This window comes from Stegostoma tigrinum, chromosome 1 (genome assembly GCF_030684315.1).
Source record: "Stegostoma tigrinum isolate sSteTig4 chromosome 1, sSteTig4.hap1, whole genome shotgun sequence".
NCBI lineage: Eukaryota > Metazoa > Chordata > Chondrichthyes > Orectolobiformes > Stegostomatidae > Stegostoma > Stegostoma tigrinum.
This window is the reverse complement of record NC_081354.1, coordinates 10671586-10879541: the sequence shown is the minus strand read 5'-3', so window position 1 is coordinate 10879541 and position 207956 is coordinate 10671586. Positions and strand designations below refer to the sequence as shown.

General features: G+C 42.2%; 2 protein-coding genes and 1 long non-coding RNA gene across 5 annotated transcripts; 2 read left to right on the top strand and 1 right to left on the bottom strand.

Annotated features, from left to right (window-relative positions):
• Nucleotides 1–3632: 3632 nt before the first annotated feature.
• gstcd (glutathione S-transferase, C-terminal domain containing) lies at nucleotides 3633–174922 on the bottom strand. Of its 3 annotated transcripts, XM_059651281.1 has the most exons (12): nucleotides 174839–174922; nucleotides 170344–170769; nucleotides 159542–160036; nucleotides 150963–151217; nucleotides 144800–144893; nucleotides 43548–43663; nucleotides 41308–41352; nucleotides 40149–40277; nucleotides 28508–28641; nucleotides 25716–25746; nucleotides 24349–24418; nucleotides 3633–5003 (listed from the first exon to the last, which is right to left on the bottom strand). In XM_059651281.1, the coding sequence occupies exons 2-12, from the start codon at nucleotides 170755–170757 to the stop codon at nucleotides 4852–4854; spliced, it is 1935 nt and encodes a 644-aa protein (XP_059507264.1). In that variant the 5' UTR covers nucleotides 170758–170769; nucleotides 174839–174922; the 3' UTR covers nucleotides 3633–4851. The 3 variants fall into 3 exon arrangements, with proteins under 3 accessions (XP_059507264.1, XP_059507279.1, XP_059507317.1); XM_059651296.1 differs by lacking the exon at nucleotides 150963–151217; XM_059651334.1 differs by lacking the exon at nucleotides 159542–160036.
• On the top strand, nucleotides 138135–151217 carry LOC132210571 (uncharacterized). Its single transcript, XR_009446708.1, has 2 exons — nucleotides 138135–138351; nucleotides 151037–151217. It is a non-coding gene; the product is annotated as an uncharacterized LOC132210571 (long non-coding RNA).
• A 24-nt stretch (nucleotides 174923–174946) lies between the features above and the next one.
• On the top strand, nucleotides 174947–185291 carry ints12 (integrator complex subunit 12). Its single transcript, XM_048545073.2, has 6 exons — nucleotides 174947–175240; nucleotides 177882–178034; nucleotides 178390–178571; nucleotides 180393–180552; nucleotides 180819–180968; nucleotides 183517–185291. Exons 1-6 carry the CDS (start codon nucleotides 175088–175090, stop codon nucleotides 184078–184080), a joined length of 1362 nt encoding a protein of 453 aa, XP_048401030.1. The 5' UTR covers nucleotides 174947–175087; the 3' UTR covers nucleotides 184081–185291.
• Nucleotides 185292–207956: the final 22665 nt, after the last annotated feature.

Here is a 207956-nt window from a genome sequence, read left to right as displayed (position 1 = left end):
GTTTGGTTGTACAGATTTGGTCTCCTTCCGTAAGAAAGAACCCAACTGAATTAGAAGCATTTAGAGAATATTTACACAACTGATTCCAGGCCTGAGGAAGTTATCTTATGTGGAAAAGTTGGGCAGAATGGTCCAGTAACCATTGGAGTTTAGAAGAATAAGAGGTAGTACAATTGAAACATACAAGTTCCTGCAGGGACTTGACAGGATGGATGCTGAAAGGACATTTAATCTTATTGGAGGAACAAAGACTGGGGCCAGAGTTTAAAAATAAGACATTTCCCATTTTAGATATAAGGAGAAACCTTCTGTCTCAAAACTTAGTGGTTTGGGTAAGTTGGGGCAGGGTCGCTGTATATTTTTAAGGCAGAGGTAGTTAGCTCTTGACTGTCAAGGGAATTAAAGGGTATGACAGACACAATTTGAGAAAAATAGACTTTACCCACATTTGGCTAATGTTCCTCCCCAGTTATGACCAAAAGATCAATTGATCATTTATAACATTTTTTGGGGATCTGGTGTGTAAAATGGCTGACCAACTTGCTAATACAATAGATTTCAGAGTACATTTCAGAGTAACATGCTGCATGAATAGTGTTGAGCAAGCACCAAGGCCATAGTTCAACTTGTATTGTTGACCACTTCATGTCAACCTTTTCCATTACAAACTCATGTGCCCAAAGTTCTACCGTCTTTCTAACAGCAGGATTGATAGGGTGAAACTGCAGATCCATTAGTTTACACAGGCAATAAATGTGACTGTTGGAGTTTCTAACAGGGATATAAACATAAAGGCAGAATGAATGATTTTAAAATTAGGAATTAATTGCACTTGTACAACCTACGTAATGACCTGGTCCAGTTAGCCCCTCCATTTTCTAGACCTCTCTTCACGTGAAGATTGCATTAGGTCCTGATCATTTTTTTTTGATGCAGTTAGTGATCAGCCACTAATGCTGCAACAAGGCATGATCTTCCTTTAGCAGTCAAGTTAAAGTTCCCAGCAGTGCCACCTGAGCCGTGCTGTAGTAGAACATTGTCTCATACTGAGCACAGGAATTGGTCTTGCTTTTATCTTACACACCAGCATTTTAAATTTCATAAAGCAAAAAAAAATTAACAATGCATTGCAAGTAAGTTGCAATCACGATCTAGCAGTTTCTGACATCATCTGAACTCTATTTTGCTTGTTGCCTTGAAACACTCAAACTATATCAAACTGGCTTATTCTAAACCTCTTCAGGTTATATAGCGATCGTATCTTGAAAAGACCCAAGGCAATGAATGAAGCTTGGAAATAATGTGCTACCACATAAACTAGAGTCATTTGGACTTGAAGGCTTTCACTGATCTATATTAAGGTTGAGCTGTACCTGGATCTTTCAGTGCAGGGCAGTCCCCTATTAGAGAGACAGCTTGCCAAAGTTTTAGTAATAATTACCAATCAAAACACTGAAATACCAGATGGCTCCAAAGTACAAATATAGTTCAGTTTAAATCAGTAAATGTTTAATGAATGATCTGAACGAAATCTGGAGCAACAAGTAAAGCACATCTTGATAATCAAAAAATAAATTAATAGTTGGCACAGATATTCAAGCACATTAGATAAGGAAAGCTAATTAACTTGAAGGTTTTGATGCATACACACCTTTGCATTTAAAAGACAAAAGAAAGCATTATTCAAATGATTTTTCAGCGGTTTCAATGTATGATAATCACATTCCCAGAAATTATACTGAGACTTTCATCAGTTGGGCTTTCACAGATATTGGATGCACACATTTTTGCTTTGAACACAACTGGAAAAGATGTACTCCTGGGAATTAACTGATTTTGTAATAACTGGCTTGACTTGTGCTATTCTTTGCTTATTATGAGTGTAAATACACTTAAGTCACAAGTCCATGCTGACTGCTACAAGCATTGCTTCAGGAGAACAAAGTCATAATACGTGACCAATTAGGCTTTGGTTGAGTTACGTTATTTTCAGTTCCTGCTGCTCCATGATATTATGTACATTAATGCAGGGAGTGCCCACCTAGACAGGAGACAAGTAGTTTTACATGCAGCTTTAACAACTGGTTTAACACGAGGAATTACTACACCTGCCAAGTAGATCATGAGCTTTAAAAGAAAGGTTGATAAATTTATCCAGTTTCTTTGTGTTCCTGTCTTTGAAAATAAATTTAACCTTGCAGATGGAAGGAACTTTGTAACCAACTCTCCTCAAGAGGAATTAGGCTTCATAGAATCTTACAATGCAGAAGGTGGCCTTTTGGTCCATTGTGCCTGTATCAATTAGTCCCACTCCCTTGTTCTTTGTCCTTTGCTGTCCAAATATTTCTTGTTCAAGTATTTATCCAGTTCTCTTTTGAAAACTACTGTTGAATTAATATTCACCACCCTTTCAAGTTGTAAGTTCCGCAACATAATAGAACATTACTGAGAGGCACGGTGGCTTGGTGGCTGGCACTGCTGCTTCACAGAATGATTGTCTGTGTGGAGTTTGCACATTCTACCTTTCTGTGTGAGCTCCCTCCGGCTGCTCTGGCTTCCTCCCACAGTCCAAAGACAAGCAGATTAGGTGGATTGGCCAGGCTAAATTGCCTAAATTGTCCAGGAATGTGCAAACTTGGTGGACTAGCCATGGGAAATACATGATTACAGGGATAGGGTAGAGGGGTGGGTCTGGGTAGGATGCTGTTTGGAGGGGTGGTGTGGACTCGATGGGCTGAATGGTTTGCTTCCACACTGTAGGGATTCTATGATTCTATAACAACATGCGATGTAAGTTTCTCAAGAACGAGATTAACGCTGAAAAGCTAAGAAAAACATGCTAATGATTGGTTTGCCATTCTAAAATCTGTTTCTATAGCAACCCATGGCTCAATTCTAGTAAGCTATTGCCTTTATAAGACCAATTACAATAAAGATGTCACTTGTTGCTTGTTTGAGGAGGCAACATCACTTTGAATAGGAAAAGAAGAAAGACCTGTATTTATATTGTATTTTTTACAATATTCCAAAGTGCTTTACAGACAATGATGTACCTTTGAAGTGTAGTCACTGTTGTAATGCAGAACACAGCATCACTTTGTAACTGATATAACTATGATTTTGAAAATGAGATTAAGAGACAGTAGTCACTGTCTGATATTTTTAGGATCCTCAAACAATTTTGAGCAACTTTGGAAACTATATGAAAATCTAACACCAGTCATAACTCAGTGGTTCAGCTGATATGAAACATAGATTTGGAATGTGTGTTCTTCTGCAACATGTAACATACTGAAGTGAGCTGTTCATTTTAAGTATCAATATTATATCTTGATTTGATCACCATCAAGTTGATGGTACCAGCTAAATGTATTTGTCTCCTTCACATGTCTCTTTTTCCAAAATGACTTGAAATAAAATGTCTACGTGGTTATTTAAACCTTTTAGATGGGAATTATTCAACAAATAACGGTAAAACCAAAAATGCTGGTGATTGTTGCGTGTTTTTTTCCTAACTGAGAATAAATTACTTGAACATATTAAACATTAAGACAATGAACCATGCTTGATCAGTTAACTTTTAATGATATTACTATTATTTCCAATGTCAAAATAACTCTGGAAACACCTGATTACAAGCATATCATTGAACACTGAATCATATATTAACTTCTTTTGACCAACATTGTTACATCTGCTTCTTTGTTCTAAAAAATATATCAATTAAAATAATTGCTTCCATGAAAATGATTTTGGCATAAAAAATCTTTACACTGTCATATGAAAAGAACTATAGAAGAGACGGGCTAAAATGTTATCCCAGATTACTGGAAAACCCATAATAAACCAAGACGATTACTGAAATACACAGAAAAGATTAAACTTTACATACAGTTTTGAGCCACAAGACAACCCATCTTCACAACCATATGGGCAACATAGTTATTGCTTAAACATACGAGGCACGTCTTGAAAACCTCACCTGCAACTCCTGTGTCTGAGGAAAGAACAAAATGAAGAGAGGTCTTGCAGATATTACAGGGGATGAATGGTTGAAAAACATCAGAAGAGTAGAGGTTTGTGATATTAGTTTTTTTTTGCTTTAAATGAATGAATTCCCTGCCTCATCTGCAAATGTAAGACCTGTAATATTTTTGAGTCATCTGGATACTTCTACTTTTGCAATATATTGTGTTCATTGCAGAAGATGAAATCTTGAGGTAAGTCAATAATATTTTATTTAACCTATGCGCAGGCAAAGATGGAGTTTATCAAGAAAATAGAAGCTTGAAGAAACCACAACAATGCACCAGCAGTAATTTTGTACAAGGCAATTTCCCATGGTACAAGAGGTCATAATTTCTGGTTACATTTGAAACACATCTGAACAGAGTGAATTTGCTTTGTGACATGAAGTAAAGGGGTAAAAATATTTAATTGTTCCTTTCTCGGTCCAGATCAAGTATACATGCTATTTCAGCGACTTTCATGTTTTGTAGAACATAATTAAACAAAGTGGATTTACAAGTATCTGATGAACATGCATAGATACCATTAGCTAAAACTGGTTAAACTACATAACTGCAGGAGGTTTGCAGTATTTGCTGGCAAGTTAACTTTCCCTGTATGCCATTCAAGACAAGTGTGAGGACCTCATTCAATTAAACAGAAGTCATTGGGCGTAAGAAAGCACAGAATTAGGAATGCTGCGCAGGATATTGATTACACAAAGCCTCAGCATGCTTCTGAGCAAGATAATTGAGAGAAGCTGTCCTATGACAAGCAGGTCACAGTGTAACAAAGTTACACTTGTCTTAGAGCTATGATCACCGAGTTTGTGACATTATGCACTTAAATTGAGTCAACGACCTGAAAACACCCCACGATCAGATTATTTTTCGGTGAACAACTGTCTGGCACCATTGATGATACATAAGCCATGTAACCACACTCCTCCGCTGAGCAGGCTCGATCCAGATCTACTAGGCCCATGCACTTCTTCCCTGAAAAGAAATTCAATTTATATGTTATTAACAACTAAATATAAGCATGACCAAAAAAGCTTAACTTTTATTATTGCAAGTTTAAAAAGTGCAAATTTATCACTAAGCAAAGGGCTTTTCCACAGACTAGAAAGTGACAATGAAACTATTGGTTTGTTGTTGAGACCCAACTGATTCACTAATATAGAACATAAAACATGGAAGAGTACAGCATAGTACAGGCCCTTCAGCCCATGATGTTGTGCTGACCTTTTACCCTAAACCTAAGGTCAATCTAACTTCCACCCCTACCTTATACTATCATCCATATGCCTATCTAATAGCCGCTTAAATGCCCCTAATGAGGCCGACTCCATTACTGTCTCCGGCAATGCATTCCACGCCCCTATCACTCTCTGAGTAAAGAACCTACCTCTGACGTCTCCCCGATACCTACCTCCTTTCACGTTAAAACTATGTCCCCTCACTAATGTCTTTCAGGAAAGGAAATCTGTTGCTCCTTTACCTTGTCTGGGCCTACAATGCCCATGTCATTGCAGATGGCTCTTATTTGAATTCTAAAGTCAGAGTCATAGAAGGCTAAAGAACAAAAAAAAGCCCTTTGGTCCATCAAGTCTGCACTGGTTGAAAACATAACTCTTCCAATGCTATTTTTCAGAGCTTGGTCCATAGCCTTGTGCGCCTTGTTCTAAGAAATTCTGCAGTTGCATCAAGCCAGGACAACTGGGCAAATGTAATAAACACATGAAACCCACATCCTTACAATGAACAAAAAACAATGGAGTTGCAGCAACGGATGTAAAAAATTATTATTTTGTATCTGTATACTGTATCTAAGTAACACCAGAAAGGAATATACAGTTTACTTAAAATTTAGAATGCAAATTTGAGTATTCTATTCAGGGAATATAATTGGATATTGAAATTTTAGACCTACAAATAGATTGTACAAGTATTTCTGCAATAACACATGTTTTGTTAACATGAACTGGCTGTGACATGATTGGTGAATAGTGGATGCTGTTTACATGAACATGATAACATGAACTTTCTAGTGTACAGTATACTGATTTCTCTATAATGTGACTTCCAATGGCAATTTCCCTTAGCACAAAGTTGCACAAGAGTGCCACTATCATGGTATAGGAGAAATACCTGTAATGTGGAACATGGGAAAAGCTTTTCTTTTCAATGTCCATGCAGTTGTGCAAGAAAACAAGCTACACATGCACTATTTTTGTCCTGCAAGAATTCAAGACCCATATCAAACTACTTCAGATGACGGATGTTAACTGAGTGCTCTTATTATTGTTCACAATGATTTAAGCATTTGTGAGTCTTTTTTTGGGGCTAAAAAGAACTTTTGACATTTGGAGTTTGCTCTGTGCTGCAGTCAGTCATATTGTAACTGAGAGTTGTTAGGCCTGTCACAACCACTTAGACCTTTCCGTATGCACAAAATACATTTTATTATTTTAAGCTCATGGGATGAAGTGTTATCTTATTATCAAGCAAGGGACTCTTATACATGCCAGAAAGTGACAATGAAGCTGTCAGATTGTTGTAGAGACCCAGCTGGTTCACTATTGTCCTTTAGAATGGCAATCCTCCTGCCATTTTACTTGATCACTTTTACTTTGCACTCAGCATTTATAACTCACAGTTCAGGATGGCAGACAATGAAGCTCTGTGTACTATTTATCAGTAACATATCCTTAATCTTACCTTAAAGAACATTCAATTCCTTGTCAGCTTTCAAGGTAACACTCTCAACTATATTAACACTCTTTACTGTGGATTGCAAACCTGACAATGGACGCTTACAAAGAAAGTAGTTCTGAATTAAGTTCAAACCTATTCTCATATTTTCCTTAAATGCATTCTTTTCAAACAAACAACTCGCTGCAGACGAAATGTAAATGATGTGGGAAAATATCTTAAGATATGGCATTTTAAGATTTACCAAGAGCGAGCATCACTTAGTCCACTGAAATCAACTTCAATATTTCAAACACGAGGTACCATAAAAAAGGTAAGTCACTAATATATTGGATTTGTTATGATGTTCCAAAGCCTCAAAATCAATGAGTTTTCTTCAGCGTTGCCACAACTATTGTAATCAGACACCTCAACCAATATTCACAAAGCAAAACCCCAGAAATAGCACTGAGGTAAGTGACTGGATTATCTGTTGCTAGTGCTAGTGGTGAAGCCACTTTTTGATATGCTTTTATTGACTTGAGTATTTCCAGCTAGGGCAGCATTAGTTACTCATCCACGAATGATGGTGTTCAGCAATCCTTTTGAACTGTCGCAGTTCATGTGATGCAGGTGCACCCATAGTATTATTAATTCAGAAATTCCAGGTTTTGACACAGCAACATTGAAGGAATGGTGATATAATTCCAAGTGAGGGTAGTGTGTGGTTTGGAGGTGAAGTGGCAGGGGTGCTGTTCCCATGCATTTGCTGTCCATTTCATTCTAAGCAGTAGAGGTTAGGGTTTGAAACTTATCAAATAAACCTTGGAAATTTGCCAAGAAACATTGGATAAACAGTTTTGAATTGTGCTCTAGGGTCTTTTGCACCCAGCTGAGTAGAAGGATGGGACCTACAAATGTACAGAAGATGTTCTCCCACATTCTCTTGTTTATAGAACAAAGAACATTTTAAAAAGTGCAGCACATCAAATCATAAGGGAAAATTTCATCAAACTGGAACTATTTGAGGTCTATCCATTCAACAAGCAACAGGGAACACTAGTCTTTCATGTTGTCATTTTTGTAACAATTTTCTTAGATAATTACATGGAGGATTATTTTCCATTTGGTAAATGCTAATTGCCTGCTCAATTTGTATAAGGCTATCTAAGGAATAACCAGTAGAATTAAGTGTTCAAATTACATTCAGGGCACAACACCATTTATATAATTTAACATGCTAACCATTTGTCAAATTAAATACATCTGTGAAACGACTGCCAGCACACGCCTGCTGTGAGATGCAAAGCGTAGGTTGCACAGCTAAAATACTTGTATATTAATCTTGCAGTGGCCTAGCTACTGAATATTTAATTATCTAAGTAGTAAGAAGATACTGCTAATTATTACTTGACATTATAAGCACCAACCTGATAATAATTAACTTTATGAAACTGACAACCACTATTTCAGTTCTGAATGTGAGTTTGCTCGCTGAGCTGCAAGGTTAGTTTTCAGTCGTTTCGTCACCTTTTTTTTTTATTTGAAAAAATATACTTTATTCATAGAATGTACAAAAAATAAAACATTTATACATCTACCCAGTCATGCAAGCCACTCCGGGTTACCCGGGGGTACGTACACCAACTAAAGGAAAAAAAAACAGAAAAAAAAACAAAGCAAAGAAACCGCCCCGGCAGTCGTCACCCCGCACAGTCCCAGTTGGTCCCCTGACCAGTTGGGGAAGGCGCCAGCTGGGCCCAGTTACCAGATAGGATTCTTTTCCCTTTTCTGGACGAGGGGGCTCATACGGTGGTCTTTCCCCACCGCGCCTTGGCGGTGGCTGCCCGAAGCTTTAGCGCGTCCCTCAGCACGTAGCCCTGGACCTTGGAGTGCGCCAGTCTGCAACACTCGGTCGGGGTCAGTTCTTTCAGCTGGCAGACCAGCAAGTTGCGGGCAGACCAAAGAGCGTCCTTCACCGCATTGATGGTCCTCCAGGCGCAGTTGATGTTGGTCTCGGTGTGCGTCCCCGGAAACAGCCCGTAGAGCACGGAGTCCCGCGTCACGGAGCTGCTCGGGACGAACCTCGACAAATACCACTGCATCCCCCTCCAGACCTCCTGCGCATAGGCACACTCCAGAAGGAGGTGATCAACAGTCTCGTACCCCCCGCAGCCACCTCGAGGGCAGTGTGCGGTGGTGCAGAGATTCCGGGCATGCATAAAGGATCTCACTGGCAGAGCCCCTCTCACCGCCAGCCAAGCAACGTCTTTGTGCTTGTTTGAAAGTTCTGGCGATGAGGCATTCTGCCAAACGACTTTGGCAGTCTGCATGGGGAACCACACGACGGGATCCACCCTCTCCTTTTCCCGAAGGGTCCTGAGGATACTACGTGCTGACCACTGGCTGACGGCCTTGTGGTCAAAGGTGTTTCCTTTCAAAAATTTCTCCACTAAGGACAGGTGGTACGGAACGGTCCAACTACTCGGAGCGTTCCGCGGCAACGAGGCCAGGCCCATCCTTCGCAACACCGGGGACAGGTAGAACCTCAGTAAGTAGTGACACTTGGTGTTTGCGTACTGAGGATCTACGCACAGCTTGATGCAGCCACACACAAAGGTAGCCGTCAGGGCGAGGGTGGCATTCGGTACGCCCTTTCCCCCATTTCCCAGGTCTTTGTACATGGTATCTCTGCGGACCCGGTCCATCCTCGACCCCCAAATGAAGTGGAAGATGGCCCGGGTGACCGCAGCGGCGCAGGTCCAGGTAATAGGCCAGGCCTGCGCCACATACAACAGTACCGAAAGCCCCTCGCACCTGACAACCAGGTTCTTACCTGCGATGGAGAGGGACCGGAGCGTCCACCTGCCCAGCTTCTGCTTAAATTTGGAGATACGCTCCTCCCAAGTCTTAGTGCATGCCCCAGCTCCACCAAACCAAACACCCAGCACCTTCAGGTAGTCTGTCCTGACGGTGAAGGGGATGAAGGAGCGGTCGTCCCAGTTCCCGAAGAACATGACCTCGCTCTTACCCCTATTGACTTTGGCACTCGAGGCCAGTTCAAACTGGCCGCAGATGTCCAACAGCCTACTCACCGACCGACGATCGGTGCAGAAGACGGCGACATCATCCATGTACAGGGAGGTCTTGACCTGAAGGCCTCCGCTGCCTGGGATAGTCACGCCCTTCAGGCTCACGTCCTTCCTGATGGAGGCGGCGAAGGGCTCCACACAGCACACGAACAAGGCAGGAGAGAGCGGGCAGCCCTGCCTGACTCCAGATCGAACAGGAAAACTGTCTGATTCCCACCCGTTGATCGAGACTGCGCTAACGATGTTGGCGTAGAGCAGCCGGATCCAATTGCGGATGCCCTCCCCGAACCCCAATTTGAAGAGGACGTCCCTCATGTAAGCATGAGAGACCCTGTCGAAGGCCTTCTCCTGGTCCAGGCTGACGAGGCAGGTGTCCACCCGCCTGTCCTGTACGTAGGCGATCGTATCCCTGATGAGCGCGAGGCTCTCAGCGATCTTCCTGCCCGGTACAGCACAGGTTTGGTCAGGGTGAATCACCGACTCCAGGACAGACCTGACCCGGTTGGCAATGACCTTGGCCAGGATTTTGTAATCCACGTTCAAAAGTGAAATGGGACGCCAATTCTTAATTTCTTCCCTCTCCCCCTTCCTCTTGTAAATGAGGGTGATGATGCCCTTCCTCATGGACTTGCACATTTCCCCTGCCCGAAGCGCACTATCGTACACCTCCAGCAGGTCCTGGCCGACCAGGCCCCACAGAGCAGAATACAGCTCGACCGGTAAGCCATCACTTCCGGGAGTCCTATTCCTCTGCAAGGACTTGAGGGCTCTGGCCAGCTCGTCCAGGGATATCGGCCGGTCCAGCCACTCCCTCGTGCCGTCGTCTAAGACCTCCGTGATAGAGGACAGGAACGACTCGGAGGCCGTGCTGTCCGTGGGCTTCGTGTCGTACAGTCCGGCATAGAAGGATCTGCTGATCCTCAAAACGTCGGGCCGAGACGACGTCACCGAGCCGTCGTCCTCCTTCAGCCGGCTAAGCACAGAGCTCTCTTTGTGCACCTTCTGAAAGAAGAAACGCGAGCACGTCTCGTCCTGCTCCACGGAGCGGACCCTGGACCGGAAGATTATCCTGGAGGCCTCCGCGGCGAAGAGCGAGGCTTGCTGGCCCCTCACCTCGCGGAGGTCCTCCGTGACATCGACCCCCATCGACTGCAGAAGGAGCAGGTTCTGCACCCTTTTCTGGAGTCGCGACAGCTTTCCCCGTCTCTCTCTTGCCTTCTGAACACCCTTGAGGACAAAGAACCTCTTGATGTTCTCCTTCACCATCTCCCACCAGTCGCCTGGAGACTCAAAGATGGGTTTCACGGTTCTCCAACCGGTGTACTCCCTCTTAAGCTCCTCAACGTTCTCTGGGGTCAACAGAGTCGTGTTGAGCTTCCACGTCCCCTTGCCGGCCGGCTGGTCGTCCTGTAAGTGACAGTCGGCCAACAGGAGGCAGTGGTCAGAGAAGAACACCGGCTCGACACCAGTGGATCTGACCGAGAACGTCCGTGACACAAACAGGAAGTCTATCCTTGAGCGGATAGACCCGTCTGGCCGCGACCAGGTGTACCTCTGCTGCGCTCCGTCTGCAGGGGTGCTGAAGACGTCGAGCAGCTTGGCGTCCTTCACCGTGCCCATCAGGAATCTGGATGTGACGTCCAGTTGACTCCCCCCACCCGCTGTCCCCACGCCGGATCTTCCATCTGCATCAATGATGCAGTTGAAGTCTCCGCCTAGGATGACCGGCCTGGATGTAGCCAACAGGGGTGGAAGCTGCTGCAGGACGGCCAACCGCTCACTCCGTACCGCTGGGGCGTACACGTTGATCAGCCTCAGGGGAGCATTCCTGTAGGTGATGTCAGCCACTAGGAGGCGCCCCCCCACCACCTCCTGAACTTGAGAGATGGTGAAGTTGTGCCCCCGCAGCAGAATAGCCAGGCCCGAGGAGCGACAGTCGTTACCCCTCGACCAGATCGAAGGCCCACAGGTCCAGGCGCCGGACCATTTCCCGTACCTGCCGAGGTGCAGTATCCCGCACTCCTGCAGAAACAGGAGGTCCGCCTTGATGGTGGTCAGGTAGGCCAACGTGGACACACATCTCGTGGTTGACTTGACGCTGCGCACATTAATGCTCGCAATTCGTACCCCCATTGTGGGCAGTGACCGCAGTACCCTCCCCAAGTCCAAGGTCCAGCCCCTCCATCTGTCCCTTCATGCCCATTGCCCGGGCTAACTGCTGGACGCTCTCTGGGCTCAGGAAACCATCTGTGCTGCCTTCCGGGTGGCATCCCCCCGTCAGGGGTGCGGAGGCAGGAGGGCCCGGCTCTGGATCAGGCTGGGGACGTGCTGTTTCCTCCTTCCCGCCTGGAAGTTCCGGGGGGCCCTCCAGTGCTCCAGCGGCACTTGACTGGGTGTCGGAGTGAGCCTCAGGACGCCTCCCATCGCCTGGAAGCGGGGTGCTGCTTTCCTTCCCCCTCGAGACCTTTAACTTCTGCTTCGGGTAGGCCCTCTCCGAATCCTCCTCGTCAGAGGAGCTCTTATAGCCCCCCTGTAGCTGCCTCTTCCCTCCTGATTGTTGCGGTTCCTGGGCCCGTCGACGCACCTTCCTCCTCGCTTTCCGGACTGTTGTCCGCTCCCCTGGGTCGCCTGTCGCCGCCTCCATTGACTCCGGGTTGTCAGGGGGGATCGGAGCCTGCAGGGGTGCTTTGCTGGCCTCGGGCCCATCCTGCAGGGCTGGGCCCTCCTGCACGGCCTGGCCCTCCTGCACATTAGTGGGGTCCTTGCTGGGCCCTGGTGCCTTCCTCTCCTCCGGGGGGGCTGGCCCCGCATTTCCCCTGCTGGCGACCTGGGCGTAGGTGGTACCCCGCCGCGGGCATGCCCTATAGAAGTGGCCCGCTTCCCCGCAAAGGTTGCAGCTTTTCTCTTGTGGGCAATCCTTTGCAAGGTGTCCCTCCCCCCTGCAGTTCCTGCAGATGGTGACTTTGCAGTCGGCCGCCATGTGACCTGACCTACCACAGGCATGGCAGACTTTAGGTTGCCCTGCATAGGTCAGGTAGCCCCTGCTCCCGCCGATCGCGAAGCTGGACGGTGGGTGTGCGACATTCCCATCTGCGCCCATCCTCAGCGTCACCTTGACCTGCCTCTTACTCGTCCAGATGCCAAAGGGGTCCACAATGTCAGTTAGGTCCCCTTCCACCTTCACATACCTTCCGAGGAAGGTCAGGACATCAACTGCTGGCACATGCAGGTTGTACATGTGTACAGTCACCATACGGCTCCTCTGCGCTGGCATCACAAACAGTGGGACAGCGGTCAATACAGAGAGGGGGCCCTCACCTCCTTTCTCCTTGAAAACCTCCAGGAAGCGCTCGCAAAGCTTGGCACTCCGGAAGGTCACATCGTAAAAACATCCTCCGGGGAAATCCTGCAGGCAGTAAATGTCCGCAGCAGCAAACCCACAACAGTCCAACAGGACCCTCTTCACGAAGAAGGTGCGGTCCACAGGTGCACCTTCATCCACCTTCTTTACAGAAACACGGATGGTGTTCCGGACCCCCTGACATGGGGCACGAGCACTTGCTGCAGCCATCGTTGCAGGTTGGCTGCTCTCCTGAACCAGCGTTAGGCCGAAGCCAGCATTAAGATCCACTGGTCGCAAGGGTGCACAGCCAACCCGACGTCCTCCTTTCACCTCCAAGACAGCACTCTCGTCCTCTCTGTCCACAAGAGAGTGGGTCTTTATTGTGTTCGAGATGTAAGCTGGTTCACTGAGCTGTAAGGTTTGTCCCCAGATGTTTCGTCACCATTCTAGGTAACATCATCAGTGAGCCTCCGACGAAGCGCTGGTGTTATGTCCCGCTTTCTATTTATCTGGTTAGGTTTCCTTGGGTTGGTGATGTCATTTCCTGCATTGGTGATGACATCACCAATCCAAGGAAATCTAACCAGATAAATAGAAAACGGGACATAACACCAGCGCTTCGTCGGAGGCTCACTGATGATGTTACCTAGAATGGTGACGAAACGTCTGAAAACTAACCTTCCAGCTCAGCGAGCAAACTCACATCCAGAACCTCAACCTGAGCTACAAATCTTCTCAAAACTCGCTAGCACTATTTCAGTGTTTATTGAAACAGTTTTCCCATGTGACTTGAAGATCACTCTAGTTAATAACTCCTTGCTTTCATTGCATCTTAGAACTCACTTTGACCCTAATATGAACCAAGCATGCACTGGAAATTATGCATTGAACACAGTGAGTTCACTGAATAGAACATGATTACTGTCTTAAGAAATCATAGTCATATATCATACAGAAATAGGCCATTTGAGTTTGATTTATTGTTGTCACATACCAAGATACAGTGAGAAGTGTTATTTTGCATGCTATACAGGAAGATCATACCATACAACGTACATTTAGGTAGCAGAACAGAGTGCAGACGATAAGGTTTCAGCTGCAGAGAAGGTGCAGAGACAGAGATCAATATTAACATTTGAGTGGTCTGTTCAAAAGTCTGATAACAGTGGGGAAGAAGGTGTTCTTGAATGTACGTGTATTCAAACTTTTATATCTTCTGCCCAACGAAAGAGGATGGAAGAGATATAACTGGGTGGGAGAGATCTTTGATGATGCTGGTTGTTTTCTTGAGGCAGTGGGAAGTACAGATGGAGTCAATGGATGGAAGGCTGATTTGCGTGATGGACTGTGCTGTGTTCATGACTCTGTAATTTCTTGTCGTCTTGGGAAGAGCAGTTGCCATAATATGCTGTGATGCATCCAAATAGGATGCTTTTCATGATGCGTTAATAAAAATTGGTCAGAGCCATTATGGACATGCCAAATTTCCTTATTCTCCTGAGGAAGTAGATGTTAAATAAAAACCTGAAGAACTGCAGATGCTGTAAATCAGAAACAAAAACAGGAATTGCTGGAAGAGCTCAGCAGGTCTGCCAGCATCTGTGGAGAGAAATCAGGGTTAATGTTTCAGGTTGAGTGACCCTTCCTCAGACCTGCTGAGCTTTTCCAGCAATTCCTGTTTTTGTTTCTGATTTACATCATCCGCAGTTCTTCTGGTTTTTATTTAATGTCTCTAATTCCTCAGGAGGATAAAGAAATTTGGCATGTCCGTAATGCTGAGACCTGATGAGCTTTTCCAGCAATTTTTGTTTTTGTTTCCAAAGTAGAGACACTGTTGTGCTTTCTTGACTGTCGTGTTGATGTGGCTGCACCAGAACAGATTGTCTATGATCATTACTCCCAGGAACTTGATGCTCTCGACCATCTCCACTTCAGCACCTCTGATGCAGACAGGGACGTGCCCTCCACTCCACTTCCTGAAGTCAATGATCAGGTCTTTCATTTTGCTGACGTTAATGGAGAGATTGTTGTCTTTACACCAGACTGCTAAGCACCCAAAGCTCTTTCCAGTATTCAGTACCATCAGTGTTTGAGGTCTGACCTACAACAGTGATGTCGTCAGCAAATGTGTAAATGGAATTGGGGCGGAATTTGGCCCAACTGTTGTGAGTGTATAAGGAATACAGTAGGTGCCTGAGTATGCAGCTTTGTGGGCAACAGTGTTAAGGATTATGATGAAGGAGGCGTTGTCGCCTATTCTTACTGATTGCACTCTATGGGACAGGATGTCAAGGATCCAGATACAGAGAAGGGAGATTTAGGTCTTGGAGTTTAGAGATGAGTTTGTTAGGAAGTATAATGTTGAAGGCAGAGCTGTAGTCAATAAGTAGGAGCCTGATGTAGGTAACCTTGCTATCCACATGTTGCCAGGATGAGTGTTGGGCCAGGGAGCTGGCAACTGCTGTAGACCTGTTGTGCCGATAGGCAGACTGCAAAGGAGCATGGCAGTTTGATAGTCTGGAGTTGATGTGAGCCATGACTAATCTCTCGAAGCACTTCATAATTATGGAGGTCAGAGCCACCGGATATCAGTCATTGAGGCATGCTGCATGATTTTAATTTGGCACTGGGATGACGATGGTCTCCTTGAAGCAGGTGGGGTCTTCAGATTGTAGTAAGGAGAGGTTAGTTATATCTGAATATATTCCTGCCAGCTGGTCTGCAAAGGATCTGAATGCAGGACCGCAGACTCCATCTGGGCCTGTCACTTGTTGGGACAGGTGACATTGTTTCACTGATCTTCTGTTCAAAGCAAGTGTAGAACGCATTGAGCTCACTGGAGAGGGATTGTTGCCCGCGATTCTGGTCGACTTTGCTTTGTAGCCCATTATGTCGTGTAAACCTTGCCATAAGTGATGGGTGTCCTAGTGGTTAGTCTGGGTTTCACACTTAGCTTGGTAGTTGGTATTATTTTGTACTTTGTAACTAAGAATCCATACCTAGGTGCCTTTGTACCTAAGATGGCACCGTAAGTAGCGTCTTGTAAACTTTTCACTACTCACGCGAGTACATGTGACATTAAACCTAATTCAACTCAATTCCATCTCTGGTTCATCAATAGCTTCTGGTAACTGAACATTTCTGATTAACTTCTTTGGCACCCAGTTTTCTACACACTTACTAGCAAAGCCAGTAACTGTAGTCATATAATCGTTTAGTTTGGCCACTGAGTTCTTGAACATGAACCAGTCCACTGACTCCATAGAAGCTCTTCCGTTGCCTCGAACTAAACCTGCACTACTTTCTGTACTGGGTCTTCACGCTTCAATTTCTGCTTGTAAATCAGGAGGAGGAGCACAGTGTTGCAATCTGATTTTCCAAAATGTGGACGTGATGGAGTAATAGGCATCTTCGATGGTTGTATAGCAATGGTCAAGGATGTTCAGACCTCTGGTGAGGCAGGAGATACATTGATGATATTTTGGTAGCACATTCTTGAGGTTGGCCTGAAGTCAATGGGTATGATGAACAAGGCTTCAGCGTATTCCATCTTTGTTCATAGCACTGTATACCACATCAAATGTGCTCTTCACTTCTGCACGGGGTGGGATGAAGACTACTGTTAGATTAGCGGAGGTGAACTTGCACAGCTGGTAGTGGGGACAGCACTTCACTGTAAGAGTCTCGGTCTGGGGAGCAGTACCTCGGCAGGGGTGCCACATCTGAGCACCAGGAGGTGTTGATTAGGGGCCAGACCCCACTGCCCCTTGCCTTAACCACGGACACCGCATAGTCCATTCAGTGAACTTAGAAACCGTCAGGTTGTAACACACAGTCAGGTGTAGCAGGAGCGAGCCATTTCTTTGTAAAACAGAGCACTCAGCAGTCTCTCAATTCCCTTTGGAAGATGAGTCCAGTAAGTCCATGCTGGCTCTGGGCTCTTGTTGGAGCAATCCAACCATTCCCACTCCCCTGATCAATCTCTGTAACCTTGCAAGGTTTTATTTCTTTCAAGTGTTCATCTAATTCCATTTGGAAACATTGCTCATCTCTGCTTCCACCACTTGTAGACATTGAGTTCCAGGTCATTACCATTCACTGTTCAAATGCTCTTCCACACATTCTCCCTACATTGCTTGCTCAACACGTTAAAGCTGTTCCATGCATCAGCTTCATTTTATTTTTGTTTCATTTCTGTTGCTTAGCTTAGCACCTTCGCCTGTCCCAGATTTTGGCTCTTTAAATTTCTCAATGAGCAGCCAACAATCTGCTCTCAGACATCTTGCTATACTTCTCTTCAGTAGGTTGCTAAGAAAACGTGTGTTAGTCTGAACTTCCAACCTTAACTCTTCCTCAATTAATGGCCCCTGTGGTTCTGCTGAGAATAATTCCTCACTATGCAGACAGTAAACGGCAGAATAAGAGATAACAAAGTGTGAAGCTGGATGAACACAGCAGGCCAAGCAGCATCTCAGGAGCACAAAAGCTGACGTTTCGGGCTGAGACCCTTCTTCAGAGAGGGGGATGGGGAGAGGGTTCTGGAATAAATAGGGAGAGAGGGGGAGGCGGACCGAAGATGGAGAGAAAAGAAGATAGGTGGACAGGAGAGTATAGGTGGGGAGGGAGGGAAGTGATAGGTCCATCCAGGGAAGATGGACAGGTCAAGGAGGCGGGATGAGGTTAGTAGGTAGGAAATGGAGGTGCGGCTTGAGGTGGGAGGAAGGGATGGGTGAGAGGAAGAACAGGTGAGGGAGGCAGAGACAGGCTGGGCTGGTTTTGGGATGCAGTAGAGGGAGGGGACGAACTGGGCTGGTTTTGGGATGCGGTGGGGGAAGGGGAGATTTTGAAGATGGTGGAGTCCACATTGATACCATTGGGCTGCAGGGTTCCCAAGCGGAATATGAGTTGCTGTTCCTGCAACCTTCGGGTGGCATCATTGTGGCACTGCAGGAGGCCCATGATGGACATGTCATCTAAAGAATGGGAGGGGGGAGTTGAAATTGTTCGCCACTGGGATGTGCAGTTGTTTATTGTGAACCGAGCGGAGGTGTTCTGCAAAGCGGTCCCCAAGCCTCCGCTTGGTTTCCCCAATGTAGAGGAAGCCACACCGGATACAATGGATACCGTATACCACATCGGCAGATGTGCAGGTGAACCTCTGCTTCATATGGAAAGTCATCTTAGGGCCTGGGATGTGTGCGAGGGAGGTGGTGTGGGGGCAAGTGTAGCACTTCCTGCGGTTGCCCCCACACCACCTCCCTCACACCCATCCCAGGCCCCAAGATGATTTTCCATATGAAGCAGAGATTCACCTGCACATCTGCCGATGTGGTATACGGTATCCATTGTACCGGTGTGGCTTCCTTTACATTGGGGAAACCAAGCGGAGGCTTGGGGACCACTTTGCAGAACACCTCCGCTTGGTTCACAATAAACAACTGCACCCCCAGTGGCGAACAATTTCAACTCCCCCCTCCCATTCTTTAGATGACATCTCCATCATGGGCCTCCTGCAGTGCCACAATGATGCCACCCGAAGGTTGCAGGAACAGCAACTCATATTCAGCTTGGGAACCCTGCAGCCCAATGGTATCAATGTGGACTTCACAAGCTTCAAAATCTCCCCTTCCCCCACCGCATCCCTAAACCAGCCCAGTTCGTCCCCTCCAATGATACCATTGGGCTGCAGGGTTCCCAAGCTGAATATGAGTTGCTGTTCCTGCAACCTGGTTGTATCACACAACCAGCCCAGCTCATCCCCTCCACCCACTGCATCCCAAAACCAGCCCAGCCTGTCTCTGCCTCCCTAACTTGTTCTTCCTCTCACCCATCCCTTCCTCCCACCCCAAGCCGCACCCCCATCTACCTACTAACCTCATCCCACCTCCTTAACCTGTCCGTCTTCCCTGGACTGACCTATCCCCTCCCTACCTCCCCACCTATACTCTCCTCTCCACCTATCTTCTTTTCTCTCCATCTTTGGTCCGCCTCCCCCTCTCTCCCTATTTATTCCGGAACCCTCCCCCCATCCCCCTCTCTGATGAAGGGTCTCGGCCCGAAACATCAGCTTTTGTGCTCCTGAGATGCTGCTTGGCCTGCTGTGTTCGTCCAGCTTCACATTTTGTTATCTTGGATTCTCCAGCATCTGCAGTTCCCATTATCTCTCTCAGTAACCTGCAGAATATTGATAGTGGGGCACTCAATAATGGTAATGACATTGAACTTCAAGGGATGATGATTGAATTCTGTCTTGTTGGAGGTGGTCATTGCCTGACATGTGTGACACAAATGTTACTTGTGACTATCAGCCTTAGCTTGGATGTCATCCAGATCTTGCTGCAAGCTGACAAAACCCTGGCAGAAACCGAACTGGGCATCAAGTAGGTTATTCCTTTGAAAGTGTTACTTGATATCACTGCTAGTGACACAGTCCAGCATTTTACTGAGGACTGGGAGTAGACTGATAGGTTGATGATTGGCTAGACTGAATTTGTTCTGCTTTTTGTGGACACGAGATACCCAGATAATTTTTCCTCATTGTCTGGTAGATGCTAGTGTTACTGTGGTTTGGAGCAGCCTGGCTGGAGGTGCAACTATTCATATCATATAATAGAATCCCTATAGTGTGGAAGCTAGCCATTCAGTCCACACCAACCCCCCAAATAGTATTCTACCCAGATCTAACCCCTGCTCTATCCCTGCATTTTCCACCCTACACACTGTGGGAAATTTAGCACAGCTAATCCACCTAACCTACACACCTTTGGACTGTGGAAGGAAACTAGAGTACCTGGAGGAAACCCACAGGGACAGGGGGAGAATGTGCAAACTCCACATAGACAGATGCCTGAGGCTGGAATCAAAACCGGGTCCCTGACGCCATGAGGCAGCAGTGCTAAATCACTGAGCTACCGTGTTGCACAAGTCTTCAGTATTATTGCTGGAATGTTGTAAGGATCCATAGTCTTTACAGCATCCAGTACATCCAACGACTTCTTTATATCACAAGGCATGAATTTAACAGGCTGAAGATTGGCATCGGCAATGCTGGGGTTCTAGGTCAATGCAGGGGTAGAAGGCAGAGGTGGATCATTCACTCAGCACTTCTGGCTGATAGTGGATGCAAATACTTCAGGTTCGTTTTTTGCGTTGTGTGCTGGACTCATCCAGCAACATTCCCAGGAAATTTTCCACATTGTCAGATACAGCATTTTAGCTGGACAGGAACAGCTTGGCTAGGGGGCACAGTTAGTTCTAGGGTACTAGTCTTCTCAACAGTGATTACTTTCACTGGGACATATATGGTTGGGGCCTGTAGGACGGAGAAACTGTTAAGCCACTGCTTCCAGCTAAATAAAAACCAAAAGAACTGCGGATGCTGTAAATCGGGAACAAAAGCAAAGTTGCTGGAAAAGCTCAGCCGGTCTGGTAGCATCTGTGGAGGAGAAAACAGAGTTAACATTTCGGGTCCAGTGACACTTCCTCAGAACTGATGGTGGCTGCGAAAACATCAGTTTATATGCAGAAAATAGGAAGGAAGGTGAGGTAGGGAGTAAACGTTAGGATAGAGCCCGAAGAGAGAGAAAGACAGTTGGACAGACAAAGGAGTTGCTAACGATCAGGCTGGGAGGGTGAATAGCTGTAAATGGGGACTGTTAGTGACTAACAACAGTAGGTGTGCAGTGGCAGGCTGTGTGGTAACAAGGCTTGGTGTGTAGGGTGGGGCGCTGGGACATGGGAGAGTTTAGGCCCTAAAATTACTGAACTCAATATTGAGTCCGGAGGGCTGTAGGGTCCTTAAGCAGAACATGAGGTGTTGTTCCTCCAGCTTGCGTTGGGCTTCACTGGAACACTGTAGCAAGCCGTAGACAGAGATGTTGGCCAGGGAGCAAGGTGGTGCATTGAAGTGGCAGGTAACAGGTAATCCAGGATCTATTTTGCGAGCAGAACGTAGATGTTCTGCGAAGCGATCGCCAAGTCTATGCTTCGTTTTCCCAATGTAGAGGAGACCACATTGTAGCAGCGAATGCAGTAGACTAGATTCTTGGAAGTGCGGGTGAAGTGTTGCTTCACCTGGAAGGTATGTTTGGGCCCTTGGATAGTGGGGAGGGATGAGGTAAATGGACAGGTGTTGCACCACCACTGGTTACAGGGGAAGGTGTCGTAGGGCTGTGGGATGGTGTTGGGGGTGAAAGTAGTGTGGACCAGGGTGCCCCGGAGGGAACGGTCCTTGCGGAAGGCGGACAAGGGTGGCGGGGGTGGTGGAATGTGTGTCTGGCGGTGGCATCTCGCTGGAGGTGGCAGAAATGGTGTCTGATGATCTTCCGGATGTGGATGCTGTTGAGATGGTGGGTGAGCATAAGGGGAACTCTATCACTCTAGCAGGAGGGAAGAGAAGGGGTGAGGGCAGAAGTGTGGGAGATGGATCCGACCTGTTTGAAGGCCCTGTTGACAATGGGGTGTCTACTTGGGTGGCAGCTTTCAGGGAACTGTGAACATGAACCCCAAGATCCCTCTGCTCCTCCACACTGCCAAGAATCTTTCTGTTAACCCTGTATTTTACTTTCAATTTTATCCTTCCAAACGGAATCACCTCACACTTTTCAGGATTAAACTCCATCTGCCACTTCTCAGCCCAGCTCTGTATTCTGTCAATGTCCCTTTGTAACCTAGAACAGCCCTCCGCACTGTCCACAACGTGGCCTACCTTTGTATCGTCTGCGAACTTGCTAATCCACCCTTCCACTCCTTCATCCAAATCATTTATAAAAATCAAAAATAGAAGAGGACCCAGAACAGATCCTTATGGTACAACACTCATAACTGAGCACTATGTTTAATATTTTCCGCCCACTACCACCCTTGGTCTTCTGAGGGTCAGCCAATTATGAATCCAATCTGCCACATTACCCCCTATCCCATGACTCCTTACCTTCTGCAAGAGCCTACGATGGGGAACCTTATCAAATGCCTTACTTAAATCCATGTAGACCATATCCACTGCTCCACCTTCATCCACATGTTTGGTCACCTCTTCAAAGAATTCAATAAGGTTTGTGAGGCATGGTCTACCCCTCACAAATCCATGCTGACTATCACGAATCAAACTGTGCCTTTCCAAGCAATCATAAATCCTGTCTCTCAGAGCCCTTTCCAATAATTTGCCCACCATTTATGGTCACCATTGCTGAGACTAGTCCAGATTTTTTAATAATTGAATTTAAATTCGTTCAGCTGCATGTTGAGAGTGAACTTGCGACAACAGCCTAAGTCTCAAATTATGAATTCAGTGACATTAGCATTCAAAGGGTCAAATGGCCTCTTTCACTGCAGTACTTTTCCATGATATAGTCTTACAAAAATGATACACGCACTTTCCATCGCTTCTCTGTGGGAAATTAAAGTCATGGTCTTGCTTGCTACCAGTAAATAAGTAAATTCCATTTGATGTAAAAACATGTGGGTCAATTCTTTTGTGTCCAAGTGGTCGATGGATGGGAGGAGAATGGGCTAAGAATATCAATCACTCGGTGCCATTTTCCAGGGTCTCCCTTTGTTAATATACAATGAGAGAGCTACCAGCATGAAGCATGGTGACCGCAGATAGTTCTCTGGTTTAGGGATGAGATATGAGACAGTGTTATCAGTCTCAACAGCCTTATACAGTGGCTTAAAGAGGATTTTCCTTTTTAATCTGTCAGAGAAGGAACGAAGACTAAACAGGCAAACAACATTACTGAAGAACCAACAACAGTGTCAATAAACAATCTCTTTTTTTGTATTCTTCATGGGATGGTGAGTTGCCTTCTTTAAACGTTATAGTCCTTGGGCTGCAAGTAGATCCTAATGTGCCGACAGGAGTTCCAAGGCAACAACCCAGGGACAGTGAAGGAATGGCAATATGGTTCCAAATCAGAATGGTTTTTGAATTGGAGTGGAACTTGTAGTTGGTGTTCACGTGCATTTGCTGCCTTTGTCCTTGTAGATGGTAGATGTCATAGGTTTGGAAGGTGCTGTTGAAGGCACCCTGGAATGTCACTGCAGTGTGTCTCATAAACGGCTGTCACTGAAGACATTATGTGTCGGCGGTGAAAGGAACAAATGCTGAATGTACACCAATCAAGCAATCCTTGATCCTTTGAAGGGGTGTAAAACAAATTGCAAGAAAAACATGTGCGGAAAACTCTAGACAGCTCAACCCACGAGCAGCTGAGGATCCCTTCAAATGTTGGTTAAAGTGGCTGTCTCCTGAACTGCAGTGACCATGGCTCATTAATAAGGTCAGAATCTAAATGACAACATGGACCCCTGTTTGCATGCATCGATGAGAACCCTCCTATTTTTTAAATTCATTCATGGGATGTGGGTGTCATTGGCTGGGCTAGCATTATTGTCTTCTCTAGCTGCCCTTGAGAAAGTGGTGGCGAGCTGCCTTCTTGAACTGCTGCAGTCCAAGTGATGTAGAGTAAGGCAGGAGACCTGGCCACCAGAATCCATTCCTTCAAAAAATTAGACGACTTGTACATGTAGCAGGAAGATTGAATGCTCCCTTGAGTGAGGAAAGTTATCTTGAAAGTCAATCAAAATTATGTATAATTTTGTAGGTGCTGAGAAATTGTTTACAATGACAGATGGGACAATAATAAGCAGAGGAAACAGATTTCAGACAATTCGTGAAAAAGCATGGAAGGCAGAGTAGAAATTTGGAGAATAATTCTTAGGAAATCTGTGTTATGGATTGCATGAAAGGCTGATGGAAGTAGATTTAATAGTAACTCAGAAAAGTGCATTGGAGATATACATGCAAAGGAAAAGAAAGTGCAGAAATGTGAAGATTGAGTGTGGGAGTGCAAATAATTCAATAATTCTTGCAAAGAGCCAGTGCTGGCCCTTGGCATCCATATCCCAAGAATGAATAAAAAAAAGGCCTCTCATGAATGCATGCAAGCAGGGGTTCACTGACGACATTTAGAATCTGACCCTGTTTTATCAACGGCCTCCTCTTGTGCTCTAAGCGTCAATGATTCTGAGAGTATTACTTCTAAAAATAAGAAGTATCCTCATTAAGATGAATTGTTGCTTCACAGATTACTAGCCTCTAGTACACTGAACACTGTTTCCCCATTGATGGAGCAATGAGTCCTACCCGTCAGAAACACATTCATTCATCTTCTTCAACAATGCTATACATTAAAAACAGCTGTCCTCATACCTATTATCTTGCGTTCCGGAGGGAGGTGAACAGCTGTCTGATCTGCAAACCTGCACAGAATCATGTGTTCCTGGAACAAAAAAGAGCAGTGACAGATTTTGTAAGGACATCACGAGGTGAATCACACTTAATTGTCAATTACAATGGCTTAGGCACCTCAAAGAAAATAGACAAGTGTGAAACTAGAATAAAAACAAAATAAGACAATTCATTATCTGAAAAGACAGCGGTAGGGAATCGGACAGCAATACTGTCTGAATGGGTAAGCAATCTAGAAAACCATAGCCATCCAGAAAATTTAGAATATAACCTCTGTCTTTTGATGCCACAAGTCTTAAGGTTAGTAATTATAGTCAGTTTTAGCATTAATTTTTTAACATTATTTATGTAACTATGATTTTTTTTGATTTTTCTAAATTTTAATCAAAGAAGCAGACAGCCTTTTGAACCTAAACAAGTATGCTCATTGACTTAAATTAGCAACGGCTGGAACAATGTAATAGCAGAGGTTTTTGCATACTAAATGAGCCACTTTTACATCAGTTTGTCTCCACCTCCAAATTAAACAGAACGGTGGGGAAAAAATGTCATTGTTCTTGCTAGTGAACTCAGGTGGTTCCTCTTTCACCTCAAACTGCATTGCAATCCTATTTGCATATTGGATGAACCACTGCCAAATTGTAGGTCTGTCTGTAAAATTAACATCAAAATAATAAATATATTAAAAGTGAATGTTAGCTTTTGTTATATATTGAATAGCACTGTTAATACAACGCAAAATCCTATTTGCTTTGGCATTAGCTTCTTTAATAATGGTCATATACCTGTAGAGCATCAGAATTAAAATTAAAACTCTTCCTTCCTTCAACTGCCTTCAATTCTATTCACGGTACTTTGCAAGTATGTTCAGCTTACTCAAATGCACAATGCTGAACTTAGCTAGCTTCCATACGAAGCTGTAACAGCATTCTTCCAATGTAATTTAAACAATTTTCACAGTCTAACTCTTGCATCATTTGTCCTACCACCCACTAACGTGCAAACAGTATGCAGGGACATTGTACAAAGCAATTCTGACCACTAACCATCACCTTCCACGCTCCATGGGTCCCATCACCTTAATTCAGCAATTTTAAAAGCAGGAAGAATTTGCATCCAAGAAGCAGTTATTGTGAATTCATTCTCCTCAAAAAGTTATAATTAATTAAGTACTTTTAAGAAGTAGTCACTGTAGTGATGTTGAACTAATGCACATATAAAATGATAATGCAATATTTTAAATCAGTGCAAATCATCTGACTGAAGGTGACACCAGAGGCTTCCTTCCGCAACAATGGTGCACAAACCTCTAGACAAATGATACATACCTTATATGACAATATGTTGCGGAACTTTTGGCTAAAACAAAAGAAATCATAATAGTAATTAGTTCTTGCATCTGAGGCAAGCACTTAACATGAAGTATTAAATGGCAGAGCAGGGCTGAGGGGCTAAATTGCCTACTTCTGCTCCTAGTTTTTATGTTTTATGCAAGGATTAGCACTCACTTCATTGATTCGTCTGTTCACACTAGCAACAATGGCTAGTCATCTACAAACCTACTTGCATGTACTGATACTTGTGTGTCTTTATTCATACATTCACTTCCATGTTGAATAGGAATGTTCAAATTTGTGTGCCTATAAGTACTCCAGGCATGCATGTGACTGTTATAATTAGATAGATAGGTACAAAAGATTCCTGTGAAGTGACATCCATTACAATTCTGAAATAAAGTTTACAAAATTACTGCTGTAAACTGCTTTCTGCAGCATGTTATAAAACTCAGCCAATTACATTAAAAAAAACTGACCAGTGGATAGATGACCTTCATGGTATTGGCCTGAGGAGTGTTGCTGAACAAAGAGACCTTGGAGTGCAGGTTCATTGTTCCTTGAAAGTGGAGTCACAAGTAGATAGGATAGTGAAGAAGGTGTTTGGTATGCTTGCCTTTATTGGTCAGTGCATTGGGAATGTGCTCCTGAGATGCTGCTTGGCCTGCTGTGTTCATCCAGCTCCACACTTTGTTATCATTGGGAATAGCAGTTGGACGGAAATGTTGCAGCTGTACAGGATATTGGATAGGACACTATTAGAATACTGCTTGCAATTCTGGTCTCTCTGCTAAAGGGAAGATGTTTTTGAAACTTGAAAGGGTTCTGAAAAAATTTACAAGGATGTTACCAGGGTTGGAGTGTTTGAGCTACAGGGACAGACTGAATAGATTGGGGCTATTTTCCTTGGAGTGTCAGAGGTTGAGGGGTGATCTTATAGAGGTTAATAAAATCATGAGGGGCATGGCCAAGGTCTTTTCCCTGGGGTGGGGGAGTTCAAAACTAGAGGGCATAGGTTTAAGGTGAGAGGGTTAAGTTTTAAAAGCGGCCTGAGGGGCAACATTTTCAAAAGAAAGTGATACATGTGTGGAAAGAGCTACCAAAGGAAATGGTAAAGGCTGGTACAATTAAAACATTTAAAAGGCATTTGGAAGGGTACATGAATAAGAAGGGTTGAGAGGAATGTGGGCCAAATACTGGCAAATGGGACTAGATTTATAAATGTGACTGAGCATAACCCTTTAGAATTTTGTACTTGATTCATATTTGCAATTTTTTTCCACTGTTTGCTGAGTACTTACAAATTATGGGAAATTTTATAACCATATGAGGCTTGGAATGCATCTCGGCTTTTCTGGGTGTTACCAGCATTCAGCTCTTTAAACAAGAGCCTTGGTTTGATCCTCTGGTCATTTTAATTAAGGAAGAATGTGGGTGTCAGGTTTTAAATGTATTTGTAAATCATGACAACACTCTTTAACACTTAAACAATTCTTACATTGTTAGAAGTATTAGCTGAATGAGTTTTAAACTGACCTCTCAACAGAACATGAACAGTTTCCGCAGAAATGCTTGGGAATACAGAAGGTTGAATCCCAAGGCTGGCCAAAACATATTCCACAATCTCAGTGTGTTTCTCTTCAAATTAAAAGTTTTGTTGCTATAATGTTTGAATCAATTGATTTGACAATCAATGTTATAGCTGCTTTCAACGGTTCACAGGAAATGTTAGAATTGTGCATTACCTCCTACTATAAATGGCCTCTTCTTGACTCATCCAGTCAAAAAAACTTGTATCAGTAAAAAAAAACTTGGTTCATGTTGTGCAAAGCTACAGAACAGAAAGATCTCGAGAAGGCCTCTCCACTAAGACTTTAACCTGTACGTATTACCACACTAATAGAATATCTACTTCAAGACGGCCTTTATTATCTCAAGGTGCTTCACAGGTCCTCAATTATACACAGCACGCTAAAACAGTAAGGATTAGGACAAGTGACCAAAAGCTTGGTTAAAGTAGTAGATTTTAAGGAGAATCTTAAATGGGGAAAATGAAATAGCAAAGCAGAAGGTCCATAGGGGGATATCCAGTTCTTAGAGTTCCTATGGCTGAAGTTGGAAGGAAAAGAAGTCAGGGTGCACAAGAAGTCATAACTTGAGGAGAGTCATAGGAGGTTCAACAAAAGGATAAGTAGGTCAAGTTGAGTAAGGATTTGGGATGGCCAAGTACCCGAAGAAGAAAGATATTAAAGGAGGCAGAAGGAGAGGAAAATGGAGAAGAGCGTACAATGGGTTTATGAAACCAAGATACAGAAAAAGAAAGAATTATCTTGGTCCAGAGTGGTACTCAAAATGCATATATAAATGGATGAGACAGACTAGAAAATGTATCATCCATGGTTTCACATGATAAAACAGAATACATTAATTTTAGGCCATCTACATGTCATTTAATGACGATGCCACAGACTGTTTGTGTTTAAGTCAGCGAGTGGCTAGGGGAAGATCAGAAGCAGTCTCAATTGCAAATTATAACAGCCAATTAGGCAAAACATTCAGCTATTTGTGTACAGATAGAACTTTTAAATTAACAACATAGAAAAATCAAATTTTGAATGACTGGTTATTGAACGAAGAGCCCCAAATGACTTACACGTGAAAAGAGGAAAGTTTCACTAGAAAGTACCAGTGGTGCTAGCCAAAGCATGAAATGAATGCTCCTGAGATGCTGCTGGGCCTGCTGTGTTCATCCAGCCTCACATTTTATTTTCATTAGGAAGCCTTACCTTCTGGGGAAAGAAAACTTGACTGTGTTCTGTATGAAGCCATAACAGCATGGAGAGATAACAAAGGCTGCTTGTGCCTTCATGCAATGATCAATCACCATGTCCGTTGCCACTCCACATGCATGAAGTGCAACCTGCAAAGGAAAAATTGGAATCAAGAAGAATGCCCACTATAATTGCCACAAAGATGATAGGACTCAGCACCATTTTCCCCACAATATTGAGAGGAATTTTGTTGAAAGTTTGGTTTTCCTTAAATTACTAACCAAATGCTACAAGTGGAAGATTCAATTTAAATGATCAAGACACTTAATTTCCACACCTTTAGAACCACTGGCAGAGTGAAAGCTTGTGTAAATAAAGTGTCCAACCTCGGATGTTAGAGCACGAAACAGTTTTCCATTTCTACTTGCTTCTCCACTTCTCTTTTCGGAATTACTGAGTACAAATCTATATCATACACGCTGACAGCAATCTAATAGTTCATTTAAAAAGCCATAGTGTGTAAGCTTTGGCTCAGTGGGTAATGTCCTCAGTCTCTAAATCACAAGTTCCAGTGTCAACTCTCAGCCCAGAACCTGAGCAGAGATAGCAGTGCAATACTGAGAAAGTGTTATGCTATTAGAGGTGCTATCTTTTGGAAAAGAAGAGCAGGAAAGTTATCATCAGTATCATGGCTAATACGTATCGCTCAATCAGGATCACATAAACAGATTATCTGGGCATTATCTCATTACAGTTTATGGGAGCTTGCAGCATTTCTTATAGTACAAAAGTGACTACATATTTAAAGAACTTAATTGGCTATAAAGTGCTTCAAAATAGCCATCAGTCAGGAAAAGTGGTCTTGAAATACAAAGGTTAGCTAATGTAATGCCATTGATTAAGAAAGGCTGTAAGGTAAAGCCAGGTAACTATAGACAGTGAGCCTTATGTCAGTGGTGAGTAAGTTGTTGGAGGGGATTCTGAGAGACAGGATTTATATATATTTGGAAAGGCAGGATTGATTAGAGATCATCAGCATGACTTTGTGTGTTGGAAATTGTGTCTCACGAACTTGATTGAGATTTTTTGAAGAGGGCATAAAAATTGGTGAAGGAAGAGTGATAGACATTGTCCATATGGACATCAGCAAAGCTTTCGACAAGGGGGTTCTAGATGACAGACTGGTTCGTAAGAATAGATCACATGGGGTCAAGGAGGATCTAGTCAGTTGGATATGAAATTGGCTTGAAGGAAGGAGAATGGAGTGGTGGTAGAAGCTTGCTTTTCAGACTGGAGGCCTGTGACCAGCAGTGTGCCAGAAGGTGCTGGGTCCACTGCTTCGTCATTTATATAAGTGATTTGGATGTGAAAATATGGTTAGTAAGTTTACAGATGACACCAAAACAGGTGTCATCCTATGGTCAGTGAAGAAGATTATCTCTTGAACGGACAGGCCAATAGGCTGAGAAGTGGCAGATGAAGTCTAATTTAGATAAATGTGAGTTGCTGTATTTTGGTAAGGCAAACCAGGGCAGGTCTTATAGAGTTAATGGTAGGGCCCTGGGCCATGTTGTCAAACAAAGAGGCATAGGTGTGCAGGTGCATAGTTCCTTGAAAATGGAGTCACAGGTAGACAGGGTGGTGAAGGCGGCATTTGGCACGCTTGCCGTCATTGGTCAGAACACTGAGTATAGGAGTTGAGATATCATGTTGCAGCTGTACAGGACATCGTTGAAGCCATTCTTAGTTTTCTGTACAATTCAGGCTGTTCTTCTATAGGAAGGATGTTATTAAACTTTGGAGGGTGCATAAAAGATTTAAAAGGGTGTTGCTGAGCCTGAAGTGTTTCACTCATAGCGAGAGGCCAAATAAGCTGGAGCTTTTTCTCCTGGAACATCAGAAACTGAGGAGTGACCTTATAGAGGTTTATAAAATCATGAGGGGCATGGATAGGGTGGAGGAATCCAAAACTAGATGGCATAGCTTTAAGGCGAGAGAGGAAAGATTTAAAAACAATCTGCGGGGAAAACTTCGAGGGTGGTGCATACATGGAACAAGCTGCCAGAGGAAGTGGTTGAGGCTGATGCAATTACAACCTTTAAAAGGCATCTGGATGGGTATATGGGGCAAATGCTGGTAAATGGGACTAGGTCAGATTAGGATGTCTGGTTGGTGCGGAAAGTTGCGCTGAAGGTTCTGTTTCCCTGCTGTATGACTCTATGTCTTTCATTTTCATTCATGGACAGCATCATAGCCAATTATAATGCCTATAAGCGGTTCCCATCAGTGAGAAGTGACTGGCAACAGCACAAAGCCTGCCTGATTACCCTTTCTTTACTCGAGTGAAACTGAGGCTAATTCTGCCCGGTTGAGATTGTCTTGCTTGACATACAACGGGTATCGAGCCAGAGACATTTCTGGTTTGCGTGGCTGTGGTGTACTATGAAATTCACTTTCCTAAACTCTCCAAACTTTATGAAGTGTAGGCAGTTTTTCTGATCTAATTAAAATTTTGCTTTATTGTTCTACTTTAAGTTAATCACTGATTACCATTAAATTACAAAACCCTATTTTCCTGTTCTTGTTCACATTGAGTGCCACCCACACAACCATGTAAATAGTTGCCAAGGGAGCACAAGAGAATGTGAGAGTCAATGTTTAATGCTTCATCTTGAGTATAGAGCTGAGTCTTTCACTCATTGTATACGTCATCCCTTGGGTTGCGTTCATTCTAAAACTATTGCAGGGAACAAACCAGTCCATATGTAGAAATTCCCCATTCCAATTCAAACTGGCTTAAATAAAGAAGGAACCCTGACAATATATCTGAGAGCAGTGAGACATCATATGATTGGTATAGATGCCAGAAGTGTCTTTGGACCACAGAGAGCTTATGAGACCAAGGGCTGCAGAACAGGTAATACTCAGTAGACAGTGGCCAAGCTGCTACCACTACCAGCCCAACTAGAAGCTTGAACTGACCCATCATCTTTCAAAATCAGAGAGACAATTACTCCAGATGCTGGCAAAAAAAAAGCCAGTGTGCCTCAGACTGGTACATCTCAGTTCCCACTGAATCAACCACACAGCTCATGCCAAGATTAGGGAGTTTCCTCCTTAAGCCTTATTAGCTTTAATAGCAGGCAGCACCTGTAACAACTCCAACTGGATACAATCACAGAAAAGGTTGGGATCCAAATTGATTTTCAATCTCTCCCAACACAGCACTCTGCGGGTATACCACTGGTTATTGGACATGGGTTTTTGGACTCCATGCTTCTTAAAGTTGGCATCTGGAGTGAATGTTAAAAGCAGAGTGGAAGGAGGTGGCTCACCTGTAGTACAAACAATAGCATGGAACTGTTGGGCTGAATGGTCTGTTTCTATACTGCACATCTCCAGATATCTCAGCCAATGGCATCCCCTCAAGCAACATATAAAAAGCAGATTAGTTCTCTCCCTCTCCCTCTCTCACACACACACACACACACACACACACACACACACACACACACACACACACACACACACACACACACACACACAGGCCCCAAACCCCACCTCTTCCTCCGTTACATTGATGACTGTATCGGCGCCGCCTCTTGCTCCCCAGAGGAGCTCGAACAGTTCATCCACTTCACCAACACCTTCCACCCCAACCTTCAGTTCACCTGGGCCATCTCCAGCACATCCCTCACCTTCCTGGACCTCTCAGTCTCCATCTCAGGCAACCAGCTTGTAACTGATGTCCATTTCAAGCCCACCGACTCCCACAGCTACCTAGAATACACTTCCTCCCACCCACCCTCCTGCAAAAATTCCATCCCCTATTCCCAATTCCTCCGCCTCCACCGCATCTGCTCCCACAATGAGGCATTCCACTCCCGCACATCACAGATGTCCAAGTTCTTCAAGGACCGCAACTTGCCCCCCACAGTGGTCGAGAACGCCCTTGACCGCGTCTCCCGCATTTCCCGCAACACATCCCTCACATCCCGCCCCCGCCACAACTGCCCAAAGAGGATCCCCCTCGTTCTCACACACCACCCCACCAACCTCCGGATACAACGCATCATCCTCCGACACTTCCGCCATCTACAATCCGACCCCACCACCCAAGACATTTTTCCAACCCCACCCTTGTCTGCTTTCCAGAGAGATCACGCTCTCCGTGACTCCCTTGTTCACTCCACACTGCCCTCCAACCCCACCACACCCGGCACCTTCCCCTGCAACCGCAGAAAATGCCACACTTTCCCCCGCACCTCCTCCCTCACCCCTATCCCAGGCCCCAAGATGACATTCCATATTAAGCAGAGGTTCACCTGCACATCTGCCAATGTGGTATACTGCATCCATTGTACCCGGTGTGGCTTCCTCTACATTGGGGAAACCAAGCGGAGGCTTGGGGACCGCTTTGCAGAACACCTCCGCTCGGTTTGCAATAAACAACTGCACCTCCCAGTCGCAAACCATTTCCACTCCCCCTCCCATTCTTTAGATGACATGTCCATCATGGGCCTCCTGCAGTGCCACAATGATGCCACCTGAAGGTTGCAGGAACAGCAACTCATATTCCGCTTGGGAACCCTGCAGCCCAATGGTATCAATGTGGACTTCACAAGCTTCAAAATCTCCCCTTCCCCCACCACGTCCCAAAACCAGCCCAGTTCGTCCCCTCCCCCCACTGCACCACACAACCAGCCCAGCTCTTCCCCTCCACCCACTTCATCCCAAAACCAGTCCAACCTGTATGTGCCTCCCTAACCTGTTCCTCCTCTCACCCATCCCTTCCTCCCACCCCAAGCCGCACCTCCATCTCCTGCCTACTAACCTCATCACACCTCCTTGACCTGTCCGTCCTGACCTATCCCCTCCCTACCTCCCCACCTATACTCTCCTCTCCACCTATCTTCTTTTCTCTCCATCTTCGGTCCACCTCCCCCTCTCTCCCTATTTATTCCAGAACCCTCACCCCATCCCCCTCTCTGATGAAGGGTCTAGGCCCGAAACGTCAGCTTTTGTGCTCCTGAGATGCTGCTTGGCCTGCTGTGTTCATCCAGCCTCACATTTTATTATCTTGGATTCTCCAGCATCTGCAGTTCCCATTATCACTAGTTCATTTCATTATTGTGTATAAAATTATTCAGCTAATTAACAGTAACTACATTTCAAAGTAAGTTGTGTGGCATATTTTGGGATTCCTGAATTAATCCAGAGATCGATAAATTTAGTCCACACAATGTCTGGTCAAAGTCACTGCATGACTGTGAAATTATTTATGTTGTTTTATTTATGTTGTTGTTGTTGTTGTAATGAACTTAAATCTTTGACATGTAAAATTAACTCCTGCCACCGTGCAGTTTTTGAGAATGACCCATGGGAACCGTACTGCGGACAGCTGTCACTTGACAGATTCAATATAATTCTGGTGAGGTAAATTAGTACGTAAACCAGCTGGAGTACAATGCAAACAAAGCTGAAGCACTCAGTGATACGCATGTCACCCAATGCGTGGAAACTGATCTAACAGTAGATTCAGAACTGCAAAATTCACAAGATATAATGTGAAGGCAAGACAACTAACTCTAATCTTATCTTGAATGTTCCTCCCAGTCTAATCAAAATAGGGAAACAGACTTATTCGGATCTCCTTGTTGCGCCAAATCTCTGATTCAACTATTCAAATTATGAAACTAAAGTTTAGACCTTAAGGAATGAAACTATGACAATGGTACCAATCGGATACAGGGAACTCTGAAAAAGAGGTTCTTTGACAATGAATATTTGCTTTTTTCCTTTTTGTGTTTTCAAAAAGAAATGCTACACAATTCAAATTTATGAATATGCATTTCAAACTACTTGAGCACTCCTCCCTGCAAAACTTTAGGTGAATTCAGTCCTTTGCTGGCAAACTGACAATGAAAGAAGGAATGGTTTGGATTTATGCAGCATCTTTCATGATCTCAGGAAAACCTCCTATTTAGTGGAAAGCACAAAGCTCTACCTAATTGCCGCAGTAGTTTCTCAAATGACATGAAGAGGCATACCCAAAGTGGTAGTAACAAAACGGCTGCATCTCACAGATCTTCACTGTATACTGCTTTCATGGTAATCACAGAACAAGTACATTCATACAGCTCCGAACAGTTGGCCTGTTTTTATTTTGAAGGGGAAATGTGCTGTTTGCTAAGTCAATGAAACTTCTCCCTGATTACAAGTAAACTCATAAATGCGTCTAATATATTCATACCGAGCTAAGGTTAATTTTCTGACAATAAAAATCACTATCGTCAACTTCAACTTTCAACGTTCAACTTTCCTTCAAACCAAAACTTCAAACAGGACAGTCCTTGAAACTGTTGTGAATCTGACTGCAACTTCACAAATCCAGCAACTCAAAGGTAATTGTTCTAGAGGAATCCAGCATTTTGTTTGTGTTTGGCTTGAAAACTGCTTCAATCTTCCTGGGAACTGAAATTCAATGACTGACATCATAATACTTTGATCTACAATACAGTGTAGCTAAGGTGGAGTTGTTTACTGTCAAGCCAAGGATGGGAGGCAATTAGACAATTCTAAAAAGAAGAGCATGCATATCTTCATAAAGTTTATTCAAGATGTTTATACTAAGATATTGCTTCTCTAAACAGATGAATAACACCCACCAATGATGGAAGCATGCAGCATGACATAGAATTTGGTAATATACTAAAATAAGGATAAGTCATTGATATTCCCGGATGCCATTCATTCTCTGGGTGGATACGAGTGCCTGATAGTTTTAAAAAAAGTTCCCAAGTTCACTGATTTGGATTGTACAACATGTCAGCTCAAAGGCTTATTTTTAGGCATTTGACTGATATTAGGTTTCTACTACTTATAGGAACAGAATAAACCTGGAGAACGCATTTGCCATGGTTTGTTTTCACTTGTAAGCACATACGGATTACTTCAAATGCATCTAGCCTCAACAGGCGTCAAGTTCACATCACACTAGGTGGTCATTGGATATCAGAATAACGTTCCTCAGCGTTTCCCCTTTTTTGTCTACAAGTTCAAAGTCTACTACTGGCTCTAAATACAGAGCAGTATTGGGAACACTCTAAACTGGAGAACGCAGAACTGGCAGGCTGTGGATTTAATGAGCGAAGTTGAATATTCATGGTACTTGGCAACTGATTTGATCTGGTACAGCTGTCTTCGTTTTTTGGTAAAACCTTTGGAATTCCTGTTAGTCAAGGGAAAAAAAGGCAGATGTGTTTGATGACAGGCTGCATTTCCACAAAGATGCACAACATACCCAGTTTTCTACATGAGTTTTCCAATGAGCACCAAAATAGCATTTCACAACCAGAATGCAATCTTTAATGGGGCATACAAAATTAGCATACAGACTATATACTCTGGGGAACTGGAATGTGTTGTTGAAAGATTTCTACAATGTCTGACAAAAATATTTTTAAAACTTTAAGAGAATAATTTTACGTTGTATTATCGAACAGATATTTTTGGTGAATAGTGCATTTTTTCCGCCTTCTCATAAGCTGCATTGCATTGAGGGAATTGCATTTCTCCACGTTCATGGGGTGTGTGTTATGAAAGAGAGCAGGTCCATAATATAGTGTGAATTATTCTCAATTGAATCATAGCATTATAGAATTTTACAGTACAGAAAGAGACCATTTGAACAGTTGTGTCTGTACCAACTCCCAAAAGAGCTATCCAGCTAGTCCCATTCTCCAGCTCTATCTCCACAGCCCACTCTCAAACATATATCTAGCTCTCTTTTGAAACCTTCTGTGGAATCCAACCCCACTGTTCTACCAGACAGCACATTCCATATCCTGAGTAAAGAAGTTTCTCCTCACCTCAATCCTAGCTCTCTTGCTGACAATCTTGAAATTGTGATCCCCTAGTTACTGCCATACCAAGTAGTGAAAACTGAATATCCTTCTTCAGCCTGTCAAAATTGTTCATAATCTTGATCACTTCAATAAAGTCACTGCTCCAAGGAAAATATATCCAACTTCTCTAATCTTTTCTTGTATTGAAAATCCCTCAATCCTGGTACCATTCAAATAAATTTCCTTTGAACTTTCTCCAGGGCTTTAACATCTTTCCTCAAATAATGAGTCTAGAACTGAACACAGTATTCCAAATATGGTCTGACCAATGATATGTGGAGGTGCAGCATCACTTCCTTGCTTTTATAACCTAGCTTCCAGTTTTAAACGCAAGGATCTTATAAGCCTTCTTAACACCTGTTTCATCTTGTCTGGCCACCTTCAGCAAATCATGCATGTAAACCTTAAGGCCCCTCTGCTCCTGTACTCCCCTTAAACTTGTACAATTGAGCTTGTATTTCCTGTCTGTAGTTCCTCTCCCAAAATACATTACCTACATTTCTCTGCATTAACATTCATCTGCCAGGTGTTTGTCCATTTGGCTGTTTTGACAATGAGCCTCTGAAGTCACTCAGCATCATCCTCAAAATTCACTGTTCCCCCCTGCTTAGTATCATCTGCAAATTTACAGATGTGTCCTCACCATCCATCTCCACATCATTTATATACATAAAGAAAAACAAGTGTTCCCGACACTGATCCCTGGGGAACACCACTTTCAACTAATCTCTCATCGCTTGGACTAATAATGTGTAAATGCGAGTTCAATTCCTACCACGGCAGCTGCAGAATTAAAATTCAAGTAATTAAACAAATCTAAATCGAAAACAACTAGCATGGTAACAGCAACCATGTGGCTAGCAGACTGTTCTATATGCTCAACTGGCTCACTGATGTATTTTTGGAAGTAAATCTGCTTTACTCAATGTGACAACTATCTGTATATTTTTTTGAGCTCAAAAAGCTCACTTCTTAGCACAGTGATGGTTTATATTGGAATAATCACATTCCATGCTTGCCAACCTCTGCATCTGAAACTACTATGAAATAATTTTATTAAAGTAAGTGGAAATGGCTGATTGGCAGCATCCGACTAACCATTTAAGGTATGCAGCAGCATGTTTTTTTCTGTAAAATTCACCCTGTTACAAATGTGTACTTGCTTTGATGCACTAGCAGGAAGGAAATTCTTTTGTAATTCAGATAGTTCTCTGTTTTTACTCAATATCTGAGGCAAATTTCCAAAATTATTTTGAAGTCACTGAGAAAATGAATGCAAAATGAGACTTGAAAGAGAAATTGCTCAAGAAATTACACCTATTTAAATAATTGTGTACCTGTTACTTTCCTATTTTCATCAGTAAACTGATCAGCATAGATCTCATTACATTGCATTAGCAGTAGACCATTCAATCCTTTGAGTCTGCTATTCTGCCAGTCAGGTCATGGCTCACCTTTGCTCCATATACCTTGATACACTTAATGAGCAACAAAGCATTTATATTTGCCTTTAATGTGTCAGATGGCCCAAATAACATAATCTTGGAGTGAGGGACAGTCTGGAGTGGGAAAGGTTCAGGGAAAAGTTTTAGTATTGCACAGTCCTTGTTGAAAAACAAATGTTTCCTGTCAAATTCCTGCTTACCACATGCAATTCTGATATATACATGAGTACACTGACAATGCTGAACTTAAAGGACTGCCTGTATCAACATTATCATGAAGGCAAAACATCTCTTTCCACTTGTTCTTCTTCCCTAACTACTCTTTGTTGCTGTTTTGATTGTAACAGCACTAAATGTATTTTTGTTTATTTTACAGTGTTAGTTTTTTAAAAAAATTATTTTCATTGCAGAGTTCCAATCTCTCTCACTGCAATCACGTAATTATCCATACAGACTGTTGTGGGAGCTAAAAGCTGGTAAATTGCCAAATAGGCTAAAATTAGACTTTCACAAGCATCGGTAGTAATAGGAACACCGTGCAACAGAAAAGCTAAACATTGTAATTAGACGACTGGAACGTGAAGTTGTTAATCTTGCATACAATATAAATGTGTACTGGAGCTTGAACCTTAAGCAGTAGTTCAAGGTATACAGCCTTGTGGTGATCGAGCATCAAGTTAAGATTAACAATGAGGGAAGATTTTGAAACACCCCGAATACAGAATTTCATGGTAGAAGTGTTACAGTATGCGAGAGAGATCAGTAGGCACTTGAATTGGGTTATCAGTATTCTGTCATCAATCATGTCTGCAGATTTTGGTATTACCACCCAGCAATAACTGAGAATACTGTATAGGGTGCAGGCAAGTCGATGACACTTCAGTGTGATCTGGTTCAGGGATAGCAAGAGTCAGTTTGAACCTGAATAGCAATCAAGATTATATCCTTTCTGTCTCTTTCCAGGCTAGCATAAGGGTGGCATGGTGGCTCAGTGATTAGCACTACTGCCTCACAGCTCCAGGGTCCCAAGTTCAATTCCACCCTCCGGTGACTGCGTGGAGTTTGGACATTCTCCCCGCGTCTGTGTGGGTTTCTTCCCACAGTCCAAAGATGTGCTGGTTGGCTGAACTGGCAATGCTAAACTGCCTGTAGTGTTCAGGGGCGTGTAAATTAGGTGGATTAGACATGGGGGATGCAGGGTTACAGAGAAAGGGGAGCGGTATGGGTCTGGATAGGATGCTGTTTGGAAGGACGGTGTGAATTGGTTGGGCCAAATGGCCTGTTTCCACACTGTAAGGATTCTATGATCAGTAGCAGCATTTGTCAATTCCTTGTTCATTGATGCATCAAACAAGTGACTGATGCTCTGGTCAGGACTTTCATTTCCTTTCCGACTGACTTATTGGATTTTGGAAAGCAAAGCATCGTTGAAGAGATTTTAAAATCCACATCAGCATCAAGTTCCTGATCTTCTTTCTCAGCCTGATTGCATATACACTGCAACTGACCAAATGATAAAACCTGCAAGCGCACTGCTTACGATTACTTAGATGCCTTTTATTTTGCAAACATTGATACAGAGCGATGTGAGGCTCTGTCTTGTTCTGGGTCACCGATACTGCTGACAGATTGTTTTCATAGGTCTACTATGACAGAAAAAGGACCAATGTTGGAATGCTGGCTCCAAAACACATCTCATATTACAAGTTTATTAACTATGAATGGCACTAGTGCAAATGCTTGTGTTAAATCTGGACCATAATAACATCAAACTTAGAATACAACTGTTTCATCTATTTATGATCAATATTAAACAATGCTTTATTCCAACATGAAAATAAGTTTACGAACAAAAGGATCTTTTGTACAGAAAATTAAAGAGAGAGAGAGGAGAGAGAGAGAGAGAGAGAGAGAATGACAGAAAGCAAGAAAAGTAAATGAAAGAGAGAAAAGACGATCTTTAAATGGTGGAGGACAGGTAGTGGAAGGTCATTTTACAGTGTTTGGGAAATGCCTCCCTAGCACAAGTTACCAATTCTAGTACATAAGGGGTGAGACCAGAGCTTGGGAAAGAACAACATAGTCACTATCAAGTAGCAGCATGACTTGTAAAATACTGCAGATGCTGAAAATCTGAAACAAACACAGAGAATGCTGGAGAAATTCAGCAGATCTGGGAGTATCTATGGAGAGGAGAATAAAGTCAACATTTTAAGTCTAGAATGACTCTAGCTCAGTGTGTGACTTTGCTGGCAGATACATGGTATTGACACCAATATTAACTGGGTTGCAGCATTCACTTACACCAATCTCAAACGGTCCTGTGAAATAATCCAGATTAGCTTGAATGAACCAGATGTTGTTTAATTTAAGGTCATCGCACCTGTCCTTGGCACGTATTAGGGATTCTCCTTTGTTTTCCACTAAGATCACCTGGAATGTAGGACAATATTTAATAAGTGAGAATCTCATCTCAAGAATACGTTTTTAAAGGCATTAAGGACAAACTTTGGCTCCAAGCATATTTTAATATAGATTATATGAAAGCACACCAGCCTGCAATAGAACACCATGCATACATTCCGTATAGGCAGTGATAGGAGTCAAGGGAGACCACTGGCCAATTGTTGTAAGACTCTGTGGAAGATATTCAGGGTGTGGTAATCAATGGGCTAATTTCGAACCTTAGCTGTGTTTGATTGTTCAGATTGTTAAGTTACATACAAAGCTGGTGTTGGAGACTGGAAACATTCTGATCAATAGCTGGAAAAGTTGATGCCTGCATGGAAAGCAAATGGCTGGTGTCTATGGCATTAACACTTGATGCGGTATATTCACTGAGTATTACCATTTGATGGTGCAAAAAAAAGGGCAATTATAATGTGTAACTATTGTACTGCTAGTTAGGCAAAACAGTTCCAGAATAACATGTCTTCAGCTTTTGAAGGTAAAGATCGTACCAAAATAAAGAGTTTGTTTTTGGCATCTTTTCTTTGAACTGCTTGCTTTTGAGGGACATTCTCAGCCTTTTGTATACCATCTAGCAGCATTTTGAGTTTGGTAGTCTGGCAAGTACGTAGACAACAATGGGCTTTCATGTATTCTAAGACTGGTTTATGAGGAAAGTTGAAGAGAGATCATTCAGTAAATATACTCTTCCTGGATACAACGTAAAAGGAGAAAGGTGATTGTCAGTCCAGCAACTTTTATCCAAGTCTGAATCAAAGATACCAGCATACAACTTGGTCTGAAGCCAAAAGTATGAAACAACAGATCAGACACCCAGCAGCATTAAAAGAAAATGTTGGCACAACTTCACAATGGAGCTTTAGCTGTTCTCTGCAGCACACAGTGAATGTATTTGGTCTGATTATTGCTACATGAATTTCTTACATCTTTTCACAGAATTTTATCGCTTGTTCCAATATTCACATTGATGCAAGCTTGTTTTAAAACATCGTACCTGGCATAATGGTAAAGTGTGAGCAAGAACAATCCCAACATGTCCCTGTGAACAGAAGAGAAGCAACTGAATCAGTCAGTGGACCACAACATAAATCAGACCCGCATACTTTTGCGAAAGCATATTCCTTTTGGAAATCTGGCAATTGAATTCTTGAGGTCTTATGTTTTGTAAGGTACAGAATGAAGTTGAGCCACTTAGCATGTGTGGAGAAAGAAAGCGAGTTAACATTTCAAGTCTGGTAGGACTTGAGTTCAATGCATGACAGATGCTTCCAACCTCAGTGGGCAAATATCAGGTACAAATTGGTCTGAAAACTCCTTTCATAGAAGTGGAATCGTCAACTACAAATTTTGGATCACTTTTTTTCTTTCAATAAAAAGCATTTATCCTATTTTGCATCACAGTAATTGATCTGCAAGTAAAAGTACATACTCAGAAATCACAAATTTCACAGCCATGCACTCCAACAGTTTGATGAGCAGTGAGCATTGTGAATTACAGAATAATCCATTAAGTTGGAAAACTGCAACTGAAGAAGCCATTCAGTCCCCATTTGATCTGTATATCAACTCTGGTCACCCACTTTTGCTCTGTGGCATTAAAAATTAATTTTTTTTAAAACTAGAATTAGATACTAAGTTTAAGCCATTTTGAAACAAACAATCTAGCTGCCTATAATAGCCCTTACAGAAACCTGTAGAAAGCATTATCACAATTGGCTAGTTACAGTACTTATGGAAGTTTGTTATATTTGTAAATTTGATTTTTGGATTGCAAATGATGAGGCAACTTCTTGGCACTAATTACTTTAATACAAAAATAATTGAATATTTTACTGTAGCTGTAGCATTTCAAGAAAACAGATTGTGTCTATCAATACAACAGTGAAAAGAAAGAAATTGCATTGATATAACACCTTTCATAACCTCAGGATATCCTCCAACACTTCCGCCATCTGCAATCCAATCACCACCAAAGACATTTTTCCCTCCCCACCCTTATCTGCTTTCTGGAGAAACCACTCTCTCCTTGACTCCCTTGTCCACTCCACACTCCCTTCCAACTTCACCACACCTGGCACTTTCCCTGCAACTGCAGGAAGTGCTGCACCTACCCCAACAGCTCCTCCCTCACCCCCATCCCAGGCCTCAAGAAGACTTTCCACACCAAGGAGAGGTTCACTTGCACATCTGCCAATGTGATATACTACATCTGCTGTACCCGTTGTGGACTCCTCTACATTGGGGAAACCAAGCGGAGGCTTGGGGACCGCTCTGCAGAACACCTATGCTCAGTTCGCAATAAACAACTGCACCTCCCAGTCGCAAACCATTTCAACTTCCCCTCCCATTCCTCAGATCACATGTCCATCCTGGGCCTCCTGTAGTGTCATAACAATGCCAGCCGAAGGTTGCAGGAATGGCAACTCATATTCCGCTTGGAAACCCTACAGCCCAATGGTATCAATGTGGATTTCACAAGCTTCAAAATCTCCCCTCTCCCAACCGCATCCCAAAACCAGCCCAGCTCGTCCCCGCCTCCCTAACCTGTTCTTCCTCTCACCTATCCCCTCTTCCCACCTCAAGCCACACACCCATTTCTTACCTACTAACCTCATCCAGCCCCCTTGGCCTGTCCATCCTCCCTGGATTGACCTACTCCCTCCCTACCTACACTCACCTTCACTGGCTCCATCTCCACCTCTTTGACTTGTCTGTCTCCTCTCCACCTATCTTCTCCTCTAATCGATCTTCAATCCACCTCCCCCTCTCTCCCTATTTATTTCAAAACCCTCTTCTCCTCCCCCATTTCTGATGAAAGGTCTAAGTCCGAAACGTCAGCCTTCCTGCTCCTTTGATGCTGCCTGGCCTGCTGTGTTCATCCAGCTCTACACCTTGTTATCTCAGATTCTCCAGCATCTGCAGTTCCTATTATCTCTATTAATCCAAAGTAACATTGGTTGAGAGATGTTAGACAGTGCTTCCTCTCTTTTCCTGAAAATCATGTCACAAGATCTATCCTGTTCATCTGAGAGGCCAGAGAGTAGCTTTAGTGTCTCATCCAGGAGATGTTACCACTGATATCCACCAATATCCACTAGTACTGTCTTGGATTGTCAATCCAGATTTTGTAATCAAGTCCTGGAAATGGCTCCATGACTTGGGTCGCTGTTGGAAACCACTGTGCACTCAATGTTATGCAACAACAGCAATGCCATATTTTTAAAAATTACATACCCCACCACTGCAAAAATCCACAACAGTATCACCAGGTTTGGCTAATTTGGTCACAATGGAGGTGATGTTGTCCAACTGTTGCTGCTTCCGTAGGGCGCGCTCAGATGGGAGCCTTCCTGTAAGGAGAATCCAATGTAGAACAAATAGCATTTTAGCCTAAAAGTCAGGCAAATTTCCACTTAACAAGTGCCTCACATTTCCAGTTCCTTCCAGCCACTGCTGCACTCTGCATCAACAGATTGATAAAGGTAAGCTGCCTAGTATTTAAATTTCCAACCTTAGCAAGTAATGTTTCTAAAAATGTCAAGTTTACAATGTATACTTGGAAAAAATGATCAGCTATAACAGCAGGATGATTAGCTACAAGAGCTTGGGTCGAATGTTCTCTTTTGAAGAAACATTGATGGATTTTCACTATAATTAATGATAGGCAGATGCAAATTCTCAGAAATCATATATTTAGCATACATTTATTCTTACAACATCTCGTCAGCAAGGCATTAATTAAAACATTCCAGAGGATGAAGACTTAACTGAGCGCTGATTATTGAAATGTAAACAAAGTAGTTGCACATTCAAATGCTGCTGTGAGTCAATTCAAACACTTGGGATGGAATTTTCTTCCTTTTTGGGTATGTGGGATGGCGGGCATGTTAGGTATCAATTAACTTACCATTCACACTACCAAGAGTATACCTGACTTTGTGCCAATAAAGCTGTTAAAACTTGACAGGTGAGCAGGACTAAGTTTCTCGGCAAATTACAGGCCTCAACACTAGCCAGCAGCTTCTGTTGACCTGGGATGCCAATAAGAGTTCAGCAGCTTCTTGGTCCTAAGCACCATCAGTCAGTACGCTTTAGGGGATCCAGCAGTGAAAAGGGAAGCAACCTTTTTCTTCTTGTTGAAGGGTGACAGTTGTATGGAGCGAGGGATATGGGAGGGATCAAAGGGTATAGGAATGGTTGGCTTTCAGAAGGCCTTATTCCTATTTGTACCTGCAATTTTCCCAAAATTAGAACACAAGCCAACCCAGCAGGTAGGTCATCTGGTTATCCAGCCCAGCCACCTTTCCTATCAGACAAGGAGGCAGACAATTGGGAAAGTGGTGAGCTGAGATCATTAAGTGACCATTGATTGACCACTTAAGGGTGTTAGTTTATAGTGGATGGTCTACGGGTCTTCTCAGGCTGAACGTAATTGTTGAGTTGGCAACAAGTGACAAGTCAACTCACTTTATTATTTCCCTTTCTCATCATCTCCAGGAAGCAGGAATTTCACCTTTGATTTATTCTAGTAACATAGGAACTCTGACATGGAATTCAACCTCTCAAGCCTACTTCTCCATTCTGTGAGATCAATAATTGATCTGCACCTCAATTCCATTTACCCAGTTTTGCTTCAAATAACCTGATATTCATTCACTTATTGAAGATCTGCACAACCCAATTGCTAGTCCATTGAATATTGACTAGAGTGGTAAAATATTATTGCACAACATATTTATTATTTTAATAGGAGACGATAGACAACCAGCGTTGATTAAGGTGTTTTCGAAAAGCTTTTTGGCTGCTGTGTGGAGTTTTGCACTAAAATATAGATAAGCAGAAGCAGGAGCCAAAATATTTAATCAGTGAGATAACCTCCTTCACCCCACCCCCATCACCTGAGATCTCCAAATTATCAGACACTACCACATACAACTTTCAACATTGTTATCTGCATAATTTCCACAAAACAGCAGCAATCTATTGTTCATATCTCCTCACAGCACTCACGTGCTTATAACTTTTCCTTATAATGCTATCCTTAGTTGGCTATTTATGAGCCAATTTTTGATTGATCCACTTTTGATTGGAGTATTTCTATGCAGGAATTCTTCTGCTGCTTTGTGTTATCTGAAGTTCATTAATTTTGCTTAGCAGTTCAATTATCACAGTCCGAATTCATTAATCTATCTTAAATTTCACATCATCTTTCGGATGGAGTAAGTCAGTGGTGGCGAGAAAAATTCAACTTTAGAAAGAGCATAAAACAGATAGTGATGAACAGATTGATCAGATTTATCTCCTTTTGCATGTAACCAGTGCTCAATTTGCATTTGCCAAACCTACATCCCCCACACTTGGTGAGAAAGTAGGAAGTTAAATTTTGTTTGGGTTGTAAAACAGGCTGAGCCAAAATGGAAAATTCCGCCTGTAATAAAAATGTTCTCATGTGCACAGTCAGCAGTGAAATAATCTAGCTTCTTGATTAACAGCCAACTAATCACTCAGTCATTTGGCTGTGGAAATATATCAGCGTATGGCATTACTTACTTCCTGGTTTTTATTCTATTAACAGTTTTATTGTATCTGTATAGTAACTAATGTTATAGCATAAAATTTTCAACAATAGTAGGCCTTTATATATAACTACATAAGATAGCAGCTGAAGTAAGCCATTCAGCCCATTGGGTCAGCTCTGCAATTCACTGAGATCATGGCTAATCTGATAATACTCTACATCACTTTCCTGTTATTCCTCCTTAACACTTGATTTCCTTAGTGATTAAAAATCTGTCCATCTCAGCCTTAAATATATTTAAAATACATCCTTAACAACCCTTTATGGTAAAGAATTTCACAGATTCTAAAAGAAGAACTTCCCCCCTATCTCTGTCTTAAATGGCAACCCTTTACTCTGAGGTAGGCCCCCTTGTGTTCCTAGCGTAGTGCCTTTAATGTAGTATGAAGTTCCAGGAATAGAACAGGAATAGCAGGTGGATAAATTAATGCTTCTGAAGGAGTTAATGCTTATGTTACAGTGAGCTCGGCTTAACCTGAAACTGTCACATTCTACGAGTAGAGAGAGCTGAGTTGTGTATAAGTACTCAAAGGGAGCACAGACATTCTGAACAGTTCCTGAATGCCCTCAGCAAATATGTCTAGCAAGTTAATATAAAATGTAGCTCTTGCAACATGCAATAAATTACCTTCTTATTTAAGACAAGTGCCTTTTCTGTTTAGATTTACCACTGGTTTATCTGCTAACATTGATAATTAGGCAGGCCCTGGATCCAACATAGTGAAAAGAGATTTAGAACATAGGACAGTACAGCACCGTGCAGGCCCTTCAACCCACGATGTTGTGTCGACCAATTATGCGAGCTAAGATCAAACTACTCTGCATACCCTACATTTTATTATCATCCACGTACCTATCCAAGAGTCGCTTAATGTCCCTGATGTATCTGACTCCAAAACCACTGCTGGCAGCACATTCCACGCACTCACTACTCTCTGTGTGAAGAACTTAGCTCTGACATCTCCCCTACATCTTCCTCCAAAAACCTTAAAATTATGCCCCCTCGTAAGGGACATTTCCACCCTGGGAAAAAATCTGTGGCTATCCACCCTATCTCTGCCTCTCATCATAATATGCACCTCTCATCCCTCTTCGCTCCAATAAGAAAAGCCCCAGCTCCCTCATCCTTTCCTCACAAGACCTGCCCTCCAGTCCAGGCAGCATCCTGTAAATCTCCTCTGCACTCTGTCTAAAGCTTCCATATCCTTCCTATAATGAGGTGACCAGAACTGAACACAATATTCCAAGTGTAGTCTAACCAGGATTTTATACAGCTGCAGCATGACCTTGTGGCTCTTAAACGCAATTCCCCTGCCAATGAAAGCCAACACACCATATGCCTTCTTAACAACCCATTAACCTGGATGGCAACTTTGAAGGATCTATGGACATGGACCCCAAGATCCCTCTGTTCCTCCACACTGCTAAGAATCCTGCCATTAATTCTGTATTCTGCATTCAAATTTGACCTTCCACAATGAATTTCATCTGCCACTTCTTTTAACAGCTTTGTATCTTGTCAATGTCCTGTTGCAACCTATAACAGCCCTCCACACTATCCACAACTCCACCAACTTCGGTGTCATTGGCAAATTTACTAACCCGCCCTTCCACTTCCTCATCCAAGTCATTTATAAACATTACAAAGAGCAGAGATCCCAAAACAGATCCCTGCAGAACACCACTGGTCACCGAGCTCCAGGCTGAATACTTTCCATCTACTACCACCCTCTGTCTTCTATTGGACAGCCAATTCTGTATCCAGAAAGCCAAATTTCACTGCATCCCATGCCTCCTTACTTTCTGAATGAGCCTACCATGGGGAACCTTATCAAATACCTTGCTAAAATCCATATACACCACATCCACTGCTCTACCTTCATCATTGCGATTTGTCACATCCTCAAAGAATTCAATAAGACTTGTGAGGCAAGACGTGCCCCTCACAAAGCCGTACTGACTATTTCTAATCAAAACTGTGCTTTTCCATACAGTCATAAGTACTGTCTTGCAGAATCTTCTCCAATAATTTGCCCACCACAGAAGTAAGGCTGACTGGTCTGTAATTCCCAGAATTATCCTTATTCCCTTTCTTAAGCAAGGAAATAAAATTTCCCACCCTTCAATCATCTGGTACTACTCCACTGGACAACGAAGACACAAAGATCATCGCCAAAGGCATGGAATCTCTTCCTTTGCTTCCTGTAGAAACCTTGGGTATATCCCATCTGGCCCAGAGGATGTATCAATTCTCATTTTTAAAAAAAATTCTAGTGCCTCCTCCTTCCTAACATCCACCTGTGCGACCATATTGCCCTGTTTCACGCTGTCCTCACAAACTACAAGGTCCCTCTCATTGGTGAATATTGAAGCAAATTATTCATTAAGAACCTCTCCTACCTCCTCCGACTCCATGCACAAATTTCACCCACCACCAACCCGATCAGCTCTACCCTCACTCTGGTCATCCTCTTGTTCCTCACATTAATATAGTGTGCCTTGGGATTTTCCTTAATCATACAAGCATTGGCTTTTTCATACCCACTTCTAGCTCTCCTAAGTCCATTCTTCAGTTCCTTCGAGTGATGAGTAAATATGTCCCTCTGAGACAGGCAAGGGGTAAGATAAAGGAACCTTGGATGACGAGAGAGGTGGAGCTTCTTGTGAAAAGGAAGAAGGTAGCTTACATAAGGTGGAGGAAGCTAGGGTCAAGTTCAGCTGGAGAGGATTACACGCAGGCAAGGAAGGAGCTCAAAAATGGTCTGAGCAGAGCCAGGAGGGGGCACAAGAAAGGCTTGGCAGAACGAATTAGGGAAAACACAAAGGCATTTTACACTTATGTGAGGAATAAGAGAATGGTCAAAGAAAGAGTAGGGCCGATCAGAGATAGCATAGGGAACTTGTGTGTGGAGTCTGAGGAGGTAGGGGAAGACCTAAATGAGTTTTTTGCTTCTGTCTTTACGAAAGAAACAAACTTTGTAGTGAATGAAACCTTTGAAGAGCAGGTGTGCATGCTGGAATGGATAGAGATGGAGGAAGCTGATGTGCTGAAAATTTTGTCAAACATTAAGATTGACAAGTCGCCAGGCCCGGACCAGATTTGTCCTCGGCTGCTTTGGGAAGCGAGAAATGCAATTGCTTCGCCACTTGCGAAGATTTTTGCATCCTAGCTCTCCACTGGAGTCGTACCTGAGGACTGGAGAGAGGCAAATGTAATTCCTCTCTTCAAGAAAGGAAATAGGGAAATCCCCGGCAATTCAAGACCAGTAAGTCTCACGTCTGTCGTCTGCAAGGTGTTAGAAAGGATTCTGAGGGATAGGATTTATGACCATCTGGAAGAGCATGGCTTGATCAAATGCAGTCAACACGGCTTTGTGAGGGGTAGGCCATGCCTCACAAACCTTATCGAGTTCTTTGAGGATGTGACTAGAAAAGTTGATGAGGGTCGAGCTGTGGATGTGGTGTATATGGACTTCAGTAAGGCATTTGATAAGGTTCCCCATGGTAGGCTCATTCAGAAGGTCAGGAGGAATGGGATACAGGGGAACTTAGCTGCCTGGATACAGAATTGGCTGGCCAACAGAAGACAGCGAGTGGTAATAGAAGGAAAATATTCTGCCTGGAAGTCAGTGGTGAGTGGGGTTCCACAGGGCCCTGTCCTTGGGCCTCTACTGTTTGTAATTTTTATTAATGACTTGGATGAGGGGATTGAAGGATGGGTCAGCAAGTTTGCAGACGACACAAAGGTCGGAGGTGTCGTTGACAGTGTAGAGGGCTGTTGTAGGCTGCAGCGGGACATTGACAGGATGCAGAGATGGGCTGAGAGGTGGCAGATGGCGTTCAACCTGGATAAATGCGAGGTGATGCATTTTGGAAGGTCGAATTTGAAAGCTGAGTACAGGATTAAGGATAGGATTCTTGGCAGTGTGGAGGAACAGAGGGATCTTGGTGTGCAGATACATAGATCCCTTAAAATGGCCACCCAAGTGGACAGGGTTGTGAAGAAAGCATATGGTGTTTTGGCTTTCAGTAACAGGGGGAGTGAGTTTAAGAGTCGTGAGATCTTGTCGCAGCTCTATAAAACTTTGGTTAGACCGCACTTGGAATACTGCATCCAGTTCTGGTCGCCGTATTATAGGAAAGATGTGGATGCTTTGGAGAGGGTTCAGAGGAGGTTTACCAGGATGCTGCCTGGACTGGAGGGCTTATCTTATGAAGAGAGGTTGACTGAGCTCGGTCTCTTTTCATTGGAGAAAAGGAGGAGGAGAGGGGACCCAATTGAGGTATACAAGATAATGAGAGGCATAGATAGAGTTGATAGCCAGAGACTATTTCCCAGGGCTGAAATGGCTAGCACGAGGGGTCATAGTTTTAAGCCAGTTGGGGGAAAGTATAGAGGGGATGTCAGAGGCGGGTTCTTTACTCAGAGAGTTGTGAGGGCATGGAATGTGTTGCCAGCAGCAGTTGTGGAAGCAAGGTCATTGGGGTCTTTTAAGAGACTGCTGGACATGCATATGGTCACAGAAATTTGAGGGTGCATACATGAGGATCAATGGTCGGCACAACATTGTGGGCTGAAGGGCCTGTTCTGTGCTGTACTGTTCTATGTTCTATGTTCCTGGCTAACTTGTAACCCACTACATCCCTGTCTGATCCTTGCTTCCTCAACCTTAAGTAAGCTTCCTTCTTCCTCTTGACTAGATGTTCCACATGTCGTGTCATGCAAGGTTCTTTCACCTGACCATCCTTTCTTTGCCTCAGTGGGACAAATCTATCCAGCACTTGTTTGTAACAAGTGCTCCCTGAACAGCCTCCAGATTTCTGTTGTGCATTTCCCTGAGAAAATCTGTTATCAATTTATGCTCTGCAGTTCTTCCCTAATAGTATTGTCCCACTCCTCCAATTAAATACTTTCCCATACTGTCTGTTCCTGTCCCTCTCCACGGCTATAGTAATGGTCAGGGAGTTGTGATCACTATCACCGAAATGCTCTCCCACGGAGAGATCTGACATATGGCCTGGTATATTGCCAAAAGATTTAAGGCAGATAACTACACAAACCAGAATACCACATTCTGGTAGTAGTGGTATCTGAAAATGGAACACCAACTAAAGTTGCACTACAATAGAATATTGGTACAACTTAGTTAAAGAGGTCAGGTAATAAGGAACATCATAAACAAGGGAGGTAGAGAGATGGAAAGCATTCATGAATTTAATATGCTCACTACTGAGCCAAATATTACCGTTGCAAATATATATACATTTATCTAAGATAACATTCTATTCTTGACATGTACTGCCTAACAAACTCGAAGCAAACAGCTAATGGATGAGCTGTACCGTTACAAAGCACACTCTTAGGTATGCACGTGCATTACTAGACAAGTAGGTTAGCATAAATGTTCAAATGCCTCAGTTAGAGACAATAGACAAAAGGTGCAGGAGTAGGCCATTCGGCCCTATCGAGCCAGCACCACCATTCATTATGATCATGGCTGATTATTCACAATCAGTATCCTGTTCCTGCCTTATCCCCATAACCCTTCATTCCACTATCTTTAAGAGCTCTATCTATCTCTTGCTTGAAAGTATCCAGAGAGTTGGCCTCCACTGCCTTCTAGGGCAGAGCATTCCATATATCCACCACTCTCTGGGTGAAGAAGTTTTTCCTCAACTCTGTTCTAAATCACCTACCCCTTATTTTTAAACTGTGTCCACTCGTTCTGGACACAGCCATCAGCGAAACATGCTTACTGCCTCCAGAGTGTCCAATCCTTTAATAATCTTATACGCCTCAATCAGATCCCCTCTCATCCTTCTAAACTCAGGTGTATACAAGCCCAGTCGCTCCAATCTTTCAACATATGATAGTCCCGCCATTCCGGGAATTGACCTCGTGAACCTACGCTGCACTCCCTCAATAGCAAGAATATCCTTCCTTAAATTTGGAGACCAAAACTGCACACAATACTCCGGGTGCGGTCTCACCAGGGCCCTGTACAGCTGCAGAAGGACATCTTTGCTCCTATACTCAATTCCTCTTGTTATGAAGGCCAGCATGCCATTAGTTTTCTTCACTGCCTGCTGTACCTGCATGCTTGCTTTCACTGATTGATGTACAAGAACACCTAGATCTCGTTGTGCTTCCACTTTACCTAACTTGACTCCATTGAGATAGTAATCTGCCTTCCTGTTCTTGCCACCAAAGTGTATAACCACAAATTTATCCACAAAAGAGACAATTGTAGGCACCAAAAGAGACAACTGGAGGCACCAATGTGTTAACTGATAACTATGTCCTTGAGGTGCAGGCAGATGGAGAACTAACATACCAATTGCACTGTGTCATGCACAATAAGGCAATGCTCAAATACATTTTGAGCACAAACTTTACATTGGCTACAAGGATATTGGCCTTTAAAATGGTTCTCAACACACCAGAGTTTCCAGACTCCAGTCATACCTGGTAACTGAGAAAGAAAATCAAGTGTTTGGGAAGAAAATAAAGACTGAACTTGTATCAACTACCAAATATTTTTATTCAAAGTAATAAACAAAAGAGAACAAGTTAATCTGCTGAATTTTCAGCGATTTCTTGTCCTTTATCATCAATATAAACCTCCACTTCTCTACATCAATGTCAAATCTTGACCTAGAAATTCAGGGATTAGTGTTACTTAGAACCACACTTATATACTGTTACATTACTTCGCATTACAGAGATTTACGTAATGTTACTATACTTACAGCACCTAATTTTAACGCACGAAAAATCTTATATAAAATTAAAATGGGGCCTGTCATACTTATTCCATTTGTGGACAAAACCACAGCCCACCAATATAAGATTATCAATTAAAAAAAAATTAAGCAAGGAATTCTTACTCCAAACAGTGATGGGAATGTGGGGTTCACAACTAAAGCAAATAATTGAGGCAAGTAACATTTAGAAACACAAGAAGCGGAAGGAGGTACGGAGCTACGGAAACAAAATGATGGATAGAAGGAGGCTTTCGTGAATTAGTTGTGCCAAATGTCCTATTTCTGTGTTGCACGTTTGATGTGATTCTACTTACGAAATCTGGAGACTCAGAAAGCAAACGTTTCCTGGAAGAGAGTTCACTGGCCAAGGCTAAGAAAACATTTATGGGCCATGTTAAACCGTCCACACGTTTCAGAAAGCAAGTGATGTATTCGTTGTTAGAAGCACAGGAAAAGTGCATAACTGAGCAGGAGAATTTCATTCAAGTTTTCTGGGGCCAGAAACACCACTTATTTTCCATGTAATTGTTGCCTACAAAGCAATGTAGCGGGTGTAGTGAAGTCAACCAAGTAGACCTCATAGCTGTAAATCTGGCCCAATCAGGGAGCCCTGGCTGACCGCTAAAGAGGAGTGTCAGAAACCCAATCACTCCGAGAGCGGGCTCTGGCTCTGAGGTAACTGGATCAGTGTTGAGGACTTCCCATGTGTAAATAAAGGGTGATTTGATGACGAGATACTAGCCTTGGTAAAGTTATTTCTGTGGCAATGAGGGAAAAACACACTACTGAAGAAATTTGCTTGCAATAGTCATCTGAGTTGGGGCAAGCATTTCTGGCATTATGCTGTTACTCATGAAGGTTGACTCGTTCAATCCTGCCATCAAAGCCTGGGCCCAGTATGTGGAAAGAATGTGTTTTTTTTCCAAGTAAATGACACTGGGGCAGACTAAAAGCAACTCATAATTCTCCTGACAGTTTGTGGATCCACAGCTTTTCCGGTTATTAGAAGCCTAACTTTCCCTGAAACATCAGCTACTGAAACCTTTCAAGTGTCTATGATTTAAGTTAAGGAATATTACAACCCCATGCCTCTGGTGTAGGAATGACAGGAATGGCCCAGTGGGGGTAGCAGAATATGCAATAATGCTGAGATTTGCAGCAAACCAAATCAGATCACGCCAGAAATAGCATGGGAGCTCACAGAACAGCTTTAACTCAGATAGTTGTCGATTGATGTCGTGTTTGACAACTTGTTGTAATTGCTTAGAGTATATAATGCTCAGAGGAGCTAGACCATTCATTCAACCAGCCTCCCAGCTAAACTGGCACACATCTAAATCTTTTATGCCTGTACCCTAATTCTCGTCAAGCCCCGTCAACCTATCACCTCTTTGTTCACTGATCCATATTGGCTCCTAGACTAGGAACACCTCAGATTTAAAAACTGCATCCCTGTTTTCAAATCTTCCCACAGCATTATCTGTCTCCAACCCCACAACCCTTCAAATCTTCCATTTTTCTTTTTCAGGTCTCTTGTGAATTCCTCATTTATATCAGTCAACTACTGGGGGCCATACCTTCCGCTGTTTGCTCAGGATTCCCTCACTAAACCTCTGCACCTTCCTCTCCCTTTAAGATGTTTGAACCTACCTCTTCGAACAAACATTTTGTTATCTGACCTAATAGTCCTTGTGTGACTGAGTCTCAATTTTTGACTCAGAAAGCTCCCAGAAGTGCCTTGGGACATCTGTAATATGAATGTGCACAACTATGAAGATAGGCCAGTGTAACAATGCTCACTCATACTGTTTTCAAACTGGTGCCGATTGTATCTCACTGCCGTACTAGTGAAGCAGCATGTGTATTATATCTTGGTGTTTTGTAAAGGTGGCTCACTGTGTACTCAGGAGAAATGTTTTGACAGGTAGCAGGTGTAGAAATTCCTTTTCACCTTTCGCCCTTTCTCTACCTGAAAAAACAGGCACTGCATTCATTTGACACAATAAATGCTGTTAAAGCACTGCAAATGTCAAAAATGCTTATCAGTCAAGTTTAAATTGAGGCAATGAATAGAACATTGCTCCACTTTGCAGTCCGAAAGACCAGGCATGATGTGGGTCACTGACAGAAATTCAGCTTCCATCAACTTCCTAACCCCACAACAGCTTCCTTGAGTTTGGTCAGCATGACACTCTCATTTCATTCCCCAGACTCTAATCTTGTCTGATGCTAAAAGCAATGGAGTAAGGGTCTGATAATCTTGTGCACTGACCTTGCATCTGTGGTAGATCAAATGGACAGTAAGTATCATATCCTCCTGAGAAATCTCAACTTGTTTGCTCTGCTTACATTTCAGCCATAATGTAACTGTGAAACAGAATTGCCCTCCATTGGTGCTGCAATTATAATATAGATGAAACCTAAATCCAGATCTCAACCTGAACTTACTCAAGATTCATGGAAAATGGAATTGACAGACTTGCAGTTTGATATCAGTGAGGAGCCAAAATGAATTCACGTCAACATCATGGGCAGGACATTGGCTCAGTGGTTAGCACTGCTGCCTCACAGCGCCAGGGACCAGGTTCAATTCCAGCCTTGGGTGACTGTGTGGAGTTTGCACATTCTCCTTGTGTCTGCACGGGTTTCCTCTGGGTACTCTGGTATCCTCCCACAGTCCAAAGATGTGCAGGTGGATAGGGAAAGCTAAGGTGCCAACAGTGTGCAGGGATGTGCAGGCCAGGTGGGTTAGCCATGGAAATTGTAGGGTTACAGGGATAGAGTGGGGTGTGGGTCTGGGTCTGGGTCTGGGTGGGATGCTCTTTGGAGTTTGGTGCGGACTCGATGGGCCAAATGACTTGCTTTCACACTGTAGGGATTCTACCAAATTAGCAGAGGAGTGCTGGAGTCAGGGTTCAGTCTGAAAGTGAAATGGAACAGACGAAGAATGCATGGTGGAAGCAGCTTCATTCCCTTTGCCAGAATGGTTTTGCTCTCATTTGTTTATTATTCAACAACCACCATCTTGACAATACAGTGCAATACTCTGACAATAAATAACCATTCTAGATTCTGGTGTCTTTGTTTAACTTGCTTTGCATTTACCTCCACTTCTCTGTCTCCACCTTTCTTATTCTGAACACAGAACCTTTTAGAGATCTGGATAGTCTCACTTCTGCTTTTTTTGATTCATCATCAGGCTCTTCACGTATTTGCTGCCTTTTATTAGTCCTGTCCATTTCGTTCCCTCAGGTGCAGATGCTCCAAAAAGGAGTTGTGGATTTAGAAACAATTAAAATAAGAGAACAGATTGATTGCTGGTAGAATTCCCAGAGGGGGCACAGCGAACCAAAATACAGTAACCAATCTTGCCAAATAACCCCTGCATGAAAAACACACTAACAGGAATCAACTTTTTGTAGCATTTTCTTTCACATAACTCAGTAGAATATATGAACTACAAAACAACAAAGACTATCTCACAATTTTAAAATCATTTGTATGAATTCACACACAAACATGGCATCAGCATTTCCAACTCAGCCTCTAGAACGTAGAATTTTCTCACTTTTCTCACTCAGTGGATTTTGTCTTTGAATCATTTGCAAAGGTAGTTCCACTCCGTCCAAATCTCCTGAAGACAGTTGTCAGTCAACCAGCACGTTCCTGAAAAGCTTCTTCAATTAGGTTCATGACAGTTTTGGTCGCACAGATTCCCAGAGATTGCTTTATCAGGGAGCTTTAACAAACTTCATTTAACACAATGGTTGTCTTTGACAAAACTGAAACACTGTCATAAAACAGCACAATTCAGAATTTCTGCTCTAACCGTGTCTTCAGCTTTCTTTTCTTGTTAGCTATATTACACATTCAGTTCCTTATAAATGTGCTCTCTCTCTCTCTCTCTCTCTCTCTCTTTCTCTTCTTCCCTTGTTGTTCTTTACAGCAGTAGCTTCCTTGCTTATCTTCTCTACTTCTGGTTTCACGTCCACTTTGTATCTTAACATCCTTTTTGTTGGTACTACTGTCATATCAAAGGTCACCATGTGGCATGAACCAGTTTTCTTATTATTCAAGAAATGTACAAAATTACTCCTCTTACAATTGATGCAAATTCTTAAATTTTTGGAATCCACGATCATTTTAAAGAAATTACCAATTTCCCTGACTGTACTGGTTTCAGGCAAAAATCCCTGAATTATGCAGTTCAACTTTCTACTCAGGCAGTGTTTTATCTTTCACTTCCTGAGTGCTTCTTCCATTTCTTAGCTGTCACGCATGCTTTCACTGTCTATACTGATCAACTTAATTCCTCTCCTGACACCTTCTAGCTTCACAGTCCCAAGTTCCTCTCTCCTCGGAATCTTTCAGTTGCCCTCAATCGGTACCATACTGCCTATTGAATTAGTCAACAAACTGTTACAGTCAAGGCAATGCAGGAAATCTCCGGTCAAATCAGAGAGCTCACACATGCTATATGTAGCAGTACTAACCTCAGGTGGCCAGCTTTTCACTCTCTTGCTGGATCCACTGAGTTCAATTCCTTCCATTCAGGAATGCCTTGGAGTGTGCTGCTGGCGCACAGGCTGCTAGCAAGTGACAACAATGTTTGAAGGAAAATAGAGCCCTTACATTCAACAAATAAATTCACACAGCTCAGTTATTCACTATTCCAAAAGATTCTTCCATATGACTGAATAATTGACAATTAAAATACTACCCATTCACCTCAGTCATACACAATGGACAGTACAAGTAAAATTGTCTGGGAGATTTGGAAAGGTGCAGAATTATAAAAAGCACATTGTAATAAACAGAACAACCTGCTCTTGCTTTCAACGGAAGCTTACAAGAAAACAATGGCATTAAATTCATCATCATATTAACATCTGTTGATTGACTCCCATTACGTCTAGTAACAAACGGTTACTGTTTTCAGAATCTTGTGTTTCATTTTGAATCTGGACTACTGAGACTTTTATATTAGGATTATATAGGACTACGGATTTTTACACACAGATTGCACAGGAATTTGGGCTTTAATGTGCAGGTAACATGGGGTCTGGACTCCTAAATACTAGCATTGCCAACCCTCCTAAGATGACCTGATGTCTTCAGGAATTGAAGACTGATCTCCATGAAACCGTTGTATGGACCCCAGGTGAAGAAAAATAGGAGCATTAAAAAGAAGTTGTGTTTTTTTTTGAACATTTCCTTGAATGTTGAATTGCTCAGCAAAGCTGCACTTGTCAGGAGGAACTAGAATTTTTACTGAGCAGAGTCCACATGAATCATATCTAGATGCTTGTCAGTGTTTTTCACAAGTGCTAACACAGCAAAAACAACATCATTTCATCATAGCTGATGAGAAAAACCATCAAAAAAGATAGTTGCAACCTTATAACCACAATACTAAATCGTACAGTGAGCCTTGTCCAATCAATGTCAAGCCCCACTGCACCTTCTCTTTTTGCCAAGACAAGACAAAGTCTGTACGTTCCAAAACTGACATATCCCTTCCCATGATATGTGAAAACAGCAATGATGGATCAGAGTATTTGAAATAAAATACACCATTGTGTAATCCATTGGTTCTGCATTTACTTCTACTTGCAGTGATATACAGCATGTTGACAGGATGATGTCACTTTGGAAATGTACAAAACAAAGAGGGTTATTATAGACAGTCCCACTGGAGACTGTCCAATTACACACTTCATAATGTTAAATAAAAACTTTAAGAAGCCAACAACTACCAGTCTTCACATCATTTAGGGAATTATTTTAATATGTTTTGTTTTTGCATAAATATGTAAATATAAACCGTCACAGCCAATTGGCTGACTCATGTCCTTGAAAATTATATCCATCAGCTCCTCCCCTGCCAGTCCATCAACTTGTCCTCCAAATATCTATCCAACTCTCTCTTGAATTTGCTGATAAATTTGCCTTCTTGGCAGCCCACTCCACAGAGTGCTTATGGCAATACTGCCTACGTAGCATAAGACATAAAAACAATTCAGTGGGTAAATGAGAGGATAACTGAAAGAGGTCTTTGATATTATAATGTAGAGTTGAAAAAATAGTCTCTATTTGTAGGTGAGTACCAACAAGAGACATAATAGAGCCAATTAGGGCACAGAGAAGTCCCGCAAGCCAGCATCAAATAAATTACACTGAGTGATATAAAATACAGTTTTTGTGGCTCATACCTCTCCAGATAATGTCTTATCCTTAACAATGCATCTTTGACAGTGCACACAGTCTTTCAGCACTCTACTGGATATTTGTGCTTAGGTGTCTGGAGTGGGACTTGAATGTAAACTTCTGTTAATGATGAGACAGTGCTACCAAGTCAGCCATGGCTAACAACTATTCCCAATGTTGGCAGATAATGTGTTTTATATTATCAGTGAATGATAGTGTTGTGTCATGACGTGACTGCAGTAACACAACTGCAAGTTTATACAAAAATCATATAACATCTCCAAGGAATTTATACGAATTAAGAGTAAGAGTAGATCACAGAGCCCATTGAACCTGTTCTGCCATTCAGCCCGCATAAAGATCTCGTGAAATATTTAATCAGTAGCAATCAAAGCCTATATCCCAAAAATGAAAATATCTGTTGATAAATTAGTTAAATATTTGATAAAGTGTATTGTTTGTATAGTCAATGATTTCATCAAGGAACTTGATAAACTATAAAATCTCTGCTGGAAAATATTTAAATGCAACTAGCTCATTTCTAACTGTCCCTTTTGTATGTTATGTTCGGAAATAAGTTTACAATTAACAGTAATGGCACCTTAATGTCCTCAGCTCTCTATGTAAGGAGGTCTGTTAAAAGTTGTTTTATTTTTTGCTACATTGTCCTTGAGTTATGCGTTCAGCACACTTTCAGAACTCTGTAAGCCGTGTTGAAATGCTGTCGTGAGGTCTTCAACTTTTAACCCTCATTCACTTATCTCTCCAATACCACAAGTCTTAAGTTACCTGCACCTCTCTAATTATCTTCTGATTATTGATTATTTTAATCATACCACCAATTTCAGATGCCAAAGCTCAATGTTCTGGAATTCCCTCCTTAAAACTCATGGCCTCTCAATCTGTTTAGCCTCCTTATAACCCGTCTCTGTGAATGAGCTTTTCGTGACATGCCATAATGTTGCTTTATATGGCTTAATAACATATTTTCTTGTATAATACTCTTATGAACTGTCTTGACATATTTTATTGTGTTGAAGGTGCTGTATAAACACAAGTTTATGATTTTGTAGGATATTAGAGACTCAGGATGTTAAACATTCCAAATTAGTGGATTAAAACTTGGCCACATCTAGCAACTGTCCCCGGGATAAGATAAAGTGAAATGTCCAGCTTCCATCAAATACCCAGCATGGCAGATCATACAACACATAGTGCAGTAAGACACCATTTGACCCATTGAATCTGCACTGACCATCTGAAGAGCATCCCATCCAGATCCATCTTCATAACCTTGCATTTACCGTCGCAGGTAAAAAGCACTTAATTTATAGGCAGGCAATCAACATGGTGTTTCATAAATTCTTACTTTAGAAACAGAACCAGTCTGAGTCCAAACTAAAACAAAGATCTAGACAAGGTCACACACCTAACATGCGCCATCTGACCTAAAATGTCACCTCTTCTTTACACTGATAAAGCCTTTAGTTTTCTCAGGACTGTGACGTGAAAGAAATTCAGGGATTTACATACACATATTAATCAATTAAAACTTTCTCACTGATTAAAGATTTAACAGCCTCTTACGTTTGTTTAATACATCCTCATCAGTGGTGTGAACTTTTGATTTTTACTTACAAATTCTGTGTCTGATACTACCTCTCTCACTAACACCTGAAGGAGGAGTGAGGCTCCAAAACCTTGTGTTTTCAAGTAAACCTGTTGGACTATAACCAGTGTCTTGTGATTTCTGACATTGTGCAGCCGACAACAATTGTGGAGCAGAAAGGAAGATTAATATCATCAGAGACTGAACATTGGATCGGTGATGGTGATGGCAGTGTAAGGTATGAGATTTATATATACTTTAATATCATTTATTTGGTCTGTTTCTATGAATAGTTTAATGATTAACTTTAAGTATTTTTGCAGTCATCATGATTTATTTTAAAACACAGCATTAGAGAGAAATTTCCTGTAGAGTAATGGGTTCTTTTTTAACCATGGGAGGGTTTATGAGCGAACAAAGTAAATAGTTGTACATTAGGCTTTTGGTTTAGAAGATCAGATATTGATCTTCTTTTTCCTTTGATTATGGTAAACACCCATAGCTTGGAACAAAGCTTTTGGTTTTCAGTTAGGAAGTTTTGCAGACATCTTGGCTGAAGGTGGATGTGCAAACCAGTTGCTTGTGACGAAAGGAGATTGCTTAGAACTGTTAAGAAGTAGGTCACTTCATTGTAAGCAGTTAGTTTGAAAGTTACAGATCCAGGAAGTATTTGGTTACAACCCTGAAGGTATTATTTGAAGTTGAGAAAGCTATGGTTCAATTATATGAAGGATCCAGGAAGAAGCTATCAGATTCTCAAGACAGGGAATAGCCCTAAAGATTTGAAAGTAAAGGGAATTCTCTCTAGTGTGAATAAAGGAGTGCTTTAGGACTAATAGAGTGTATTTTATCAGGTGTTCCTAAATATTTAAGATTGTCATGTATAACCAGTTTTATTTTATCCTATTTTGTCATCATTTATTTAGAGTAGTTTTACTGTTAAAGCCAAATCTGCATCATTGAGTGCTTGTGTTTCAGTGAAAGACCACTTCATTAAAACCAATAAAAAACAAATTATGATCTATCAAGCCAGAATCCAGCCTAGGATCTGACTTGTCCAATAATATGATGCAGTATCTATTAAATCTTGGCCAGCAAAATATTAGGAGTAGCAGTAACTGCATAGCTACTGTGTAGTCCAGATCTCTATATTATTCCTCCATCTTTTGAATCGCTTTTCCTCATGAAGACCAAAATGAATACCCATTGGCACTTCCTCATGGGAACTGAGATTGCTACAACTTAGAACCATAAAGATGTTCCAAAACAAACATCTTTTATTATACACCATCACCATTCTTGCAGAGGTGTCCCCCACTCACACTGTCTTATTGTGTTGGGATATTAAAATAGATGCAAAAATCTGCATCCAGCATCTTATTCCACATTTGTTGAGCTTTTAATCATAAATATACCTATTCAATACCTCCCTTCTCCAACATACAGATATTTCACCTTTCTCCTTTGAAGTGATGTTTTATTTTGAAGGCACTGAGAGCTCTGCTCTTTTTCCAATAAGTGAAAAATCTTATGTGCTTCATCATTGGCAGGGGAGTTCAGCAGGTACTCAGCCACAGCAGACCGAATCTGTTCTCCCTTATGGCATTTTTCATAAAGGGAGCAAGGGGTAGCCACTGGCCGCAGCAAACTCAATTGCAGGTGCTGGGTTGTAGGAGCTAACTCAGTGCAGACAGGGAACCAGACCTGGGATTTTCCAGCTTAAGTGGCTCAATGCCATACTATGAAATATGACTTTTTAATCCTCCTTGTCTGCAGCTGCTGGAGAGCTGCCACATCACGTTCCAAAGACTGTGAAGCTGTTAATGATTCAAGAACCATATCTGAAATGAGTGGAGTCACTCTAGCAGATCTGCTGTTGAACCTTCTGATCAGAATGACAGACGTACCTGGATTTTGTTATTCTCTCAAAAACAGTAGTAGTGAAATTGGTCTTTATCAACAGCACAAAGTTGTAGTGGTAGTGGTAATTGATTGGCAGCCTAATCTTTGCCTCACTTAATTAAATTCAATAATATTAACAATTAGCTGCCTATTCGCTATGATCCCATTTTGCAAATAAACTGTTACCCATTCACATTAAGTAAACATTCCCAATAGCCAACGTATTTAAAAGAAATATCAGGATAATGCTTCAGTCTTCAAGTACTTGGTCTTTGCAACATAATATTCTTTGTAACATTGGGCAGTTATGGCTATACCTGCCATTATGCTTATGTCAAAGTCCTGTCATTATCGCAGACTGGTTCACCAACAATCCTGTCCTGTACTAACTTTGAATTTCATAATAGATTATAAATCCTGTCCAATCTCTTCACAACGCAGCACTTTAGCAGAAGAATCCAAGAGTTGACTAACTCTCATCCAAACAAAGTTATAAACTAAAACAACATGTCAGCCATTTGAAACATTAATGCCTTTGTCCAATCTTTCCACAGGGAGGGTAAATACACAGACTGCCAGCCTAGCCGATATGGATAGCCAATTTGACATACTAATATCAATGGGGGAGAAAATGACAGTCTGCCAGACACCACGACAGTGGACAGGCCTACTGCTGAAGCTATAGTGCAGGGAGATAGCCTTCCAGTAGCATGCCAGAGCCCAGTGACCTCTCCCCTCTCTCACTCCAGAGGAGATCTATTACTATGCCACGGCTATAGCCACAAGCCATCCTGAAGACAATTCGGGCCATACGTGATTTTTCATTTTTTTCAGGATTGCTAATGACTTTTACCGGGGTTCACAGAGTTGAATGTTGAATAATTGATAAGCTTTCTCAAGTGGAAAGATAAACCACAATTCCAATTCCAAACTCAACTAAAACCAATAAAATCAATATTTATTTGGTCAATGTAAATAAATTTGTTACTGTTTTCATAAGAATCTGAGTTGCTTATGCGTGACAATTAAGGAGTCCTTATTGTCCTTAGTCTAGTCCCACATAAAAGGTCGGTACTGGCCCTAAAACATCATCAGCTGCCCTTTCAGGTCAGATGGAGCATGCAATTAGACAAAATGCTCTATTAGTGCCAGTGTAGCTGTCAACTTCATTGTGGGTAGAAAATTGAATTTAAATGGTGTATTGCTATGCAGGTGTACAAATGGTACTGGAACAGAAGCAGCAGCCAACAGTTTTAAAGCATAAGCCGGATTAGACAGGCAATAAACCAGTGTATACATATGTTATTAATCAGCATGTGCTAACAGGAATCTCTGACCCTACCAGTTCCACTCATTTTATGGGAAACGTGAAAAAAACAACTAAGAAAGCACATTATTCCAGATCTCCTGAATAGTTCTCAGCCATCATGGATTTATACTAAATATCTGTCAATATTTACAACAGAAAAATGGTTTCTATTTAATTACAGCGTGGGAGTTGCTTGATTATGAGCCTCTGACCCAATGAGAGATAGTTATTCCAGCATTCCTTTACATGCAAAATACTGTTTTTCTTCCTTCCTTATACAACTAACTGAATGAACATTTTTCTCTTGTTTGATTCTTCACTGTGAAAAGCAAAAATTAATTTCTAGGATGTAGCATAGCAGATCCATTTAGACTGATAAGCAGTAACAGAGGTAAAATGTTTGTGGGCAACCAAATGCACAAATCTTGGCCACTGTAAACACTGGTTTACATTTGCCTCAGCCACCTTGTGATTGAAACAGGCAATACTTCCTGCCAGAATTGGGAAAGGTGGCTTCACCGTAATAGTTGGGTGCTTTGACCTCGGTAGGATGTTTTTGAGTTAACATGAAAATGTTGTAGATGCAACAAGGTGACCGTGTTAGTTTTTATCGGAAACCTATATGGAAGTTTAGTTGGTTAAATGAATGAGGTGTTGCTTTCTGCACTCACTTTATTCTATTCACTGGGGGAAAAGAAAAGAGTGCAGCAACTTCGAACAGGCAAATTCCATCCAAAACTGGGCATAACAACCTATATTGGAAATATGCAAAAGGCAAGCTGTGATGCTTAAAATGGAGCCTGAATTAACGGTCTCTACATCTTGGTCCAATTATCCACTAGCCTCTGCTCCTGTTCCAACTGAAGACAACACTTGGTCTTAACTCCACACATGCAAAGCTACATGATCTCAACTCATGCAAAGTTAATTTTGCAAGTCTCTGCTCGTGCTGGCAAGCTACATTTGTTGGGAGCACGGATCAAAGAACTGGGAAAAAGTCCAGCACACCTCATCATCATGCTCCTGATTTCCTAGAAACATCATTAGAGGTGCCACAAATCAGGCATGCTGATTCTCGTGCTCAATTCTCAGGTTCATTATTCCTATTAACCAAAGCAAATGAGATGTGCCCAGAATCTCACTAAAATTGTGCAATCAGACCATGATGAACTAACTTAGAAAGAGGATAAATTAGTATATACGCAAGAACAAGATTGAAGGTTATAGTGACAAAGTGTGGGCACAAATATTGAAATACATTCTCATACATAGTCATTCCTGTACAGCTGTGATCAGGAGAATGCCATTTGCAAGTACCCTATAATCAGGGAGGAGGAAAACTTCTTTAAGGTGGGCATCAATCAGCATCATGTAATGCAGGCTGTCATGTTAGATTGATACCCCGGTGTTTCGGCCAAATTTTGAGAATCAAGGTGAAATTACACACAGATTTGCCTTATGAAAAGCTGTACAGTGGTTGGTTCCTCATTCCTTTGCCCACAACCCAGAGAAGCTTAAGCAAACCTATAGCTAGTGTGACATTTTGCTAAGATTCTCTCAATGTTGGGATATTGCACAGCTGGATTGAACCCAAAAGCAAAGTTTCTGGAGCTCAATAAGGCTGCCTGCCAATATGAACACTCTTTAGCGGGTTCTCCTTGCAGCCAATTTCAACTCTGCTTGACAAGTTTACTTTTGAATCGTGGCTGGCTGGGCAGGTTGCAGATATCAGATGCTGACATCATTATTGCAGTAAAAGTAACATGAGAGACAGGTAGGCTTTCTCAAAGTTGGCAACATGGTCTTCTCTTCAATACTGTCTTGTGCATATTTAAAATCTTTGCTGCCAAATCCAGTGATAGCTACGAACCACCTCTTGCCCTCATCCAACCCCCCCACCCATGCCCAAACTCCAACCCCACAAGCCACACTTCCCCTCCTTGCACCAAGTGACCCTTCTAGCAGGTTCTGCAGGCACCAATTCATTATTAATCGGTATATGACAACTCTCTTAACAATCAGGAAGTCAATACCTGGAAATTGGTCAAATGTAATTTGGATTGGAATGATTCCTGCTTACATTATACTTTTCATATTTCACACAGAAGGCAAAAACAGATGCCACTGCAGAATCACAGAATCCCTACAGTGTGGAAGCCAGCCATTCGGCCCAATAAGCCCACACTGACTATCCAAAGAGCATCCCACCCAGATCCAGCCACCCTATCCCTGTACTTCCCATGGCTAATCCACATAACTTTTATATCCCTGGACAATGCAGGGAAATTTAGCATATAAATCCACCGAACCTGCATATCTTTGGGCTGTGGGAGGAAACTGGAGCACTCAGAGGAACCCCACACAGACATGGGGAGAATGTGCAGGCTCCACACTGATAGTCACCTAAGACTGGAATCAAACCTGAGTTCCTGATGCTGTGAGGCAGCAATGCTAACCACTGAACCACCTATAAAATGAAACAATAAAATGTTTTTGAAGTAACGTCCATGGAACCACTCTGAAACCTGCACTTAAATTTTATTTTCATTTAGAATCAAATTTTGACCTTACTTTTAGGATTACTATGCTCACAAAATTGTGTGCCTCCATGTCCAGGTGCACGTGTGATATATAAATTTATATAAAAAGTGCACAATGAATAATAGCTCCTGAAGCTGTATTGAAGGCTGGGTTAAGAGAGAAAGTTTTGTGCTGTACTCACACCCACTTTGTTGCTCAACAGAGTGGTCAACGTTCCTGCAAACAGGATTCATAAAACAGTTATCATTTTGAACACGCACAAATGCCAAATACTCGTGTCATGCTGTCAGAACATGTTCCCGAACTCCAGGATAACTGGCAGCAGCCAAGAAAAACATTAATCACTGTGTCATTAGTATTAAAATACCAACTATGCTTAATATTCAGAGTCACAATTCAACAGGCAATAAGAACTATATACGGTAAAAAGGAGATAAGGTGGCCAAACATCAATACCTGGTTATTCCTCCCTCATCTCCAGGGTATTTAAAACTCATCACCAAGATTGGATATTACAGAGAAGAAAGAAACTAAGATGGAATGGCAAGTAGTGGTTAGATGACTGCGGCTCAGTGGTTAGCACTGCTGCCTCACAGTGCCAGGGACCTGGGTTTGATTCCAGCCTTGGGTGACTGTGTGGATTTTGCACATTCTTACCATGTCTGTGTGGGTTTCCTCTGGCTGCTGTGGTTTCCTCCCACAGTCCAAAGATGTGCAGACTAAATTGTCCGCAGCGTCCAGGGATGTGTAGGCTGGGCAGGTTAGCCATGGTAAATGTGCGGCTAAAGGGTAAGTTAGGGGATTGGGTCTGAGTGGGATGCTCCTCAGACTGTTGGCGTGGACTTGATGGGCCAAATAGCCTCTTTCCACACTGTTAGGATCCTATGTCATCAACGCTGGAAGACTATTGGAGGAAGAGAAAAGTTGGGGAGATAGGATTTTTATCGTTTTAAGGGACTGGAAAATAATTAAAGTGGGAAAATGCAATGAATTTTAACTTCAATACAATGGAAGGAGTAGCACAAAGAAATACTATTTACAAGGTATTTTGATAAAGAATTATAATCAAATAACAGGAGTACTAGCACAATTAGAACAGCTTGCCTTATATTGAAACAGCATTCATGTCTGGGACAGACTTGACTTTATGGAGATTTAAGAGTTTTTGAAGGCCATAAGTGTTTGGCACATATTTTCAAGATTACTCATCTTGTAACAAGGCAGAGATTAGATACTCAATAATAGCTGAAGGCAGTGGATTTTTTTTTGAGACAGCACATGTAAAGCACATAACAGGAAGAAGGTCTTTGATCCCAAACATGACCTATCTGTTGAAGCAAGTTTTTATCCTACTGGAAGGCTAGTCTATTACTCAAACACAATAAGATCCTATTAATGCAGAAATGAACTGAAACTTTCTGAAATAAGATCAGTGAATCTAATACTTAATCTCCATTCCATACTAAGATTATTGATTCCGCATCACTGCTTCCCCACAAAAGGCCTCACCAATAAATGGTTTCTAAGTAGAGCAAATTCAGCTGCACTATCATTCTTTAAGGTCAAAATAAAACATGTAAGAGTAAAATTTACAACATTTTCAGACTTCCTTCTTATATGCAATCATCTCTAGTCACAAATTAGCACCGCAAAGATATATGAAAGTGTTTAGCTCCCTTCAAGTGCAGCACTTCAGCAATGTTTTGCAAACCAATTAAATATTTTCCACTGAAATTCCATACATGTACCAGATATATTTTCGTGGTATTTTGGAGAAGGGATTCCATCGATCACTGGTATGAATGTCATCTCTAAACTGCCAGCTACCTATTGCAACCTCATATTGTATTATATTGTACAATATGTTACTAATGTCACTCAAAATATTTTCTGAAAATATTCTGTATCCAGTTTTCTCCTCAGCAATGAAAACATATCTTGCCACAAGATTCAAATATATTATTGTGCATTTCACAACAACATGAAGAAACTATCCTTTCTTTCCTTTCAGCAGTCCTTAAATTTTGATTTAAAGCTCACATATCCTCTAAAAAATATGCACAATACCATTTAGTCACCTAGAATATTAGTCATTTGCCCAGCTTCCAGTAGTTTTTTTTAAACAATTAAATGAACTAAATGACAAATTCCAAAAACATTATTCATGTGTTTTAACCTGCTTTGACTTTTGTTTTCTTTCTATGGGTGGTGTTGTGCGGGGGTGTTCAAATGTTGAAAGGCTTCTCTGTAGCCATTTAATGGTCCGTTGGCTATTAACTGGCTGCGAGTAGAATTTCTTGCCCTCATGAATGGGAAGTCGAAAATGTGCAGAACTTCTATTTCCATTGCAGTTGGAGAACCGACTAGAACTTTCAATCCCAAAGCAAATTGCAAGAGTGATTACTTGAACAATTTAACTGATGTGTCACCTGATTCCAGCAAGGGGCAAGAAACAAACAAAGACAAAAAATCTTTGAAACTTCCAAAATTACAATCTAACTTTTAAAACTTGAGTCCAATGTTTCTGTGAGGAGGGGTGAAGGAGTGTAATGTTTTATCCAAGCAGAGTTTGCTCGTCATTATACAAGGAAAATTACAGCATGAGAGAGGGTGCAGAGGAGATTTATCAGAATAATAAAATGTGAGGCTGGATGAACACAGCAGGCCAAGCAGCATCTCAGGAGCACAAAAGCTGATGTTTCGGGCCTAGACTCTTCATCAGAGAGTGCTACAGGAGTGCTTTTGTGCTCCTGAGATGCTGCTTGGCCTGCTGTGTTCATCCAGCCTCACATTTTATTATCTTGGAATCTCCAGCATCTGCAGTCCCCATTATCTCAGATTTATCAGAATGTTGCTTGGGCTGGACAATTTTAGCTAAGAAGAAAGATTGGAGTTGTTTTCCTTGGAGCAGAGGAGAGTGAGGGGAGACATGATTGAGATGCATCAAATTATACGAGCACAGAAAGGCAAGATGGGAAGAAACATTGCCCCTTGCTGGAGGGATTATTGATGGGATGCATAGATTTAAAGGTAAGAGGCAGCAAGTTTAGAGAGGACGTCAAGAATCTTTTTTTCACAAGCGGGTGGTGAGATTCGGGAACTGACTGCCCGTAAGGGTGGGAGAGACATTAACCCTCATAACATTTGAGAAGTGCTTAGATGCATTCATGTTATGCCAAGGCATAATATGGTATAGGCTAAATACTGGGAAATGAGATTAGAAAAGTTACGTGGTTATTTTGACTGGTGCAGACTCAATGGGCTGAAGGGCTATTTTTCTATATTGTAGGCCTCTATGACTCTATGAAAGAAAGTATGTCAATTAGTGCCGCCTTGAGAACTTTCGAAAAAATTTTATTACCCTTCACTTTGAGCTGAGCTGTTGTGACTCCATTTCTTAACGCTGTGCGTATATCCAGGAATACAGTGACACAAACAACTTATACTTCAAAATCCAATAAATAGACAGGTAATTAAAATCAATCTGCCAGGAGTACACTTGGCAATGAAATGTGGGTTCAACCTGGGAGCTGGATTTAGATACTGTACCTTGTGCAGAACCTGAGAACGCTGATGCTGGAGAATCTGAGATGACAGGGTGTGGAGCTGGATGAGGGCAGCGGGCCGGGCGGCAGCGGAGGAGCAGGAAGGCTGACGTTTCAGGCCTGGACCCTTCTTCATGGAGGAAGCGTCGGCCTTCCTGCTCCTCTGGTGCTGCTTGGCCTGCTGCGTTCGTCCAGCTCCACACCTTGTTATCTCACTGTCTGTCCGTTGTCGGCTTCCAGCACCTATAGGCCCGTGGCCTCTCGGACTGTTAATGGCTTTGACTGGGCGGAAGGAGCCATACACTTGGTCCTGGTTATTGCTGAGTTGCGAAATCTCCTGTGCTCTTTGCCTGTCCTTTAGGCCACAGGTCCTTTTGTTGCACCTCAGCCTTCAGTCACTGTGGGATTGTTTCCTCTTGTTTGGCTTCAGGTGGAGCTGCCAGTTCAGTGACAACTTGCATTTGCAAGGTACAGGAGATCTGGGCCTTCTGGTTGTTCTGATGGAATGGGACCTGGTGTTTCCCTGTTAGAGGCTGTGCATCTCCATGCAGCTGCTGATTACAGTGACTACAGCGGGGTGGGTTAGCAATGAGGGGAGACCTGTTCAGGGCAGGGCTTTCTGAGCACTGGAATCCTTCCGCGTTCCCAGGTGTTACTGTCTGCTTTTCGAGTGGCATCGTCACTACCTGTCTTGTGTCCAAAATTTGCCACTTCCCCAGCCCCCGTAAAGCCGTCTCTAACCCCCTCGACAATCCCCACCCAGCCCCTCAACTTCTGTGAATGTATGGTCATTCCTTGCGGCAATGAGGGTAAGGCTGAGAGGGGATCCCGGATTGACACAATGGGCTGAATGGCTTCTGTATTGTTGTGATTCTATGGTGTGCTGATTGCAGTGTAGGAGTCTGAAAGCTCTCTTTCTGTGGGTGAACAAGCTGTTTGAGCATGGGCTTCCTGAACCAAACTTGCAGACATCTTGGGGTTTTTGGACAGAGGCCAGGAACATTCACTGTTTTCATCTCTATCACCCTCCCCATCCCTCCCTGCCCATTGCCCCTCCCCATCTCTGCCACTTCCTGTCCTCTACCCCTCCCCGTCTCCACTCCAACTCTCCCCACCTCCCAGTGTCCCCGCTCCCCATCTCTCCGCCCCCCGCCATTTCTCCCTGCCCCATTTCAACTCCCATCTCTGCCTCTACCCCATCTTCCCCCTCACCGTCATCTACCCTCGCCCCTGCCCCATCTCTACCCTTCCACCCCCATCCTCCCTGTCTCACCTTCCCCATTTCTCTTCCCACTGCTTGCCTCTTTCCCGCCCCCCGCCGCCAACCCTGTCCCTTTCCCACCCTGTGTCTCTCTCTTTTCTGCTGTGAATAGATTGGATGTTTCACAGAACTGGAGCTTCTGACGAATGCCTGCGAAAGAGACAGCTTTCGTAGAATGAGAGAGGCTGCCTCAGTGATCTTTTGCTGGAATTTCTTTCATTGTCACTGTTGGGTGTTTCGCAGAGTGTTGAGTTTTATTGCATGAAGCTATTGAGTTTGCACAGTTGGTTGGCCGTGCCCATCCACCAATTGTGTGCCATTGATATTTGAGTGTCAAGACACAAGTCAGTGTAGGTTGCAGCTTTAACCTGATGCATGACCATCGGCACAATGAGGACCATTAGGAGGGTCGGTTATTATAGCTTCCACCTCTTATTGAAAGCGCCCATCACAAAAGAATTGCTGGTGATGTTCCTTCTCTTCCGATGAACTCGTTACACTAGGCAACCGTGCGTCATCGTGTGTGGGTAGCCACAGACCCCCCTCCCCGTCACTGTGTGCAGGGGGGGATCACAGACACCGACCCCCTCCCCTGCCCCGTCACGGTGGTGGGGGGATCACAGACACAGACCCCCTCCCCTGCCCCGTCACGGTGGTGGGGGGGATCACAGACACAGACCCCCTCCCCTGCCCCGTCACGGTGGTGGGGGGGATCACAGACACAGACCCCTCCCCCCGCCCTGTCACTGTGTGGGGCGGGGTGGAATCACAGACACAGACACCCCCCACCCCGTCACTGTGTTGGGGGGGGTGTGGAATCACAGACACAGACCCCCCCACCCCGTCACTGTGTTGGGGGGGGTGTGGAATCACAGACACAGACCCCCCCCCACCCCGTCACTGTGTTGGGGGGGGTGTGGAATCACAGACACAGGCCCCTGCCCTGTCACCGTTTTGGCGGGGGGGCTGGACTCACAGACAGAGACCCCCCGTCCTATCACTTTGTTGTGGGGAGGGGTCACAGACACAGGGCCCTGGCCTGTCACCATTTTGGGGGGATTCAGAGACATAGAGCGCCGTCCTGTCACATTTTTGGGGAGGGATCACAGACACAGAGCCCCGTCCCGTCTCCTTGTTGGGGGGTGGCGTCACAGACACGGACCCCCGTCCTGTTTGTGGGGGGTGGGATCACAGGCACAGACCCCCGTCCCGTCACCGTGTTGGGGGTTGGTCACAGACACAGATGCCCACACTGTCGCTGTGTTTGGGGTTGGTCACAGACACAGATGCCCGCACTGTCACTGTGTTTGGTGGGGTGGGATCACAGGCCCCGCCCTGTCGCTGTGTTTGGGGTGGGTGGGATCACAGGCCCCGCCCTGTCGCTGTGTTTGGGGTGGGTGGGATCACAGGCCCCGCCCTGTCGCTGTGTTTGGGGTGGGTGGGATCACAGACAGACCTCCGTCCCGTCACCGTGTTGGGGGGATGGAATCACAGACACAGAACCACTTCCCATCCTTTGCCATTATTGAAATCTCGCCTCCCTCCTGTGCTTTCTGCAGATTATTGTAGAAATGCAGTCACTTTTATGAAGGCAAATGCAGTGGCAGACTCATGCACACCAAATCCCACCCAAAGCAGCAGTTCTATGAAGGATGCTGATGTGGGAAAGTGGAATAGTGAAGCCACAATAGTTCAACAGCACGCTAGAGCAAGCATATGTGCGCAGGGCTGCTCTATTGCTGCTGCTGGGGGCATTAGTGATATTGCTGTCACTGGGCACAAGGCTGCACCTTTCACAATGGAGGGGTCACTAGTGGGATGAAAATTTATTCCATCGTGCCTGCAGAATGGCTGGCCTGTGGCGAGGGGCAGAATGGCCTCTTCCTGGACATGTCTGGTGCCTCAATGAAGTGAAGCAAGATTAACGCAAGCAACGGGATTGGCTGATCCAGTCCCATTTCTCCCTGCAGTCTAGGATGCCCAGCTTTTGACATGTTCAGTGGTTTTTCTGAGGTGCTTTGGCCTTAGAGCGTTCTTGAAGTGCTTCGCAGCCAATTAACTGCTTGAAGTATAGCTACTGTTGCAATGTAAAAAGCTGGAGCTCTTTATTGCAGAGGAAGATCCCATAGGCAGTGATGCTGTAATGAACAAATCATTTGTATGTTTCTCACTGATGTTAGTTGATGGACAACCCAAGAGAGGGGAGACGACTTGTTTGTTTCTCTTTGGAGGAAAGTTAGAAAGTTTCATTGGCGGCCACCTGACACGGCAACTGGGACTTCGGTTTAATGTCCCGAGAAAACTGAATCATCAGAACTGACCCTCCGACAGTGCCCCACTCCCTCAGCACTGACCCTCCGACAGTGGCCCACTCCCTCAGCACTGACTCTCCAACAGTGCGGCGCTCCCTCAGCACTGACCCTCCGACAGTGCCCGCTCCCTCAGCGCTGACCCTCCGACAGTGCCCACTCCCTCAGCGCTGACCCTCCGACAGTGCCCGCTCCCTCAGCACTGACCCTCCGACAGTGCCCACTCCCTCAGCACTGATCCTCTGACAGTGCCCACTCCCTCAGCACTGACCCTCCGAAACTGCGGCACTCCCTCAGCACTGACCCTCCGACAGTGCCCTCTCCCTCAGGACTGACCCTCCGACAGTTTCCCGCTCCCTCAGCACTGACCCTCCGACAGTGCGGCACACCCTCAGCACTGACCCTCCGACAGTGCGGCGCTCCCTCAGCACTGACCCTCCGACAGTGCCCGCTCCCTCAGCACTGACCCTCCGACAGTGCCCGCTCCCTCAGCACTGACCCTCCGACAGTGCCCACTCCCTCAGCACTGACCCTCCGACAGTGCGGCGCACCCTCAGCACTGACCCTCCGACAGTGCCCACTCCCTCAGCACTGACCCTCCGACAGTGCGGCGCTCCCTCAGCACTGACCCTCTGACAGTGCCCACTCCGTCAGCGCTGACCCTCCGACAGTGCCCGCTCCCTCAGCACTGACCCTCCGACAGTGCCCACATCCTCAGCACTGACCCTCCGACAGTGCCCACATCCTCAGCACTGACCCTCCGACCCAGTGCGGCGCTCCCTCAGCACTGACCCTCCGACAGTGCCCACTCCCTCAGCACTGACCCTCCGACAGTGCCCACTCCCTCAGCACTGACCCTCCGACAGTGCCCACTCCCTCAGCACTGACCCTCCGACAGTGCGGCGCTCCCTCAGCCCTCACCCTCCGACAGTGCGACGCTCCCTCAGCCCTGACCCTCCGATGGAGCGGCGCTCCCTTAGCGCTGACCCTCCGACAGTACAGCGCTCCCTCAGCACTGACCCTCCGACAGTGCCCACTCCCTCAGAACTGACCCTCCGACGGAGCGGTGCTCCTTCAGCACTGACCCTCCGATGGAGCGGTGCTCCCTCAGCACTGACCCTCCGATGGAGCGGTGCTCCCTCAGCACTGACCCTCCGACGGAGCGGTGCTCCCTCAGCACTGACTCTCCGACAGAGCGGTGCTCCCTCAGCACTGACCCTCCGACGGAGCAGTGCTCCCTCAGCACTGACCCTCTGACAGGTTCTGCCTATAAGGCATGACTGATAGGAAATGCACTTTTTCTTGTTAGACTCCTACTGAGATGTCCTGGAGCTGAGATGATTGACCTCTAACAACCACAACCGTCTTGCTATGTGTCAGATATGACTCCAACAAGCAGATTTGCCCCGATACCTACTGATTCCAGTTTTGCTCCGGCTCCTTGATGCCACACTTGGTCAAATGCAGCCTTGATGTCAAGGACTGTCACTCTCACCTAATCCCTGGGATTCAGCTCTTTTGCCCATGTTTGAACCGAGGCTGTAATGAGGTCAGGAGCTGAGTGGCCCTGGCGGAACCCAAACTGGGTGTGACTGAGCAGGTTATTGCTGAGCAGGTGCTGCTTGGTATCACTGTTACTGACACCTTCCAGCACTTTACTGATGGTCCAGAGGAGACTGATGGGGCAGGAATTGTCCAGTTTGGATTTGTCCTGCTTTTTGTGCACAATTTTCCACATTGTTGGGAAGTTTCTAGTGTTGGAACTTGCAGTTGCTCACATAATTGTCGCAGTGTGGAAACAGGCCATTCAGCCCAACAAGTTCGCACCGACCCTCCAAAGAGCATCCAACTGAGCCCCATCCCTCTAACCAATCCCTGTAACCCTGCGTTTCCCATGGCTAATACTGTTGGGGGTGTGGGGGGGACTTACCAGGGGCATGCACTGGGGTGCAGGTCTCTGGCACAGAGTCTGTCCCTCTTGCACAGAACGGAAGGGGGAACAGGAAGAGAGTGTTAGTCATTGGGGACTCAATAGTTAGAGGGACAGATAGAAGGTTTGTTGGGAACGAAAGAGACTCACGGTTGGTGTGTTGCCTCCCAGGTACCAGGGTCCATGTGTCTCGGATCGTGTCTTTGGGGTCCTGAAGGGAGAGGGTGACCAGCCCCAAGTCGTGGTCCAAATAGGTACCAACGACATAGATAGAAAGAGGGATAGGGATGTCAGGCAGGATTTCAGGGAGCGAGGGTAGAAACTGAGAGCTAGAACAAACAGGGTGGTTATCTCTGGTTTGTTACCCGTACCACGTGATAGCGAGGCAAAGAACAGGGAGAGATTTCAGCTGAACACGTGGCTGCAGGAATGGTGCAGGAGGGAGGGCTCCAGGTACATGTACAATTGGGGCTCATTCTGGGGAAGGTGGGACCTGTACAAACAGGATGGTATCCACTTGAACCAGAGGGGCACGAATATCCTGGGTGGGAAATTTGCTAGTGCTGTTCGGGTGGGTTTAAACTAGCTCAGAAGGGGGATGGGAAACTGAGGTGTAGTTCCAGTACACAGGAGGAAGAGAGTAGGGAGGACATGGACAGGACCTCACTGTCACAGGAGTGTGCCGGCAGACAGCAAGCTGGGTTGAAGTGTGTCTACTTCACTGCCAGGAGTATCCAGAATAAGGTCGGTGAGCTTGCAGCATGGATAGATACCTGGGACTTCGATGTTGTGGCCATTTCGGAGGCATGGATAGAGCAGAGTCAGGAATGGATGTTGCAGGTTCCAGGGTTTAGATCTTTCATTAAGAGCAGGGAAGGTGGTAAAAGATGGGGAGGTGTGGCTTTGTTAGTCAAGGACAGTATAACGGGGGCTGAAAGAATGCTTGACGAGGACTCATCTACTGAGGTGGTATGGGCTGAGGTCAGAAACAGGAGAGGAGAGGTCACACTGCTGGGAGTTTTTATAGGCCTCCACAAAGTTCCAGGGATGTGAAGGAGAGGATTAGCAAAACGATTCTGGGCAGGAGTGAAAGGAACAGGGTGGTCATTATGGGAGACTTTAACTTCCCCAACATCGACTAGAATTGCTGTAACTCTCGTACGTCTGATGGGTCAGTTTTTGTCCAATGTGTGCAGGACGGTTTCCTGACACAGTATGTCGAAGGGCCGACAAGAGGGGCGGCCACATTGGATCTGGTACTTGGTAATGAACCAGGCCAGGTGTTTGATTTAGTGGTAGGTGAGCACTTTGAAGAGAGTGACCATAATTCGGTTACGTTTAGTTTAGCGATGGAAAGGGATAGGAACATGCCACAGGGCAAGAATTATAGATGGGGGAAGGGCAATTATAATGTGATTAGGCAAGACTTAGGAGGCATAGAATGGGTTAGCAAAATGCAGGGGATGGGGATAATCGAAATGTGGAGCTGGTTTAAGGAACAGATATTGCGTGTCCTTGATAGGTACGTCCCTGTCAGGCAGGGAGGAAGCGATAAGGTAAGGGAAACGTGGTTTACTAAAGAAATTGTATCTCTTGTTAAGCGGAAGAGGGAGGTTGAGACAAGATGGTTCAGATGAGGCGATGGAGAGTTACAGCTTAGCGAGGGAGGATTTAAAGAGAGAGTTAAGAAGAGCAAGGATGGGCCATGAGCAGACATTAACAGGCAGAATAAAGGAGAACCCTAAAGCTTTCTATAGGTATGTGAGGAATAAGAGGATGACTAGGGCAGGAATAGGGCCAGTCAAAGACAGAAGCGGGAAGTTACGTGTGGACCCGGTGGAGATTGGAGAGGTGTTAAACGAATATTTCTCATCTGTTTTCACTCAGGAAAAAGAGAATATTGTAGAGGAGATGACTGAGTTACAGGCTACTAGAATTGAAAGGATTGAGGTTAGTAAGGAGGAGGTGCTATCAATTCGAGAAGGTGAGATTGGAGAGGTGTTAAACGAATATTTCTCATCTGTTTTCACTCAGGAAAAAGAGAATATTGTAGAGGAGATGACTGAGTTACAGGCTACTAGAATTGAAAGGATTGAAGTTAGTAAGGAGGAGGTGCTATCAATTCTAGAAGGTGTGAAGGTAGATAAATCCCCTGGGCTGGATGGGATTTTTCCGAGGATTGTCTGGGAAGCTAGGGAGAGGTGGCGGAGCCTTTGGCCTTGATCTTTGAGTCCTCATTGTCTACAAGTTTAGTACCAGACGACTGGAGGGTTGCAAATGTTGTGTCCTTGTTCAAGAGGGGCAGTAGGGATGACCCAGATAATTATAGACCTGTGAGCCTTATGTCTGGTGTAGGAAAAGTTTTGGAAAGGATTATAAGAGATAGGATTTATAATCATCTAGCAAGCAACAATTTGATTGGATAGTCAGCATGGATTCATCAAGGGCAGGTCGTGTCTCACAAACCTCATTGAGTTTTTTGAGAAGGTGACCAAGCAGGTGGATGAGGGAAGGGCAGTTGACGTGGTGTACATGGACTTCAGTAAAGCCTTTGATAAGGTTCCACATGGTAGGCTATTGGAGAAAATGCGGAGGCACGGGATTGAGGGAGATTTAGCAGTTTGGATTAGAAACTGGCTTTCTGTGAGAAGGCAACGAGTGGTGGTTGATGGAAAATATTCAGCCTAGAGTCTGGTTACTAGTGGTGTGCCTCAGGGATCTGTTTTGGGACCACTGCTGTTTGTCATTTTTATAAATGACTTGGACGCAGGCATAGGTGGATGGGTTAGTAAGTTTGCAGATGACACTAAAGTCGGTGGAGTGGTGGACAGTGTGGAAGAATGTTGCAGGCTGCAGGGAGACTTGGATAAACTGCAGAATTGGGCCGAAAGGTGGCAAATGGAGTTTAATACGGATAAATGTGAGGTGATTCACTTTGGGAGGAATAATTGGAAGGCAGGATACTGGGTCAATGGAAAGATTCTTGGTAGTGTGGATGTGCAGAGGGATCTTGGTGTCCATGTACATAGACCCCTGAAAGTTGCCACCCAGGTTGATAGTGCTGTCAAGAAGGCTTATGGTGTGTCAGGTTTTATTGGCAGAGGGATTGAGTTCCGGAGCCGTGATGTCATGCTGCAACTGTACAAAACGCTAGTGCGCCCTCATTTGGAATATTGCATACAGTCCTGGTTGCCCCATTACAGGAAGGATGTGGAAGCATTGGAACAGGTGCAGAGGAGATTTACCAGGATGTTGCCTGGTCTGGAGCGCAGGCCCTATGAAGAAAGGCTAAGGGACTTGGGTCTGTTCTCATTGGAGAGAAGGAGGCTAAGAGGGGATTTTATAGAGACATAGAAGATGATCAGAGGCTTAGATAGGGTGGACAGTGAGAGTCTTTTTCCTAGGATGATGACGTCGGCTTGTGCAAGGGGGCATAGCTACAAATTGAGGGATGATAGATTTAAGATAGATGTCAGAGGCAGGTTCTTTACTCAGAGACTGGTAAGGGCGTGGAACGCCCTGCCTGTGAATGTATTTGACACAGCCACATTAGGGGCATTTAAACAGTCCTTGGATAAGCATATGGATAATGATGGGATAGTGTAGGGGGAGGGGCTTAGATTAGTTCACAGGTTGGTGCAACATCGAGGGCCGAAGGGCCTGTTCTGCACTGTACTGTTCTATGTTCTATGTTCTATGTAACTGCAGAGATATTTTTCATTGCTCCACATTTGAAATGCTTCTAAAAGAAAATTAAAAATTTATAGTTTCAACATGTGGCTACAAAGTAGGTAATCACCAGCAACCACTTTTAATATTATCTAAGATCATGAAGTTTAGCTGTACCTCAAGAAAAACAAAAATCTCACTTGTGTTTACAATATCCTCTTTCTCTTTGCTGTTCTTGATGGTATCCCTTAAACTTAGCTTTGCCACTTATACAAGAGAACAGAATTTGTTTCTGATTCTTTTGTTAAGCAATGAGCCTTGTTTTGCTTTTTTGGGTCACTTTGACCTAAACTCTCCAACCCAATCCACAGAGCTACAAGTCCCCATCCCGGCCAAAGTTAAAATGCTGAGCTAAAATAAGCAGTTTAAGAAAAGGGTTAGTTCGATGTCAAGATTTCCCTCATTAGATTTCTTTAGATAAACCTTGCCTTCTTTGGAAACACATTTTTAAATCTACCACAATGCTTACAATTGAAGCCATACGTCGGATTGGTTCAGTCAAAATTGCCAGTTTGCCTGTTCCTAGTCACTACTTAATGCTGCAGATCTGCCCACTCCCATCCAACTGCCTGTTTTGGCCATATTTTGGCATGCACAGCATATTACAGGGTCAATTAAGCTTCTAATTTTGATGGGTGGGCTGCCAAATTGGGCACCCATATACTCCACATTATGAGGGCAAATTTTGCCATGCATTCGAAGGTGGGAGTTAGGCACCCGACGTATTTTATCTATTCCACACCTGCTGACCCCACTGAAAACACACATGTTGGGGACAGGAACATCCAGCCATGGTAGTTGTCTGCAAAGCAGGAGTTATTACAGTTCAAAACAGGAATCATCTACTTACAGTCATACAGCCATTCAGTTGTACAGCACACAAACAGACCCTTCAATCCAATTTGTCCATGCCAACCAGATATCCTAAATTAATCTGGCCCCATTTGCCAGCTCGTTTCACTCATTGCCCTCCAAACCCTTTCTATTCATGCACCCATCCCAATGCCTTTTAAATGTTGTAATTATATCAACCTCCACCACTTCCTCTGGCAGCACAATCCATACACGCACCACTCTCTGTATGAAAAAGTTGCCCCTTAGGTCCCGTTTATGTCTTTCCCCTCTCACCTTAAACATATGCTGTCTAGTTTTGGACTCCCCTACCCTGGGGAAAAGGCCTTGGCTATTTAACTTATCCACGTCTTTCATTATTGTACACACCTCTTTAAGGTCACCCCTCAGCCTCCAATGCTCCAGGGAAAATATCCTCAGCCTATTGAGCCTCTCCCTATAGCTCAAACCCTCCAACCCTGGCAACATCCTTGTAAATATTTTTTGTACCCTTCCAATGTTAACCATATCTTTCACAGTAGGGAGACCAGAAATAAACACGGTATTCCAGAAGTGACCTAACCAATGTCCAGTACAGCTGCAACATGACATCCCAACTCCTATCCTCAATGCATTGACCATAAAGGTAAGTGAATCAAACGCCTTCTTCCCTGTCCTGTCTACCTGTGACTCCACCTTCACGGTCTCTTTGTTCGACAACATTCCCGAAGATTCTATCATTAAGTGTATGTCCATAAATCTTGCCCTAATTTGCCTTACTAAATTATAACATCTCACATTTATCTAAATTAAATTCCTTGTGCCAATCCTGGGCCCATCAGCCCATCTGATCAAGGTCCCGTTGTACTCTTGTTTGGGATGTTGTGAAGATACCATAAGACATTACACAAATGCAGATTATTCATTTGAAATGTCAAGTGATTTCACTGAGACAGGGATCATCAAACTTATTACTTACTGTTTGCTTATACATTTTAACTGATAATTCATTGCCAAATCTGACATTTAACATACAGGGTGGAAATTCCCTTCTTGGTGAAGTGTGAGTAAGGGTGAAAATGTTCTCATTGTGTTTTCTGACCAAAAAAGTCTGATTCTCAATATCAAGAAAAATTTTCTCCTTGATGCTTAATTGGTGATTTCAGGATCTTGCACTGAGCAGTGACTACCTTATATTTTCCATATATTTGCATATTATCAAACCCCCAACTTGCCTTACTTCTGTTAATAAAAGCAAAGTAAAGTGGATACTGGATGTCTGAAATGAAAACAAGAAGTTGGAGAAACTCAGCAGGTCTGGCAGCATCTACGGAGATCGAAACAGAGTTAAGGTTTTGGATCCAATATGACTCTTTTCCACAATGGAAGGTGTCAGAAAAAGTGATGGGTTTTATGCTGCAGACAAAGGGGGCAAAGGAGGATCAAGGGTGATGGGTGGTGAAGGTGCCTCAGAGCAATAGACATATGGACTGCTGATGGAGATGTGTGAACAATAGGCGTTAATTACAGAAATGAGGTCAGCACTACTAGAACAAACCCATCCAAAACAGACATTGCACTGGGGAGTGGGGAGCGGGTAGTTTGGTTGAAGTCAGTCTGAAGTTGTTGAACTCATTGTTGAGTCCTACAGGTGTTCAAATGCTTAAGTGCAAAATAAGGCCTCCCTTCTACATTCTGTTGAGCTTTGCTAGAACCCTGCACAGTCCGAGGACAAAAATGTTAGCACAAGAGTTAGAGGATGTATTGAAGTAACAGGCAAGCAGAAGGTCAGGGTCATTCTCGCAGCTAGACTTGAGGTGTTCCACAAAGTGCTCACCCAGTCTGTGTTATCTCTTGTCACTGCAGAGGAGACTGTACGGTGAGCAGCACATACAGGAGGCTAGATCAAAAGTATATCAGGTGAACTGCCTCTTCACCTGGAAGGTATGTTTGGGACCTTAGCCAGTAAGGAGGGATAAGGGGAAAAATGTTACAACTTCTGCAAATAACAGTTCCAGCAGAAATGCTGAAATGGAAGGGGTGTTTGATGGTAGCATCCTGCTGGATTCTGGCAGAGGTGATGGACGATGATTCTTTCAATGTGGAGGCTGGTAGGAGAGAAAATGATGACAAGGGGAACCCTATTGTTATTGCGGGATGGAAGGGAATGGATGAGGGGAAAAATTCAGAAAATGGAGCAGACATGGCAGAGGGACCTTTCAATGAATGTAGAGAAGGGACTCCTCACATTCCCCACAAGAAAAAGAAAAGTCAGATACACTCTGGAGGAAAGTGGCATCATCAGAATAGATGCAAAGGAGACAGAAACTGGGAGAATAGAATGGACTTCTTACAATAGGCAGGATGTGAGGAAGTGTAGTCAAGGTAACTGTGAGTGTCCGTGGGTTTTTAGTGGAACAAGTTCAACAAATATCCTCTAAAATGGAAACAGAGAAGTCAAAGAAGGGAAGGAAACAATTGAGATGGGTAAATTGATGAATTGTTGCTTGAAGTCCTACTTTTTAAGTTATTTGCTACCTCCCTGAAGTCTGCATTTAGAACCCCATCCTGTTTCCTATCCATGTCAGGGGTACCCATGTGGAACATTACTTCTGACTCATTCCCCTCCCTGGAAGAATGTCCTGCCCTTTTTCATGATATCCTTGACCATAGCATCAGGTAAGCAAAAAACCATCCTGGAGTCATGTTTAATGCTACAAAAACACCTGACTATCACTATTGGCTCTGCCTGTCTTTTTACTCTTTCTATTTGTTTAATAGTCTCTCTCCCCTCCAAATCCCCACCCAATTATGGGTGATGATGCTCTTGAGTCCATGGACGTCTCTCTGACTGCTCTTTCATCAGTTTCCAATATGGAATACCAATCAGCAAGAATGAGAGACTCAAAGTACTCCTGCACTACTTGCCTGGTTTTCTGAGATTGCATGGTAGTCACCTATTCCCTCTCTGTCTATTTACTTCTAATCTGAGACATGGCGACCTCCCTATATGTGCTATCCATGTAGCCCTTTGCTGCGCAGATGTAGAACAGCGACTCTAGCCACAACTCATGTTCTGAAATTCAGAACTTAAGCTTTTGGAGCACATCCTGCACATGTGCTTAGCTTGAACACATGATACATCCAGGGTTTCTCACATACTGCAGGATGCACATTTGATTTGGCCCAGCTGACTTGCCATCCTGTAACTCTGAAAATTATTTATATCTCTTAAAATAGGCATAAATTTAATATAAAATCTTACCAGGAACCTAATATTACTTCATTTACATTAACTTTATTTTCCTTAGGATTATCTTTATTTTTAATTTAGTTTGGTTCAAAGAGGCAGAGGTGAGAGCACTAAAGTGAGTTGTAATTTGTGTTCAAGCCGACTAGGTCTGTCTAATGGCATAATCTCCTGTGGGAGTCAGTGAGGAAAGGACTGCCCTCCTGTCCATTCCCCAGTCTACCAGTGCCTGCAGGTCCCCATCCATAAAGCAAACAGCAAGTGCTCCTTTCCTCTGAGCAATGTGTTTAATGCTGAGACTTGAGTGTGAGGGTCAGTTCCCGGTTTGCAGTGTCTCAAATAGCGTACAACTCAGCTTTAAATATGTCACTGGAGACTTGAAAACCAGAAGGTTACGGCAGTAGGGTGCGTTTCCATCTCTTTTGCTCTGCAATTCCAAAAGAAAAGTGCCCAACAGCCTGGTTGCATAATTAATGAGGTGAGCAGCAGAGGATTGAGAGAAATGTTGCTCTAAGCCAAGGCAGACCAGGAACCACGAATCTGATTCAACTACACACTAACCGAAAATGGGAAACTTAAGCCCATAGTGTTAAAATGCAGAGATTATATTAAATGCTGTGCTACACCACTCTAATTTCCTCAGCCATTTTAATTGTTGCAGCTGCTTAAGCAAAACAGTTAACTGAATGATAACTGCCTCGTGATTATTCAGAAAAACTAATTTTCCTTTCTAAACTATCTTCGACTCTTGCTCGGGGAAAAAAAGTCACTCAAACGTCTTTGGTGCTCTTCAGTCATTGATTGATGTCTTGTTTTGCAGGAACAGCTTTTGAAAAAGGATCAGGAATGCAGGCATACCTGAATTTCATTGCAGGCAAGAAACCACATGTAACCATGAATGCTCCACCTAATATCGTGGGAGCACCATCATTAGGGTAGCAGCTGTTCAAGGAGAAGTCCCAGCACCACCATCGCAATGTAACTAACAACAGGCAACAGATTCCGCAGACCACAAATACACATTTTCTTGTTTTAGTATGTATTTCCTTTGTAAAGTTGTCATTGAATCTGCCTCCACCACCATTTTACGCAGTACATTCCAGATCATAATAAATAAAAGCCGGAAAAAACTGCAGATGTTGTAAATCAGTTACAAAAACAGAAACTGCTGAAAAAGCTCAGCAGGTCTGGCAGCATCTGGAGCGAAATCAGAGTTAACTTTTTGAGTCGAGAGACCCTTCCTCAGAACTGACGGAGTCAACAGAATCAGTTCTGAGGGAAGGTTCACTCAACCTGAAAAGCAGATGCTGCCAGGACTGGTGAACTTTTCCAGCAATTTCTGTTTTGTATCCCTATCATCATAGCTCATTTGTAAACCATTTCATCCTCATCTCACCTCTGGTTCTTTTGCCAGTTACAGAGTACCTCAAATTTGCTCTGGTTACCAATCATTCTGCCACTAGAAATAGTTTCTCCTTATTTAATGCATTAAACCCCTTCACAATTTTGCTAATCTCTATTAAATCTCCCATTAATCTTCTCCACTCTAAGGAGAGCAATCCTAGTTTCTCTAGTCAAATCAATAAATCCATCCTTTCCAATAGCGTCAGGACACAAAACCCGAATTTTAGAACAATATCAAGATATTCAAAGATACTGAAACACCTATTGAGCAATTTTGGCTTAAAACGAATGGTAAATCTGGAAACATTGAACTTTATTGAAAACCTTGGTGTCTGATTTCCAGTTTCAACATGTCCTTCGTTAAATGTGCCATATTTATAAACTTATTCCTCTTTTTGTCTTCATATCCTTTTTATCTGCCAGGTCTGACACCTATGAAGCTAAAAGGACAGTTTCTTAGCCTACTGTCAGGCCGCTACATTTATGACCTATAGCCTCCTGCCAGGGACCACCCAGGTATGATTTTCTTCTCCCCCTCTTCTTTGCTAGATGAATACACAGCACTAGCTTGGTGTTTTTCCACTCACAACAGAATGAAATTCGGAACCATACTGGATGGTACATCACTGCAGTGATACTGATGTACCCAGAGTACAGCAGTTCTGAACTGTGGGCTTAATCTGATTAAATAAAGTGATCCACGTACCTACGACCTGACAAAATCTGATCAGAGCAAATGCTCAGGCCCAGGTGGTAGATGAAACTTGACAGCTCTATCTATTAGGTACAGTTCAGCTGTCAGCAGCAACGACCAGCTCTTTCATCTAAAGCTCAAAGGCAATACTTTCCTGACGTTTTTATACTGTGGCAATAATGGAAGCTCGTCCATCACTTTCCCAATCAGTAACCATGAGCCAAAGATCAATGCCCTAAAAAACAAATTAGACCTATGCCTGTATCTATATATTATCTTGAGAATCAATTTATCATTAGCAATATATCTGGGTACAGTACAAGGTCAGCATATTCAACTTAGAGCAGGTACCCACTCAATCAAAATATAACTACAGATGACAAAAGACTTTCAACCAACCGTTGCTCAACCATCAAGAATTAGCAGCCTACGTTTAATTGGTTCTTAAATAAATCAAGGGCTTTTGCCTCTACTATTCTCTCCATTCCATTCCAGATATTGATAAATCACAGTGTGAAAAAAAATCTCTAATATTGAACAGAATCTGATTGATCTGGGAAACTTGCTGCAGGCACCCAAATTCATTTCGCACAGGATCTTTACAATCAGCACACAAATGAGACTTTTATCCAATTAGCCTCACTTGGAGCTACATAGACATTGAAGGTCAATTTCTAATCTATTTTAATTTTCAATTTCCTCATGTTTTAAATAATGCAACAGCTGCCTTTCAGATGGACTTGCCAGCTGTATGCCATTCTTTTAATGTACATAGCCATCAAAATATACTTTATAGCCAAAACCTGTTGGCAAGTGGAAAAAAAAGAGATTGAACAAATGGTGCTGGATTTGTTGATGGCATCAGGGTGTTCCTGTCCCCAGCCCAAAGACTGGGGTTGGGAAGGTGGTTGATGAACACACTTTGACTGTCAATGGAACTGGGGGCACATCTTGTCAGCAAAATATATGCCATGTCTATTTCTTTTTATTAAACCCTCAACAATCACCCATTTGACAAACTAAATGATTAATAAATTACAAGCGCTGTGGAACAATACCAAAACAGGGACAAATGGGAAAAGAAGGATGAGATTAAATTAAAATGGAGCTGAAGGGAGAAGTAGTGCATATCTCCCTAAAGGCCATCCCATTTTTTAAAAATCAACCTGTTCAGAGATGTTATTACGTACCTCTGGATCAAGTGGATAGAGTGTGGAGCTGGAGGAACACAGCAAGTCAGGAGCATCAAAGGAATAGGAGAATTGATGTTTTGGGCCTAGACCCTTCTTCAGGACTAGTCAGGACAAGCTGAAGGGTCTAGGTCCAAAACGTCAACTCTCTTCCTCCTCTGATGCTGCCTGACCTGCTGTGTTCCTCCTGCTCCACACTGTATCCACTTTGACTCCAGCATCCATAGTTCTTGCTATCTCTAGACCAAGGCTTTGTGACTCAAAGCTGGGGAAACTGCCACTGCACAAGAGCCCTTTGCTTTCCGCCTTTTATTTGCTAAACAACTTGTTCAGAGATGTTACTGTACACCTCTGCATTAGGTGGGACTTGAACTTTTCTGGTTTTAAGCAAGGGATGTTACTGCTACTCCACAAGAGCCCTCTCAACTGTTCTGATTAAATTCTTACCACAAATCTAATTTAATTTCTGTTGTGATCACCTTTTAAGTGTCCAAATATCCAGCCAAGTGATTATTGTCACTCTGTTTGGTTAAGCAAATAGTATATAATTAAGGTGTGAAGCTGGATGAACACAGCAGGCCAAGCAGCATCAGAGGAGCAGGAAAGTTTGACGTTTCGGGTCGAGACCCTTCTTCAGAAATTTTCTGATTTTTCTGAAGAAGGGTCTTGACCTGAAACGTCAAACTTTCCTGCTCCTCTGACGCTGCTTGGCCTGCTGTGTTCATCCAGCTTCACATCGTGTTATCTCAGATTCTCCAGCATCAGCAGTTCCTACTATCTCTGGTATATAATCAAGTTGTTCAGACAGGTCATTACACAGCTCTGGTAGGACTCAAACATAAGTCACCTGGCTCAAAGGTAGCGACAATACCACTGATCCACAAGAACCTGATCTGCTGTCTCCACTATTTTTTTTTAATCAAACTGTTCAAACATGTAATATACTTGAGTCCAGGTCTTCTGGCCCAGAGACAGAGACACTAACACCGCACCAATAGAACCAAGTCAGTCATGTCCAACAACTTCTGGCCAATTAGCAAACTGGAGCTATCTGCAGCAGCGGCCAATGTTCAGCTACACCTGGAGAAGGAGGACAACAACACTATCTGAGGTAGGTCATGTGGTAAGTTAGGTCTGGGGATGCCAGAGGAGTTAGGGGTGGGGCCACCAGAGGAACTGAGGTGGAGCAGGGGGAGGAGGCAGGGTTACTAGATACGGACTTGTGATGTTTCTAGATCTGTCAAACTAATAACATATTTTTTTATATATTTTTTTAAGTCTGCAAAGAATAGGTCACCAAAGTAAGCAATATTCTGTTGCTATTTCTATTCATCCATGAAATCAGCAGTTTTGGGGGTGTTTCACTTGCAATCAGCGCAGTCAGTTCGTTCTCACAGATTTTTACACATTCTTTTGGATAATATTAAATTTCACATCAGATTGCAATGAATTACTGATGGGTTTTAAGACTGGTCAAGCAGCTGCTTCCACTTCATTTTAAAATGGCTAAAATCGCTCTGCTTAACCTAATGTCCCCTTCCTCTTGTTTTTTAAGAGCTGTCACATTTGGTAATTTAACGCAGGAATGCAGCTAATTCTAAAGCCGTAAACTAAACCACAAAATATAGGTTATATTCAGATTATAACTTCCTACCTCTTCATGGAAAATAATCCATAATAAAACAGAAAACTCAACAATCTAACAATTAACATGTAATCTTTGAACACTGGTTTCTCAGATTAAAAATAATAAATATTGCTGTAGAATATTGTGACTTATTTAACATAACCCATGGCCTCAACAACCTACAAGGACAAGGGCAGCTGGTCCATTGGAAACTATCACCACCTTCAAGTCACTCTCGGGAACTGAAAATATATCATCATTCCTCCATCACTATTAGTAAATATTCCCAAACTCCCGACTTAATAACATTGTGCAAATACCCATATGGCGTTGATTGCAATACTTGAAGGCAGTGGCACACCACCACTTTCTCAACGGCAACAAGAGATGGACAATAAATTCTGACATTACCAGTCATAGCCACATCCATAAAGAAATAAAAAAGGTTTACTATCTTCATAAACTAGTTGATTTAATTTTTAAAAAAGTTATTTAAGTATTTGTGTGAATATGTTAACTAAATAACTTGTGATACTCCTCACAAAAAAATATTAAGTCGTCAGGTTTACTGGTTTAGTTTTGAATGGTCTGCTCTGGATGGAGCAGTGGCAGGTGGAGCCTACAGATATCTCTTGCATGATGCAGCTTTATACAACTTGATCAAAACAAGCCACAAGTTCACTGACATCTTTAAAAACTCTCTATAAAATTGAATGTCTTAATCATTCCTAGTGCTCCCTCTTTTTGTTGAGTGCTTTTGTTGGGAGGATACAGGAGATTAGGGTCAGTAGTCATTTCAGACCTTGTGTCCAAAGACCAAAACATTAAGCTGCCACTTCCAGTTTCTGGGCTAGTATCTCAACACAACAGAAGATTCATAGAGCAACATGGCTTGCAAATGTCAAACAAAAACATGGGACAATTGGAACAGCTCAGACAGGGAAATCCAACTCATTCTGTGAACAACTGGTTCACTAATCTCCTTGAAGGAAGAAAGCTGCCTTCTTGGACTGGCCTGCGTGTGACTCCAGCACCACAGCAATGTGATTGACATTTAACTGCCCTCTAGGCAATAAATGCTGGCCTAGCCAGAGATGCCCACATCCCGTGAATGAATTTTAAAAAAAATAAGGTCTGCATTTTTATTCTTGGTGTCCAGCTCACCATTGGTATGAAACATAGGTTAGGATCCCAAAAATGTTGCTCACAATACCAGAGGAAAATTTCGCAGGAGGCAGCCAGTCTTGAGATCATCTCTGGGAGATCATTTAAGAGTGCCTGAGGCACTGGGTGGCCACAGCTGGAAAATCGAAATCCACAAACTACACATTTTCTTTATTAATTATGTGGTGCCTTTGTAAGTAAGTTTTGTTTTTGATCTGTCTCAAACTCTTCAATGCTTACCCTGATTTTCATGCAATGCAGCCATCAGCAGCTCCGCCATCCCTCCTCGTTTAGCAATTTTGCCACCATTTGCTGCTTGAAATGTTGTCATAAACAAAGGAGCTATCATATATGTTGAATGAAAACAATACTGTTGCAGTGTTAGTTTAACACAATGATAGCTGGTATCACTCGGTGTAAGATGATTACGGCTGCAAATGCACTTCAGCACACAGTCTATACTGACATCTCTAAACAGTACTGATGGAGTATTTTATTATCAGAGATGCCATCTTTTGGATGAAACATTAAAGTGAGGCCCCCTATGCCTGTGCCAATGAGCATAAAACATCTCACAGCACTAAGTGAAGAAAAACAGGTCAACTATCCTAGTATACTTGCTATTTATCTCTGGGCCAATACTATAAGCTAAAGTATAAAAACTGAAAGAACAGTGCATGCTGTAAATCAGGAATAAAAACAGAAGTTGCCAGAATAGCTCAGCAGGTCTGGCAGCATCTGTGAAGAAAAAAATCAGAGTTAATGTTTCAGGTCAGGTGACTCTTCACAGATGCTGCCAGATTTGTTGAGCATTTCCAGCAACTTCTGTTTTTGTTCCTATAAAGCACAGTGGCTTTCACGGAATGGAGAATCTGAAAAGAGGGGCAGAGTGAAGGGATGAGGGGAATTGTATGAATGAAGGATAATTGATCAATATGGGGAAGTGCAACTCTGAGTAGAATGGCTGCATATTTAGTTGCTCAGAAAATGATGAATCTTGTGGATTTTGACTATTGGCAAATGGAAATATTAATTTTTCTAATAACCTTATTTTTAGCTAAAAATGTAATTAGCTGCAAGGTAAAATAACATTGGATGTAAAACATGATATTTATGTCCATTTGAAAAAGCACACAGCCACAGTTTCGAGTCTCATCCAAACAAAGCACTTCTGGTTGGACAGGGCTTCTTCAACACTAATTGTATCAGTCTAGACAATGCACTGAAATGAGTTTGAGCCCAGTGCCTTCCTATTCAGGGTGATAGTGCCATCCCTAAAGGATATCCCCGTGATGTGAAAGTTGCCAAACCAATGTGAATTCTTTGTGACTGCAAAGGTAAAAGCTTCTCTGATAATGGAAAAGGACTGAGTGGCTAATTTTTCTAAATTAATCAGAGGAGTGGTGAAACACTTGGATGGAGAGTGTGGAGATGTAACTTTGCTGATGTACACCAGGGTGTTACGAGAGCGGATCCTACAAGAGTGAGGGTAGCACGGTGACTCAGTGGTTAGCACTGCTGCCTCAAAGCGCCAGGGACCCAGGTTCAATTCCACCCTTGGACAACTGTCTGTGTGGAGTTTGCATGTTCTCCCCGTGTCTGTGTGGGTTTCCTCCGGGTGCTCCAGTTTCCTCCCGCAGTCCAAAGATGTTGAGTGGACTGGCCATGCTAAATTGCCCGTAGTGTTCAGGGATGTATAGGTTAGGGGCATTAGCCATGGAAAATGTACTGTTATAGGGTAAGGGTAGGGAGATGGTTCTGGGTGGGACGCTCTTCAGAGAGTTGGCGTGGACTTGTTGGGCTGAAAGGCCTGTTTCCATACTGTAGGGATTCTGAGACATGATTCTGCTTGATGGTCTCTTTCTCTGGCTGGGATGGGGGTAGAACAAAAATACTGCATGAAAGCAGCAACCGTTTATTGTAGGGCTTAAGCATAAACAAAGATTGTTTTCATTGCCTCACAGAGTTTGATTTAGGAACTGTTTTACAGTCTTAAATTTGCAGGCTGAAAAGAGAAGGCAATAAAAACAACCCCAGGTCCCTAAATATTCTAAATGGACATGGCCGTTACATTGCAACAGTGGCATTTGTTCCTACATTTCACCAACAATTTCAGGACAACAAACTCTGCATTTAATGAAAAACTGTGCAACCTCTTCACCAGAGATGGGTTCACAATTCTTGTTTCTTGAAAACCAGGCAAACTCCTGCATCAGAAATTTTAATTTGAATAGATTAACAACTGCTTGTAAATTACGCAAAAGAATGTCATGCATGAACCTTGCTGATCTGAAGATAAAGCTCATAATTTCAAAGTTTGACAGTGCTTTTTTGCAGCAAACACTGGTCTTTGAACAATGAGACACTGCCATAAAATTTGGAACCAAGAAATGAGATGTATTAACTTTTACTATACATGTGTATCGATGAATCATTGTTTAAGAGATTCCTTCATTTACCTTATTCAGTGGGAAAAACATCACCAAAGCACACTAATAGGGTTGATTCCCCTGGATTCACTGGGGTTTGATCAGAATTTCATAGTGTCGTTGGCCTTTCATTGGCTTAATAAAAAAAATGATGACTACTCTTTCCCTGAGATGGAACAGTGCAATATTTTAAAAGATAAAATGAAGTCAGAGATTACAAATGAACTGATTTATTCTCATGTAGATCTAGTCAATTTAAGCAAAAAGTTGAACAAAGGTGAATCAGTACCATGAACTGGCACAATAATATACCGCATTATATAGTATGCAGAGATGTGAAATGTACATGAACTACTATGTCAGCAAGGACAATGTGGAAAATGGATTCACTCTAACCAAGGGGATAAAATGACCATTCAAGGGTTAGCGCAACAAAGCCATTATGAACTTTATAAACACTACTGCACACCTGGTTGATCAGTGACAGAAGCTGCCATGTTTTCATTCGGGCTTATTCAGAATAAATTGTCAGCTACGTGTTGTTAAGATTGTTTCACTAGTGCGTGCCATTCACTTATCTTGTTAACAAATTGAATTTGCCACACAACAAGCCGGCAGGAAAACCAAGAGTCCTGGATGTTTTCATAGCAGGACAGAAGAAATCTTTTGTAATCCCTTCTTGTGAGGATACATGTACAGCAAAGTAACCATATGCTTTAGTTATGGCCTAAGATCCATACAGATAAAACTTAATTTAGGTCTGCTTCATCCACAAACAAATGTGGTTCACCTTCAATTTGTAGGGAATTTAAAATTCATGTGCTCCCTGCAAAAACTGTGAGATTTGCAAAGTTTGGTTGTTCTTAAAATACTCAACTCAATGGTTAGCACACAGAGAAATTTTTGAGTTCTGTTTGTCATTAACATCAATACATTGAATGATAAGAGAGTCATGAGATATGGAGTTAGAACAAGTTAAGTTCAGTTAAGGTGGAATATCAAGAGGGATTTATTTGAATGGGTATTAACAAAAGGCATATCCCTGCTCCAATTTCCTGTGCTCTTACATTCATGGGCAGTAACACAAGATGTCCACTAATGCATAGAGAAATAGAACTGACATGAGTTTACAGTTAAAAATAGAAATACAACCCAATATTTTTGCTTGGATTTTTGCTACCTTTTGCAGCTCCAAGTCTAGCAGATACAATGTGCTTTTAAAAATTTTGGATCTGCTGCAGATTCGAGCCATGAAGCCAGGGATTTATGTAAAACAGCTGAAAACATTTTTCTAGCCAAAGTCTGAATCATATTCCACTTGTGTCACCAAAAATATGTTTGTATGGCATTTGAGCACACACAATAAATCTGGCTTCAAAACAAATTTACAGTGTTAATTCCAATTAATCCCAATACATCTCTTCTGTTGAGCACTGAGAAGTGTGAAAGTGGAGAGAACAGAAGAGCATTACTGAACTTGCTATCTACAAATAGCTTTATTCATTCTAGGGCAACATGTTTGCCATGGCACCTGTGATGAAACAACACACCAGTTGTTCAAAGACCACTGGCAATGGCAGCTAGAAAAGTTGTTTCTAAAAATGTAGATGCAAGCAGAAGAATTTTAACAGAAGGTATTTCTGCACAGGATCAATCTTAGGCTACATGGGGCAATTCCTTACAATCCTGGGTAACTGCTGTTAGACAGTGCTGTGAAGGAAAAGTCTTTGATGAGTCTTTGATGTGTCTTGCTGGTTTGGAATCCTCAGCAAATGAAATATAAACCGCTGGGAAATGTTTATGAGCAATCCAGGAAAGAAAAGAAAACGGCTGTTTAAAAGGCTTTTTAAAATATTCATTTTCTTTGAAATCTTTTAACAATATTGAAGATGCAGGTGGGAAGGACAGGATTGTGTATGGTTATGGAAGATGGAAAGTTGCGCAATGAAACCTCCAGCAGTATGTCCACCTAGAAGTAGCAACCCTAACAAGATACATGCTTCATGTAAAGTTTGGATTACAGCAGCTTCAACCGAGGAGTTGGAACAATTCTCTTGGGCATATCTTTTATGTGAAAATCTCTGACAGGCAAAATTGCTGCTGCTGTCAGTCACATCAATGTGCATGTGTAAAGTAGAAGTTTAAAGAAACAAAAGCTCATGTGACTAATTCAAGGAGGGGAGGATTTTCAATGTTGGATACTGAGCTTTGCTTGCTTCCCAGGCAACCGCTCATTTAAGTTACCTCTTGCTCTGACAACAGAACAGCTTGTAGGTTTTTTTTATTAAACCAAGTAAAGCAATATGCATCTGATAACATAAATGAGATACACAGCCCATCACTAAATTACCATTAGCATCTGAATAGGACTCCCTTTCATACCACATTCTTGTGGCAGAGACTGCAAATAAAGGTGTCTCAAATTCAGAAGTAAGCAACAGCATGTTTGCACAAGATACTAACTGTATTCAAAAGCCTTTCAATCAATGAAATGCTGTTTGTCAAGTATCTCCCTCAGGCATGCTAAACCAAATTCTCTTGCCCCTTGAAGGAATCTACTGCGAATGTTGGAAATCTGAAATAGAAACAAAGAAAATGCTGGACATATTCAGCAAAACTGGCATCATGATTTTAGAAAAAGTGTTAACAATTCAGGTATTATAAAAAAAAGTTCTTCGCAGTTCTTGCAGAAGATCATTAACCTGAAACATTAACTTTGTTTCTCACTCATCATTGCTGTTTAACCTGCTGAATAATTTCCAGTATTTTCTGATATTATTTTAATTCCTCTGTAAAAAAATAAGGCACCTTTGCCAAAGACAATTGCTAGGAATTTCTAAAGGCCACGTAGTTGTTATTGCAGTGAAGATGGGAGTTACTCATGGGGGCCCTGCATGATTCCCATTGTAGCAGACTCCAATGGAATTGGCTGTAAAACTGAAGACTCCACTGGGCAATTCCTCTACACCTGGAACCCTCTTAAAGTCTCCATTAATATCAGAGAGTTTGGACAATTTCAATGAAATTATGTCAAATAGTTATTCAGGCGGAAATCATATTAAATAAATATGCTAGTGCTTGATTAACTATTCAACTTACTTGATAAATATTACAAAAGCCTCCCATGACTCCAACGGAATACACATGCCCTCAGAACCCTTACACGAAGCAGATCCTGACCCAGATCTGTACTGCCTTCACTCGCTCTGGATACAAACACTCCCTTCTACCAATCCACCCCCTCAGTTTTGGACCCCCTTCCCCCTGCTCTGTACCTGATCCCTATTCCTTCAGTCTGGACCCAAATTCCCTTTCACACACCTCCCTTTACCCACTCTAACCCGAATTGCCTCCAATCCCCCAACCTACAGAACTCGTCTCCTCCTTTCCCCGCCGTCTCAGGCAACTCAGCCTCCAAACTCAATGCCACAAACCCCACTTTTGTTCCAACACTTAGCCTAGCCCGTTAGACCCAATTTCTCTCACTCATCCCAAGCTACTCCAAACACTGTATCACCTGGCACCCCACCCAACTGCTACCTTGCACCCGTACACCTTACCCCTCACTTTCCCCACATCCTAACCTCATGCTTACCTGATGTAGTTAATATTTGAGAGCAGCTGTCAAAGTGGTTCTCTGTGATTCTGAACCTTTACATTTCAGAATAAAGTAGTTGACTGCTGTGAAAAAGAGGCCATGGCTTGATTTTCATCAACAGTTCTGCACTACAATGGAACCATCAGAATGGAAATATGGCTCTCCATTTCTGAAGGAATCTTGATCAGAATCTCTTGTCAGAAATGCAGAGCTTTCTCCTTTTGTCAAAACAACAGGGTTAGAGCGGCAATCTGCCACACCAAATTGCCACTCCTCTGAAAATGTGGCCCCACATTTCTTGAGGTTTCCTGGTTGGTTTTATTGCAGAACCAAGTTTGTACTGAAATACAAATACATTTGATTTGTTAGGAATTAGTATTGCCTAAACATATAAACAAGATTTATGTTTCAATTTAAACACATGTATTTATTCCTCTAACTAGATGTTTTGTAGACATTTGTTTAAATAGAGTGCCAGCAGCCCTCTGAAAGCTCACCAAGCTACCACTCCAAGTGACTAACTTGCAAATTAAAACTACTGAACTACCCAAGTCTGTAGTGGAGCTTGAGCCAGATTCAAGTTTCTGACTCGAGAGATTATTTATACTGCTAACAGACGGAATCTGAAACTGGAGGTAGTCGTGGATCTGTTGCGTACATCTTCCTCCAAAACTACTAGCTGGTATCTCTATCAGATGTCACCGGAAACATGGTCCGTCAGCAGACGCTTCACAAGTCCTATTACTGTCCTTCACCCACTGTTTGCCTTTTCAAGACCACCTTTTTCATATGAAGGTAATCAGTGTAATTCTGCAAATTCTATCTTGCAAAAATAAAGTTTATTGGGTATGTTTAAAGATGATTGATTACAAACAGTGTAGCATTGAGATAAAATGAAAAAGAATAATGCTTCCTGCCATTCGGACAACCAGAGTTACAAATCCTGCTCAGTCTGCTGGATTGGTTTCTTCTACTAATTATCATGAGCTACAGCCACTTTCACCTAGTTCCTCATTGGTATGACACCAAAATGCCGACCATAAGTGCTACACACTGCAAACTATGAACAGACAGCAAAAGTGAAGAGTGTGCTAAGTGATAATGTGGCATTAGTGGTATAGGGAGCATTCTTCTGAGGTTTGAGGAGAAAGTATATTCTACTAAATTGCCCCATAACCATTAATATAATGCTGTGGTTAGAGTTACCTGAAAATAATGGGTGAATAGAGGCACAAAAAGATAAAACAAAATGCTAAACTTGCTGTGTTTTTCAGAAACCTGTACATCAAAAACTAAATAGGCAAATGCAGAACATTATTACAAGTTAACTCAATAACTTAAATATTTGTTTCAGTAGTTCTACTAAGTTCTACACAGACATTAGTAATGATTCCTTATCAAATAGGGTATGGTTGATCAATCAAGGTCCTGGATTATGCAGCCATGAGTTCAAATCCAAATTTGAGGACAAGTACTAGATAATGGCCTTTATTTCTAGAACCTAAATGACAAATCCATTCTGGCTTACACGTTACTCTAGACCTACTCTACATAGATGAACTTATTTTGAGCAATATTAAAACTAGACAAACTGAAGGTGAATAGGAGCATGTTTTGCCCATCCACATTGAAAACTACATAGCTCTTCTCTTCTGGAAGCTAAGCTCAATGACAACTTCTTCTTGATTTAAATCATAATTGATTTTATCACTCAAAATCTGCCAACTGCAATGAGTAGTTCCAACAATAATGCCAGAATTCCATTTGAGGATCTCAGTAATTATAACTTGAACTTCACAATTTGATTGATATATCACAAACATATCGTCACCATTCAATTCATAGGATGTGTTTTTAAGTTAGTAGACACAGGATTTGTTTCATAACCAGCTACTTTAAACCGGAGCGAACTTATCATATTAAAGCGTAATAAATTTTCTCTCCAGTTTTCATTCTCCTTCTCCCGCAGGAACTAATTCATTCTGGGTTCAGTTAAGTCAAGAGCCCATCAGAACAAGTCTCCAAACCACCCATTCTTTACATACAATGAGTGCTGGCTTGTTATTCAACCATGAAAGGTACCACGGCAGGATGAAACATTTGTGTTTTTGTTAAATTGTTAATTGGAAACTGCTGGCAGGCCAAAATTCACACAGAATTGCACTGCAAGGAGAATTTCTCCCGACCAGATAAGATTTATATTCAAATCTAATGTTCAGGGCAAGGTAAAGTTTTGTAGATTCAAATGGTTAATTGATTTTGTTCATGCTACAAATGAATAGGGACTAATTTTGCAAGTAATTTATGGTTTCTGACAAATGAATCAAAGCATCCCATTAATTCATATTTTCGGTCTTTGACACCTACAGTAATGATACTAAAAGACAGCCGTGCATGGACAAAAGTCTACGAGGGGGGAATGTCAATGATTTATTTGTAGGCCCTTTGATGGGATGGTTCAGTGGCAAATAGCTTCTAATCTGGGATTGTGGGTGTCACTATGGCTAGCTCACCAATCAATCTGATTCAGGTCAGCACAGTGACTCAACAAAATAGAGGAAGACATTGGCACAATGGACATACCACTGGATTCTAATGACTAGTAATTCAAAAGTCCAGGCGAACATTCTGGAGATTATCTCACCATGGCAGCTAAATTTAAGGCTCAAAAGCCAGTGTGGGAGCATTGGGTTCCAGAACACGAGGCACTGGAAATCAGTACTGTGAAAATTGAGGATTGTGCTGTTAGGACAGCTTACATCCAAACCATGCTGGCCTTCGTGTCCTTGCAAACCACAAACTAAGGAAGTAGAGATACCTTCAACCTAAACAAGGGGATTTGAGGGATTAAACTGTGGATGTACAAAATTGAGGGGAGACTTGAGGGAGGATAACAAAGTAGCAATATAGGAAATTAATTTCAGAGAGCAGCAGGAAGGGACATGGAGAAAATAAAACCTCAGGACACACCAATTAGATGTTATAAAGAAATCAAAACAGAAAAAAGGCTAAAAGCTCCATGTCTAATTGTATACAGCATTCATACCAGAGTAAACAAATTGATAGCACACACTGAAGTAAACAAATATGATCTGATACCTGTCACAGAGATAAAACTGCAGAATTACAAGGATTGAGTCCTGAATGCTGACAGGTGTGGGGCATTGAAGAAGATTATAAAGCTAGGTAAAGGTGCAAGTAAAACACTTCTCAATGGTGGCTCTGGTGCAACAATTAGATACGGCCTCAGTCCAGGAGGCCAGGATGTAGAATCAGTTTGGGTAGAATGACGTCACTAGTGGAAATGGTTCATTGGCTCCCTAATAGTAACCACAATGTAGGATGAAGTGTACAAAAGGAAATAAAACAAAGAACAGTGGATGCTGTAAATCTGAAAGAAAAACCAGAAAATGCTGGAGAAACATTAGTAGCATCTGTGAACCAAAAACAGCTAACATTTTGAGTCCAGAAACCCTACTTCAGATTTAGAATTTTATATGTTTCTATGAGAATCTCCCTCATTCTTCTGAAACCAGTGAATATTGTCCTAACCAATTCAATCTTTCTACATAGTTAAGTCCTGCCATCCCAGGAATCATTCTAGTAAAGGTGTTCATCTTGCTCCCCAGAGGAGCTCGAACAGTTCATCTTGCTCCCCAGAGGAGCTCGAACAGTTCATCCACTTCACCAACACCTTCCACCCCAACCTTCAGTTCACCTGGGCCATCTCCAGCACATCCCAACCTTCCTGGATCTCTCAGTCTCCATCTCAGGCAACCAGCTTGTAACTGATGTCCATTTCAAGCCCACCGACTCCCACAGCTACCTAAAATACACTTCCTCCCAACCACCCTCCTGCAAAAATTCCATCCCCTATTCCCAATTCCTCCGCCTCCGCCGCATCTGCTCCCACGATGAGGCATTCCACCCCCACACGTCCCAGATGTCCAAGTTCTTCAAGGACCGCAACTTCCTCCCCAGAGTGGTCGAGAACGCCCTTGACCGCGTCTCCCGCATTTCCCGCAACACATACCTCACACCCCGCCCCCGCCACAACTGCCCAAAGAGGATCCCCCTCGTTCTCACACATCACCCCACCAACCTCCAGATACAACGCATCATCCTCCGACACTTCCACCATCTACAATCCGACCCCACCACCCAAGACATTTTTCCATCCCCACCCCTGTCTGCTTTCCGGAGAGACCACTCTCTCCGTGACTCCCTTGTTCACTCCACACTGCCCTCCAACCCCACCACACCTGGCACCTTCCCCTGCAACCGCAGGAAATGCTACACTTGTCCCCACACCTCCTCCCTCACCCCTATCCCAGGCCCCAAGATGACTTTCCATATTAAGCAGAGGTTCACCTGCACATCTGCCAATGTGGTATACTGCATCCACTGTACCCGGTGTGGCTTCCTCTACATTGGGGAAACCAAGCGGAGGCTTGGGGACCGCTTTGCAGAACACTTCCGCTCGGTTCGCCACAAACAACTGCACCTCCCAGTCGCAAACCATTTCCACTCCCCCTCCCATTCTTTAGATGACATGTCCATCATGGGCCTCCTGCACTGCCACAATGATGCCACCTGAAGGTTGCAGGAACAGCAACTCATATTCCGCTTGGGAACCCTGCGGCCCAATGGTATCAATGTGGACTTCACAAGCTTCAAGATTTCCCCTTCCCCCACTGCATCCCAAAACCAGCCCAGTTCGTCCCCTCCCCCAACTGCACCACACAACCAGCCCAGCTCTTCCCCTCCACCCACTGCATCCCAAAACCAGTCCAACCTGTCTCTGCCTCCCTAACCTGTTCTTCCTCTCACCCATCCCTTCCTCCCACCCCAAGCCGCACCTCCATCTCCTACCTACTAACCTCATCCCACCTCCTTGACCTGTCTGTCTTCCCTGGACTGACCTATCCCCTCCCTACCTCCCCACCTATACTCTCCTCTCCACCTATCTTCTTTACTCTCCATCTTCGGTCCGCCTCCCCCCTCTCCCTATTTATTCCAGAACCCTCACCCCATCCCCCTCTCTGATGAAGGGTCTAGGCCCGAAACGTCGGCTTTTGTGCTCCTGAGATGCTGCTGGGCCTGCTGTGTTCATCCAGCCTCACATTTCATTATCATTCTAGTAAACCTTTGTTGCATTCCGTCCATAGCCAGAACATCCTTTCTCAGCTAGGTGAACTACACAGGTGTGGTCTCACCAAGGACCTATACAATTGTAACCAAACATCCCTCCTCTACTCGAATCCTCTCACAACCAAGGACAATGTACCACTTGCTTTCATCATCACTGCTATACCTGCATGCTATGAAGCCCTACAAAATAATACCCATCACAGCCAAGCTGAACCTGGCCTTATCCAATATATAGATATGCGCACTTTCTAGCAATGTGCTTTGAACACCGATCAGGCTTACGCAGTGATCATCCTGTTTCTATGGTTCAGTTCTATGTATGGTACGCTTTTGGCTCACAAAAATATCATAAAAATTTAAGTTAATAATTTACAGAACAGTTCAAGGCTCATCATAATTTAAAGCCTCAGGTTGCTCAGAGGGAGCATGTCATAACTGTGACATTTCAGAATGTAGATGATCATCTGATTAAACTGATTCGTCTATGCAAACCTCATGAGTTGTACAGTTTGTAAAAGAGCTCTACAGCCTTATCCAGGGTAAGACCAGTAAATTACACCCATTCATTACTTTGCCATTGAATCTTGCTACAAAGGTTAATCAGTCTAAACATCAACCTTTTAGTACCCCTACGTTACTTCACATAGGAATTTGGTTTTGACATTAATCAGTGTGAAATGCTTTACATACAAAGTTGAGGAGTTCTTCCAGAAAAAATACAGTATACCCGATACCGATACCTTTGGAGGCCCCTTAGCGTGTAGAATGAATCACTGTTGCTCCTTGGTAACTGTTCTATGATACACCATTCATTATGGAAGAGCATCTTTTTGACTGAGCTAAGCTTGTCAAAACACCAGTATAAACATGAACTCAGACTGTCAAAGGTTCTAACAGAACTTTCCATCACAGGATCCAAATCCAGATGGCTCCAGGGTTCTATTCCCTACTAGCATTAGTCACACACCTGTGTGTGTGAGCATACATTTGCTTCATTTCTAGGTACTTAACTCTTTTGTCCCAATTTTGTTGCGTCAAATGCACAGCAATAAGAGTATTTCCCAGAGCTGTGATGTCAGACAGCAATGATTATGCTCGGCCCTTGAACTGAGCCTTGGAAAGAAGAGATTTGAAGAGTTGATGGGATTAGCTAGTTTCAATCATTTGAGCAAGATGCTGCAATTCCTTTTAAATAGTAGACTGCTTAATTCTCTAGTGCAGTTCACCAAGGTCATTCTTGCAAATTCCATAAAATGAATGCACAGCTTACTTCATGATAGACCAGCACTAGTGGTGCTGAGCAAATAAATGATAATATAAAATACTGGCCATTATCCAAGAATAATTATACAGCTATTTGCACAGCACTATACCTGAGGCAAGGAAGTGATGTGATCAACTATTTTCTCTGAAAATAGAGCAGAGAAAGCAACTACAAATATGGTAAGCTTAATGACCTGAATATAAGTGAAGGCTCATTTATAAGGCACTTACATTGCACACTAATGTTAATAATGCTCAATGAACTGGTCTGATTTAAATTCCGTGCATAATATAAATCAATTATTTGTCGGTATCCATGGCTAAAACAACAAAACCACTTTGTTTCATTCAAGTCTTTTGGAAATATATTGGAAGTAAAAATCAGAAAAAAAGCCTTTTCTGATGAAGGGTCTAGGCCCGAAACGTCAGCTTTTGTGCTCTTAAGATGCTGCTTGGCCTGCTGTGTTCATTCAGCCCCACACTTTGTTACCTTTCTGGAATATTTTAGCCTTCGCTTCCGTTTCTGTTGCATAAGTTAGATAGCCTTCTTTGGATTCATAACGTGTTTTATTTTTCATTGTTTATAGTCAGGAGTGGTCAGAAGTCTTCCACAACAATAAAAGAACATGTAATGTTTCCAGTAACGGTGAGGACCAAGAAATGTTTGACAACTTGAAACCCATGGAGAAGAAACTAAAGACTTGCATTATGGGACACTTTCATAATCTCTGGGCATTCCAAAGCATTTTACTTCCAACCAAATGCTTTTGCTGTAGGAAACAGCAGTCTTCTGGAGTTTAAGAAAAGAAAACCTTGTAACTGTGTTCTGTGTTACTTTTCATTTTAAAATTAAGCGTTTTTTTTAAAGAAATGGACTGTGCAAATCACCAAGCCTACTTCAACAGCACCTTCCAAACCCGAGACCTCTACGACTCAAAAGGACAAGGACAGCAGATGTACAGGAATGCTAACACCTGCAAGTTTCCTATTAAGTCACAAACCATCCTGATTTGGAACTATTATTCTGACCATTCAATGTTGATGGCTCAGCAATTTGGAACTCCATTCCAAAAAGTTATGTGACTACATCAAAACTGCATATATTGGGGTGGTTGAATGAGACAGCTCACCATCATATTCTCAAGAGCAAACACTGTCATTACCTGCAACACTGACATCCCATGACGAGAATAAAAAGAGATGAACTGGTTCATGGGAGTCGGGGAGAAAATGGGCGGTGTGTTTTCACCGTGGGGTGTTTAATGCACTGAATCTATTCAAAAACATTCCTATCAGAAAATAACATCCTTTCAAGAATTATAAATAAGTACTAGCTGAAATGAAGGTTGGACAAGGAGATCTCAAGAAGCCTTCTTGCAGCTTGCTAGTAAGTATTTGGGCCAGCCAACAAAATTGTGAAGAAGCGCTTTGCAGTGACACAAACCACACAAGGTAATCCTTTTGAGCTGGTAACCATTGTACAACATTTGGCAGCTGAATCAAGCACAGGAAGCCTCTATTTAGTCCCCGCGGGTGTAGCTTGACACGAGCCTTTTAGCCCAAAGAAATAATTTACAAAAATGCACAACACTATAATGATACTTGAAGTATTATCTTTGAAAGTACCAGTGATTGAAATGAGCCCTGAGTCTGGCAGCCAGAATACATTTCCCAGCACTACAGGAATCATTTAGGAAAAGTTATGTCTTTAATTTGTTTGTAATATTAGTGTTCAGCACAATTCAATTGACCCCAAGTAACTCTTGCAGGAAAAAATAGATCATGGATATTACTTTGAAAAGGCGGAGCCTTGCTTGTGCTGTTCCTTCTCTATAAACAGGTCTAAAACAAACAGGAAAGAAGCACATTTCCAAGTTCTGTTATGTGCTTCTGGTTTATTTTGGGTGGTTTTGGCAGTATGTTCTGTCTCTTATGAAACCATGCATGCATTTTCTTTGGTATGATGTATGCTAATTACAGGGCAAGAATTGGGTTTGATTGAGCACTGGGGTTGGTTTGAGGACCAAAGTCTTGCTTTTGATCTTCCTTCTGTCACTGAAGGTTGAGGAAAACAAAAATCTGCATAAGCTCTGACAGTTAGAAGACTTTATCATGTTTTGCTCCTTCAGCATTTTGGGCCACTGATAATTGTGAAGTATATTAGAATAATGAAAATAATCATTGACAGTTAGTTAGTTGTTTCACAGAAGATTAATACACAATGAAGACATGTAAATAATGGCTAAACTGGCTTTCAACATTTTCAAGTGCATTGCTAACAGAATTCCTTTTCACAATTAGATAATTACATCCTGCTCACAGTAGAAGATATTATTAAGAAAAAGAGCATTTTCCCCATTTCTCGCAGTTTTACACTTTGTAAAGGTACCAATAAATTGGACAGGTGATCAACATCTTGCTCAGTGAAAACTATTTTAAGGAGTATTTTAAAGGAGAGGAAGATAGACTTAAAGATTTAAGGAGGAAATTCCAGAGCTAAGCATCTCAACATCTGACAGCAGTGAAAAACTCTTATTGTTACCAGTGGATTTTCACATCACCCTATCATCTCCAGGGTCTGGTTTAAACGTAACCCAGTTTGATAGAAGAAGGACAAAACAACAAAGAAGATAGTCATTTTGAGAATGGTTGTTTATAGGATTGCAGACACACCTGCTTTGTTCTCTCATAGGAAGGAATTTGCTGTTCTTAAAAGCCTCAAGCAAATTTGTTTTGGCAATCTCAGCCTATTTGGTAATTGAAAACAAGATGGTGAACACTGAGTTGTAGTAAATATTGTGCCATAAGATTGAATTTAATGTGCATACATTGAGCAACGACAGCAAGTTTAAGTAGTTCAACATATTTCAATGGCAAAACTCTTGGCAGGACATTGTTACTGCACAGCTTCTGATGCAGACAAATTCTGACAGCGGGCAACTTTGCAATTTCTATTTTTAATTGTGGTGACAGAATTTGTTAACCAATTCATACTTAAATATCGGTGGGGCTACTGGTCCCATCATTATTTCTACAACATCTGCCTGTTTGGCTCAATATCAATTTGGTGCTGTTTATACTCCTTGGAAGCAGCTTGGGACATCGCTCTACAGTGTAGCAATATAAAATTTCCTTTAGGAGCTTCCTGTCAGTGTAGGCAGACATCAACAATGAAATTCAACATTGTCTCCAGTGAGCCAGTGCAACCTTTGGCTATCTGAGGAACACACTGTTTGATGACAGACTTCAAGCCTGGCACCAAGCTCATGGACAATGACACAGAGCTTCAGAATGAATTAGAGACATGGATAACATACAGCAAATATCTCAAATCCCTAGAGAAATATCACTAACAATGTGTCTGAAAAATCCTGGAAATCCGTGGATAAGGATTCAATACCACTTCAATACCAGTGTTGCCTGTCAAGCCAATGTCAAGGTAATGGTTACTGTTAATCAAATGTGTTGTGCATACCACATTGTTCATACGCCTAACACAAGAATGCAAACACAAGCTTTCTACTTTGGGGTTCATCATAGCAAGCTGTTACCAGGAGGGCAGAGAAAGAACATCTTCAAAACCTCCCTGAAAAAATGCAACATACCCACAGACTCATGATAATATCTTGTTTTAGACCACCTAAACTGGAGAAGAAACATCTGCAAAGGTGCAAACCATCTGAAACATCTTTGACAGGCACAGGTAGAAGTCAAGTGCAAAGCAGTGAAAGACATGCATGAAAACCCAAGCATCCCACCATCCTCAATATTATCTGCCCAAGTGTGGCAAGACACATGGATTCAGCATTGGACTGTTTAGCCACCCTAGGATTCACAAGACCAGCAGTGAAAGAAAGTCATCCCTAATCTTGAGGAATGCTTAAGTGGAAGATACACAACATGCTCTAGTTTTCCAATATTCAAATAAACACATGGGCTACTACAATACTTTATATAACAATGGTTGAATTCGCTCAGAAATACTTAAATCTTCAAACACTATGTTTAAAACCTTCAACCTTGCTTTATCTTTTCATATACATGATAATATCTTTCACTCAGAACATACTAGAAATGTTAGCTTATTCATGGTAAGACTCAAAGCAATATTAACAGGCTCCAAATCCAAACAATGTCTTTAGTGGAACAAAGTCAGAAATCACATGGCACCAGGTTATAGTCCAACAGGTTTATGTGAAATCACAACAAAGATGGATTACACTGAGATTGTGAGAATTCCAGTTTCATTTAGACTTATACATTCAAAATAAGTTTTCATTACTGCGTAGTGGTGGTCTGCACAGGTACTGGGTCTTGCCTTGTTCACCCCTTTCCACTTTCAAGTTAATGCATGTCTGAATCTGTATTTTGTTTAAAACCAGTAGAAATGAAACAGACAGGTCTCCTCATTCAAGGCAGCGCCTCAGACATACAACATTAGTGCACTCCAAACAGCAATTATGTACCTTGGAGACAGATATGATTTAAACTTTACTAATTCTTGATAAATTTATTGGTAAAAATGTTGTAAAAACTGGTTTAAAAAATTGTCCTTAATATGCCTTTCAATCATTACTGTTGAAAATGAATAATGGTCATCAAAATTACTGGCTCAGGGATTAAATCAGTGCTACATTCAACATTTTGTTGCTTAACAGAGAGAGGGAGGATAACCTATTTTGGCCCAATGGTTGAACTGTTAATTTAATAAGACTTCTTTTCTAAGTTAATAGACACATTTAATTTTATCTCATAGGATACCAGAAGCCCTTGAGGCATTTTAATATGTTAAAATCATCATCCAAATAGAAGTACCTGTTGTTTAAGATTAAATTTTAAAGTTGAGTGAGTTTTTTCAAATTATTAGGTTATTCCTGACTTGGTCTAATACTGTTTTGCTAATAATGGAAGTTTAACAGCTAAGTTGTATAGCACTTAGATACCTGTCCCAGAAACCTGCAAGTCTAACTCTTAGTTTAACTGACATTCAAGCTCATGAGGGGATGCTTGACAGCCCATGCCAAGGCTGACTGATAAAGCGATTGATGTTAAGCTCAGCACGTCACCTGAGGGATGAAGTGAATCCAATACAACGAGTCAAAACCTGCAGATGCACACCACCCATCCACAAAATAAAACTCTTGTAAGACTAGCGAAACCAGAGAGTTTGAGCTTCTCCCCTCATGGAAGGACAGTTACATGAGGTGAAGCAGAACAAAAAGATTATACCAAATTAAAACAATGATGGCAGGAACTTGCTGATAGGCAAACATTACAACATCACTGCTTTCATTGCAAAAAGCTGTCAAGAGCATGTCAGGATCAGATAAACAGCTTAGGGGAAGCGGTCAACAACGAAAAACAAAACAGCAGCAGTTACTTCTCTAAAAAGTCTCTTTTACAACATTTTACCTGTCTTTCTATTTGTACTGCTCGTCAGACCCAGGCCTCAACTTATAAAACTAATGGGGTAATTTGTCTTTCTGTGCAGTTCTCATTCCTGAAAAATGACCGTGAAAGCAATATTTACTCTGAGAAATATGTATTTAGGCCTTTCACAACCTCAGGATGTCTTAAAGTTTGTAACCAGCCAATGGGCAGTTTTGAAATACAAGACTGCTGTAATGTAGGAAACGTAGCACCCAATTCACACACTGCAAAGAACAACAATGAAAGAATGACCTGATAACTAATTTAAAGAAAAAAGGAGAACTCCCCTCATCTTTGGCCATCCAAGGGTAAATGCAACCTTGGTTTAACATCTTATCTAAAAGATGGCACTTTAACCAGCCTGTAACCACTCCGCACTGCATTGCAATTCCATCTTAAATTATGTACTCAAATCTCTGGATTGTAACTTGAATACACAAAACTGACTGAGGATTTCCACTGAGTCCACCACTGTATGGAAATTTAATTCTGCAACATGAAATAAAAAATGGCTTGAGAGCTAGTTTTACTAAGCCTGATTTAAAATGACATTTTATAAAATTCTGACCACAGCATTGTAGTTTTCTTCACTAAATGTATTAAATGTCTAGCTTTTGTAGTGCAAAACAAAAAGTGTAATGACTGGTTTTATAAAGAGAACAGTCAGCACACAAATTTGTTATATGTTATATTGATCATGTACGATAATGCCATGCAACTCAGAACTTTGTATAAAGTTCATATGTAATATTTGTGCAGTTAAAAATGAAACAGCAAGTTGAAACCACAAAGTCACATCTACTCAATAAGCTGCACCATGAAAAGGTATGCATTCAAACTGAAAATTATTCAGTCAACAGCAAAACCTTCATCGTGAAGATATTGGCAACTAAAGTTCTGTTCCTTCTTAAAAGCTTGAGGCGCAGGGAAAAGTTGTGTGACTGATTATACAGTCTGAAGAGATACGTCGGGCAGAGGTTATTTCAGGTATAAAGAACAAATTCTATACAGGAGATAAAATCTACATGACACAGGGCTGTGAACATTTGCAGAAGCTTGAATATACAATCCTGCCTTCACATTATTTGATGGGGATTAAGAAAGTGTTATTCCAACCCTTAAGAACCTGCAACTTTTATTAGCCAAATTGTTTACATTAAATTCTTCCCATTTGTGCTGTAGCATTTTGTATATATTAAAAATCTTCCATCCGCACCCACCTACTGGCAATTTTTGTTTCATAAATTCCATTGGTTGCATTTTCAAATGAAACTGCCTATATAAACATTTCAGAATATTGTTACACCTTTCAACCACTGAAGGTGATTCAGCAGGACTGGGTAATTATAGAATAGCAAGTTTATGAATGTGTGTTTTGTTTCAAATAAGATGGCAGTTTATCAGAATAAGGATCAATAAAGACCGAATTAAATCTATTTTAGTCCAATTACTCCCACCCCTAGCCCCTCCTCCAAATGAACTCTATACTGATCTCATGTCTCCTTATAGAGTCCTACTTGAGATTGCCCAGTTTTCTACTTTTAAAATCATTTCAAAACATCAACAGAATAGATACTAAGATATTTATCTAGACAATGGTGGTGTGGCAAAAAAAAGATTCAAAACATGAAAAACATGGAGCTATGTCAAAATGTGGAGGCTGTGTAATGCACCTATAAACCTGAATGGAAATCCTGAGGGTTTCAGCCACATGTTGTGTCAATATTCAGATATATTTATTTACCTTCCTGTCAGATAATAGTAACGTGGTCACTTTAAAATGTAGAAACTGAAATAACAAGCAAACAAATAAAATAGTTCCTGTTTATGTTGTATTTGTAAACATGATAATATTTACTGAAAGAAATGGTTCAATACCATTGCTGTTTCTAAGTTAAGGCCAAAAGGATTGATAACAGTTTCTAAAACAAGAGAAGTTCTGCATGCTTTCTGTGGAAGGTTTTTTTTTCTTGCAATTTCCCAACATTCCACATGCACCCATTCCACCCTGTCACTCTAGCTTCAATTTGAACAACAATAATCATCAAAATAATACAGTGGCTTTCAGTTTATGTTTATACACTACACCAGCCAAAGTTTAGACTTGAAGATCATGCGTCAATCCCTTCCAGGATTTCTTTCTCTACAATATTGTTAAATTAATATCAGCAGGAGTTTAGCTGTCAGCACTTTCACTCTCCAAGTCAGAAGGTGGTGGATTCAAGTCTCATTTGAGACCGTGAATTCAAAAATCCAGGCTGGCAATATGATGCCAGAATTCTGCAATATCAGAGACGTTATCTTTTAGATGAGATCCTTTGATGTGAATGTAAAATAATCCCATTGTTTTATTTCAAAGAGGTGGGGAGTCATTCCCTGTGTCCAAGTCAAATGACACCACAAAAACAGCTAATCTGATTATTGTCTCAATATTGGTAATGGGCGCTTTCCATAACTTGGTTGTTGCATTTCCAATCTTACAACAATGACATTTCAAAAGTACATCATTGGTCAGTAATTTTCAGCAACAATGGCAGACTGGCCAGCTTTAAGGGCATTTAAATGGTCATTGGATAAACATATGGATGATAATGGAATTGTGTAGGTTAGATGGGCTTCAGATTGGTTTCACAGGCCAGCACAGCATCGAGGGGCGAGAGGCCTGTACTGCGCTGTAATGTTCTATGTTCTAATGTCATGAAAACACAGAAATGCAATTTTAAAACAATGTTTCAAAACAAACTAAATCTGGTAGACGTTGCTGCATTACTCCAAAAGAAAAACAATGCCTGATCTGAATCCAGGTATAGCCTTCCAGTATACCTAATGCATCTTGTATTTTTCTAAATTCCGCACGGTATTCCTCGATGTGAATATCCTCAAAGTAATGGTGGTGAGCCATCTCATTAAACCACAACTTTTCTTTAGCAGGTTGATATGTCTGATCAATTACTAGGCGTCTCAGAGGGCAGTTAAAAGTGAACTACATTGTTGTGGGTCTGGAGTCAAATGTCCACCTCACAAGGTCAGGATGGGAGATTTCTCTTCCTTTTTTGAAGGGAATTCATGAACCACCTGTATTTTTTGCAACAATCTGATCATCAAGACTGAAACTAGCTTTTTATTCTGGATACATTGTTCAAATGAATGAAATTGTCCTCAGGCGATTCAACAGCTGATGTCCAAGTTAATGCAGTTTCTCATGACAGCGCCATCAATCAACAGCCGAAATTGTTGTTGAAGGGAGCTGTGGATGGACTGAGAATCTCAAACGAATCTCGAGACATCTCGAGCTTCATGCATTGGAATTCTCCCTGGCTAGGTAGAGGGTGAGAACTAGCCTACTAAACAAAAAAATGATCAAGTAGGGTTAGGATACAACTATACATACAAGAACTCATAGAAGGAATCAGGCAATGTACCATCACTGAAGCCTGAATAAAAGCTATCATCACTTATGAGCAGCTAAAGGACAAATCAACCTTTTGATTGTTTGAAGTCATTATGACGTCTACAGATTTTCACTACTGCAAAATTGTGTCTCAAGTTTCTTCAAGCCCTTTAAAGAAAATTTAAACCTTTTTTTCTTGAAGTATCAGTTATCATGTAATCAGGAGGTATAAGTAATACAATCACTATTCTGTTAACTCCAGTGGTATATCAAGACTTACAAAGGTAAGATTATGGGATTAGGCGTAAAAATTGTGGTCGCTTAAGATTTTAAAACAGATGTTAAAGATCCTGTATACCATGACAAGGCTTAAAAAAACATAAATCTGAGCTTTCACTTGAAATGGACATTGTGATAGTGAAATTTTTGCACTTTTGCTCGAGGAAAACAATGCAATCATTTTGCAGGACAAAGCCTCTCTTGCATGCCTAATTTAAAATAACAGAATTCAGAACTGAGAAAATTTGGTTTTCTCTGGAATACCAACAGATTGCAGGTTCTCTCTCAATGGAGTGAATGCCAAAGGGCTACATCAAGTCACTGATAGTCGGTATAATTATATCACCACATAACGTTTCTACAGAAATGAAAAGCAAAACTGCAAATGCTGGAAATGTGCAGCAAAAAGACAATGTTGGATATACTTGACTTGGTCAGAAAACAGACAAGTTTTGCAAACTACGGAAGATATTTTTTAAAGCGTTAATTATTTTCCTTTAAAAAATTTGTTACATTTTATACAACTTCAAATAACTTGGAATTAAGTTAAAAACTGGGTCAATAGCTGATTGGTGCTCATTTAAACTTTTAGTATAGCTATGATCATTTCTAGCATTGCCAAGACTAAAGAACAAATTTCAGGAACAGTGCAAGGCCGCTGCCAATTTGACTCGTGAGGAGCATGGGCTTTAAAATAACTTCAGGAGTGCTCAACAGAGTTGGGGGTGAGGAGGGGTGGGAGGTGATGTCTTAATGGTATCATCACTATTAATCCAGAGGCCCACATAACGTCCTGAGGACAGATGGTGGAACCTGAATTCAATGCAAACCCGAAATTAAGAGTCTAATGCTGACTGTGAATCCATCGCCAGTTGTTGGAAAAGCCCATCTGGTTCACTAAAGCCCTTTAGAGAAGGAAACTGTCTTATTTGGTCTGGTCAACATGTGACTCAAGACCCAAAGCAATAGGCAATTAGGGATCAGCAATAAATGCTGCCTAGCCAACGATGCCCTCATCCCATGAATGAATTAAAAAGGTTATAATGTACTTTAGGACAGTTAAGATTGTGTAAGACGCTGCTTAAATCCAAGTTCTTTCTTTTAAAACATTTACAGCAATGTATGTAGGCCAAGGGGGCGGCACATAGTGGAACTTTAATTCAATAAAAATCTGGAATCAAGAGTCTAAAGATGATCATCAATCCACTGCCAATTGTCAGAAAACCCTATATGGTTCACTAATGTCTTTTAGGGAAGGAAACTGCCATCCTTACCCTGATCTGGCCTTCATCTGACTCCAGACACTCAGCAATATGGCTGACTCTTAACTGCCCTCGGGGCAGATAAGTATGGGCAGTGAATGTTGACCTAGCCAGCAATGGCCTCATCCTGTAAATGAATAAAAAAAGTAATGAAAAAAGTGACAGAAACTGTGATAGATAAAAGCTTTTCCAATGATGCAGCGTGCTGACGTGATTTGGAAACAGGACAGACATTTGATACTTAGTTAATCCCTGAAGTAGGTATAGAGTCAGTAAGGGATACTGAGTGGTAGACAAGCAACTTTCTGCAGAGAAATGGGGGGAAATCATTTTCCTTCCTTTACTGCCTTCCCCAAATGCATGACCAAGACTTGAAACTAGTTTCATAACAAAGGGCAGGAGCAGGATTAAGCCATTAAGGCTGCCAAGGCCACTCTACGTCAATATAATTATGGCTGACTTTGATTTTTTATTCCACTCCGTTGCTCACTCCGTATCCCTCAACTCCACATCATTTTGTTTCCAGTTCAGCCTTAAATATGAAAAATCATAATTAGGTGCCACATGTTGCCAATTCATTCTGTTTAAATAGGAAAGTAGATTCTCTGAAGAAGCTATTTTCTCATTTGATGGAAAAATGAATGTTATAAAATTATGAGTAACATTTTTTGTAAACTCAAATCATTACTTCAAATAGACAGCCTTTTCAGTTAAGAAACTGAGTATAAACATTTCCTGCGACATTGCAGATCGAGAAGTACCTGGAATAGTTTCTTTCAAAGGTTTAAGAACTGGGATTGGGGCATCAAACCAGCCTTACACTTTAATATGAGCCAACCAATTCCAGAAAATGTTATTTTAGTGCTCATCCAATGTAGATGCTGACACACCAGAATAACTACGGTCATTGAAAACAGCCGCTTTCAAAGTTTTCTGTCTAGGGTAGGTTACAAGTATTGGCATCCACATAGTGACGTCTGTCCTCGCTCCCAATTTGATTGCATAAGCTATCCAAAGAAAACATTGCTATCACTGCAGAGAAACACTTCTATATTAATACTGAGTGACAGAATACGTTGTGTGTGGAATTCCAGATTTCAACTTGCTGGCTGGTGTGAGACTACCAGAATATCTGTCAATTATCATGGAAATCACCAACTTTTATCTGCCAATCCATATCACCTGTTTTAAGCCTAGCACAAAGTTCAAAATTCACACGCCTGTGTTTTCAGTGCATAGTAGCTCAACCCCAGACACAAGTCTCTTGATTTCCTGAATTACCTGGGTCTCCTCACTTCCCTCCTTGGGTCCACAGAGCCCAGCCTGGAAAGTCAGACCCTGAAATCCAGTCTCAACTTTATCATTCTGGCCATGCAATAACAATTCGAACAAGGTCCCTTAACATTGCTAATGCTAAAATCATGCTGCAGGCCTGTGTTGATAGATTGAGAGTTCAGTTCGACTGGGATCAGAAATAAGCAGGAGATTATCATGAGCAACTGTTAAGTATTTTCTTTATTCTTTGCTGGGATGAGGGCATCAACTCTTTTACCAGTATTTGTTGTCCATCCCTAATTGTCCTTGAACTAAGTAACTTATTAGGCTATGTCAGAAGCAGTTCAGAGTCAAGCACATTTTTACAACGAGATTTCTGCACTTTTACCCAAGCAAAATAATGTAATCATTTTGTAAGACAAAACCTCTCTTGCATGCCAGTTGAGAACAACAGGATGCGGAGGTAAGAAAAATCAGTTTCAGCTAGAATACCCATCAGATTGCTGATTTCCTTCTCACCAGAGAGAGTGCCAAAGGACTGTGTCAAGTCACTAATAGTTGCTTTGATTATATCACACGACAATTTTTCTACAGAAATTAAAAGCAAAACTGCAAATGCTGGAAATGTGCATGCAAAAAGGCAATGCTGGATTCAAATGGTTTAGTCAGAAAACAAACTGGTTTTGCAATCTATGGAATTTTTTTTAAAGCTTTGATTATTTTCCTTTTTAAAAGTTGTTACATTTTATAGAGCTTCAAATAATTTCATTCAAATAACACCAGTATGCCTTCAACTAAACTACATTTTTTTCACAAGAATATTTGAGAAACACAGTGGCTCCCACAGTCCAAAGATGTGCAGAGTAGGTGGATTGGCCATGTTAAATTGCCCAGAGTGTCTAGGAATGTACAAGCTAGGTGGGTTCGTCATGGGAAATGCAGGTTTACATGGATGGGGTGGGATTAGGTGGGATACTCCTTAGACAGCCAGTGTGAACATGATAGGGCAAATGGTCTGCTTCCATACCGTAGGCGTGTGCGTGTGAAATAATATGCAGGCCAGTCCAGTAAAGGATGGCTGACCTTAATCCGTAAAAAACACCAGTGAACTGAGTGGATTTTTATGACATCACAGAGATTAGCCTACAGTGACAAATTTATTATGAACTGAATTTGAAGTTTCACTAGCCACCATGATGACATTTGTCGGTCAGTCCAAGTGAGAATAGCAGATTTCCTTCCCTAAAGAAAATTAGTGAATTAGGTGGGTCTTTATTACAATTGATGATGATTTCCTGGTCAATAGCTAGCAAACAACTCACAATTTCAGATTTTATTAACTGAATTTCCTCTTAATTTTACTAGCCACTGTTAGCGCACTATCTTTGTTAATGGTGAGCAAATTCATTATGAGAGCCCTGAGGTTCCAGAAGCCTACAGAATTCCTCTTCTACAACAATGTTTCTCAACCTAGGACCTACAGACATCTTCAGGAAATTCATAACTCACGAGTAACCAGGGTGGGAGATCACTTCAGGATGCTATGGCCAGAAGTAAGTAATCAAGTGGCTATCAACAGGATGCTTGGCTCACCATGTGTTCCTGCTATCCGTTGCTTCTCTAGCTCGCACTGCATGCTCTGTTACCCACCAATCCTCGCTCCACCATCTATGTTCCCGCTCTCTACTGTTTATATTGTCACCTGTCCTTCTTCCCTCTGCTCCCTTTGTGCTCTTTCCAGTCCTTACTGTGCTCTTGCCAAAATAGGTAGGCCCAACAATGTAACGCAGGTACGCTCACCCCACTAACCTCGAAGTAAAATTTTTCTCAAAATGCATTAAAACACACCTAATATGCATCATTTCCACATTATAAGTATTACACAGTGTAACCATAATGCAGTGGGATCTGTGATTATTTATCCAATTGTAAACAAATCCTTCAAACAAACTAGTTTGTGAGCCATTAAACTTTACTCATTGATGGCTCCAAAGATCAAGTGAAACATAAATAGGATATAAATATGTGATAGAATGAAAGAACTATCGTGTTAGTTACTTCTGTATTCACTGCATATTTTCACACCATTTCAGTCATGCAAGATTGCGTAACTATTCTTTGAATAGATGTAAGGCTTGCTCCATTCAGAAACACTGTACTATGTCAGGCTGTCTATTTTGTGATTATCAATCATAGTTCTGATAATTATATCAACTGCTACATGTGCCAAAACCATCCAAGCTTAGGCAGACATTCAGACAGTTGTTAGTTTTTGAAGTTCTCTGGTCACTTTCTCACATGGTTTCAACACAGAATGACCTGCTCTAATTCTGCAGTTTACTTGGCTTCAGGCTAACAAAAGAAAGGATGATAAAAGTATCCCACAATATTTATATTAAAACAAATTAAACCAAAGCCTAAATAAAATCATGACAGGAAGCTAAACTCTTGATTAGGTTACAAAAAGCTGTTCTCAATTAGGTACTGTATACATTTTCCTGTACCGTTACGCTTTCAGATTTTTTTCCAACAGGTTGACTCCTACATTACAGACTTTTGTGATCTTTTCCATCCATCACTCAGTGAAAGCTGGGACGAAATTAATGATGCAGCAGCTCCTACATATACAGAAAATTATGCAGCCTTCATTCCTAAGCACTCCCAGGTCAACAGGATGGTATTAGGGAAGCAAATTCTTTGAAGGATTCATTTACCAATGTACTTAATATGAGCGAAAGTAGTCCATTCAGCCTATCAGAGATAATGGGAACTGCAGATGCTGGAGAATTCCAAGATAATAAAATGTGAGGCTGGATGAACACAGCAGGCCAAGCAGCATCTCAGAAGCACAAAAGCTGACGTTTCGGGCCTAGGCCCTTCATCAGAGAGGGGGATGGGGAGAGGGAACTGGAATAAATAGGGAAAGAGGGGGAGGCGGACCGAAGATGGAGAGTAAAGAAGATAGGTGGAGAGAGTATAGGTGGGGAGGTAGGGAGGGGATAGGTCAGTCCAGGGAAGACGGACAGGTCAAGGAGGTGGGATGAGGTTAGTAGGTAGATGGGGGTGCGGCTTGGGGTGGGAGGAAGGGATGGGTGAGAGGAAGAACCGGTTAGGGAGGCAGGGACAGGTTGGACTGGTTTTGGGATGCAGTGGGTGGGGGGGGGGGGGGGGGGGGGGGGGGGGGTGGGGGGGGGGGAGAGCTGGGCTGGTTGTGTGGTACAGTGGGGGGAGGAGACGAACTGGGCTGGTTTTGGGATGCAGTAGGGGAAGGGGAGATTTTGAAACTGGTGAAGTCCACATTGATACCATTAGGCTGCAGGGTTCCCAGGCGGAATATGAGTTGCTGCTTCGGGTGGCATCATTGTGGCAGTGCAGGAGGCCCATGATGGACATGTCATCTAGAGAATGGGAGGGGGAGTGGAAATGGTTTGCGACTGGGAGGTGCAGTTGTTTGTTGCGAACTGAGCGGAGGTGTTCTGCAAAGCGGTCTCCAAGCCTCCGCTTGGTTTCCCCAATGTAGAGGAAGCCACACCAGGTACAGTGGATGCAGTGTACCACATTGGCAGATGTGCAGGTGAACCTCTGCTTAATGTGGAATGTCATCTTGGGGCCTGGGATAGGGGTGAGGGAGGAGGTGTGGGGGCAAGTGTAGCATTTCCTGCGGTTGCAAGGGAAGGTGCCGGGTGTGGTGGTCATCCATTCAGCCTATCAGGCCTGTTTTGCCATTCAATAAAGCCATAGCTGATCTGTTTGTATACTGAATCCTGCATTCCCATTGACACCTAATATCATTTGATTCCCTTGCCTAACAAGAGGCGACCTACATCTACATTAAAAATATTTAATAACCCTACCTCCACAACCTCCTGAAGCAGTGAGTTCCAAAGTTGGACATTCCTCTAAGCGAAAGAAAGTCTGTTCTGGCCTGTCCTAAAAGGAATCTCTAGTTTCATACAATACCCATTAATGAACTCATCCCTCATTCTTCTAAACCTCCAGTGGAAACAAGTCTAGTCTCTCCAATTTTTACTCCTTTAACAACCCACTCATAATCAAGTATTAATCCAATAAACCTCCACTGAACCACCTCCAAAACATTTACGTCCTTCCTTAACTAAAGAGACCAAAACGACACAGTGTTTGAGATGTGGTCTCACCAATGCCCTATCCAACCAAGATGTAGAGGTGCTGGTGTTGGACTGGGGTGATCAAGGTCAGAAGTCACACGACACCAGTTTAGAGTCCAACAGGTTCATTTGGAATCACAAGCTTTCACAGCACTCCAAAAGCTTGTGATTCCAAATAAACCAGTTGGACGCTAACCTGGTGCCATGTGACTTCTGATCCTAGCCAGCCAAAGTACAACGTCCTTACGTTTATATTCCTCCAGTAACAAAGGATAAGTGCTTCATTAGCTTCATTAATTACCTGCTATACCTACATGCCAACCTTGTCATTTATGCATTAGAACACCTAAATTCCTCTGCAGCTCAGAATTTGAGTCATTCTCTGTTTGAGTTATGCTATATTTTATAATTCTTCTTGCCAAAGTCAGTGACTTCACATTTTCCCAAAATGTACCTTTATGACCCACAGTTCAGCTCATTTGCTCAACTTATATGTAGCCATCCATATCCTCAATTTCTCTTCGCAATATATTTTCCTACCAATTTTTGTGTCATCTATCATTGAAGTCAACCACCATACCTTCACTCCTCTCACCTAAGCCATTGAGATAAGTTGCAAAAAGCTGAGGCCTAAGCACAATGGCCTGCAGGACTCCACTCATCACATTCTGGTCAATCAGAAAAAGACTTATTTATGCTTACTCTGCTGCCTGATAGCAAGCCAGCCAGAAGCCATTCTGTGGTTGCTAGTATATTACCCCTACACCATGCGCTCCTACATTATGCAACAATGTTTTATGTGGTACTTGTCGATTGTATTCTAGATGTACATTGTCTCCACATTACCTACAACATGTTACTTCTTCAAAGAACTCCAACATATTGGTTAACCATGATTTCTCTTTCACAAAGCAATGCTTCCAGATTACCATGAATTTTTGTTGAAGTGCACAGTTATAATATCCTTGACGATTGATGCTAATATCTTCTCCAAAACAGAGATCAAGTCTACTGGCCTTTGGGTTCTCAACTTCCCCTCCCTTCTTGAATAGAGAACTTATATTTGCTATGTTCCAGCGTGATAGAATATTTCAAGAATCAAGGAATCTTTTGAAAATTAACACTGATGCTGCTACTACTTCATTAGCCATTACTTTCAAAACAAAAGGATAAAGTTTTTCAGGATACAAGGCAACCTGCAGGTCCATCAGGTTGCTTAGTACCACTTCCCTAATGACTGTAATGTCATAAAATTCCTCCCTCCCTTCCAGTTCTGGCGTTAAACTGCTATTGGAATACATGATAGTGAAGACTAAAGCAAAATATTTTTGTTCATTTTCCTGCCCTTTCTCTATTATATACTACGACCTCGCTGGTTGAACTTTGAGGACCAATACTCATTTTACTTATTTATTTCATTTTAAAATTCTGTAAAAACTATTTTTTTAAGCATGAGTAGCTAGTTTCCTCTCATACTCTAATTACTTTTTCTAATGACTTGTTTAGTAATTTTCTACCCCAATCTACATTGGGTTTTTTCCAACCTCAGAAGATCTCAAAAATGCTTCATAGCCAATTATTTATTTTAAAAGTGTAATCTCTTCGTAAGGAGCGGTTTTTGCTTTTGTTTAAGCTCCCGTAAACAGCAATGAGGGAAATGACCAAATGTTCTGCTTTTCTGATGTTAGCTGAAAGATAAATACTGGCCATGACACCAGAGAAGAATTCCCTTGCTTTGCTTCAAAATAGTGCTACGCAAACCTTTACATCCATCCGAGAGGTCAAACAAGATTTTAGCTCAATGGTTTATCCAAAAAGATCTCTGACGAGATAGGATTTCCTCAGCACTGCATTGGAATGACAACTTAAAATAGGTGCTCAGGTACTAGATTTGGGTTTGAAACTGAATGTCAAAAGTGGATCAAACTCTGAACATAAGCATCTATCAGGCCAAAAGCACTTAGGTTCTTTCCTTTTTAACTATAGAAAATATGAAAATAAGTTTTTATTCTATACATTCCAATAAACTGAAGACTGCTGCAACACTGCAGAAATATTGATCATCACCATATCACTGTATTACCAGCAGCAATAAACCTATTTAGGGGTGGCTCTTTAACATCTGTCCAGGCTCCTGAATGGATATTGTGACTTTAAAAAAACTTTGATCCTGACAATGAAAACATGTTATTAAAAATGGGCACCATTACATCTATCATACTGAAATCCACATGAGAATCTCACCATTATATTTAGATTGTCACACTCTGCTTACATCATCTTTCCAGCAATACTATTAAAACAACATCGTGAACTTCATCTTTATCTATGCAGTCAGTTTCTTAATTTCTTCTAAGTCTTCTGTTTCAGCCTAACTTAATTTTATTTAAAAAGCATCTAAAATAAGGCGGTCACGTGCACAGTCAGAGAGTTACAGCATCAAACACTAAATAAGTATCTGTTAAGATCCTAGGAATGATCAATCAGACTTTGATTGATCAGAGCACTAGAAAGTCATGAGCAGCAGTGCTGCATTTTCTGGCAGGGAGCAGAAAAATGAGTTGGATCAAAACAAAACTCAGTAAATTCTTCATTGCATTTCTATTTGCAAGCTGAATAGAATGATGTTCTGATACTTTGTGCAATATCCTGCTTGTCTGCATGACAGCAATAACTGCATTTCACAGTAATTTATTGCAAATGAGAACATTAAGACATTTCTAACATGCTTTACAAATAAAAATCACTTTTCTGTTGCACTATAAAATAATTAATGTACAAAAGGGGTTCACATAGGACTGAATTTCTGAAATTTAAAATGAGAGTTAATACCTTATTTGAAATGGACACGGCTCGTCTCCATTCAGGAGATGCCTCAGTACTCAATCACACAATGTACTGAGCATTGATGGGTAACCTCCAGGCTGTAGACTTTTCCATTCATTCTCAATGATGTTTCTGCAGTGAACAGAAATGAATTTGCCACTGTAGATTTCTGCTGGCAGTTAAAATCGAACCTAATGGACTAAGAATAGCTGCTGCAGTGTTGTAGTCCCATCTCTGGCCCACATTCCCTTTCAGCACAGTTCAGGCAGTCCGGAGCAACAGAATCATTGGCCTCATTTGGACTGAAAATTTTACAATCCTAACATTATGTAAGAAATCACGATGTTCCGAGTTTAGATGATATTAATTCTTGATTTCAAACTTAATACATGGTTTTAACACTTATGCTGAAGAGCATTTGGCCAACATCTATCATATAATTTAACACTTTGGAATGGAACTCCATCCGGAAATGGAACTGCATCCATAAATTTTCAGTTGTTCACTTAAGAAAATCCTTGCCCTCATCTGTTGTCTCACATATATTAACATAGGCATTGCTGACATTGGCATGCAGATTTCTCCATAAGGTGGCTCGTGATTCTAGAACCAGAGCGCACAATCTTAGGATAAGAAGCAGGCCATTCAAAACTGAGAATGAGAAATTTTTTTTCACTCATAAGATGGTGAATCTTAGAAATTTTCTATTGTAGTGGGCTATGGAAATTCAATCGTCGAGAAGACTCAAGACAGAAATTAATAGTTTCTGGAGACCAGCTACACTAAGGGAATGCAGATAGGAGGAAAATGGTACGGAGGAGATAATCAGCCATGGTCTAGAATGCAGGGGCAGGCTTGAATTGCTTCTGTTTCTGTACTGCCAACTTACAAGTCATTGGTCTCCCTTGTCATCAAACGTAATAGCAGCAGCTTGTACGTCATTGCACCATGAGAGGCATTTGGGATCTGAGAAAGTAGATTGATAGTTATATCATTAGCCCCCATAGTCATTGACCATGGTCTCTGCAAAGGCTGCCCAATTATGAAAACCACCATCTACTTATTAGAGATCAGGACATGCAGCTGTGCCTGACCCTTGTTTTGCTTCCTCGAGCTGAATTTAATGTAGCCTATCATGGCAGGAATCATAGTGATCAGGCCCATTTAATTGCAGTCAAAGTATTGTCAGTCTCTTGATGGCTGCAAAACATCCCCAATTAAGTTGAAGGATGGAAAGGGCTGATGGTGGCAGGATGTTAGTTGGCTCATTGATAAGCCCATTGGTACTCATTATTACTGCAGTTCACTGATGGATCAGGATTAAGTACAAGTTGCACAGTTGCTCTCACTTCTAGAGAATGTACAGCAAGAGTTTGTCAGCTCTTTTGTTATAGGACTCAGGAATGAGGGGGCCACTGCAAGTCAGCATCAACCTTTTTGCCAATACCCCTCTAATTGACTGACTTCTCTTGACAGATGGGAATTCTGTCACCAGGTCCTGAATCCCATGTAAGACCCAATGCTGGCCTCTAACACCATCATACATCTGAATTGATAGAGGCTCCTCGCCATTTCTCTGAGTAAAGTGCAAAACCCTGTCAGATCAGCTAATTCCTTTGCTTACAAGAGAGGGGGAAGCATGTCAGTTAGTGTGTTTCAAGGAAAACAGTTCTAATCTGTCTTCATAATTGAAATTTCTCATTCCTGGAAATACTCTTAAATCTTTTCTGCATCATCCCCCATGTCTTCACATCTTTCCTGGAGTGTTGTGCCCAGAACTGGATGTAGTACTTAAGCTGAGGCTGAATTGCGGTTTTCGTAAAGTTTGGCAGAACCTCCTAGTTGTTGTACTCTATTCCCCTGCCAATAAAGTCTGCTCTATTAACTCCTATCTTTTTGACTGTGCACATGTAGACCTGAGTGGATCTGAGGGCGATTTAGCCCATTGAGTCTGCTGTGTCATTCAATGACATCATGGCTGATGTGACAATCATCAGCTCCACATTCCTGTCAAATCCCCATAACCCTTGATTACCGATTAAGAATGTCTCTATCTCAGCTTTGAATGTACTTAATGACCCAGCCTCAACAGCTTTCTATGGTGAATAATTCCATAGATTCACTATCCTCTGAAAGAAGGTATTCTTTCTTATCCCTGTCATGACTGGGTGATCCCTTAACCTGAGATTATACCCTCTGGTCCTGCTTCTTACTCTGCAAAGAATTCTACTAAATTTGTCAAGCAAGATTTTCCCTTCATGAACCCATGATGACTCTGCTTGATCATATTAGGCATTTCTAAAGACTTTTATGATATAATTTATAAAAGACTTCTAACATTTTCCTAACAACAGATATCAAGACAACTGGCCTCTAGTTACAAAGGTGTAGAGTTGTCTGAACACAGAAAAATTTCTGAAGAAGGGTCTAGGCCCGAAACATGAGTCTTCTTGCTCCTCTGATGCTTTTTGGCTTGCTGTGTTCATCTAGCTCTACACCTTGTTATCTCAGATTCTCCACATCTGCAGTTCCTACTCTCCCTGGCCTGTAGTTACTTGTTTTTGAAATAAGGCTGTTGTCAGTTTTCCAATCCTCCAGTAAGTTTTCAGAATCTAAGAATTCTTCAAAGATTACAACTAGTGAGTCCACTATTTCTGTTGCTGCTTGCTTTAATATTGTAGGATGCATCTCATCAGATCTAGGGGACACATTGGCTTTCAGCCTCACTTGCTTTCTTAGTACCCTTGATTGGAGAATATAGTATATATTTCCTCATCCCCATTTGCCCCTTGGTTGTTTAGTAGTTTTGCTATTTTTTTTGTTTTCTTTTCCTTTTTTTTGGTAAGTGTGTTAACCTATGAAGAGTGATGCAAAGGACTTATTCCCTCTATTCCCACACCCCTTTTAGTTTTGTCCCCTTCATTTTATATCATGTCTCAATGTCCTTGCTATGAAAATGAACCACCTCACATTTCTCTATAATGAACTTCATCTGCCACTTTTATGCCCAATCCACCAACTTGTATTTTTGATATTTTACACTCATCCACAAGTTTTAAAATGCTTCCAAGTTTTGTCTCATTTCCAAATTTTGCAATTTTCCCTGTGTATCAAGGCATGTGTCACTCTTATACATTAAAAGAAGCAAAAGTCTGTTCCCGTTGGTCCCGGGAGAACTGCACGACAAATCTTGGTTAAGCCCGAAGACCATCCATTAACCACTATTCAATTTCCTGTCACTTGACCAAACCATAATTAACATTCCATGAATTTCATCTTTCCTTTTCTTGGAGATCACTAATCAGCATTGGCTTCCAGTATCTGCTGTTGACAGAATGGATTTTAAGTCGTGCAAATTAACAAAGAACAAAGAAAATTACAGCACAGGCACAGGACCTTCAGCCCTCCAAGCCTGCACCGATTCAGATCCTCTATCTAAACCTGTTGCCTATTTTCCGAGGATCCATATCCCTCTGCTCTCTACCCATTCATGTATCTATCTAGATACATCTTAAATGACACTAGCATGCCTGCCTCTACCACCTCCGCTGGCAATGTGTTCCAGGCACACACCGCCCTCTGCACAAAGAAAGCATATGGTGTTTTGGCTTTCATTAACAGGGGGATTGAGTTTAAGAGTCGTGAGATCTTGTTGCAGATCTATAAAACTTTGGTTAGACCGCACTTGGAATACTGTGTCCAGTTCTGGGCGCCCTATTATAGGAAAGATGTGGATGCTTTGGAGAGGGTTCAGAGGAGGTTTACCAGGATGCTGCCTGGACTGGAGGGCTTATCTTATGAAGAGAGGTTGACTGAGCTCGGTCTCTTTTCATTGGAGAAAAGGAGGAGGAGAGGGGACCTAATTGAGGTATACAAGATAATGAGAGGCATAGATAGAGTTGATAGCCAGAGACTATTTCCCAGGGCAGAAATGGCTAGCACGAGGGGTCATAGTTTTAAGCTGGTTGGTGGAAAGTATAGAGGGGATGTCAGAGGCAGGTTCTTTACGCAGAGAGTTGTGAGAGCATGGAATGCGTTGCCAGCAGCAGTTGTGGAAGCAAGGTCATTGGGGTCATTTAAGAGACTGCTGGACATGTATATGGTTACAGAAATTTGAGGGTGCATACATGAGGATCAATGGTCGGCACAACATTGTGGGCTGAAGGGCCTGTTCTGTGCTGTACTGTTCTATGTTCTATGTTCTATGTAAGCCAGACAGACAAGAGATATGTTTATCCCAATAAGGAGCTGCTGAAAAGCCAGACAAGCTCATTTTTGAGGCAAAGTATGCCTTGTGGGGGATTTATTTCTTTCCTTGAAGACCCTTTCTGAGAAAAGGGATACTTTACCATTCTTTTTTTCCAGATGGCCTTCTTTTACACATCAAGACACATTTATGGTGGCAATGTCAATGATGCGACACCCTGAGATTTATCGGTCAGGGCTAACCACGAGGCTCCTGATGCTTCATGTCTCTTGCTTAATTTTGACAAGTGAAAGATGCCTATGCATGGCAATGGGGTTCCAAGAATACTGGAGGTGAGGCTCTGATGTTGAGGCATTAGTATGACCATTGCATGATCAAAAGTAGATGTTACGTGCACTGTACTATTAGCTATCAGGATCTCATTGCAGTGCAGCACCTGAATACGAGGTAAATGCAATTTATAACCCATTCTATTTACAACTGAAGTCAAGATTTGTAAGTAATCCTTAATGCATGTCCTTGCAAAACTCTTTCCTACACTGAAGTTACTTTACAAGACAGATGCTTCCTGTTTCAGAGTCTTTGTTACAACTGTGTTTATAAGCTTTGAGAGTTCGTAAATGTCTTAAACATCACAACAGTTCAAGGAAGCATTGCTATCAGTCACTTGCTCTTGCCAAACAAATTACTAAAATGGCAGTTTGACAGCCAGACCTGGTGGTAAGTGCTGAATTCTAATTCAATAGCATTTCTATTTCAATAACTTCTAGCTAAATATTACAAGCTATAGTTAATAATCATCATCATCCTTATGAGGAATGTTCACCAGGTTAAACAATTGCTTCCCGGATAATTTTTAAGATCATTTTTAATCAAAATGATTTTATTTCTATTGCAAAACCAATGGGAAATCGGAGGAAGGAACCAGTGATTGAAGGAATTTGGAGAACACGAGCAATTAAGGGAATATGGAGGGTCCACCAACAAAAAAGGGAATTAGGAGAAACAAAGATAATAAAATGTGAGGCTGCATGAACACAGCAGGCCAAGCAGCATCTCAGGAGCACAAAAGCTGACGTTTCGGGCCTAGACCCTTCATCAGAGAGGGGGATGGGGTGAGGGTTCTGGAATAAATAGGGAGAGAGGGGGAGGCGGACCGAAGATGGAGAGAAAAGAAGATAGGTGGAGAGAGTATAGGTGGGGAGGTAGGGAGGGGATAGGTCAGTCCAGGGAAGACAGACAGGACAAGGAGGTGGGATGAGGTTAGTAGGTAGGAGATGGAGGTGCGGCTTGGGGTGGGAGGAAGGGATGGGTGGGAGGAAGAACAGGTTAGGGAGGCAGAGACAGGTTGGACTGGTTTTGGGATGCAGTGGGTGGAGGGGAAGAGCTGGGCTGGTTGTGTGGTGCAGTGGGGGGAGGGGACGAACTAGGCTGGTTTAGGGATGCGGTGGGGAAAGGGGAGATTTTGAAGCTCGAGAAGTCCACATTGATACCATTAGGCTGCAGGGTTCCCAAGCAGCATATGATTTGCTGTTCCTGCAACCTTCGGGTGGCATCATTGTGGCACTGCAGGAGGCCCATGATGGACATGTCATCTAAAGAATGGGAGGGGGAGTGGAAATGGTTTGCGACTGGGAGGTGCAGTTGTTTGTTGCGAACCGAGCGGAGGTGTTCTGCAAAGCGGTCCCCAAGCCTCCGCTTGGTTTCCCCAATGTACAGGAAGCCACACCGGGTACAGTGGATGCAGCATACCACATTGGCAGATGTGCAGGTGAACTGCTGCTTAATGTGGAATGTCATCTTGGGGCCTGGGATGGGGGTGAGGAAGGAGGTGTGGGGGCAAGTGTAGCATTTCCTGCGGTTGCAGGGGAAGGTGCCGGGTGTGGTGGGGTTGGAGGGCAGTGTGGAGCGAACAAGGGAGTCACGGAGAGAGTGGTCTCTCCAGAAAGCAGACAGGGGTGGGGATGGAAAAATGTCTTGGGTGGTGGGGTCGGATTGTAGATGGCGGAAGTGTCGGAGGATGATGCGTTGTATCCGGAGGTTGGTGGGGTGGTGTGTGAGAGCGAGGGGGATCCTCTTGGGGCGGTTGTGGCGGGGGCGGGGTGTGAGGGATGTGTTGCGGGAAATGCGGGAGATGCGGTCAAGGGCATTCTCGATCACTGTGGGGGGAAAGTTGCGGTCCTTGAAGAACTTGGACATTAGGAGAAACAACTATTTTTGAGAGATGCCATTAGCAACGGGGAAAATTGGACTGGTGCAGCAATAATTCAGAGTGCACCAGTAAACGGGCTCATGTACAGTTCTTGAGGTGGGGTGGCAGAGTCCCTATCACAGAAGCAAGAGGCCCGAGTTCATATTCTACCTGTTCCGGGGTGTATAATTACATGCCTGAATAGAAATGGTTTTCAGACACCTATGCACACACAAACAACAGGGTTTGGAGAGCACCCTTAACATTTAGAAAGAAATCTCAAGGCACCTTACAAATAATGGATAAAGAAATAAACTTTATTGCAATATTTAAAACTAAGACTGTCCTCGAACCCTTACTGGGGCTAATTATAATGCAGTCATTCGGAAATATAGCACTTGTGTTTTGACACTTCACAGGAATCTGTCTCAAGCATCATCTCACAGTTCAAAATTTCACATTTCAAAGGCCTGCATGCTGATAAGGCTATCACATTTCTGGATTAAGGAAATAAATTTTAGGTAACCTCTCAATGTTTGCATAACCATCCTAAGAATGCTCTCATGATCATTTCACTTTCTCCTTGCCTCAGGTTATTAAATTAGACATGCTTTTGTTGTAGTACAATCAAAACTGAATTTATTGCAACAGCTGAGTAATTTGTTTTGCCTCCTTCATTGAAGATTAGCAGAATCCTTACAGTATATGATGGAAGGAAAGTATTCAGAACAATGTGTATTACTGGATCAGAAGATCTTATCAAGCATCATTACAGAAATAGGATCATTTAGGACTGGGTGCTAAGTGACTTTACATGATTTTCATTGAGAGCAAGGCTCAATCTCAAGTATACCCTGGAGTCCGTTCCACATGTTGATCACCCTGCGCTTGTAGAACTTTCTCATCTCAGTATTAAACTTAGGTTCACTTATTTGAACCTGTTTCATCCTGTCCTAACCGTACAATTTACTGTATCCTTTTCATTTGTATTTTACAAACTCTAGTTCCTTTATAATTGTGAGGAAAGACACTGCTCAACATTTTTCACCAACCAATGAAAGTTCAAGTATTTCCAATGCCTAAAGATATCTTCTGCTCACTATCTCTAAAGGATATTGTAGGTTGTTTAAGGAATCTCAATCCAGTCCCAAATATGTGTGTGTGTGCGGGCAATCCTTTTTAGTTAGTACATGAAGTGGGTCAACAAAGAAATATGCCAACATGTATATTCATTGACAATTACTTGAATCTCATGAACACAGCAATTATGGTATTGTAGTAGAAGTGATGCTAAACTTGCAGGCAATGAGTGAGTCAAGAAGGCTCCAGCGCACACTATCAGAGAGAAACGTGAGAAAATGAAGTCAGCTTTTATGGGAACAATAACCTTTCAGTAGAATAATTTCCAAACAATACAAGAGTGACACCATGAGATTTAGCACCATCAGCTGCAGTAACCCAGCCATACCAATCCATTGCCGAAAGCCACATACTTGTACTAACTGAAATACAAACACAACTAATGATACAAAATAATGTAACCAAGCTGTGCCTGCTGAGATGATGAAATGAACACTCTGAAGTGGTCTCTGTCTTTTCACAGTCAATATAACAATCTTCATCTATATGGAACAATTAATGAAGTATGATAGTCAAAGGCACTCCACAAGAACATTACCAAACAAAGTTTAGGGCAGTGTGACAGTATAGCAATGGTACTGAACTAGTAATCCAGAACCCTAGGCTAATAGTCTGGGGACACAGGTTTGAATTCCACTATGGCTGATTTTAGTTCAATAGAAATCTGAAGTAAACAACTAGCCTAAAGGTAATCATATAACCACTGCTGATTAGTTCAGACAGAGGGTGCTGAATCAGTGGGATATTTTTGGTACAGAGGGCTATGGACGCCACGTCTTTGACTGTAAGATGGAAATAGATAGGCTCTTGATTAGGAAGGGGACGAAGGTTTACAGGGAAAAGGCAGGAGAATAGGGTTGCAAAACATTTCAGCCATTATCGAATGACAGAGCAAGCTCAATGGGCTGAAATGCCTAATTCTGCTCCCATGTCTTATGGTCCCCCATCATTGAGAATGGAGATATTTATGGCATCTCCTCCTCCAGGGAATTGTTTAATCGTCCATGGCCATTCATGACTGGATGTCGTAGTGCAGTTTAGGTCTGATCCATTGGTTATGGAGTCACTCAGCTTATTTTTACATATGGCTCCAGACATGCCATCCTGCACTCTTCATTGAACCAGAGTTGATCCTGTCTCTTGTTGCCATGATAGAATATATTTGTGCTGGGCCATGAGGTTGCAAATGTGCTGAATACGATTCTGCTTTGGGAGTTGACAGCATTTTCAAAGGCTTTGATGATGAAAAGGATTTGGAGATGAGGTGACAGTTGGCAAAGACATAACGGTTAACTTTTTTCTCAGAAGACTATCTTGATGGCTGGTTTGAAGAAAAATGGAGACAGTAACTGAAGGAGAAAGAACTAGCAAGAATATGAGCTAATTTGGGAGTCAGGTAGGGCAGTTATGTGATCACTGGTTGATTAGGAACAGGACTGAAAGGCCAGAAAATGAGAGTCAAGATAAACCTTGAAAAGGCATGTAGGGAAATAGACTAAAAACTAGAAAAAGAAGTTCAAGGCTAGGGAATCCAACAGCAGGTTTAGTCTGGTGAGCTAACAGAAGGAAATGACAGTGGTAGCTGATTATCTAGTCACAATCTTCGTGAAAATAAGTCTATAAGCTTCACATATTCATTGCAGGTTAGGGTGCAGGAGACATAGCAGAAGGGCTTAAAATCATGCTTTGGAGTAGAAACAAGAAACTGAGTGTTATATTTATATTTCAGGGTGATGCTGGGGAGTAAGAACTAACAGAAGTTTCTTTAATTCTTTCAAGATTACTTCAGCATTTTTGCTTATTTCTGTTAGGTTTTTACTGAATGACTTGGCAGGTAATTAAAATGGCAAATTAGGAGAAGTGGTTGCTCTAATTTTTTTCCTTGCTTCATGGAACTCCAAGGCCTGTGCATGGCAGCAACTTCTGAAAATGGAAGATGATGTTGCATTTAGTTTTGGAGCAAATGCACACATGCACAGCCATGCAAATTAGAGGAGTGCTGGCTAGAAGTCAACCATATTGGTGTGGATTTGGAGTCATATGTAGGCCGGACCAGGTAATGCTGACAGAATTCAAGCAAGCCTAACATGTCATTGTTAAAGTAGCAAGGCATTTAATCATAAAAGCCTTAAATAATGCAGCAAAACAGATATAAAAGAGTTCCTGTTCCACCCAATCTTGATAAGAAAATCACAATGTAATGTAGGAAATGCCACATTTTCACAGACAAGTTTGAATGGCTAATCATTTGTCTGCCTGAGGCCTTTTCATGAAGACTATAGATTGTCGCAATTAATTGTAAGACTCAAACTTCTGTGCTATATAGACAATAGACAATAGGTGCAGGAGTAGGCCATTCGGCCCTTCGAGGCAGCACCACCATTCATTATGATCATGGCTGATCATCCACAATCAGTATCCTGTTCCTGCCTTATCCCCATAACCCTTCATTCCACTATCTTTGAGAGCTCTATCCATATCTTTCTTGAAAGTATCCAGAGAGTTGGCCTCCGCTGCCTTCTGGGGCAGTGCATTCCATATATCCATCACTCTCTGGGTGAAGAAGTTTCTCCTCAACTCTGTTCTAAATCGCCTACCCCTTATTTTTAAATTGTGTCCTCACGTTCTGAACTCACCCATCAGCGGAAACATGCTTCCTGCCTCCACAGTGTCCAATCCTTTAATAATCTTATACGTCTCAATCAGATCCCCTCTCATCCTTCTTAACTCAAGTGTATACAAGCCCAGTCGCTCCAATCTTTCAATATATGGGAATTCCGGAATTGACCTCGTGAACCTATGCTGCACTCCCTCAACAGCAAGAATGTCCTTCCTCAAATTTGGAGACCAAAACTGCACACAATACTCCAGGTGCGGTCTCACCAGGGCCCTGTACAGCTGCAGAAGGACCTCTTTGCTCCTATACTCAATTCCTCTTGTTATGAAGGCCAGCATGCTATTAGCTTTCTTCACTGCCTGCTGTACCTGCATGCTTGCTTTCATTGACTGATGGACAAGAATACCCAGGTCTCATTGTACTTCCCCTTTACCTAACTTGACTCCATTTAGATAGTAATCTGCCTTCCTGTTCTTGCCACCAAAGTGGATAACCACACATTTATCCACATTAAACTGCATCTGCCATGCATCCGTCCACTCACCTAGCTCTCTTTGAAACAGTCAAAATTGATACATTCTTCAAAACAGTGACTAATAATCTCAAAATATAAACACAAAGGAAGAACTAGACTATTCAAATCATAATATTTTAACTATTACTTTGAGTTATTTATATACAATGTCGCAAATCTAATGTTAGTTACGGCTCGATGGCCTTAAATTTTGCCAAGCTCTGCACCTCAGCCAAAATGGTTCCATGATTCTGAAAGCCCAGAACCAGATATCAGGGAGTGATATTTCACGTATTATGGTTCAGAAAGGCAATGCCACATTTAAAAATGCAGCTACCTTCACTCAGAAGCAATTTTTGTCAGCCAGATTTTTGAAACACTACTCATGGTCCTTACATATTGAGAAAAAAAATCTAAATCTCTCTATCTCTGGACAGGTCAGGTACCTCATTGGAGGGACACACTTATCCTTTTTGGAGAAGTTCAAGTAACCCTTTGGAATTGTTAACAGTAGGTGTTAATTTGTTTGGAAGTCAATAAGCTTTGTGCAACAGTCAACTATCAAGTCATTTAAATAACTTGCCTTTTTAATTTTGAACAAAAAAAGGCAGCCTGCTGTGGTTCAGTTTAAAAAATAATCAGTATTTGCAATGTCAACAGATGTTTGTTGATGTAAGCCTGACGGATTACCATTATACAATTAGTGCACTCGACTCCTTTCACAACCTATCATGATCATGACAGGGACCTGCAAGCTCACAGTTTGATAAACAGTTCCAAGTAGTTATAAAGTGATTAGCTGTATTTATTGTGGCACTATAAGTGCAAATGTTTGTTTTTATGATATGAACTTGAAGGGATTCAAACTAATTGAATGGGCTTATATTAATACGGGTATGTTTTCCTCAATATAGTAAAGTCTACAAAATCTAACGGGTGGAGGTTCATCGATTGGCACACGTTGACCCTAGGTTAGCATTAGAGTTACAAAAAGCAATGGAAGTGCTATGGATTACCATATATTTATACTAAGTTGACATGCAGGGTACAAGGAATCATGGGACTGTGTGGAAGAACAGGGAAGGATATAAGTGGCCATGGGAAATGCATGGGTACATAAGGTTGCATGAGTTGGCATGGGGGGGTGGGGGCATGGAGGATTTGAGGGAGGTCAGGATTAGAGGCCCTTAATGTTTTTATTACATTTGGGAATTGTTCAAAATTTTGCCAATGGTAAACAAAACTAGGGAATGAACATTCAGCTTATCCAGTGCGACATCAACAAAATAAAGTCAAAACAAAAATGAATGTCTCATCAATAGGCCAGTTTTCAGTACATTCAATGAACAATTTCAAACAAAAAAGAAAAGTAACAGGAATCCTTAGGATATAGGTCTACACTATTTCAGCTTTACACCTGCTCCCAAGTATAACAAAAAAAGCATTGGTTAGGATGCACTGGAATACAGTATCTAACACAGGAGCAAAAAATCCGAAGACAGTTGTCAATGCAGGGTACAAATGAAATGTCATGCCTTGATACTAAGATGAAGCACTTCAGTTCTTTGAATCAGAGAAGGGTTGGTTGAACGGAAACTGATTAGAACTGTTCAAAATTTTAAGTGATTTGAATAGCGTACATAAGCAGGTTATTTCTTGATAACTGGCAAGTAATTCACAGTACATACACTTCATAATCAATGCTGAAAGTGAAACATTTTGAAAATATATGGTGGTCAGTATAGATAAGTTGCCAATACAATTGTCCAAGGTTTGTATACAGTAATGAATTACATGCACACTGATGAAGTCATAGAAACGTACAGCACAGAAACAGACCCTTCGGTCCAACTCGTCCATGTTGACCACATATCCTAATCTAATCCCATTTCCTAGCATTCGGCCTCTGTCCCTCCAAACCCTTTCCATTCATATATTCATCCAGACACTTTTTTAAAGTTATAATTGTATTGGCTCCCACCACTTTCCCTGGCAGTTCATTCCATCCACACACCACCCTCTGCGTGAAAAAGTTGCCCTTTATGTCCTTTTAAATCTTTGCCCTCTCATCTTACACCACTGCCCTTTAGTTTCAGACTCCCCTACCCTGGGGAAATGACCTTGTCTTTTCACCCTATCCATGCCCCTCATGATTTTATAAACCTCTATAAGGTCATCCGTCAGCCTCCAACACTCCAGAAAAAATAACCCCAGCTTAGTCATCCTCTCCCTGGAAATCAAACTCTCCAACCCTGGCAACATCTTTGTAAATCTTTTCTGAACCCTTTTTAAGCTTAACAACATCCTTCCCATAGCAAGGAGACCTGAATTGAATGCTGTGTTCTAAAAGACGCCTGACCAATATCCTATACAGTCGCAGCATGCCCTCCCAACTCCTATACTCAATGCACTGACCAAGAAAGACAACCATACCAAACACCTTCTTCACCACCCTATCTACCTGCAACTCTACTTTCAAGGAACCATGAATATGCACTCCAAGGTCCCATTGTTCAGCAACATTCCCCACGGCTTTACCATTAAGTGTATAAGTCCAGCCCTGATTTGCCCTACCAAAATGTAGCACCTCATATTTATCTACTATCCATCTCACTTTTGAAATATTGTTCACGTTTTCAGTACCATACATATACAACATATTTAGAAATGGAACTCTCACTTGCGTAACCTAAGATAATCTGTATAAATCCTGAGAATCAGGATTGTTATTCTAATTCTAATGGTATCTTTGTTTAGCTATAGCACTGTCTGGCCAAAGATGCATCTCGGGGCAATTCTTGATGTCATAACCCCAGCACTTGCCTGACACTACAAGCGAACACAATATTTTTGGTGGGTTAGTGGGACAGGTTGGACTCAGGGCCATACGTCCTACAAAAGGCCTGTTATGAAGAGAGGTAGGCGGATGGCAAACACAGGAGATTAGAAAGCCTGTCTCAGCTGACTGGAACATCATCACAATTCTGAAAACGATTGGTAAGCACCCTAGCTGTCACCTGTCACCCTAATCCTCTCCAACACCAAGCACCTCATACCTCCTCATATACCCCATGCCCTCTAGGACAATAAACCCTACTTCATAAAAATCTTTAATCCTCTTTCTCATAAAACTGCCAATCAAACACACAGCTATTGGAACATTACTTGAAAAAAAGTTAATAAACTTAAGTGCTTATAAAACTGTCAAAATAAAAAAAAGCCATTCAAAAACTTAAAGATATTCAACCCTATTAACTGCTCATAAAACTGCCAATCAAAATAAATTCATTGCATGGGGGTCAGTTAGCAGGATGGTTTGCTTGTGATGCAGAATAATGCCACAAGTAACTGGCTGAGTTCAACATGGCTCTGCCTTCTCAAACTACACGTCATCGGAGACCTGCTGAAACTCCAGGTAAGCTCACCACCCCTATCTCTTCCTAATGAGAGAGTAGCCGATTGTCCTTGAATATTGTGATTTTCATTTTTCATAGCTTGCCAGCTATATGATGTAACCTACTGAGCCAAATCCATTAGCGTAACGTGGAACAGCTGAGTATTCAGAATGGAATTCCAAAGCACAGCTGTGTAAACAAAATCTCAACATGTGAATTAGTTAAACTTTTTTGAAGCAATGAAACAAATGGCTCTCTGTGGGAGTGCTATAAAGCTGAAGCGATAATTAGACAATCAATCAAACAAAAAATTAAATCACAGGGTGTAAGTGACACAATGAAGTCTGAATCTCAAAACCGCTGAATGCTGAAGAGTACTTTGTCAACTGAATAAAATATTCAAATGCATCTGAACACTTCCTCAATGATGGTCAACCTAATGGTCACTTACCATTTCAAAATAAAGCCATATTGTATTCACTTATTAGAAACTAAACTACAAGATTGCATCAGGTCATGTGAAGCTGGCAACACTTTCAAATTACTTGTCAAAAAGTTCCCAGCACTGAACTAGGTGTTTCCCATGGTTCGTGTTTCCTCTGACATGCTGTGAACTATGTTACCTACCAAAATAGGCTCAACTCTGCGGAAAGAGCAGTGGGTCCAAAATATCAATGAACAAAGAACTAAGAAAATTACAGTACAGAAACAGGCCCTTCGGCCCTCCAAGCCTGCACCGACATGCCTATCACAATTAAAACCCCCTACCCTTCCGGGGACTATATTCCCATCCTTTTCATGTATTTGTCAAGACGCCCTTTAAATTTCACTTAAGTATCTGCTTCCACTACCTCCCCCGGCAGCGAGTTCGAGGCACCCACCATCCTCTGTATAAAAACTTCGCCTCATATTTCACCTTTAAAAACTTTGCCCTCGCACCTTAAACCCCTGGCCCCCAGTAACTGACTCTTCCACCCTGGGAAAAAGCTTCCGACTGTCCAATCTGTCCATATCCTTCATAATCTTGTAGACCTCTATCAGGTCACCCCTCAAACTCCATCGTTCCAGTGAGAACAATCCAAGTTTCTCCAATCTCTCCTCAAAGGTAATGCCCTCCACACCAGGCAACATCCTGGCAAATCTTTTCGGTACCCTCTCCAAAGCCACCACATCCTTCTGGTAGTGTTGCAACCAGAATTGAACACAATATTCCAGATGCAGCCTCACTAAAGGTTCTATAAAGCTGCAACATTACCTGCCAATTTTTAAACTCAATGCCCCGGCCATGAAGGTTAGCATGCCATATGCCATGTTGACTACCTTTCTCACCTGCGTTGCCACTTTCAGTTACCTGTGTACCTGTACACCCAGATCCCTCCGCCGATCAGTACTTTTAAGGATTCTGCCATATCCAGCTGCATAATGAAATTGACAAAGGTAGGGTTGCTGTGATGGGCTGATAATCTGCATGCTTAAGCTAGGCCCATAAAAATCTGACATGATGGGAATCCTGAATCAGGTCCTGCCACAATTTTTAAACTTTTACCCACCTTCATTCTGAGCAAAAGGAGAAATGAAAATTCTGGCTTCTCTGAGTCTGAAGGTAATTCAATTCAATTCTATTCCAGGATTAGAACACTATTCACAACTCAGACTGAGGGATTGCTGTAATGCTGGAAGTGCCAGTTTTTAAACCTCGGCTCAGTCTGCCTATCCAGTTTAAAAGATCTGTTGGCACTATTTGAAAAGCATACCAGTACTCATTTCTTAAACACTAAAAACACAGTTTAACTTGGCATTTACGTTATAAGCCAATTGTAAGATTTTGCTGTGTATTCCACACCAGAAAGAGTGAATGTAAAATGCTTCTGACTACCCCAATAATGTATTATAAAAGTTTTTTTTTATTAGACATCATTGAAGCAACTCAGACCTTTTTTGACTTCAAATATGCTTTCAAAATGCAATTTGTTATACACAATTCGACTGCTTTTCACACAAGGAAACTTTAAGGCAAAAAGCAATATGCAGAACATGGTGAATCTAGCTTGTGAGTATTTGTGACAGGGTAAAACCAGTGAAACAGATGTCAAGAATTAACATAGCAGACGTAAAGCTTAAAGGCCAGGCACTGCATTTTTTACTATGCCTGAAATAGCTGCCTTATGTATTTCCTGAGGTAGTGGATGGGGGAGATTCATTCTTCGACTCTTATGATTTATCACTTAGTTAAATTTCTAGAGTGGTCACATTCTGACTGGAAGAGTGTAGTTCCAGTATCTCTTTCAAAGCAAACAGTCACATTGTACTGCTTTCATCTGTCTGGATAACGGAAGCAACTAGAAAATGTAATGACAATAAACATTAAATCTCATTAATACAGAATCAGATAAAACAGCTACTGTGGGATTACAGCATGGTTGCCTCACCATGCCTGAACTGGATATAGGATCATTCGGTGTAAACAGTAAGATTGTGAAAACACAAAGGAAATAAATACCACGTGCATGAGCGTATTGATAGTTAGTTAGGACAAGTTCAGACTTAGCCGTGTTGATCCCCCAAGTGAACATCTTGCAAACCATATTCTCCAGGCAGATTCATACACAAAAGTGGTCATTTGTCAGAGGGCAGGCATCTGTTACCGTAGAAATACATTGTATTTTAATAAGTGAATATAATAGGGCTTTATTTTCAGGAGAGTTAAAGCAAGAGAATGAAAAGATGCACGAATAATACTGGGAAGAGAATTAAAAAGTATATATTGCCTGGAAGTAACACAAATAACATTTTCTGAAGAAGGGTCTAGGTCCGAAACGTCAGCTTTCCCACTCCTAAGATGCTGCTTGGCCTGCTGTGTTCATCCAGCTCTACACCTTGTTATCTCAGTAACACAAATACATTTTGTTTACTAGACTTAAAGTCTCGCCTTCCTCATTAAAAGGGTAAAGGTAATGCTTCATGGATGAACCACCACCAAAGTTACAGCCACAAAGATGTGCTAACTGATCACTGTTAAGCCACGCTTGTGTTAGTAAGGTTACATGTAAAGCTCTACATCACCAACCTGTCAAATTCGAATGGTAATTAAAAACAACATACAGCCAACAAAAGGGAAAGTGTTGCCAGCTATCTTGACTTAAAATATCCTTGGCAACAAATACACATTGATCTTGGAAAACATATGTAACAGATGAGCCTACTGATTGTACCTGCTGGTGCTGGAAGCGGAAAGTAAATATACATGTAGGAATAGAAATAAAAGCTATTTTTGGACTTTGGAACATAGTTACCTTACTTAGCTGTTATTTTTTAAAAATTACAAACTTTTAAAGTCATTTAAAAATCCAGCTCAGATAGCCATGTAGCTGCTTTGTTTAACTATTTAAAAATACATAATATAACACAAAAATAGTAAATGATACAATTTGTATATTAAATACTGCAATCATGGACACAAAAATGCTGGAATCAGCACATGACTGCATGAAGGAATGCAGAACAAATATTAATCTTTCATCTGTGTACTGAGTGCCTACAAGTTCCATTCAAAATTCTCCCAGACATCTTAGACATCATCTACTATCAATTTAATTACATTTAATGACAAAAACTGCATTCATTATTAATCTTAACATAACTTTAATACATCAATAATAAATGAAAAGAATGAAACTCCAGACTGATGGCCTTACACAAGGCAGGGTGCAAGCTACCATTAACTGAATTTGTATTCTGGAACTGAACTATCACCTTGAAAATGTTTTTTTCTTTGACTTCACACAAGTCAAAAGCAAAGTCCACATTATGAGTATTACTCAGTTGCTTACTTTATAAAACATGTTTAGCTGTGCTTTAATAGATTACTAAATGGGGTTAACTATGAAATAAAGGTTTATAAATTATGCAAATGGATTTCACAGCTCTTTCATCAATCTGCTGCTCAAGAATTATGAGTTCTTAATAATACAGAGAATTAATTCTGGAGTCCACAGTTCCCCAATGAATGCTCTGTTTATCTACTATTGCGATGTATAGGACATCACATCAAGGAACAAAGCCACAGCTACAAATGGTCAGACCAACAGGAAACTGCAGGTCAGTAATTTACTTCTGTTCTATATATGTAACTCAATCAATGCATTTTACAAGTGAATGTGAAGTTTGACCAGCAAGTACAGCACAACAGGTTTATTGGATTCTTGCTTCAAACGCCACAAGCACTCTACAGGTCACTGACATTTAACAAATGAATATCAGGCCAAAAGGTGAAAACATACGTAAGGGTGGCGTGCAAGTACATGACCTCAAGAGAATGAAGCATTAAGATGTACACAGGGGCAGGGGCTTGGCAAGGCCATTCTTTTTCTTTATGCATCAATGAATGTTAAACATTTTAGTCGATCCTGAATAAGTAAAGTCTTTGTCAGCACAGTAAAACAAGGAAGTTAGCAGAAAATTTGAGCACATACAGGCACAGATTTCAAAGTACATTTTAAAACTGGTTTGAAAAAGGATCCTCATAGAAGCATAGAATCCCTACAATATGAGAGCAGGCCTATCAAGTCCACACTGACACTACAAACAGCATCGCAACTAGACCCACCCCTACCCTATACCTGTAACCCTGCATTTCCTTTGGCTAATCCACCCAGCCAGCATATCCCTTGACATTACGGGCCATTTAGCATGGTCAAGCCACATAAACTGCACATCTTTGGACTGTGGAAGGAAACTGGGACACCTGAAGGAAACCCTCACTGACATGGGGAGAATGCACAAACTCCACACAACAAAGTCACTTGAGGGTGGAATTTAACCAGAGTCCCTGGCACTGTGAGGCAGCAGTGCTAACCATTTTCCTTAGATGAAAATGACTATTCAGACCTACCTATCTCTTTCAATATAAGAATGCGCTTAAAATATTATTTGCATAAAATATTGATTTTTTTTCTCAACAACTGAATCAACAGCATTTTCTTCTTATTTTCATTTAGAATACACTTGAACTTATTGAAGCAGGGAGGAAGAGAGTTATCAGTAGATCCCTGAATATGTTGAAAGCTCATAGTCCTTGCAATAATGTTTCTTACTGTGGGACAGCAAAGCGTATGCACACTGCATTTGTTTTTTAATGGTGTGTAAGAGCTGAATCTTTATTATTAAAATACATTTTTAAACTAATTCTCGGAGTATGGCATCACAGGCAGGGATGGTTGCCCATCACCAATTACCAGTTCATACCATTGAATGGTTTGCTTAAGGAAGTAATTGAGTCCAAAATAGATTACACCAGAGAAGCATTGCAGGTTTCCTTCCTTAAAAGGAATATTAGGGAACACACTGAATTTTAAGATAATCCAACAGTTTTGCGGGTAGCTTTTACTTGTATCAGCTTTTTGTTTCCAGATTTAAAAACAAAAAAGTGTACTTAAGTTCTCAAACTGCTTTGGTGGGCTTTGAACATAAATCTCCAGATTATTAGTCTAGTCATCAGAGTGACAAATCTAGAAATAGAAAGACTATGATGTGGGCTTTATTATGCAAGGTAGAGATCACAAATTGGATAATTTCCCAAATTACAATCCCATCTCCAGAGTTCAGTGCGAAACTGGCTGGGACTGGTTATGGATAGTCTACATGGCTTTGTGCGTGGGAAATCATGTTCCACTAACTTGACTGAGTTTTTTGAAAAAGTAACGAAGAGGATTGATGAGGGCTGAGTGGTGGATCTGATCTGTAGGGACTTCATTAAAGCATTCAACAAAATTTCTCATGGTGGATTGGTTAGCAAAATTAGATCATATGGATTACAGGAAGAACTAGTTATTTGGATGCAGAAATGGCTTGAAGGTAGAAGACAGAGGGTGGTGTTGGAGGGTTGAATTTCAGACTAGAGGCCTGAGACCAGCTGTGTGCCACAAGGATCAGTGTTGGGTCCACTGATTTTCATCATATATATAAACGATTTGTATGTGAACATAGGAGGAATGGAAGGTTCCCACAGAGTACATCAGGATTTTGATCAGATGGGCCAATAGGGCAAGGACTGGCAGATGGAATTTAATTTAGATAAGTATGAGATACTGCATTTTGGAAAGGCAAATCAGGCAGGACTTACACGCTTAATGGTAAGGTCCTAGAGCGTGTTGCTGAACAAAGAGAACTTCGAGTGCCCGTTCATAGTTCTTTGAAAGTGGGGTCACAAATAGATAGGATATTGAAGGAGGCATCTGGCATTCTTGCCTTTATTGGCCAGTGCATTGAATATAGGAGTTGGGGGGGGCAAGTTGCACATGAACCGGACATTGCTTAGGCCACTTTTGGAATACTGTGTGCACTTCTGTTCTCCCTGATATAGGAAGGATGTTGTTAAACTTGAAAGGGTTCAGAAAAGGTTTGCAAGGATGTTGCAAGAGTTGCAGGGTTTGAGCTACAAGGAGAGGCTGAATAGGTTGGGGCTGTTTTCCCTGTAGTGTTTAGGCTGAGGGGTGACTTTAAAGAAGTTTATAAAATCATGAGGGGCATGGATAGGGCAAATTGACAAGGTCTTTTCCCCAAGGTAGGGAAATCCACACTGGAGGATATCAGTTTAAATCTTCCTGCTCTCACCTCAAAAGAGAGCTCAGGGGCAGAAGCTTTTTCATGCATAGGGTGGTGCATGTGTGGAATGCACTGCCAGGGAAAGTGGTAAAAGCTGGTACACTTATAATATTTAAAAGGCATCTAATTAGTACATGAATAGAATGAGTTTAGAGGAATATGGGCCAGATGCTAGCAAATGGGACTAGATTTGTCTAGGATGTCTGGTCGGCACGGACAAGTTGGACTGAAGGGTCTGTTTCTATGCTGTACATCTCTATGACTTTAAACCATGCTATTTATAATGTGCCATACCATAGAAATATATCAGGTAGCATTACATTATGACACAAGAAGTTGGCAACAACTTTTGAACTCCAACCTCAGGGATCCTCCATGGTTTGCAACCACCCTGAGGTGCCATGAACCATGCCTCCCATCAAAATGTGCATGACACCATGGAAACAGCAGGGTATGGAGGAGAATCTACAGTGCCCAGCTTTGCAAAAGAGTAGGCATTTTCTTTATTCTTTCATGGGATGATGGGTGTTATTGCCTTGGGTAGCGTTTGTTGCCCATCCCTGATTTCTCTTGAACTGCATGAATTTGTTGGGCTATTTCAGAGTGCAGTTAAGAGTTAACCACAGTGCTACAGGACTTCAGTTATATGTAGACCAGAGTGGATAAGCGTAGCAGCAGTTTAAGAATACAGCTCACTAGCACCAGCTCAAGGGCAACTAGAGATGGCAATAAATGCTGGCTGGCCAGCGATGCCCACATTCCATGAGTAAATCAAAAGAAAATCAGAAAGTCGACTACCTAGATTAAAGAAACAGATCTAAGCAGCTGGGTGGACAGATGTTACGACAATTCAGATGGTTTTCTGCTGCCAGCTCTGTTCAGGGAATCTGAAGTTTGCTTGCAATTTGGACATGCTCAGCCTCTAATTGCCTCAATATCACTCAGCACTTTCAAAGACAGGGCGAGTAATGGCAAAGATGATGTCTGTCAGATGTCTCCTCTTGCTCATCAATGGCTTCTCGCTGTGCCCTTTATGGATGTCACAGTATAACCATCAACTAATATTCAGGAACACCGTCCTTCTCCATACCCCACCACTCCGTGTCCCCTCACCTCTTGTTCAAGAACCTGTTGGCCACACATGGTGTGGAATCAAAGCGGTAACAGGTGAAGTCAAATTTTAAGGTAAGGATGAGATCAGTGCCTACAGCAAGAGCAGCAGGTTGCTTGTGTCCAAGCACAAAGCATGAGTGTTTCTCAGTGGAATCCAACTATAGCAGTAAAATAGCTGTACAGGTCAATGGGTCAAAGACCCACCATAAAGGAGCCATTCCTCAGGGTGTACAACTGGCTGAGTTATGTGACAATCATAGAAGTATAAATCAGAGAAGCCTCCAAAAATGAAATACAAGCAAATCATTTAACCTTTTATCAGATTAAAAATGAGGCTGAGTGAACTGCACTACATGGGTTAGCATTCTCAGGGTGATTTTATTGCTGCGGCAATGGAATGATATGCTGTTTCAAAATGATGACTGGACACCTCCCACTACATCTCTGACTCGTTTACACCTGCTAGCGTTTTAACTGCTGAGTTTCAAAATTGTCAGGTCAACTAGTCACAGAAAAATAGGCTAGGGAAGTTTGGTTAATATTTAAAAGTTGAGGTTTCATCACATTATTCAGAAGTAAAATTTCTCTCTGTGAAAAAGTTGGATGAGGGGTGGAGGTGTGGGGGAAAGGTAGAAAATCTGATTTTCTTTTCCAGTATCCAGTAACAAAAACCACAGGAAACTATAGCAATGCAACTGTACTAGAAGCTTGTTTATTCCCAAGAAATATAGGCCCATCATTTATCACGACAGGGAGGCTCAACAGCTATGAATGTTAGCGAAAATTGTACGAAAAAGGTTTGTTTTTAATCAGAGATAATGGGAACTACAGATGCAGGAGGATCTGAGATAACAAAGTGTGGAGCTGGATGAACACAGCAGGCCAAGCAGCATCTCAGGAGCACAAAAGCTGACATTTCAGGCCTAGACCCTTCGTCAGAAAAGGGGGATGGGGAGAGGGTTCTGAAATAAATAGGGAGAGAGGGGGAGGCGGATCAAAGATGGATAGAGGAGAAGATAGGTGGACAGGAGAATATAGGTGGGGAGGTAGGGAGGTGATAGGTAATTCGGGGAGGACGGACAGGTCAATGGGGCGGGATGAGGTTAGTAGGTAGGAAATGAAGGTGCGGCTTGAGGTGGGAGGAGGGGGTGGTGAGAGGAAGAACAGGCTAGGGAGGCGGGGACGAACTGGGCTGGTTTTGGGATGTTGGGGAGGGGAGACTTTGAAGCTTGTGAAATCCACATTGATACCATTGGGCTGCAGGGTTCCCAAGCAGAATATGAGGTGCTGTTCCTGCAACCTTTGGGTGACATCGTTGTCACACTGCAGGAGGCCCAGGATGGACATGTCGTCTAAGGAATTCGAGGGGGAGTTGAAATCGTTCGCGACCGGGAGGTGCAGTTGTTTTTTGCGAACCGAGTGGAGGTGTTCTGCAAAACGGTCCCCAAGCTTCTGCTTGATTTCCCCAATGTAGAGGTACAGCAGACACAGTATACCACATTGGCAGATGTGCAGGTGAACATCTGCTTGATGTGCAAAGTCTTCTTGGGACCTGGGATGTGGGTGAGGGAGGAGGTGTGGGGGCAAGTGTAGCACTTCCTGCAGTTGCAAGGAAAAGTGCCGGGAGTGGTGGGGTTAGAGGGGAGTGTGGAGCGGACAAGGGAGTCCCGGAGAGAGTGGTTTCTCCGGAAGGCAGACAAGGATGAGGATGGAAAAATGTCTTTGGTGGTGGGGTCGGATTGTAGATGGCGAAAGTGTTGGAGGATGATGCGTTGTATCCGGAGGTTGGTGGGATGCTATGCGAGTCGAGGGGGATTCTCTTTTGGTGGTTATTGCAGGGACAGGGTGTGAGGGATGAGTTGCAGGAAATGCGGGAGACACAGTCGAGGGCGTTCTTGACCACTGTGGGGGGGGAGTTTGCGGTCCTTGAAGAACGAGGATATCTGGGATGTATGGGAGTGGAATGCCTCATCCTGGGAGCAGATGCGGTGGAAGCGAAGGAATTGGGAATAGGGGATGGAATTTTTGCAGGAAGGTGGGTGGGAGGAGGTGTATTCTAGATAGCTGTGGGAGTCGGTGGGCTTGAAATGGACATCAGTTTCTGGGTGGTATTTGCTGATGTTTGCTACATCTTTCACAAGGCTATGTTCTAAAACTCATTTGTAATTTATTTCACATTATAAAGTCAATATAATGTAAACAAAATCTGCAGTAACTATTACCGAAGATTTGTCTTAAAAACTTTTGTTCCGGCCAATTCTTATAAGTTTTGATTATGAAGCTATGTAAAATGTTAGAATAACTCCATGTTTATGTAAATAGTTACCTGCATTAAAGGCACACTAAAATGTATTCAAAGGTTATACAATCTATCAAGAGGAACTACTCCTGGTTGAGTGCTTAGCCCTTCAAATAATAAGGAACAACTCTATTAGACTAGGACAGATGTGGAAAATGTACAGTAATGCTGCAACACTAAGAAAGCATCTGAATCTGGATTGACAAAAGAAAACCCCAAATCAATCCTGTACCCGCACAAGATGCAGACAGCTGACAACGGATTTTGGAGGAGATCAGAAAGTTGCACTGATTTTAAAAATATTATTTCAAAGTCAACAGCGGCTTAGTAAAACGTGAAAGACCTCACCTTAATGGTTGATAACAGGGCAACTCTTACATAAAAGATCTGAGTCTTTGAAGAGGTCAGAAACAGTGACAGACATCAATAATAGCACGACATGGCCTGGACACAAGAAAGGTCCATGGAACAAGGTTATATTGGGGCCAGACATTATCAAAGCAAAAAGAGAAGCACAAACAATATTCTTGCCTTCTATGGGGTTTACAGCTACTGGAAGGTTTCCCCAGTCCAGGCTCCACGATGGATATGGATGTGATGTGAAATTTGCAGAAATTCCATTCTCCTATTTGTAGACAGGAGACATTTCTTAGTTATTTTATACTACATCACTACTCAATATTAGTACTTTACAAAGACTACTGTAACTTCTACAAGAACATTAGATCAATATTTGAAGATAAAGTTTTTGTTTGGAATTACACTATTATAAAACCAACACAGACATAATGGGCTGAATGATCTTTTCTGCTGCAGAACTCTATCGCTCTGACTACTGCAACTGGAAACTGATTGAAACTTAATCAATGGATGTAGTTATCAGAGATCCAGAATCAGTAAAGAGAACTCTGAAAGCAAGCTATTCACTTGCCTGACTATATCACATTTCGAGTTCATGAGCTTCATCTTAATGGGACATGTTCCTGCACTTCAAAAGAAAAAAATGTAATTTATATCTAGTGCCTCTCATGATCTTAGGGAATCCTAAAGCACCTTATAGGCAATGGACTACGTCATGAAAGTAACCAAATAGATTCTTGATTACGAAGATGTGGGAAAAGATTATCAGGGATTTTCAGGAATGTGGAGTTGAGGTTAACATCAGATCAGCCATGACCTTATTGAACGGTGGAACAGACTCAAGGGGAGAAGTGGACTACTTTTGTCCCTTTTTCATAAGAAAACAAGTACAAGCTAGATAAAGACTGATAATCTGCTATAGTGATGCTGTTTGAGGGCTAAATGTTAGGCCAGAACATCAACTGGACCTTTTACATTGAGAGAAATGAGGCAGAATTGGCTTAACAACTTTTCAAGAGACTTCTGACAATCAAACACTTTATCATGAAGCATCAGCCCAGGTTTGGTGTTCAAGTCCTGCACTAAGGCTTGAATCCATGACCATGACACTCATGAGGTAGGAGTGCTATAACATAGGTAAGACTGACATTCAGAAATTTACTACAGATTTCAGTAAATAGAACGAGGTCATAGATTAGCCAAGATATCATTGAATGATACAACAGCATCAAGGAATTAAATAATCTAGTCCTGTGTTCTGTGAAAGGGTTCTCATTTCCAAAATTATTTCAAGAAAACAAACAGAAGAATTTCCATTCAGCATTATAAGAGTAAATGATCTGTCAATAGTGCATTTCACTCTAGAATTTTCAATACTCTCCCTATTTTTCCAACCATCAATATTTTAAATTTAATCAACAATTTCTTCTACGTTGCCGCTCAGCCTCTCTCCACCCAGTTGTCAAAAAGGGAGGTTTCCTGTTGGTAAAATAGCCAGTTGATCTCAAAGTCATTGACACCGTTTAAAACCATTGCTTGAACTTAAATAACCCATCCATGGGGCAGAGCTGGAGGCACATTGATGCAAGACCAACTGGTAACTGTGCCGGTTCAGCTTACAGAGTCAGCAGAGTGCCTGTGTCATTCATCAGCACTTTTATTCAGCCTCTAAAATTTACAGCTCAACAGAAATAATTTTAGAGATAATGGGAACTGCAGATGCTGGAGATTCCAAGATAATAAAATGTGAGGCTGGATGAACACAGCAGGCCAAGCAGCATCTCAGGAGCACAAAAGCTGACGTTTCGGGCCTAGACCCTTCATCAGAGAGGGGGATGGGGGGAGGGAACTGGAATAAATAGGGAGAGAGGGGGAGGCGGACCGAAGATGGAGAGTAAAGAAGATAGGTGGAGAGGGTGTAGGTGGGGAGGTAGGGAGGGGATAGGTCAGTCCAGGGAAGACGGACAGGTCAAGGAGGTGGGATGAGGTTAGTAGGTAGCTGGGGGTGCGGCTTGGGGTGGGAGGAAGGGATGGGTGAGAGGAAGAACCGGTTAGGGAGGCAGAGACAGGTTGGACTGGTTTTGGGATGCAGTGGGTGGGGGGGAAGAGCTGGGCTGGTTGTGTGGTGCAGTGGGGGGAGGGGATGAACTGGGCTGGTTGAGGGATGCAGTGGGGGAAGGGGAGATTTTGAAACTGGTGAAGTCCACATTGATACCATATGGCTGCAGGGTTCCCAGGCGGAATATGAGTTGCTTACCATATGGCTGCAGGGTTCCCAGGCGGAATATGAGTTGCTGAGCCTCCTGCACTGCCACAATGATGCCACCCGAAGGTTGCAGGAACGCCTCCTGCACTGCCACAATGATGCCACCCGAAGGTTGCAGGAACAGCAACTCATATTCCGCCTGGGAACCCTGCAGCCATATGGTATCAATGTGGACTTCACCAGTTTCAAAATCTCCCCTTCCCCCACTGCATCCCTCAACCAGCCCAGTTCATCCCCTCCCCCCACTGCACCACACAACCAGCCCAGCTCTTCCCCCCCACCCACTGCATCCCAAAACCAGTCCAACCTGTCTCTGCCTCCCTAACCGGTTCTTCCTCTCACCCATCCCTTCCTCCCACCCCAAGCCGCACCCCCAGCTACCTACTAACCTCATCCCACCTCCTTGACCTGTCCGTCTTCCCTGGACTGACCTATCCCCTCCCTACCTCCCCACCTACACCCTCTCCACCTATCTTCTTTACTCTCCATCTTCGGTCCGCCTCCCCCTCTCTCCCTATTTATTCCAGTTCCCTCCCCCCATCCCCCTCTCTGATGAAGGGTCTAGGCCCGAAACGTCAGCTTTTGTGCTCCTGAGATGCTGCTTGGCCTGCTGTGTTCATCCAGCCTCACATTTTATTATCTAGAAATAATTTTAGCATGAGTTATAGTGTGCTGTCAGGAAAGAATGGAACATCAGGATTGGGAAAGTGAAGTTCAAAGTTATGAAACTGTTAGGGATATCACGCTTGTAGAAGAAATTCTTGAATGATTGTTAATTAATTCATTACTTGCTTGATTAGCAGCGTGCATCCAACCTCCAACAATCAGTCACTTCACCACCAATGCACAGTGGCAGCAGTGTGTACCATCTACAAAATGCATTGCAGTAACCTATTAAGACTCCACTAAACAACACTTTCCAAACTTGCAAACTCACCACCTGGAAAAAGGACACAGATGGATGGGAATATCATCACCTGCAAGTTCTCCTCCAAGCCACACAACACTTCACTTGAAACTATACCACCATTCCCTCACTGTCGCTGGGTCAAAATCCAGGAACTCTCTCCCTGTCAGTACAGTAGGTGTCCCTACATTCCAAGAATTGCAGCAGTACAACAAGGCAGCCAACCATCACCCTCACTGGCACAATTAGGGAAGAGCAATAAATCTGACTGGTAACTACCATGTGCCATACATCAATATAAAGAAAATAGTAATTAGTTTGAAGTATATGACACTGGAGCTTCCTGTTCAACTACTTTCAGCAATTTAAGCCTTAAACATTAAGGGTTTAATATGGAAAATATTCAGCAGAGCTAAATTCCTCTTTCAAGGGCTTGGGATGTTTATAAATCCCTAAGAGTGAGTACAGTAATTAGCTTGGGAGAACTGGAAAACAGTGAGGTATGAAGGGAGTTTACACTGTACTTCCAGTAACATCAAATAACCACTGCCAGGTGTAGAACATTTGAAAATGTTAAAAACAAAACGTATGATACAGCAACAAAAATGTCTTGTTGATGCACAAGTGAAAACATCCAATAGTTCAGAAGCATATGCTATAAAATAAACACTTTATTTGTCTCTTTGCTCTTTGTAATTTGTTTCTGATAATTACCACAGATAAACATTGTTAGAATTGTTGTGTATTTTAATCAATGAGACGATATATCTTCTGACGTTTATAACACATTCAGAATGCCACACATTCTCAGGTTTTCATTGAAATGATAACTGAAAATCTACTAATTTGAGAGACTTTGATCAAATTTGTCAACTGGTTCAGATTTCTAGAAAGATATGTCAACTTTAACCTAATTATCTTGTATGATATTGGGCTTTCCTTCAGTTGTGCTAACATAAATATTCTGCTTTTAAGAACTTTGTTTCTTCCTGAACCAGCTGAAACAGTGTATTTTGATCCATGAGATCACAAGAACTGCAGATGTGGAAGTCAGAATCAATACAGTGTGAAGCTGGAGGAACACAGCAGGGCAGGCAGCATCAGAGGAGCAGGAAAGTTGATGTTTCAGGTCAGGACCCTTCATCAGGACTTCAGTCAATACAACCTTTGGAGTCAAAAACCTGATAAAGTTTTGCCCTGCATCTTCAGACAAGAGTTTTCCAACTACATCTCCATTGCTTCCATAACATTTCCTACTTTAATCACTAGTCCATTTCTACTGAGTTCCTCTTCTTTGTTCCTTCTTAGTGACAGATAGAATCAATACCCTGTCCTCAAACTCACTCTTCACTAGGAACTCAAACACTGTGAATCACCATTCTTCCTTTCATTTTCTATCCAAACACCTAAAAGTTTTTAAAACCCAAGTTTTGTGCAAGCCGAATACAAATTAACTATTGATATAACTGTGTTTTCCTTCCACCCACAAACTGACCTCTACACAGATCCACCCTTGGCTCCCAGCTGCTCAACATTTACAAGCTGCTTTTGAACATCATCCATGAGTCAAGGTCAGTTCTGATTGGTACAACAATGCTGACTTGCTCTATTCCTCCACTAAAGTACAATTAATCTAACAGTATATGCAGGACATTGACTGCAAACCAGTTGATTACTGCACGGGCTGATCTTGCAGACTCAACACATTAAATGAAGCATTCATCAGTGTTCTTTATACTTCAGTGGGATGTGGATATTGCTGGTAGGGTCAGTATTCATTACCCTTAATTGCCTTTAAACACGGTAGCTTACTCATTCACTGCAACGAGCAGCTAAGAATCAACCACATTACAGTGGGTCTTCAGCCAGATGGAGGCCAAACCAGGTAAGTGGGCACAGGTTTTCTTCCCTAAAAAGTTGTCAGTGAACCAAAAGGGTTTTCATAAAAAAGCCAACGTGATTTCATGGTCACCATTACCGGCTTTCAATTCTAGATTTATTGATTGAACTTAAATTCTGTCACCTGTCATTGTAGGACTTGAGCAAGTGTTCCCAGACCATTCTCTTGGATTGGCTTGTAGATTATTAGTCCAGTGACATTATCACTACATCACTTCCCCAAGGCTACCAACTGTCATTGTGACAAACCCATGATAAACTGAAAATTTCCTGCAATAAAGAAAGACAAAACTATCATCTTCGGCTCCATCCAATATGCCAACTGTTTTTGCTATATCAGCTTGACAGGCACCTATTCAGGTTTTGCGTGGTAACGCATTGTAGCAAAACTGAGTTGTTTACTCAATGTGTGTTGCATTGAGCTTGTAAAAGGTAAAGTCGGCACAGCCCCAGAGGACCACAGAACGGCTCTCTCATCAGACAGAGACACGTCTGGTGGTGTTTAACCCAAGGATTACCATGCCTCAGGCAAGGGGAGATGTTGAGAAGGCAGGTCCTATACAGTAACCTCAGCTGGTGGGGAACTGATCCAACAGAACTTTCAGCTTCCACATGAATATCTATTCCCCCCGTTGCTACTGAATTCCTAATCAACCTCATCCTCACTTGTTTCTCTGCCTCCATACACCAGCTTCATCTGAATTCAACTTATTCAAAGCCGGATAGATTCTACATCCATTTCTTCACTAAATATCTCAGAAACAGTAAAAATCTCAAAATCCTTGTCCTCCCTTATAAAACCCTCCAGAGTCTCATTTCTCTCCATCTTGGCAATATTCTCCTACCAGATGTTCAATTCTGTGACCTATAGATCTGGTCTATAGGCTGTTCCCTTTCTGCGACACCATCTTCCATCAGAGTTTCAACAAATTTGCTTGCTGTTTTGAAATATATGCCAAAACCATCTCATTCTCTTTTGCCTTTTAACAACCCACCTCTTTATCTACCAATTCTGAAGAAAACACTCTAGTATTCTGTAATTATAAAACATTACATTCTCAAACAGAAAAAAGAATATCATTTTTGTCTCAAATCTTTCCAATATTCCACATTAAGTTTGCAATGTCAGTCAGGCAATTATGAAAAGACTATCTTGACACAGGGCAAGTTTACAATGTAATAAATATTGTAGCAATTTTTTGTCTCCTCAACATGAAATATGAAGCCAAGGAAATGTTAAAACCATAAAAATATTAAGTTACTTCTAGCTTATTCATGGTGGGCCTTGGGCCACCTCGGAAGTAGATGTCTGTGGTTTCATCCTTGTCGTTCTTAGGTTTACAGGAACTCGAAACTGCCGCACTTGAGGAAGGCAAAGGAGCAGAGAGGTTGAGAAGATGAATGCCACAGCTTACAGCCGCCTTCTTCACTCCAGAAACTTCCTGAACACTTTGGTACCAGCGGGCCAGAAAGGGCAAAGTTTTCAGCGTCTTGTCTCGACAATCCCCAAGAGAAACCTGATCAGGGAAGAATTTGGAACAAAAATGTGACTTTGCCCTTAAATCAAAATGTCCTCTCAAATATATGGTGTGACATTTTTCTTTGTAAAGAGCTCTGTCATGCATGTAGTGACAGTGCCACACTGGCGACCTGCTTTCCTCAGCAGCTGCGATGTGAACAACCTACTGCAATCACAGAAATATTCAGCTCCTATTTCTAACATCTCTGGATTTACACAGGATGGCATGTGTTTGCCAAAGTGTGAAATCTAAAACCAAGGCAAAAGGTCTTCTTTATCCTGACCTTCAAAAACTTCACCAAGCCAAATTTTAAACTCGTTTCCTCTTTCATCAGAAGTGAGATGCTTGTTAAACACAAAGTACGTAACAAAATCTTCCACCAGACACAACATTTATCCAATGTGGTCTGAGAAAGACATATCCAAATTACTCAATAACAAGGAAGTTACTGTCCAACACCTCACATTTAAGTTGCATGACGGTGTCTAGTATCGCTTTTCAAATCTCAACCCCTCAAAATGTTGCTCATTGCATAATTGATTTGTTGCAATTACTAAACATCAAAGAGCAAAATAAACACTAAACTAAAGCTTTTAGAGACTGACTCCCTGCCCTCTAGTGCCAGATGAATGCCAGATTCAACTATTTTTTAAAGTTGTTGTCCCTTTTGCATCTATCATTAAGCTCACGAAGAATAGACCAGGCACAATGGAAAGTGTCAAATCAATATATCATTTATAAGGGAAAAAAATAAAAAGTGCTCAAATTGATAAGGCATCTTACACACCCTCAAATCTCATAAGGAGGTCATTGTCTTTGAATCAGAATACTGAGGTTTCAAACTCAATTCAAAAGCATTGTTCAAACTGCATTGCAGTATCACACTGAGGCTTGTTACATTGCTAGCAGCTTGTTGGATTTTGCAGTGTATGACTTGGCTGCTCTGTTTTACACCAATGGTGACAGTTTAAAAGTACTCAATAACATGTACAGTGCTTTGGAAGAGCCAACAGTTATGAAGATGCTATATAAATGCAAAAAGTCTTCTTCATAATGTTAATGTCTACATTAGAACAGTCTACATTAGATTCTTCTTCAACATAGAAAACAATTTAAATGTAGCAAGGCCTTAGAAACCACAATGAGGTAATTACCATATAATCTGTAATTTATGGCCTTAACAGATAACCGTGAAACCAGGAAAACTTCTCAGATGCACTTTAATTGTGAAACATTCTATATAAATTCAAGCTATTTCTTTTCTTCTAGGTGAAAAGTCACACGACACTAGATGAGAGTTCAAAAGTTTTATTTGAAATCACAAGCTTTTGAAGCACTACCCCTTCATCAGGTGAAATGAAGAGAGCACCTAGGCAGAGATTTTATGTTCATCAGGAGCTTGAACAGTTCATCAACTTTACAAACACCTTTCACCCTAACTTCAAATTCACCTAGACAATCTCTGATACCTCCCTCCCCTTCCTGAGCCTCTCCGTCTCAATCTCTGATAACCATCTCAGCACCGATATCTATTTCAAACCCACCGACTCCCATAGCTACCTGGACTATACCTCATCTCACCCACCCTCCTGCAAGAATGCGATCCTTTCCTCCCAACCCCTCTGCTTCCAACTCCTCTGCTTCCACTACATCTGCTCCCAAGATGGAGTGTTCCACTCCTAGTCATCCCAGATGTCCTTCTACTTCAAGGACTGCAACTTGCCTTCTCCGTTGATCCACAATGCCCTCAACCACATCTCTTGCATTTCCTGCACTTCTGCCTTCACACCCCCACCACCTAACAAAAATAAGGTAGAGTCCCTCTACCTCACATATCATTCCACCAACTTCCACATTCAGCACATCATCCTCCGCCATTCTGCAACCTGTAATCTAACCCCTCCATCAAAGAAACATTTCTCTCCCCATCCGTATCAGTCTTTCATAGGACCGCTCACTCCACAACTCCCTCATATGGTCCACACTCCCCACCAACTCCACCACATCACGGCATCTTTCCCTGCAACCACAGGAGGTGCTACACCTGCTCCTACACCTCGCTTCTCACCTCCACCCAAGACCCGAGACAAACTTTCTATATCTGATAGGGGTTCACCTGTACATCTTCCACCTGGTCTACTATATCCATCACTCCCAATGTAGCCTCCTCTACATCAGTGAGGCCAAGCGCAGACTCAGGGACCGATTTGTACAGCATGTGCAGTACTGTACGGCAGTTGCCGACCATTTTAACTCCCCCTCGCTAAGAGGCAAATCCATCCTGGGCCTCCTCCAATGTCACAATGATGCCACGTGCAAACAACAGCTCACATTCTGCCTCCGGAGCCTACAGCCCTGTGGCCTCAACATAGAAATTATCAGTTTCAAAATCTCTCTACCCCTCAACCCCCCCGCCCCCCCACCCCACCACCCTGGTCTCATCCCATGTCCAACCCTCCCTCTCATGCACACTTCCTTGGCCGGACACGACCTGTCTGTCTTCTGTCCCATCTATCCGTCCCACCATTCCCACTGACCAATCCCTACTACCCTTGCCCGCATCCACCCATTGCCATCCCACCTACCCTCCCCCAGCCCCACCCTTCTTCCCTCTATTTATTTCCCAGCTCCCTTCCCCCTCCCCAGTCCTGATGAAGGGTCACGACCTCCAACATCTGCCTTCCTGCTCCACCGATGCTGCCTGACGCGTTCCTCCAGCTCCACAATGTGTTAACTCAGAGGAACGTGGTGCTGGATGCAAGCCAAATGATTGGAATAACATGTCAAGTAGAAGACATGCATGCCGAGGGTCTAATCAAAGTAATAAGTAAGCCTAAACTGTACAAACTAATTAAGGTAGACAGATCATAGCAAGTTGTTCTGTAGAATCACCCTTACTGTCCTGTTTTGACACAACGACCTTGATAATTTGTTGTAATCTCTCCATCTTAATTACTTTGTACAGTTTTGGGTTACTTATTACTTTGGTTAGATTCTCAGCATGCAACTCGTACCCCTAGGCATGTTATTCCAGTCATTTGGTTTGTCTCCAGTACCACCTTATTTTTAATTTTTAAAATTATCTCTCTGCATCAATTATTCGAATTAAAGGTCATTCCTTCACTTGTTATTCAGCTGTTGACACTTTATTCACACCATCAGACACTCGTGATCATCTGCAGAGACCTGTTATGCGGCCTGTCAACACTCCACTCACACCATTTGCATTATCTTTTGATCTCTCTGAATATAAAGTCTGTGCCTAGGTGCTGTCTTTACTTCACTTGACAAAGGGGCAGTGGTTCAAAAGCTTGTGATTTCAAATAAATCTGTTGGACTGTAACCAAGAGATAATGGGAACTGTGGATGCTAGAGAATCCAAGATAACAAAGCGTGGAGCTGGATGAACACAGCAGGCCCAGCAGCATCTCAGCAGCACAAAAGCTGACGTTTCGGGCCTAGACCCTAGTGTCGTGTGACTTTTGACCTGGTCTACCACAGTCCTACAGCAGCACCTCCACATCATTTTTTTTCTGTCCAACAAGTGGTAAATAATTATGTTGGGCTACAAAAACTTGTTAAAAGATGTTAGATAAGCAATTAGGACTTGATGCAAGTTCAGAGTGAGGCAGAGTTCTGAATGACCTCAAGCTTTGGTGGGTAGAACCAGTTTATCATCATACATCATCACAGAATCCCTACAGAGTGAAACAGACCCTTCAGCCCAATAAGTTCACACCAACCCTCAGAGCATGCCATCCAGGCCCATCCCTGAAAACTATGGGCAATTTAGCATGGCCAATCCACCTAGCCTGCACATCTTTGGACTGTGGAAGGAAACCAGAGCACCCCAAGGAAATCCACGCAGACACGGGGAGAATGTGCAAACTCCACACAGACAGTCGCACAAGGGTGGAGTCAAACCTGGGTCCCTGGCATTGTGAGGCAGCAGCGCTAACCACTGAGCCACCATGTTGTTCTATCCTGTTGATATGATAAAGACTCCATGTACCATTGGTATGGACAAGAGTTTCAGCAGAAATCAGCTGAAGTAAGGGCTGTGTCAGGCAATGCTATAGACATGGAAATGAACAGTCTTTATGAAGGTGTCAATGTGTACAAGTAGTCTGTCTCAAGACTAAATACAATAAAAAGGTTTTACACAGTCTTGGTTAGCATCAGACAGTTGCTCAGGAGAGAGACAGAGTTGGTGGCAAGGGAACCGAGTTTGCAATAGGGAGTAAAATCAATGGCCAATGTTTTATACCTAACACAGTTAACAAAACAGAAAAACTGAATAATTTCATTTGCACATTATAATGAAACAGTCCAGGGCATGGATACAACTTTACAGCCTACATCTTCAAGTGTTTGAAAATACTTAAATCATTTCCATCCATGATATGCAGCTTTCTTATTGTCTACTGGAAAGTCTGCTGTGTGACTTCTAAGCTTTGCACGAAGTGAAAAAAGCTCAAAATCATCAGTTTTAAAGGAATGAATTTAGGAATCACAAGAAAAATACACCACCCTTTGCAGATTGTGAAAATCCTCAGAGACTAATATATTCTGTTTCCACAGCACAGAAAAATGGTTAGTGTGAGAGCTATCCAAGAGAGATACATCAAATCCGTGGCAGGTGCAGTAAATAGTCCTCTAATACAGAGTTGGTTTCCCTAAAAGGATCATCTAATTATTCTACACATTCCTTCTTATATGCCAGTATTTGTATGACAGCTACAATTTCTCACCCAGTCCTCAAACCACAACCAAAAGGCCATGTAGTCACAAAAATATCTTTTTATACAGTTACTAAAGATCAGGTCAAAGACCTTTAAGGAAGGGATAAACTTTTAATTTTAGTCCACATGATTTTAATCTACATTAGTTAATTTTTCTGTATGCATTTTACTTCACTGTCATTAGATTTGCAAGCCATATACAGAATTTTCAAATAGAAACTCCAGGGTGTGTAAACATTCAGCTATTCAGAATCCACAAAAGCTGTATCAATAAAGGATGGCTAATCTTGCAATGATAAGATGAGGTCAACTCATTTTTTCGGATATCCACACTGCAACGCAGGAGCACTGCATGGGCTGGGAAAAATCAGACGCCAGGCAACAACAGCAATGGAAGGTCTCTCAATGCCGTGTGGAACTAAGTGAACCTGTAGCACAAGGTTCACTTTGAAAGACTGACTTTGGAGATCAAAAACATTAATTTGGTGTAAAATGTTTTGGCTAGGTTTTAACTTCTGAGAAAGGTACAGAATGGGTGTTGTGTAGAGGATCCAAGCACATATGCCAAAACCTCACAACCTGCATAGAGATAACCTGTACACTTCCCCATGGAGCTCTATACATTTTCTCAGCAGTTACATAAGTATATAATGTGCTCTAAGTCACCCAGCCCAATAAACAGGAATCCTGCACCCAAATAGTATTGGAATTCAAATTTACATTTTTATCAATATTACTGAATGTGAAAGTAGTAACAAACAACAGGAACATTTCCAAACTCAGGATGTTTCCTTTAAATTAGCTCATTGGCACATCTTATAATATATCTCTTTGACAGGTAAGACTTGAACCCAGACCTTCTGGCACAGATGTACAGACACTATTACAGTATCATGAGTCCTTCTTAAACTTCACCATCTGCCACAGTGGGAATTGAACCCATGTTCCCATAACATTTGCTTGTGGGTTCTGGAATATTAGTCTTGTGACATTAACAGTACATTATCACTTACTCTCATTTTTAGCAGCTTGGGTGTTTGTGTGTGCAAATTGTATGTTAATTAAGTATTTAATTGTATACAGGGGCTAATCAATTTGGGATTCACTTCTGCACCTATAAATTGGGAGAAGAAAGTGTTTCCTGCAGTAGTGTTCCTACCTCTAGGTCAAATTCAAGTCTGGCCCATTATGGAAATCTGTCCAAACACGTTGATAAAAAGCAAATAGGAGCAGGTTGAAACTAAGGTCAGGTCTTGGCCCAAAACATCAGCTTTCCCGCACCTAAGATGCTGTTTGGCCTGGTGTGTTCATCCAGCTGTACACCTTGTTATCTTGAAACTAAGGGTGCTTGGTTTGAACGAGCACAATTTTAATATGTCTCCGTAAATGAAAGCTTGTAAGTGTGTAAAGATCTAGGCCCTGGTTCTATCTTCTACTGCATTCCTATCTGGAGTACAACAACTTCCACAGCCTATCAGTGTTCCAACCCTATTAAAACACATTGCGTGCAAGGGATTTAATGAGGAGACTATCATAGTTAATCTACACTGGTTCCAAGAAATGAGAGCAGGCTTCAAGGCGGGCTCAAAGTATAGTGAGTTGAAACTTCCACTAAAAGGACTAAACTGAGAATCATCAAACTTTAAAATTAATCATTTGAACAGAAATAATGTGCATTTTTGCAGCTCCTTCAATGTGAGCTCATGCAAAATATTTTCTCATGTAATGTCTGCTGAGTTAGTTCCCAGCTAATAAAGGGCATTACGCTTTCATACGTGGACACAAAATTACTTATTCATTAAACTGATAGAAAGGGCAAAAACTAGATGTCAACAAACAGGAACGTTAGTTACTGTACAGCTACTATAAGTTTTAAGCCTTTGGGCAACTTTTGTTTTCCAATGAGAACCACATCATCATTATGAGTTTTGATTTGGGCATAATAAAAACACTTGCATTTATCTAGTTCCTTTCAGAAACTCAGTACGTCCTCAGTACAATACAGCCAATTAAATACTTTGAAATGTAGCCACTATCATAGGAAACATGGCAGACAATTTGCACACAGCAAGCTCCCACATACAGAAAATTATCAGACAACAAACAGTGAATGCTGGAGAAACTCAGCAGGTCCAGCAGCATCTATGAAGAAAGAGCTCTCTGATGAAGGGTCTAGGCCCGAAACGTCAGCTTTTGTGCTCCCGAGATGCTGCTTGGCCTGCTGTGTTCATCCAGCCTCACATTTTATTATCTTCGAATCTCCAGCATCTGCAGTTCCCATTATCTCTGATAGCATTTGATCCAAGACCGGTTACACTGCCTTGAGACAGGCCTACTTCTGATTCCTGCTGCTAATGAAAAGTCCAATGTAGTGATTGGAATGTCATCAGCCAAGTGGATCTCACAGAATATGAGTTCCCTGATTGGGTCAGCTACCTGGTCCAATCAGGGAGCCCTGGCTGACAGATACAAACAGGAGTATCAGGGGTTCTGCTCACTCTAGGAGCTGGCTCTGAGCTAACTCGGTCAGTATCATGTACTATGCACGTGTAAATAAAGGGTGAGTTGGTGACAGGATACCAGTCTCTGTGGAGTTATTTCATTCACATGCATAGACTTATTAGGTGAGAATTGCATTAACCTCAACTGTGACACACTCACTCCTCTCACTTTCTCCCCAGGTCAATCTGATGAAATGTTTGGTTTTACTCACACGTAAGAAACACTCACTTTGTCACAGCAACAAAGCGTTATGTCCTGTTTTTGAAGGAATCCCGAACCAACATCGCACAATCTTTCAAGATAACACTATATCATTCAGGAGTGAAACCAGGAAGCATTTTATAAAATACGTGAAAATCTTCAAACCTCAGTTGAAATTGATGAAACAGGAATAATGTCTGCTTCTATATCTGACAGGTGAGCCAGTGGACCAGGCTGTGTGAAATTAGCATTCCGCTGGCTGTGGAAGGCTTCATGAAAAATTTAAGTGACCAGAGTGTAACTATTCCACCTGAGATACTACACCTTGAGCACAAAATCTTCAAACCTCAGTTGAAATTTTCAAGACTGTGTTTGCCAGATTTGCATCAGACAAGGTTATCAGGGAATTGAGCATAAAAGATGGATAAATGGAACTCAGGTACAGATCAGATGACTGAATGGAATGGCAATCTGGCTCAAGGGAACGAATGGCCGACTACAGTTTCTATAGAGCCATAGGCCAGAAGAAAAGTCAGATATAAAAACAAGACTGCAAATACAAAACAATGCCAAAATAGCCTAAACTTTGAAAATTCGGCTCTTCATAGTCCATACAACTTAAGGAACAATCAGAGTTCTGCACATTACAAGCAAATTGCTTTTTTGAAAAAATAAAGTCAAAAAATATTTTCAAGTGGTTATTTCATCTTTTTTATGAAATTAATTTTAAATCCAGATTTTAAAAAATGCCAGCACAGACTGTACAGTAGAAAGTCAATATGAACCTTTTCTACAAGAAGACAAAATCAAAATCAACAGCGACTTCAAGTTTTACCGAAAAAAAATCAATGAACAATTCAAAAATTAACAACTTACAAAAAAGTGGTGAAGACAAGGCAGCAAGACCACATCTGTGAGAGTGAAATAAATCCCCTCAGCAAAGACATGTTCCAACGGCGGAAGGTCAGTTGTCTTCACTTTCCTAATGCTGCTCTGCTCCCTGTTGGTCACAGCTGGTACCTGTTCCAAAGTTAATTTAGAAAGAGCTGTCTTCAGTTCCAGGCTGCACACCTCAGTATCCTTATTTTCCTTCTTTCTTTCTTGTGATGTGTCATCCCTTCCATCAGTGTAAGATTCCAGTGATCTTTTCAATCCATTTTCAACGGACACCTCATTACTTTCCTTGGATAATAGCTGCAATTTCCGCCGACGAATCTTGTCATCATTATGAACTCGCACTGGTTCCCTCAGTTTGTGCTCAAGGTGTAGTATCTCAGGTGGAATAGTTACACTCTGGTCACTTAAATTTTTCATGAAGCCTTCCACAGCCAGCGGAATGCTAATTTCACACAGTCTGGTCCACTGGCTCACCTGTCAGATATAGAAGCACACATTATTCCTGTTAAATGCATAATTTATCGAACCGGTGCTAAGGGGCCCTCTTGTGGCATAGTGTCCCTAATCCCTGGATCAAGATACCTAGGTTCAAGTCCCACCTGCTCAAGAGGAGCATAGTAACATCTCTGAACAGGTTAATGAGGAAAAAAAAGTTAATTTTTTAAGAAAAAAATCAAACCTACACTAGATTTCAAGAAAAACTTGCAATTCTGCAAGCAATTACAGTCATTAAGATATATGTAGCCTTATCTCATGGAGTTGTATTCCAGGAATCAAAGCTTTCAGGTGAAATTGAGATATTGGACCAATTAGCATATTGATCAATTTGACATTAAAATTCTGGCTTTATTTTTCCACGGAAATATTTGTGTCTGTATTTATAACAATTTGCTTTGTCACATTGCAGCACTTCCACTCCATAAGCTATAATTATAGCATGATAAATTTACAAAAAGGTAACCCCTGTTATCCTTGTTGATCTATGAAATTACAGTTGGTGCAAGTCTTACAGTGCAGTAGGTAGCATTCCAGCTCCTAGCCCAGAGTTCAGGATTAAGTTCCAATTCAGCACTTATGACCAAGGAACATGCTTTCATAACACAGTCAAAAGGGTCGTGTGTCAACTGCAAATCTTTTCAACACACAGTAAACTTGCAACACTGCAAGGCAGGTATTAAAAGCAGGCATGTTTCCTGGTCAGCCATGGGATTGAAAGGAAGCTGTAGCTTCTATCATCACTACCCACAGTGCCAGATTACAACACTGACAAGGGAAAGTGTCAATCCCCACTCTAACTAAATTTGGGACTCATCTTGCTACCCTACAAGGTGGTGGTTGTGGCACTAATGGTTTGATCTGCCACTGGACAGAGAACAGAAATTACAAAGGAACAAGTTGACAGAACTCTCCTCTAATGTAAACTGTTAATACATTAACAGAGTTGTTCACACCTATTTCCATCCGTTTGTCTTTAAATGTACAAAATCTAGGACAAAATACTTGCTTTGCTTGTAGTAAGGTTATATGAAGCAAGGTATTCAAAGTAACTGATGGTGGGGTGATGATACAATCCTGGATCATCTTAATCCAAAAGCAAGACATAACTTCTTTTGGTTCAAAGAGTAAGTTTCTTCAAGTGAACTTAACCTAAAGCTTTGTTTTTCTCACATCATGGCTCTTGGGAGGACAACTGCCGTGTACCTGCTTCCCTTGTTGTTCTAGATGGCAGCGGTCTTTGAATTGGAAAGTACTATTTAAGGAGCACTGGTAAACTTCTGCAATGCATCTTGTAGATGGTACACGCTGCTGCTACTGAACATCAGTGGAGCAGGGAATGAATGTTGCTGGATATGGTACAATTCAAGTGGGTTGCATTATCCTGAATGGTTTCAAGCTTCTTCAGGGTTGTTGGAGTTGAAGACATCCAGACAAGTGGGGAGTATGCCATTACACTTCTGACTTGCACCTTTCAGACGGTGAACAGACTTTGCGGAAATCCGAAGGAAAATTACTCACTACAGGAATCCTAACCTCTGACCTCCTCTTGTAGCTACATTATTTATATAGCTAGTCCAGTTCAGCTCTGGTCAATGGTAACCACAGGATGTCGATAATGGGAGATCAGTGATGATAATGCCATTGAATGTCAAAAAGAGATGGTTAGATTCTCTCTTGTTAGAGAGGAACATTGAAATTTACATTCAAAGGCCCCTGAGGTGGCTACATCACCTCCGCTTATGTAGACTTGTCACAGTGATCTTTCTTACACTGTCTTGCCAGTGATAGAGCTGTTGAAGTAGCACTAACAGGTGATTTCAATTTCAGTACAATAAGTAAACAAAAGCAGTTAAAAATGTTTAAATTTAAAGTGGAAATAAAAGTTAAATTAAAGCACAACTTTAATATGGGTACTGAACTATGCCTGACTTCCCTGGTATATCTGGCTGCTTCACCAGGGAATTAAGCTTGGTCTTCACCACCCATGTGCCATCTTATAGAAGATGGACTGGTAAAATTAAAAGATGGGAAAACAGTTAACAGCGCCTATCTGTAATTATAATTCCTCAGCTGACTGGTAATAAAAGAAATGCAAGGGTCAAACACAATACGCCTTCAAAAGCCTGATGACAGAACAATGGCACAAGATGCAATTTTATACAAGGAATCACCAAATATGGTAGCAAAAGAGGGTGAGGAGGAGAAAATTGCTTCCAAATATTTTTTATAGACTATTTTAAGCTGGATTGTGTCCAGTAACATCTTGTTAAGTCGAATGAGATTCATTCCATTCAATAGAACTTACATGGTCTTCTAAAAATGAATCAATTATAAATAGCACTATAAATAGCACAAAGAACCATGTCAGGCAGAACAGAAATTTACAGCATGAAGAGGCTTAAACTCCAAAATCTAACATTGTTTACTCAAGTTATTTTATGATTTTCATACACAATCATAAGGAAACAAGTGATTAAATTTCTAAAAATAAACTTGATCTCCAATTTTTTCTCTGTCAATTGGATGTTAAACATTCTTTGCTATATTTGAAAAATAGCAGCGTGCTCACTGACATTTGACCCCAAAATCAAAATTAAAAGCAGATTAGCCACTAACTTGTTTCACAAATATTTGCAGAATCTTACTGGTGAAAATCATCTTTGTGAATAACAATCACTGCACATCAAAAGTAATTCACATTATGTTTAGTGTTTATCTATTTCTGCAGAATGCAAATAAGATGCCATAAAAATACATAACCATATTTCTTGATTCACTGGTATTTCTTGCTTAATTTCCTATCTCTACAATTCCTACAGTTTGGTGGTTCTGTCATTTTACTTCCATGTGGAACCTGGATATATTTTGCCTATTTTTGGTGACCTTTAGCTTCCTAGGCCCCAGGTTCTGAATTCTCATCCTTTTCCCCTCCACCTCTCCCACTACCTCTCTCTTCTTACTTGACATTCCTTAAGACCTACCTCTGTAACAAAGTTTTTGGTTGCTTGTACAATTCTGTTTGATAACATTCCTCGAAAGTGTCTGGGGAAGTATTACTGCTTCAATGGCACTATATAAATGCAAACTGATTGTTGCTGCCTCACTTCTATAGTTTCTTGCTTCAGGCCGATTTTACACAGATCATGGCTTCTGACAGATAACCCTGTGTCCGGTCTTTCCACAAACTGGTTCATTAAATTCAGCAAAACTGGTCAAGAATAATATAGATTGAATTTCAGTTAAGAAGTTTCGCAAGGTCACTGTTGATTTGAACTTATTGTTAACACGTTGCTATCACTGGATAGATTTTGATGAACAATTGGTTAATTTAACTAACTTCTTTTCAAAAAAAGTTCTACTTTCCTATTGAAAACTATTTTCTCACTATATCTCTGATCACTGGATCGGAATCAAACCATGGTTAGCAACATTCTGAACTCGTCTAATAAGTAACAGAGTTATTACAAGCATTAAGCTCTACACCAGATTCCACCCTGAAATTCACTTTCTCTTTAAAGTCCTCTCTTATCATTTTAATTCAGTGCAGCAGTTTATAAAGGTATTGTTGTAGACCAAAAAAAATCCTAAAGACAACTTCACAACGACAAAAGGAAGAAAAGCTAATTTGTGTCAAGAAAATGCATATTCAGAGATAATGGGAACTGCAGATGCTGGAGAATTCCAAGATAATAAAACGTGAGGCTGGATGAACACAGCAGGCCAAGCAGCATCTCAGGAGCACAAAAGCTGACGTTTCAGGCCTAGACCCTTCATCAGAGAGCGGGATGGGGAGAGGGAACTGGAATAAATAGGGAGAGAGGGAGAGGCGGACTGAAGATGGAGAGTAAAGAAGATAGGTGGAGAGAGTATAGGTGGGGAGGAAGGGAGGGGATAGGTCAGTCCAGGGAAGACGGACAGGTCAAGGAGGTGGGATGAGGTAAGTAGGTAGATGGGGGTGCGGCTTGGGGTGGGAGGAAGGGATGGGTGAGAGGAAGAACCGGTTAGGGAGGCAGAGACAGGTTGGACTGGTTTTGGGATGCAGTGGGTGGGGGGGAAGAGCTGGGCTGGTTGTGTGGTGCAGTGGGGGGAGGGGACGAACTGGGCTGGTTTAGGGATGCAGTAGGGGAAGGGGAGATTTTGAAACTGGTGAAGTCCACATTGATACCATATGGCTGCAGGGTTCCCAGGCGGAATATGAGTTGCTGTTCCTGCAACCTTCGGGTGGCATCATTGTGGCACTGCAGGAGGCCCATGATGGACATGTCATCTAGAGAATGGGAGGGGGAGTGGAAATGGTTTGCGACTGGGAGGTGCAGTTGTTTGTTGCGAACTGAGCGGAGGTGTTCTGCCAAGCGGTCCCCAAGCCTCCGCTTGGTTTCCCCAATGTAGAGGAAGCCGCACCGGGTACAGTGGATGCAGTATACCACATTGGCAGATGTGCAGGTGAACCTCTGCTTAATGTGGAATGTCATCTTGGGGCCTGGGATAGGGGTGAGGGAGGAGGTGTGGGGACAAGTGTAGCATTTCCTGTGGTTGCAGGGGAAGGTGCCGGGTGTGGTGGGGTTGGAGGGCAGTGTGGAGTGAACAAGGGAGTCACGGAGAGAGTGGTCTCTCCGGAAAGCAGACAGGGGAGGGGATGGAAAAATGTCTTGGGTGGTGGGGTCGGATTGTAAATGGCGGAAGTGTCGGAGGATGATGCGTTGTATCCGGAGGTTGGTAGGGTGGTGTGTGAGAACAAGGGGGATCCTCTTAGGGCGGTTGTGGCGGGGGCGGGGTGTGAGGGATGTGTCGCGGGAAATACGGGAGACGCGGGCAACGGCGTTCTCGATCACTGTGGGGGGAAAGTTGCGGTCCTTAAAGAACTTGGACATCTGGGATGTGCGGGAGTGGAATGTCTCATCGTGGGAGCAGATGCGGCGGAGGCGGAGGAATTGGGAATAGGGGATGGAATTTTTGCAGGAGGGTGGGTGGGAGGAGGTGTATTCTAGGTAGCTGTGGGAGTCGGTGGGCTTGAAATGGACATCAGTTGCAAGCTGGTTGCCTGAGATGGAGACTGAGAGGTCCAGGAAGGTGAGGGATGTGCTGGAGATGGCCCAGGTGAACTGAAGGTTGGGGTGGAAGGTGTTGGTGAAGTGGATGAACTGTTCGAGCTCCTCTGGGGAGCAAGCGGCGGCGCCGATACAGTCATCAATGTACCGGAGGAAGAGGTGGGGTTTGGGGCCTGTGTAGGTGCGGAAGAGGGACTGTTCCACGTAACCTACAAAGAGGCAGGCATAGCTGGGGCCCATGCGGGTGCCCATGGCCACCCTCTTAGTCTGTAGGAAGTGGGAGGAGTCAAAAGAGAAGTTGTTGAGTGTGAGGACGAGTTCAGCTAGGCGGATGAGAGTGTCGGTGGAGGGGGACTGGTCGGGACTGCGCGACGGGAAGAAGCGGAGGGCCTTGAGGCCATCTCCATGCAGAATGCAGGTGTACAGGGACTGGACATCCATGGTGAATATGAGGTGTTGGGGGCCAGGGAATTGGAAGTCCTGGAGGAGGTGGAGGGCGTGGGTGGTGTCACGGACGTAGGTGGGGAGTTCCTGGACCAAAGGCGAGAAAATGGAGTCCAGATAGGTGGAGATGAGTTCGGTGGGGCAGGAGCAGGCTGAGACGATGGGTCGACCAGGGCAGGCAGGGTTGTGGATTTTGGGAAGGACCCCACCCTACCAACCTCCGGATACAACGCATCATCCTCCGACACTTCCGCCATTTACAATCCGACCCCACCACCCAAGACATTTTTCCATCCCCTCCCCTGTCTGCTTTCCGGAGAGACCACTCTCTCCGTGACTCCCTTGTTCGCTCCACACTGCCCTCCAACCCCACCACACCCGGCACCTTCCCCTGCAACCGCAGGAAATGCTACACTTGTCCCCACACCTCCTCCCTCACCCCCATCCCAGGCCCCAAGATGACATTCCACATTAAGCAGAGGTTCACCTGCACATCTGCCAATGTGGTATACTGCATCCACTGTACCCGGTGCGGCTTCCTCTACATTGGGGAAACCAAGCGGAGGCTTGGGGACCGCTTGGCAGAACACCTCCGCTCAGTTCGCAACAAACAACTGCACCTCCCAGTCGCAAACCATTTCCACTCCCCCTCCCATTCTCTAGATGACATGTCCATCATGGGCCTCCTGCAGTGCCACAATGATGCCACCCGAAGGTTGCAGGAACAGCAACTCATATTCCGCCTGGGAACCCTGCAGCCATATGGTATCAATGTGGACTTCACCAGTTTCAAAATCTCCCCTTCCCCTACTGCATCCCTAAACCAGCCCAGTTCGTCCCCTCCCCCCACTGCACCACACAACCAGCCCAGCTCTTCCCCCCCACCCACTGCATCCCAAAACCAGTCCAACCTGTCTCTGCCTCCCTAACCGGTTCTTCCTCTCACCCATCACTTCCTCCCACCCCAAGCCGCACCCCCATCTACCTACTTACCTCATCCCACCTCCTTGACCTGTCTGTCTTCCCTGGACTGACCTATCCCCTCCCTACCTCCCCACCTATACTCTCTCCACCTATCTTCTTTACTCTCCATCTTCAGTCCGCCTCCCCCTCTCTCCCTATTTATTCCAGTTCCCTCTCCCCATCCCGCTCTCTGATGAAGGGTCTAGGCCCGAAACGTCAGCTTTTGTGCTCCTGAGATGCTGCTTGGCCTGCTGTGTTCATCCAGCCTCACATTTTATTATCTTGGCACTCATATTCAGGCTCTCTTCCAAATCATTGTTTTGCTGGATTGGGATTTGAACCCACAAATGAGTGCTTTAAATTTGGGCAGGACAAAGGAACTGGTGCATGATTTACTCAGGCCACACCTCAGATGACAACTGCACCAGGAAGCTGACTGTTTCTTTGGTTCAGGAAGATGTTACAGTCCTAGTAATACAATGTGAAGAGTAGAAAGTTCATCTGGTCAACATCTCTTCTCTCCAGTCAACATCAGCAAAAACAGATTAGCTGATCATTCATCTAACTGTCATTTATGCATCTCAGCGTGTGCAACATGTTTATCTAGTTAACATTAAGCATCATAATTCCACAGGAGCATGCCAGTTTACAGTTCAGAAGAAGCCATATGGACCTATGCACCAGTATCAGCTCTTTGCTAGGCCAATCAAAAACAAAATGCCAATGACTCCTTACTGCCATGCACCTTTCTCTGTTTCCAGCCTTTAACCATTTTTCTCTTAAAAGACACAATGAGGCTCTTCCCCAATCAGTTCCAAAGCAGCTTATGTTACAAAACCCTCTAGGTATTCAAACAAATGCATAAGTATATGAAATGAGATAGAAACTTAACTGCTCTCTGAAATGGCCTTACAAGTCACTCAGTTCAAGAGTAGTTAGATATCGTTAATGATTGCTGACAAACCCAGCGATGCCCACATCCCAAAAACAAAGTGAGAAAAAGCAGTGATGCCAACAAACCTCTTTATGGGAGGCCAGAATGTCTAATCTTAAATCAGCAAACTAACCTGTATTGCTTTGTAAGAGGTCTGATATAGAACATAGAACATTACAGCACAGTACAGGCCCTTCGACCCTCAATGTTGTGCCGACCTGTCATACCGATCTCAAGCCCATCTAACCTACATTATTCCATGTACGTCCATATGCTTGTCCAATGACGACTTAAATGTACCTGAAGTTGGCGAATCTACTACCATTGCAGGCAAAGCGTTCCATTCCCTTACTATTCTCTGAGTAAAGAAACTACCTCTGACATCTGTCCTATATCTTTCACCCCTCAATTTAAAGCTATGCCCCCTCGTGCTCGCCGTCACCATCCTAGGAAAAAGGCTCTCCCTATCCACCCTATCTAACCCTCTGATTATTTTGTATGTTTCAATTAAGTCACCTCTCAACCTTCTTCTCTCTAATGAAAACAGCCTCAAGTCCCTCAGCCTTTCCTCGTAAGACCATCCCTCCATACCAGGCAACATCCTAGTAAATCTCCTCTGCACCCTTACCAAAGCTTTCACATCGTCCTTATAATGCGGTGACCAGAACTGTACGCAATACTCCAAGTGCGGCCGCACCAAAGTTTTGTACAGCTTCACCATAACCTCTTGGTTCCGGAACTCGATCCCCCTATTAATAAAAGCTAAAACACTGTATGCCTTCTTAACAGCCCTGTCAACCTGGGTGGCAACTTCCAAGGATCTGTGTACATGGACGCCAAGATCTCTCTGCTCATCTACACTGCTAAGAATCTTACCATTAGCCCTGTACTTTGCCTTCTGGTTACTCCTACCAAAGTGCATCACCTCACACTTGTCTGCATTAAACTCCATTTGCCACATCTCAGCCCAGCTCTGCAGCTTATCTAGTCTCTCTGCAACCTACAGCATCCTTCGTCACTATCCACAACTCCACCGACCTTAGTGTCGTCTGCAAATTTACTAACACATCCTTCTACGCCCTCATCCAGGTCATTTGTAAAAATGACAAACAGCAGTGGACCCAACACCGACACTTGCGGTACACCACTAGTAACTGGTCTCCAGGATGAACAATTCCCATCAACTACCACCCTCTGTCATCTTTCAGCAAGCCAATTTCCGATCCAAACTGCTATATCTCCCACAATTCCATTCTTCCGCATTTTGTACAATAGCCTATTGTGGGGAACCTTATCGAACGCCTTGCTGAAATCCATATACACCACATCAACCAGTTTACTCTCATCTACCTGTTTGGTCACCTTCTCAAAGAACTCAATAAGGTTTGTGAGGCACGACCTTCCCTTCACAAAACTGTGCTGACTATCCCTAATCAATTTATTCTTTTCTAGATGATTATAAATCCTATCCCTTATAACCTTTTCCAACACTTTACCAACAACTGAGGTAAGGCTCACTGGTCTATAATTACCAGGGTTGTCTCTACTCCCCTTCTTGAACAGGGGAACCACATTTGCTATCCTCCAGTCATCTGGCACTATTCCTGTAGACAATGGCGAGTTAAAGATCAATGCCAAAGGCACGGCAATCTCCTCCCTGGCTTCCCAGAGGATCTGAAGATAAATCCCATCCGGCCCAGGGGACTTATCTATCCTCACCTTCTGAAGGATTTCTAATACCTCTTCCATGTGAGCCTCAATCCCACCTAGTCCACTAGCCTGTATCTCAGTATTCTCCTCGACAACATTGTCGCTTTCTAGAGTGAATACTGTTGAAAAAAATTCATTTAGTGCTTCCCCTATCTCATCTGACTCCACACACAATTTACCACTACTATCCTTGATTGGGCCTAATCTTACTTTCGTCATTCTTTTATTCCTTAAATACCTATAGAAAGCCTTAGGGTTTACCCTGATCCTATCCACCAACAACTTCTCATGTCTCCTCCTGGCTCTTCTGAGCTCTCTCTTTAGGTCTTTCCTGGCTACCTCATAGCCCTCAAGTGCCCTAACTGAGCCTTCACATCTCATCCTAACATAAGCCTTCTTCTTCCTCTTGACCAAAGATTCCACCTCCTTCGTAAACCACGGCTCCCGCACTCTACAGCTTCCTCCCTGCCTGACAGGTACACATTTATCTAGGACACACAGGAGCTTTTCCTTGAATAAGCTCCACATTTCTAATGTGCCCATCCCCTGCAGTTTACTTCCCCATTCTATGCTCCCTAAATCTTGCCTAATCTCATCGTAATTGCCTTTCTCCCAGCTATAACTCTTGCCCAGTGGTATACACCTATCCCTTTACATCACTAAAGTAAACATAACAGAATTGTGATCGCTATCACCAAAGTGCTCACCTACTTCAAATCTAACACCTGGCCGGGCTCATTACCCAGCACCAAATCTAATGTGGCTTCGCCCCTTATTGGCCTATCTACATATGAGAAAAATCAGAAATTCCCACGGAAGGACTTTGTTCAGACAGAACAGAAATTACAGAAGCGAGCAGAGGTTATCAAAATGATGATAGGATTTGCTAGGGTAAATACAAATAAACTATTGTGAACACAATCGTAAAGTAAGTGCTAGGTGCTTAGGAGTGAAGTCAACATATACGTTCTTCTCCTAAACAAAGGAACCAGAACACTGGAACCTCCTCCTTCAAAAAGCTATAATGCTGAGACAATAAGAACATTCATGGCTGAAATCAACAGATCTTGTGAAGCAAAATTAATAAGAAATATGGAACAAAGTTGAGTGAGTTCAGGTACAGATCGAATTGAATGATGGAATATATTTGAGGAGCTGAATAGCCTGTTCCTGTTCCTACTTACCTCAGCACAGGCCTTCAAACAGGTCTTTTTGAAGCCAAGCAGTTCTGAAACATCTTTCCTGTTGCAGTCTGTTTCACAGGTTCTCCATACAATATGTCTCAGTACCACAGCAAGACCAGCTCGACAAAAATTCCCATCCTTTTCCACCAGAGCAGGCAGACGACAACTCTTAACCACAGGAGGCAGTTCCTGCTGGGAAAGGATATTGATAGGAATGTTGGTTGGTGCTCCTTTCATCCACAAGAGATTGCTAGCACTGTCTTCGTTAGGCACCAGGAACACTTTAATTGATGTGGATTCACAGTAGGACATTAAAAATAAAACAATGGATGTATGGAGAGGAAAGACTGTGTCCTCTGTGTGGTTGGACAGTTCCAGGTACAGACATGCTTCATGCATGCAATTGTTCTTCATGTCCACAACTACCTATAGAGAGGTGAATAGCAGCTCATTAAGAATTCAGTCATAGATGCTACAAATTGATTTGCATTTTTTTTAATAAAAGGTATGCTGTTAAGTATTTCTTTCTGTCACAATCAAAGGAATCAAAATTACGGCAACTGAAAAGCGATAATTTAATATTTCTGCTGGTTCTTCCAGGGAAATCAAACAGGAAGGGTTGAAAGAAATTGAAATAATTGAAATTGAAATAGCTTACTACTTTCCAGCTTAACAAGAGCTAAAATCAAACTAGAATTCCAGGCAAATGAAAGGAAAATACAGAAGATCAAAAATAACTGTCATATGCTTTTGAACAAAATACACAAAATATTAAAATAGAGTGAATGTTCATAAAAAATATATAGCACTTTTTTGTTTAAGAAGAGGCCAGATAGCCATAAGGGCATTGTGGAAGAATTGACACATGGCCCCCATGAAACATAGCAAAGGCACTATTAGAGTCATAGAGCATTGAAACAGACCCGTTAGTCAAATTAGACAATGAACTGATCGTATAATTATAATTATTATTCTGAATATACTTAAAAAAGGCTCCTGCATGGCAGTTAGCACGGATATTCTTCAACTTGACACTGAATCTCCTGAAACAGGGTTCGTGGGTTAAATATTAATTAAACTTGCACTTACATAGTGCATTTGCAACTTAACTAACACTAAATTCTCATCTTAATGTCTCATATACAGACTTGGAACTGTATTACTGTTCCTTCACTGTCATTGGTCAAAATTCTGGAACTCCCTTCCTAAAATGATTGTGAATGTACTTGATACCAGAAGTTCAAGGCAGCTATTCTACCACCTTCACAAGGGAAAAATCAGGATCAATAATAAGAAATTTTTAAAGCAAAACTTGTTTGAAGCCTATCAAGACTGAAGGTTACTCACAATGGCAGCATTGGCTCAATATCAGCATTCTTACATGCAAGTTCAAAGTTTGAGAGTTCCAGTCATACTTTAGAGATATACTACTGAGATATTATCATTATCCAAGCTGAAAGTTCAGTACAGGAGATGGTGAGTTTGGAATAGCCTCTAAGGTAGATATAACTGATTCTAAGGAATTGACAAAACCAAAGGAGAACAAGTGATGGTGGCAACCCTGAACCCTTAGCATAAGAAACAATCTGGTCATTATCTTGCAGCTGTTTGTGGGACCTTCCTTTGTAGAAATTGCCGTCATCAATTCCCACTGAATTCAACTACAACAGAGTCTCAACTTCAAATGGGCTTCATTGGCTATGAAGGTCTTTGGTTATCCTGAGGCCATGAAAGGGTGCTGTATGTTGTAGGGCATGCAGCAGCTGCTCCTGGTTCTGCTCTGCTCTCCTTTCAGTAGATTGTAGCGTACCCTGTTTGCCTCACCCTGTCTAAACACTCTCTGATCTGCCCATAGTGCTCACAAACAAAAGCTTTTCATTGTACTTAGGTATATATGATGATAATAAATCAAATCAAATAAATATCCTGCTACTAATCCCTCAGGAATACTATTCTGGGGACTTTATTAATAAGAAGTGGTGAAGAATTATCATAAAACGTTTTGGCAGAAATGGCTCAGTGCTGAGTAACAAGAAGTGTTTATTACATAGCTACAGAGATAGAAGACAAGAGTATTGTCTAAGAATAATTAGGCCAACCCAGGTTACATGGTTGTCAATTGTAAGGGTGAGACCAACAGCTTAGAACCACGACCTGGCAGATGAACTAAACTCATCCGGTGGGCAGAGCTATAGTAAGGCTACAGAGTTAAACACTTCAGGCCAACTGCTTTGTGCAACATTAAATTTCTGATTCAAGAAAGAAATGATATGCTGCTACCTTAGATTGAAAACAAAATCTAACAGAGTTGCTGCAAAATACTTGGAAAATGCAATATAATGTGGATAAATATGAGGTTATCCACTTTGGTCACAAAAGCAGGAAGGTAGATTATTATCTGAATGGTGGCAGTTTAGGAAAAGGTGAGGAGCATTAAGACCTGAGTGTCATGGTGGAATAGTCACTGAAGGTTGGCATGCAGGTGCAGCAGGCAGTTAGGAAAGCTAATGGCATGCTGGGCTTCTTAACAAAAGGATTTGAGTATCAGAGTAAGGATGTCTTCCTGCAGTTATACAGGACGTTGGTGAGGCCACATCTTGAGTTTTAGTCTCCTCGTCTGAAGATGGCCATTCTTGCTACTGAGGGAGTCTAGTGAAGGTTCCCGGGATGGCAGGACCGACATATGAGGAAAGACTGGACCGACTGGGCTTGTACTTGGTGGACAAGTGTGAAATAATGCACTTTGGTAGGAGTAACCAGAAGGCAAAGTACTGGGCTAATGGTAAGATTCTTGGTAGTGTAGATGAGCAAAGAGATCTCGGTGTCCATGTACACAGATCCTTGAAAGTTGCCACCCAGGTTGACAGGGCTGTTAAGATGGCACACAGTGTTTTAGCTTTTATTAATAGAGGGATCGAGTTCCGGAACCAAAAGGTTATGCTGCAGCTGTACAAAACTCTGGTGCGGCCGCACTTGGAGTATTGCGTACAGTTCTGGTCACCGCATTATAAGAAGGATGTGGAAGCTTTGGAAAGGGTGCAGAGGAGATTTACTCGGATGTTGCCTGGTTTGGAGGGAAGGTATATGGTCACAGAAATTTGAGGGTGCATACATGAGGATCAATGGTCGGCACAACATTGTGGGCTGAAGGGCCTGTTCTGTGCTGTACTGTTCTATGTTCTATGTTCTATGTTGCTTGGTATGGAGGGAAGGTCTTATGAGGAAAGGCTGAGGGACTTGAGGCTGTTTTCATTAGAGAGAAGAAGGTTGAGAGGTGACTTAATTGAGACATACAAAATAATCAGAGGGTTAGATAGGATGGATAGGGAGAGCCTTTTTCCTAGGATGGTGACGGCGAGCACAAGGGGGCATAGCTTTAAATTGAGGGATGAGAGATGTAGGACAGATGTCAGAGGCAGTTTCTTTACTCAGAGAGTAGTAAGGGAATGGAATGCTTTGCCTGCAATGGTAGTAGATTCGTCAACTTTAAGTACATTTAAGTCATCATTGAACAAGCATATGGACGTACATGGAATAGTGTAGGTTAGATGGACTTCAGATCGGTATGACAGGTCGGCACAACATCGAAGGCCGAAGGGCCTGTACTGTGCTGTTATGTTCTATGAATTTAGAAGAATGAGGAGGAATCTCATAGAAACATATAAAATCCTGATGGAACTGGACAGGCAAGAATGGGAAGAATGTTCCCAATCTTGGGGAAATCCAGAACTAGGCGTCACAATCTTAGAATAAGGCGTAAGCCATTTAGGACTGCCATGAGGAAGAATTTCATCACTCAGACAGTTGCAAACCTGTGGAATTCCTTCCCACAGGAAGCCATTGAAACCAGTGCATTAGATATATTCGAGAGAGAGCTGGACGTGGCCCTTGCTGCTCAGGGGATCAAGGGGTGCGGAGAGAAAGCAGGAATGGGATACTGAGATTGCATGATCAGCCACGACCATATTGAATGGTGGTTCAGGCTGAAAGGGCCAAATGGCCTACTGTACTCCTGCACCTATTTTCTAAGCTTCTGTGTTTCTACGTACTTCACTAATTCCAAGTCCTGCTTTGTTGTAAGAGGTTTGCCTACACGGGCTGCCTGACGATAAACTGGAACGTCTGAATGAAAGCAAAATGCAGCGGAGTGAAGCGAACACAGAGAATGCTGAGGAAACTCAGCAGGCCTGGAGAGGGAAACATGTGGTTAAGGCTTCTGAAGAGGGGTCATACCGGATCCGAGTCGTTAACCCTGTTTCTCTCTCCACAGATGCTGAGATTTTTTTCCCTAATGGAATATTTTCTCAGCCCAGCAACTGATGGAGGCTTTGACTGAAGGGCAGCGAATGGGGCGGCGTCCTGCAGCTGGAAACCTGGATCTTGTCGGGAAGACAAAGCACAGGAAGGAATTGAAAAATGAGCACAACTGAAGAGATTTTTATAAATACCAGTATTCCATCACCTCCACCCCACATAAACACAGCAACCCAATTACCTGCAACCCACTTGGCTCATCAATGCCCGGGTACCGGGGAGGGGGGCGAGTGCTTTAAACAGACGGACCGGATGTTACCCGTTGCTAGGACTAAAAGTCGGGGACGAATATAAATGTGGGACCGGAAGTATCGCTAGGCAGATGCTGAGTTGCTAGTATGCTGATATTAGAAGCTTCCTGAGGTTGCAGCCCTGATACTAATCTGTAATTGATATATGTATTCGACATATTCTTTCACGTTTGTAGGACATGGCTGTTCCCAACCTAGAGCTGGACCCACTCTTCCTCAAAGCCTTGGGTTATCTCCATTCAAAAAGCAAAGACTCGGCAGAGAAACTGAAAGCCCTGCTAGATGAGACCTTGGCTAGAGGCGGTGATTCCAGCTTTCGACAGGCGCAAAAGGTACAGTTTCCTCGTATTTAAAGTAATACTTTTAAAGGTTTATTTGAATGAGGTAGTTGGGCATAGGGAAATAGCTGATTTAAAATGGACATGAAGAGAGTCAGAGAGGAGCTGGAGCTTATTTTTGTAGGTTTTATTATTGGAACACAATGTTTGAAGCAATGAATGAGACAGAAGTTGCTACATTCTTGAAAGGAATTGTGTACGGTGCTGTGAAGAGAGGGTTGCACAGTGCAATAATAAATGTTTCTTTTCCTGAGAATATTCAGCACATCAGGTAGCAGCTGCAAAGAGAGAAAAATAAATTTAATGTTTCAAGTCGGTAAACTTTCATCAGAGCAGTAGGCTTTGGATCTCTCCAGCAAATGGGCTTCATTTGGTGCTGTAACTGTGCAAGAGTGGGTTTTGTTTAAGGGATGCTCCCCTTATGAAGTGATCTCAGCACTTCCACTGTTCAGTTAATTACTTGGTGACTGTATCAAGTATTTGGATGTGAATGCATAATTTGTGAGAAAAGCATAAGAGATAATCTGCAAAGTTATACAAAAAAAAATGAAGAGGGTGTTTAAGCATGAGGGGAAGAATGACAGGGAGAGAAATTAAAAAGTTGGTATTTTAACAAAATATTGAGAAAGTGAAGGTCTAAGTAGTGCCTTCCTAACTGAGTATCTAATCTGCTCTAATGTAGAGCAGAGAAATGAATTACTCAATTCTCTTATAGTTTGCAGCAAAGCAGAATACATCATTACAGAGATCACCTAGTAGCTAGAACAATGGTAGAAAACTAAGTGCAGGTTCTTGGCTGAATGAAGTTTAGAGTGGTTTTGTTATTGGAGACAAATGGGATGGTACTGGAAACCAAATACTGAATTGAATGTAATTTATGAGGATTTATTCATTGAAAATACTGGTTATCATATTTCTCGGCATATATACAACATAATGATCATATGTGAAACATTGCCACAAAAGATATTTTGAAACATGACCCTTACAGTTTTATCTGCCTCTCCAAGATAAAACCTAATTGCATCATCAAAAACCACATTCACTTTGATGTGATTTGTATGATGACTTCCAGAAGGTCACTGTATAGACATGAGATTCAATGTAGATGCCTATAAAATGTTTATTTCCAATTTTTGGTTTTTGATACTCCTGCATATTCAATTTATCCAAGAGGATAGATAGTTAGCATGCACCCAAACACTGGCAATGCTGTTGCAAGGTGAACTTCCAAGAGATGTCTTCAGATCTTTGTTTACTTCCATGTTGTGCTGTATAATTCTTCCCAGCCCCAAGAGCAGAGATGAGTTCAGAAATCTGCTCTGTTTGGAAATATTATAATGCAAAATTGCATCCAGTCACTCATTGTGGTGTTGCTTCAAACTCTAAAGTGTGAATATGAGAGAATACACTAAGTGATAACCTTCAGACTATTTTTGGCACATTTTTAAAATAAGCTAAGATGATTCGCTGGTGACTCTTTCTAAAATATATCCGTATTAGTTTATCTTGGAAGGTAGTTCTGTTAGTTCTGAGGGCAACAGTTCTAGATTCAACTGCCACTGTAGGACCTGAAAACATGGTCAAGCTGGCACTGCAGTTCACTACTGACATACTCCTACACTGTTGGTGGGATCTTATCTTTGGATGAGAATTTAAACTGAGTCCATGTTTGCCTGTCCAGATGAATGTGGAAAACCTTTTTAAGAGGAGCAGCATTCTTGCCACATCCCTTTTCAATCACCGTTGCCAAAAACAGATGAACTGCCATTTTTTCTCACGAACTCAACAATGTGATAATGCTATATTTATGCTATCAAATTAGCTGTGGCATTTATCTTTCTTTATTCATGGGATATGGATGTAACTGATTGGCCCAGCAACTCTAAGTGCACTGGAGGAATCGATTGTGAGCTGTCTTTATGAACTCCTACAGTTCTTGGTCTGTGGTGCACCCACAGGACTGTTACAGGAAAGGTAGTTACAGAATTTTGACCCAGGGATTGAGTGGAACGGCAAGTTCCCCTCCAAGCCACAACACCATCCTGACTTGGAATTTTGTGGCCATTCCACTCAGTGTCTGGGTCAAAATTCTGTAAAATTGTTCATGTGTTCTGTGAACTGGTTTATACATGAACAATGACTACACTTTGAGGCATCCTGAGGATGTATAATTTGCTATATAAATGCAAATTCTGACTTGACATTTTTTTTGAAAGGATGATCTATTGTAACTTTGGAACAATTTACGGTGGCTTCCCTGTCTGATCAATTTCATTTCTCTGCTGTGACAGACTGGAAAAATTAAAGCCTGAATTCTCCCTGTCTTATTGTAACTGCTGCCTTACGCAGCTTATCTCCAAGTTGTAAGGCTGTCTTAATAAAGAACTTGCAGACCAGCAATTTCATTGTTGTGCCTTTAAGGCTTCATATTCAGGATCACACAGAGTAAGTTGTTTCAGAGGGTGTAGCTCATTCACTACTCCTGTATCTTTGAATGACCATCAAATATTTATTATCTTCCTGTCTATGTGCTGGCATTTAATGAGATGTCAGCTAATCTCTACTTAAACTCCATTCACCCAGTGTTAATTACTCCTCCATTGTTAGCCATTGTTTTATGCTCCTTGCCTAGGACATTGAAACACCCAAGGTGACTGCCAGCATCAAATCCAGTTCAACAAAGCAGGAATCCAAAGTGTCTTCATCTCTCTCACTGGGCAACAATGGTAAATCCAGCTCCAATGAGAAAACCAAGAAGGAAGCTGAAAAGAGACCTGGTGAAAAGGTTAGAAGTTTCTGGCTAAATTTGTTCTGCAACTGCAAATAGATGTTTCCATATAGAAACCATTCATAGTACAAGAGAAAGTTCATGCTGTTGACAGTGAATTATAAATAATCATGATTTGGAACAACATAACGGATATTTTGCTGTTCACATGCAAAATTTCAAATTTTATCCATAAGAAAGTTGTCTTCAGCTCACTGAAGGGCAAAAGATCAGGTTCATCTTAAATTCTGTACATTGTACTTAGCCCAAAAACAAGGAATATAAAATTTGAGGCACTGTTCTTTATCTTATAATTTAATTCATAATGATTGACTGATTAGTTAACCCCATGGATCTTTCAAATTTTTGAAAGGTTAAACTAGATCCTTTGGAGGGAGTTGACCCCCAGAAAAAAGCCAGATTGGAGAAAGCGGAGAATCGATCCTCTCCCATTACTGTTCAATCCAGCAAGGAGCTGCCAATGCCTGACCTACCTGGCTTTGAGAGTGCAGAGGACTTTGCCATGGAAATGGGACTGGCGTGTGTCGTGTGTCGGTATGAGAAATTGTCTTTTTACATGTTGATGACCTGAACTTTGACACACTGAGCTGAGACCATATGATGTGTTCAGGTTAGGTAGAGTTAGGAACTAAGGGAGATAATCAGATTAGTGCAGATGGAGGTGATTCATCCTTATTTAAAAGCTATACTTTCTGTCCTTGCTATAAATCTTTTCAACGTAAATTCCAACATCCCTGTTTCTAATGAAAGCTGTCATCTTAAATACATCCATTTGCTATTAAATAATGCTGCAGTCCTCCAATGTATCTGTTAGTTATGAAACTGCAGGTGAAAAGGTAGAATTACCCAAAGGTAATTTTACTTATTCAAGAGGTAGGTTTCTGTGTTTCAAAAGAAAGTATTATTTGAATGGCAAAAACTGCAGAAAGCAGCAGCACAATGGAAATTGGGAGTTCTTACAGAGTCATAGAATTCTACAGCATGAAATGCTTTTGCACAAAACACAAAAAGCTAGCAAACAGATGCAGCAAGTAGTCAGGAAGGCTAATGGAACACTAGCCCTCTTCAATGGGGTTAGAGTACAAAAGTAGGGAACTCGAATTGCACCTGTACAAAGAGCTGGTGAGACCACGTCTAGAGTACTAAGGGCAATTTTGGTCTCCTTGCTTAAGATTTCACTTCATGAGAGGCAGCTCTGAGAAGGTTAACTGGAATGATCCCCGTGTGGAAGGATTGTTTTATGAGCAAAGGTTATACAGCGTGGGACTCTACTCACTGGAATTTAGAAGCATGAGAGGTGATCTCATTGAAACACACAGGATTCTTAAAGGGTTTGACATGTTAATGCTGAGAACGTTTCCACTTGAAGGGTCTAGGACCAGAGGGCACAGTCTCGGAATAAAGGGGAGCCAATTTAAGAGGAGAAGAAGGAGAGGAAGTGAAATTTCTCCTCTCCGAGCATTGAGTGTCTTTGGATCGCCTTGCCAGAGAGAGCTATGGGGGTGGAGTCCTTGTGTATATTTAAGACTGAGATAGATTCTTGATCATTTAGAGAATCAAGAGACTGGGACAGTGCAGGAAAGTGGATGTGAGCAATGTCCGATCAACCATGATCCTGTTGAAAGGCAGAGTAGGTTGAGCGGCTCAAACCTTGTTCCTATTTCTTAAGGTCTTATGGTTTATTTTGTGGATTTGAAATCAAATATTCTAGTGGAAGAATAAACAGTTCTCAAGAACATTGAAAAATGTTGAATAGAGCAAGTCACTGCCCAAGGAGTGGTGGGCGTTGGGAAAACTGCATCGTTGTTGTTAGGACTTGTCTTCGCCCTTAGTCAGCCGTAGCAGAAAGGAGTAAAACAAGATTGGGCAACTGGCAATACTACACCTGCAGCACAAATCATCATTTGGCAGCCACAACAAGACTGTCGGGTGGATTGTTTTTCCTTAATGGGCAGATCATTTCAAAAAGATCAAATTTTGCATTTCACAATGTTTTCAAATGGCTGTGACAAGCCATTCTTGCTTTCATCTGAGTACTTCAATTAAAACGTGCTTCCAGGCACTTGTATCACTTTCTGATTTTTCACAGATATGCAACTGAAATAAAATTCCTTGAAAGTTATGTAAATTGTCTGTAACCCAGTGTTTCAGATAATTCAACCTCTGAGAGTTATCACACTGAAGAATTAATGATAATGAAGTAATAACTGCGAGTGTGTTAGTGACATTTACTCTGCCAGTGTTGGGGAAACATACCCTTTTCACAGCATTGCAACGTCAATATAATAATGTATGCTTTAATAGAGCAGGCTAGTCTTTTGAACTTTTAATAACTGTTTATTACTTTACCTACAGCCAAATGACTGTTACATCAGGTAATCAGCTAGTTGAATGTCAAGAATGTCACAACCTTTACCACCAAGACTGCCATAAACCCCAAGTAACGGACAAGGATGTGAATGACCCAAGGCTAGTATGGTATTGTGCCCGTTGTACAAGGCAGATGAAGAAAATGGTAAGAATTTGTTTCTAATCAGGCAATAAAGTTGCAGCAATGTACAAGTTGATGTCGTTTTTTAATAAGTTTATCACATTTGGTAATGTTAATATCTCTGACTGACTGGACTAAAATAATCTTTTGTCTAACATTCAAGAATAATATGATGATGTATCCTAGAGGGGTTGTAAAACGTTTCAGTGATTGAAGTCATGCTCAGCATTTATTATCACACATCAGCAAACTTTTGGTAACTATGTTCATCACATTTCTGTTATATTTAGGCACAGAAGACACAAAAGGCTGCTCCAAAAGCTTCCACCTCAGTTGCCAGCGCTGCTCCTTCAGTCAAGGATCCCTTGGTGAAGAAACCCGAAATGAAACTTAAGCAAGAGGTGACCACATTTCAGGCATTCAAGAGAACAGAAGTGAAGGTGTGGTAACCGTCATTTTACAAATTATCATTACTGATTGGGGTGGGAAGCAAATCATATTTTTTTTAAGCTTAAACACTGTTTGCTGTCACTTTTGGAAAGATGTTGCACCACGAATAGGTACATTTAGTGAACTAAATTCAGTATCTTCTGAACTACCGGACAACTTGAAATATCAGGGAATGATTTTTTTTGTATTAACTGAGAAAATAACTGGTGAATTGTCAAGAGTTGATGGTAAGATACACACAGTTAATCTTTGAGGCTGATCTTTAATGAATGATCGAGGCTGACGTGAGGCTAAGGAAACCAGTAGTGTCAGGAATGTGCACAAAGTTATTCCAAATGGCTCAATTGCATTTTCAGCCAAGAAAGGCAATGTTTAACGAAAAAAGTCGGGTATGTTGGGGAAGTTAATCCACCAAGAAATCGGCCTTTTGTGGCCAAACTTTAGTAGGTAATCAGTTCGGTTTTCTTAAATAATAAAAGCCAAAAGCTCTGATTCTTAGATTTAATTTACACACTGCATTAATGTAAAGGTGATATTGTGTTTAGTATGGTACAAATGTGATAGTGTCTAAGGAATACCTTCAAATTAATCAATTACACTCCGTATAAAACAGCTGCACCCTTTATGATTTTCCTGTTTAGACATTATTGTGACTCAGGAGAGTGCTGTTGTTCACATATTATAAGAATGCCCCAAAATCTCATGAGGATTGTTGTAGTTGCTTTATCCAGGTGCAGAGCTGCTCCTAAAATATACTAACTGAATGTGAAAGCTTTATAGTACTCTCACCGCCCGATTGATTCTGCATTGCTGGTGGTGACAACATGGCTGTAACTGGTCTCACTGTTCAAGCAAGCAATGTATGTATTCCCAGTGGAAGAGTGTGACCATATGAATCTGAAAACAGTTTATAATTTGGAGTAGGGCAAGTTGAATCACCAGATTTGGGAAGGAAAGGAGTATGAGTTAAGGTAGAGAGATGTTGCACTCTGAAGCTTCCTTTCTCTTGTAGATAGACACAAGATAGCTTTGGCCCCAAAACTAGAGAAAGTAAGGCAGTAGATTTAGCACAGTTTTACTGAGGTTAACTGATCACCCCAGGAATGGAAGGAGCACCAGTCTTTAATTATCTATCTTTCTTTTCCTTTGCTTTTATTGTTTGTTGTTTCTCACTGGTGGGTTAATTAGGGCAGGCAGGCAAGTAATTAGGATTCTCTGTACTATTTATAACCCCTGTTATAATGTTTAGAATATTGATCTGGATTCTATCTAATGCTGCTAGCACCATTTTTGGGCGGAGGTCATTTATCCATCATGTCCATGCCACCTCTTTGCTGGAGCAATCCAAAACCAACCTGCTGTCTCATCATAGCCCTGCCTTTTTCTGCTGCCACAAGTATTTATCCACTTTTCTTCGTGAAAGCAGTTGAAAGTATCATTATGGTTGATTTTAAAAGTTAGTAAAGAAACACTGAAGGCAAACAAACCTTAAATAACTGTACACTAATAGGAAATACTTCTTCCTTTACATATAGCATTTACAACGTTAAAGTCCATCCTGCAACTCTACGATCACTTGTGACAGTCGAATCTTAAAGAAACTTATGTTTTTATGAGACGTTTCAAAACACTGTACAGTCAATGCAACATAATCACTGTTGTAACATAGGAAGCAAAATGCACAGCAAGTTCCTTTAATAATGATTAAATAATAAGCCGTTGGTTTTTTGTGATGTTGTTTGCAACCTGATTATTGCCCAGGACTCTGGGGATACCTCCACTGTTCTTATCCAAACTAGTGGAATCTTTTCCCAGCCAGCTAAGCTGGCAGAAGGGGCCTCAATTTATCATCATCATCAGTGCTGTCACCCCAAGTACTGCATTTGAATATCAGTTTCAGATTTTGCACTCAAGCCCTGGAGTGGAGTTTGAAGCCAAAATTTTGTGACTTGGAGGCAACAGTGTTTCCTCTGAGTCTTGAAACTGGACCTTCTAGCCCAGAGGTAGGTCATTGCTACTGTGCCACAAAACCTGTGAAATCTTCATTCCTATTACATGGTTCAAATCCAGGCAATGATAGTGAAAACACTAAAACTGTAGCCATCAGGGTAAGGCTCAACCTTTGAAGCAGAACTGGTTTGTATTTATTTCTGAATTGCAGCTTACATGAATTTTGTAGACTTTAAGGTTTGTTTCAAATGCAGCAGATTAGTAGCTGAATCCTGAACAGGAAACAATCTGTAGTTGAAGATGAATGGAAATATGGATGTAGTCTTTATCTTAGACATCTAAAACTATGTTTGAAAAGCAGAAAACTGCAGATGCTAGAAGTTTAAAATAAAGACAAAACTCAGCAGGACTGTCAGCATCTGTGGAGAGAACTGAGTTAACAGTTTACTTTGACCACCTTTCTTCACAATCGGGAAAAGTTAGAAACAGGCTTTTGAGCTGTGGGTGTGTGGGAGAAAGAACGCAAACAAGGTCTGAGTTTCGATGATAGACCAGAAAGGTAATTTTTTGTTTCCTTTTGTTTTGCAGGCATCTTCATCTGCTTCTGGGAATTCCTCCAGTTCAAACACTTCCTCCTCTTCTGTTAGTGGACTTACAGGATGGGCTGCCTTTGGAGCTAAAACATCAACTGCAGCACCCTCCACAGCTAAACTGGGATCGTCTGTGCAAAGCACCAGTGGGAAGCCTGCTGCATCATCCAATAATCAAAAGGCAGTGGGTCTGTCTGGACTGGCAACATCCAAAGCAGGGCTGGGGTCAAAAATGACCACAGGCATTAGCTCCAGCACTGGACCTATAAAGCCACCACCTCCCCTAACTCTGGGGAAACCTAGTCTCAACCGATCATCCAGCAACGACAATGTTAGCAAGGTGGGCCTAACTGGACCAAGCAACAGTGGCAGCCAGTCTAATAGTGGGAATGGAGGGGGCACGTCCACTGCTACTAACAGCAACAACGGTGCCAAGACTCCCACTGAAGTTGGCAACTCTTCTGTTGTTAAGTTGCCAACCTCTCAAGAGTCGCAGCTTAATGCTATGAAACGGCTCCAGATGGTAAAGAAGAAGGCGGCACAGAAAAAACTTAAAAAGTGAATTTTAACCTATTTGAACAGTTGTGCTTCTCTGTTGTCTTTGCGTTTCTGCATTGAAAAGCAGGCACCTCATCATTGCCAAGGAGACCAGAGAAGTTACTTTTACACAGATATTGCTTCCTAGTTTTCTTCCAAAGGGATTTTTTCTGAGCAGTGATCGAGAGCACATAGAAACCAAAACTAGGAGCAAGAGTAGGCCATTCAGCCCCTAAAGCCTTCTGTCCTATTCAATATGATTTGTGACCCATCCAACTCAGTATCCTGTTCCCACTTTCTCTCCATACCATTTGATCCATTTAGCCCAAGAACTTTATAACTCCTTAAAAATATTCGAGGTTTTGGCCTCAGCTGCTTTCTGTGGCTGAAAATTCCACAAGCTGACAGCTGTCTCTAAGTGAATAGATTTTGCCTCATCTCCGTCCTAAATGGCCTACTCCATACTCTGTGACCGCTGGTTCTGGACTCCCCTGTCATTGGAAACATCATTCTCGTGTTTACCCAGGCTAGTCCTGTTAGAATTATATAGGTTTCTGAGATCACAATTCTCTCCTGTCCCAAAAGCCTTCCTAAAAGCTACCCAACATTTGTTGGTGAGGGGAGGGCCTTTCTCATTCTGAATGGGTTCAACCTACAACCTGCAGAAATAAGATATTAAACACGGAGACTTTAAGACATGGAAATGGAGAAATCCTGCTGTCACATGGTGAAGAATTCATTAGTTTTAGAGGTTGACATTTTTATCAATTAATTTCCTGTCAGTCATTTTTATATAAAGGAATGTCTGTTCTAAACAGATTGTTGATGAATCGGGTCAGTTTCCTGATCAAATGTGTTCTGAAGCAGACCTGGCTGATTTAAGCAATGCAGTGTCTGTTTGTAGAGGCCAGTTACCTCTTGTGTGCTGCTCATTACAAAAATGGCAAATGCCTTCTTTCTTAACCCATTCTGTGGTTTTCCTCAGATAGCAGACAGAAAACTTACCCTGAAATTTTTAGTAACTGAGTTCTCAATAGGCCAAAACCATATTGCACTTCTGAAAATAAATCTTGAAAGTTGAGTGAGAGACCAGTTTACTGTGATGTTGAAGACAAGGGAGGTTTGAAATCTGAGTCAAGTGGACCTTTTTTACATATTTTGTCTTGTGTGTATTACTTTCAATGGAGATATCTCCGGTTGGTGAACTGCACTGGTATTAAAAAAGAATTAGTCACACCCTGTGAACAGTCCTTTTTCTGTCCTGAACAAAATTATCCTGTAATTTGCATTTATGTGTTAAGTGAGTCTCAAGGTGCTTTCCCACAATGAGTATTTATAAAGTCATAGAATCATACAGCACACAAACAGACCCTTCAGTCCAACTGTCCAGGCCGACCAACCCCCAAACTAAAGTAGTGCCATCTACCTGTACTTGGCCCAAATCCCTCCTAATATTTCTTATTTATGTACTTATCTAAATGCCTTTTAAACAATGTAACTGTACCACATCCATCACTTCCTCTGAAAGTTCATTCTCCATACAAATCAGTGTTTAAAAATAAATTCTTAACTTTTATCATTAGGGAGAAACGTGTCCAGTTTTCACACTCAGAGATCCTAAGAACAGCGCAGAACTATTGCTGCGGAGTCAATATTGTCTGCAGATCTACTCCTGAGGATCTTTTACATTCACTAGAGCAGGCAGACTAACTCATTTTAATATCTCATTTCGAAGGCTGCACCTCTGACACTGCAGCACTCCATTAGAAACACTCCATATTATCATGAACTTTGCCTGTATCGTTTAGTCAAAAAGGAGGTAAGATCAGCAAAATTTCTCCATAACGCCAACCATGACATTTTCTTGTGGGAGAATCAAGAAATAGAGATCACTTTGTAAAATAAGGGATCATCTATTTAAGATCAAAAGGACAGGAGGCATGGAGGTAGCATAGTGACAATGTCACTGGAGTAGTGATCCGGAACCCCAAGCTAAAGTTCTGGTGGAATGGAATTCCAGCATGGAACATGGTGAAATTTAAATTTGCTAAAAAGTCTACCCCACTGTTGATTGTTGTAAAACCCATGTTTGTCACATGTAGATAAAGAAATGCCATCCTTACATTGTCTGGTCTTCATGTAACTCCAGACCCAGAGCAATGTAGCTCACCTTTAATTGCCCTCTGGGCAATTAGGGATGAAAATAAACACCGGCCAAGGCTGCAGCGCCCACGTTCTATGAACAAATAGAGATTTGAAAAAATATTATCTTCAAGGGTTATGAGTCATTGGAGGAAGAAATTTCCAAAACACTCAGGAAGCAAAGTCTTTTTATATTTTTAAGGCAGAGAGAGATTCATGATAAGGGGGCGAAAAGTTAAGGGGTTAAGTAGAAATGTGTTGGAATTAGATTAGCTGCAATCTTACTGAATGTGGAATGTACTCAAAGGACTGCGTACCTTAGTCCTGTTGTGTAAGTTTGTACCTTTTTATCAAAGAATTGTATAAGTGCTACATTGCAGCTTCCGTTATTCAGCTTTGATCCATGGTATTTCACTGACAGTGTTTCCATGGGAGCTGGGACAAGCCCTAGAATATAAACTAAGTGTTTGAACTATTTGGAACACAGCAACCACTGTAGAATTATACTACTGAGCCTTTTAAGAATGTTCCAGCATTCACTCAGGGAGACCATGGCTGATTTGTACAGCATCTTCATTTCCGTCCTCTGGCTGCAAATTAGCCTCAACACTAATATCTGACCAAAAAATCTACCTCAGTGATAATTTTCAGCTATCTGAACAATTAATTTCTCCATTTGACATGACTAATTTATTGTGACAAAAAAAACCCAAATCTTTAAAGGAAATGTGATAATTGTAATTAAATTACAGTTTTTGAGCCAGATGATTTACTCCAGTCACCCCGGTGCCATCAGTAACAGAATGTATCTTATTGTGTAACCTGTATATCACACGCTCCCACTCCAGGGAAATTGGAGCTGGGACATAGCTGCAGAAAGTCAGTCTGAAAGACCCCCTTGACCCTTAGGGTCATTGTGGCCAGTCTGATGAGCAGTCCTGCATGGAGATCTTCCAATCTGCCACCTCCACTTCCTGATTAAGAAGATGAAACACTGAACTGAACAGATCAGAAAGGGTCAGGTTTGATCGTAATATCTCCTACCTTGGCTGATTCAAAATAATCAGCAGGACAGTGGCTAAAATGGCTTGTGGATTTTGCTCTTGATCACCACCCAATGGTTGCCTTCTGGATGTGCACTTGGACAAGGGTTAAGGTGAAACGGGTCTGATTCAGCCGAGACATGTTCCTGATGATCAAATGGTCCTCAGGTAGTGTCAGGGAGTCATGCATGGAGAAACCTGTAGAATATTGACGCTCAAGCAACATTGCTGAAAGAATTGTAGGGAAAGTAAGAAAAAGTCTACTTTTACACAGCAAGGAATGCATTGAGTGAATGGTGGTGACAGATTCAATCCAAGCTTTCATAAGGGGCTTAGATCCAAGCAGAAAAGATTTGCAGGGCTACAGGAAAAGGACAGGAGTGCAGGACTAAATGTGTTACTCTTGCAGAGATCAGCACAGACATGACAGGCTGAATGGCCGCTTTCATTCTATGAATACCACACCAAGCATCCACTCGTGCCTTCAGGCAATAAATTAAAACAAACCAAACAGCAACTTTAAAAGAAGAAATAAGCTTGAATATATAATTATATCAAAATAGTTTCAGCCAGACCAAACCTTGAAAGGGCTTCTCACCCAGACCTACCCTAATATTTCCATGGCTAATCCACCTAGCTCGCATTTGCCTAGACACTGAAATTTGAAGAGCCAATCCACCCAATTTGCATATCTTTCAGCATGGGAGGAAACCCACATGGCTACAAGGAGAATATGTAAACTCCATACAGACGATCACCCAAGGGTGGAGTCAAACCTGGGTTCCTGGAAATGTGAGGTAGCAGTGCTAATCACAGAGCCTCTGCGCCATTCTGAAAAAGCCTTATGAACCTGAAGAATCACAGCCTGCTTTCATTCTGGCCGTTTACCAATTGCCAGAATTCTGCGTTTTCAATCATAAAGTTCTGCTGTAGCAAAATTTACTTATTTATTCTTCAATAAATCTTATTAGTCGCAGTCAAAAGTGTTTCTTGTGTTTTTTTTCAATGTTGCGACAAAGCCTGCCCTGAACGTCCAACTGCTATTTCCCAAATTCGTTTTTTCTACAGGTGATCATTGAGATGATGAGAGGAAAGTTACAATGCTAGAGTAGCAATTGCAGTGAACCTCATGTGCAGGGCCATTGGGGTGGGTCTTTGACATTTTGTATCACCTTCGCAAGAGATCTGGATCCATCCTCGACAGGGGCTGACATCTCTCAGTGCATGAGACAAGTGGCTACAGAGAGGAGGAGGTTGCCATGATCTTGAGCACATGGGGGAGCCAGAGAGATGTTTTCCAATATTTCATGGCCTGGGGAATTCCTGGGTGTTTGCATCTCCCAAGGGAGTAAAAGTGTGGAATGCTAGGGAGTTAACAGAAAGTGCTTAGTCATGAGGGTGCCATGTATGATTGATTGACTCAGATTCTCTTGCCGATCAATTTATCTGTTCTTCCATAAAAGCTATCAAGGTTTTAAGCTGAAACAGTTGTTTGCTATTGCAGAGCCTTTATCTGTCAGTGCTTAGTGCAGTTCTCAATGACAGGGGTCTGAATGTGGGTTAGGTGATACCATTTCAACACTGGGCCATGTTACATTAGATTTGAAATGTGCTGTTTAATCAAACTGCAGCCAGCTACCACTCATCAAGCACGGTGACAGGGTTCAGTGATGACTGTGGAAAATAAATCACATATCTAAATATAAAGGGTGACACTCTGATTGTCTGTGATGTAACATACCCCTTTGTCTGGAGTGAGAGATAATCTGAATGCAGAACATAGAATATTGTTTCATAAATCTGGCACAGGGTCTGAACTCTTAGGATTGATTTTTCATAACAAGTTTCCTTGTGAAGCAGGTTTCCACAATGTAAACACAATGAAATGATACAGCTGTTGCTGGACAAGTGCAAAAAGATTAACGACGTGAGTTTGCACAATGTAAACTTGCTGGGTTAGTCTGCTTGCACTTGTCCAGCAAGGGCTGTATCATTTCATTGTCACATACACTGATGCAAGCATCTTGTCACCCGTCCAAGGATACGCTGCCACACGGATACACTGTCACATTCAGCAGGATAGGTTCACATCAGCATAAACAACATGAATTGGTATTAATGTAGCATCTTTAATGTAGAAAACCATCCCATGACACTTCACCAAGGCGAGATCCAAGAAACATTTATGCAGAGATAAAAGAGGAGCTTTTAGGAGTAGCTTTAGGGCAGTACTGTGGTTACACTGCTGTCTTATAGCACCCGGGACCCGCATTCAATTCCAGCCTCAGGTGACTGTCTGTGTGGAGTTTGCACATTCTCCCTGTGTCAGCGTGGGTTTCCTCCAGTTTCCTCCCAAAATCCAAAGATGTGCAGGTTATTTGGATTAGCCAAGCTAAATTGCCCCTATTGCCCAGGGATGTGTAGGCTGGGTAGGGCGGTGATTCTGGGTGGGATGCTGTTCAGAGGGTCAGTGTGACTGGTTGGGGCTGAATGGCCTGTTTTGACAGATTAGAGATTCCAAAGATATGGAGTAGTGACCAAAGGAGCAGATTTTAGGTGGGTTTTAAAGGAGGAGAAAATGCTGGAGACGTTTTCGGAGGGAATGCCAGAGCATAAGATCTAAGTAAGGGGACTGAAGGAACAGACAGTCAAATAGTCAGTTCCTGGGAGACAGAGAGTACAGGGGCTGGCCAGAATCAGATGATTTAGAAAGACACAAAAGTGCAATGAAAGGATTGAAACACGAGGATCAGAATTTGAGTTGTTGATTATTGGAAGCCAATTCAGGTCAGGTGAAACAAGAGTGATGGGTAAACAAGATGCAGCCAGGGTGTGGAGAGCAGTGACTTGCATGATTTGAAATTGAATGTGAATGGAAGATCAGCCAGGAAAATATTGGAATGGTGAGAGATGCAAACGGCAAGCTAATAACAACTAGATAATTTGTTCAAGTGATTTTGGTTCTGGGATAAACAGATAAGCCAGCCAGAACAGCTTGGAGCATTTCCTTGTCCTAGTTTGAGAAATGTCATGTGACCTTTTCAAGATATCAGCTTTAAGCTTGTGTTCTGGGAAGAATGCATAGGACTGTTTAGCCGTGTGCAATGTTAGATTGGGCAGAGCAGCTCACCACACATAGCACGACGGCATAAAGAATCTCATGGCCTCTACCCCTCAGAAGGACAAGACATGGGAATGTCCTGAAACCCCTAACTCATTTGCCATCTCCCATCCAGGGAGGTACAGTGTGTTGCCCTGTTGATGTTGTCCACGCCATGAAATTGTATAATTTCAAGAAGGGTTTCTGATTCCTGATAATACCATGTCGAGAGGAGGTTGTAATATCACAAACCAATTGTTTTCTTTGGGCTATAAGAAAGTTTTCAAAAATCCAATTCATAAAGGGAAAGTAGATTCAGAATGAAGGGTCCAAAGTTTTCAACCAATTAATTGTAAAATCAATTCGTAAAATCATATAGCGAGTAAAATGGAATTGGATAAAAGCAATTGGTAACATAGTGATTATGTGTCTAGACTATAACCTGAGACATGGAATAAGTTTCTTGAAATAAGTTGGAATCCCACTATGGTACTTGGTGAACATAAATTCATCAATCAAGTAAATCTAAAATAAAAAGTTTGCTAACGCATATGATGCGGTATGGACCCAATGGGTAGAAGGGCCTCTTCTATACTGTTTGATTCTATGATCTTGAAGGCAATGAGCCACCACCTTCTCAAGGGTAATTAGGAATGGGCAGCAAATAAAACTAATAACTGTAGATGCTGGAAATCTGAAACAAAAAAGAGAAATTGCTGACAAAATTCAGCAGAAGAGTACAAAGTTTAACATTTCAGGTCTGGTGACTCTACAGCAAGTAATGGCCACATTTGGTGAAATGAACAAGTGAAAAAAATAAATACTGGATTATTGTAAAACACAATCAGGTTCACAAAGAGACAGTAAGAACTGCACATGTTGGAGTCAGTGACAACACAGTGTGGAGGTGGAGGAGCACAGCAGACCATTCAGCATCAGAGGAGCAGGAAAGTTGATGTTTGAGCATGGGTCCTAACCCGAAAAGTCAACTTTCCTGTTCATCTGACACTGCCTGGCCTGCTGTGTTTCTCCAGCTCCACACTGTGTTATCAGGGGCACTAATGCCATTTAAGGAAGAGCTTTAGCTGTTCTCATCCAGTCTGGCTCTTGATTGACCTCTGAAACAGCCTAGCAAGCCATACAGTAGTGTCAGACTCTTATGAGATTTAATTGTCTACCTGAACTGCACAGTTCACCCTTCTCAAGGTTTATTAGAGATGGGAGCCAAATAAAGACTGGCCTTGCCAGTGATCCTCACATCCTGTGTATAAATAAAACAAATACATTTACTGGAGGAAAAAGGAATCACTTTAATACATGTAACAAATAGCATGTTATAAAGTAATCTCTCAGAGACACATTGACAGTGTAGCAATTACTGAACAGAGCGCATCGGGGAATATTTGCTTTAAAAATAGATATAATCTAGGAATGAGATTTGTGAAAAAGTACCAATTTTTGATTGTATTAAAGATTATTGAAATTGAAAGATAAATGCAGCAATGTGACAAACAGACCTGAGACAAGCACTTGTTTTAGCACATTATCTATTCAGCCTGGAATGGAGTCAATTAAAATTCTCACTATTTCCAAAGCCAAATGCCCATCATGTCATGTTAAAAAGGATATGTAATGATCACAAGTTGATTGTGTGAGTGCAATATTTGGACTTGACTCCTGAAAGATGTGCATTCACTTGTTACTAATAATGGCCATGGTTTAAAGGGACAACTGTCTTCCAAATTCATTCATAAATCCCCACAGTGTGGGAGCAGACCATTCGGCCCATCAAGTCCACAATGCCCCTCCAAAGAGCATCCTGCCCAGACCCATCCCCTAACCCAATCCTTGTATTTCCTATGGTTAATCCACCTAGACTACACACCCTTGAACATTATGGGCAATTTAACAGAGACAATCCACCTAACCTGCACATCTTTGGACTGTGGGAGGAGACCAGAGCACCTGGGAGAAACCCGCGCGGACACAGGGAGTAAGTGCAAACTTCACAGATTCCACCCGAGGGTAGAATTGAACACAGGTCCCAGGCACTGTGAGGCAGCAGTACTAACCACTGAGCCATCGTGCCATCATTACAGAAACATCCAAAAAAGCAAAAGCTGTTAGAAGTCAAAATGAAAACAAGAAAGACAAATGCTCAGCCAACCCAACAGCAGAAATGTGGAGAGAGAAAAGCAGCTATCCTGTGGCCATGTTTTTGACACTTTTGTTTTAATATTCCTTCATGGCATGAGGTTGTCACTAACTAGGCTAGCATCCATTGCCCATTGCAGAGGGTCGTTAAAAGTCAACCACACTGCTGTGGGTCTGGAATCACATGTTGTCCATACTGGGTAAGGATGGCAGTTTCCTTTCCTAAAGGACATCAATAAACCAGATGGTAATTTCCTGATGCTGAGTTGTTCCTTCCTCATATTGCTTGGGGAACCCTGTTTGAAGAATAGTGATATTCAGTTACGATGGTGACATTATGAAGCTTCACAGAATACACTCCTCAGATCACTACACAGTGTTTGATTTTCTTTGGATGCAGCTCTTGTAACTAAAAGTAAGGTCACCATAGTTCCAGGGAACTGCCCTCTCACTGGAGAGAGGTGACCAATGGTGGTTTAACCTGTGGGTCACACTGCTCCCCAACAGGCAGGGGGTGAGATTGGGAAGGCAGAACCTCCATGGTGACCTCAGCTGGCGCAGGAGTTAAACCCATGCTGTTGGCATCGCTCTGCACCACAATCCAGCTCCCTGGCCAACCAAACTAACCTGTAGAGGATGGCAGATGGGCTCCACTGATCAGCGGTCCAGTGCGAAGAAACCAAGGCACAGGAGAGATGGCAGCCTGGCAGGGTGCAGAGGATTGGGCACTGCTGCAGTGACTGAGGGAGCATAGGAGTGTCTCAAGAAGAGGGGGCACACTCTGTAGATCTATAATTTATCCAAAATATACAGTGTCCACAGCAACCAGGCCAGCCTAGTAATAGGATAGCCTTTCCCCATTGGATGGCCACAATTGTCTCTGGCATATTGTGACTGGAATGGGCCAACGGATCCATTTGGGCTACTGTGCTTCTACAGTAACCGTCTCACTCTGACAGCATCACACCCCTTTGCCCCCACCCCACCACCAATGTCCCCCGCACCCCACACCCCACCCCCACAACCGTTGACACCCGCTACCATGATGTCAGCAACATTGCCTGTGAGGCTGAGGGATGCTCACTGTCGGGAATATCAAGACATCTTTGCAGAGTGCCCTCGGCTGGCATATGTATTCACCCAATTGGCCACCCACTCCTGATATTACCCCGCCCCCAACCAAACCTAATTGCCAATAACCAGCCCCCCACCCAGAAACTGAATATGGCCCATGGCAGCAACACAGCAAAAAAAAACTAACCAATAGCTGTTTGTGAGTAACTATTGATACATCGCCTCTGAACTGCCTCACCATGAACATATTGTCTGTAAATGAAAATTTTAACAACAAATGTTTTCTAAAATGAACTTGCAGGCCTCAGTGGTAGGGTTGAGTGATTTAGTACAACAGAGAGACTTGTTACATACCATTTTAGAGACTAGTTAGAGTCAATCACATTGTTGTGATCCTAGAGTCACCTATAGGGTAAGAAAGATGGCAGTTAAAATTTTATGGCAATCTGGCAATTGTATGGTTTATTGTTGAAATTAATTTCTTTTCAGCACAGATTTAGTAATGAACTGAACTCATCTGAAACAAAAACTGAGCCTCTCAATAACTAGTCCAATATTATAACCTTATATACTCATAGCGACATCAGATAAACGTTAGAACATGCACAAAATAACCCTTTAAAATCTTCACAGATGGTTGTCCACTGGCAAATATCTCCATCTTATTCCCATTCTTTGTTACAGCATTAGAATGTGTACATGCATATTTCTCGTAAACATTTTGGACCATGTGATGCTACCCTTTTAAAATTCCTTGTCCCTTGTTCAAGTTGATTGAACTCAGGCATTCCTGTCAGAATTCTTAAACATTAAACTTTCTACGACACTTATGCCGCCTAGGAACGGCTGTCAGTTATTTACTTGAACTAATCATGAGAAGTGTGTGTGATTTAACTCTAAAAAAGCTATGAGAAAGCAAGAAGGAAAGACTTGGATTAGGATAGCACCTTCCATGACTTCAGATGACACTGACAGACTTCAAAAGTGCTGTTTTGTTGTTGTTATAATGTACGAAGTACGTGAACAGTGAGGTCCTACAAACAGCAATGTGATAATGGCCTGGACTTTGGGGTTGGACAGTCAGTGATAATGGGATACTCACTACTACTGAGGGCTGAACTGGCACCATAGCTTCCCATGGTCAAATGCGTGCCAGAGACTGAACGTTTCAATGCACCGGACTGGAGCAGCATAAAACAACAGCAGGAATCCATAATTCGACAGCTTGGGCTGAGTACCCACCAGTTGTGCTGACTCCTACGCAGATTTATTTAGGGCCGGTACCAGCAGAATCACAGAATCATTACAGCACTAAGGAAGCCATTCAATCCATCGTGTCTGCACTAGCTCTTTGTAGGAGTAATTTATCGCCTGCCACTCCCTTTTTCTTACATTAACCCTGCACGCTCTTCCTTTTCAGATCATAATCTAATCCTCTTTGAAAACCCTTGTTGGAATCGTCCTCTGCCACATTCTCAGGTGACACATTTCAGATCCTAATCGCACCATGAACAGGTCCTTCCTTGTGTCATTATTGCTCCTTTTGCCAACTTCCTGAAACCTGTGCTCACTTGTTCTTGATTCTTCCATGAATAGGAACGTTTATTTTCCTACTACCTGGATTAGGAGCCTGGTCAAAAGTGCATTCACATCTGTTAATGCTACAGTCAGGAATATCTTTTGCTCAGCATCTTCACTTGATATCTATTTTTCAAAATATAAATACAAGATTTAAAGGAGTCTTCAAAACAACACAGAAATGTTTTGTGATAATGGGAACTGCAGATGCTGGAGAATCCAAGGTAATAAAATGAGAGGCTGGATGAACACAGCAGGCCCAGCAGCATCTCAGGAGCACAAAAGCTGACGTTTCGGGCCTAGACCCTTCATCAGAGAGGGGGATGGGGTGAGGGTTCTGGAATAAATAGGGAGAGAGGGGGAGGCGGACCGAAGATGGAGAGAAAAGAAGATAGGTGGAGAGGAGAGTATAGGTGGGGAGGTAGGGAGTGGATAGGTCAGTCCAGGGAAGACGGACAGGTCAAGGAGGTGGGATGAGTTTACTAGGTAGGAGATGGAGGTGCGGCTTAGGGTGGGAGGAAGGGATGGGTGAGAGGAAGAACTGGTTAGGGAGGCAGAGACAGGTTGGACTGGTTTTGGGATGCAGTGGGTGGAGGGGAAGAGCTGGGCTGGTTGTGTGGTGCAATGGGGGAGGGGACGAACTGGGCTGGTTTTGGGATGCGGTGGGGGAAGGGGAGATTTTGAAGCTTGTGAAGCCCACATTGATACCATTGAGCTGCAGGGTTCCCAAGCAGAATATGAGTTGCCGTTCCTGCAACCTTCAGGTAGCATCATTGTGGCAGTGCAGGAGGCCCATGATGGACATGTCATCTAAAGAATGGGAGGGGGAGTGGAAATGGTTTGCGACTGGGAGGTGCAGTTGTTTATTGCGAACCGAGCGGAGGTGTTCTGCAAAGCAGTCCCCAAGCCTCTGCTTGGTTTCCCCAACGTAGAGGAAGCCACACCGGGTACAATGGATACAGTATACCATATTGGCAGATGTGCAGGTGAACCTCTGCTTAATATGGAAGGTCATCTTGGTGCCTGGGATAGGGGTGAGGGACGAGGTGTGGGGGCAAGTGTAGCATTTCCTGCGGTTGCAGGGGAAGGTGCCGGGTGTGGTGGGGTTGGAGGGCAGTGTGGAGCGAACAAGGGAGTCACAGAGAGAGTGGTCTCTCCGGAAAGCAGACAAGGGTGGGGATGGAAAAATGTCTTGCATGGTGGGGTTGGATTGTAAATGGCGGAAGTGTCAGAGGATGATGCGTTGTATCCTTCCTCTCTCTCCCTATTTATTCCAGAACCCTCACCCCATCCCCCTCTCTGATGAAGGGTCCAGGCCCGAAACGTCAGCTTTTGTGCTCCTGAGATGCTGCTGGGCCTGCTGTGTTCATCCAGCCTCACATTTTATTAACAGAAATGTCTAGTGTTTGTTATAAGAGAGAGAGAGATCGACACATATAACCAGAGGAATATTCAGTAATGATGGGATGTGGGGGGAATGAAGAGTATAGATCGTATCAGCAATCTTTAAGGAGAGGTACAGCCTTTAAATCTGAATCAGCATTGGAATCAGAGAATCCCTACAGAGTGGAAACAAGCCCTTTGGCCCAACAAGTCCGCACCAACACTCAGAGCATCCCACCCAGACCCATCCCCCTATAACCTACCTAATCTACACACCCTGAACACTACGAGCAATTTAGCATGGCCAATCCACCTAGCCTGCACATCTTTGGACTGTGGGAGGAAACTGGATCACCCGGAGGAAACCCATGCAGACACGGGGAGAACGTGCAAATTCCACACAGACAGTCACCCAAGGCTAGAATCAAACCTGGGTCCCTGGTGCTGTGAGGCAGCTGTGCTAACCACTGAGCCACCGTGCCATCCTTGAGTCATTGTGTTTGATCACAATTTACTTTCGGCTTCTGTGAAAAACTGAGAAAAATTCCTGCCGAAATGGCAAAGTGATCTACATCAATACAGACGTGCTCTTGGGGTTACCAACTATATTTAAATGAATTCTGGAGGTATCATCACATGACTTGCACTGATTCCCTACACCAACCGGAAACGAAGAAGATTCATTGCTTAATTGAAAGGCACTTGATTGACAGCCAAAGCCGCCATGCTCCTCATTTCTAAAATTATTATGGCCGATGAAAGGATTGTTCAAAGAAAATTACCACAGGAAACATCCTATCCAATGCCCCTGTGGCTTTCCTCCACGATCACAGTCACCTAGAGACTGCTGTTTAGCTCCTGGACACTCTAGGCCACCTTGCAGAGTTGGTAACTCAATGTACATCAGGAAACAAATCTTTACTGTGGTGTGACTCCCCAGTAGGCAAATCCTTGCAACATTTATGCAAATTATGAAAATGATACTTGTGTGTCACGAAGAAGCCAAGGTTAAGAAATTGCCTCAGGGTCTGATTGCTGTAAGAAGGCATCATATCTAAACAATGTGTCTATTGTTTAGTAACTATTCTATTATTTGACCTTTCTTTTGAAGGATTTAATTGTTGCTCAATTTTGATTGAATCCGCTCTAGTCTGAAGATGTAATCTGTTAATTGTGGTTATGAGTGGCACCTTTCCAGCTGACAGGTGGTTTGCACCATGGTGGTTATCTCAGTTATGGTGACTCTCAGGAGTAGTTCTCTGGTACGACAGTCTCAATTGCATTCACTACAGACAAAGACAGCGGACTGAAAAAGTGTAGCAGTTTTCTGATCTCTGTTCTCTTTTGAATAGCTGAGCTTCTGTCCACCTCTTCTGTTGTTCCTTTCAAACATCCAACAGGCTCAGCGGTTAGCACTGCAGCCTCACAGCACCAGGGACCTGGGTTTGATTCCAGCCTCAGGTGACTGCCTCTGCGGAGTTTGCACATTCTCCCCGTGGCTGCGTGGGTTTCCTCTGGGTGCTCCGGTTTCCTCCCACAGTCCAAAGATGTGCAGGTTGAATGGATTGACCATGCTAATTTGCCCATAGTGTTCGGGGATGTGTAGATTAGGTGGGTTATAGGGGGATGGGTCTGGGTGGGATGCTCTGATGTGTGATGTGGACCTGTTGGACTGAAGGGCCTGTTTCTATGCTGTTGGGATTCTATGTGTCATGACCATCAGCACCTGTGTCTCTTACTGTCTGTGTCAATGTCCACCATCTTCATTCCTTAGAAGGAACACCGAGCCACGTTCATAGTTTCAAAGCTGACTGTGATCTAAGCAGTAATAATTGATGTGCATGCACACTGTCAAAATGATCCTAAATAGGAGACATGATAACCTAAACTTGTTCTTTCATTACCCCACTAGTCTGCAGTGATATGTTCTCCAGCTCATTGCTAACAAGTGAATGTGGATGGACCTTAAGACGGATGACGGTGAAAGGGGGCTTAGTGTTGTCGCCCACCCCAAGGTTTCACCTCAATTTAGGCTTCACTCTCTGTATCATGTCCTGACAGCTAAGTCTGCCACTGTACATATGCATGAAGGAGCATGCTTGGACAGACCTTCAAAAGCTTCAAAACTCAGAGGACATTGTCCCAAAACAATTCAGCAATAAGAGTAGAGATGTGAGCAGTTTGCTTTGATCTTTGCTGAAGTCGCACAGAAGTGCTGAGCAGAGGAAGAAAAAAGATTTCTATTTGGACAAGGTGCACATGGATGGCTGATAAAATAATGGTAAATTTCTGTTTTAATTTGAGCCAAATGAATATTAAGTTCTTTTTTTTTTGCAATATTTTGGTTTTGTCCATTTTTGGTTGCTGACTGACAAGTGGCCTTATCAATTGTACTGAAGAGTAAGATACGAGCTGTTGCTGAGCCATGGGGAACGGTGAAAATGGTTGTTTGCAGACCTGCGCCTTGTTAGTCAAATTGAAGAAGCTGGGGGAGGAAGGAAGTAGCTTTCACATGTGGCTGGCAGTTGGAGGAATTGATGTGAACCAGGCTGTGTTGTACCTGTGGTGTATTGCCCTCATCAAGTTCTACCTCCTTCTCCACCTCCACCTCTAGGGAGACACTGTATTTAGTGCCTTGTTCCTGTAACAGTCCCAAAACTCCACTGCTGTGCAATATCTTACAGAATGCAACACATCACCACAATTCTAGAGACCCAGGCTGAGTGTGTACTGAAGAGCTAGACTAGATTTGTCCAACCATCTAAAACCTGTCTTCAGCCTGTCAGTGATTTGGTCAGTGGAATTTCCATTGTTATATATGGGGATCAGTGAGCTCAGTGGTCTGGGCAGCACGTTTGTGATGCAGTGCAATGCCTAACAGTGTGGGTTTGAGTCCAGTGCTGGCTAAGGTCACCCTAGATAGCTCACGTTCTCAAACTCTCCCCTAACCTGAGGTGTGACAACCCTCAGGTTAAACTCACCATTGGTCAACTCCCTCTCTTTCATGAGAAATCAGACTGCAGTGACTTTCATAGGATTTTATCAGTATCAGTCCTTAATGGTTGTGTGCTTTGCAGTATGCTTTGCCACAGGATGGTACTCGTGGGCAAAGGAATAGTTAGCATTTCAGGTTTGTGGCTTTTCATCACCGTGGTAAAAATTAGAGATATGATAAGTGACGTGGGGGAGGATGGGGAAAAACAGTGTATGTCTGTGACAGGGTGGAAGATGGGAGAGATCAAATAAGACCAAGAATGGCAGGACAGATGTGCTTGAGGGAATGGTAAGGAAACATCTTTTGTTGAGGACTATAGTGACTTTGACAGCCACTGTTTAAGTACAGCCACTACAAGACATTGCAGCAGAAGTAAACTATTCAGCCCATCGAGTCTATTCTGTCATTCAATGAGATCATGGCCAATCTGATCATTCTCAACTCCACCATCAATGCTCAGTAGCAGCAGTGCATACCATCTACAAGACACACAGAAGAAATCCACCAAGGTTCCTGAGATAGCATCTTCAAAACTCTTAACTGCTTCTAATAGAAAGACAAAGGCAGCAAGTCTAACTAGAAGCAGTTGTTATTCCAGTAGCTGCATTGCCTCACCCATATTCCTGATCCTCCTGACACGCTAGTTTTCCAATGTGTTGAGGAAGCTGAATCCCTATGTTAGACTTTGTTCTGGATCTAACTCATTGTGATCTGCACCTCTCTCTCTCTCTCTCTCTCTGCAGGTCCACTCTGTACTTGGAGCTCTTGGTTTGTAATGAACAGGATGCTGCCATGGTGCTCTCAGGTCCCAAGCTTTACAGTGTAAGTTGTACAAATGAGGGTCTGATAGGTCAGAACATGAAACAGCAGATCAGACATTGAAACCCCCAGAGTGTAGATGGCACTCTAAAGTTTTAAAAGCAATTCACCTTTAACAGCAACTTTCCAAACCTGTGACCACCACCACCCACCCCCAACAATCTAGAAGATCAAGGTCAGTAGATGCATAGAAACATCACGACCCTCCAAGCCACACACCATCCTGACTAGGAACAATATCACCACTCCTTCCTTCAGGTAAATGTTCTGAATTTCCCTCCATAGCTACACTATGGGTTTACCATTACCACATTGACTGCAGTGGTTCAAAAGGCTTGAATGTCCCCCTTCCCCCTACCACAGTTACAACCTGAGATAACAAGGTGTAGATCTGGATGAACACAGCAGGCCAGGCAGCATCAGAGGTGCAGGATAGCTGACGTTCTGGGTCTAAATCCTTCTTCAGAAATGAAGAAGGGTCTAGATCCGAAACACCAGGTTTCCTGCTCCTCTGATCAGCTCTACACCTTGTTATCTCAGATTCTCCAGCATCTGCCGTTCCTACTATCTCTGACACAGTTAAAACCTGCTCATGTTAGCACTTTATTAAAAAAAAATTGATCACAGGAAGTGCATGTTGCTGGCTAGCTCATGATTTGTTGTCCATCTCAAATACCCTTCGGGTATTGAGTCACTTTCTTCTTTCTTGAAAGAGAATGATACATGCCAATTGTCAGCCCAAGCCTGGATGTTGGCCAGGTCTTGCTACATGTAGACTCAGGTTCCTTCAGTATCCAAGCACTGATGAATGGTCCTGAACATTGTACAATAAGTGAACTTTCCCACTTCTGACCTACAGGTGGAAGGAAGGTCATTGATAAAGCAGCTGGAGATGGGCCTAGGACAGTAGGACTTAAGCAGTTCCTGTTGTAAGAATGAGGTGATTGACCTCCAGTAACTACAACCATCTTCTAGGTTTGACCCCAATCAGTAGAGGGTCCCCTGCAGCCCCACAATTTCCAATGACTCCAATGAGCTAGGGCTTCTTGATGCCACACTTGGTTAAATGCATTCTTGATGTTAAGGGTGATCACTTTAATCTTGCTTCTGAAGCTTAACCCTTTTATCCATACTTGGATGAAGGTCGTACCAAGGTTAGGAGCTGAGTGGCTCTGTAGAAAATATTGTCAAAAACTACAAAATTCCGTCATATACCAAGGAAACAAAAAACAGCTGAATTTCTCATTAAAGCTACAGTATAAACCATTGGATTAGAGTGATTGCAGCCATCACTAACCTTCCATTCAAAGGCCTGTATTGTCTCACAGCAAGGCTGCTTTGGAACTGCAGTGTGTTCAGTTTGTGACCCATTAGGAATGAAGACATTAGTCAGCCTAACATAATACAGCTTGCTTTCTGGTCATATTGCACAAGGTTGTTTTTCTAACCAACTATTGATTTCGTGCAAAACCCCAGGGCTCCTTGTTTGTAACAGAATGGTAATCCTTAATTTTAAATGCCTTTTCAGTGTTCCACAATCTGTGAAAATCTGGAATTGTTGCTTTTCCACAGTCCATGCCCAGTCAGATTGTGAATGCAGGAAATTAAATGCTTAAGAAAGGTTGCAATTCAGAATCATTCCTTATCATTAACTTACATAAGATTTGACTGTCTTGTGCAAGAGTACGTGTCTCTCTCTGCCAGCCCAACATTTTCCACTGAAACTATCATAAATAATCAGGGATGCTTAACATCATGTCCTTGCATGTTCAAATTGACTGATTTATTTTCACTTTAAGAATTTTGAAAAGTGGGATTTTCTCTCATGTTTCAGCTTATTTGCTTGTAGTCTTACTTTCCCTTACAAAATATATATTTTGCAACAAACAAAGCACAAACAGAATAAAGTTTTCAGTTCTGCTGTGATGGTAAACTGAACTGGATCAGTCACATAAATACTGTAGCTATATCAGAAGGTCAAAGACAGGAATTCTGTGGTTAATGATTCACCTCTTAACTCTATAGCCCCTTTCCACAATTCATAACTTGAAACATAGATTTACATAGGAAAGGTTGCACACTGTTTGTTTGCCTGGATGGGTGCTGCTCCAACAACTCAAGAAAATCAACTCACTGGACTGGCATCCTACTGACTGCATTAACCATCCATGCCCTCCACAATCAACACACAGTGCAACAGTGTTTAAAATTTCATTCACTGGATGTGGGCATCACTGGCTGGGCAAGCATTTATTACCCATCCCTAGTTGCCCCTGAGAAATTGCTAGTGAGTTGCCTTCTTGCACTACTGCAGTCCACGTGCTTAGTTTAACCCATAGTGCCGCTAGGGAGATAGTTTCAAGGTTTTGACCCAGTGACACTGAAGGAATGGCAATATATTTCCAAGTCAGGATTGAGAGTGGCTTGGAAGGGAACATTCAGAAAGTAGTGGTATTCCCATGTATCTGTCACCCTTGTTCTTCTAGCTGTGGGTTTGGTAGGTGCTGTCTAAGGAGCTTGGTGAATTACATTTCTAACATGTAGCACAGTAATTCAGATTTTTCTTGTCACAAAAGAACTTGCAAGAAAAGTTAATTACTTAGATCCATTTTACAGGATTCCATAGAGGCAACATACAACTTAGCTAAAAATATCAACAGATCTATACTTGTTGATGCCAGAATAATGATTGTACATTTCCAGAATTCTCCAATTTTAAAAAAAAGTTAAATCCTGAGTTCTGAGCTTTTATTCACTGCAGTTTCTAAGCATGAGAGTCAATCTCATGGAAATCTCTAAGATTCCGAAGAGGTTTGACGGCGTAGATGCTTCTCTGCATTGTTTCCGATCACTGGGGTATCTAAAACATAGGGGCACAGTCTTGGATTGACATATTTAATATGATATGACGGATTTAAGTATTGTGAATTTTCAGAATTCTCAACTGCAAATGGTCGTGGATGTCCCATTGTCGAATACTTTTAAGTCCACAATAGATTATTGGTCTTTCTGGGAATCAAGGGAATGAATGGGAAAGTGGAGTTGTGGTCCAAGATCAGCCACGATTAGATTAAACAGTGGCACAGGCCAAATGGTCCATTCCTGCACCCATTTCATGTGCTGTGGAGTTCTTGTGTACATTGAAATCATCAAAACACATAAAGCTTGTGTCAGAACAGCTGCAACTCATAAGTGAAACCTAAATATGCTATTTTTCCCATAAAGAAGATTATAAGGTGTGCATCAGCAGCGTTTACGACAAGATAATAAACACTTGTAATTGAGGGGATGCACAGTGGGGATTGGGAAGAGAGGGAAAGACTGGAAAATGGAGATTTGGAAGTGGAAATCAAGTGCAGCAACTGCTTTGAAGATTCTTGAACAGAACTGGCACAGGAACATATTGCTGATTTGCATTAATGTATAACACTAATTAAATCAAAGAAAACAACACCTGATATTAGACCAGTACCCTAGACCATGTGGGAGGCATTCATGGAGATTCCATCAAATGATGCACTGACCACATCACATCCTACCACTTCTACACTTCTACAATTTATTTGGTTATGAAGAAGTATCAAGCAAAATACTAATTCATAATATTATATATATACTATATCTCAAATCATTTTTGGAATGAAAACTTTACACAGCCAAGGCTATTAGCTACACCATCAATATTATTGCACTTGCAAAGAACAAATTGCTTGGGCGGCAATACAATAAATACAACGCTTTCACAGGACCCGATTTGTGCCAGACCTGCTCAGCATTCCACCAACAATGCTGTGCCATTGAGAATAATGACCGGTGGTTGTCCATCAATAACTGTTCAGTGAGGGCCAGAAAAATATTGAGCCAACTGAATATGGTAATTGAAGGCAGGGAAATTGGCAACCCTCTCTTACCTGGTCTTATCTCTTCCCCCTCACTGAAGGCCCCATCTTTCCCTGAGTTCTATTCGCCAGTCTCCATCTTCACAAGATCCATTTCTCAATACGCATCTCCTTCTGAACTTCCCTTTGCCAACCCGCATCTTCATGGTCCTTCAACTCCCCAGTCTGCATCTTCAGTCAGGTACCAATTCCCTGGTCTCCATCTTCCTCCGATCTCAGATTCCCTCTTCTATATCTTTCTTTGAAACCTCATTCTCCAAATTTAATTTGGAAAGGCAAAATTCCAAAGATTGTGATTCACAATCCAATTTGGAACTAGGTTAGAATAAGTAAACAATTCTTGGTGGTACTGACTGCTTTTCCCGGTGAGTCTTATGGAACTGGATTCCTTCAACAAAAGTTTGGTTGCAAGTAATAAGAAGCTGTTAACAGTCTCTTGATTGTAAACTAGTCACAGCCACAATAAACGTTTTCCAGAGCTTCAGAATTTTATAAAGTAGCAAGACACCACATATATGGGAAGTTTTGAAGTGAATTGCATGGTATTTGTGTATCACATCAACATGCAGGGAATGAAGGGTTATGGGTCATGTGCAGACAGATGGATTTACCTTAGAATGGCATCATATTTGGCACAGACACAGTCGGCCAAATGGCTTATTCCCATGCTGTTCTGTTCTTTGTACAGAGTTCCAGTTCCAGTCCCACTAGAGATTTAACAAAAAAAAATGCTTGATTGGTTCCAGAATTGGTACTTATGGATTGTTGGAAACATTTATTATCTTGCATAATTATATAGATTTGCTAGCGAGTTTTGAGAAGATTTGTAGCTCAGGTTGAGGTTCTGGGTGAGAGTTTGCTCGCTGAGCTGGAAGGTTAGTTTTCAGACGTTTCATCACCATTCTAGGTAACATCATCAGTGAGCCTCCGACATAACACCAGCGCTTCGTCAGAGGCTCACTGATGATGTTACCTAGAATGGTGATGAAACGTCTGAAAACTAACCTTCCAGCTCAGCGAGCAAACTCACATCCATATCGATTGCTTTGCGTAACTATGGAAAATATAATTTATGATAAAATGAGCAGTGTGTGCTTTTTTGCTTGCTGGTCAATTTCCCATGGCTTTGCACACAAATATTCAAGGTCACAACCAGTCTTCAATAGCGTTAAGAGATAACAAGGTGTAGAGCTGGATGAACACAGCAGGCCAAGCAGCATCAGAGGAGCAGGAAGGCTGATATTTCACGTTTAGACCCTTCTTAATTCTGGCACAATTCTGCCTTCATTTTAAAACTAATCATCGAGCCTTATTTGTATGCATTGCCATTATTAAAAAAAAGAGCAGGCTTTGGTTTTTAGCCCAGCACGTTTATGAAAAAAAAGCATTACCAAATCAGATTAACTGATCATTTCAGATTCCTACACTAGTTGAAGTTCTCTCTTTCAGATGAGGCATCAAACCAGGGTCTGGCTGGTCTACATAGGTGAATATGAAAGATCCCATGGGAGAAGAAGCGCAGTGGAATTCTTTCTGGAGTCTTTGGTAATGTTCATTTCTCAACCACCATTATTAAAACAAACTAGTCCTTATCAGAATGCTCTGTGGGTATTTGCTGAATGAAAATTGGTTGTATTTCCTACACAATAATTGTTACTCCTTTGGGATGTTATATTACAAAACAACTGTATACAAATGTGAGCTTTTTTTTCCATCTCAAAGCCCTGCAACTACACTAGATCCAAAACAGCAGCCATACTGACTCCATTACAAAAAAGTGACTATTTCATTAATAACAAAAGCCAGAAGAACAGGTCTAGTGGCATTGCTGTAGAGGAAAATAGGGTTCACGTTTCATTTCAATATGATCTCTTATAAATTTGTCCTGGAAGTCATATTGCACTTAAAACATTAACTGCATCTCTCCAGAGATGCTGCCAGATGTACTGAGTTACTCTGGAATTTTGTTTTTATCTCTGCATCTGCAGTATTTTGCTTTTATGAGTGAATACTTCATTATCTTTGGGAGGTCAAGTGTACCTGCAAGGCCTAAATAACTAAATTTATTGGTTATTGGATAATTTAGTTAAGATGAATTTAGGGTTGTAAATATCTAGTTGTATGACAGCTGTATTAGATCTTAAGGAAGAAGATATGTCAAGAGCAAGTCATACTGGATGAAAGAGTTAAACAGATCATTTGGAAGGATCATAGAATCCCTACAGTGTGGAAATAGGCCATTCAACCTAACAAGTCCACACCTCCCCTCTGAAGAGCAGTCACACCCCAACTCATTCCCATGTCTAACCCACCTAATCTAGACAGAGGGAAATTTCTAAAACCTTTATTCATGTTAGAGTTAATCATGGAGCAGTTTGTTCAAGGTTATAAAATTAAGGGATGTGATGCATTTCACCTTCACACTTCGCCTGCACCACCCAGAATCTAGTCTATTTGCTGCTCACAATGTGGTCTCCCCTATATTGGGGAAATGAAGCATAGACTGGGCAACCGCTTCACAGAAAATCTACGTGCTGCTCACAAAGAATTATGCCGAGCTACCTGTTGCCTGTCACTTTGACACACCACCCTATTCCCTGGCCAACATCCGGTGTCTCTGGATTGCTGTGGTGTTCCAGCAAAACTCAACACAAGCTGGAAGAACAACTCATTTTCTGCTTGGGGGCCCTGCAACCCTCCAGACTCAATACAGATTTCAGTAATTTTAGGGTCTATACTCTCCCATGTCCCAGCCCCCTAACCTGCACACCAGACCTTGTTATCACAGCCTGCCACTACACACGACCTATTGTTAGTCACAGTCTCCATTAACAACTATTCACCCTCTTAGCCAGATTGTTATCAAGTCCTTTGTCTATCCAATTGCTCTTTTCTCTCTTTGAGCTTTATCGTATCATTTACTCCAACCCCATTCCTCCTCCCTGTTTTCTGCATATAAAGTGATGTTTTCCCAGCACCAAAACATTAACTGATTTTTCTTCACAGATGCTACCAGACCTGCTCAGCTTTCCAACAACTTCTGTTTTGTTTCCACATAGGTGACTTGTTTCCTCACATTATTATTCCTCCTTTTCTAATTACAAATTGTCCCCTTTCTCTGGAGGATTGTTTTGAAGTACTGTTCCACTTTGAGCAGTGCTCCAGTAGTAAAACAAAGATCTAGCAATGATCGGATGCCTCTCATAATCATTGGATGCCCATGTGCTTAAAGCCAAATTCGGGGTCTTGAAATGCAGTCATCACTGTACATTTAAATTTTCTGAATTTTGTCTTTAGGTGACAGAAGAATAGGAATACTTCATTCAGGTCAGAAAGCTGCTCCACCATTCATTTGGATTAAAACTGGCGTAAGCCTCATTTATGACATTAGCTCTACATCCCTTAATACCATTGCCCAAACAAAAATTCTGTCCAAAATTTTCCAAATAAGCCAGCAACCATTGTGTTTATGAAGCTGGATTTCAACTACTCTTTGTGCAAAGCCGCTATGTTATTTTGGTTCTTCAAAAGGACTAACCTCCAGTTTTAAGATCATGCCTGTTTTGTGTTTCTCCCTACCACAGTAAAGGACTCTGTACCTGCTATATCGAATCCTTTCACCATCTTACTGGAGACAACAGGCTTACCACCTGCTTAGCAACTCTTGTGCACAACTTTGAGAAAATCTCTGGTAAATATAATTCTTGTCCAATT

Coding starts and splice junctions, on each gene's coding strand:
- gstcd (XM_059651281.1), bottom strand. CDS start 170,757: ATGAAGAACAATTGCATGCATGAAGCATGTCTGTACCTGGAACTGTCC. Junction 144,894..150,962: donor CCACCATGAATAAGCTAGAA/GTAACTTAATAT, acceptor GTCTACAAATAG/GAGAATGGAATTTCTGCAAA. Junction 25,747..28,507: donor AAGTTTTCTTTCCCCAGAAG/GTAAGGCTTCCT, acceptor CTTTTGTTTTAG/CCAAAAGTTCCGCAACATAT.
- ints12 (XM_048545073.2), top strand. CDS start 175,088: ATGGCTGTTCCCAACCTAGAGCTGGACCCACTCTTCCTCAAAGCCTTG. Junction 178,035..178,389: donor AAAAGAGACCTGGTGAAAAG/GTTAGAAGTTTC, acceptor AATTTTTGAAAG/GTTAAACTAGATCCTTTGGA. Junction 180,969..183,516: donor TCAAGAGAACAGAAGTGAAG/GTGTGGTAACCG, acceptor TTTGTTTTGCAG/GCATCTTCATCTGCTTCTGG.